Here is a 288,358-nt window from a genome sequence, read left to right on the forward strand (position 1 = left end):
GAAGTATACAGCATATGCCTGGCACATAGCAAGCATCCCATTCATGTTAGCTGTGGATTTCAGATTTGTTTGCATCATTGCTCAATAACCATCTTTCATTCCATCCTTAAATTGTTTCAACCAGTGACTGATCTATGAACTTATTTATAAACATATAACATGTTCAGGGATTGAGTCATAGCACACTAGGATTGCTTTTTAGCATAGATAATTTTAGGAAGCACCTGTTCCAACACCTTTTCTTTGTGTGATTACCATAAGGTGCTCTAAAAGCAAGAGTCTGGGGGCATCTGGGTGGCTCAGCGAGTTAAAGCCTCTGCCTTTGGGTCAAGTCATGATCCTAGGGTTCTGGGATCAACCCCGCAATGGGCTCTCTGCTCAGCGGGAAGCCTGCTTCCTCCTCTTTCTCTGCCTGCTTGTGATCTCTGTCAAATAAATAAATAAATAACATCTTAAAAAAATAATAAAAGCACGAGTCTGGTTTTTTTCTTGATGGTAAGATAAAATTACTATAAGCGGCAATAATTTGAGATTAAAAGATATATGACTGGGAATAAAAATATATATACTATACCTACACAGTTGTTGTTTTTGTTTTTTTCACACAGCCTTTTTCCTTTAAGCCCAAAGTTGATTTCCAGATACAGGCCTCTGTAACTTTTAGCACTGAAGTCATGAAGTCTCCTGTCTCCTAAAGCCTCAGAAATCTCACTTGGAAGCGAGGACGACGCACCACGCACAACACAGAGGGAACCCTGGAGCGCTCGCTCCGGCTCCCACCTGTCGGCCAGGTCATTGTGACGCAAACGCTATGGACACGTGGAACACCTGCGGGAGAGCAGGGGCGGGGTCACCCAGGGCTGCAGATCGAAGCGGGAGATACCCCAGGGGATGGGGGTCGAGGAAAGTCCCCAGGGAGGAGAGAGAGGGAGGCTCACTCCCCCCATCCCGGACCCGCCCCCCAAAAGGTGAGGCCTTCGCTCCCTCGCTCCTCCGGGTGCCCGGGTCCTGCTGGGAGGGGTCGCCCCGCCGGGCGTCTCCTGAGGAGAGAGGAAGGGAGGGGAGGCGGCGGCGCCCCGGCCGCGGGCGTTTGCTGCGGGGAGAGGCCGCCCGCTCCCCCCTGGCCGCTGCGCTGCGCTGCGGCGCGCACGGGCTCTGCCGGCTGCTATTCCGGCTGGCGGCGACCGCCGCAGGAAGGGCCGGTTCCTGAGCTCCCCCCGCCCCCTTCCCTCGCCTTCTGCTGACGCTGACGTCGGATGAGGGAGCTGGAGGGACGCTTCGACCCGCTGCCAGGAGGCTCCTGTGAGGGCCGGGGCTCCGAGGTACCTGCCCTCCGGGGTCGGGGCGGGGGCGCGCCGGGCGGGCTGCAGGCTGCAGCGGGAGACGCCCGGCAGCCGCGGCGGTCGGGGCGCCAGCCTGGGGCCGCCAACTGTGCCCTCCGCGGGCGGAGGGTGACAGGCGGGGCGCTTTCTCCGGTCCCTGGTTCCCGTGAGGGAACCGCCACGGCCCCTTCCCTTCCCCCGCCTCCTCCCTCGGGCCTGGGCAGGTCTGGAGGATGCGCGCGCCATGAGAGCGTGCGTCAGCCCCGGGGGAGCCGGAGGGAAGCGTTCCGGGCGCCCGCCGCATCTCTTGCCCCGGCGCCCGCGGCACCCCCACCCACAACAGCCCATTCCACCCACGCCGCGCCTCGTCTTCTCAGCTGTTCCGGCCCCGGGACCCCGAGGTCCCTTCTGGGCGGAGACTGACTTGTTGACAAGTTCACCTGCCGCGGCGCCTAGTGTGTTTGCCTTTTCTCTTCGCCCCATTGCCCATCTTTGGCGGAGGTGACAGGGAGCAGATGGGTGTCTCTTTATAGCCACTAGTGCCAGGAGGCCTGCGCTTGGTCTCCCGCAGGCGAGGTGCTCACCAGCCTTGGACCCGACTGGAGCAGGAGTCCCTAAGCGGGCCAGGTCCCTGCAAACCTTGACTCGTTTCCTTAGGGTGCTGCTGACTCCGCCTTTCCTGCCCTCGGACTATTGCAGCTCCTGCTTCCTTTAGAAACGAACATATCCTGTTATTATGTCTGCCTTTGCCCAGAGGCCCCCTCCACTTCCACACTTTCCCACTGTGTTTTTTTGTTTTCTGTGTTTTGTTTTTTTTAACTTGGAGTGTCCCCAAGACCCCTCATCTTCTCTTTGGTGTGTTAAAAGTACTGTTCCCTTTTGCTGGGAAAACGTATTAACTGCCTGGTTGGGGAGATTTACAATTTAGAAAAAGAATCAGGTTCTCTTCTGTTAAGATAGCATTAAAAGAAAGCACGAAAAAAGGTGCTGGGTAGCAGCCTTAGAGACTGAGATCTGGTAACTTCATAAAAATTATTAGGGCCTGGAAAATATATCACTAGCTGGCTTGAGAATGATATTGAATGTAGGAAGAAAGGCACATAAGGAGCTGGCCATTAAGGGCCTATAAATTATGACTCATTGCAAACATGTTCATGTACAAACATTTCAGTAAAGTCTCTCCAGAAAAATCTCGAATTGGTTTCTCTGGGCCTTTAGTTTAGATTTTCTGAGATCTGTTCCTGGGGTTAAGGAGTGAAATAGGAAATGCTTATTAGTTTGAGAACAATGCTCCAGACTCTCTTTCTTACTATCTATTTAAATCACATATACAGTCTAAAAATACTTTTAAGTGGGCTTTCAAACCAGTTTCCTTTTAGGTTTCATTCTTTATTCTTGAAATATCCTGTGTAGAGAATACCATAGGGGCAAAATCAGTTTATAATCCTTAATAGTTCAAACATCACTGTTTGGTTTTAACTGCTATGTATGTATTTAGTTACTGGAGATGTGGGTTTCTAATTGTACCATTTTGTGTAATATAGGTAGACAATTCTATTGTTAAAGATGAGTATCTAGAAAATAACAGTTAAGCAACTGGAGGTTAAAAAAACTGACTGGATACTCCATCCATGAATCATTAAATGGTAAAGGCACTAGATGGTAAATGCCTAGACGGCTTATTTCATAGCTCTCTTTCCTCCATTTGGTACACTTGGGTATCTGGTTGATTTCCGTGAGCATCTTTACCATCATGCATTTCTCTCCATGTCAACCTTGTGACAGATACAGAAAATTTTGTTGGGCAAAAGAAAATCTTCAGAACTGCCGCACTTTCAATGTATTTGACTAAACAATACCTTTTTTTTTTCAGGTGCAGGCAATTTTATTAGAGGCAGGGAAGTATGGTAACTGAATTTGAGTGTGTAAAATTTAGAATTACAGAAACCTCATGTAAGAGAAGGTGGGAAAGTTGATAGACCACAAGGATCAGAAAGAACTTTTCCTTTTTAGTGGTTGAGTTCCATGGCTAAAAGCCTGAGGGTAGGTGGCAACATTTAGGATCAGTGCCCTGGTCACAGATGTCCCTTTTATTCCATTTGTATTATCAGATTTACGGGAACCATAGACAAAGATGCTATCTGGATGTTTTTGTTCATGAGGCATTACAGATTACTAATTAACCTTATCCCCATCCTCACCTCCATCTAGAATCTGCCTTAGCAAGTCCTTGAACTCGAAGACTGATTCAGGAGAAAATATTTTTTCCCTAAGCTATCACATTGTGTACCAAAATTGCACCTAGCATTGCAGAGGACGTATAGAGGGCACATATAGGCTTTGGATCCCGAAAGAACAGAATTGGAACCCTAGCTGCAACACCTAGCTAGCCACGTGACTTTGAACAAGTAATTTATGCTCTCTGTGTCCTCCTTTTTTTTTTTTTTTATCTATAGAGCAAGAATATCCACCTTGTCGGGTTGTAGTCGGCATTAGAAAAAAATAGATTTTAATGCTTTGCACAGTAAATGGAACTCAAGTAATGGCAGTAAATTCTTTACATGCTAAACATATGTGCTGTCTGTATCTGAAAAGGATGCTACTGCTGAAAAAAATAGGGAATGTGTTCCAATTTGGTTTTGAGTAGTTCAAGTGTTTTATAGCAATACTAAGATCTTGGGCTTTCTGGAATACTCCGAGGCTGGGAGATTCAATCTGTGGTCCAAGAAAAAAGCAAAGCTAATTTGTTCCAATGGGGTAGATCTTCCAGCCCCCCTGCCACTCAGATGTGATCCATAGACCAGCAACATTGGCTTCCCCTGGGAGCTTGTTAGACATGCAGTACTTCAACCTGCCCTCACCTGCCCCCCCCCCCCCCGAATTCAAATCTGCATTTTAACAAGATCTGCAAGTGAGTCATATGTATATTAAAGCTTGAGAAGCATTGTCCTAACCTGGCATTTATCAAAGTTCTATGTGTAGTAGAATCATTTGGGAACTTGTTAAATGTGGACTTCCAGCCTGGCTTCCCTCATCTGTTCTTAACACCTCAGGTGACTGTGATGCCACCAGTCTGAGAAACACAACACTAAACTCTATCCAGGATAGTGCTCTGAGGTGGGACTCTGCCCACTTCTTTAACAAAGCATTTTGGTAAACACGATTTTTTTTTTTTTTTAATAATCAACCCCCTTTGAAGTAAGTAGGTATTATAATCCCTGCTTTAAAAAAATTAATACAGGCATAATTACTCTAGATAATACATATGGTAGAACTGTCTTGTACTTCTATAAATGCTAGTAAACCAGGATTTCACTACTCCAGCATCTAAATTAATGTACTCTGTGTGTGTGTGTGTGTGTGTGTGTGTGTAAGCAATTTCAAATACTAGTCAATCTTTCCAGGACAGGGATGACTATACATAATAGGGGATTTTATAATGCTTTTAAAACAAAACAATGACTTTCTTCTCTATGACTGCAGGCCAGTTACTTCGGGTAACTGATTTTGAGCTTGATCCATAACATGAGGTTGATGTCAACTTGGCAGTATTCTCGGGATAAGCATAATGTGCACAAAGCATACATCTCAGCATCTGAGAAGTGGTAATTCCTCAACTAATAGCAACTACTTGTCTCAGTATAAACCTGTGAGATAATGAGTTCATGAAAAACTGAGAAAATGGCATTGCTCCTGATGAGAAATCTTTCCTACTAAGTCAGACGACATCACTCACTAGGCTTTGGGTCCAAGCAGAGAAGTGGGGTCATTGCACAGTACTCAGCAAGCATTTGTTTGGTGTTTGCTATGTGTTATGTACTGCGCTAATGCTAGGAATTCCAAGACAAGACCCACACCCTGCCCTGCTGTGGAGGAATCTGAAGCCTAATAAGGGAGGCGAAAGAGGTTGCTGACAATTACATTTCAGTGAAAGCAAGGAGGGGATGAAACCCAGGACCAAGGCACTGCACACAGATGATAGAGTGCAAACAGAAAACCTGAGAAGATTCATGAAGGAGGTGACCTCTGAGATAAGCCTTAAAAGACCCTGAAACAAATAATACATTATTATTTAATATTTAAAAATTAATTAATTTAAAAAAATTAATTAATTTAAAAAACCAATAGGAATTTGGCAGGTGAAAAAGGGTTGAGAGTACAGAGAGAGTGTTCCTAGCACAGTATCCAGGTTATGAAGAAAATACTGGCAAACAGTCCTCATGTCTGGAGCCCAACATACATGTATGTCCTTATTAGCTGAGTAACCTAAGGAAAGTTTGGTCATCTTTGAGTTAAGAGAATTAAATGTACTCATTAAGGCAAGCACAAGATGGGTTGCAGTTATGTGTTGGATAGTTGTGGAGATGGTGGGGGTATTAGAAAACAAAAGACTGATGTAAAAAGTGATTAGAATTAGAGAAAATTAAAGAGGTCAGTTTTAGAATACATTTAACAGAAAATATATAGAATTAGAAGAGGATGCCTGAGAAAGGATAACTGAATGCAGTTCAGTACTGTGGGGTGGGAAGCACGAGGTACATGTGTTCCGGATTGGATCACTGAACGCATAGGTTATGGTATATTGTTAACCCTGAGAGTCTAGATTTGGGAATGGAAAGGTCCTGTCATTCTGATGGTGAGAGTATTTTTACAAGGAGAGATTTACAGAGCGTTGCATCTACTTCCCCAGAGCACACATTAAAATCCATTCCATTACTCGCCACCATCATGATCTCTCACACGCACTTCTCCGTTCCCAGAATAGGGCATGGACACCAATGTCAGAAACCTAATGGTACTTGGGAGAAATCTAGCCTTCTCTGCCTATTTCTGGAGAAGTACATCCTAAGCCAGAGACCAAGGAGATAACTGTAACAAATTGTGCTCCCTCTCCTTATAGCTGGGAACCCTGATAGCTACCAGAATTCCATCATTATCAAAGTTTTGTTGTGCACAAGAACCATGTTGGTAATGGATTTAGGATTAGTACTAAATTGCCACAGCACCTGAGCCTGGGACTAGGAGAGACTGTTTCTTAGAAACAGTTTATAGAAACGGAGTCCATTATCCAATCTCTTTCATTCAGGAGTAGAGTGGAGTGGTTAAAAACAGGAGCTCAGGAGACAAAAGCAGACCTAAAATTACCAGTTGTTGACCTTGGGCAAATCACTTAACCTTTCCAAACTTTTTTTTTTTTCTCGCTTCCAAAATGGGGTGGTATCCCTTTTGTGGTGGCTGTGTCCACACATGAGGTAATGGACACATGCTTCACACCTGTAAAGTACTCAGTGAATGATAGCACATCATTACTGCCTTTTGTCCAGAACATATTTACTAAAGGCCTACTGTGTTTCAGGTACTGTGCTTTGTTGGTATAAGGAGCCAAAGATGAACCAGTTAGGGTCCCTGCCCTCAAGGGACTTGCAGCGTAGTGCAGGAGATACAGATGTAATTAGCTCAATGCAGGAAAGCAATGGGAGTGCAGGGGACCACCTGAATGAGGCAGTTAAGGACTGTAGTTGAGAACAGGAGTGGGAGGTCCCTGGGTGTAGAGGTTAGGTGTTCCATTAGGAAAGTCCTCACTGAGGTGGTGACATTTGAGGAGAGGCTTGAAGTAAGCTGTAAGTTGGCCAATTAGACAAAGGAGGGAGGGCATTTGAGGGAAAGGAAACTTTGCAGAGCCTTGGCATAGCATATTCAGGAAAGCTCTAGCATTCTGAAATGTCCAGAAGGAATAGTTCTGTGTGCAGTATTGTAAAATTTTGAATTTTGCATTTGGGTTTTTTGCCAAGAAGTTTGGAACTTCTCTAGTGGGCAAGAGAATGCAATTAAAACATTTGGAGTGGGAGGGCAGCATGATTAGATCTGCCTATTATGGTAATAGTTCAGGCCATGATATGAAAGATTGGAGTGGGCAGATCTAGGCATAGTGTTGTCTCTGAAGGCCTAGACTAAGTCCTGGCTGTCAGCATAGAAAAGAGAAGATGTATTTAATAGCTCTTTAGGAGGTAGAATGGAGAGAACTTGGAGACTGGCTGTAAAAAGATGAGAGAGAAGTCAAGTTTCCAGTTAGGACCATTCAGTGGATTTTGTGCTGGTGACTAACATAGGAGCCACTGAGGGGGAAAAATGATTTGGGGATGCAGATGGAAAGAGACAGGTTCCATTCTAGAGGTGCTGAATCTGAAATGCCTGTGGGACATCCAGGTGAAGATTACAATAAAGAGATGGGAATTTAAACACTCCTCCAGAGCCCCGGATCTGTATTTCCATCTCCCTACTGTGATCTCTGGAGAGCTGTTTAATTGTGGGCCCCATTGGCACACAGCTGTTGGTTGAAGCAACAGAGGGAATTCAGTCACCTAGAGAGGCAAGTGAAGTGCAAAAGAAGACAACCAAGGTCCGAACCTTGTAGATCACTGATATGTGAGTGTAGGCACAGAGAAAGAGGAGCTAACAACGAAATGAGAAAAGTTTCAAAAGTGCAGAGTGTTTGCTGAGGAGTTAAGGAAGGGGAGCTTAGTCAAAGGTCAAACAAGATGGGGACTTGAGTAGGGTTCATAGGGAAAACCTTTCTCTGGCATGGTGGAGAAGGGAACCGGACTGTATGGGCTTTGAAGAACTCAGTGAAGAGAAGGAAGAGTTGGTAACTGGAGGGAAGAAAGAGGTGGAAGAACATGGGCTGAGGGCAGAGAGGGAGGTTGATTAACTTGAAGAGCAAATGATTGGGCAGGTACAGCAAAGACTGCTGGTTGTTGACTATTGCTGAAATGGCTCTGTATGGCCTCTCTAGCATGGCACATCAGGACACTCAGAGGGAGTATTCCTAGACAAAGTGCTCCAGCAAGCACTATAAAGGCTGTAGAGTGAAGCTGTCATACAAACTCTTTAGTTTCCATATTGTTTTCTGGAACACTCTTGTCAACAGTGCTAACTGATTCTGTCTTCAGCCATCCCAGCAGAATGAGAAGGGGGAAAGGGATGAGACCTGTCCCTTCCAGACAAAAATAAAGGAACAGCAGTAATTATAGTCATGGTGCTGGATCGTTCCAAAGAAGTCAGCAATGGTGCATGAAGAGTGGAAGCTGTTCCACTCAAGGTGCCTAGCACAATGCCAGGAGCCTTGATTCCCTGCAGTGAATGAGGAGGAAGACTGGTCATCGTCCTGGGGAGTTTGCTTCCACCTACTGCTCCCCGAAGGCCAGGATTAGTGTCCTTGTATCTAATGCTCTCTCTTCAGTGTTGCCATAGGCAGCATGGGCATCATTGTGAAGTAGGTACACTTTGCACTGGTGCCAAACCACTCCCTCCTTTCTGCTTCCTGCTTTTCTCTTCCCTGCACTCCTGACTTGGACCTGTACCCCTTTGGATTACTTTCTGGTTATTCTACCTGCCCTGCCAGGTATATGCCCATTGCGCTGTCTTTTCTGATCCCCATCAAAAAAAAAAAAAAGTCTTCTGCCTTATTTACTCTTGGTGTTGCTGCTATTTAATCCTATAAGCTTTTCCCTGAGAGAGTGAAGAGCATCTGGGAAATAGGTCTTTTACTAGTACTCAAATAGTACCAACTAGATGACCCAGTGTAGGCAAGCGTGGCTCTGTTAGTTGGAGTACATGACAATATCGAATTTTCTTTCTGTCTGCTTCCCTTTGCTGCTTGACTTTTATTTTAAGGTCCCCTTCTTGCTTCTACTTTCCCTGCCAAGCTGTCTTCATCCCTTGCTAAGCCAGCCCAAACTCAAACATGAGTTAGTTGCTACAACTTTACCAAGCAAAGCCCTTGACTATATGCCTTTTCCAGAGAAAGGAGTTGTGGTGGTTTGTTTACAGGACCTGTGCAGAATATAGATATTTTATAACTACCTATTGGTATGTGTATATTTCAGTAATTTAATACTGATGAAAAAGGCTGACTCTGTGCCTTGTGACATTTTCTTCAGTCCTGGGTCTCAGTTCTTTCCCTGTGGAAAGAGGAAATTGGACTAAATGATCTATAAATTCTCTCCTGGCTCTGAATGATCCTGTGGAAGCAAAAGAAATTACTTGATCATCTCTATAATGTGCTTCAACTTACAAATTTAATGTTAAAGAAAGAATCTTATAAAGATTAGTGTCTCCCTAATTATTCTGATTGTTGACATTGTGCTTATGTATAATTTTATATGTTCATGCACTTCCATTGTACCCGTAATACTATTAACCATTCATGTATTTGTGTGTGAATCACATATACTTCATACACAAATAGATATAATTATATGTAATTATATATACTGGATTTCATTTGTAAATATGTGTATATACTTTGTGTGTATATATGTGTCTCTGTGTGTGTAAATCTATATATATATATGTAGAAAGAGACACATAGTCTTCATCTTTTTACTTTTGGTGGGGTTTTTTTTTTATAGTCTTATAATAGTTTATTAACTTCTTATTTCCATTAATCATAAGCTACTGGTGCATTTTGCACATAGATTTGGACCTTCTTAAAGCAGCTTATAATGAAAATGTGGATTTAATCATTATGCAGGTAATTTTAAAAAACTATAAACTTGTGTCTGTATATATATCTATACACACATATACAGTCTTTGTATATATACATATATATGTATGTATATGGAATTTTATTTTTGTAATGACATTTCTGACAGAATAATTATCAGAGATTCTGGGGAGAACTATTTAATGGTATTTAATTTGTGCAGAATATTGGTGACCTGAGTTATAAAATTAATTTCTAGCTCTTTGCTGATTTGCTTAATGCCTTAGACCAAGACTGTCAGTGAAAATAAAATGGCAGGCACATATGTAATTTAAAGCATACTAGTAGGCACATTTAAAAACCTAAAAGGGAATAAGTAACATTAGATAATATATTTTATTTAACCCAACACATCCAAAATATTATTTTAATGTAAAATACAAAAGCAAATATATAAATAGAAAATAGAATGTATAAATATGTGTTTATATATAATATAGTGATATATCAAAAATAGGAATATAAACAAATATGTTGATATACATATGCTTTTTATAAATATAAAATATAAATCTAAAATGTAGATATATCAATGAGATGTTTTACTTTTGTGGAGAGTATACAAAGTCTTCAAAATCCAGTATATGCTAAAAGCCTATCTAAATTCAGACTAACCAGATTTCAAGTGCTCAATAGCCAAAAATGGCTAGGGAATATTGTATTTGGACAACATGATGTTAGATGATAAAGTTAACTTATTTCAGATTTTTCGTCCATAAAAAAATTTTAAGATTAGTAAGATCTTTCCAATTATAAAATGCAGTTCTGAAATATAACTTAAGGAAAACCTTTATTCCTATCATTTAATAATGTTCTGTGCTGGCAGTTGAGGGGTGTGTAGTATTTCTTTACAAGTGATTAGGACCGTTGTCTGACTAGGGTGTTCCTTCTTCCTCTTTTGAAGTCAAGGTTTTAGAGAAAAGCCACCATAAGTACTTGAGATTAAAACCCATATACTAAATTTGAATTGACATTTGAAAATTATATAAACCAACCTAAATACAAACAAAGGTGAATATAATTTATAAGCACGGTTTATTTTTTTTTAATCTTTTCTTTAGCAAAGACAACCTATTTATTATCTTTTCTATTCTCAGTATTTTAATCCATTTTATGTTATTTGCTCTTGTGGATTTCTTTGAGGTGTTTTGTTTTCAAATGCCAGTCTCTTTGTTATTGCTGCTATGATTTTTGTTGTAGCACAAAATTCACCGTCAATTGTCCTTTGCAAGCAGGGCTTTAAGAGAAAGAAGAGTAAGGCCTAATCCATGCCCCTTCTGAGCCATTTGAATTTTTTACTCTTTATTTTGTTTTTAGTTTGTTTTTCTGGGGACGTAATATTTTTAACTAGTATTAATGGTGAGGATGATAACCTTTTTAGAGAATATCTTGACATTTTTTCCCCATTGTTGGAATATGAAATGCTGTGTTGAATATTTTCCTTTGAGAAATATTTTCCTCTTGAGATAGGAGAGGCCCAGGGGAGTACCAGGTTGCTAATTGAATATTAGTGTTTCAATCCAGCTTTCCTTGTCGAGAACCTGATCTTTAATCTGCTCTTGGACAAGTAGTTCATTTTTAGAACCCCAGATTCCTCATCTTTAAAAAGGAAGATGGGTTCATTATGTCAAAGCTTTCTCTTAGATATAAATGTCTCTAAAATTAATAAAAATTGGCTTTACAGTTTTTGTGACCGAGGGCATCCTAAATGTCAACTAGCCTGGTCTACCGTTTCACAGGCAAACAAAGTAAGGCCAAACGGAGAAGTGACATGGAGGAGGCACAAGACTGTAACATAATCATGGGTTTGCTGGCTTTTATTTTGTATTGGGAGATAAGTTATATTGATATTAAAAACACTTAGTTTAGGAATGTGATTTTAATAGGTTTAGGGAAGCATTAACCTTAACTAATGCCTATATGTAATACCTGGGTTGTTCTGAAATGTAAATGAAATGATCATATAAAAATTTCTTAAGACTCCAATTCATTAACAGAAAATGCAAATTTTAAACAATGATTTGTGCATCTAGGGTTTAAACAAAAACTCATCTTGTAATTGACTTGAGTAAAGTTAAAATTCTGTTTTCCTCTTATAAGATACGCTGACTCACAAAATTGAGGGATATGATTGTGTTTTACTTGTGAAATTTATGAAATGTCAAAAATCATTTGGTCGCTTGCAGGAGAAACAAAACTCAGCTAGAAATAAAATCCATATAAAGTTACATGGAGGGTGCCTGGATGGCTCAGTGGTTAAGCCTCTGCCTTCGGCTCAGGTCATGATCTCAGGGTCCTGGGATCGAGTCCCACATTGGGCTCTCTGCTCCGCGGGGAGCCTGCTTCCTCCTCTCCCTCTCTCTCTCTCTGCCTGCCTTTCTGCCTACTTGTGATCTCTGTCTGTCAAATAAAATATTAAAAAATAATTTAAAAAAATAAATAAAAAATAAAGTTACATGGAATGCTTGAGTAATCCAAACTTTTTCAAAATCTAAATAGAAAAGCTATTTGATATCTGAGAGATAGGGGAAACACCCATAAACGCTAGTTAAAATCACATTACTTTTTAAATTTTTTTTATTAAATAATCTACACTGAGTGTGGGGCTCAGACTCACAACCCTGAGATCAAGAGTTGCATGATTTGCTGACCGAGCCAGCCAGGTGCCCCAAAATGATATTACTTTAACCAATACTTAGCTTTTGAAAGGATGGAAGACTACTTCAACTTCCCACCATTTGTAGGAATTTTTCAACTATATAATTTGAAGAATTAAAAAATATATATTTTTAAAAATTATATATATAGTTTTAATACACAGACACACACACACATAGTTAATTACATGTGGAGGAACTGTTTTTCACCATTTCTACTAAAACTATTTTAACATTCATACTAAAACACACTTCCTTCTCTTCATGGGAACTCATAAAAATCATTATTGACTTAAGAGAAAGTGACCAAAGATAAACCTATAGGGGAAAAAAGATGAAAAATGATTTGGAGCAAAAGAAATGTACAAACATTAAGTTATTTTTTTAACTCAGTACCTAGAACCTCTGACAGATTTGTATTTTTTCTGTTCACTAGGCAAGCCATCAGGAGCCTGCATTGATGCCCTGGCTCTGAAGCTACTTGGCTTTGTTCTCTCAGACCCGTTAGTCACCTCCCTGGATCACAGGTCCCTGTGTTATTTAACTTATTTTATTTTTTATTTCTTTCATAATCTGTTTCAATTTTTTTGAAGTGTAATTGTTGTAGTGTTATTATTTTCAGATGTGTAACATAGTGATCTGATAATGCTATATGTTTCGTAAGAAAGGGGCTTTATTCGATTGTTTCTCAACTCCCTCTAGGCCCTAAATTTTATGACTTACCCTAGTTCTAAGACTGCACCAGAGAAATAAACCCAAAGACAAAACAGGATATTGGACCCTGGTAATATTTCTAGATGAAGTTAATCTCTGAAAAAATGGTAAGATGGAATTGGCAGGAAATTATGTACTTCAGATTGTGTAACTGGAAGCTAAATTCAGGAGATATGCCACAGGCTTCCAACATTTGCTGTGGACAACCAAAGATAAACTCTCTGACAAAAAGAGGACATAGAAGGTGCTCAGCAAATGTGAAATAAACAGCATTAAGTGTCTACCCTCTAGGGACTACAGAATATATCTAAATGCTGAAAGGGACAGAAGGTGGCTTCAGAGATTGGTCCTTACGTCTCCTCAGTCACATCTCCTCTTTAAGTTTTAGGAATGTATAACTGCTTATGGTTGGTGGCATGCACACTCCATGTAGTTCCACTGTGCAAGAACGTTTCATTCTTTCAATCTGTCTGGAATAATTACCAGCAGCCAGCTCACAGCCCCCCTTCGCTGCCCCCACTCTTACCCTTCAGCTGGCCAGCCTCTACTGATTCTTAGAAACTCACCCGAGAGGCCACAAAAGAGGCAACTCTGTATCTTCCCCTCTCTTTTCCTCCAGCCTGGGCTCCTTCTTGTGTCATGGCACTCATTCCACATCACAGAAAACACCTGCCATTCCCTGACTTCAGAGCCCCAAAAGTTTGTAGCATGTAGTGATGTATTTTCACTGAGGTTTAATTTTAAATAATGATTCTTTATGTCATCAAAAGTAAGAAACCATTGTTCACGAGACCTTTTACCATTTTATGTTCTGTGAAGAAACAAAAGCGACTGCCAGACAGTTAATAAAGTTATCAATTATAGGACACATCTCAGCTTCAGGAATGTTGGGATGTGAACAGATTTGCATTTGTTCAGTGATGGGTGGCGCTATCAAGCCGGTGTTTGGGAATGAGTGATTTTACTCTGGAATGATCCAAATGTACCACTTTGCACCCATATCACTTGAAAAGTGTGTTTCTTATGGGGGGGAAATGACACACTTCGCAAAGAAAGCTAAATGCTGGTATGCAGAGCAGTGCTGAAGAGCTTTAAGATAGTGACAATTTTTAGTTGGAAAATAGGAATTTTGAATAAGTTAGAAAAATGACAAATTTGGCAGTGGCTCAGATCTGCAATTCAAGAGAATCCACCATATGTTCAGTGCAGATACAGGGAAAAGGGATTCTGGACTCAGTTTTAGGTAGTACTCCATCTAATAGAGAAACTGCTCACTGATGGAAGAGAAAAATCTGCTAAAGTTGGAAAGGTAATGAATTTGAGATCTAAAACTGCACAAGATACACAACAGACTTGGAAAATGTGATTCAAGAGAAAGTTTATTGAAATATTTTTGTGGATTGAGAGTACTGATACAGTAAATGTAACTATCTTACCTTTACTCTGAGTAAGGGTTGGCTCAAGAATTTTAAATTCTTTGCATAATTAATACGTAATTGGAGGTAGCATCAGCTAACTCCGTAAGCTCATAGAAAAGGGTTCTGGGCCAAAACAAATGTTCAGTGCAGCTGAAGCCAGCGTATGTGGAATGAAAATACTTCCCCATGTCATATTTCCAAGGAGGAGAATCTAGTATCAAGGTTTAAGGCATCTGAGGACAGACCAACTCTTCTTCTTTGCAGCAAAGTATCAAACTTTGTTTAAATCAGACTTGCTTTAGCATTTTGGGAACCTCAGAGTATTTAGAAAAAGTTTTTGGCTTATATATTGACCATCTAGTGTGTTCTAAATGGTTTTTTCAGTGGCTATAGGAAATGAAAAACAAGCCATAGTCTGTCCACAGGGGTGGATAAAATTGAAGATACAGCATAGCAAGCTGTAAGAAAAGCAAAGAAGAAAAATAAGCGTAATTATTTCACGGAACCCCAGTACAAATGCTGAATGAAGTACCCCTCATCCCTATTCCTCCAGTTCTCCTCCCAAGACAATGGCCTCTCAGCCACATGGGTGTGGCTGAGAACAGATGTGCTCCCTAATACCTAGCCTTGGTGGATAAGGTCAGTGTACTGTGACCCCTTCAAGGTGCAGCCTGGCAAAGTCTAGGAAGAATAGGTAGTCTTTGTGTCACTTCAGAAGGTGCTAGCTTCAGCAGCATTTCCACCTCTGAGCAGACATCTTTCCCCTCTAGTACTTGTTTTAGACACAGAGGCCACTTCTTACTAACCACTTCTTACTAACTTACTTACTTACTAATCCCCTTACCCTCAGTTTTGTTACAGCAAAATTAGGAGTGTGTGTGTGTGTGTGTGTGTGTTTTAAAATAAGTTCTGCACCCAACGTGGGGCTTGGACTCATGACCCCAAGATCAAGAGTCACATGCTCTACCAATTGAGCTAGCCAGGCACTCCAGACTTGCTTTCTATTGATCTGTTAACTCTTGGGACCCTACTTCTTTGAGAAGATCTTAATTCTTATTGGCTCATCTGCTTTGTCTTCCTTGGAGAGACAGAATTGAGTGAAACACAGATATTCATGGGGTCACGTTGTGCTGAATATTTTTTTAAGATTTTATTTATTTATTTGACAGAGATCACAAGTAGGCTGAGAGGCAGGCAGAGAGAGAGAGGGAAGCAGGCTTCATGCTGAGCAGAGAGCCCGATGCGGGACTCGATCCCAGGACCCTGAAATCATGACCTGAGCCAAAGGCAGAGGCTTAGCCCACTGAGCCACCCAGGCGCCCCACATTGTGCTGAATTTAACTGTATTTTTTTTTCTTTCATGGCACTCATGCCATGGCAAGTCCATAAGCAGCTTGAGGCTTGCTCTTCTTTGCTTATCTCCCAAAGTAATGTGGCCACTAACAGAACTTTAGGAAGTCTTCTCTGTGCTATTAAAACGCTCGAGACATGATAGCATTCATGTGGGGCTTATTTCCTAAGTGTGTTGTGGCAGAAGTGGAGACAATAGCCTTCTTTGCTGATCAATGAATTGAAGTATTAGCTAATTATAGATTTTATTGTATTTTATAGGGGAAGTGACTTTTCTAACAACAGATTTGACAAATTTGAGGAGTCACAAAGATCTTTTTTATATGTCCATTGCAAGTATCAACAGTCTCTTAGATCCAAAAATTAGGTTTATATTCCTGCTTAACCTGCATTGTCCAATACTCTAGCCACTAACCACACGTGGCCATTGAGCACTTAATGTGGCTAATCTCAATTGAGATGTTCTGTAAGCATAAAATATACACCAGATTTTAGACTTAGTGCAAAAACATGAATGCAAAATAAAACATTACTAATTTTTTTTATTATATGTTGAAATAACATTTTAGATATTGGGTTAAATAAAATATTTTACAATTTTTTAGTATTTCTTTTCACTGTATAACATTGCCATTTAATAATTTTAAATTACATAGGTAGCTCATAGTGTATTTCTGTTGGACAGAGCTGATTTAGACTATAAGTTACTTGAGGCTAGACAGCACCTGGTATATTAACTAGATGCTCAGTGCATGCCCAGTGCAACCAAACCGATGAACTGAAGTGAGTGAATAAATGAGAATTTTAATGATTTTTTTTAAGGTTTTATTTATTTGACAGAGATCACAAGCAAGCAGAGAGGCAGGCAGAGAGAGGGGGAAGCAGGCTCCCTGCTGAGCAGAGAGCCCAATGTGGGGCTCGATCCCAGGACCCTGAGATCATGACCCAAGCCGAAGGCAGAGGCTTAACCCACTGAGCCTGAGCCACCCAGGCGTCCCATAATGATTTTTTTTTAAGGAGCGATTTTGACACTGTGAGTTAGGATGGATACTTTCAAAAAAAAAAAAAAAAAAAGAACAAGAACAGGAAGAAATAGAAGAAAAATAACAAGTGCTGGGGAGAATGTGGAAAAAATGAAACCCTTGGAACTCTGTTAGTGGGATTTTAAAATGGTGCAGTTACTGTGGAAAAAAATATGGAGGTTCCTCAAAAAATCAAAACTAGAACTACCCTATGATCCAGTGATCTTACTTCTAGGTATATACGTAATAAAAAAACCCTGGATCTCAAGAGATATTTGTACACCCATGTTCATTGCAACATTATTCATAACCATGTTGTGGAAGCAAGCTAAATGTCTATCAGTGGCTGGATAAAGAAAATATGCTTTATATATAAAATAGAATATTATCCTACCTTTAAAAAGAAGGAAAACCTATCATAGGTTATAGAACTTTGACAACATTATGCTAAGTAAAATAAACCAATCATAATAAAGATAAATGCTGCATAATTTCACTTATGAAGTATCCAAAATAGTCAAACTCACAGAAACCAGAAGAATGATGGTTGCCAGAGGTTAGGGGGTAGAGGAAATGAGTTATTCGATGGATACAGAGTTTCATCCGTGCAAGCTGAAAAAGTTCTGGAGATCTGTTATATGACAATGTGCATATAGTTAACAATTCCGTAAGGTACACTTACTCATTATTAAAGGATATATTTATGTGGTTTTTACCACAACTAGAAATTATTCAGAAAGTATCAACTATACTAATAGATCATGGTGAATTTGGACTCAAGGAAAGAATATAATTTGTTTCCTTGAACAATATTTTTCCTACAAAATTTTGTTAGAAGCTTTGAGCTAAGTAAAGTGTGTGCTTGCAGGGAAGCTGTGTGGGTGTTGAGAAAACTAGAAGCTGGCGGTCTCTCTATGATGTACGGAGTAGAGGGCACAGCTTACTCATCAAGAATGTCATTCCCAAGGCAACTTGTCTGCAAACGTGGAAGCTCTCTGGGAGGCAAAGAGATGCTGATGACTGGCTGTCCTCATTTCAGAGGCATGCGGACACCCCGGGAAAATATCTTCCTTCCTCCCTCCTGTCCCCACATCTGAGACCTAGAGTTTTAGCTCTTTCATTTAGTTCCCTTAAAGCATTTTTTAAAAAGCTTTTTAACATTTTTTTAAAGATTTTATTTATTTATTTGACAGATTTCAAGTAGGCAGAGAGGCAGGCAGAGAGAGAGAGGAGGAAGCAGGCTCCCTGCTGAGCAGAGAACCCGATGCGGGGCTCGACCCCAGGACCCTGGGATCATGGGATCATGACCTGAGCCAAAGGCAGAGGCTTTAACCCACTGAGCCACCGAGGCGCCCCAAAAGCTTTCTAACATTTTAAAAATGGCAAAAATAAAACTCTAAGAAATCTTTGGTCATTTGAGGGGTACTGATTGCCAGGACCCTTTCTGGGGTAGAGGAAGAACAACTGGATTGATTTTGTGGAATAGGCAGAAGCATTCACTCTGTGTGCTGAGCTTTCACTCTGGCAACCAGCATTCTGTGTCTGGCCAGAGGCCTTTCCTTTAGGCAGCAAGCTCTCCAGTCTCTACAAAAACTGGTAGGCAAGTATGTTTGGGTTGGTTTGCTCTACCAGTAATGCTGACTAGCTTTCCTGAGTAGGGCAAAGGGAGTGAAAGACAATGGCACAGAGTTACTCCCATGTTTACTGAGGAGGTGAAAATACAATGCTAGGCTGGTAAAAAACAGAAATAATCACATTTTCCTCCTTTTAACCCTTCCTAATATCTTGTTTTAGCCTTTCGTATTGTGTGTATGTTTTGATTTCAGTGTGCTGGCTCACTGGCTCATTTTTTAGAAATATTGTTGTGAAATACTTATTTTGTTTTCTTTTCTGGCTAAGGACTTTATTTCAAAAAAAAAAAAAGTTAAAAATAAAAAATTGAAAGCAATTTTCCTGGGTGTCAGGAAGGGATTAGGACAAGGAATTACCTATTGTTAGGCCAGTACCCTTATATACTGAACGCGTTGTGGTAATTCCCAGTTTCCTTCCTGGTCACTGATAAGGAACCTCAGCAAGTACACTATTCTGTGCCAGAGCCCACTTACCAAGGGCAGCGTGGGCTGAGGGTCAGTCCCTGGGAGGGAACATGCAGTCAGGCAGCAGCATGGCCAAAGGCCAAACACAGGATGCAGTCTTAATCACCAAGAACCCATTTTGTTCCCCTTCCTGGAACCCAAAACAGATAAGAAGCACCAGCAAGTCTGTACCCCCACAGCTGCCCCCCTCCACCCCCGCCAACTCTACAGTTAACACGTGGTCCTTTGTATTTCTTCCATTTCCCTTGGGTGGACAGTTGGATGGGTGGGATTTCCTGGTTTGGACTTTCTTGTGCTAATCTTCTCTGCATTGTTCCAATTTTAGTATATATGTTGCCAGAGTGAGCACATTTATAAAATATTTCGAATCTGTAAAGAGGCAGACAGATGCAGTCTACTCACCACCAAGCTTAACAAAGAGAACATTATGAGTCCAGTTGAAGCCCCTGTGTACCACTCTCGAATCATATCCCCCATCCCTTTCTGCAGTAGTAAATTCCTAGGCAATTTTTATACCTTTACTATGTGATATTTGAATGCTTTAGCAATATATAGTAGTAGTTTGCATTTTGTGATCTCATATTTTATGTAGTCTTCTGCAATCTATTATTCTCATTCATTCTACCTGTTTACTTCTTACACCTCATTTGGATATTTCTTCCAGTGTTAAATTATTCTCGACACCAGGGTACAGTGATACTGTGTAATAGTGTTTGGCTCCTAAAACACAACTAGAAATGGCTCAGATTGAAACATTTTATATGTCAAATTAACATATAATATAGTGTGTTAACTGTTAAACATATTTGTTTTATTTCAGGTCATAATATAACTTACCCTCTCATGCTTTTTCCCTGCCCCTTCTCCCCAAATCATCAACAGTAGAAAAAGAAGAAGAAGAAAACATGTCAGGACACAAATGGTAAGTAATGTGTTGTCTTTTCTAAAGTGGGAGAGGCTAGTGGGAGAGGAAAGCACATAATATTGCTCAATAAATACTTGTTGACTAGAAAAATCAAGAGTCACATCAGAAGTAAATAATCTGTTAACCCCTATCCAATATGGGGTTTAGTCAAGTTCAACATCCCTTCTAAATGAAATATGGAAACCAAATAACCAAATATAAGTTCTTTTATAATATATATTCTCAAATTAATTTATATATAGCTTTTCTCCTGAGAATCCAATGGATTTTCTTACTACCAGTTTTTCAAATCTAATAAGCCGATATTTTTTAGCACTATTTTATTTACAACTTATTAGTGTTATCAGGGAACTAGATGTACAGCAGCTTTAAAATAGTGAGTGAACACAGACTCAGACTCATTAATGTGACTTTAACTGAACACTAGGGAGGCAACCATAGTTGGAAGGTGCTGCTGCTAAGTGAAGTGTGGTGATCATGGCAATGTTCAGCACTGTCACTTACATGCCTGTAGCACATGTCAGTGGCATGTTAAACTTATAGGTTCCGGATCTGCCTCACGTAGTGTTTTTGAACGCTTTTGAACCCATGACCCACCAGGCAATCAGATCTTTGTCATGCTTTATCTCTAATCCATAGCATGAAAAAATGTGATGTATATTTTCATGTTTCAAGTGTACGGTTAATTATAATAAGGAATATACTTTTAATCTGTCCTCTCAGCAAAGAAGTAATCAGACCCAAGACCTCTGTAATATTTAAGAGAATTTTTGCATGTCTTAAAACGTAATGAATTTTAAAAGATAATTAGTAAATGGCTGAGGGATTTAGTTTCCCTGAGTATCCCCATTTGACGGCCCTCTAACTCACAGTTGTCATACTCTTTTCATAATTATTCCATCTTGCCTCATTAAGACAAAGGGGTGCCTCCATCCTGTGACCCTCTAAATGGCTGTCATATCCTGGCAGTAGGCCAGGGAAGTAGGCAGTCACCCACTTAAGAGAAACGGGAGTGCCCCAAGAAATGGTCCCTTCCCCAAAGTCATTCTCTTACTTACTGTGCCACTTCATTGCTTGCTGCTGAAATGCAAGGGCTGTAGAGAACATTGAAATGAACGCTGGACTGGGATTAAGAGGGCTGGATTTTAATCCTGTGAGACTTCCGGCAGAATTCGTAAGCTTTTGAAACCTAAGATACCTCATCTATTAAATGACAAAGGTGAGGGGTGTCCACCAGGTCTCTGAAGTCCCTTTGCTTTTTGTTGCTTTTTTTTGTTTTTTTCAAAATGGAATTTTTTTTCATCCATGACCTCTCACCAAAAATCAGTAAATAAAAGATACAATACAAAGAAGCCCACCCTATTCCCCACTTCTAAAAATTCTGTTTCCTTGAAATAACCAGTTTTGGAGGGTATATCCTTCCAGTCTTTTCATGCACATATTATGTAGAGAGATTCTCTCTTTTACATAAAAGTTACATGTTTTTTCCACTTATTTTCTCTGAGGTGAGCGCATAGTAAAACTTCTGTAGTTAAAGGATAGCAGATACACAATGTTACATTGGTTCCAGATGTATAACACAGTGATTTGACAAGTTAATACACATAAAAGTTTTTTTTTAAAATGCAGAAACTATGAAAGTCCCCTGAATCTTACTTCTGTAATGATAACCTTTATAAAGAAGTTATTTGCAACTCCTTCTGACTTTTTAAGAATTAATGTGTAGGTTGAAAATTGTAAATGTTGTCTGGGAGGAGAGTGTAAATCATCAAGTTTCAAGGTAGAGGCATTTTTACATAGTGGTATAAAGCAGTTTGTGTTTTAGACTCAGATCTGGCACATTTTGAGTGGTGATAGTGTGGAGTGGAAGAAGGTACATGTCTGCAGTGAAGAGAAACCAGGGGTCCTGTGTAGATAAATGAAACAGGAACTTTAGGGACACTTGGGTGGCTTTGTAGGTTAAGCGTCTGCCTTCGGCTCTGGTCATGACCTCAGGGTCCTGGGATCAAGACCCACGTTAGGCTCCCTGCTCAGCCAGGAGTCTGCTTCTTCCTCTGCCCCTCCCCCTGCTCATGTTCTCTCTCTCCCTCTTTATCTCAAATAAATAAATAAAATCTTAAAAAAAAAGAAAGAAAAAGACAGGAACTCTAGACCAGAGGAGGGTGTAAACTATATGAGAGGGGCAGGTAGCACTAATGGCGACATTTCTGTCAATATCCGAGATGTTCTGGTCTTTTACAGAATTCTATTGCATTCTCAATTTTTTTCTAATTTCTTTCTTACATACTTTTTTTAAGCGATTATTTATTTATTTGATAGAGAGCATATGCAGAGGCAGAGGGAGAAAAAAAGGGAGTAGCAGGCTCCCTGCTGAGCAGGGAGCCCAATACGGGGTTCCACCTCAGGACCCCAGGATCATGACCTGAGCTGAAGGCAGATGTTTAATCAACTGAGCCACCCAGGTGCCCCGTCTTCCTTACATACTTTTTAATTTTTAATTAATCAAATTTTTAATTTGATCTGTAGTATGTCTTCCTGAAGAATGGCTTCTTCCTATCTGTATTTTAAACACTTAGGTTTAAGAATTTAAGGTCTTTTTTTTTTAATATTTTATTAATTTGACAGAGAGAAATCACAACTAGGCAGAGAGGCAGGCAGAGAGAGAGGAGGAAGCAGTCTCCCCGCGGAGTAGAGAGCCCGATGCGGGGCTCGATCCCAGGACCCTGGGATCATGACCCGAGCTGAAGGCAGAGGCTTTAACCCACTGAGCCACCCAGGCGCCCCTAAGAATTTAAGGTCTTAATATCAGAAATCAGTACCATTTCTCAAAAAAAATTTTTTTTAATTTCTTTTGACTATGGTAAGACTATTTAACATGAGCTCTGCTCTGTAAGTGTCTACTGCAGTATTAACTGCAGGTGCAGTGTCCTCCAGCAGGTCTCTAGAATTTACTCATTGTGCATCACTGAAACCTTAGACACCCTTCATTAGGAGTTTCCCATTTTCCTCTCACCCCATCCAGCCTCTGGTAACCAATCTTCCACTCTCTGATTCTGAGTTTGACTGTTTTAGGTACCTCTAGGACAGATTTCAAAGTACTTTCTTTTACCCCCTTACCTCTACTTTTCTGTTGTCACTTCACTGTTGGCCATAATGCTGGAGTGGAGGGAATGCTAGTGTCTGGCTTTATCACCTCCTCACAGGCTGCATGAGCCAAACACCCTGCCTGGTTGGGCCTCACTTTCTCTATTTGGAAAGGGAGTATGTCCAAACTGATGAACTCTTCAAGGTTTAGTTTCTTCATTTCCTGCGAAAGCTGCTTGGTTTCCTCACTAACTTTTAAGGTTTCAGAGTACGTTAGCATTGGTTAACTTTTTGGTGTAATAATAACACAGAAGAATATCTTTGTTTATGAATGTTGTGTGATACAATGTTGAGATAGCTTTGTTCACACTAAAATAGCTTTGTCTTTATGAAAGTCATGAATAAAATACCTCTTCAAATGTGTTTTTTAGCAGTTATCCTTGGGACTTACCGGATCGATATACTCAAGATAAGTCAGTAGTAAATAAGATGCAGCAGAAGTATTGGGAAACGAAGCAGGCCTTTATTAAAGCCACAGGGAAGAAGGAAGATGAGCATGTCGTTGCCTCCGATGCGGACCTGGATGCCAAGCTGGAGGTGAGCTGTTCGTGCTGTCAGTCTCAGCGCAGCCCCCTCACTAGGGTCACAGTCCTAGAGTGCGCAAACCTGGACAAGTGTAGGTGTGCTTTATATTTGAAAACATGCAGCAGACAACTGGTTCTTGAGGAGAAAATCTAAGATGAGTTAAATTCAATCCCAGCATGTTTTTTTAAAAAACCTGCAAATTCTTGTGTAACCACCAGCATGCCTGAGTTAATTTGTTTTTTAAGCACTTTAATGCATTGCATGTGGTAAACTCTCAATAAATGTTTGTTGTTTGTTGAAAAAAATTAATGCAACCAAAGATTAATGCAACACTAGGGTCAAGCAAATGCTTACGTTAAAAAAAGAGGAAAGGATGATAGCACAAGATCCTGGAAAGTAGAGTCTAATAACCTTGGTATTGAACCCTGGAAAATTCTAGAAATAATTAGTTAAGCAGATATTTAGTTAGACTGGTTAATAATACAGAAAGCTGAATTCCTGTCTGGTTGATTCCCAAATACTAGCATAACTGGTAAAAGGCCCACTAATCCCTTGTCTTGCAGGACATTCTGCCAACAATTTAGATTAAACTTTAAAAAGCATACTCATCGCTTCCACGAGAAATACTGTGTTACATGACCTGATAAGAATTCAAAGTGATCTCTAAGCTTAACATCAGCTACGATTAATGAACTTAAATATTTTATGTGATTAAAAAGCTCAGGGTTTCAAAAAACTTTTCTGAGAAGGGTGGCCAGGATGGTAGAAACCATGGTTACACTGGAACAGAGAGGTTTAAGGGGAGCTATATTAGCTGTTGACGGCATAGAAAGGTCTGTCATTTGGATGAAGGATAATTCAGTCTCTGCATCCGAGGGGAGAACAAGACCCAGGGCCCCTATTCATAGTATGTATCTCTCATGGAATTATCTCACATGTTTATGTGTTTATCTGCTCCCCTTCCACTGAGAGATCCATATCAGCCTTACTCACCATGGTACCCTCAACCAGATACACAGTACAGTGCCCATTCAGTAAATAGTAACTGAATCAGTGTACAAATTAGTGCAGTTAATATTCATTCCCAACGCTTTCCCCTGTCAATGGAATTGTTCACATTAAAGCTAGGCTTCATAGGGATGTCCTAATGGAGATGGCTACATGGGAGAAGCGTGGCACCAGGAGGCATCTGTTCTGATTTTAGTGTTCTTCATATAGTTGAAATGATTATATGGTGCATATGCTTTTCATGTCTCATACCTTTATTTTTTTCCTTTTTAACAGCGTAGCAAATATAGGCATTATTCAGAAAGGAATTTAACACATAATTATTACTTCATTACACACAATACAGTAATTTTTACTTATACTTGGGCTCTTGCAGCATTTTTACTGAGCCAACTGTACTTTAATCAAAGTAGCCACTGTCCTAGGCACATAACATCTAAAGCACTTAGCTGTAACTCAGTATGTTACATGAATGAGGTTTCTGTCACAGAAATGTTTAAACTCGTGTTGATGTTTATACAGAGGACAAATGTAAGTGACATGCAAACCATTTTGATGTGTTCTTACCCTAAGTCACCCACAAAAGGCTAGCAAAACGAGCTTTTGTTTTGCTAGCACAGGGCAAGTTTCTGTGCCAAGTTATGATGGTCAGATTCTACTATAATCTGTTGGGAAGTTAATATAGAAACATTGCACTGATTTAACTCTATGTCAAAACTTGTTAATAAAATCATTTTCTCAAAAACAGCTCTTAAGGGCAAGAAGAGACAAAGCTAACCAGTGATGACAGGCACGTCTTTTAGGAGGGGTCTTTTGGGAGTCGCTGGTCTGTGGTTTCTTAGTTTGGGTGTAGTTGCTAGAGTGTATGCAGTTACAAACCTGCAGAACAGAACATTCCAGAGGTGTGCATGTTATTGCCTTTCATTTACCCCTCGGTTTTTAAAAAAGAACAGTGACAACAGAACAGCTCTTTAAAAAAAAAAAAAAAAAAAAAGATTTTCTTTATTTATTTGAGAGAGAGAGAGAGAGAGCATGAGGGAGGGAAGGTTAGAAGAAGAAGCAGATTCCCCGCTGAGCAGGGAGCCCAATGGGATACTTGATCCTGGGACTCCAGGATCATGACCTGAGCCAAAGGTGGTTGCTTAACCAACTGAGCCACCCAGGTGCCCAATAGAACAACTCCTGAACATAATTGTTGAACTCCCTCGCTCCTGTCTTCAGGAATTACTATGTGTTGGTGGTTTGTTGAGCCAGAATCCTGATATAAACATTTTGCTAAGGAAGATATTCAAACTGCTGATTTTCTGTTTTGTTTTATGGTAAAGGTTTTTTATTTGTTTGTTTCTGTAGGGGATACAGAGTAAAGAAATGAGATTTAGCAAAATTTATATTTTTACTGACCAAGTTTTATCGTATTAAGCATTTCTGGGGATGGTTTTTAATATTTTAAGTATATATGTGTGCATATATTTTTTAGATAATTGATCATATTTATTATGAAGCAGATCATCTGTTTTAACTCAAATAGAGAAGTGCTTCATAATACCAAGGCACAACTATTACATCACCATGGTTGCCATAAGCTAAAAGAGAGAGAGGGAGAGGAAGGAAAGCCTTACTCTGCCTCATTAGGTGGCTCTTCAGAGGCAGAATGTCTGCCAGGTTTTCTAACTGATACCAGCTGTGGTCTCTAGGCTCGTGGACAGAAGGCGGAGAAAGTGTGAAGTAGGTGTTTGATCTTCTCCTGAGCTTGTCTGGGTTTTGAAGCAAAGACCAGGACCACCGTTAGTTAAAATCTAGTTTAATTCTCCTCAGTCTAGCCCACCTGCTTTTCCCTTACTTTCTTCTGTTATAGTCTTGGCATTATATTAGGTGTCTTCTCTGTGTTTCTTAAGAAATCATTGAGAAAATAAGGAGTGATTAGGGCTGCTAGCTAAACTTCATTTTACCAGATGTCTTCTAAATGGAACACTCAACTGATTGATTTTTGTTTGCTCTTTATAGAGTTGTTTTAAAATTAAAAAAAAAATTAAGATTTTATATTTATTTGACAGATACAGAGAGGGAGGGAACACAAGCATGGGGGTGAGAGAGGGAGAAACAGGCTCCCCGCTGAGCATGGAACACGATGTGGGACTCGATCCCAGGACCCCAGCATCATGACCTGAGCCAAAGGCAGACACTTAATAACTGAGCCACCCAGTTCTATAGGGATAACAATCCCTATAGAATTGTTTAAGCATGCCATAAAATGCATTAGGATCACAAAGTAGCAAATGTCATGTTTTAAACATGATTCTTAATTGAGGGATCCTACATGTTTAAAAAAGACAGCAAAATGGTAAAAGAAATAAATTATGAATGAATATTGGGTTTCTGGTTTACCAAGTCTTCTAATTGGGCCCTTCATTCAGGATTTCTGTTTTTCAGCTATTATTTCAATAATCTGGAAGAAGTAAGTGTTCTGCAGATCTTAATTTACATCAGAGAAATGATCAATTCCAGTATATATGGATTAATAGGAACGTATTTAAAGACTTTGGTCACAGTTCCTGCACCGTACACCATATAATACCAAGCATACTTGGGCTCATGATCTTATTGTTATTGGGCAAATCAAACACTGTGGTTATGTTCAGATAATAATTTTTATTTCACTGCTGTTTTAACTTAGCATTTTGTTTGTATTTTTATTATAGCTATTTCACTCAATTCAGAGAACCTGTTTGGACTTGTCTAAAGCAATCGTACTCTATCAAAAGAGAATATGTTGTAAGTATGCCCTAAGTATGAATATTGATCAAATAAACAGTAAGAAACAGGATATTTTGCCTTAATGTATCATTTTATATGTTTAGGAAGTAAGATAAGGAAATTACTATTTAAGAGTGCCTATCTTTTCTCTTTAATTGGTGGGAAAGAGGATCTCTAATAATTTTATCAGAAATCCTTTACATGGGCTGTTATCATTAAATGCAAGTTACTGTAACAAGAACTTTATATTGGGCTTCCTGTGGGTAAGTACATGCAATTTATTTTCCTAATTATAGAGAAGTCTTCTCAGTTTAATGTGTGGATTTTCTAAAATTTTGGGTTGTTTTTATTTGATTGCCCTGGCTTTCATATCCAGTTTTGTTCCTCTTAAAATGGAGAGAGAAAGCACATACAGGTAATTTATTAACTGTATTTTGTTGGCAGCTCTTCTTCATGAGCTTTTTTTAAGTTGAAGATTGGGTTATTGGGGAACAAGATTTTGCCTAAATTTACTAAATTTACTGAGATACCAAATTGTGTGTTACTATGTTTTAAAATTTCCTTTTATAGATGATTTAATAGTATAATTTCTGTATTTCTGAGACTAGAACATAAGTTTTCCTGTTTCTGACTGCTGTTAGACCTCTTTCCAATAATCACAAAGTAATAATTGGTAATCTTCCTTCATTAGTCTTTGTTAAGACTATTGTGGGGGAAGTACAAAGCCCTAGGGCTTGAGGGCAGAATTTCGTAAGCTTTCTATGTTACTGATTACTGAGTGTTGGAGCTAAGACTTCTCCAGGGCTGTAACACTACAGTCTTGAGTTCTGAGGAAATTAAGACACATGACACATATCCCCCACCATTTCTCTGTCGCACATCTAGTCAGTCTTAAATGCTGGTCCATTTTGTCTCCTAAATAGCTCTCAGAGCCTCCATTCTCTCTCCATGTCTACTGTCACTACCATCACTCTTCTACTTGATTTGCTGTATCAGCTTCCTAAATGATCTCCCTGCCACCCCCAGCCCACTGTCTACACCACAAAGAGCTCCCAATGATCTAAACTAGGACAAGTTAAGCAACAAAATAAATAACAATAGTATCAGATTATAACCCATAAAGTAAAGTAAGCATCCATTAAGTCAGTGTGGAAATAGACAAACAGGAGAGAAGAAACTCTTTCTTATAAAATAATTCTGGTTAATAAATATCGAAAGAATGAGGAAATCATAAAATCTCCATTAGGCAAATACCACAGTGAGATCTGTGGCACGCAAGGTTCACGGGAAGATGACACGGCCAGTGAGCAAAAGTTTAAGGAGAAACTGGGTATTGGCATAGCGTCATGCATTTCTCTCCAAGATTTTTAATAATTACAAAAGGAAGAAATCATAGTTTTACCATGGAGTAACTCAGTAGACAGACCTCAATCAAGTGATCGAGACTGACATCACTAGTGATAATGTGTGTTGGTATCATGTGGTCCTGATATCATGCAATAAGAGGCCACTTCACCTCTGTGGTTCCCTTCCCCAAAATATGTAACCGTAGTCTAATTGTAAGAAATAAGAAAAACCCCAATTGAGGGACATTCTGCACAATACCCAACCAGTACTCTTAAAAGGTATGAAGGTCATGAAAGTCAAGATAGATTGAGAAACTGTCACAGATCGAAGGAGACAAGGAATTTTGACAACTTAACATCAGATCCTGGATTCGATCTTAGAAGAAAAGCGGCATTAGTGAGAAAACTGATAAAATTCAAATAAGGTTATGTTTAAGAGTACTATACCAATGTTAATCTCCTAGTTTTGATAATTGGACCATGGTTATGTAAGATGCTAATGTTAGGGGAAGCTGAAGAAGGGTATACAGGAACTCTGTCTCTGTATTCTATTTACAGTTTTTCTGTAAGCTTAAAATTATTGCAGAATAAGCAGCTTTAAAAATGTACATTGGGGGGGCACCTGCGTGGCTCAGTGGGTTAAGCCTCTGCCTTTGGCTCAGGTCATGATCTCAGGATCCTGGGATCGAGCCCCGCATTAGGCTTTCTGCTCAGCAGAGAGCCTGCTTCCCACTCTCTCTCTTCCTGCCTCTCTGCCTACTTGTGATCTCTGTCTCTCTCTCTGCCAAATAAGTAAAGAAGATCTTTTTAAAAAATGTACATTGGATCATGTTCCTTCTCTGCTGTAAACCTTCCAGTAGAACTCAAGGTGAGATCCAGACTTTCATACCATAGTCTATAAATTCCTACATGATCTGGCCCAGCTCATGTGTCCAGCCACTTTTGCCCTTACCTACCATGTCACCTGAGGCCTTTTGCACACATTGTTTCCTCTGTCTGGAATGTCACTGGCCTAATCATCTCATAAGTGGCCCCTTCTTGCCATTCAGAGACCAGCTTAATGGTCACTTGCTCAGAGCGGCTTTTCCTGACCACTCAGCCCACTCAGCAGCTTCCCTTACTCCCCTTCTCTTATTACTCTATCTGGTATTTTTCTTTTTGTGTTTTGTGTTTTTGATTATGGATTTTTTTTCTGTCTTCTGTTGCACAAACAAAAGCTCCATAAAAGCAGGGACTTTGTGTGTCTTGTCCATCTCTATATTCCCAGTGGCAAGGATAGTGCCTAGGGGCGCCTGGGTGGCTCAGTGGGTTAAAGCCTCTGCTTTCGGCTTGGATCATGATCCCAGGGTTCTGGGATCAAGCCCCGCATTGGGCTCTCTGCTCCACAGGGAGCCTGCTTCCTCCCCTCTCTCTGCCTGCCTCTCCGCCTACCTGTGATCTCTGTCTGTCAAATAAATAAATAAAATCTTAAAAAAAAAAAAAAAGAATAGTGCCTAGTATATATTAGATCATCCATAAATCTGTGCTGAGTGAATTAATGCTGCCAAGCTAATTGGTTTTATAGTTCTTTGGTTCCCTTTCTAGGATATATCTGAAAATCGAATCAGCAGCTAAAAACGAATAGGGTTTTTTTTGGGTGTCTGTCTGAATTCTTAAGTCCCAGTTAAGTTAGACCTTTTAAGTGGAAATGGCAAATCATCTGATATGTGTGCTGCCCCTGAATTTAAACTTCTATAAATTAATTTCAGTATTTGAATTTTCAAGTTAACATTAAGGAATGAACCTCCCTTCTTGGAAAGTGACAGTCATCACTTAATAACCCAAGCTGGATTCCACCTCCCTCTGAGCAACACTGCCAATTAACTAGAGTCCAGCTGTTAAAAGGAAACCTGTTTCCCACCCCAAGTTTAATCCTTAAGTGCATAAAATAACAAAAAATAATTTTTCAAATGCTTCAACCTACTTAGGCTTATTAAGAGAAGAGTACCTTTCACCAACTCTATAATCATGAATTGGTTTCTTCCTAGTCTTAAGCTAAATGTGTTCACTTGTATGTGACTTGAGACTTCAAGTTTAAAAAGGTGATGGTAGCCTCATGCTATTATGAACAAAAATGTGAAATTGTTCTCTGTAGGGACATACTCATTGTGGAATTGAGTGATTCCCATATTAGTTAATAGAAGTTACAGAAGGTATTAAAAAACAACAAAACTTCTTATAGGAGTTTTTTTTTAAATCCACATAGAATCATGGCATACATATCAAATAAGCATTTAAAGTAAAATAAAGTGGGATAGGAGGTGGTGGGGAAAAATAAAGTATATGAGGATAATAAGGCAAAAATTATAGTTAATTTAATTTTACAAGCACTTTACAGTACCCTGAAAAAGATTTTATGGTCAGCTTGGGGAACCCATAGTTGGATGAGGTCCCTGTCCTGAGAAAGTTAGAGTCTCATGGGATAGACAGACACAGGCCCAACCACAAACACTAATATTAGATGCCGAGAGGGCGCTACTGTCCCAGAGAAACAGGGATCAACTACTTCACAGCCTTGGAGCTTTGACTAGTGAACTTGATTCTTGAGGGACAGAGAGAAAGGAGGGCAGTCATTTATTTCTCAGGGTGAATGAATTCCAAAGGCTCATCCTCTGGAAAGTTTAGTGTGAACTACAGTCACAAATTAATAAGGAAGCAGTAGCAATTATAACTTTCACCTTTGGATTTGTGGTTCCTGGCTAATGCTCTCAGTGGAGAGGTTATGTCAGGAATGGGATGCTTTCTGAAGGAATTCTGGATTGTTTATGAAAAGGGACAAGAATCCTAGTAGCATTTAAAAAGCATTTTTAGAGACACATGATACATAAATGCATAAATACAGAAATGTGAAATAAGAATAGTGTTCAGAGTAAGTCCCTAGAAATGCTGTACTTGGAAAAGAAAGCATTTAGGAAGCTCAGTGTCACTCTTTGCTCAGCTGTTGGTAAATGTGGATTGGGGACCAGTGGCCGTGGAACAGCCCACTGTTCCATTGTTTGGAGACACACATTTTTATAAATCAGCCCCAAGTGTAGAGAGAGTGTTTTGCTATTATAAATATTGATGCTATGATTATCTTTCCACATGCAGCTTTGTGTCCATTTTACTAATTTCTTGGAATATACTCCTAACAGTAGAAGTGCACTGTCAGAAGATACATAGACTTCTGTAACGTTTTAAGTTTATGGCCAAAGGACTCTGCAGAAAACATGTACCTACCAGGCATTAGCTCACCAGCAGTGCTGTCTCAGGTTGTCTTTAAAAATAAGGCCAAGATTAGGCATGACCAATTCACTGTTCCAGCTCTGCATTTAAAAAAACCCCATAGTGGAGCATAACAAATAACATGGAGGACATGGGGAGATGGAGAGGAGAGGGAGTTGAGGGAAACTGGAAGGGGAGATGAACCATGAGAGACTATGGACTCTGAAAAACAACCAGAGGGTTTTGAAGGGGCGGGGCGGGGGAGGTTGAGGAACCAGGTGGTGGGTAATAGGGAGGGTACGTACTGCATGGAGCACTGGGTGTGATGCCAAAACAATGAACACTGTTATGCTGTAAATAAATAAACGAATAAAAATAAATAAATAAATAAATAAATAAAAAATAAAAAAAACCCATAAAGCCATGGGGTACCTGGGAGGCTTGGTCAGTTAAGTATCCAACTCTTGATCTCAGCTGAGGTCTTGATCTCAGGGTCAGAGCTCAAGCTCCATGTTGGGCTCCATGCTGGGTGTGATGCCTATGTTAAAAAAAAAAAAAAAAAGACCCACGAAGACATCAAGCTGATTACCCCCCACCCTTAATCCCCACTCCCACTTCCAGCCAAAAACCCACCTCATGAATAAGGTATTGGAATTGCTTTATTGTCATGTAATGTAACTGAGAAAACAGAGATCAAAAAGTGAGAGAGAGAGAATAAGCAGAGGAGACTGCCTCTATGTCATAGGCAGCACAAAAGATTCCCACAGTTATACTACTTTTTTATTTCAGCTTGAAGCAGCACATCATTGACTTGCTTTTCAGTGCAGAGGTCATTTTCTGGTTCTGATTACAGGGCACCAAACGCACTGACAGATGTGCTCAAGTGAATTTGATCTCTCCTTTTGTAAATGGAGGGGCAGCATGAAAGTTAAATGGTGGGAGGGGGGAGCTTACCTTGTAGCTTGCCACGTGGATTTAATTTCATCCCATCTTGGCCTCTGAAAGAGTGAGGACCTTGGGGTGTGTCTCTCTGCTCTGTGATAAAAATGCTTATTGTTCATGGCTCCTTTTGGTCTTTTCTTCATCAGTCTTGTCTCAAGAAGAAAACGAACTGGGAAAATTTCTCCGATCCCAAGGCTTCCAAGATAAAACCAGAGCAGGAAAGATGATGCAAGCAACAGGAAAGGCTCTCTGCTTTTCTTCCCAGCAAAGGTGTGTGGCCTTTAGTGGGGCTTCCATTTGGGAGGTGGGGAGAGGTCAGCAGAGAATCTGGAATTCACGCAGCGATGTAGGGGACTCTCCAGTTGTTTACTACAAGGCTCTGTCCTGAGACTGAGAAGCTGCTCTGTTCTCAGTTCTTAGCCTGTTCTTAACTCTCTGATTAAGATAACATGTATGATTTTTTTTTTCCTCCCAATAATTTGTTTTTTTTTCCCCACATTTCTCCTGGTCTATAGGGAGCATGTTATATGCCAATCACTGTGAGTGCTGCCTAGGCTTATGTTTGACCTTGAGCGTTGCTCATAGCAGTAAGTCTGGTCCCCTTCCAGCAGCTGATTAAAGCAGGAGCCTAATGAACCCAGGTGGAAGGGTTCCTTCTCTGCTCTCTGTGGGCCAATTAGCTTTGGAGAGGTGGTGTTCGTAATGCCCTGAACCGTTCCACTCAGACCCTGGGCCCCCAACATCAGCAGCATCCCCTAGAAGATTGTTAGAAATGCAGAATCTAGGCCCCATCCCACAACTGCTGAATCCAAATCTGCATCTTAATGAGATCCCCGGATGATTTCGATGCACATTTAAGTTTGAGAAGCTCTGGGAGAAAGGAAATTGTGGCAGATGAGTGACATTTTTTTTTTAAACACTCTCATGATTCATTTTTATGGTTGGTGTAGAATAAGCAAGAGCCCCTGCATATAGTTGCATTTTGTGCCTGAGAAAAGTGACACTCCTCTATTCCTCCTCCCCCAATAACTAACAAGCCCAAAAATGTCACTCAGTCATATTGGGCAAGATTATACTTAAATAAGGCATTGTAGGTAGTTTCCAAAAATGTTCAGGCTACGAAAATTTCACTTACTCAAATTGCTCAACATTTTCTTCTCGTAATTTCTCCTTCTTTCCTTCCCTGTGGGCCAAGAGCAGGCCATCAGCCTATTACACACACGTTCCTATGAAATCCTGAGAACTGTGGAGTAGCAGGAAGAGACTGGCTGTGTCAGTTTCCCATGGTCCCATTCCTGGTGTGTGTTGGTTCTCCTAATAACATTAGGACCCCACTTTGTGGGCAGTGCCAACTTTCGTATTTGAATAAAACCATTACCAATAGTTCTGTATCTATTTCCTAAGAAAAGTGTTGTTTATAATTTTTTTTTAATTTATTTATTTGACAGAGAGAGACCACAAGTAGATAGAGAGGCAGGCAGAGAGAGAGAGGGAAGCAGGCTCCCCGCTGAGCAGAGAGCCCGACGCGGGACTCGATCCCAGGACCCTGGGATCACGACCCGAGCCGAAGGCAGTGGCCCAACCTACTGTGCCTTTTTATCTGTAGTCATTTTCCCTTGTAAAAATAATACTCACTGAAGAAAATTAGAATAGACAAATCAAAAGAAAATTAGAAAGCAATTAAAATTTTACTGATAGAAATGACCCACTTTTAACCCCTTGGTAGATATTTTCTATGCATATGTACTTACCCCACCCTTGCCAAGATAACTGGTTCTCAGTCTTTCAAGGAGTCAATTCTCATATGTTAAAACGTATAATTACCACTAATTTTAGTGGGAAAAATTCTTATACATACTCGTATGCCAAAATGTATATCTGTTTGTGGGAAACAGCCAAGTCCCTGGAAATCACAAGAGTCACCATTACTGATCCCATATGTTTTATCCTATGTCTCTCTAGTTACACCCTTTCAGAGTTGTATGCCAAATTATCTCCCAGAGAACACATAGGGTACCTTCAGTTTATAGAACCTAACCTTTAGTTACTAACAAAAACAGTAAAAGAAATTAACAAAACAATGCAAGTGATACTCCAAAGTATCACCACTATAAACTAGCAAAGTGCACCCTATCCATAATTTAATGCAGCTTGGACAACTTTAAAATTTGGAAGGTGACCTCCTGCAAAATGGCTCTGGTTTCACAACACTCAGCTGCTGACCAAGCACATGACATCCCAACCAGTCCTTCTAAACATAAAGAAAGTAGAGGATGACATAAAGCTCTCACGAATTTCAATTTTCAGATCTTGAATGGTTGTAACTTGGGAAATGCCAGAGTATATTTTTAATATATATAGCATATAGCAAATATATATGTATATATACTTAATATATATAATAAAAATATATTTTAATATAAATAGCATCATGTCATGCAGTTTCTGTATAGCAGTGCTTACTGATCATTTAGCAAATTGATTTTTTGATCAAATAACTATAACACTTTTGCTATCTACGTACACTTTTTTTAAAAGATTTTATTTATTTATTTATTTGACAGAGAGAGAGATCATAAGTAGGCAGAGAGGCCAGTGGAGGCCGGGGCAGGCTCCCTGCTGAGCAGAGAACCCCATGCAGGGCTCGATCCTAGGACCCTGAGACCATGACCTGAGCCAAAGGCAGAGGCTCAACTGAGCCACCCAGGCACCCCCCCCATGAATACATTTTTTTTTTTTTTAAGATTTATTTATTTGACAGATAGAGATTACAAGTAGGCAAGTAGACAGAGAGGCAGGCAGAGAGAGAGAGAGGAGGAAGCAGGCTCCTAGCCAAGCAGAGAGCCCGATGTGGGGCTCGATCCCAGGACCCTGGGATCATGACCTGAGCCGAAGGCAGAGGCTTTAACCCGCTGAGCCACCCAGGCGCCCCCCATGAATACATTTTTAAAAACATCTATACCATAGTATTTCAGGGCATGCCACAGTGCATTTAACTTCAGCCCTTCTATTACTTAGGTCGCTTTCGCATTTTCCTACTAAAGGAAAATGTCTTTGGCGTAGACATACCTTATTAATTTTCCCCTCTGGGTAGATCTTCATCCATGAAAATGTGCACCAGTCTTTCACTGAAGCTTGATATTTCTGGTTATTCTGTTTTTCCTTGGTCTAGATGCTCTCCCTGGTAGCAGCAGGGAACAGGTTTTCACCTTTCTAATCTTATATGAAGCAAGGTACAGAAAAAAATGAGGTGATTTTATATGCTTTTTTCTTCGAGATCTTAACATCTATCATCATGTCATTACCTCTTCAAAGGTTTCTAACTTTACAACAGTCAAAGAAATCGAGAATACTCTATTCACAAGACTCTTATTCAACCAGTTTAGGGAAATTGGTAAGATCCAAGGTAAGGGAAAGAGGAGTCCAGAAATGAACAGGATCCTTAGCGGGACAGCTGAGGGCTCTTTCTCTCTTTAAATAGAAGGTCCCCAGTTTTATAAACCTTCACACTGCCATTTGTTTTACTGACTTATTTGATAGGCATTGCTACAACTGTGCATTCAGTTTGATGAAAGGTGAGTATTAAATTTAACCCAATGGTGATAAAGCACAAGCTTACTTTATGGCACCATAATGTGTCCGAAAACCACCTACAGCACTTAGGTAGGATGATATGATCAAACTGTTCTTAGAGAAATGCCGAGTGTTTAAAAGCAGTGCTTTACAGAAAAGAGGAAAATGGGAGAAAATAGCAAAAGGATTTTTTTCCCCTTAAACATGTTATTGCCCCATCTAGAATCTAACAGTGCTGCTGGAACTACCAAGCACTGACTTCAGCTCACTAACGTTACTCATCTATTCAGCTTCCTAAGTTTGCCTCTAAATTAAAATGTAATTACTCATCTTATTTTCATTTTTTGAATCTATGTCCTGCAACCGCATGGAAACAACTGTATTTTAAGAGTGTAAGTCCTATGACATTCCTCATTTTGGGTAGGGAAGAGGCAGTATTTCCCTCCCCTGCAAAATGAGTATTTCACCCAAAGTTTGATATGTCTCAAACTTTATTTTTTGCTAAATAAGTAATGGCATTTTACAGCTAACATTATAATTATTTTATATCTATCTCTTTGTATAATGCACATTCATTTATGGTGTAGGACCCTTAAGTTTTGTTTTTTTTTTTTAATTTATTTTTTCAGCGTAACAGTATTCATTGTTTTTACACAACACCCAGTGCTCCATGCAATACGTGCCCTCCCTATTACCCACCACCTGGTTCCCCCAACCTCCCACCCCCGCCCCTTCAAAACCCTCAGGTTGTTTTTCAGAGTCCATAGTCTCTTATGGTTCACCTCCCCTTCCAATTTCCCTCAACTTCCTTCTCCTCTCCATCTCCCAATGTAGGACCCTTAAGTTTTGTTTCTCTGTAAGGATCAATCATCTAACATCTCTGAATGTGCCTAACATGTAGGTCTACAGTGTTTCTCTTCCTTCCTAGACCATATAAACATGTTTCTGTTTGGGTCACCTGGGTGGCTTCATCAGTTAAAGGTCCAACTGTTGATTTTGGCTTAGGTCATGGTCCTCAGGATCATGAGATTGAGCTCCACATCAGGTTCCACATTCAGCACAGAATCTGTTTAATTGCTTTACCTCTCCCTCTGCCCCTCCCCCTGTTCACGTATTCTCTCCCTCTATCTCTAAAATAGATAGATAGATAGATAAAATATTTTTTAAAAATTGCTTCTGTTTGTGCTCCATTCTCCATGACTGTTGGAGCAAGCAGCAGGTTGCCCTAGCATTTGGAGAGTAATCTAAAATGACCTAGTAGGGGAGATCCTAATCATGCACCAGTCTATCCCTCCTCAAAGGGCCAGGCTTCAGAGGAGCAGAGACAGGGATGCCAAGAACAGAAATGGGAAATTGTTATGCCTTGACCTTTCTCCATTAAAACGGGGTTGGTTCCAACTCCAGACACTCTTTGCTCAGGCACGAGACTACCCCAAACAGTCCTGTTGGAAATACTTCCCAGTGGTCCAGTTAAATAACAGTAATCTAAGGGATCAGTACATGGATAATCCGATTGACTCATCAGTTCATCCATTTCAATCAAATATTTCTGCAGCATTGTTTATATTTCAGGCACTGTTCTAGGCTCATGAATTTAAGATAGGTAAACTGTCAAGGAAGCACACTTCTGGCCTGCTTGGTTTCAAGATTATGGCTTTATCCTCTTGTCTAGATTGGCTTTGAGAAATCCTTTGTGTCGATTTCACCAAGAAGTGGAGACTTTTCGGCACCGAGCCATCTCAGACACTTGGTTGACGGTGAATCGCATGGAGCAGTGTCGGACTGAATACAGAGGGGCATTATTATGGATGAAGGATGTGTCACAGGAGCTTGATCCAGACCTCTACAAGCAAATGGAGAAGTTCAGGAAGGTAGGAGATTTTATGAAGGTTACCAAGAGGGGTACCTGCTGGAAGGTAATGAGGTGTGATTTGAATCACTCTAGTGAAAAAGACATAACTCAAAAGCAACAAGGATGCAATTAATCATTGCCAGTGTCTTTTTATGTGACAGAATACCAATTAATGTGATCTATAATTCTCTAAGGGTAAGATAGAAGAGACAGCTGGAAATTGCTGGGATTTAGTAACTGGTTCTAATTGAAGTCGGATTTTCATATAATGTACACTTTTTTGTAACGTTGTCACTTCAAAATGCTTTTTCATGCATAATTAAAAATCAAGATTAGATCAAATGAAACTAGAAAGTGAGGACATGTTATTGGAGAAATCTTTTTTAATTGCTAATGAATTTTAAAATTAATAGAATAATACTCCTTTGTTTTGCGAAGTGGTTGAGAAGTGGCAGGGTTTGGTTGTGGGATTAACTAATGTTCCATCTGCAATAGACCTCTTCAGAAATTTGTCTGAAGAGAATAGTTAGCTGAGAAGGTGATATGCTCTTAAATTTCCTTGAAATAACTGGTGAGCCCCGGAGGAACTCACCTGGAGGTGTTTTAATTATCTTGTATCTATTCAGCCGTTTGGCTACTTGGTCGTACAAGGATATATCACACCACTAGGTGGCACTCATACACTGAGTATTTATGAAAATGCAGCAACTGTTGTATACAATCTTAGTAGTTCTTTGTTTGGTTGATTGGATGTATTTCAGGGTGTGAAAGAAAAAAAATCAAGCAAATGTCAGGTTTGACATAATATTAGGTCAATTATCTTTCTCATTTCAAATGACCCATTTGTAATTAGTGATGTTGCTTAAAATCCCTAGACTTCTTTGTAGGTACATCATGTGGAATTGTGAATGGGAAACCCTACTAGTGGTAGATGAAGTGTGTGGGATGGGGGGAAGGAGGGATCTTCCGTTGCTTGAGAATTGGGTTACCAATTCCTGATGTACTATTAGATTGATACAAATACTTTTAAAAGCCAAATCTTAACTTCATTTGTAATTTGGAGTCCCTCTGTATGAAATCAGAGTTTATTTTATTTCTAATTATAAATAACCTTAATGTGGTAGCATCATCTAACTTCTTGACAAGGCAGATTTCTGAATTCATGGAAAATTTGAACTGAAAAGTAAAGCTCACTCATTTTATAAAAGAGAAAATTAAGGCCCAGGCTACATTAGAAATTGACTTTCTAATCAGACTGGCCTGACTTTCTAATCAGGCCAATAATTTGGTTTGTCTTTGACACTTTATTTGTGGGTTAGAGGAGGAGAGAGTAGAGAAGTTAAAACAAAACAAAAAACCTTATCTGCAGAGAATAGTGCCCATCATTTTACATCTACTACCTCCTTTAAGCTTTGCAAAATCAAGACACAGATTTAATTTTATAGGTGGAGAAAATGATACCTATGTTAACTAGCCCAAGGTCAGACAAGGAAATGAAGGTTAGAATACTAGAAAATATGCATGATTTTTTCCTTAAGAGAAAAAGACTGACCTAAAATTGACATTTTCCTTGTAATATCTGTCCTTTGATTTATTCATTTAACAAACATTTATTTGAGCACGTTTTATGTACCATATAATAAAAATAAAAATACAGGGCACCTGGGCGGCAGTCATTTAAGCCACCGACTGGGTTTTGGTTCAGGTCAAGATATCATGGGCCATGAGATGGAGCCCCAGGTTGTCACTGGGTTCTGCACTCAGCCGGGAGTCTGCTTGAAGATTCTCTCCCTCTTCCACTCTCCCTACCCTGTTTATGCTCTCTCTCTCTCTCTCTCTCTAAAATAAATAACTCTTTAAAAAATTTGAAAATATGATTATTCTGGGAGGCAGGACAATTTCACGTAGAATTGTGTTTATTTGGTTTTATTTCGGAGCATGGTTACTAGCTGTATAATGATGAATAAAAACCAAGCCCTTCATCATTTGGTTTGAATGTTGAAATATTCCCCACTCTTTAGTGTCATCAATCTGTTGATTTTGGAAAATATGGTTTAAAGGAATCCTTCGCCATGGAGAAGTAGCTGAGAGATGCCTTACTCTACAATCCCTTGTGTGCTGGATTTAATTTAATAGCTGAACATGGTGTACTTTGAATTTAGGGAAAGAATTTGTTTTTAAGAAGTCTATATTCAGGGCTCCATCCTCCTCTATATTAGGCAGGACTGTCGATGAGGACAGGGACGAGATTCATCTCTTCACTTTCATACCCCAGGGTCCGACTTGCACCGGGCCCAGGTTAGCATTCGTAGAGCATGCTCCGATTCCAGCCATTCAGTCTGAGGTCCCAGACCCATTGTTTCTCCAATCAATAGGACCCCACATTCTGACCCCACACAACTCACCTTGTGATGTTTTGGAATTGACCTAGGGTTTTGCAGTTAAATGAAATCTTGCCATTTGCGACGACGTGGATGGAACTAGAGCGTATCATGCTTAGTGAAATAAGTCAATCGGAGAAAGACAACTATCATATGATCTCCCTGATATGAGGACATGGAGAAGCAACATGGGGGGGTAGGGGGATAGGAGAAGAATAAATGAAACAAGATGGGATTGGGAGGGAGACAAACCATAAATGACTCTTAATCTCACAAAACAAACTGGGGGTTGCTGGGGGGAGGTGGGATTGGGGGAGGGGGAGCGGGCTATGGACATTGGGGAGGGGAGGCGAACCATAAGAGACTATGGACTCTGAAAAACAACCTGAGGGTTTTGAAGGGTCAGGGGTGGGAGGTTGGGGGAACAGGTGGTGGGTGATGGGGAGGGCACGTTTTGCATGGAGCACTGGGTGTTGTGCAAAAAGAATGAATACTGTTACGCTGAAAAAATAAATAAAAAGGGAAAAAAAAAAAAGAAATAGCATTATCAATTTGTGACTTGCTGCTTTCTTTGGAATGAATTTAAATTGTGGAGTTTGCTGTTTGCTTGGAGTTTATAACATGAAATTTAACTGTGAGCAAGCTTGAGTGTTTTGTCCCAGCAGGATTCCATTTTGAACAAAGTCTCCATTCATCTCTCAGAAACATGTTACCAGAAGGAATTTCTGTGTCCTCTGGGAGAGGGGTCCGGCTGTGGGTGGCTCCTTAGGAGTCACTGTGAGAGCGAGAATCTCAGTCTCTGCAGAGCCAGCTGCCACCTTCACGGTTCAGCTGATGAATCTGGAACTAAAGTAGTATTTTGCTATAAATTCAGTTCTTTGGGTTCACACTTTCTGAGGAGATAGAATTCTAATTCATCCTCACAGATATGATCCCATGGTTACAGTCTTAAGTATGCGTTCATTCATTTATTCATCCTCCCAACAAACGATATGGAAGCCCCGCTGTGTGCTGGGCCACACGCACAAAGATACAGTAGCAAATGAGCAGGCATGATCCCTGCCCTCCTGTCATGTGTCATCAGTTGGGGATGGAGCGAGTAACCGTGATGCGGTAGGATGGGTCGTTGTCTGAGGTGACACATAGTGTCACAGGAGCACCTGGAGGGGCTTCCTGAGGAAGTCACCGCTAAACCAGACAGGAAAAGACGAGCAGGAAGGACTTGGGTGGAGGGAGAACAGACAGCAAAGCAGAGTTCCAGGCTGAGGGAGAAGCTTGGGCAGTGGCCTTTAGATGCACCTTTAGGGCACCTCGGAGGACCTGAAAGGTTTTTATAACCAGAGTACAAAAGGCAGAGCAGGTGTGGGAATGGGGGTCCTGTACTATGGCAGCTGGACAGGTAAGCAGGGCCAGACTAGAAGAGGCATCTCCACGTGGGGGGTGGGGTGGGATGGAGGGTGTGGAGGCGGGGAGGAGCACCATCACCTTTGTGCTCTCACTAGCTCACCCAGAATGTAAGGTGGAGAAGGTACTGGGAAGACCCAAGCTGCTGGGAGGACGTGGGGGAGACATGGGTGCCCCTGGTCAAAGGGACAAGCAGACCAGGGAAGGGTATGTTCTGCCCTCTCCCACACTCTGTAATCGCACCATTTAGTTACATGGCTCTTCATTCTTCTCAGAAATGAGCAGAATAGTATAAATAAATAGCAAGATCAGTGTACTTTCCCTTCCAACCATTGCTTTTCTCATCATGTTTTCAAAGGGCTAAAAACTTTTTAAATAACACACAGTGAGCATGACCAAAATGATGAATGAAAAACTTAAAATTAAACAAAGCAAATAATCTGTTTTCATTCTGGCACCTTTGAAGCACATGGGCCTGATGACAGATCTCTCAGCAGCAACACTAATAAGCATTTATTAAGTGCCTGTATTTGGTGATGGAAATACAAAGAGGTGGAAAAGCCTGATCCCCGCCTTCAAGAAGGACCCTGCTAGTCATCTGTTCCTTGTCAAAATTACCGTGATAAACAAGACACCTGGAGAGTTGTGGCCATATGTAGCTATTCTCCTAAAGACCAAATAATAGGAAATAGATGAATTTCAATGCACAGAGCTGGATGGCGTAGGAGCGGTTGGAAGCCCCCTCCTGACAGTGTGATTCACCCTAGGAGGGAAGTGGACAGGAGACGACACCATGAATTATTTTACGAGCAGTTACAACGTGTGATATATGTGCCCTTTGAAGGTAGAGTAAAGGCGTATGATTTAAAAATAGAAGTCAGCTTCTTGTAGCAGATTACATCAGCTTAAGTTGTGAGCTCACAGAAGAGCTTTTGCAGCCTCATGCCCTTGAGAGAGTCCTCCTGTGGTCAATTAAATGTCTTGTTTTTCTTGAAAGTCAGAAATGGGATGGAAGGTAATTATTCTAAATGGAATAAAAGCTGTGTTAGGTGTAAGAAAATAGTTCTGAATCCTCTAAAGAGATAATATGGAAATGTATACGTGGGCATTTGTTATGAGTCGGAGTCCTCATAGACAAGGACAAGGGAACCAGCGTTTTAATGAGGGCCATTTATTAAATGGCTTAATCAAATCCTACAGCATTTGTCTAGGGTTTCATCACCAGAATTCAAAAGGGTATCTGAAAGGTATTGTAGGAAATGTGAATGATACACACTGGTATTCTTGGGCTTGTGTCTATTTAAAATAGTGTTAGATTTCGGAGAGCTGTTAATTCACTCTAAGTCCTGTTAGCAAGGAATATGTTAGTGTGAGACGGTTTGTTAATAAATGGTGGTGGCTTAATATGTGGGGCCTTATTTGGGTCATTAGCCAGAGGTGTTCCTGTGTCCCACTGAAGGTTTGGGTATATAGAGCTTGGTCAAGGACTAGTAAACAGCAGTATTGACGTTAGAGGCCTTTTTTTTTCCTGTGGACAAAGACTTGGGTTAATTAATTTGACAGTATCATTAATTACTGCTGAAATCATTGGTCTTTGTCAGAGGTCGGGGTCTTTTAGCAATTGAGGGCAGGTCCCATGGGAGCTGGAGACGCCAAGTAATGCAAGGATATCACTGCTCAGCCATCTCCTCATTCTGTGTTAAAAGCCTTTCCTTTTTGCCTGAGCTATCCATCCAGCTTTCTGGCTTGCATGGGTGTTCTGCTTCAGTTCAGTGCCAAAGGCAGGGCTGCGACCTCCCAGTGAGTTGTGATGAGTGAGCGTGGAGAATTTCAGGTTTGGGTCCACACAATAGACCAACCCTATGAGCCTGTTTAATCAGTGCCTTGACTCCAGGGCTCTGCTTTAATTCATACATAAAAGGGGAGGGCGTTTGACCCATTATCTTTTCTGTCTCTTCTAGGGCTAAAATCCTACACACTGGCTTGACTTCTTTGATGAGTAAAAATTCCTTTTGTAAAGCTAACATACTCTTGAACCTATCTGTTTCATGACCCTCCATCTTCATTTCCTGGTTTTTTTGGTGTGCTTGTTGTTTGTTTTGGTCATTTAACTAGGGAGCCTATCTTTTTTGTGATCGCCAAGAAGATCAAAGCAGGTTGTTAACCCTCCCGCGGGGTGGCTGTTTCTTTACCAAAATGCTATAGGAAAAACATGCCATTCCCATATGGCACAAGTGGGAAGGGAACAAATAATTATATCCTTGCTTTCACTTTTGAATTTCATGAGATGAGGATTTGGGGGGTCTATGTGTCTTTATTGATTTCCCCCTTGGACTCAGTGAATGGCAAAAGTTAGTTTTAGGTTTAAGTCAAGACCATTTGGAAGAGCAGGCATGAAACAGGTAACTTGCAGACCTGGTGACCAGCAGGCTACTGCTCCTGTTTGGAAACCGAAAGGAGCATGACTTCTGGGTTGGGATGGTTCTACCCTTTGTCCCCAGCCCTACCTACACCAGCTGTGACAGCTGGGATAGGTCTAGTGAGCCTATGGCAATTTTCTCATTCACTAAAGGAGAAATAGGTACTAGCTGGTCACCAAGCTCTTTTCCAGTTATAATATCCTTAATATTCTTTCTCTAAATTGTTAAACTCTGGAATTCTTAAGCTTATCTGTAGAGAAGAGTAGACACTGGAACAGCACTAACCTTTCCTTTGTCACCACTGTAGGGTTTTCCTCCTTCTACAGCTAAGTACTGGTCTTGTTGAGTCTGCTTGATCCTGTTGCTATTGATGTAATCTCGGAATCTGGGAAAGAAAAATACTTCACTCATAATTCTTGGGTAGAGGAGAGTGATGTTTTTACAAAATGATTCTAATTATCTTTTTTTTTTTAAAGATTTTATTTATTTGACAGATCACAAGTAGGCAGAAAGGCAGGCAGAAGGGGGAGGGGGAACAGGCTCCCCACCGAGCAGAGAGCCCGATGCAAGTCTCCATCCCAGGACCCTGAGATCATGACCCAAGACGAAAGCAGAGGCTTAACCCACTGAGCCACCCAGGTGCCCCCTAATTATCTTTTATTTAAATAATACTTTTGCAAGGGTTAGAAACCTAATGCCCATGGGCCAGCCACTTGTTTTGGTAAGTGACATTTTTATTGTAACATGACCACATGCATTCACTTATGTATTATCTTTGTCTGTCTCCATGATACCGTGGGGAGTTGTGTAGTTACAACAGAGACTGTGCTCTGCAAAGCCAAAATATTTACTTTCTGCCCCTTTACAGAAAAGAGTTTGCTGGCCTCTGATTTATAGGTACCTCTAGTGTGTGCTAAAGTGAGGAAGTTTTAAGAATTTAAAAATGTTTCATTCTGATAAAACGTATACAATAGAATTTGCCATCTAGCCATTTTAAAGTATCCAGTTTAGTAGTATTAAGTATATGCACATTCTTGTACAACAGATCTCCTACACTTTTTCATCTTGCAAAACTGAAACTGTATACCCATTAAAATCCACTCCCCATTTCCCTCTACTCAGCCTCTGGTAACTATTATTCTACTCTCTGCTTTTATGAATTTGACTACTTTAGCAACCTAATATATGTGGAGTCATGCAGTATTTGTCTTTTTGTGACTATATAATGTCTTCACTTAGCATAATGTCTTCAAGCTTCATCCATGTTGTCTCATATGGCAGGATGTCCTTCCTTTTCAAGGAATAATAATAATAATTGTATGCTTATACCACCACATTTTATTTATTCATTCACCAACAGACACATTTAGGGTACTTCCACCACTTGGCTAGTGTGAATGTGCTACTTATGAACATGGGTGTGCAAATAACTCTGTAAGACCTTCCTTTGAACCCCGAATCCATAATGAACAAACCATAATAGGCATCTTATAAATGTTTGTATTACTGAATGATACTTAATCCTGCCATTGAATAAAAACAACACTTATGCTATGCAAGTAAGGAGTCATTTGATTTTATCATCCTAGAAGATATTGTGTACACATACTAATTCATAATTTATATTATCTAATTTCTGTTAGAATAGTAAATATTGCTATATTTTAAAAATCTGTATAATACCATAAAAGCAAATGTTTTGGTTTAAAATAGATTTTTTCCATGGGGGAGTGGAGAGAACTATTTCTCTCTTGAGAGAGGTATCAAATCTTTGCATATGGCACTTCTCCAGTTGTTTGAGGGAAAAGCTTACTTAACTCTCAAGTTTCAGAGTAGACTCTGGACAAAAGTGTGTTACCGAAGTGTGAACTGATCCCGTCCAAGATAGTTTTCCTTTTGCCAAATTGTCTGGCTTTTCTTCCTAAGACTTATATGTATTGGATGACATATGCAAACCTGGTTTCTAGAATTTCGTGGATGATAATATACAAAACATGAGATTTTACTGAGTGGAACCATCAGGTTCCAGATCAAAAATGCTGCCATATAATGAGCCCATTTTATAACAAGGGCTTCTTGGTGCGTTCGCAGCTAGAATGTCTTAGATGGATTTATTATTTCCATGTTTCACCATATTGTGCTTTTGGCTGCAGGGTCAGAGGAGTGGCTGGTGCCCATGACCCCCTCCCTCCCTTCCCCCCAGCCCAACCGCAGACTGTTCCATCTGCCTCTGTCTCCTTTTGGTAGCTTCTAAAGAAGGTGTCATTTTAGATTATGCTTAAATGGAAAATCACTGTATTCAAGTAGTATGATATACTAGTTACTGTTTCTCTAATTTCCGTCTCCAAGTCTGCCCTATCTGTCTACCCCTCCAGATTACCCTCTTCCTTTTGGTTAACAGCTCAAATACCCTCTTTCAGCTAGTCCTCTTATTCTGTCTTGGCAAACTGGTTGCAATTCTTACCATCTTCAAGAATTTAGTATAAAAGAAGACAGTTGTGCCCTCATGGGTTAGCTAAGCACTTTGGTTTTGAATGTTTATGCTTTAAGGATTCATCCCACTATGCTATTATTCTTATTTTATAAAATGGTGGTTTTACTTAGGTACACAAAATAGAGTGCGATTTTATTTAATTTCAAACAGAGGCAGTATATCTACTATCTCCTGAATGCCAATAACTTTACAGTACTGTAAGTTACTTTTATCAGAGTTAAAAATAATTTCCTTCAGATACACTCTTCTTTATAACCAGATTTTTCAGTGGCGGAGTGGGGGGGTATGATTTGATGATTGTCTGAATTGTCACTTTTACATCAGACTGGATTTTTTTTAAAAGATTTTATTTATTTATTTGACAGACAGAGATCACAGTAGGCAGAGAGGCAGGCAGAGAGAGAGAGAGGAGGAAGCAGGCTCTCCACTGAGCAGAGAGCCCAATGCGGGGCTCGATCCCAGGACTCTGGAATCATGACCTGAGCCGAAGGCAGAGGCTTTAACCACACTAAGCCACCCAGGTGCCCCCAGACTGGAATTTTTAATTGGCTATGGAGAATTAGTATTTCAGAAAGAAAACTGCTAAATCACAATTGCTTTGGGAAAAACATGTGTTCTGTGTTGTTTTGTCACCAGGGGATATTGAAAGGTTTTGAGTGGTACTTTTAAATTATTGGATTATTTTTTGAGAACAGCCCCCCCAACAAAGTGTTTCTAACAAAATTTATCCAAGTAATACTGGCTATGTGATGGAGTCACAGACTGTTAGGGTTTTATAGGTTCTCCTGTCGCTCAGTAAAACTCAGAATCTTCTTGCATCCAAGTCCTAAGCCCATCTGTACTTAGTGTTTGAACTATCACAAGAATGAGTTCATAGAAAACTAGTATTTCCATTCACAGTTCTGAGGTTTAAAAAAAAAAAAAAGACGACGACATTTGATGATTATACTTGATCTTCAGAAAACTGACATAATAGTAATCTCAGAGGGTGATTAGCCACGGAGGCCCACATGTTATCCAGCGTATGCCCTGGTCCATGGTAGCTCTCTTCACTAAAGCGTGCAGTTTCTCCACCAGTTTCAACTCTCATGTCTCACGGTGACTTCACTTTGCCTCCTGTAGTGAGTTTTTAGTGAACAGAAAACCTTGAACAAAAAGCAACTTTAACGTGTATGTGCTTCCTCTTCTAGCGTAACATTTTCAGGACAGTCCCAGGTATAATAGAAATATCCCAAGGGAAAAAATTCTGTTTCTTATTCAACAGTTACCCCACATTTAATCATTACACAGGATGAATGAAATTCATATATGGGAGTCCTAAAATCTTACACTGGCCAATTTCACATGGACTCAGGGAGTCCTAAGAAGAAGCAGGCCCTTGAAAGGCCATTGGTATAACTTTGACATGAGATTCCCACATGCATTAATCAGGCTTCTGTTGTTCCCATCAAATGAAATATGATTTTAGGGCTTGGTAACACTTCACAGTTGATTGGCTCTTTCTATCCAACTACCCATCTATCTGTCCATCCATCTATTTAAATTCACTCCCCAGCTGTGATTCTGAGACAACCATTGTCATTTAGATGCTGATTCCTTACCGTGGTTCTTCTGGTGACTGCTGACATTGGAATAAGGGATACTTCTCAAGATAGATTAATTACATAAACAAATTGAGGGATGGGTTTTTTTTTCCTGCTTTGTTCTTTTAAATAGCGACCCCTTCTCCCCCAGGCCTTCAGAGGTAGGACTCTGCATTCTTATAAGCAAACATAGTTCATGGGTATTAGTTCATGTTCTGAGAGCGGTCCAGGCTGAGAGACTTGGAAAATAACCCACATATAGGGAAGAAGGGCCATATGAAAAGCCCATAGATTAATGCATGGGAAATAAATAAATTTATCAAATAGACGGGGAAGCTGAAAAGAAGCTAATAGAGTAAAATTTATTACATTTAGGGCCTTGTTCCCTTTCACTTCTTTTTGTCTTAGGGGGAAAAAGATACACGAGAACCTGGCAATAGTGATTGCTGCTTTGGCAGGGGACTAGGTTGGGGGATGGGAGGCGGGGGATGAGAATGAGGTTGGAGTTGTACTGTATGCCCTTTTTGTGCTTTTAAAGCTTGTGTCCTATGCATGTATTATCTTTCCAATTACATGTATAAAAATAATGAAAATTAATGATATTTGAGTGAGAAGAGGTAAGATTTGATAGAAGGAAAGAATACAGATAGAAAACTCTTAAGTTAATGAAAACAGATGAGAAACCAGGTTTCGAAAGTGATGTCACATGAGCAGCTGAATGAGGAGTTTGGAGGATGAAGTCATTTTCAAGAACCATCTTCGGGGAAGAGCCATGTGAGGTGGTTATGTCACTGAAGAGAAGAAGGATCAAAGACAAATGCCTGAGGGAAACCCACTGAAATCAGAAAGAGAAGAATGTTTCTTTTGAAGGCCTTTACTGTTCTAAGAGCGGAGTTATGCTTATCCTGAAGGGTTTGGGGGAAAGGTGAGAAAGTAAACAGACAGATTTTCCCATCTCTTCTCAATTGCATCCCAGAAGGAAAAAGTTCTCTGATATGCATCAGTGAGAATGTAGAGAAAAATCCTTTCCCAAAAAAGAAAGGGGGAGCTGGGAGCTGTTTCAAAGGGAACCGTCTCCAGGGTTTGGACTCCACATTAGGTCCTTGGAGTTGGGTTGGAGCCTCGTATAGGCTGGTATTTGGTCTCTCAAGTTGGAGGTTTTCTGCTGGCTTGAATGATGTGTTCTATGTTCACTGTCCACATCTAACTCTCACTCATGCTCATTAATATACTCAGACGACATCTTGCTGGCACTACGGTATTTCTCTCAACCCTTTTCTCTAAATCTAGCAGTTTCATCAGTTCCTTTTTATAGGTCACCTTCCAGGTTTTACAGATAAAACGAAGCATACTTATGTGCCTCTGAGCACCAATTTTGTCATTAAAATTTCTGGAGAAGTAATATCCCTTGTCCTAAATTGATCTCTATCTGCTTTAGCTTCCTAGTTTTTATTTTTTACTAGTTTATTTTTAATGCTCTTACCAGGGCCTCCTAATGCTCAAGTCTCAAAAGAAACTGAAATACACGCAGATTCTAAACCACACGTCTTTCTGTGCACACATTGTGGATTGGGGGCATCCTAACCAAGTGTACATGTCAAAATCATATATGACTGGGAAGGCATAAGGGCTTCGTAGCTACCAGGGCTCCCAGAGACTGGAGACTGTACTCGGATTCCACCAAGATTTTATCATGATCATCATAAATCAGTGTTTTAAAAAGTTGAAAACATCTTTAATTTTAAAGATTTCCATATCTTCCTCATCCAGACAGTGTAGGCAATGCTTTCTTACCCTCCTTCCCCAAGCCCTGCCAGGAAAAGCCAATGATTTGTAAATTGAAGCTATGTCAGCTAAGCTTTTATTAGTACTTATTATCTGGGTCTCCGTCTGCTTTTAATTTTAATTCTTTGCTGAAAGAACTAGCTTGGCCTTTTTTTTTTTTTTTTTTTAATTTTTGCACATCTTTCCACTTTAAAAGCAATAGCTAAAAGTAGTGATGTGAGCCAGACAATGGTTTCCAAAGTTAGCCTCGCTCTTTCCTATCTTTAGTGTATTTTAGGTTTGGGGCAAACCTCTTGTTTTCAGTATTGACCTACTTGCCTCTCTCTTCTCCTGTCCTGTCCCCATTTCTCCCACCATCCTGCAGTTTCAGCAAATAAATCATGTAAGGAAAATAGATACTAAGAAATTGATGTTAGGAAAGAGGGTTTTGAAAACAAAATGAAGATTTGATCAACTTTTTCACCTCTCCTCTGACTGAGAAATGAAGAACATATTTTCATAGAATGTTAAACATGAGTTGTGCAAAAGTCAAAATACTGCTCATTTTAAAGATATCTTTTTCTAGTACAAAAGCACAGCAGATATTTAAGTTCTATGCTGAACAATATGATCGGTTTATTTATATGAGATAATTAACATATTTGAATTTTTTCCCAGCCGAGGGTTTTTCTTAGCATTCTGCCATATAGATAGATGTAGCAGCTACTTAAATATGTACACAATGCAGAATATTTCTGATTAAATATTTGTAAAATGCTCCTCAGTTTAAAAAGCTGTTTCATATTTATCACTTCATTAAAGCTACACAGCAGTCAGCCAGGGCATGAATTCTTCATCCTGTTTCACAGCTAAGACTGAAAAGGCAAAGTCTGACTGACTTGCCCACAGCCACATACATGAATCAGGATTTGAACCTGAGTCCTCTGAATCCAAACTCAATGCTCCTCCTACCATTTCTGCCCCAAGATCTACCTAATCCAATAAATGGATCCCTATGTTTAGTGAAGTTGCTGTGGGAGAAAATGGTTTTTTTTTTTGTGGTGGAAGAGACCCAGCCACAATCTTCCAGAACATTCCACACCTTCTGTTCTCATTTTCTCTGACCTCAAAGGCCCATTTTACTAGTACTCTTCAAGAGTACTGGGACTTTTTCTTTCTTCTCTCTAGGCCAGTTCATCAGTCTGTCTTCTGAACATCTAGTCACATTTCTACATTCAGCATTTTGCACTTTTCTTCTCCCTTGCTCTCCGAGTGCCCTTTTGAGGTGGAATGGCTGGTGTTCAGCATGGGTTCCTTGGGGTCAGGTACCCGAGTCCTGTAGCAGTGTACCTCAAGCTCAGAGCCCCACATCTGAACAAATGGTATAAGGCTCATGAATGGAAAGTAGACATCATAAAGGCCAACACTCTGTCCAAGGGTCCTATGCATATTGGCTTGTAGGTTTAAAGCCAGGACACTATAGAAAGACTTTGACTCCTGAGAAGAAAGGAACAGACAGAAGCCCTACAGGAAATAGGGACAGATAAAGAGCACACCTCCGTGATGTTTCCCCTGAAAGACACACATAGAACCAACCTTGAATTAGGGCCTCTATGGTCTGTGCTGAGTATGAGAATTGTCTAAGAAGCAAGTTGGACATTGAAAATCCTGGATTCCACCTGAGGATCCTGATTTAGGAGTCCTAGGATAGACTGCTGACATCTGATTTTCAGCGAGCTCCTGAGGCAATTCCCTTGCTGGGGAATCCCTTGACCACATCTTAAGACATATTTTCCCAGAGCACCACTGTGGGATAGCTGATGCTTACAATGATGACTAATCCATCAAAAAGCAATTTTTCTCTAATAAGATAGACATTCAAAAGGACAGGTGTTTAATGGACAAAGATATCTCATTCTTCAAGTTTTAAAAAATAGAGTAGACTTGAATTAGATGGAAAAGCCAGTTAAATGAAGCCACTTGATTCTCCTGGGGGTCCTACTATATTAATCATTATTGTGCTTTTTGGTAATCACCATATATGTTTTCTTAAACCCTAGAGCCTATACCACAGACACTCAAATATACTTACTTTGCTCATCTACAATCTGTATTAATCTTGCTAATTAAATCTTTTTTCCTGTTTCCACAAAACGCTCCTTAGTGTTTTCCATGCTGACTCAGAAAACTTGAAAAAGCTAGAATGGAGCCTCAGGTTGGTTAATATCTAGAACTGATTACTCAAGATCATGCTGCTTTGTGGGTGCACAACAAACAATTCTGAGAATTAATCTATACATGTTCAACACGGGAAATTTTCCAGGCAATCTGGCACTAACATGCATATATCCTGATACGCATGTTAAAAATGACTGCAGCATTACAAATAAATCCCACCCCCCGCTCCCCTGCATCCTTTCTGGTTCCTGTGGTTTGTCTACTGCCTATCACTGGTCCATTCACTTAGGACTAGATCAGTCTAAGACTGAGAAGGCTTCACCACCAGTCCTGCAAAACTGCCGTCATTGTACTCTGTGGCTTGTTATGGCTAACATTATTCAAAAGAAATAATGTCCTGGCTTTGAGATACTTTCTGTAGTGAGTACCAAGGTTGAGGAAGAGTCAGGGATAGTATGAAAGCAGTACTGCTCATTTGTTGCAGAATGACATTTCTGTTCTTGCGGGGATAGATGAGAGGCTGTGAAATCATAAATGAAGAATGCCAAGAATATAGTACTTTGGCATTTCTTGACAAATGTCAGCCATTCTTGAGTAAGACAAATAAGACTTTGAAGTTGAATGTAATAGTAGAAATGATAACAGAATTAGTAAACACATTACTAAATATTTCTCTTGTGCCAGGATTTTACATAAATAAGCTCATTAAAATTCTGCAAAGGATAGATATCATTATCCCCTCTTGACAGATGAGGATTTTGAAGCTTGAAGAGGTTAAATAATGTTCTTATCATCACACAGAACGTGGACCAGATGGGAAGGGGTTGTAAATTTACTCAGGTCACCTCTACATACATAAGTCCTTATTTTCTAGACCAGAAGTGTTTTCTTTATGAGAATGCATGGTGGGGACTTAAAGATTTATCAGTTAAAGGAGGGTAAATATTCTCCCTTGTTTCAGTTTAAATACTGAATCTACTCAAAATGTGTCTTCCTACTAGCACTAGTTTTAGTCTCTTTGGAATGCTCTTTCACAATTCCATCCTACTTCTCCGCCCCAGGAGGGCTTTGGGCTGACTACATCCTAGAATTGGGCAGGGAGGATGGTGTTCTTGAAACCACCCTAAATCCCCTGGCTCTTTTCCTTGTCTTTGTTGCAATATAGCCAGTCTGTGCTTGCATGGTATGTCCCTGAAGCCTATGGCTAGGATAAGCCCTGTCTCTTCCTTGGCTCTGGTAGTGTTCTCGGAGCATCAGCCACCTTCCCTTGACAAATCACCCTAACACAACTCAGACTACCTTAGATTCCAAATTGGCCTTCAGCCCGGGGCCCCTCCCTATCAAGTTCACCACCTGCACCCTCAGCCACCTTCCACTTCCTTCTGCAGGTCAGGTGAAATCTTCTGGATTTCTTCCTCTCCATACCCAAGAGCCCAAGGAGATCCTGGGGAGCTAAATTATGCCCTCCATCATCAGCTGCACTGCTCTACTTGGAAGCAGCTGATCCTGTTTGGAGCCAAGACAGGCTTGAGAGGCAATCCCCTTGCAAACTCCCAGTCAGGTAATGAGGCAGATGACATTCTGCCTTTAGTGTTTCCCTCCATGCTGGAAGAGAGGCAGACACCTGCATAACACCAGTGCCATGAGCTATTCCCAAAGTCCTGGGAGTCGGGAGGAAGTGATTTCTCAGCTATTCACTATTCTGCTTCTTCTGGAAAATTTCCTTTCTCCGTCCTTTCATTTCACCAACAGGCTCCTTTTCTTTCTCAAGCTGACTAGAAGGCATCCCTCAAAAATCGTCATCAGATCCTCTGTCTAGCCTCTGTCTTTCACTATCCTCAAACTCTGTAAGTGACCTAGTACATCGTCACAGGTACAACTATGTTCTCGGTATTGATCACTGGATCTCATCTGCTAAGCCTAATTTTTGACTTAAGATAATGGGACCCCATAGGAAACACTAGTCTCTTCACAATCTGCAATCCACTTGACATGATACTGTCCTCTCCCCATGTTCAGTCTCCTCCTCAGATAAGCCTTTTGTTCTTACAATTTACCTGGCTTTGTTGATGGCCCTACCAGTCTTGAGACTCCAGACTCAAACCTGACACATTCCTTATCTTCACCCCATTTATCCAGTCAGCCATCATATAGCCCACTGAGACTTCCTTCAGAATACCCCTTGTCCTGGTCCCTTCCTCTTGAGTCTCATGCAGTGACACCAGTCTTGGATTTTTATCACCTGGGGCTTAAATAAAAGGCCTCTAACAGATATGACCCCCCCTGTCTTTCTTGCCCCTTTCATGGTCTTCTCCCCCCCCGCCCCGCCACCACCATATACAGACTCATATGAAATACTACCTTCTCTAATGGTCTTGATGGTCTTGTCATGCTGCATCTCTGCTCAGAGATCTACTATGCTTATCTGTTAACCATTTCCCTGTGACCTTGCCCATTTTGTCCATCCAGTGCTGGCCCACACTCCAGTTTAATTGGACCATGTTATCAGCAGAACAGGTTGCAGCACTATTTGGCAGTAGAGATACTAAAGGAATAACTATTAATGTGGGGAGAGTCCTAAGGGAGCTAAAAACATCCTCTGTTTTCTATAGATTTTATAGCCGTAGGAGGTAGACTCATTTGGATGTTTTAGATGCAGGAGCCAGTGGATGATCTTGTGTCCGCTTCAGATGTGTGTATCTGTCCACATGACAGTTGCATCTGGTGAAGGGATCTGGGAAGACTTTTGCTTTTAACCAAAGAGGGAAGTATGCTATCAACCTTACCTGACTGTTGTTTCTATCTTACTAATGAACTGTGCAAGCTTCCTCTAGGTAGAGACCTCATATACCTTTTGAGGAACTTTAAGACTATACTTTTTTACTTCCTTTGGTACCTTTTATTATTTTTTCCCCTCTGCTTCAGTCAGAAACCTTGTTTCTTTTATATTTGTTTCTTTTATATTTACATTTTTATATGCCTGTTTGTGCATTAATTGAGAATCCCTTGTCACTTAGAGAACGATTCTTGTTTACAACATTGCTGTTCCTCGTCGTCTTCCTGCAAAGTGAATAAGAAAGATCTGCCTTGTCCTTTTTGCATCTTATATTGTGCCTTCTGTAAAGGCAGAGTTTTTCCTTAAAGCACGGGTCAGGATTCTGGCTTCCCTGAGTCTCCTAGAAAGAGGTTCCCAGGGGCGCCTTGGTGGCTCGCTGGGTTAAAGCCTCTGCCTTTCAGCTGAGTCATGATCCCAGAGTCTTGGGATGGAGCCCCACCTAGGGCTCTCTGCTCAGCGGGGAGCCTGCTTCCTCCTCTCTCTCTGTCTGCCTCTCCGTCTACTTATGATCTCTATCTGTCAAATAAATAAAATCTTAAAAAAAAAAAAGAAAAGAAAAAAGAAAGAGGTTCCCAGAGAGGCAGATTGATCCTTCGGTGAGGGACAGAAGCTTGGAAAGTTAATGGGAATGTTGATCAAGGAGAGAATTGGATTTTTAAAAAGGAGATGTGAATTCCTAAGTGTTCGCCTTCTCAATTTTAGTATATGTGCTGCCGAAGCGAGCACCTAAGTATTCGCCTTCTCTATGGCAATATTTGTGGGTTTTGTTTTGTTTCTTTTTTTGTTTTTTTTTTTTAACCATTTTGCTTTGATTTAGGAGCAAATTTACATTTGCAAAAAGAGCATTCACTTCAAAGATAAATCGACTGTCCACAGAAACTCTAGGCTTCTTTTCCATGCTTTGATCTTCCCTCAGTGATCAGTTATTGAATGTGCCTGCTGTGTTGGATACCATGGAAAATAAAACAGATATATAAAATAGTTCCCTCCTCAATTTTACAGTTTGGTTGGGTGGATAAGACATACACCTTTAAGAGAGACTGCTTGTTTGCTTGGTATTCAAATGAATGCTATGGTCCATGTATGGCATTTCCTTAGATTCCTGTCCCTTTAGAACTTCAGGAGGGGACATGAAGTCCCACCTAAATTGGGTGAACTTGCCACTTTAAACTAAATGTATTTCTACTCAAATTAAAATTCACAATGCAGAGGAGGGAATCTCTAATAATAACTACTCACACTCAGAATGTTCCATTTTTTTCATCTTTCATTTTATAAGTCATAGTTCCTGTGCCATGACAGCGACATCATAAGGAGCAAAGTAGAGGCTCCCAGAATGTGATTTACACATGGTCACGTTGGAGAACCGGATAGAACTGGCACAGACACTTTCCTGGCTGACTGCAGATGGAGTGCCCCTTTCAGCCAGAGCATGACTTGTTTGAGAGCTGGTTATGAGACTGCTTTTACCAGTCAGGCTTTCTGCCTGGGAAATAGCAGGAAAGAAGCTTACAGTTACTTCTGGATTCTAAGGCTCTGCTTATTTGGTGGAAAGAGAACAAGACAAAAAGGAATTATGATGACCACCTTTATATGGGACGCCTAGAGGCAGTACCAGGTTTTGGAGAAGTGTGTGTGTGAGAGAGAGAGAGCGCGTGAGCGCTAGAGAATGAGGGTGCACAAGCGCGGGAGTGTGAGAACACACATGCACCCTGAGAATCCGCAATGCAGCTGCTTCCAGCATTTTGCCTGCCTGTCTTTACATGATTAAACCATAGTTGGAAGCAGGGAGCTATGTTTGTAGTAGATGTTTTAATCCAGCAACTCTCCTCACCAGTCAGCACCTCTGTATCCCATGGCATTTGGCCTGTTTCCTGCATTTTCTTCATTTTTCCAAAACAATCCTGGGGTTTCTCTGTGCTCTGCTTCTGGTGCTTTGGCAGTTTCCATCCTCAGCTTGGTGTAACTCATTCTCCAAACATGTGTCAGTTTCCTCCCATTGAGCACACATGTTGTTAGGCAAACTTGAGGGCACACAGCTTAATGGGAGACAAAATTTAAGGAAAACAAATCCTCTATGAATATAAGTGATAGATATGTGTGTAGATACCAACATGTAGCATTCCCCAAGGCATTTCCTGGCTATCTGACCATCTCATTACTAGGTGCTATTTTATATAAATTGGACAAGCTAGCTACCTTATTCTTTTTTTTTTTAATTTTTATTTATTTATTTGATAGAGATTGCAACTAGTCAGAGAGGCAGGCAGGGAGAGAGAGGAGGAAGCAGGCTCCCTGCTGAGCAGAGAGCCCGATGTGGGGCTTGATCCCAGGACCCTGGGATCATGACCTGAGCTGAAGGCAGAGGCTTTAACCCACTGAGCCACCCAGGCACCCCAGCTACCTTATTCTTAACAAACTGCCATTAATATAGTTTTCAACCCATTGAAATAATGGAAGAAGAAGAGCAGTACTAAGTTCACAGGTGCCATTAAGTGTTAGCATTCACTCATTTAACACATGTTTTGCGCCCCTACCAGGCACAGCACCAGGGATACAGTGCTCAGCAGAACAGGCACGATCTCTGCCCTCATGGAACTAATAGGGAGATAGAGATAGACATACAATAAATATTTCATACTGAGGAAAACATAACTCAAAAGAAAATTATACTGTGCTCTGGAAGTGTGTGACTGGAAGCTCGTTTAGACAGGAAAAGCAGAGTTCTGTGTTTGGTCACCGATTTTAGCTTAGAGCTTAAGGATGCAACGATGTCAGCAAAGTTTCAAGGGTGAGCTCTGTGTGGAAGTTACAGAATATGTGAAAGTCCTGGGGTGGGAAACGGCTGGGAGGAAAGAGACCCAGCTTGTGGGAGCAGAGTCAGCGAAGGGCAAGAGCTGGGTCATGGAGGACTTTGTATAATGGGTAAAGGTCTTAGAATTTAGGTCCAGGTATACTGAAAAGCTATTAAGAAAAGGAGTGAAATGATCAGACTTGTGTTTTTAAATGGTTATTCTGTCATTTTTGGATGTACACTAAGAAATGGGTGAGGAAGGGAGTGGAGGACAGGCATGGATTGTGGGGAAATATTAATGTAGCATCAAGGTGACTAATGATGGTGGCTTGGACAAGAGTAGCAGTAATCAGTGTGAAGGAAGGTTGAGGCACCTGAGATCTGCTTTGGGATTAACATGTACGGAAATTGGTGAAGGCTTGCCAATGGGGAGAGAAAGAAGAGTTGAGGATGGGCCCCAGGTATCTGGCATAGTGGAGAGAGGTAGCATCTACTGAGCCATGGAAGACAGGATGAAAGGCAAATTGGAGCGGAAGAACACTAATTCATTCTTCCAGTACATTATGTAGGAGTTGAGTAGGAGATACTCCCAAGTGGGTTTGTATTTTTCATTTTGGAGCTCCACAAAGAGGACTAGATAAAATATTTACATTTAGGATTTGTTGGTATCTGTAACTGATAATGCATGAGAAAAGATGAGATCCCCTAGGAGAGGGTTTGGAATACAAAGACAGAAAGGACCAGAATTTCAGTATTTAAGGGTTAGGTATGGGAGAAACCAATGAAATGAAGAGAAAGCAAGATTATTTGGTGTCATGGCAACCAAAAAAAAAAAAAAAGTTATTTCAAAGGAACAATCTGTCAACTCTGAATTTCCCCACTGTTATGTAAAGTATGAATACGAATAAAAGGTCTTTCTGGATTTAACATTAGACAAATCCATTTTACAGAATTACTGAATAAATGTGCATATGTGGAAAGAAAAATGGGGAGATATGAGGAAAAGGATATATGGATGTGGGAACATCTCTTTTTGAGAAGCTTGAATGGGAAGTAGAGTACATGGAGGACAGAAGCCTGAGCCTGACTTTTCCTGATAGGAGACACTAAAGCATGTTTGACTGCAGATGGGAAATGGGAGGGAGACAGAGTACAAAGTTAATGAAGAGAAAGGGCTATCATGGTGCTAGTGGGTCCTCGTGTAGAAGACTAGAAGGATTGGAATCCAGAGCCCACACAAAGAGAGTAGTCTTTAATAGAAAGAGGAAAGAACGGGAGGGTGAGGGGAGCGAGCAGGCAATGAAGAAATGGTGGAAAGATTGTGGATCTGGTGGTAGGAAAATTAGGGAATTCTCATACGATGGCTACAGTTTTTTTCCTTGAAGGATCAGAAATAGACATCCCCTGAGAATAAAGGGGGGGGGAAGAGTTGGGTTTAAGAAAATAGGACAAAGCATGACATATTTGACTAAAGGAACATTTAGTGGCTTGAGGCCCTAGTTGAAGGTAGTCATTAGGGCCAATGTGTACAGCTGTGCCGGTTGTGTGTTGCACAAGCTTGACATACCTAAGAGGGGTGCTGTTCACATCATAAGCATAGATTTGTATATGTTTTATGACAGGTTAGTGGCAGAGGGCAATAAAGTATCTTGTTCTTACAGAACCAGAACACTTTCCAACAGAGAAGTGTTTTGAGGAAGGGACAGCTTATTTTAATTCACACACAGGCGCCATATGAGATTCTAATATTGGCACTCATGCAGTTATAGGATAACTGCACTCTGTCCATGGGTGACTTTTCTTCAGCACCATGCAAGTTACTGCAGGCACAGACATGAGAAGGTGGGTGATTCAATCCATCCATCCTAGAGTTTTTTGGGCAGTTATGACATGAGTAGAAACGAGAAATGCTGTGATAGGAGCCAAAGAGATGATGCTCGTATAATATGAGGAGGAAAATGAGGCAGGAGATCAGTAGATCTGAAGGATCAATGAGAATGAAGCTCTGGCTACAACACTGGGGATTCCTGAGAAAGTGAGTCCCAAGGATAAGGAGCTATAATCAGAGAGTATGCTATTTAATGGGTGATTTTGGAGGTAGGAGGTTTCTGGGGAAGTCAAGGTCATTGTAAAGGAGGAGAAATTATGCTGATCTATTTAGTATTTAGTCAGTAGTATAAAAAATACCTTGGGTATTTTCCTTTAACTGACAGTGTACTCAGTCTAAAGTAGAAAATAATGTACCCAAAATTAAAACATATGATTATCTCAATTTTCTGCATGTAAGCTCCAAAATATTAAGATAGAAATTAAGTAAAAACCATGGTCAGTGTTTTAAAATACAGTTTTATGTACATGTGCTTTCTCAGAGTTGCTTAGCCATTTCTTGGAAATTACTAAGATGATTTTAATTATTTTGCTCTTTAATGATCTGAAAAATATTTCAGCTCTGTTATTTTGACATATTAGTAAGGCTTATTTTAAAAATAAGACCTGTATGGGTATGTCTAATTTAATGCCCAAGGATAGGAAAAGGTAGTATAGAGACTCAATAAATTATTTTTGAAAATAGACTAGAACACTGGAAACCTACTTAGATAGAATAAAATACCAATTACCATGAATACAAAAATAGCAAAATAAAAACAGAAACAAAAAACAAAACCTTCAGAGTTCATAAAGTGTTTTAAATAAAGGCTACTTTAGCGATAAAGTTATGGCTTAGAATAGACATTTAGGGTACACTTAAGCTGAAGTTGGGAAGTGTGTAAAAATATTGTCTTGCATTCAAGAGGGATCAGAATAGTAACCTCCAATACGTCTTGTGACTGTATCTGGGATACAGACATATCTTGTTTCTCCCTAATATTCATGTTCACTTGAATGGATATTTGGATGCTGTTTCAGTTACTATGGCTGAGTAAATTACTCCAAAACTTAGTAGCATGAAACAGCCATTTATCATGCTCACAGATTCTGTGGGTCAGGAATTCAGACAGGGCACAGAAATGACCCTTGTGACTTCCAAAGCAAAGGACAATACAGCTTCAGACTGGCTCCTTTTTGGGGGGGATGCTTGCCCTTAGAACCTAGCCAACACCCAGCATCAGCCACCAGACATGTGAGCAGTTTGGCTTCCTCACAGCATGGTAGCATCCTCACATAAAGAACAAGTTGGAAGCTGCATTGCCTTTTGCCTTGGAAGTCACACAGCATCCTTTCTGCATTCTATTCATTAAGGCAGTTAGTTACAAAGTCCCTCCCATGTGGGCTTGGAAATACTGCTGTGGCCATTTTTACAAAATACATTCTGCCATGTATACCTCTCTGTTCCTTTAGGAATTTTTCAAAGATATATTTCCTGACATCCATTGGCATGTCCCTTTAAAAATATATCATTTGCTGAATTTGTGGTTGCAAAAGCTCTGCAAAATGAAAGAACCTCAGGTGCAGACAGGGTCAACCCTCTGAGAACACCTAAAGAACAGTTACCTCTCCTGACTAATCCCAAACCTTCATAACCCCTCTCAACTTAATCCTTTACTCTCACTCTGAGCTGGTAACCTTGCCTCCACCTCAGTGAGTACTACCTGCTTTCTTTCCATGACCTTCTCATCAAAATTTAAAAAAAAAAAAAAAAAAAGTCTCCATTATAGTTCAGCTCAGATGCCCAGATACTCCCTGGAATGTTTATGCCTTCCCAAAGTCCAAATGCTGTCAAGTTGTTCCCCCCACCCCCAAGCTTTATCTTAAGGAACCTCTTCTGTACAATATTTATGATGTTGACCACTCCCTCCTGCTTCAAACTCTGTGACCTTGAACCTGATAATCTATACCCTAGTCTTCTTCCTACCTTTGCTGTCTTTGACTGCCACCTCCTCCTTTGCCTGCCATATTAATATTGTACTTTCCCAGGGCCCCATCCTTAGCTAAAAGCCTTTGTAACTTTCATGCTTTTCCTTTTGATCTATTCATGTTCCTGATTTAACTATGGTTGACTCCGAAATCTCTCTTTTTCGCTAGTGTAGCCTCTTCCTCAAACCTACCCAAATATGCCTGACTTTCATGGACAGAGGGACCAGCACTTTAAATACAGGGCATCAAAAACTGATTTCATCCCCCTGTGTCCCTGTATTGCCACCCATCCTCTCACCCATAACAGCTTGCTTCTTTATTCTCACTGAAAGTAAAAACTTCAGAAATATCTGGATACCTTACTTTCTTGTACCTTCTACATCTAACAGATAATCAGATTTGTAAATTTTGACCTTCTGAATATTTCCCAGATCTCCATCTTCTGTAAGCCTACTATCCCAGCTCTCCTTCAGGCCTTGTGACACTTGTCTGGACTACCAGTGTCTGTGGGCTTCCCTGTTTCAAGTCGGCCTTCCACACAACCAGTGTGATCTAAATGAAACCAAAATCTAACCACATGATGTCTCTGCACAGTGGCTGCTAAGGCCACAGGATTGAGTTCAAGCTCCTCAACATCCCACAAAGCCCTCTGTGGTTTTGCTCTTGTCCAAATCTAGGGCCTTACCTTACACCACTTCCAGCCTCATATTTTATGCTGCAAAAACATCAAGCTGCTTGGCTTAGTTTCCTTTAAACAATGAGCTGTTTTTTACACTCGTATTGTCTCCTCTGCCAAGAGACAGGGCTGAGGTCAATACCACTTCAGCAGGTAGGCGGTTGAAACTGCCTCGGCCTTGAAACAGAGAATAGAAGTATGCAGAGGAAGGGGTGTGGAGTAGCACAGTGCATAGGGCAGGATGGGTGGATGTTTGTGACAATGGGTGACATTTACTCAAACCACATTTTCTGCCCTAGGCCATTAGCTTGTATTCTACTTCCATATTTTGGCTTGCGGTATACCACAATTAGTATTATTTGTCACAGGCACAACTTACAGAAACTTTAAATTTCAAAAAGAAAATTCATAGAGATATGTCATTCCAGAACAGTCCTCTCCTGATAAAGTTACATCTTACAGCAGACATTTTTGGTGACTGCTCCAACTACCCCATTGCTTAGTCTAAGATGGTAGTTCTCCAGGTGTGATACCCAACCAGCTGCATTAGCATCACCTAGGAACTTGTTAGAAATGCAAATTCTTGAGCCCCACCTTACACCTATTGAACCAGAAATTGGGGGAGTGGGATTCAGCAACCTGTGTTTTAGGTACTTTAGTAAGAGCCTCCAGGCAACTCTGGTCTACGTACAAGTTAGAGAACCCATCCGTCTAAGACAATCTTGATTATTCCATCCTCTCTGTCACTAACTAGTTCTAGAATGTATATCGGTAACCACATTCAGGCTTGTGAGAGGTAAAAGGATGTCAGTTAGGTAGCTAGGAGTCTACTGGGAAAAGTGTCCTTGCTCCTGAGAAGGACACTCAGAAAAAGATCACTTCTGTACTTATCTGGATATTATCACGTCTGGATGTGACCCTTGGAATTGCCTCAGCCTTCTTGGGAGCACGAAGGGTGCCAACTAACGTTAAAGCCAGCATGCTAAGAATGGCCAAACAGGAAATTGGAAAGAACGTCCAAGAACCATTGAATTAACTGACTTTCTTATTTATTCTGTTTGAATCAGTTATCTGATGCTTATTTAAAACAATAGTAAAGGGACACCTGAGTGGCTCAGAGGGTTAAGCCACTACCTTTGGCTCGGGTCATGATCCTAGGGTCCTGGGATCGAGAACCCCATCCGTCTCCTTGCTCAGCGGGGAGCCAGCTTCTCTTTCTCTGCCTCAGCCTCTCTCTGACAAATAAATAAAATCTTTAAAAAAAAAAAGTAATAAAATTTAGGCAGATACTTAATCTTTATTTATGTGTCTGATATGTTCACTGTAAGTGTCTTTGCCATAGACATCATCTCTGCTACAGGCATTTTAGCCACAAACATTTTCACCACATAACTAACTGGCCACAAGGCAATTTTGCCATAAAAGATAAAATCATGAAAAATAAAAGAGGGGCATAATGAAAATGTATATATAAAAGGTTCTAGGCATGTTTGCTCTAAGCATCTTGGCAGTAGACATCTTTACCATAAATATTAATCTTTATATATATTACTTAAAAGGATATTCTTTAATAAGACATAATGAAACATGAAAATGAATAATAAAAAGATTTCATCATGAAACAAGATTTTTTTTAAAGATTTTATTTATTTATTTGACCGAGATCACAAGTAGGCAGAGAGGCAGGCGGAAAGAGAGAGGAGGAAGCAGGCTCCCTGCTGAGCAGAGAGCCTGATGTGGGGCTTGATCCCAGGACCCTAGGATCATGACCTGAGCCAAAGGCAGAGGCTTAACCCACTGAGCCACCCAGGCGCCCCGAAACAAGATATTTGAATACATTCAAAATGTATAGTGTAGATTCATGGCAATACTGCACAAATGTCTGATTTTATTTTGTGGATTGTGCCTAAGCACTTACCTTCAGTCTTTTATTCATAGTATTATATATATATTTTGTTTGTTTGTTTGTTTATTGATTTGCCTCCTCACTCAGCATCTCACTTTTTTTTTTTTCTAAAATCTCTTCCTTCATTAAAAGAGGTATCAGTTTCCAAATACTAGGATGTGTGCTTTGTATTGTGTTGTGAAAGCCTTTTACACCACTCTTCTTGGCATCTTGTCATATGCCCATTGATAGACATTCCAAAGTTTGTGGGAAATGTGGGTTCAAAACTCTGCTCCGCTTTACAGACCATCATGAGGACTGAGATTTATATAATACAAAAATGGGAGTACTGCATCAATGGAGAGGTAAATCAAACTGTCAGCCAGTTATTTTTTATCTTTTGTGGCAAATCACCTATAGCCAATTAGCTGTGCAATGAACAAGATTTTAGCAAAAATGTTTACAGCAAAGATGTCTATGGCAAAGATGATTATGGCAAAAGTACCTAGAACCCTTTATATATACATGTATTTATTCACACCTAAAGTTCTTCCTTTGTTTCTGTAGGTGACAAGAGATGGTAATTATAATTACTTACTGTGCTAATGAGGTTCTTTGAAATTAATGAATTCTGGGTGTCCCACTCACTTCCAGAATACAGAGGTTATGCTTCACTGTAACAATCAAATAATCATGTTCCAAGCCCTTTCCTATTTTTTCTAGAGATAGAGGACATTCTCAGGAGACCCTGTTCAGGCACTCAACAATCCCTCAAGAGTGCTGTGTTTCTCATTTCTCTTGTGACTATTACTTGTGTCCTCAGTCAGCTGTCAGCCCCCAGTCTGCCAGGCCGCTTTCCGCGGCACATCCCTTATCATCCTATAATGGAAGAAAATCACAGTGCAGATGCAAGAATCCTCAAATCTTTCAGTATTTCATTAGCTGAGTACTTTCAGAGTCCACTTCTGGAGGGTGACTCTCCTCCATACTCAGCAGGTCCCCATGTCACAGGAGACAGCTTCACTCTGTCACCCAGGAGTGCCAGTGGCTCTGTCTTGTCCTGAAGTAAGGTTCACAGAGAAGATGAAAGTCTTCCTGGTCTACAAGGGACCAGCCTTAGAGAGGCAGTTCAGGCACTAGGAATTCACTGCAGGGGCTTGCCAGCTGGGGAGCCGCGGAACAGATAGCTCTGCTGTTTCTCCAGGAAAGCTGAAGCCAGACATGGTTGATAATGGTGCTCACGTTAGCAGACAGCATCCACAGTGTGAAATTCCTGCAGTTTCTAGGTGAGGCCCTTTCTTGAATTTGTCCATAATTGGGAGAGGTACTTTTGCCTCCAAGAAGACTGAATTTTGCCAATTACTGAAATCCAAATAAATATCCAGCTTTCTAAACAACTGAAAAAAATTGTTACTTTTTTATACTTTATAAGTTGTGTACTTTATAAGGCAAGGTTTTGTGGTTCCACCTTCTCTCTCACTTTTGCCTCCTTTCCAGAATATGTTCTTGCTTTGCTTCTGTATAATCAAAGACCTATTAAAGTTCTTTTCCTGAAAACAAAGAAGAAATGTCTCCTCAAAGATGAAATCAGACCTTACTTTCAAGGTTGTTTCCCTTCTTTTTGCTATCAAGGCTTTCAAAAACATGGAGTTGAGTTCTTGCTGATAGGTACTTTAGGTAAGGACAGAACGCTGTCTGAAGAGTGGTAGTCATGGGGATAGGAATACAGAGGAACTTGGAAATGAGACAGCTATTGGAGCTACCATGCCAGGCTTTCAGGGAGAACAATGCAACTAGACCTCAGAGATTCTAGAGCTAGAGGGTACCTCAGGGTTTGAACACTGGCTAATCTCATCTCTTCCTCAGCAGACAGAACTCAGTTTCCTAGTTGAATGCATGGCCGTTCTCTGAGTTGGTGTCTTACTTAGTTCGCCACTGCTTAATTATTTCTTTCCATGTTCCCCAGTTCACATTTCCAGGAGAGAGAATTTGATTGGGCTAGTTCATCAATGTCTTTTGTGTTTGAGCAGAGCTCTTTTATACCAGATGACCTCACAGGTCATTGACCCAGATGGAATGACTCCCTTGGGTCAGGTGACAACCCAGGGTCTAATCAGCTGTGTTGACGGAATGGAGGTGGGGGTGAGGGACAGGGTCACAGGATAAACTACAAAGCTACTCCTCAGGGAATAGGCGAGGGCTGCTCCTTTAGTAGAGGCTGTGGGTGGGGCACATGGCCTCAGAAGAAGCCTGTGGGCCTGCCAAGGGCAGTGATTGCAGGATAATCAAGTAGTACAATGCAGTCTTTCCTACAGGGAACACAAGGGAAGTCTGACTTTTTTTTTTTAAGATTTTATTTATTTATTTGTCAGAGAGATTGAGAGCATGGCAGAGGGAGACTCCCTGCTAAACAAGGAGCCCTATGTGGGACTTGATCCCACGACCCTGGAATCATGACCTAAACCAAAGGCAGACGCTTACCATCTGAGCCACCCAGGCATCCTGGGAAGTCTGACTTCTAATTCATAATAAACATCCACATTTTGACCTCAGCACGTTTTCCTTTCAGGGTCTCAGTTTCTTCATCTGTAAAATCAGACAGTCCATCTTCATGATTTCTAAGGACCTTCTATTCAGGGCAGATACAAGTTTTACAAGCTTAGGATTACATGTTTGGAACTCTCTTTAGGAAAAAAAACACAAAATTAAGTACAAGGTCTTAGAAGGGGCCATAAAACTCAAGCTTTCTTAGTTTCGTATATAAATCCACCTTTGCTTCTATTCTTAAATTCTGTGGCTTCTTTCTGGTCATTGTTTTGAATTCTGCCTACCTCTTGTGCTTACAGCCTGAGGCCCTACTGATGAACCACACAGGCTGGTTTTTAGCTTAATTCCCAAAGAACATGTGTTCCCCAGAGTCCCTTAAATAGACTATGGGCAATTTGGTAGTTTAAGAGGGCAAAAAACATTGGTCCACAAATATTTTATAAATATGAAGTATAGTGGTATATGATACTGAAATTAATTTGCATGATTTTCATAGAAATCTAGTTACTTTCTAAATATTCATTCTTCAAGGTGCATCCATGCCTTAAAGATAGAGGTGGTCTATCTCAGCTAATGGTGATTAGACTCTGGAATTGTTGCTTCATGTATTATTGAATTTGCATGGATTGTTATCATTGTGTGCTCTATAATTGCCTGTTCACACATAGGGATTAGTAACTCCAAAGAGATTGCAGGGTAATGTAAGATTTGAGATGAAAATATTTTTGTATTAACTCAGAATAACTTTATAAATGTTAACAGTAAACAATCCTCCAGTGGTGGGCGGGGATGGTGGGTGGGGTTTATAAATGTATATTTGCTGAGCTTGGATTTCACACAAGTAACCAAAAAGGAAAAGTTCTAATAAGAAGTATGGCATTATTGAAAAGCTGTGTTTCATTGACTCATTAATGCCTTGTCGCTAATGACAAAGATGAAACCTTGTCAGGTAGGGGCAAGAAAAGTTGGTTTTCTTTCATGACATTTTCCACAAAATGTCCAATGACATCATGAAACACAGTGATGCTTTCTTTCTAGTATACAGTTAATTGATTTTATTAGCAAAAAAACAGAAGAAGAAAGAAATGAGAGAGGTAGCATTGTGAGTTGCTCTCTGAATATTAGTTCCTGAAAGAGTACAGCTTCTCATTTCTGGACCGACAAGGTAGGGACCAGGTTTGCTCAAGAAGCCTGGACAGTGGTGCAAATGCCTTTGTTATTTGGGCTTACTCTTTGCCAACACCTGATGATCCATTATTTGGAACAACTTAAAACCATATGTAAATACTTCATTTGACTATAAAGGAATGTTTTCCAGAGTCCAATGTAGCAAAAGACCGTATTGGAATTTACTTGCCATCATCCCCCAAGTAGGCACAGCTTTCCAGGTTTTCGGTGGAAATGCCAGTCAGTCAGCCAGTCAGCTGATCATGGTCTTCAGTCACAAAAAAAATTTTTTTAAAAGATTTTATTTATTTATTTGACAGACAGAGATCACAAGCAGGCAGAGGAGCAGGCAGAGAGAGAGAGAAGGAAGGAAGCTCCCTGCTGAGCAGAAAACCCGATGCGGGGCTTGATCCCAGGACCCTGGGATCATGACCAGAGCTGAAAGCAGAGGCTTTAACCCACTGAGCCACCCAGGCACCCCTTCAGTCACAAATTTTGATAGTGTTGGTTTATGCTCAGTCTGAATAGGAAGACTCCGTTGTCTTAGCTCCTCCTTCTGTTCCTCCTACTCATTCTTTTTTACTATGGTTGTAAAATAGTAGACATAATTTTTTAAAGAATCTGAAACTAGTTTGTATCATTCTTCCTCCTTCTTTATCATCTCTATTTTTTCCACCCTTCTCATAGGTACCCCTACTATAGGTTCATAGCAAAATTGAGCCCAAAGTACAGAGTGGTCCCACATGCCTCCTCCCTCTACCACACACACACTTCCCCACCATCAGTATACCATATCAGTGTGGTACATTTGCCATATTTGGTGAGCCACCCTAGATGCATTACCAACCAAAGTCTGTAGTTTACATTAGGGTTCACTCTTTGTGTTACTGATTCTGTGGGTTTTAACAAATGTATAATATCATGGATATACCATTACAGTATCATGTAGAGTAGTTTCACTAAGCTAAAAAAAATTAAACTAAAGAACTAATATACAATAGAAAAAATAAAGCATAAAATGTAACATAATTTTCATACTGATTATGAGCCAAAATATGACAGAGTTGAGACCCAAATATGTCAGTCTTATCAATAAATGTAAATGGGCTTAGCCCCTACTTTTATTTTTATTTTATTTATGTATTTATTTATTTTTTAACTTATAATGTATTATTTGTTTCAGGGGTACAGGTCTGTGATCCATCAGTCTTACACAATTCACAGCACTCTCCATAGCACATACCCTCCCTAATGTCCATCACCAGGCCACCCCTTCCCTTCCACCCCCTCCACTCCACCAACCCTCAGTTTGTTTCCTGAGATTAAGAGTCTGTTATAGTTTTTCTCCCTCTCTGGTTTCATCTTGTTTCATTTTTTCCCTCTCTTCCCCTATAATCCTCTGTCTTGTTTCTCAAATTCCTCATATCAGTGAGATCATATGATAATTGTCTTTCTCTGATTGACTTATTTCACTTAGCATAATAGTTCTGTCCACATCACTGCAAATGGCAAGATTTCTTTTTTGATGGCTACATAATATTCCTGTGTGTTTGTGTGTGTGTGTACCACACCTTCTTTATCCATTCATCTGTTGATGGCCTATATAGGCTTTTTCCATAGTTTGGCTATTCTGGACATTGCTGTCATAAGCATTGGGGTGCACATGTCCCTTCGGATCACTACATTTGTATCTTTGAGGTAAATACCAAGTAGTGCAATTGCTGGGTGGTAGGGTAGTTCTATTTTAACTTTTTGAGGAACCTCCATACTGTTTTTCAGAGAGGCTACAACAGCTTGCATTCCCACCAGCAGTGCATAGGAATTAACTCCTTCTTCTAAAAGGAGAAATTTTCAGCGGACTCAACACGCAAGATTCAACTATAGGATGTATCCAAAATAAAATTACGAAAGGCTAAAAATAAAGGAATAAACAAAGATGGACCAAGCAAATGGAAATAATAAAAAACAGATGTAGCAATATTGACACCAGAGAAATAGGAGTTTTAAAAGCATTAAAGATGACAAAAATACTTTTCAGTGCTAAAATCCACAATTTAAAATGAAGATAATAGAACATTTATGGATACTATGCCTACATTATACCATAGCAACTTTCATAAAGCAAAAAGTACAAGAGATGTGAGAGAGACGCAGAAACACCTACTAATAGAAGAATTTAATGCACTACTCTCAATGTAAAATGAGTCACATAGATGAAAAATAACTAAAGATATTGAAGATCTAGACAGCATAATTATTAGGGGTATATATCATCTTTATACCCAGATAATAGGAAATATACCTTCTTTTTAAGTGCACATGAAGGATTCACTAAAAAATGATCCTATATAAATTGAAATTAGAGAATTTCTTAAAAAATAATAATGAAAAATAACACATACTAGAATCAGGAATATATATAAAGCAATGATCAAAGAAATATTCAGAGTCTTAAAGACTTAATAAAAATTAAATATAGCACTAAATGAATTAAAACTTCAACTTTAATTTCTAGAAAAAGAATAATAAATAAGCCAGAATAAAACAAAAAGAAAGAATAAAGATAACATATAAAATGAGGGAGAAAACAAAAAATAGTAAGTATAATGAATGAATTAATTAGCTAACTCAGGGAAAAAGGGGAAAAGTACACAAACAAATGACAAGGGAAACAACTATTGAATCAGAATAATTTGGAAATATAAAAATCTAATTGTAGATCTTTGTAAGTTTGAAAACCTAAATAAAATCTATAATTTCCAAGGAAAATAGTTCATCCAAGTTCATCTCATTAAGAATGGAAAACTGACACAGAAAAATTCCTTGGAAAAAATTGAGAAAGTTATCCAGGAACTACCTCACAAGAAAAGCACCAGACCCATAATGTTATACAGGGAAATCCTGCCACACCTTCAAAGACCAAAGAAGTCCCAGTGCTCCATAAGTTGTTCAACAGTATTATGAGTGAAGGAAATTTCCTGAATTGTTTTTATTAGGCAACTATATATCCATACCTAAACCTGATGGAATTAGTACCAAAAATTATAGACCAGTATCACTTTTGATTATTGGTGTAAATTTTCTAAGTAAAATATTAGAGAATAAAACCTGATACTACATGAAGAAAATAATACTCCATGACCAGATGGGATTTATCTCACCGATGCAAGGATGGCTCAATATGAGAAAATCCAGTAATTTCATATATCTTATTAATCTGAAGAAGAAAATAATGTTATTATCTTCATAGATTCCAAAAGCCTTTTATAATACTCATCACTCATCTCTGATAAAGTTACTCAAAGAAAAGGAATTGATGGATATTTTCTTCTTTTTTTTTTTTTTTAAGATTTTATTTACTTATTTGTCAGAGAGAGAGAGAGAGTATACAAGCAGGGAGAGTGGCAGGCAGAGGGAGAAGTAGGCTCCCTGCCAAGCAAAGAGCTCGATGTGGGAATTGATCCCAGGACCCTGAGACCATGACCTGAGCCAAAGGCAGACACTTAACCAACTGAACCATTGTCCCAGTTGATGAATATTTTCTGAAAATATATAGATACATGGTCAAATATAAAATGTAGCTTAGTCTCAAAGCCAGCTTAATAGAGAAACATTAGTAAATACTACTAAGCAAAACGAGATTACCCATTATCTCCCTAACATTCAATATTGGACTAGAGGTATTAGCCAATGTAAGTAGACAAGATAAACCAATTAGAGGCATAAAATTGGGGAAGAAGTAAAACTATCTCTATTTGTAGGTGATATCCTCATGGACTTAGAGAGCTCTAAAGACTCAATGGTAAAATCAAGGCAAATAATGAGTAAAGTAGCAGGAGGCTATAAAAGACATACAAAGATAAGGAAAACTCTTTTCATAATAACAAAGGAGATGAAATACTTAAGAATAAATGTAACATGAAATATTATAAAATTGTTGTAAGGAGAATTGTAAAACATCCCTGAAAGACATGAAAGTAGACTTGACCAAACAGAGGCTACCCTTTAATTTTGGATAAGAATACTCATATAATAAAGATTTCAATTATCCACAAGTTAATTTATCATTTAAAACAACCCAGTGGAAATACTAAGTTGGTAGTAAATTTCATATGGGAAAAATAAACATGTAAGAATAGCCAAGCAAATACTAAAAACGAAATGCTACAAGGAGGGGGCACAGAACTAGCCTACCAGACGTGTTTACTAAAGTTTCTTTTTAAAAAGTGTGGTACTGGCACATGAATGGGCAGACCGACCAGTGGAATAGAATAGAAAATAAGAATAAAATAAACCCAAGTACATATGGGACTTTAGCATTATGACAAAGATAGTATCTCAAATCACTGGTGCAAAAATGAACTTCTTAACAAATGATACTGGGACAACTGAATAGCCGTTTGGCAAAGATAAAATTAGTTCCATATCTCACACCATGCACAAGAATAAATTTCAAATAAATTAGGGCTCTAAAGTAAAAAATGAAACTATGCAAGTTTCTCTTTAATTTGGGTATACACAAATAATTTCAAATTATGTCTCAAAATCCAGATGTAATTAAAGAAATGATTGAAAAATCCAATTAAGTAAAAATAAAAACTTCTATACAGCAAAACAGCACAAAGTCCAATGGTAACTAAAAAACAGAAAATTGTTTGCAACATATATTGCAGATAAAGGGTTAGTACCACTAATATATGAACTTTTTTAAATCAATTGGAATAAGGTAAAAAAAAATCATAGAATAGTGGAAAAAGACATGTACAGATAATTTATAGGAAGGTATAAAAATGGCCTTTAACATATGAAAAAAGTATTTAATCTCACTCATAACAAAAGAGTTGCAAATTAAAACCACTTTAAGATACCATTATTCACCTGTTTTACTAGAAAATTTTAAAAGCATAACATATGATCTCTAGAAGTCCAATGCGCTATCCATTGCGCTACGGAGCCGGAAATGATAACTCCCAGAGATAGCTGGTGGGGATGCAACTGATACAGCTTTAGTGGAGGGGAATTGGATACAAACAAATGAAAACAAATTATGTTTCAAATAAGTAATATAACCCTAAGAAGATGGTGACCCAGGCAGGGAGGCAGTGAACCCAAAAAGCTTTGGAAGGCAGTAGTACTATGACTATACGCTCTCAGGCTAAAAATGAAAATAACTCTGAAGGAATACTGAACTCTTATTAGTAGACCTTCCTTTCTGTAGAACCATTTTTTTTTTTTTTTTATGTTCTTGGATTGAACAAATAAATTGTGGATAATGCAAGTCAGGTTTTGAACTTTAGGAGAAAGAAGTTGCAATTATGGTAAAAGGAAGAAATAGAATGAACCCTACAGTACTGGATTACATTGGAGATAGAGGTGTAAATTCACGGGTTCTACTACACACATACACACACATGTACTCACGTATGCACTTGTATGCATATATATGTAAATGGTATAAATGTACATAGATGTATGTATTTGTGTTTTGTGTGTGTGAATACATATGCACACATTTGTTTATGTGTATGTATAAGCATTTCCCAGCACTGTCCTCTAAGAGGGTCTTGAAGAAAACTGCCAAGATCTTTGTTTCTGTAGACTCCACCCACTGAAAGGAATTAGGGCCCATGGAGAAGTGCTTGAATTCAAGATTAGGGCAGGGAAAGAATTGAAACAGCTCGTTATGCCAAAAAGTAAGAAAGTGCTTAAAGAATGATAATAACATGTCAAACAACACAGGAGCCAGCTTGAAGGGATTCCATTGATGAAACCTGGGATAATGTAATCATTAAAATAAACTCCTAATGTAAGTAAATAATGATAGTAAATTTAATACTACTGAATAAAGTAAGGAGCCATGGGCTACACTGATATAAACAAAGTAAACAAAAAAATAAGGGAGAAGGGAAAACTTCAGTACAGAGTCCACTAATGAACGTAGGACAGGGGAATTTGAAAATCACCTCTTATAAGCCTTCATAAAAATAAGTGATACAGGCAAGAATTATACATGAATGCTGAAAATAATTAAAAGTTTGAGAAGAAATAGGTTATTTACATTTTCTCAGATATATCCATATATCTTTTTATTTAGCTACTTTTTATTTACAAAGGGTAAAATAGTACCTGTAAGTGAAGAAACCTAGCAAACACCTTCACCAAAAGATTAAAGTTAACATTGCTACTAATGGGACTAAGCAACAGTGTGTGCTTCCTAATATGTTGCACAGAGAAAAAGCCAGAATCACTTTTTCCATATGCTGCCAGAGGCACCCAACATTAACCTAATCATGAGGACAAGATGTGAACATTCTGTAAAATATCCGGCCTGTACAAAAACCCAGGAACTGTCCCAGATTAAAGGAGACTGAAAAAATCACAACAACTAAATGCAATGCATGCTTTTAGAATTTCTTTTGCTATAAAAGGTGTTATTGAGACAATTGATAACATCTCAGTAAGGATTTATAGGTTAGATAATATTTCAATATTAATTTTCTACAGTTGTAAAAAGATTCTTTGTTTTTAGGAAATATACATTGAAATGTTTAAGAATAAAGCAGCATCATATCCACAACTTACTTTTAAAAAGATCAGAAAAGAGGCACCAGAGTGGCTCAGGGGTTAGCATCCAGCACTTGGTTTCAGCTTAGGTCATGATCTCATGGGTCATGAGATTTGAGCCCTACTTTGTGGAGCCCTGCTCCACAAAGAGAATCTACTTGAAGATTCTCCCCATTTGCTCCTCCCCCTGCTCACTCACTTGTGCATTTTCGCTCTCAAATAAATAAATAAATAAATAAAAATCAGGAAGAAAATAAATGTTTGTGCATATTTAGAAAAAGAAAAGACAAAAGTAGTAAATGTTGAAACTTTGGGAATCTGGGTGAAGGGTATCCAGGAATATGAAGAATTCTTACACCTTTTCTCAAAGTCTGAAGTTATGTTTGATAACTTCATGGTTTAAACTTTAATTTATGCTCTTTTGTAATAATAATGGTATCCAAGTTAAGAAATTCAGCATTCAGTATATGATGGATTGGCACTGACAAAAACTTGGCAGCAGTTGAAGTTTATATTAATTCTACATATAATGTTATATATATTGTAACTATTATAAGAATAGTTGCAACAATGTAGCAGTAGTTACAATAGTTAAATAATAAGTTATAATATACAATAGTTACAATAATAACAATAATTACAATAATAATTGTTACAATAATAGTTATAATAGTTACAATAATATACTAATATGAGTCTTTACAAATTTAGTGAAACTTGGTCTGTGTCTTTTAGATGTGGTGATCTAAGACTGGAATGATATCAGTCATGTTATGCACCAAGAAGGTGATTTCAGTCATTCTCATATAAATTGGGGGGGGAGGGGTCATGAGGGGCAGGGCATATGGAAAACTATAATCCTATTACATTATTGAAGTTTATTAGGATTGGAGTTTGCTGGTCAAACAATTGTTCCTCACAGCTGCTAACTGTTCTGTGACTACGGAATAAACAATTCTGATGGCCATTTAGTCATCATCATACTGGAGTCATGTCTCTGAGGAATGTCAGGGCAGTAAAATTTTAGAAGCTAAATGTTTAACTTCCCAGAATGTCTGTGCAAGACAAAGCGAGGTTTACAGAAGCAAACTTCCTTGTTCATTAAACAATCAGCCCAGAAAAACTGAGAGATTGTGCATGTAACTGCGAACTTTGCACTGCTGGGTTTATAAACTTTATAAACCAAAAATAGATTCTGTCAGTGATCCAAAAACTTTCATTCTAACAATAAATTTACGGTGGGTAAAACATTTTAAGTGTTAGATTTAGTTCCTGCTCTTTGCCTCTGCATATGATTGAGTCAGGTTAAGTTGATTTGAGCTTTGAAGAAGAAACACATTGTTTCTGACATCTAAAGAAAGGTACTAAATAAACCTGTTCTATTAGGTTTTTAGAATCCTCCAGGGGGCACCAGAACATTCCAGAGTAGTTGACCATATTTCATTAAGTCCAGAAAGACTAACTGTATTACTTTGTTATAATTGATTCACCTACTATAATTTTTTGGTACACTTGGGCCTTTTTTGTACATTTGGTTTTACAACATTTATGAGTTTATGGAATATTTCTGCCTCTGAGGAGATGGAGGAAGGAAAGAGATCATCTCTTGGATGAGCCCTTAAGAACTGGAGCCATGTCTCCTCAGGGTAAATATGAAAGCTTTCAGCCCACTCTGAAAGTAAGGACTTTCCAAATGTTCCTAATCTGGCTGAGGAAAAAAAAATTTTGATGAAACTGAGAATTCATTCACTTTCTCAGCTTAGGGCTGTGTATAAGCCACTCTGTTATTATCATTATTAATAATAAACACAGTGAATGTCAGACAGGCACTTCATGGTAGATTTTTATATGAATTTTATGCAGAAGTAAGGGGTTGCCAGGCTACTGCATAATATTACTCAGTTCTGGTCCAGGAGTACAAAATTCCAACAGGCCTCCTGAGCCCGTCCCTCCAATTAGTGGCTACTTCATTACGAATAAAGAACCCTCATTACCGTGGGCCTTCAAGTGAAATAGGATCCCCTACCTCTTGAAATCCGCCTTTCTAAGTACAGACAGTTCCCAACTTACAAACAATCCACTTAAGAACCACCAAGGCATTCAGAGGCTGCCTAGCCTCCTGCAGCTGCTGCCCGGGCCCCCTGCCCAGCCCCCCTGCCCAGCCCCCGCCCCACACTCCTGGTCTGCTCAAGGGAGCTCTGCCCTCCCCCCTGCAGAGCCAGCTGCCCACCTGCCCCCCAGACTGCCAGCTCTGAGCTAGGGGTTCAGTGAGGCCTCAGAGCTACCGCTGGTTTTATAGTTGAGCTCAGCTATGGGGTAAATAGGCTTTTGTGGCCTGGCCTGGGAACCGAACCACCATTTAAAAAAAAAAAAAAGGAAGAAAAAACCTGTCTCCATGGGAAAATGTATTCTGCATTCCCAACAACCAGCCAACAAACATTAGAATGATTGTGGGAGCTGTCTTCATGCTCCTAGCAGGGTGAGGATGAGAAAGGATGGCCCGTGTGTTCTGGGTTCCCAGTCCAACTCTAGCACTAACTGCCCCCCGCCACTCCTGTGGGGCCATTAACCTTTATGGGTCTCTCATCATCTGTCAAACAGTAGGACTGGACTAAATGAGTTATAAGCTCCCTCCCGGTATAATAACTCCAGTTAATCAAAGCTCTACCTCATCTCATTCATTCTTCTTTCATTCATTCATTTGTTCATTTATTCATTCGTTCATTCACAGGCATTTTACTCAGGACATCTGCCTTGTGTAATACTCTGGGCTAAGTGTTGGGGATATAGTCAAATAATACAGACCCCAGTTTTCCAGGGGCTCCGTGATTTGTGGTGGAGGAAAATATGTAAGCAAATGCTTATAACTTAAGCAGGTGCTGTGATTGAGGTGAGCACCGGGTATGGTCAAAGTTCAGGAGTGTGGTATCTCAGTCAGATGAAGGCTTCCTCAGAGAGAGGATACCTCCCTCATTTGCTCCTGTCTTGGTTTCTTTTCATTCTCCCCTATTCTCCAGTACCAAGATTGGTTCACTAGGAAGCATGGCTCTGCGTCTGCTATTCTAACAATTCAACTTAGTCCCTTGGACTCTCTGGGGGGAATCTTGCCCTCTTCTTGTGTCACTGAGGGATGGAATGCAGTGGATGTTCCTGCCAAAACTATAGCTTCTTTCCCGTGAGTGCTGCCCTGAATGCTGCCTTCTTTCCTGCACTGTGATCCACAGTGTAAAAGACTCTCCTTTCCTCTTCCTGGGCCTCCCCTGCTCTTACCTCTCTTGGATTGCCAACAACTGGTATTTCCAGATTAAAAAAAAAAAAAAAAAAATTCCTCACTGCCCCCCAAATTTTTTTAAAGGTCTAGCCACCAATTTCTCACCTTTATTTGTAATCCCTAAACTTTCACCAAAACTGCCTGCCAGGCTACCACACTTACCATTAAAAATAGTAGCAATAAAGGTGTTTCTGAAAGGTCATCTTTTATTTGGAAGGTGATATAACATAGTGGTTCACGTCTGAAGCTTGACTGTGACTTGGTATCTGACAGTATGAAATTTTGCCATTATGAAGGTTCCCAAGTGACTATGGAAAAGAGTGGTGTTGGGGAAGTTCAGTTGCTGCTACAAGAGTGGAAAGAAGGGAATAGATGAGAGATTTCTGGAGTAGAAATGATGAGACTTAAAGCAAATAAATATGTCATTGTATGTCAAGAAATTGTGACAGTGTTTTTAAAATAATTTTTTATATGTGTATTCCTCAAAAGTACTATAAAAATTAAGTATTCTATTTCACATGTGTGAAAGTAGTTTGATAATTATAACTAGAAATATTACCTCAAAAGCACACCAGGAAAGTTTTAGATAATAGTTTCCAATCCCAATTCCATCAGGTTCCTTTAGGCTGTCTGTAGTACAAGGAACCTCCTGGTGTCACGGTAAGGAATCCAGTCTCTACAACCAGATGTTCCTTGGTTCAGTTTAGAGATCCACCACTTTATAGTATTATAATCCTGGGCAGGACTCTCAACTTCTCTGTGCCTCGCTGTCTTCATCTGAACAATGGAAATGATAATATTTATCATATAGTGGCACCTGGGTGGCTCAGTCGGTTAAGCATCTACCTATAGCTCGGGTCATGATCCCAGGGTCCTAGGATCAAGCCAGCATCGAGCTCCCTGCTCAGGAGGAGACTGCTTCTCTGTCCTCCTCTGCCTTTTCCCCCACTTGTGCATGCCTATTCTCTCTCTCTCAAATAAGATCTTTACAAAATATTAATCATATTATCTCATGAGGTTCTTATGAAGAGTAAATCGGTATATTTGTAAAATACTTAGAACAGAGGGTGATCCATGCTAAGCACAGTGGAAACATTCACTGTTGCCCAATTTTAAGTGTTCATTAAATAAGAAATAAAGAGCCTAGAATAGCTATATCAAGATATTGAATGGCTTGTCTTGAGAGATGGAGAGAACATTAGTGAAGTAAGAACTCAATTCTAACTAGTTGTCGTATTCCCCCTCAGTGGCACTTTAGAAGCCAGTCACGTGTTGACGGAACAGAGCCCGTCAAACTGAACACATCTGTATCTGAAAGTGAATTCATGATACTTCCTCCCTCCCTTTTCTCCTGACTTCCTTGTTTTTGTTGACATGGGCTTAAAATACTAACTCCAGATTCGACTTTTCCCTCTCCTTGTCTGACAACATTTACTTGGTTTCAAAATCTCATCATTTCTGGAAATCTCCCTCGTACCTATTCCCTCCTCCCTATTTTTGTAACAATCTATATAGTGCTGCCAAACTAATATTCTCTAGTACCTACCACCCCAAGTGAGGTCACTTCTCTGCTCAGGACCTGTAGTAACTCCCATGACTTAAAAAACAGAGCCCTCAGCCTGTCATTAGGGTTGCTGTGCACAATCCATCCTACTCTCTGCCCCCTTTTTAGTACTCATTCCCAACAGCCTGTCCTCCAGGGTGACCACATGCACAGTCCCCTTTAAATCTGTTGTCCTGACTTAACTGTTAATGATGCTCCTTTCACTTGCAAAGTGCCCCTGTGTGGACAATAAATTATATGGTCACCCTTCTGTTACCCCTTTGGCCAAATTGTGTATCCCACGATTCCCTGCCCTTTTCCTTTCATCTGGAATGTCCTTCTCTTCATCTGTGCTTATCCAAAAACTTCCTCTTTAAAAACAAAAACAAACAAAAAAAAACCACTCATATGTTGCTTCTTCCACTCTTCCGATTTCTCAGGGCACTTTATACACCACTCTCATGCCATCTAACACTTTTTACTTTGTATAGTGATTATTTATATGCTAGCGTAGCTCCTCTTCCAGACTGAGGTCCCTAAAGAAAGAAACCAAGTCTGATGAACACAGTGTTTCTTGCAGCACAGAACAGAGGATCTTCCATGCCTGGAAAAATAACAGACATCAATTACTGAGTGCTTATTAGGCACTAAGCACTGGGGTACAGTGTATAGACATTATAGACCATGTCAAAATATATTTCTTTATTTAATCCTAACAGTTGCCCTGAAAAGTGCAGTGTCTCTGTTTACTAATTTGGAAACTAAGGCTTGGGTTAAATGACTTGTTCCAGGTCATAGAGATAGTACATCTGGGTGCAAATATTTGAACCCAAATTTCTCTGACTTCAAAGAGCATTCTCTTAACCTTTTCACTCCAGGACACTGGTTCTCAGACCTTAGCATGCACTGAAATCACCTAGGGGGCTTGTTAAAACTTGTGCTGAGTCCCATCCTCTTTCTGACTTAGTAGGCTGGGGTGGGGCCTGAGAATTACACTTCTAACAAGCTCCCAGGTGATGTTGATGTTGCTGGTCCAGGAAGTACCTTTTGAGAACCACTATATAAGCACAGTCTTTGTCAGTGAGTAAATGGACAGATGATAGATCATTGGATTTAAAGTTCTGTAAGTCTGCTCCGTACTTGATACACTAGGCACATTCATCTATTCCGTTATTCTTAAAAGGCCAGGGTTAAATTTGAGTTTTATTTTAAATAACACCTTAATCTGTCTCATAGTATTGTTTAAAAATTTTTTAACCAAAAGATAGAACTCTTTTCATTTATCTTTTTCATTTTCTTCTGTATCTTAAAAATGATTAGTTCTAAGTAATGTTAAAGATGGTTTATAGATCTTTCCCCTCCCTCTCTGAGGTCACTTTATCTTCTCTGTACTCCAGGGTATATGTTTAACACACAACAGGTTTTTAACCCACAGTAGATTTTTAGGTATGTATGAATTATTTTTCCAAACGAACATGTATTCTGAAGGAATTATTTGTAAGCAGCCTGTGAAGAAAGCTATCTTGTGATTTTGTGATATATTCTCCAAGGATCATGATTAAAGCAAATTTCTGCTCTGTACCACCTCATAACAAAGCAAACCATGATATGAATTCAGCTAGTATTTCAGAGTAAAGAGCAGAGCCTTTTCACTGTTGAGCATGCTGCATCTTATTGATAAAAGGTACAACTGGAGTGGAGGCAGTGTACTTACCCTGCTTGCTCATATTGTATTTTCCCAGCCATTTGAAATTTCCTTGCATGGGGCTCATGCCTTATGCATCATTTAAAACTCTTTATATCTCGTTTTACCCTCACAAACACCCTTTCATGGAGGCATAATTGTGCTAACCACAGGACCTTGCATGTAACTCCTAATAATAGCCTTAAGCCTTACAATTTTTTCAAAGATTTTATTTTATTTTATATTTTTTGACAGAGAGAGACACGGCAAGAGAGGGAACACAAGCAAGGAGAGTGGGAGAGGGAGAGCAAGCTTCCCGTGGAGCAGGGAGCTTGACTTGGAGCTCAATCCCAGGAACCTGGGATCATGACCTGAGTCAAAGGCAAATGCTTAACGACTGAGCCATCCAGTCACCCCAAGCATCACAAATTTTTAAAAAGCTTCTGATATACATTCTCTCTCCTGTTTCTCTCATGCTTATTTTCTTTTCATGCTTATTTTATAACTTCTCAGAGAAGTTAAATAACTTGCTCAGTATAACAAAGCTAAGAAGTTGCTGATCCATGCCTAGAACTCAGGCCTTCTAGCCCTGGACTGGATGCCCTCTCCACTCCGCCACACTGCTAGAAGTTTTAGTAACTGCTTGTTGACTGATGACATGAAATTGTACCCAAACTGCCACCCTCTACACACCCCACCCCCCAACACTGACACCATCAGTGTGTGCCTATGTCTTATTGGATGAGATTGGCTTCTGCTACGGCTGCACTGTTCAAGCTGTAGGCCCAGGACCACAGATGACATAGGAGTAAAAATAACCTTTACAGGAACAAAGATTTGGGGAAGATACAGCCTTCACTTTCACAGATAAAGATTTTTAGAAATGTAGGGAAATTCTGGTCAGTCTCTGCTTGATGGTTGCTAAGCTGATCTCCTCCTTCCCCCATAGGAGACAAAGAGCTGAAAAATGCAAACTCAGTCTTGTAAGTCAGTTTCTTCTCTTATCTCTGTTTCACCTTTATTATTCTCAAGTCTTTAAGAAAGTTGTGGTTAGAGGGTCTAGTCTGATCTCCAATTATGCAGAGAAAAATTAGGGAAATGTCATTGCAAGACCCTGCACATCCAGTGTGATTAGTGGGGAGCTGTTTTCTGACAGCGCTGGTGATGGAGGCAGCAAGTTCAGGAATATCCCACCTATAAGCATCTAATTTCCTCATGTGGTGATTCTCATATACATTGGGGTGACAGTGGGTTTCCTTTCCAAAAGAACTATGTAACACAAAAGTGAAATAGAAAGCTGTAATATATCATACAAAAATAAAATTTTTAAAAATGAAACATTTTCAAAAATAGGGTAAATCCTGAAGGTTAGATCTGATGGCCATTCTAGAAGAATGGTCTTCATTCAAAAATAATCTTTTAATTCATTTTTCTTTATTTTTTATCAACAATAAAAATTAGTAAGAAATATAGCACAGCACCCTTAAGACAACCACCAGGATTCCAGAGATAATGGACATCCTTTTAATTGATTCCACTTTGGGACAGCCCAGTGGTTGATCTCTATCGACTCTGATTTTCATGGGGGAAAAGAAAAGAATCCCTTCTTCTGCTCTGCTCAAATTTCATAGTAAATCCATCAAGTATTTATTGAGTAATTAAAATGTGCTGGATGCTGTGCAAGGCTCTGGAGATAAAATTGTGAATAAGGCCATCACTGCCCCTGCTTTCTTAGAACTCATAGTGTAGTAGGGGAGACACACATTAATCAAGCCATCAAAAGTCTAGTGCTAGGATAAAGGGTCTAAAGCATTTTGTTGAGGCACATAGTACAAATGGTTAATTCTGTCCTGTGGATCAGTATAGGCTTTTCAGAGATAATAAGTTTTAAGCTGAAGAGTGTGAGTGCTTAGTTAGTAGCCTAGCAAAAGGGAAAGGGAAGGGCAGGAGTTTTTCCAGCCCACAAAGGGGTGACGGAGAGAAGGATACAAAGAAATGAAATTAACTGGAACATTGTTTTTCTACCATAAGCTATGAAAATAACTAGTTATAACTTTAATTACATAATAGAGAAATAGGTTCAAAGAACATTGTTTCAGTAATCATACATGCTCAGGTATGTTCAACTCTTAGTAAGAAGACTTTACGATTCAGATAATCTTCTAGATAGTTTTCATTGTATCTATAGTATATATTTATTTTGTTTGTGGGTTGTGTTGCTTTTATCTTTTAAGGAAGATGATGCAAATACTAGTCATGTCTCACGTTTTTAAATTAAGCATTGGCTTATTTTCTTAGCCACACTTAAAAACTGAAAATGACAGGTACTTAAGAATACATCTAACCAAAGACATCCAAGACATCTATACCAAAACTACAAAAAATTTCTTAGAAAAATTAAAGCAGACCTAAGGAGTGATATACCATGTTTATGGATTAGAAGATTCCATTTTGTTAAGATGTCAGTACTCTCCAAATTGATCTGTAAGTTAATTGCAATATCAATCCCAGTCCCAATGGGAAATTCACAGGATAATTATGATCTTATATTTCCAAAGGACATGGAATACCCAAGGTTATCATTAAAAAACAAGAACAAAGTGGAAGACTTACATTCCTGGATATTAAGACTTACTAGGAAACTATAGTAATTAAGGTAGTGTGGAACTGACTAATGAATAATCTGGTAGACCAATGGAACAGACTAGTAGTCCATAAACAAACACAAAAACACAGAGTTACCTTGTTTGTGTGAAAAGCATTACTGTGATTCATTGGAAGAAATAATAGTGTTTTTAATAAATGATGCTGAGTCAATTGGATATCCATATAGAAAAAAATAAACTTGACCTTTATTTCATACTATACACAAAAATTAATGAGAGATAGATCATAAACTTGAAGTCCAAAGGTAAAACAATAAATCTTTCAGAACAAAACATAGGTGAGTATCTGAATGACCTTGGGACAAAGAATTCTTAAACAGGACACAAAAAACACTAACCATAAAAGAAAATAATCAATTGTACCTTATCAAAATCAAGAAAGTCTGTTCATTAAAAGAATACCAAGGAAAGATAAAGAAAAATTATAGTGGAAGACGTTTGCTGTATATATATTCAATAAGGAACTTGAATTCAGAACATCTAAAAAAGTCCTACAAAAGAAAAATACTGACCACCTAGTTAAAAAATGGGGAAAATATATGAAAAGACACTTGACAAAAGATCTCAAAATTGTCAATATGAATATGCAAAGGTTTTTATTAGCTGTAAGGGAATGATAATTAAAACCAAACCAAAATGGTTAAAATTAAGTAAGACTGACAATCATAAATGTTTGTGAGGTATGGAACATCTAAAACTATTATATGTTGCTGGTGGGAGTAAAAACTGAAAGAACTACTGTGGAAAACTGTTTGGCATTATCTACTAAAAATACTTCTAGGGATATATCCAAGGAAATGAGTGTTCATGTAAAACGCATGTACAAAAATATTCATAATGGCATTACTTTTAATAGCCCCAAAGTCAGAACTAACCAGATATCCATCAACAATAGCATGGATAAATTAATCCAATAGGATGCTATACAACAATGAAAAATAATTAACTGTTAATATAGGGCAGTAATATGGATGAACCTTGTGAATATGGTGTTGAGTGAAAGAAACCAGACATCACAGAATATGTAGCATATAATTTCATTGATATGAAGTTCAAAATCAAGCAAAATGAATCAAGGGTGATCGAGGTCAGAATATATAGAATAGTGGTTCTATTTTTGAGGAGATATTGATGGAGTGGAACACAAAGGAGTCTACTGGAATGCTGAAAATATTCTATATATTGATCCAGGTAGTGGCTAGGTATACAGTATAAACATATTTTAAGGCATATTGAGCTGTACTTTAATGTACTTTAATATAAGCTGTACCTTAACAGAACAGTAAAAAAATACAAAACAGCTAGTGAGGAGAGAAAGGGAGGAATAGAGGTACAGAGCATATATGAAAAAAGACACAGACTAAAATGAGTTTTAGTGGTATAATTATTTAGAAGCACTTTAAGAAGAATAGGACTGTTGTACTAATGGTGTCTTGTTTGTTTACATCTTCAACTTTCTGATTATGTCAACATTTCAAGCATATATCTTCTAGCCCCAAATATCAAGAGATCTCTTCTATGCAAAAATATAAAAAATGACTTTCTCCTTTTCCAAGAAAAGTATAAATAGTATTTGGAAGTGTAGGGAACTTGGGCTAAGAACAGAAGTTCACCAGAGAGTTATCTAGGACTTCTCTGTTCTAATGGTTTAAAAACAAACAACAACCACAACAAAAAAATCCAAAGAGTTTTTCACCCACTTCACTCTTTTCAGATTCACCCACCACACTTATCTTCTCCACTCTTGCTGTACAGCATTTCTTTTAAAATTCAATAGCATTAAAGTGAATTTTTGAACACCATATTAATCACCTGATATTATTAATAACTTTCTTGTTGGAGATCAAAATCATAATGGGGTGGGAGGGTGGTGGGGGTATGGACATTGGGGAGGGTATGTGCTATGGTGAGTGCTGTGAAGTGTGTAAACCTGGCGATTCACAGACCTGTACCCCTGGGGTTAATAATACATTATATGTTAAAAAAAAACTAAAAAATTTTAAAAAATCATAATGGAAATATCAAATCTTTGGATAGCTGACAATTATCTGTGGAAGTGTTAGACTTGAACCTACTTTCAACATTATGTCTAGCATCTTGTCATTTAACTCTTCTTAATCCCTATATTAGGTAGAATAGTCTTAGGTTAGGTTGTGTTACAGGGAGGCACCCAAAATTCCATAATCCCATGGCTTAAACCTACAGAAGTGTTGTTTTGTTTTGTTGTTTTTGCTCACCAAATAGTCCTGGGCAGGTGTCCAGGTTGATGAAATGGCTCTCTTCCAAGAAATTATTCAGAGACCTAGACTGACAACAGCTTTGTAATCTTTAAAACATGCTTCCCAGTGTTCCCTCGATGTGGACATCCCAGTTATCCTGAAAGGAAACAGAGCATGCAGGAACATGTGTAGAAAGGCTTTATAGGCCAAGCCTGGAAATGGTGTATGTTACTCCTGCTCACATTCCATTGGAAAGAACTTTGTCTCATGGCCACACCTATTTTCAAGGGAGTCTGGAAAATACAGAAGGGCAAATGGATTTTGGTAGATAGCACAGCCTCAGTCACAACAGCACTTGGTCATCATACTGAAAATTTGAAATGTTCTCAGGCCTATAATGACAAAAGGAATTATCACTGACACAAAACGTTAATGGATTGGGTGTGTACAAAGAACACAGAACCCACATTTTCCAGAACAGCAGTTACAGAGAAAATTGGAATGAATTGATTTCCAGCAGGAAGGAGCACAGAAATGTTACAGAAATATGTTGAATCTGTACACAGAAAAATGTTTTAAAGATTTAGACTAATGGGAAACCGAGGAGTTGGAACAGCTTCCTTATTGGCATACAATTACTGTGTGTCTTCTAAAAAAAAAAGATACCAAGTGACAGAATGTCCATCTATAAAAGTAAACTATAAAAATAGAAGCTATGGATCCGAAGTGATGGTGTGTATTCCTAGGCACCAGGTAAAAAACTAGCATTTTTAGCTCTCACTGTCAATATTGGGATGATGAATAAGCTATGGCCCGTGCCACAAGCGCCCTGGAGAATTTAATAGAAGACAGTCAATTAAAGTAACAGTGACTAGGAGCTCCTGGGTAGCTCAGTTGGTTAAGCATCTGACTCTTGATTTCAGCTCAGATCATGATTTCAGAGTCGTGAGATTGAGCCCTGTGTTGAGACCTGCAGTGGGCTCTGCATTTGCATGGAGCCTGTGATATTCTCTCTCTCCCTCTCCCTCTGCCCGCTTTGTGCTCACTCTCTCTCAAAAGAAATAATAATAATAAAGTAACAATGACTGTGCAACGTGATAAGTATGAGATAATAGAGGTGTGTAACAAAGTGATGTAGGGATCCAGAGGAGGAGCATCTAAAGTCAGACTTGGGGATTGAAGTGTGCTTCCTGGAAGCGGTAATACAAGCTGAGTTTTTTGTTGTTGTTTTTTTTTATTTGACAGAGATCACAAGTAGGCAGAGAGGCAGGCAGAGAGAGAGAGTAGGAAGCAGGCTCCTTGCAGAGCAGAGAGTCTGACACAGGGCTCGATCCCAAGACCCTGAGATCATGACCTGAGACGAAGGCAGACGCTTTAATTTACTGAGCCACCCAGGCACCCCACAAGCTGAGTTTTGAAGGGACAACAAAGGAGGAGAAATACGATATCAATGGAAATAACATGTGCAAAGGAAGAAGATGGAACCCCTTTATGATTTGGGAGATTGCACTGGGAGAAAAGAATGAAAGAGAGGCAGAGGGATGCCAAAAATGAATGTGAAGTGGTCCAGGGCCAGATCATGGGGGGAGTGTGTGCAGGTTACAGAGTCTGGATTCGACCTCAGTGTTCTGGGGAGCCAGGGAAGACATTGTTCATGCTTCAGTCTTTTTAGATATTCTTGAATATCCAGATCCCACCACACTTTGGAAGTCAAGGATAGCAAAATGTATCCATAAAGAGAGAGGCCTGAACTTTTCTCTTTTGCTCTATTCAGGACCCACTGCTGAGTAAATAAATACAACACTTCAAACAAGATCATTTTTAGCCAATCAGTTCACGTGTTAATTTATCAGTTGATTTGTGTTTGTGAGTTATGATTATTTACAGTGAATGACCATCAATCAGTAAGCATAATAAAAATATATTGTAATATAAAGGATAAACAGGTGTATCTTGGGCAGCCAAGAGACAAGCAAATTACCCAGCCTTTCACATGGTGCATAAACATGAATAAGTGTTCAAAAAAGAACAAAAAGAAAAGGAATAATGGCGTATTTTTTAAGCCACAATAAAGTACAAGAAAATACCAGTGAATAAAAAGGACAGTATTGTAGCCTTTTGCTATCCTGAAATTTGTGCTTCTCAGATAAGAAATTGATAAAGTGGGTACCCTGGGCTCAGTCTTATGACCTGAGTTAATACTTCCACTAATGACCTGAAAGAGGAAGCGAAACCAGTCAGTTACATTTTCTGATGACAGCATTGCTTTCTTAAGTTAAAAACAGAAAGCAGGGAAAAAAAAAAAAAAAAAAACCACCAGCTGAGCAAACATTAAGGATGTTGGGACAGTGTGATAGCTAGCTAAATTAATCTGGAATGTATCTACATATTATAAACTACATGGTTATGAATAATTTTAACTGTGTTTCAACAAAGGGCTTGAAAACAGATGACCTTTTACTCTTTGATGCTACATCAGTAGATATATTGTTATTATGAGTAATGGTTTGACTTTTAAAATAAGAAGCCAGGATCATAAACTTTTAACATATTGGAACGTTTTAATGTAATGAGTGACAGGTCACGAAGAGAAAGCCCAATAGAGGAAGTGCCAACACCTCCATTTTGGGTAAAGTACGGCTGCTGGGTGGGTTTGAGATTTGTTACAATTGGGAAAGCAAAGTAATTGAGTGAAATGAACATGGACTTTCACATCCTGCCCTCCCCTGCTGGTCAGGTTGGCTTGGGTAAGTTACCTAATGGCTCTGAAACCCAGTTTCCTTCTCTGTGAAATAGAAACAGAATTATGGTTTAGGAGTATTTCAGAAATCAATTGCGAGTACGTGCATGTATGTAGTTCACCTATTCAGGAAGTGGTGCGGTACTGGTGAGGACGAAGGATAGTGTCTGTGTAAGTCTAACAGTAATTCAGCAAACAGCATGCTGTGCTTTCTTGAAGAGCACTGTTAGGTAGTAGGAAAGTAGGGTCTGATTTGTTCACTCCTGGTATCCTCTCTACATTCAGTGTTTTGAATACTGGCTACCTGGAGGCATATAGCCATAGCCACATGAAATTAAATAGTGAGTAGCTTTCACCCTTCTGAAGCTGAACAGTCCAGAGGGTAACTGGGCGTACTTGGGAACAGGTAGCACACACCACAGTTCTCTGACATAAGGGTGTTTGCAAAGAGACTGACTGCAAAGAGGAAAAACTGCTAACTTAGCTGAGGAGCCTTACAGGAAAAGTTTCTCAGAGGAGAAAACATTTGGGCAGAAGTTGAAAAGGTTGAGTAAGAGTTAGCATGTGGACCGTGAGGGGAGGGCTTTCCAGGCAAAGGAATTGTGCAGAAGTGTGGAAGGAGGTTTGGCATGGTACGACTGGAGAAGGAAAACTCAGTAGGCCTAGAACATATGGTGCCTGGGAGGTGATGTGGGATGGGTCAAAGGCAGGCTGCAGGGTATGGGTGCAGAGTATGGGTGCAGAGTTTGTATGTCACCCACGAGGAGAGAGCATCCAACTCAGGCCAGGTGCTGGCCTTTCTACTTACCTGCTGGTTGGTTTTAGGCAAATTGTGTTGTACCTCCGTTTTCTCTTCTCTTCCAAGGTGGGTAATTTACCTACCTTGAAGAACTGTGGTATGAAACAGTTGTTTAAAAAACACTGCCCTCTAAGAGCGTGCACTTTTCCCCTCTCCTCACCCCAGTGTGGAACACACAATTTAAGTGTAATAAAGGAGAGTTAAAACTCTCTTACCTGGAAACTCAAAAGAGAGTGGACTGTGGGATGGACCCCCACTTCCTCTGAATCATCATTGAACTCATTATCTTAAGGTATTCATCTGCTGCAATATTTTATACATTCCTAAAACATTACCCTGACACTTTCTTTGGTATGTTCCACTCTCCTAGTTGACTTTTCCACTCATGATCAGAACATGTTATAAACCTGAACTTCTAAAGTACAGAGTAGGGAAGAAATTTGGAGTGATTTCTATTAGTATCTGAAAATGAGCATCTGAATGAAGGTTGCCTACCGTGCTTGTGTAAATGAATTGAGATTATGTCAGCTGTATGTGTGCCTTGTCCTGATTACACAGATGGATCCAAAACTCTTGTCTTAAATAAACAGTTTTCATTCATCTAAAGGGAATGCTAGCTGAAAGATTCAATTCAGTCTATAAATTCAGCAGTGACATAGCTGGAAAACCCTCAGAATTCACATTGTGTATTTTTTATTGCTAAATTGTTAAAGTTCAAAATGCTTGTTTAGGAGGAAGTGAAGTAAAATGACACATGTTTTCCTTGTTTTTGGCAAAATCCTGGCAAGTCGCCATCATAGCCACAGCATTAAGCCTGTATAAATTCTTCTTTCTTTTCCTCTCCTTTTTCTTGTTTCTTTGACTGCAACTTGCCTTTCTCTCAAATCGACCTACTCCCCCACCCTCCTTGAAATAGGTCGAAAAGTTTGAACAACCCATTCCATTCCCTTCCCCAGTTTGCCACCACACCCCACACATTTTCTCTAGCCTCTTCTGCCCCACCTGGTTCATTAGCTGTGGTGCTGAGTCTGGCAAGACCAGGAGTTGATCTCTTCCTTCTTTTGTCTTCCAGACTGTGGAAGTGCTTTCTCCAACACCATGTTTAACTACCTTGTCCCTCTATTTCCTCATATCAGTGGAACATGCCTCTTTCTCTGGACTTATTCGAAAATCACTCTCTCTCTCTCTCTTCACTATCTTTCTCCTGGTATTTAGAGGTAATTCTCTGAAGTGTAGTGTTAGAATGATGCTGTTAAGTGTGAAAGTGTTTGTTTCCTGCACTATAGAGTGTAAGTTTTTCTGGTTTGGTTTTTTGTTTTTTGTTGTTTTTTTTTTTTTTGCTGTCTTGAGGGAAAATCGCAAACTACTATGTGTGTGCATCCATGTGTATATGTTTGTGTATGTAGTGGAGTAGTAGGAATGTATGAACTTTATATTTACATCTAAATATCATTCAATTCCAGTGGACTAGATTCATTACGAAAGCATAAAGGAAAAAATGCACATAAAATGAGTTTTCTCCAGAAAGTATAAAAACATAATTATTAAAACTATTCATACTATCATATGTTGATTTTTAAAATACAGAACTTTCAAAATCACCCGCCAGTTGATCAAGAACATCATTTTATCTATTTGTTAATAAACTTACATTTTAATAGGGCATGAACCAGATGTGAAAAGTGCGTAACTGAAGACAATGATTATAGTTCCTTGAATAAGCCAAGCATGGTCCAGCCTCAGGGCTTTTCCACTCTTCATTCTTTCTGCTCGGAGGGCTTTTCTCCCTGCTATCTGCATGATTTGCTTCCCGTAGGTCTCTGTTCTAAGATCACCTTTTCAGAAAGCTTTTACGAGACCATTCCACATTAAACAGAATCCTCCACCATTCCTCCCAAACCCTGCAAATCTGTCTTTCCTATGCTGCTTTATTTTCGTCATCTAAAAAAAATAGATTTACTTTAGCTGTTTATTGTTCCTCTTCACCCACTAGAATGTAACCATTATGAAAACAGAGATGTTGCTTTATTCCTGTTTCTCTGCAGTACCTAGAACTATAGGTGCTCAATAACATTTCTTGAGAGAAGAGAAGGAATTCAAGAAGCAAGAATGGCACCAAGTAGAGCTAAAATCTGGAATGCTTTGAGGTTTATGAAACATTTTAGTAACAACAGTACTGCTGTGAGTTTGGCAATAGGCCTAGTATTAGGAACAGATGGCTTAATAAATTACATATTCCTTCTCTGTTAATAAATTTGAATGGCTCAATAATGAGTAACTTTTCCCTCATCAACTCTCAGGTCATCCTGCTACAGCACATATGGACAGGGAAGTCAGTATAAATGTTTGGTCCTTTGTCAAAATACTGAGTTGGTTCACTTGGCATTTTCAACAGGTGCCCAATGAGGTCTTTTGGTTTTCAGTTAGTTTGTTCATTTCCTTCTTTTTAAGTATCATTATGAATTCATAGACTTGAATATGTTTGATGGGTCTTTACTGTTGCCTATAACACTTTATTGATATTCAAATTGTCTTAACTTTGGCTAGTGAGAGCCTCTTCAGGTTGACTCTTGGGTCCTTTTGGCATAATCCTGGTAGTGGTCTAACTTGCTTTCTTATACAACAAAATATTTCAGGATCATCTTATATATCCTGCACTATCCCTAGAATCAGCCATTTTGACAAGGATCCCTTTTAAGAGAGACATGGTAGGGGCACCTGGGTGGCTTAATTGGTGAAGTGTCTTCCTTTGGCTCAGGTCATGATCCCAGGGTCCTGGGATTGAGTGCCTCATCAAGCTCCCTGCTTTGCAGGGAACCTGCTTCTTCTTTCCCTCTGCCTGCTGCTCCCCCTGCTTGTGCTCTCTCTCTCTCTCTCTTTTTCTGTCTCTGTCAAATAAATAAAATCTTAAAAAAGAGAGAGAGAGACATAGTAGTTAGAGACCATAGTCTGGGTGCTAAGGATCCTCATTACTTCTAATTTAGCCATCACTTTTGACCTTTACTGTGGACAGAACTAGAAAATATATTTTTGGATAGTCTAATGTTAATGATGAAGGCAAAGAAAGTAGAACTACTAAACTTCTATTGTATTTTTCATTGCCATTAGGGAAGTGGTATTAAAACTGGAAAGGATAGAAAGTCACTCTTAAGGAAAACCTGAAGCTCGGTCTATAAAAGTGGCTAATACGTATTAAATGTATTTAAGTACACTTAGATGGATTATGTCACAGAAAGAAATTATGTATCCAAGTCTAGAAATACTGCTAGTAAGCTTTGGGAAATCAGAGATGGCAGAAATTACACAATAAGAAAGAAATCCTATTTGTAAAAGAGAATACTAAAAACTCAAAAATACACTATAGTAAATTTCACTCTGATTCTTCATCAGATTTAGATCTGATTACACTATAAATGGATTTAAGGACTTAGAAAAAATTGGAATTGTTCTGAAGCTGAATGGATTCACTTGAACACCAGACTAACACCATTTTGTCTTATTTATAATAATTTGTAAGTCTCATATCATGCTCTATTAGATAAAATGGATAAAAATGAGTTACATATTAGATTTAAAAAAAACAAAACTACGCTAGGTCTAGTCTCAGGACTCTTTTTTTTTTTAAGATTTTATTTATTTGACAGATCACAAGTAGGCAGAGAGGCAGGCAGAGAGAGAGAGAAGGAAACAGGCTCCCTGCTGAGCAGAGAGCCCGATGCAGGACTCAGTCCCAGGACCCTGAGATCATGACCTGAGCCGAAGGCAGAGGCTTTAACCCACTGAGCCATCCAGGCACCCAAAGGACTCACTTTGAATATAAAGATACAGACACATTAAGAGTAAAAAAGATTTTTTTTTAAGTAAAAAGATTAATATATCACCTGCAAATCCTAATCAAAAGAATTCTGAAATGGCTATATTAATTTTGACAAAATTGGCTTCAGAACAAGGACGTTTACCAGAAAGTAGTATAATCTTGACGAAATATGGTAATCCAAGGAATGGAGATCAATTTAAAATCAGTAAACATAATCTGCTATGTGAAAAGACCAAAACCACACTATGTGATGATTACAGTGGGACTAGAAAAAGCGTTTGATAAAATCCAATATCTATTTCTTATAAAAATTTTCAACAAACTAAAATTAGAAGAGAACATCTTCAATCTGTCATTGGGCATGTATGAAAAATGTACAGCTAATATCATACTTAAATATGAAAGACTAAACCCTCCCCCCAACCCCAACCCAAGATTAGGAGCAAGGCGAGTATGTTTGCTCACACCAGCTTCTTTTCAACATTATCAAAACTGTACAATAAGGCAAGAAAATTAAATAAAGACATATAAATTGGAAAGGAAGAAGGAAAACTGCCTATAATCTTAAATAACGTGATATATTACACAGATCCATAATTCCATCAATCAATCCATCTATCTATCTAGAGACGATATCCTAAGAAACCTCCAAAAAAAAAAAAAGCTTTTAAAACTAATAATTGAATTTAAAAAGATCATAGAATATAAGATTAGGTTATAAAAATTAATTATATATATATTTTTAAAAGATTTTATTTATTTATTTGACAGACAGAGATCACAAGCATGCAGAGAGGCAGGCAGAGAGAGAGGAGGAAGCAGGCTCCACACGGAGCAGAGAGCCCCATGTGGGGCTTGATCCCAGGACCCTGGGATCATGACCCGAGCCAAAGGCAGAGGCTTTAACCCACTGAGCCACCCAGGTGCCCAAAAATTAATTATATTTTTAGTGAGCAGTTGGAACTCTAAATTTATGTTTTTATAGCATCAAAAATATGAAATATTTTACAATAAATTTAATAAAATGTCAAGGCCTGTGCACTAACATCAACCAAACAAAATGCTAGGAGAATTTTAAAAGACTCAGTAAACAGAAAGATAAACCATTTCCTCAGTCTAAAGATATTGTTAATATGTCAATTCCAAGTAAATCTGTAGCTTCAGTGTAATCCTATCAATAGCGTGATGGCTTTTTTGAAGAAATGGAGAAGCTGTTGCAAAGATGTGTATAGAAATATGAAGAACTCGGAACAACCGAAACAAAAAGAAAAAACGAAAATGTCATTGGGTTTATACTACTTGACTTAAAGACTCATTATAAAACTACAGTAATCAAGACCGTGTGGTGTTGGTATAAGGATAGACATATAGATCAAATAATACAAGAAGAAGCCCGGAAATGGATCCACACTTTAATAAAGGCTTGTTGATTTTTGCCAAAAATGTAGAGACAATGTAATGGACAATTGGATAATTTTTCAATAAATGGTCCTGAAACAACTGGATATCCACTTCTGGGGAAAACAAAATGAACCAATATCCCTGCCTCACACCGTCTACAGAGGTTAACTTGAACTGGATCATAGAACCAAATGTAATAGCTAAAAATATTAAATTTCCAGGAGAAAAAGCACAGGAAAAATATCTTTATGATGTTAGGGAATGGTTTGATAAGACACAAAAACCGGAAAATATAGAACCAATTAGATATAATCAAAATTTAAAACTTTTCTCTTCAAAAGGCACCATTAAGCTAATGAAAGGGTTATTGTAGGAATCAGTTTGTAATGTCCAAAAATATTGAATCACTCTGATGTACACCTCAAACTAATAGGTTATTGTGTATCTATTACACTTCAATAAAAACAAATTTAAAAAAATTTTGAGAAGACAAAAAAGAAAGAAAAAGTGAAAAGCAAGTTAAAGATTTAAAGAAAATATTTTTGAGTTTATGCCCGATAATGGATTTATATTTAGAACATGAGGAACTCATAACTCAGTAATAAAAAGGCAAACCTAATTTTTAAAGAAGTGGAAAGATTTGAATAAGTACATTACTAAAGATATGCAAGTGGCAAATAAGACATAAAAAAAAGAATTTCAGCATCTTTAGTCATTAGAGAAATGCAAATTAAAATCATAATGACTATGACTACATTCATTAGAATGGCTAGAACTTAAAAGACTGAAAATACCAAGTGTTAATGAGGATGTGGAACAAATGGAACTTGGATTCATTATTGGCGGGAATGCAAAATGATAGTTACTTTGGAAAACAGTTTGGCAATTTTTTATAAAATTAAATACACAGTTACTAAAAGACCTAACATTCCTACTCCTAGATATTTGCCCAAGAGAAATGAAAAACATGTCCATACAAAGACTTATGCTCAAATGTTTACAGCAACTTTATTCAAAATAGCCAAACCCAAATGAATATACAAATTACACTGTATCCATGCAATTAAATACTAAGTCAGAAATAAGAAAGAACACAATGCTAACATATGCAACAACACTGATCTCAAAGGGATTATGCTGAGTGAAATAATCCAGCCACAAAAAGACTAGACTAAATTGTATTATTCCATTGATATGAAACTCTTGTTCCAAGTTCAAAAATCCTTTAAAAAGGGCTCTGATTCATCCAGCTAGAATCAGACGCCCTTTCCCTGAATCAGGCAACCATGATGCGTTATGATTGACTCAACTTGGGTTAAGATGGCCTTCCCTGGGCCAGTCAGTGGGAGTGGAGAAATGCCCTATAAAAGAATATACCAGCTCCCATTTAAACCACATGATTAGAATAAAGGGAAGGAATATTTTTTCAAAACGGAGGGAGGATTTTGTTGAGGGAAGACCAAAAAACAGATTGCTCCTAAGTCAACAGTTGGCTGCCTACACACATGCATGATGCACACAGTCTCTTACACATACTTCCATGCATAATACAGTGTCAAAATTGCTCCTCTCACCAATGGTTAAGTGTATGATGCAATCAAGTGATACAGTAAAGTGATTCAGGAAGGTGTTTGGTTCTCTTACCCTCAAGAGGTCTTGGTTCATTGGCCAGAAAAAAAGATCTTTTAATGAAGCCAAATATCTGACATTTTCTTCTCCAAGCGACTTCAGATGGGCTAGACTTTCTCTTGTGGCATCTTATAACTAAAAGCCAAAAGAAATAATTGGTATATTCTCTGATCTTAAAAATTTTCTCTGGATGTAGGATCACTGCCTCAGAGGAAAATATGGTGAACAAATCCGTTTTAATGAGGGAGGAGTATTAAGAGCTGGTTGGGCAAGAAACCAAGAATTTTGATGTGGTGTGAGGTGTCTGTGAGAAGTTGATATGAGTAGAAACATCTGGTGGAAAAGCAAGTTAGATGATGATACTGGATTTGGAGTGGTTAGATCCACAGGAGTCATCCTCCACACCCTCCACATCTCATCCCTCACTAGGTCCTGCCTTTTTTACCCCCTAATTATCTCTGGAATCAGAGCACTTTTTTTTCTGTATATCAGTACCACTACCCAAGTCTAAAGTCACCGTCATCTCTCCCCTTCTCCTCATCCTTCTTCCCCATCCTCATCTTCACTCATCTCCTTCCTCCAATCCATCTTCATACTATAATGAGTGGACTTTTTAAACTGAAAATAAAATTCTGTCTCTCCCATGCTTAAAGGCCTCCATTGCCTTTCTGCCACTTTTAGGATAAAAATAAAATTCTAAGGAATCTGCTCTAGGACGTGCCCCAGCCCACCTCTCTTGTCTCATTTCTTACCATCCTTCTGCTACACTGCTTTCAGGGACCTGCCTAATTGCCCTCACCCCAGGGCCTTTGCATATACTCCTTTCTCTGCTGGCATATTCTTGCATAGTTAATCATGTTCAGTCCTGAATAGAATTTGAGCACTGCTTTCTTGGAGAATGTTCTCTTCGTCAGATACCTTAGTAAATCATTCTTGTGGGGCAGTATGGCTTTCCTTCATTCAGTTTGATATTATGCCCTCACTGATGTGAGAACCCCCACTGGACTGTCAGCTTCATGAGGGCAGAGAGCACCTCTGTTTTACTCACTACTACCAGCATTAAGAAGGTACTTGGTGAATATTTGCTAAATGATTGAATGGATGGATGGTGGGAGGCAGAACCATTTCCTGGAAGAAAATGTAAAAGTAGGATTATAGTTTTGCTTTGTTATTTTTTTTTAATGAAAGAAAACACACACACACACAAATTTAAAAACCACTCTCAGATTTTTTGGTTGTGGAGTATTATGAAGACCTTTCCCAACGGATGGGGCAGTCAGATTGAAATAAGAGGATAAATAGCTTTGAGTTCACCATACGTAGTTCAAGTTGGGGCTAAGAGGTAGAATTTCAGGTTAGGAGAAATAAGTACAGAGAAATACCTTGTAGTTTTGGCACTGAAGACATTGCTCCCTTCTCTGGTAAATTTAATTTCTGCAGCCTGGGGAAGGCAGGACTCACACTAAAGGGAGTTTAATATGCGTAATCATTTCCTAGAGCTTAGAGAATAAGAGGAGAAAGGTGGGGCAACAAATAAAACTAAGAAATAGACAAAGAGTACATTTATTTGAAGATATTTTTAAAGAACCTTGAAAACCACAGGAGTTCCCCAAGATGTTTATGTAATTGAATATAATTTATCTGGGATTGAAAGAATAATAATCAAAACATTTTTACTTAAGTGTATCTGGAGGCATATGAAATTAGACTGTTGATGGTGGCCTATGATTGACTGTGTCCTCAGTGCTTTGTCCTCAGGCTGCAGACTGGAAATGTGTTTTAGAAAGTAGACATGGAGCACAAAATATTAAATGAACTTTACCATATTCAAAATGCCCAACAGTGTAACATCCTCCTAGTTTGGCAGGGAAAGGACTCAACATTTGGAAACTCAGCAGTGCATTAAGTATTTTAATAATCATTGTTGACACACAAAACATATGGCCTTTCAGAACTTATTGGGTCAAGTGTTGAAGTCTTCTTCTAGCTTTCTAAAATTACTTTACAAAATTTAAACAAAATAAGGCACATTTCAAAGTATATTAATTCATGAGCTTTATGTTATAGGCAACTGAAGTAAGTTTTCTTATAGGATGAAAGAATATCTACGTAAAGGAAAAAACAAAATCCACAGCCCCCCAAATTAATTCACATTTAAATAGAAGATCTCGAGCCTCCCCATTAGCAGGCCAGTCTTTTGGGTATCTTGTATTTATTGTTTTTACTCCTATTCATCCTCATATATTCACCCCCATCTCAGAAGCCTTTATTGTTCACCCATTTATCATTTATATCAGTTATCTGTGGCCACAATAATGCTGTGAAATAACTCTTAATATTCAGTATCTTTTTTTTATTAACATATAATGTATTATTTGCTCCAGGGGTACAGGTCTATGAATCATCAGGCTTACACATTTCACAGCACTCACCATAGCACATACCCTCCCCAATGTCCATAACCCAACCACCCTATCCCTACCCCCCCAACTCAGCAACCCTCAGTTTGTTTCGTGAGATTAAGAGTCTCTTATGGTTTGTCTCCCTCCTGATCCCATCTTAACATTCAGTATCTTAAGACAATAAGCATTTCTTATCACTCACAAGTCTGTGGGTTAACAGGGCAATTCTGGTTTCTGCTAGGCTCACTCCTGAGTATGTGGTCAGCTATGGGGTAGGAAGGGCTTCTGCTCATTATGGGTGGCCTCCCTCACATGTCTGTGGGTCAGCTGGCCAAAGGCTAATCTGTTGGGACAACTGGGCTCCCCTCCTTGTGTCTCTTGCATGCACAAGACTCTCATAGCCCTCCAGCTGGCCAGCCCAGGCATATTCTCAGGATGGCCTGGGCATATTCTCATGACCATCTCATAGGAGCAAGAAAGTGGAAACATGCTAACTTTTTTCCCAAGCTTCCAGTTTCATCACATTTGTTAACATCTCACTGGCCAAAGCAAGTCACTTGCCAAACCCCGAGTCAGCACAGTGGGAGGACCTACAAAGTTAAAGGGCAAAGTGTGGGGATACTGGGAGGCCAGTATTAGGGGCTTTAATGACATCAACCTACCCTCATGCCCTACACCACTCCCAGCTTTAATCAATCCCTTCTCTGTACTACCTCTGTTCTGCAGTCTTAGTTTTATTATATTTTTCCCATTGTTGCTAATCTGTCTGTCTAGAAGACTAGGGGGTCTTTATTCCTAAGTGCATTCATGCATAAGTATGTACTGACCTTTTGCTTTATTCATTCATTCATTCATTCATTCATTATTAGTTAATTTATTTACTGACCCAAGACTTATTCCTTTATAGAGTCCCCAGTGCCTAACAGTACTCGTGATACTATAATAGGTGTTCACCAAAAATGTGCTGAATGAATGCATATGTGAAAGTTCATACCCATATTCATCTTTCCCTTCAGAAGAAAAGGGTGGAGGCAGATGCCTCTCAGGATCCCAGCTGAGGAAGTCTTCCTGGCTTGAGCAACTGGTGAACCAGTGGGGGCTTGCAGTGAGGATCTCAAATGCTTTGAGACATTTTTTCTTCACATTCTCCCACGTCTTCCCTCTCGAACTTGGGTTTTCAATTAGCAATAACCATGCCTCGGATAAACCTCATTGGCTACAGTACTGCCACTGCACAAAGCTGGACCTTGGGTCTTCTTTTTTGCGTCTCCTTAGTCCTCTCAAAGGAAGATAGAAAATCACTACTTTTAACTAATTCTAAATTCATTTTATAGTCTGTGCTCCCAAGCATCTTTGCCTCTAGTTTCTCCACTTTGCAGTGGGAAATGGTTGAGCTCTGGGATTTATTTAAGTTTATGGTATAGTCAGTTTAGGAGCACCTAGATGGCTTCTATGCTCTGGTTTTCCTGGCCGCGTAGACCAGAAATTCAGAGGAATTCTAAGGAAATGTTTTATATAGCTACAGATATAAGACCTTATTCATATAGGATATTAATCCTATCAAAATGGTGTTAAATGCATTGGCTCATTGTTTTCCAATTCTATAGAATTGGGTTTCTGTGTAGAATCATAGTTTTGAGCTTCTTGATTTTCCAGTGACCAGTGTAAGTTGTTTGAGAGCCAGAATAGTATGGCTTTGGAGTTAGGCAGGCTACTCTGGAATGGCAGCCTTGCTCATTAGTTACTTCCACACATAAATCCTCTTACCCTCAGCAGTCAGCGATGGTAATAACAGAGGCTAAAAGAGAATGGCTGGCATGTGGTGAGTGAATTATATTAATTATTCAGTTGTATCAATTATATTAATTGTGAATTGTATCTATTGTTAAATTGCTTCAATTGTTAAATTGTTACAAATGGTAATAATTGTATCATTTGTCACTATGATTATATAATGCCCCATAATCTTGTAAACTGTGAATATTAGTAGTAGTATCAGTTTTATATCAAATATAAAAACTTTTATATCAAATAATCTTCATGTTTATTTTTATTACAAAAATAAAATCATTTCTAAAACAACTTTAAAGGTTATACTTAAAATGGTACTTAGGCATTTTACCTTTTGAAATGGCCTGGAAAATTTCTTCATTCCATCACCAAATATGTATTCGGCACCTGCTCTGTACCAGGTCACCAGGTGCCGATCATGCAATGGTGATCGAGGTAGACATCATCCTTGCCTCCTGGTAAAGAACTCTCACTAATGAATCGACACTACTCCCAGGTTGCAACTGAATGAATTATCTGAGGTAAATGGTATTTGACTGGCTTTCCTGGCTAAAATACAGTGTGGTGATGCTTCAGATTGGAGGACGGAGAAATTGTGACTTTACCCTTTTTAATGTAACTATATTATTTTTAAAACCTATTTTTAAAAGATGTATTTATTTTAGAGAGAGCATGCACAAGCATGATGGGGGGAGGGGAGGAGGGAAGGGAGAGGGACAAGCAGTCTGTACTGAACATGGAGCTCAATGAGGGGCTCGATCCCACAACCCTGAGACCATGACCTGAAATGGAATCAAGAGTCCAAGGCTTAACCGACTGGGCCACCCAGGCGCCCCTGAAAATCTTCCATTTAATTATCAAATAATGTATAGAATTAACATTTTTGAATCTTTTACTGACCTCACTCCATTTTGAACTATTGCATGGCTGAGAGATGGGGGGAGAATTGCTTATGTACATACTCAGTAATAAAAAGTTGAAAGTTTACCAGCTTTTTAGGCTGTGTTACTGTTCTCTTATGTGGTATCCTCGGTTGGATCTTGGAACAGAAAAGACATCAGTGGAAAAGCTTGTCAAATCTGAATAAAAGTCTGTTGTTTAGATAATAGGATTGTGTCAGTGTTGCTTTCTTATTTTTAACAAATGTACCGTGTTATGTAACATGCTAGCATTAGTGAAGCTATTTGAAGAATATACGGGAAGTCAGCTTCAAAGAAATATAGGGAAACAACAACAGGGTGAAGGTTATTCCCTTGCCACCGTGCATGTTTCCAGACTTCTGCCCACTGCGGTCACTTAGTGAATGCTCTGAGAAGAAAGGAATTTTAACTTTCAACTGACAAAAATAGGATGGCAAATCTGCCGTAATATCATCATTTGCAGAGCTGTTGTTGAAGTCCTTTGGTGGTAAAGAACGGATGTTGTAGGATCCTCTCATTTGCCTGGAATTTTCAAAGGTGTTTTCTTGTATGAGAGAGAGAAGCCCACTATGGGTCTTCCCTCTGGCAAATTTTAATCACTTACGAGTCTAAGTGGCTCAAAAGTCCCCTTTTACTTTCATAGGTACAAACACAAGTACGCCTTGCCAAAAAAAGCTTTGACAAATTGAAGATGGATGTATGTCAGAAAGTGGATCTTCTTGGAGCAAGCCGATGCAATCTGTTGTCTCATATGCTAGCAACGTACCAGGTAAAAAAAAAAAAAAAAAGTAATGTTGGTTACAACAAACGAAGAATATTACAAGGTTTAAGGGGACAGAAAGATGGTGTTGGAGCTAAAAGTATGGTTTGGGCATTATGAAGTTCTGCATGTCTTGCTCCCTATTTACTTCCACACTTCTCCCTTCTAGTAGACCTACAGTGTGCTCAAACTGACTATTAGCTCTCTCCTGTGCGCACACTGCACTTTCTCACTTTCCTGCACTTACTTAGGTGGTTCCGTCTGCCTGAGTGCCTTTCCCTTCCATTGTACCTTTCCATAGTCCCCTTTGTTTGATGTATCAGTCTGAGTATCACATCCTTCAGAAAGCCTCCTCTGAATTAACTCCATGTGTGGCCTCTATTTCCCGTGGCACCATCACTTACTCATGAGGTTGTCATAATTCAAGGAACTATTAATTTTTGTCTCCTTCTAGCTTGACTTCCTTTAGGATAGTTCTCATATCCAACAACAGGGCTATTGGGTACCAACTGAGTATGGGAGGCTAGATCCTGGGTGTTGTAGGGAATGTAAAAATTAATGAGACCAAATTCCCTGTCCTCAAGGAATTTAAAGTTTCAAAAGAAAATCAGAGGTAGGGATATACAGTCTGACTATATTGTTTCTCTATTTTAAGGAAAAAGCAGGTATGTGTGCTAAGTGAAGTAATTTCTACACAATCCAGTGAGGGTTTGAAGAGGGACAAATTGAATCAGTGGAGGGATCACAAAAGTAGATTGATCATGATCCCTAGGTTTTGGGGGATGAATCACATGGGACAAGTACAAAAAAAAAACAGAACAATGTCCCAAAATGGTGGAGCATTATTAGCCATGGGAGGCAGTACTGGGGGAACTGGGAAGCATTTAGTTTGGCTGAAATACAAGGTATAAAGAGAGACGTAATGGAAAACAAGGTTGCAGAGATGAGCTGGAATCCTATTTGGGAGGGCCTCAAAAGGCACAGATGGGCACCCTTCTCCAGGGCCTGTGGCTTAGAACTGGGTGTTCAAAACATTAATAACTGTACTGTCTTTCCTTACAGACCACTCTGCTTCATTTTTGGGAGAAAACTTCTCATACTATGGCAGCCATCCACGAGAGCTTCAAAGGTTACCAACCATATGAATTCACTACGCTAAAGGTATGAAAGCTAAAGAGGCCATTAGAAAATCTTATGAAAAGTAATGTTTTGTTTACATCACAAAGAGTGTCCATGGCAGCAATCATCATTATTGCAACAGATTCCCAATGTCAAAGGAGCCCTGCCCCCAGTATAGTCTTTTACTGCATCAGTATTCATCACAGCAATACAAAAACACAGCTGGAACCTTGGGGTACATATTACTGGAAGGTGAATTGTGGGAACTGGTCCTGCTTCTTTAAATGACTTGTATTGGGCTCTCTGCTCAGCAGGAAGCCTGCTTCAGCCCCCATCCCCCACCCCCCACCCCTGCCTGCCTCTCTGACTACTTGTGATCTCTCTCTCTCTCTCAAATAAATAAATTTTTTTAAAAATCTTTAAATGACTTATATGATGCTGTTAAAAGGAAGATTGTACAAGTCTAATATACTCTATTACTTTTTAATTATTAAATTCACATATGTTCACTTGGAAAAGGTATTTTCCTTTCCTCTGTTACTTCTGACAACTGTCATTTTATTCTGTGAGTATCATCTAATGCAGAATTAGATTTTTTCCATAAGACTACAGGAATATTTTCCAGTTGAAAAGTAAACTCAGTGATTTCTCAGCTCAAAGGGGATCTATGCAAAATATCTAATTCTCAGGATTGCAACTGAATGTGGAATCATTTTCATTGCTGAGGGAGAATGCATGTCACGAAGACTGTGACTTGGTTTCCAAAAGGATTTTGAGAATGAGAGAAAGCTAAGTACTTTGTTGCTAGGTCATATCTTTGGGGGGAAAAGACCAGGAAAGAACTTGTTAAAGATCACTTTGAAATTACCTTCCTTCTAATTTTTCAGACAATTTGTAAATAAATCATCACCTTGCTTGAGAAAGCATTAAAAAGGTTTTGTTTGGTTTTGGGTTTTGGGGTTTGCTTTTTTTTGTATGTTTGTTTGCTTGCTTTAAAACATCTCTCTGATTTTGAGATGTTTATAATGTCACTGCATCTATAAACTACTAAGACAGAAGTTTTAAGACCCTGGCCCTTTAAATGAAAGTCCCAAGAGGAACCCAAAATAGTTCACTCACCTTGAGACGCACCTGCCCTAACTCCAGACAGGACATCTGGCCAGTGAGGTTTGTTCTTCATAATCCTCCCGTCAGCTGGTCATTTGCTCATTTATTGGCACTCGCTGACATGCTGCATGGTAACCAGATTCAGAATGTGCCCCGTTTTTGCTGTCAGCTGGACTGTAAGCACTTGAAGGGAGGGACTTTTTCTTTCTTACATATCCTCCTTTGTCAAGCCAAATGTTCTGTATCCAGTGAACACAAAGCCTTTTCCCATCAGCAATATTACCTTTGTTGGTGGGACTGTGTTCCTTCCCCATAATTTAGTACCACTTTCAGCACCTTAGGAAGCAGCTATCCTGACCAAGCCAGGTTGATTAAAATGATGTAAAAAGACTTACACTCTTCACATCTTATACAGACCTGAACAGAGTCCCGTCACTCTTTGATAAGGCAAAGAGTTTTAAGTTTTAGGGTGGGTATGTGCATCAGATTTTATTTTATAATAAATACAATTTCAAAGTTTGTCTTTTGAAAGACAACTGTACGTAACTCAAATCAGCTAGGGGGAAGATGGAATGACACCTTCTGCAAATACAATTTAAAAGAAGTTCAGGTTTGAGTTAATTACATGTAAAGTACAGTATGAAATTGAAGTTGTGCCACAAGCATGGAAGAATCCTTATGTGTCTCCCTGGCCTCCTGTGCCGAGGAAAATATGGCTCTTTAATTGTTGCCATGATATTTATCGTGCAGAGAGGATCAAGCTGATTATGTTAGAGGATTTCTGGGCAGAGCAGTTAGTGAAAGTTTGATGGCAGTGTTTCAGGACATAATTACAAATATTTTGGGCACATGACTATCCATTGCCTTTTACATCCCCAGAGTCTTCCTTAAATTATGCTTTGAATAACAGTTTATGGTTTAATTGTAATATAAACTCAGTAAAAATAATATATCTGTTAAAGTGTAATATAATTACAGTAATATTAAGAATGTTAAATGTCCAGTAATCAACCAACTAAACTAGGCTGTTATTACTTTTCTAGAATGCTAGTTATCTAGGCTTTTCAATGATGTTATATTAGAATCACAAGCTAGTCACTAATTATTTTCTTTATATGGACCTAAACCTATATAATAGAATCCTGTGATCACACAGCTCATTATTGCATACACACAGACATATTACATATTGTGTAATATTACATATTGTGTGTCATGAAACATGAAAATGAAAACCACTAATATTTTATCTATCATCATCAAGCATGAAGATATTAAATGACTTAGCAACATTTTGCACTACTATGTTTTTAAACATGCCTTGTTTTTAAAAGATTTTGATTTGATTGAGTCATTTTCAATATATGTCATTTTCTTCTGAATGGCACTATATATATATTGACAATGGATATTTTGAAATTTATATATTTTCACAGTTTATTTGTTCTCTGGATTTACCTAAGCAAATAGTCCCCAAAATGCTTCTGGGACTCTGGCTGGAAAGAAAACATTGTCTTTGGGGAAGCTGGCCAAGCTCTGTTAATGAAAAGCAACCCATTTGTTTTCTTTGCTACAGGGTGTATTCTGAGTGTTGGTAATTGTGCCACTGCAGCTGGATTTCCTGACTGTTAGTTTTATGCTTGATGAAGGATGATAATTAATGTGTTAAACACTAGATGCATCCTGTTTGGAGGGAAGAGTCTTTTGCTGCAGAATTACAGGGGTATAACTCATGCCCCAGAAGTTTGAAGTTTTATTTCTAATGAAGCTTTCTCTAGAAAATGTGTCATTCTTTCCCAAAATAATTTTATTGTAAAAATGGATTGAGTCTCCACCTCTTACAACTTGAAAAATACCCAAGTGACTATGTTGGCATTTTGCGAATATTTTGTGATAATGTTTTTGTGACTGCTATTGCTTTTTTACTCAGGCTTGATGTAGTTCTGTAAATTGTACCTTTATTGACATAATCCTTCATCATTTAAGTTTTATGATTAATAGATTTTTGTAGCATCTTACCTTTATGGGAAATTTAGCATTGAAATTTAATAATACAAATTTTTTTAATATTACAATTTTTTTATCTGGATGCAGCAAAGCTCAAATTTAAAGTGGAGAGGACCATCTTTTTAAGTGTTTCCTAATAAAAGAAGCAATGTTCTAATCTCATATTTTCAAACAGTAAATATTTAGTTTCATTAAAATGCTACTAAACATAGGTATTTTGCATGTGTTATTATTAATATGTTAATTTTAGACTGATTCCAGATCATCCGAGAATGACTTTCACATGATAGAAATAGTCATGGAGATTGGAATGGAATATTTCTAGCCATATCTCAAAAGTACTGTCACTTTTTTAGTGAAAGTAATTTAGACTATGAGTTTAAAGCATTTTTTTAGAAAGCTAAATGAAATGCTGTCTGGAGGAAAACAGTGCCCTGTCTTAAATTACCAGCCCTCAGATGTGGTCATGTTTACCTCATCCTTCTGTGATGCCGTTTATTTACACACTTCCCCAGAGATCCAAAACAGGCTTCAGAGAAAGCAAAATAAAAACAAAAAAGCAAAAGCAAAAGGAAAAAACCCCCTCCGGAGTGGAGTTAGCTTTTCCCTGAAAAATCTAAAGCTCTGTTTGTATCAGTGGTCTTTTCTCCCCATTATGTGGGTTGAGTTACTTGTCTATATTGAGAAGTGAGCCCTGGGGGCCCTTTGAAGAAATGGACACACCCATTGGGAGCTGCTTGAGGGGAAGGCACGTCCTCCTGTATTTTTTTTTTTTTTAAGATTTTTATTTATTTATTTGACAGAGAGAGATCACAAGTAGACAGAGAGGCAGGCAGAGAGAGAGAGAGAGGGAAGCAGGCTCGCTGCTGAGCAGAGAGCCCGATGTGGGACTCGATCCCAGGACCCTGAGATCATGACCCGAGCCAAAGGCAGCGGCTTAACCCACTGAGCCACCCAGGTGCCCCCTCCTGTGTTTTTTTAAAAGAGATCAGAGCGCCTGTATATAATGAAAACAGCCAGTAGTAAAATGGATTTCTGTGATGTGCCCCCATTCCAGTATTTTTAGCAGGAAAAATAGGTAGGTGTTTGACTCTAGATACAACATAAAGCAAAGTACCTATGGTCACAAGCCCTGCAGACAGCCAGACGTGGCTTAAACTTTGACTCATCACTTGCCAGCTCTGTGGCGGTGCTGGTGGCACCAGTAGTCCCACAGTGGCCCCACAGAGGGACGGATTTATCAAGGATTCTGTAGTGGATCCAGAAGACAGCCATTGGCAGTGTCGATACAAACAGAGGGTTTTGTTGAGGTTGCCAGGTTCTGTAGCCTAGTATAAGTTACTTTCTTACTTACTGTTTTCACCCTGGATGATTGGTTTTGCAGTGAATTTCATAGGCAAGGCTGTGAATGGCAGTGGGATAGCTGTCACAGACCTTGCTCAGGATAACCTATTCTCTTCCTGACGGCCACAGATGCTCTGGCAGCCCTATTTTCGAAACTGTGCTTTGGCCTTGCAGGCCCAGGTCTGGGCGGAGAGAATTCTCCCAAGGATAGAAGAGGTCAGGGCAGGCCTGCAAGCAAGAAAGGCAGGGAGGCTTCCCACCCTGCAACAGGGCTAATTCTTAAAAAATGCACTTTGGCTTTGCAACTGGCTTTTGCCCTGTGCCAGGATTTTAACTAAGGAAACCAGAATTTGAAAACCTAACTCTGGGCATGTTCAAAAATAACCATTGAAACAGATGTGCCAATGTTCCCTCTCCTCTCTCTTGGGGTCTAGGACTTAGCCCTGTTATAAGGAACATCATTCTGGAGACCAAAATGCTTTTAGTTTTCACAATTCAAAAACATCCTTCTCTAAATTTTGTTTTTCTCCGATTTGTATGCTTAACAGCCTTCTTCCACCCACCTCCACATTTCTCAGTTAATCACTTGAACATTTACCGACAAGCCACACGGCTCTGTAGTTACTTGCTTTGAAAATAAAGCCATAATAGTTTTTATGAAAATTGGGTAAATATCTCTGCAATGCTATTTTAGTTGCCAGTCCCAACATGGCAATTATTCATGGCGAGCATCCAGAATATCCTTGTAGACTTTCAAGTTTTCTCTCAGTGTCATTACTTTACACAGCGTTTAGCAGAATGTTTTTTTCCCTTAAGCTGCTCCAGGCCAGATCATTGCAAAATTGAGATGCATCCAAGTCTATGGGAGAGGAGGGGGTAGGGGGAGCTGACCATGACCATGGCCACCACTGAAGTCTGAGGGGGACGAGCCAGAATGTGGCTGATCATCAATTCGTCCATCCCTGGTGATGACTGGCCTTGGTTCTTCCAGGCAGCTGGGAGCTCAGGCTCTCCTTGTAACGGTAAGGTTCCTCTCCATCCTCCACTTCTTCTCATTCCATTACTTTTACTCAAGGGGAAAGGAAAAATATTATCATTATGTGGGTAGTGACTTAATGCCAGAGACTCTGCTAAACGTGAGGTGAAGTAACGTCTCAGAGAATTTGTCATGGTATGCATGACTCTAATGTGCCAAGGTTGGATATTATAATTAATAATACTGTTAGGTTCAGCACTAACATATAGAAAGTACATGTATTTTACCCTCAAATAACCTTGAGAAGTCGGGTCTACTTGGGTAACCCCCCCACACCATATTTCAAATGAAGAAACCGAAGCTCAGAAAGGTCTAGTCATCTGCCCAAGACCCCATGCCCAGCATGTGATAATCTGGGAACAGGGGTGCTCATGCCTTTCCCACTCTGCCACATGTCATTTCTTCTAGGGGTTGCTTCCAGATGTGAGGCAAGGAGGGCGGGAGAAGGCACAAGTGCCACCTTTAAAAAAGTCCAGTTGTAAACTTTCATTTCAATGGTTTGCACATACGTGAAAACCATTGTCTGTATGTCAGTCCCTCAGATACCTAGGAACCTAGGACCCTTCTTTTAGAGTTTGGAATAGAGTCTCCTTCATCTCCTTGGGCACCTCATATGAAGGAGTTCAGTTCTTGGCTCAGCTATTCGATACTATTTCTTAACTAATTGTAGAATTTTGAAGACCTGGAATCAAATATTGCTTCTGCCTCTTCATGGTTGAATGACCTTAAGCAAGTTACTTCGCCTGAGTCTCCATTTCGTATCAGGAAACCAGGAACTGTGAGATGTGTAAACATGGAGTGCAGCACTTAACACAAGAGGAGACCTTAAAGACATCTAATTCCTTTTAGGCCTTTAAAAATTGTTGATAAGAAAGCACAGTTTGATTGCTCACTATGAACTTGATACTGTGCAGAAACATTATCTCCGTTAATCCTCAGCGTTCCAAGGAAGGTATACTTGTCACTAACTCCATTGTTCTGAAGGGTGAACAAAAGCCCCCAAGGGGTGAAGAACCTCTTCCATGTCACAGCACTACTTGATCTATTTTCCTAGTGCATCTCTTTCCAAGACACCATGACGCCTTCCCAGTAATAATTTTCCATCGTATTTTAAAGAACAAGATAATATATCTTATTTATGATTGTGTTTATTTTTCTCTGTTCTTACCTTTTGTTCTACAGTATAATTCAAGAGTACCTTCTGGTCCTAGATTAGCAATGCTCCTTGTATAGTATCTTTACAGATTCATAACTGTGTGGGTGGGGAGGCTGGGGACATGCTAAAGGGCCATGAATAGTGTGTGTCAAACACATCATCACGGCCTCTGCTTTTATTCCTCATGTGCTACCAATTATATAAACACAAACATACACACACCCAACTGACTTCACCATCTTTTAACCATGCCTCACTATTTTCAGCACTTCTGTTTTCTTTTATAGACAATCATTTGGCACCTTCATATGCATACAGCATAATTAATGGAAAGTAGCCTAAGAAAATTAAGTGTCGTAACTAAAGATTAGAAAAAATGTTACTCGATTGTCAAGGCTAAACTTAAACTTAGGTCATTGTATTAGGGTTGGCCGCCAGCCTTTTGTCTGTGAAATTTGTTTTGCTGAGTAGTTTTGCTTTCATTCAGATGAATGTTGCTGTTGCTTTTATTTTCCTAATACAGGAAGTAGTAACTCCCATTATTATATTAAGCTGTTTCCTTTCTAAGACACTTTTGCAAGCTCCGTCTGCGCATTTCCTCTGTCACGCTGATCTTATATATTGTGTGTGTGCTTCCTGAAACCATTTAAGCATTGATGGAAACTATTAGCATGTCAGTGCAGCCTTAAACAGAGAAAGGTTACTTAGTCTAAAGACATTCTTTCCTCTGTTCAAAACCTTTCAGTCTTGTATGATGCTGTATTGCTGCTAATATGTAGTGATTTTCACAAGCAGTTTTAATGAAGAACCTGGTGGGTCTGGGATTTAGAAACAGAGTATTTTGACATTTCGTTTCTGGACGTGGATTTGAATCAGTGGCTGCCATCAGCCACTGATTCAAAATCGTTGCATCTGATGCCTGTCCAGTCTGTGCAATCAGCCGGGCCTCTTAGGTTCGTTTTGCCTGAGCAGGTGTTCATGTCACACAGAAAATGCTGTCACCCCTGCCTTTGACGGATGCTGTAGGGTTAAGTGTTCTCAGCTGAGTTGTGGACTTTAAAATACTGTGAAGAATTCACCTCCACCATGGCCCCCACTTGAACGTTTCCACCAAACTTTGGAGAAAGCACTGGTTCACCATGTAGAATATCCTGTATCAGACAGTCACACCCAGGAACTCTTGTTGAAAGAGGAAAGCAGACATGATTTGTCCTCTGTGGTGATTCTAAGTGCCTCTAAGTTTATTATCTGTATCATTTACCATCTTTGTAAGAAACAAATTGAATATATATTGTTGAGGGTTTTTTTCCCCCTTACTGAATAGAGGAGTATTCAGTTTGATCTAAAACTCTTTCTTGCTTCAAAAGATGCCCCTTGAAAATGTCCTAAAATTGACTGTGGTGATGGTTCTACAACTCTGTGTCTATACCAAAAACCACTGAATCATATACTTTAGATGGGTGAATTCTATGGTACACAAATTGTATCTCAATAAAGCTAATGATAGATTCCCCACATAAGATTCCCCTTAGCTCAGAATTCTACCTTTCATAAATAAGCACTGGTGCTCAGGATTCATTTTGCTTGTGGTTCTTTAAGCCTTTTCCTATTTTTCCCCTGAGACTTTGACTTCCTGGCTAAAGAGCTATAATTTTTAACCTTAAAGTTTAACCCTAGGTACATTAATTTATCAATCAACAAGAACATATTTAGCACCTCTCTTGAGTAGCAATAGCCAGATTGTTATAGGGACAATGGTAATAGCAGGCAGAGAGGAGAAAATGTAACAGGAATTATTAATAATAAAGTAGCAATTGGAACTGTAGCCATTCTGTTGGTGAAGCACAATAGTGACTTAACTGTGATTGTGGTGACAGGCAGCCAACAATTGAGTCCCTGCTAATGGCCCAACAGGGAAGGGGTTGAAAAGGAGGAAGGAGTGGTTTACATTACAAAGGGATTGTCTGAGAGCTGCTGGAGTGTGGTTATGAGGGGAGGTCAGGCTGGAGACAGAAGGGATGATAACCATGGAGCTGTCAAGGGCATCTCAGGAGCTTAAGCAAGCCCTGTGGCAGCTAGACACAGCCAGCCGAAGCAGACATGTCCAGGCCCTGCCTAGTGCTGACTGAGAAAAAGGAAATGCAATGAGAAGATAATTGAGCAAACCAGGAGGCCTGGACAAAGCGTCACAGAATTGAAAAGTGCATCTTGGGGCCATCAGAACCTCGGCCGAAAATATTCTCGGCTTCACTTTGACCAGGGTTGGACCACTCTTTGGGGAAAAAAAAGCTGCTGGAAGGTGTGTGTGTGTGTGTGTGTGTGTGTGTGTGTGTGAGAGAGAGAGAGAATAAAATGCTGTGATTGGCAGATCTATTGAAAAGAGTAAGTCTTTGACATCTGTTGAACTTCTCCTTTGTGTATTTCCAAAATACACATACACACATGCCCAGCTTTTACCAGAAGCTTTGGGGCATATGATTTTAAAAAAGAAGAACATCTAGACTACAGTCCATATTCCAGCTGCCTTGTTTGTTCCAGTACTGTCCTTTACCACATTCCCCCCTCCAGCTGAAAATTATGGGTCCCATTTAGTGGTCATGTGTTGGAGAGATGTAAAGGGCAAAATAATATGATGAAGGCAGTGGGGCATAATGTTAAATATTGATGAATGTGAGTAAAGAAATGTTGTCCCTGTGTGACCCCTGCTGACCTCTGTATCTTGATCTACTAAGACTTGTACTCTTACCCACTACATTATAATCCCAGTGGATTCATTTTGTTCCTCGACCAAGTCAAGCTATTCCTTCCTTTAGGCCTTTGTCCTCAGGCCTCCATTTCTCCCTGAGCTGCACACGGATGGCTCCAGCATGTCACCTGACTTCAGCTGAAATGTCACTTCCAAGAGAGGATGTTCTTGCTAACTGAAGTAGTGACCCAGTCACTTTGCATCCCCCATGTTAATTCCCTGCCTAGACTCATCGGTAACTAGTAGTTCTGTCTATCTTGTTCACTATGGTATCTCCAGCACCCAAAACAGCACCTGGCTCCTGGTAAATGCTCTCAAACTATTTGTCAACTGAGTATACTAATCTAAATGTCCAGAAATAGTCATTACCAATGATGGCAATGCTTTTGAGATGTCCTTTATGCAAGAAAAAGCTTCAGAACTCCAATCATAGCACATATATTCAGTGAAAAAACCTTGGCCCTATATTAGAAAAATGGTAAATGAATGTATATTTAATTCAATATTGAATGTTTATGATATATAAAATCTTTTTTATATTCTCTACTCTGATGAGGAATGTTTTTTATTATTGATATGCCCCCCAATAATGGGTCTGTGATTAAAGGAGCAAGACTGATATAAAATGAAGGTCAAGCAAAGCTTTATTTCACTCCAAGCATCAAGAATCAAACCAAACGTTCGGGGCCGCACCTCTTACAAGAGAGGGCGACCATTTTCTGTTTCACAGACTAACTTTTAAGGGCAAAGGCCATGTGGTCATGCCTGGCCACGCACAGGTGGCCAATGAGATGGTAACACACACAGGAAACTCCACAGTCATGTTAGGTCACACATAAGTGACCAATTGAATTACAATTCACCCTATAGTAGATATTTGAACTAGCCTATCACCTTGGTTAGAATTGGCGCCCAAAAGGCTCCCAAAGGGTGGGGCCCATACTCCTTGGTAACCAGGGAGACAGTATGCAACCCCCCACTGATTGGATGTCTCCACCTGGCCTGACCCACCCTTGTATCTCGGCTTTGTTACCTGGGGCTGGTTTCTGGGACTTGTTTTTAAGTAAGTCCCCTGGGGGAAGGGGAGCAGGGACAGTTTAAGGGTGAAACAAAGTTTTTGTTTAATGGATGGATGGAAGCGTTCTGGCTAAATAGGTCCTTATAATTATGAAATACCAACACATCTTATATTGCTTAAGAAGACATCTATATGCAATGATTCCAATTATATGTAAGTAGTATGAGTATGAAAAACCAGAAAGGAAATATATGTAAATAATAACTAATTTGGGGGGAGAAATCAAATTATGAATAGTTTTTTCCTTTTTAATTTTCCAAGCATTCTACATGTGGTTCTCTTATTTTTCTAATGTGAAAAATATCTTTTAAGAAGCAAAACATAATTCAGAATAGATATAATCAAATGTGAATAAGACTGTAAATGCACTTTGAAGACGGAAGGACTTTCTTGAATTTGGTGTGCTTAGTGAATAAGGAAGATATCAGTAATGGATCTGAGCTTTGCAAAGACTGATCACAATTTTGAGGGTGGACACATAGGTAGAACTTTTTTGAGTAAAGAAGCAGAATGAACAGGTTTAGACTAGAAGTAGAAAAAAATAAGGAACTACTATGGGTTCTCGAGAAAAACGGTAACATGATTACTTGTGTGTTACAGGGAAATTATTCTGTATAGGAAGTGAGACAAAGCATAACAGCAGAGTCCACCTGGCATCCATAACAGGCACTGCCATCCATCCTAGCCCTGTTCTGCAAAGACTCTGTCTCCAAATTATCTCCATCCAGCCTGCATCTAGACATCACAAATCTGTCAGAGTTGGTGTAGGAAATGTGCTTGTCACCTTCTGTGTGTGGGTCACACTAAAGAGAAAGATGGGGAAGGGGAAAGAGAATGAGACAGGAAGGCCCAAAGGAAAGATTTTAAAGGTTCTACGATTATAAGCAGTTTGAGTGTCTTGAGATGTTTCTTGTGTAATTTGTAGGTTTGTGACTTAATTAGGACCACAAGTAGAGGTCTCTTTTTATAACTCATTATTCAGTTATAATGGAAATGTTTTGCTTTTTCAGGCTTTGCCACTGGTGTGCGGTTTTTAGGCACTGGATTTTTAAAGTCTTTCCTTAAATATTTAATAAAACTTGAGAACAGTAACTCCAAGAAATTGTGTTCCAGAAACAGATTCCCACCCATTTTTAATCTACAAGATCTGGATGCACCTGCTGTGTCCACTCGTGGGAGTTAACTTGTCACAATATGTTAAGCCACTCTTTTGGGTTTTTTTTTTTTTCCTTAAAAAAGGGTGTTGTTTTCTCTTATTTTTTCAAAAGCTGTTTTTAGATTATAAAATCGCAAACAAAATTAAAAATAAAATGAAATTGTCTCATCTTTGGGGGAGAAAAGCTTCTACTCTGTCAGTGTGTGGGCTGTAAGCAGAACAGAATGTTTATCTTGCTACATGTTGAAGATGGAAAATAAAGTTAGCAATAGCCAAAAGGCCTTCTTCTGAATAACTTACCACGAAGCGGAAAGCATAAATCTAGTGGCAAAACAATTCTCCTTTATAGGCTAGTACTTCTTGGACAGGTCTGAGAACATTTAAAATTTCTTTTCTCTCTACTTGATAGGCTCAAGATAACCTCCCCTAACCTTGACTTCAAGGTTTGGTTTCTGGACCAGAGGCAATTGAGTTTTTTTAATTGATCTTTCTTTTTCTTTTTTTCCTTTTCATTATTATGATCAAGAGCTTACAAGACCCTATGAAAAAACTGATTGAGAAAGAAGAAAGGAAGAAGATCACCCAGCCGGAAAGTGCAGAGGCCACCGTGGAGGAACCCAGGCAGTAAGTCCCGGCTGCTTCTCTAGGCAAAATCTTAATTTCCACAGTCAAGAGCAGCACAGTCCTCACTGACCAAATCTGCTGGGGTCTCAAACACAAGCAAATTGCTTTATTTCTCACTTCTCTGGGTTGATATATTAAGATGAAGCCCAGACTTGTCCAGCACATATTCCTGCTTGGCCAGGACTCATCCCAATAGGAGACCGTTTCTGAGATTTTAGGAGCACACTTGTGAAGAGTTGACTGGGACAAGAAAGGGCACACATCTCCAATGCTCTCTGGCTCTCCATCTAGTGGCCTCAGCCCCAGCTTTCTGCTCTCTTAAGCTTCTGGACCCAATCTGGTCCTTTTGTTACCATCATTTACAAAATCCTGTCCCAGATAAGAAATCCCCTGACTTTTCTCTCAGAGAAGGGAATAACCTATGAGATTGCCTCTTGAGATACTGAGTACTAAGGTGTCATCATACAAAAGTGTTGGGTTCTGACATTTTGTTTCCTTACTGTTCAGACCTTCTGTTTTTTCCTCTGTGAAGCAGAGAGCAGTTTTGAGTGCAGGAAGTGACTGCTCCATCTCCATTTCTTGCCACTTTTACATACTGAGACAAATTTCTCAACATCTGTGGTGCATGATGTGTCCTGACCTCGTTCAGCAAGGAGGTTTCAGCATGAATCTTTTCTGTTGAGATATCAGGGCTTGCAGGAATAGGGTTAGTCTTGAACTGGCTGACCTAGGAAAGTGGATTGCCTTCCCCCCATCTGGGATTCTTTCTCCAAACAAAAAAATTTAGATGATAATTGTGCGGTCAGACTGGTTTGTATTGGGGCATCTAGGTGGTTCAGTAGGTTAAAGCCTCTGCCTTCAGCTCGGGTTATGATCCCAGTGTCCTGGGATTGAGCCCCGCATTGGGCTCTCTGCTCGGTGGGGAGCCTGCTTCCTCCTCTTCCTTGCCTGCTTCTCTGCCTACCTGTGATCTCCGTCAAATAAATAAATAAAATCTTTAAAAAAAAAAAAAACACCTGGCTTTTATTTTAACTGTGTTTCTAAAGTTTCAAATATGTATTTTGGTCCCATAGAAGTGTTTGCACCCAGTATTAGCCTTTTTAATTTTATTTGTTTATTTATTTATTTAACTTTTTAGTGAAGGGAGGGGCAGAGAGAGAGTGAGAGAGAGAAAATCTCAAGCAGACTCCCCACTGAGCATGGAGCTCGATGCATGAAATCCTGAGATCATGACCCACATTGAAATCAAGAGACAGATTGAGTCTTAACCAACTGAGCCACCCAGGCACCTCAAGCCTTTTTAATTTTAAAGCAAATACTAGAAAATTCCTTTAATATAAAACAAAGACAAGTTTTCACTGTGAGAACAGCTATAGAATGATCTGAAACTAATACAGTTGACTATTTTGGGGGGAAGCAATTTAATGTATTCCTGGTATAATAGTAATGCTTATTAGTACCCTTTAGTGAGCACCTACTGTGTATTAAGTGCAGTGTCAGGTGCTTTATTATATGTTATCTCTACTCATTCTCACAACAGCCCTTTGTGTAATTAATGCCAGCATTTCCTCATTGTTTAAATGATGGCAGTGAGGCTCAGAAGAAGTTAAGGGGCTGCCCAAGCCCCTGATGCAGTAAGAGGCAGGACCTAGAATGAGTGCTGGTACCCTCCTTTCACCATATATGTCACTGTAATCAAAATAAAGTATTAACTTTTACTTAGAAAGGAGACACCCAAGACTGTCTTGATTAGTTTTCCTTAGTTTCAGGTTTCTCCATTATTTTAGTACTTTATTTTTAAAAGCTCAAAAAGTGGGGCACCTGGGTGGCTCAGTGGGTTAAGCCTCTGCCTTCAGCTCAGGTCATAATCCCAGGGTCCTGGGATTGAGCCCCACATGGGGCTGTCTGCTCAGCAGGGAGCCTGCTTCCCCCTTTCCCTCTGCCTGCCTCTCTGCCTACTTGTGATCTCTGTCAGGTAAATAAAATCTTTTAAATAAATAATTAATTAAAAAAATAAAAGCTCAAAAAGTGTAATCTAATAACTAATTTAAATACAAAATAGAGGGGCGCCTGGGTGGCTCAGTGGGTTAAAGCCTCTGCTTTCGGCTCAGGTCATGATCCCAGGGTTCTGGGATCGAGCCCCGCATCGGGCTCTCTGCTCCGCGGAGAGCCTGCTTCCTCCTCTCTCTCTGACTGTCTCCCTGCCTACTTGGGATTTCTGTCTGTCAAATAAATAAAAAAAAAAAATCTTAAAAAAATATATATAAAATAGAAATTTGACAAGTAGGGGTTTTTTTTTGTTTTGTTTTGTTTTGTTTTCCAAAAACAGTAGGTAAAGGTGCTTTAGAGGGAGGTTCGAAGGTACCAGCTGAGTCTCAGGGTGGTGATGTATCTCTGTGTGGTATTAATCACTATGGTGAGAGTTCAGTAGGCGACAGTTTTCTGGATTCGAGACTGATCCTGCTTTTCAGCCTTAGGTAATTTCACTAACCTCCTGAGGTTTCCTCTCTTATACAGCCAGAATCAGAATAAACACCCATTTGCCCATCAATTTTTTAATTACGTTTTTAAAAGCGACAACTGTACAGTATCTTAGTTACACTATCTGCTCATTTAGATATTTACAGACTATGTGACTGATGATGAAACCAAACTCAGTTATTAAGGTGCTTCTAATCAGCCTTAGGAGAGGAAAAAGCCAGCAAATGTATTTCTTCTTAAAAATATGAATAGCATGGGGGCACCTGGGTGGCTCAGTGGGTTAAGCCTCTGCCTTCGGCTCAGGTCATGATCTCAGGTCCTGGGATGGAGCCCCACATCGGGCTCTCTGCTCAGCAGGAAGCCTGCTTCCTCCTCTCTCTCTGCCTGCCTCTCTGCCTACTTGTGATGTGTCTGTCAAATAAATAAATAAATAATCTAAAAAAAAATGAATAGCATGTAAATGACTCTGTGTTTATGTGTGTGTGCATGTATTAAAGTGCAGTTATATTGTTGTATTATACAGAATATCTGGCTGTATCACAAATACAAAATTTTCAAAACTAGATTACTAAACTCTTTTTTTTTCTTTCTAATTTTAAGGTTAATTTCATTAGAGGATGAAAACCAGCACAAGGAGTCTTCTAGTTTTAAGAGTAAGTATTGATTTTTATTTAGAATTGCTTCTGAAATGCTACTGCTCAGCAACCAATTCGTTTTCTTTTTTGGCAGATTCCTCCTCGGCCTTTCTTCTTTTCCAATTGAAAAAATTCTATATTAATTTGCTTTTTTTCTTTTTCTTTTTCTTTTTTTTTTTTACCATTTCGGTTTTGAATTTTCAAATATCAATGATGCTGACGATATCGTGTTATTCGGAGAAGGTTTTATATTGTGAGCCAGAAAATAGCACCATTAGTCACTTCAGCAGCAGCCTGTCAGAGGAGCATCCAAAATGGAGAATGAACAGAGAGCGATTTCTTTTACAACAGATGATAACACTTCTGCTATTGCCATTACTAGTTCTAACTGCCATTTGGGCTGTAATGATAGTTTTAATAAGATTACATGATCAGATTGGGTGAGTCGGTCTCCAGTGTGTTGTGGGGTGGGGGTTGGTCTTTGTTGAGAACAGATGGGGAGAGCTCAGACACGGCTCTTGCTGGCGATTCCTGGGTCTGCTCCGTCATGAGTAACATCAGCTCCCTTGGGTGTGCTGACCCCCCGACGGTTGGGAAGGCGATCAGAGCGTTAGGAGATGATGGGACGTGCCGTGAAAGGTTTGTCGGCTATTCCTGGCTCCGGCCATGACAGCCAGTTCTTTCACTGGTTGTTCTCGTAATGGAATAGAGGGTCCAGTAAAACGTGGTGGGACTAAGGTGATATAATGCTGAGCTTTTCACTGGGACTTGAATCCTCAGGGGTGCAAGGGAAAGCTTTATAGGTAGTACGGAGAGAACTGAAATTACCCCAGCCCTCTGCTCAGCCTGGCCCTCCGGGGGGCATATCCGCCTCTGCCTCACTCCATCCTTCGCTGTGGCAGCCCTTCCAGGAGATAATAGGAGGCAAAGCAGACCCTGGGACTTCCTTTCTCTTCTATTCTTTTCCTCCACCCTCTACCTTCCTTCTGTCTTTCCTCCTACTTTCCCAACAATTTGCTTCACCTACTTTATTCTTCCACTTTACCGCTTCATTTGCTTCTCTCTCATCTACTTTTCAAAAGAAAGCAAAAACCTCTCCCCTATCTGCCTCTTTGACTTGCCTTCATGTCATCATTTCATGCATGTACACCCTCACTTACTCACATATTTGCTCATTTGTTCAATAGATACTGATTTCAAAATTTTATTTGAGAGAGAGCGAGCACACATGAGCAGGGGGAGGGGCAGAGGGAGAGGGAAAGAGAGAATCTCAGGCAGACCTTCACTGAGCACAAAGCCAATGCAGGGCTTGGTCTCACAAGAGACTATGACCTGAGCCAAAACTGAAAGCTGGACACTTAACCAGCTGAGCCACCCAGGGGCCCCTGTTCCATAGATACGTGTTGAGTGCTGCCTGTGTGGCAGGCACAGCAGTAGGCTCTGGGCACCCAGTAGTATGCCAGATGTATTCAGACCCTTCCCATGATGGTGTTCACAGAACAGGAAGCAGGTGGAAATCTAATAATTTGCACAAGTAATTGGGCAACTCTGACTTTGATTAGAGCTGCGAGGGTCCTGGGCATGTGCAATAGGGAGACCCCACCTGTTTAAGGGGCTCACAGGTCTAGCTAAGTCAAGTGCTGTTGCGGGAGCTATCAAAGTAAAATTAACAGCCTGGGCAAAGACTATGAGCCAAGGAGGACCAGGAGAAAGTCAGAAGGACACTGTTCTAGAGCATGAGACAGGGAGCAAGTGGCAGAAGAAGACAGAAAATGAAGCCAACCTGATGTTGGCCATATAAGAGCTCTCTGAGTGTATTGATCCCCACCTCCAGCCTCACTATCTTTTGGGTGTCGACAGCATGAATTATGTTGTGGGAATCTAGAAGTATTATAGTTTTGAGGGAAAATGTAAACTCCAGTTTATTATATTTGTTTGCTCAAGTTACATGTCAATATAAAATATGTCTTTATACAAAAGAATCAAGTTTTTTCTTTCTTTGTGTAGTGTGTTTCCTTGTTTGTGGTATTTGCATAATATTTTGAGATTGCAAATGTTGATCACCTTGCTTTAGGTATACATAGAATGGAATCCACCATAATGAAGTGTCATCTGTCTTTTATTTTGTGACCTGCAGAAAGTCTAATGTACGTGTGTGCAAACCTGAGGTTGTTTTTTTTTTTTTTATTGTTTTATTCATCTAGAAGAAAGAAAGAGAACATGAGTAAGGGGGAAGGGTGAAAGGGAGAGGGAGAAGCAGACACCCCAATGAGCAGGGAGCCCGACGCAGGGCTAGATCTTAGAACCCCAGGATCATGATCTGCGCCAAAGGCAGATACTTAACTGACTGAGCCGCCCCAAGCAAACCAAGTTCTAGGACTGTTGTATTGTGTTGTATACACACACACACACACACACATACACAGACACATACTTGATTACTTAGAGGTGGTTTTTAGTTTACAGAAAATTGGGCAGAAGGTACAGAGATCTCCTTATATCCCCTATCTCTACATATGCATTATCAACATCCCCCACCAGGGTAATACATTTCTTATAATCGATGAACCAACACTGACCTATCATTGCCACTCACAGTTTACATTAGGGTGCACTCTTGGTGCTACACGTTTTATGGGTTTTGACAAATGTATAATGACATGTATTCATCACTAGAGTATAATACAGAATAATTTCACTGTCATAAAAGTCCTCTGTGTCTCCTTATTGATCTCTCCCTTCCTCCAAACACTGAGCAACCACCGATCTTTTTACTGTTAACATAGTTTTGCCTTTTCCAGAATTCTGTATAGTGGGAATTATGCTGTATGTAGCATTTACAGACTGATTACTTTCACTCAGTGATCTGCCCTTTTTATTTTGGCCAGGCCCCAAATGGCTGAGGTTTGTAGCACCATCAGTAGTCAGTTACTTAAATCACACGATTGTCCATGAAAGGAGAATTGTAAGGTCGGTGCCATATAGTTTTCTACCAAACAAATCAAAGATCTGAGGTTGTTAACTCAGAACTCCTTGAGAGCCAACAGCTTGAGCAGAATGTAATCTCAGGACCCCTGCTTCTGTGTGAGGAGCTGTGTGTTTACCTTACACTGCGAGAGCATATGAACACACACCCCATTCTGAATTGGTGATAACCAAATGCATGTGTTCTATTTACAGCTGAAGATGGAAAAAGCGTTTTATCTGCCTTAGACAAAAGCTCTACACATAATGCATGCTCAGGTAATCTAGATTAAGGAAAATGACTCAATTTTAATAAATTTGACAAACTCCTTACAAAATGAAACTGACTCATAATTTTGTTTTCTTTCCCCTCTTCTATTGGACCTGTAGATGAACTATTAGACATGAAACCCGAGGAAGATGGTAAGATTTATACATTCCTTTAGTGTTATAATTTAATTTTTAATACCATTTTTATTAGGAAAATGTAATGTTTATATTTTGAATAGCTTTGCATTCCCAAGCAAATTGTTTTTAGGTGACTGTCATTTGTCTTTATAAATGACTTTAAATATGCTCAAGCACAAGTTAGTAGGTATTTGTTAGTATATATAAGTTAGTACATGATTTGTCATCCTTAGTTTAATTACATAATGTTCAAACTCCTAAAGCTAAAAGTTATGACATCAAAAGTCATATGCTGTAGTAGAAAAAACATGGTTCGTGGAATCAGACCTGGACTTGACTGTAAGTTCTACTATAAAACTATCTGTATGGCTTTAAGTAATTTGCTTCATGCTTGAACTCCTTCAGCCTCCATTGCTCTCAGTATAACATGGGAACCAACAGCAACCGTCTTGCTGGATTGTTGTCAGAATTGGAGATCATGTATATGGAGGGTCTCTTGTGGCCTCTGACACAAGGACACTTTTGAGATGGGAATCAGTTGAGATAGTAGCAGTAGAAACATTGTGCTGCATCTACACTGAGACTTAGTTAAACAGAGGAAGAGTTTGCCTGGCTAGGGCACCCACCCAAGTTCAACAGACCTAAAATCACTTAGTAAATAACTACCCCACCCCAAAAAAAAGAGAATCCAGACGCATGGATCTCGATGAGTCACTCATTGTCTTAAGTGACCCCAGGAATTTGAGTGCATTCAGCCTGGTAGAAGTGTTGCTTTCTGTCCTACCAAGTGTTAGCTTCTGATGATTTAGCATGAGTCCAAAATACCCCTGAGATTCTGAGACAAACTCTAGTGCACCCTCTGTCCTAGGTGGCTGGTTCACAGCCTGCCCTGGTTTTACAGGTTTCTCATAGGACTGGAAATGGGGCAAGATCATCCTGTAGGCCCCAGTTAACTAGGGCAGACAATTTTCTCTACTCAGTTTGAGCTTGATTGGGGTTTAATCCCCAAAGTGTGAGAGGATTAAAGTCTGGCAAACAGAAGGCATTGGTTAAAGTTTTTTCAAAATTGGAAAGGCAGTAGAGCTCTTGCATTAGGTTTCCAGGGTTTAGGATTATCGACTTGAGGGAAGAAACCTGCTTTCCTTACTTATTTCTCACTGCAGGCAATACACTGTACAATATCTTATGAATGTCCCTGTGTATTTTTGTCACAATGACTACTTATTTATAAATATTGCATTCACATCAGATTATGAAAGTAAAATCGAATAGTTAAAAGCAGACCTTCACTACCTGGCCCCCATTTTCTTTTTTTTTTTTTTTTTAAGATTTTATTTATTATTTTTTTTTGGCAGACAGAGATCACAAGTAGGCAGAGAGGCAGGCAGAGAGAGAGGAAGGGAAGTAGGCTCCCCGCTGAGCCGAGTGCCTGATGCGTGGCTCAATCCCAGGACTCTGGGATCATAACCCGAGCCGATGGCAGAGGCTTTAACCCACTGAGCCACCCAGGTGCCCTGGCCCCCATTTTCATAAAAATGTTTCCCCCTTGGCTATAAGGATCAATTATTTTGATGAATTAAAGGAAAATTTCTTACACATTGTTGTTCTTTTTTTTGGGGGGGGGGGGGAATATTTCAGTCTTGCACAGGTGGGCTACAGTCAGTAATATAACACTCAGTAGGGGCCCACCATCTAGTTTTAGCAAATCTCCACATTTAGCTGGTTCTTTGTAATTATATGTCTATTTCAGCTTGTTTTGGTAGGAAGATAGTTATTTCTCCTTTTGCCAACCTCTTGTTTAAGTAATTTGTTCTTTGCTTTTATTAACTCCTATTTAATTTCATTATTTTAATAAATAATTTTTGAATTAGGTATATTCACATTGGTACATGATAACGATAATAAAACAGTAGGCAACAGAAAATTCTGTCTCCCATTTCTGCTCTCCGCTCTTCTCTAGTCCAGTATTCTCATCCCCATTCTATCCTCCTGGCATTTCTTTATGTACGGCACAAGGAAATATGAGTCTGTATTCTCATGTTTCCCCCTTCTTGCTTTTGGGTTCTTGCTTTTGGATTTTGACTTTTTCAACTTGGGTAGTAAAGGTACAACAAAAACTCCCGCAGTAGCTGTGCATCTCTTCGCAGAATTAAATCAGAAATGCTACTTCCTGTGATACATGCTTACTTTCATAAACTTCCTCTAGAGCATGAGCCATGGGTACACTGGAATAAGACTGATACCTTTCCACCTATTTAGAACTTTTATATCTCATTGGTTTATAGTTAACAGTCTCTGTTTCACAGAATAGAGGCTCATACCCTTTTTTTGAGCACTCACGGAATTCTAACAATAGAGAGGTGAATGTATTCTCCAGAATGTTTACTTGTTTTCAGGCAGAAAAGTTGATTTACAGACTGTCTCAGTTAAATGCAGTGTGATGTAATCTCTCGTTTCCCTTTATCACTGCCAACCCATAAAGCCCTTCTTGAGGCATGAGCGGTGCTTTGTCACTATCTGACTCTTCTGCATTGGCAACCCCTCGGGCAGCATCAGCTTAAAGATTAACGTGACCACAAGTACAGAAATACTCTGTCAGAGCACAGAACTTGCAGCGACTGAAGAAAAGAGCACACAATAATTAGTTGACTTCAAAATGTGCCCTTCAGAAAACTGCCAGAAGGCCCAAATCCTGAATTAAAGCACTGATTATAATATGCAAGACATTAAACAATCAAGAAATAAAAAGAGCTTAATCCAGGGATGGCTGCCTTTATAGGACTTGGGGGCTATAAGCTCTAGCACCCTGCTGCTTGGGGGCCAGTTCATTCCCACTGGTAATTCTGTTAGACAAGTAATGGCCAAGCTGTGGCACAATGTTATCAAAAAGCAAACTGCTTATAACAACAAGGAGACAATTCTCCAGGAGCTGTTGTGCAGAAAATCACTCTGATTCAGTGTCATAATGAAATGTGTTTTCTCCTACTAAATAGATAACATAAATATAAAACCAATATTTGGCCAGTTGATAAAAAATTTTTAAGTAAAAAAACAAAACAAAACAAAAAAAACACACCTGAGTGACATTTTCCAATAACTTGAAAGTGGCCCTAAAATTGCCTTGTGACCACATATGACAATCCCAACCTCAACTCATGAACTAGTTGTAACATGTAGAAGTTTTTGTGTTCCTCAAAACTGGACTAGCAGAAAGGTAACTGAACCGAAAGTGGTGGTATGAAGTAGAGAGAGTTAGATGAACTCTAAATCTCATTACTTGGATTTATCCAAAAGATCCTTTTCTAGGACAAGGTTAACTGAAATTTTTAAGAATTGTAAGTGTACACATTATAATTAAAATGTATCGTCTTCTGCCATTTCTTTGGTTACTACTTTCAAACTTGTGATTCTAAATTCTGGTCAATAATCAGAACAACAAAGAAAGTCATTCAATAGCTCACTTAGGTCTGGGTGCAGATCTTTAGCCCTTAATAGTAATATAAGCTTAAGTCCCCATGCCTCGTTTCCCAAGATGTTTGGGACTATCTCTTGCTGTTCTCTGTATAGAGCTGACTAGGGATCTCATTGCTTCCTCACATGTAGTGAGGCAAAGACTAAGCTTGTTATCTTTTCTCATCAACTTTCCCTTCTCCCTGTCTCTCTCAGCATTGGAGGATGAAATCTTGTTTTGGTCCTTTCATAAAATAATGGTGCACTTTTAAAACCAAAGACTCTTTACTTTGGTTACTTTACTTGATCACCACGGAGTATTGTATATCGATTTACTCCTGCCTCAGGTGTTAAGTTTCTCAGTAAATTGCTTGCTTGTTAAGCTCCTATGCTGAAATGGAGGACCAGGGCTGGGGATCATTAAGAAATATTTTTTGAATGTCTCCTCAGGATCTAGCACTGTTGGGATTTTCGTTTTCATTTTTTTGGACGGTGTGTGTTTGTGTATATCCCAGAGAGTGGGTAGAGATGGATTTCCCCCCCCATCTGTTATTATTATTAGCTGTGTCTTTTTTCACCAAAAGGGAGTTTTTAGAAGTAGTATTCTTGGATTCCACACCAGTACAATTTGTTACCAGAGCCTTTTAAAAGGATGAATACTTTTCTCGTTAGACATTTTTGTACGGTGGTTTCCCACCTCATCTTTCTCTCCCATACTCTCTGTTGGGAGGTGTGAGGGCTGTGTTGGTTGTTGGGGTTTTTCATGTGTATTGCAAGTGTGCAGCCTTTACATTAGTCATAATGCTGAGAGTGGGGACCAGAGAGAAAACCAGAGAAACAGTCTTCCTGTTTCACACACAGATGAAGGCACCTTCTGTGACATTTATCTCATTGTTTTCCTGTGCTCTCATTTTTGGTCTATGTAGCTATGTTTCCATCTTCTGTGTTCCTAATTCATGCTGAGGTCATGAAACTCAGTATGATTTCAAGAATATAACCTGAGTGGGCTGTCCCCAGTTCCCTGCATTTACTTTCTGTCGCCCACCCTCTGTCTGAACTTAAGAGAGCTTCCTCTGTATGTCAGTTTTCACTCTGAAAGCTCACTGGGTCAGAATCAGAGTGCATTGCCTCAGAATCCATTTTCCTGGGGAATATTTTCCCAGGGGCATGGGATTTTTATTTTTGAACCCTTGTGCAGTGTGAGGCACACATGCCGAGTGGGTCTACCATCTCAGCCATTCTGCCATGCTGCGTGCAGCCAAGAGCTTTGCCTGGCTGGCAGTGGAACCATCTGACCTTAGAAATCCTCAAAACTTTACAAAAGCTTGAATATTCACTTATACATGACATCTTTAACAGGCTCTGTATATCTTTAACTGCACTGAGAAAACATCTTGACCTATGAGCCAGGGGTCCCCAGCCAAATAATATGTAACTCATAAATTATATGACCTTGGGCAGGCCATCTAGCTTGGGTGTCTTTTTCCCCATTGGCAAAGTGACTTACAGGTGGTAATTTCCAAGATCCCTTTCAGTGAAGTGTGATTCTTCTCTCTAGGCATCTCACTGGGAGAAAACAGCAGGTTCCCAGACAGGAAGGCAGGAAAGTGAGATTGAGAAATGACAGATGTGGTGGGGTTTTGCTGAATCGTAGGCTTTCCTGAAGGAGTTGCTAGCAGGGCTGCATTAGAGCTGGACTGTAGACGTTCTGAACACCACTGTAAGGAGTGTTACAGAGGGAGCCTTTGAAGGTTTTTGAGTAAGAAGTAATAATCTCACAGCTAAACTGAGCAAAGGTATACAGCGAGAGGGAGCCTTTTATGGAGTGCCAGTAGGCTTGCCAGTGGGCAAGCCCCAAAGGACCTTCAAGTCAGGAGTTTGTCATCAGAGTTCAAAGAAACATGGAGTTGGAGACGGAGATTTGAGAATGTTCCCTGGTGAGACTGGAAACGTGAGAATAGGTAAGATGTTCTGTAGACAATATAGGAAAGGGAGATGTGGTTTAGGAGGAAACTTCAGGGTAACTAGAGTAGGAAGAGGCAGCAGGGACAGTATTGTCAAGGAGATGGAAGGACATCCAAAAGAGCCATTTCATGGAGCCCCCAGGAGATGACAGCATTTCCAGAGTGGGCAACAGGGCAGATTGCCACAGGGGTTGAGGGCAGAGAAGAGTTGGAATCGGCCACGAGGATCTCACTGGTATCCTTCAGGAGGGCCACTTAAGTGTGAAGCAGGGGCAGGAGTTTGACGACAGGCTGCTGAAACAAGAACGATTGACAAAGCGAAGTGTGTGGCTATAGAAGGAGAAGCAACCAGAGGGGCAATGTTGGGGGTGGGATAGGGTGCCAGAGGAGACAGGAATCACAAGATGGGAAGATGGGATGTGCACACATCTTCTGAGGTCCAGAGAGGAAGCCTTGGAGAGAGAGAGGCTACAGACGCTGGAGCTGGATGCCGGTGGGAGCAGAGCAGGCTCCCAGCAGGAGGGGAGAGCATAGAATGGACTATGTTAAAAAGAAGGAAGGAATGCATGAAGGGTCAGTGTCATAGAGCTGAAGGCTGGGAGGTGAGAGCTAGAGTTTGTTGTTGGCCTCTGTTTCTGTAATAACGTCAGGAGTTGTGTTACCTGATATGAGTGTGAACATGGAGACTCAGGATCCTGCAAGAGCATGAAGGGGACTTGGAATGGTATCTGTGGGTTTGGCACCTGAGAGCTCCAGGAACCCTGGTTCACCCTTGAAAGATGGGGCACCGTAACCCAGGAGCAATACTTGCTCAGCTCCCTGGGGAGAAGCCCTGACTCCACCTGTGCTGCCCTTCCTGGAGCTTCACTCAAAGAACTTATTCTCTCTGTGTGTGTCCTGTTTTCTCACAGTTGAGTTGAATTATTCCCAAAGAAAATGATAGCTTGATTCTTAAGAGCCAACTGACTAGTGTTATTTTTCAAGTCTTGACATGTCTGGTTACAGACCTAAACCTGTCGTTTTCTACTTGTAATTAAGTTTTTCTTACAAGTTATGTATAGTAATTTCAAGCATCTTAATTATCAGGGCAATAATTGGGCTTTCCCTATTTTCTGGTTCAAGTCAGTGCCAGTTTCAGTGCTTTTAGGGAAGTGATAAGTTCTCTTAGAAAAAATGTCCACTGTGTAGCCCACTTGAACAGTTAAATAACCAGGACATTGATAGGCCAAATTCAGTGGTCAACCTCTGACTAAATATTCGGAACTAGCTCTGGACAGTATCATCCTCACCAAGGGTCCTTTTATAATTTTTGTCAGTAAAGTTGAGTTTGACAGGATACAATATTACTCAGGAATCTTTTGGTTGAAAATAACAGAAACCCTTCTCTAAGTAGTTGACCTTTCAAATTAAAAAGAAAAGATCATATTGGGAATTGGTCCCTGAAACTCCAGACATACAGTGAGGAATTGACTTCAAGCGAGGCTGGGTCTGGGGCTTACGCAGTGTTGTCAAGATTCTCTTTCCAACTCTTGGTGCTGGTTTGCCCTATGTTTGGCTCCCCAGGAGCCTCAAAACTGCATCTTTAGAACTTGGAATCTGAATGAGAGACCCTCCTCATTCCACCTTCCATGTACCAAACTCTGGGAAGCCTCTGGCATGTGCCCATCACTGAGCCATTCACCAGGGCCTGAGAAATGGGGGATGCTGGCCAGCCTAGGTGGGGTGTTGGGGCACTGTACATGGTGTCTCACCAGGATCCTGTGGAGAAGGTGTTTCCCAAAAGGGAAAACTGAAGAGGAGGAGGGAAGGGATGCTAAGTTAATGAAACCCATGGAAGTCCACTCTATACCCTCCCACGTGACCTAAACAGTAAAAACAAAGAGCTTTTGCAGTTTCTGGTTGTTTTTGGAAAGCTCAAAGTTTATTACTTATTGTTGCTGATGTTAGTCATGATCTTCCCTGGACTGACATCTTGATGAAAGCAGGGAAGCCTCTCTCAGGGTTTGACTGAGCACAGGGCTGTGAAGTAACTTCGGGAAGTGCTCATCTAAAGTCATCTCTTCCTCTAGAATCTACTCTTTGATTGGAATTGGCGCCAATAAAACAGGTTTGATTCGGCAATCATCTGGATTCAGTCAGGCCAGAAAGTAAACCATGAGAAAAGGTTTGGGTATTCCAGTCCCAACTGAAAGCAGAAAGTACAGAGATTTGTGAAGTTAATATGTGTAAAGGGAGTGATACTGAGAGAGGTTCAGAGAGAGAAGGAGGGGGTTGCATAGCCAGCTGCGTGTTGAGGGACACAGCCAAGCTTCCTGCCTGCATTCACATACATGGGCTGTCCTTCTGCCCACCTGCCCTTCCACCGCTCACAAGCCAAGGTGGGTCCTGGCTGCCCACCCTCCTACTGCAGAACTGTCTCACAGCCTGTTTACTAAAATGCCATTTCCCTCATCTACTTACCACCCCACCTTACAGGCTACATTTCAGTGCAAATTTCTGTGATAACACAAACAATAAGAATACTTAAGTTAGACAGTTGTCCAATTGAGGTGATATTTTGCTGCTATTTTTAAACCATAGTGATAGGAGAGTGTCTGGACTCCTCCCTTCCTGGATATAGAGCTAGTCTGCCTAGCACATCAAAAATCCTCTCTATCAGAACACCATTGTATTAAGTGTGGTTGAAAATAGATTCGGTAAAGCTGACAGATAAGCTGTATTCCTTTAAAAAAAAAAAAAAGATGTCACTTACTAATTACCTCATATATTTGAGGAAAACTTGTTAATTTCACTTAATATGACAGTATCAGAATTGCAATGTAGCACAGAGAAAATATAAATCATGATTATTCCTTCTCTTTGTGACTTCCGGCAATGTTTGCAGTTTCCCTGTGGCAATTAGATACTATAGCAAAACCACAGTTAATAAGACCATCCATCCTTAGTGTTCAAAATAGGTGGAAAACCCAATGAAAGTCTTGTAGTTTTTCTGGTTAGCAATGCTCCCATTCTACTTGCGTTCCCTGTTCAGTATTTTGTCAGTGTTCATATTGTAAGAATGGATCTCTTCTTTAAAGTCTCTCCTGTGGATAAGCAATGAGATTTTAAAGTGTATTTCTTTTGGTCTTCCTGACAATGCTTTAAGGTGGGCGTTATTCATATTATAATTTACAGGTGAAAAAACAGAGGCCGGGAAGAGCTAAGGGTCTTGCTATAGTCCCACAGCAAGAATGGTCTCAGGCCCTCCCCTCTGGTCTTGAACTCATTCCAGAGCTGTGTCTCTGGCAGATCCTATGTTTGCCCTGTTTTCCTGTCATTCTTTCACTGCTGCCCTCAAGCACACCAGACCCACCTTTCCTTTGCTTTGGCAAGGACTTGTGGTTGGGTTGCAGTCAGTTGCAGCAAAGGAGAAGGGAAGCCAGCGGCCTTCTTTGGTCATCGATGGATGTCCTGACATCCTCCACTCCTGCCCAGCGTGTGGCAAGGGTCGTCACCCCATCCTGGATGATAGGGCAGACGCCCACATGGTGTTTTGGCTGTGGATTTAGGGCTTATTGTGTGAGAAGATTCAGGAAGCTATGCAAACAAGGAACTAAAATCTCTCACATGCCTTCAATCCTGGCTTTTCTTCCTGTTTGAAAAATGTTTTGGTAATAAATTTGCTTTTACATTAAGAAAAAAACAAAACCCTCGAGTTTTGGTGGAAACTGTTTCAGTAGAATTCTAATGGTGCTCAGAAACAGAACTTGCTTTGGAGGAACACAAGTGAGGGACCATGGGACTAGAAATTGAATTCCGAAATTTCTTAAGAGAAGCTATAATGAGAATAATTTATAGCTTGATAAACTTGTTCTTCAATCTAGCCATCACTCAGTCTGTCCCATCCCAGCCCTCACTGCATTTACTCCCAAGGGCTTTGGCCCTGGGTGGTGAGGTGTTTTGTGCTCTGTTACTTTGATCAGCTTGCCTGGGCCCAATGGCAGGGACCCCAGAACCTGACGGTGCTGACAAAGATGACCTGTTGCTGTTGAGTGAGATCTTCAATGCTTCCTCCCTGGACGAGGGTGAGTTCAGCAAGGAGTGGGCTGCTGTGTTTGAAGACGACCGGCTGAAGGAGCCAGCGCCCAGTGTGGCCCCAGGAGAGCCAGACCCCCGGCCCCAGATGGGCTCAGGATTCCTTCCTTCGCAGCTTTTAGACCAAAACATGAAAGACTTACAGGCCTCACTACAAGGTATGTACCATGGGGATTGAAATAGGGGCTTTTGGGGGGTTTTTTTTTGGTTTGTTCGTTCTTTATTTTTAATTCAAAGACCTCTTTCTTCCTTCTTTGTCTTTTTTTAATGTTTTCTGATTTTTATTTCATATCTAGTGTCTTTTTGTTGCTGTTTTTTCATCTTTGTATTTTTCTTTTATATCCAGTGACTTTTTAGTTGAAATCTCAGAATCATATTCCACCTTTAAAATATGTTATAGGGTTTAAGATCTCTTCCTTCTCATCATTTTCTCCTCATGTTCACATTTTTTTAAAATAAAAGTTTAGAGAGGTGGCCCTCATTCTTACTGTCTTGCTCTGAATGTCAACTTTTGCCCGGCATACTTCAGAGAATCAGATTGTCTTCACAGTCATGACCTTATTGGCTTGGCCATTCCTGTCTGAACAGTTCTCCACATTGCTATAGTCATGCCATTTTTCTGGGTGCCAAGTAACATCCCATTGGGCTTCTTAACTCTTCTCACATTGAATTTTATCTTGCTTCTTGCTGTCTGTCCTTCCTGGCCCACCCCTGCCCTGAGGATGCTCTCAGCTGAGCTGTTCCTGTTGTGTCTGAAACACGTGGCCCAACAGCCCCCTTGCTGGTGGGCCACCACAGAAATAACAGTTGCCACACCGATCATCTGTGGCCAGCAACACTGGTCAGGGTGAAAGGCATCCTGGCTGAGAACTATCAGCCCGGGGAACACATTGATTTAGAGTGCAGAACTCAAACTCAGATTGAAATAGAAATTTTGAGTTTCTAAACAGATCTTGGGGAGAAAAATATTTTCTAGTATTTCAACACTTTTTGTTCCTTCTTTCATGTCACCTTAATTGTAAGACAGGCATCACTATTAGGAAATTCTCAAATTGTTCTGGTTTTTCCGTGAATTTAGGCTATCTCCTTAATAAGTGTTTATCTGGCACTTAAAGCTGAGAACAAACAGCAGAGTTGGAATGATTAAGTAATTATGAGCTATTAAAAAAAAACCTCAGGTCTTTGGAGATGAGATCATGGACACAGCAAGAGTTGGTGGGCAAGACCAAGACCAAAAAAAAAAAAAAAAAAAGTTTTCCCTCTTTTTTTTAATATAGTACCCCATTCCTTTTATTGTCGTCTGTGAGTCCCATTTTGTAGCCATATCATTTATTTAGAGTTAGAGATAGGAGGGATAAATGGAGTCCAAAAATACTTCACCCTGAGTCTCACCCCTGGGTTTCGCCATCTCTCCCACGGAGCTCCAGAGGAGCAATGCTGCCAGTGACTGGAGTTTCAGCCCCACCCACCTGTGGTGGAGGTGCTGACAAGCTGTGGGAGAGTTGGAAGCCCAGAGCCAGGATCCACTACTCAGATCTTGGGGCTGCTGGAGACTCTCCAGCTGTGCAACAGGATGAACCCCACTCATGCCCCCAGCTATGAAGACCCACAGAAATGGCGATGGCAGTGCTCTCCCTTAGCTGGGGTGGCCGAGTGTCACTCACTTGTGGGTGGCCCCCACTGACTGCTGAGAAGTCAGAGTTCCACACCCTCTTCCTGAGGAGGCAGTGATATCTCAGCTCAGGGCCCATGTTATGAGAGGCCCCTGAAAGTTACGACAGGAGCCGTGGTGGTGGACTTCGCCATTTAACCTTGTCCCAGATCCAAGGAAATAGCCCTGGAGTATGCTTAGGGCTAAGGAGGGAGGTGTTCTGACTGTGAGAAATAGAAGCTGGCTGTAGAAAGAGGCATTCTTGTACTGGTAGACCAAGGGTTGCCTTTTGTTTCTCCTCGATTCAACAGAGGTTTATCAGGTCCTTCTGGGTCCCAGGCACTGGAGAGTCATCTGAGAATATAACAGAAAAGGCTTCTGCCTTCCTGGAACTCATGTTCTAATGAAGAGGAGGTGATGAGCAATACACATTGTAAAGAAAAATCACAGACTAGGTTAGAAATTGATCGGTATTATGGAGAAAAGGAAAAATAGTACCAGGAGATAATGTTGGGCGGATGGCAAGGCTGGTCAGGCTGTAGAACTAAATAGGATTCTTATTGAGAAGATGAGATCTGAGCTGACTCGCAGGAGGTGAGAGAATTGGCCATGCGGAGATGGGGACAGAGGGAACAAAATACTCATCAGTGCCTGGTGTGGTCAAGTGCCTGCAGGAAGAGCTCTGTGCCTGGAGTGAGGCAGGGAGGCAGAGGCTTGGCCATACAGGGCCTCCTGGCCTTTGGAAGAACCTGGGCCTTTTGGGGGGCCCAAGCAAAATTGGGAACCATCACAGTGGACTGCCGATGGACATGATCTGATTTACCACTTAAAAGGATTATTCTGGCTGCTAAAAGTTTCCTTTTTTCTGCTGGTATTCTATGAAGACCAGTGTAAAAGGAGTTGTTTTATATCCTCTGATTATTGTGTTTCCTTTGCATACCAACAGCCACAAATTGAATGTCTATGGAACTCAAAATGACAGGGGGAAAAAAAAGTGTTTGAAAGAGGAAGCCCATTTAGCTTCTGCCACACCTATGGATTCCCAACAGATGATCCCACAATTCCAGCCCTGATGCTGCTCTGATGGCAGGGAACCTTCGAAACAGATGTGGTACAAATAAAAACAGGCACCCTGCTTCGATGACCGATCATGTTACCCAGTTACAACCGCGTTCTGTGCTTTTGCCAGGACTTTCCCCACCCACCTAAAAAAAAAAAGAAAAGATGAGTATTGGCTCTAGACTTTTTTTTATTACTTCCATGGTCTAGATAAAGTCCATCTAACATGAATTGCAAAAGCATCTAACTGTTAACCTTCTGACACCTCGTACTGAAACTGCTTCCCCTGATTATCCAGATCATCTCAAAACCCAAATCAAATAAACAGTGGAAACAAATAAGTATTCAAACACAGCATGGAGTAGAAAGGCTCGCTGGCATGTTAGTTTAGTGGAACAAACAGTGGCAGAGAGTTAACTTACTTAATCCTCACCACACCCTTCCCAGGCAGGAACTATCATCATTTCCTTCTTAGGGCCCGGGAAACTGAGGAACAGAGGAGCTAGGTAATTTGCCTGAGATCATACATCTGGTAGGAGGCAGACTGTGAACCCGAGACATGTGACTCTGAAGTCTGTGCCTTTTCACCATTCTATGCAGTTGCCTCTCTGTACCAAGTCTCTGACGGTAAACGTGTTTCCTCAGTGGGTCCTTCAGGCCTCTCCTTGGATGCTCCCAGAGGAGCAGGACTCATGCTTACATTAGCCTGGCCCTGGGTGTCCTGGACACACACAGAGACCAAGGACAAGTGGTTGCCATGGAGGAGAAATGTGAATGTGGGGAGGCAGGGTCCCTGTCGACCACAAAAACTGGATGATGTTCCAGAATAGAATATTTGAAATCAAGATGATCTATAGACTCTTTGCCTGTGCTAGCAGCCGCCCACACCTTCCCTGTAGTGCATTCCTGCTCAGTCTCATCTACCATTGTCCTAGTTCTCTGTGAGGTCCAGGTGGGGCTGCATCTTCAAGGTCAGAGTGTCAAGAGAACTGAGGGGAACCTCCTAGGCTCCAGCTACAGCAACCTCTGCTCTTCCACAGGCTACATTTCTCTCCCCTTCTCCCCTCCTCACTTCTCCTTCACCTCTTCTATCTCCTCTCATCTTTATCTCCCCATTTTTCTTCTGCTGCCCTCCCTCCTTTCTTTGTCCATTCTCCTCCCTCTACTCCCCTGTGCTCTGCGAGAATAGAATGGAAGGGGAGATTTAGTAACATAACAATTATATTCCCCCCCCCACCCCAACTTCAGGTTCTAGGAGAACAAAACAAAGCAACTTACATTTAGGATCAAGGTGGGCTGGACATTTAAAAGAGGAATTGATTTTATGTAGGATCTCTAAGAGTTTCTGAAATTACCAGCATGATAAGGGCAGGGGTTTCCTGTGTCATACAGTGATGAGAAAATTGTACCTTCTGGAGGCCTCTCAATATGACTAGAAAGAGAGCTGACCAGAGGGGTTGCCCAAGGTGGAGACAAGGTAAGGCTGATAAGCCTTATTTGAGATTCTTCTCCATTCTCCACCAATACCCCAAATTTAATTTAGAAATAGACGCTGATACTGAAAAGACTACCATCTGCTCAAAATAAATGCACCAGGACATCTTTTAATTTAGGATTCTGCAAACCGAAGTTAGGAGTCTTGTTCCACATTCTCACAAACATACAGCCCTGCGTTCCTTCTGGCTATTCTTTTGTTTTACACCATGCCTAGGTGCTATTTTTTTTTTTTAAAGATTTTATTTATTTATTTGACAGAGAGAGATCACAAGTAGAGAGGCAGGCAGAGAGAGAGAGAGGGAAGCAGGCTCGCTGCTGAGCAGAGAGCCCGATGCGGGACTTGATCCCAGGACCCTGAGATCATGACCCGAGCCGAAGGCAGCGGCTCAACCCACTGAGCCACCCAGGCGCCCCATGCCTAGGTGCTATTACCATCTGGGTGGGTTTCTATTCAAGGCTAATGTAATGTCAAGCTTTGCATTATCTCAAATTCACCTTTCCTCAAACTAAGCTCACCTCTTGCCATTCCTGGCTTAACCTGGTTCCAGAGAACTGATATTCCTGGAACTCAGACGATGAGAAGAAGACTGCAGGGGGTAAAGTTTCAACACAGGGTAGGCACTCTCGGCATGAGCCAACAGAAGTTTTGTTCCATTAGAGAAGCGGCTTATGGAGGAGCATCTGCAGGTCTTGGGTATGTGCAGAATTTAAGTGCCTCCATTAATCCATGGAAGGAGACTTGATGACCATCTATCTGCTCCACCCTCATTTTATAGGTGAGGAAGTCAGGAAATCCCACAGAGGTCTTGCAACTTGCCAGGTTGTTGCAGTTTTATATCCACCATTTGCATAAGTTCTAAACTCCTCAGCTTGGCTTACAAGGTCCTTTAGAACATGACCCCAGTCCCATTGCTGCCTACACTACCCACACCTTTACTTAGCATGACTTAATAACCTTGTTTTGCCGGAGACCCATGTATTCTGTCAGTGAGCTGGACTCTAGCCATATCGAACTTGAATGTGTCTGGCACATGCTCTCTCTCCCCCTTAGAGCATGTCTCCCACCTCACACCCATGATGCTTGCTTTCCCGGTTAAGTTCTCATCCCTCAGGTTCTCAGCTTCAATGTCATTTCATCCAGAGAGCCTTCCTTGACTCCCTCTCCCCACTACCCCCACCAGCAGTCCAGGTTAGGTGTTTCTGCCTCCATTCCCTTTACGGCCAGTACTTACTCATTGCTCTTCTCTCACATCATTGTAAGATCGGTGTAATTTTCTGTCTCTTGCTTTTGGTTGTCATGGGCCAGGCCCATGTTTGTGTTGCTCACTATCGTATTTCCAGAACATGGCTGAGGGCCTGGAATAGATGTTTAAAAAAAAAAAAAAAAGACTGGATGGGTGGATGCATGGATGGATGGATGGATGGATGGAAGAGAGAGAAAGAACAATAGACACTGAATCACTAGATGAAAAGAAAGCAATCTTAAACTAATCTCAGGGGGTTTCTCCTCATGTCTGCTGAGCTGTACTAAACTTCCAATTCAGCTTGGATTTATTGGTGGCCTGCTCTCTAGCCTCTGTACTCCCTGGTTTCACCTAGTAGATCCCACTTTATTCATACAACAACTAATGAGGCAGAAACTTTTATCCACCCTTTGCAGATATGGAAACTGGGGGCCAGAAGGGGGAAATGTGGATGGCAGGGTGGCGCTTGGCTACCATGACTGTGGTGTTCCCACTTTCCCCTTCACTGCCAACCCTACCTCAGTGCCTCCCAGTCTGTGATCATCAACCCAGTCCAGGCTTTTGCTCTCCCAGCTAGTGAAATTACCTTAATGGTAAAGTGCTCCTCTGGATGGTGTTTTCTTGGCTTCTCTTGCTGCTCTAGCAGGCCAGTGTTATTTCTGGCCGATTTACGTTTTCCCTTATGTAAGTAAGGGGGGCAGGATTGCTCCAATAAAATTTTATATGTGTTTCCTGCAATGGGAAATACAGTTGACATATCAGAGCATCTGTGAGCTAGGATCATCATTTTGTTCACAGAGCTCTCCGTGCTGGCTCTGCAGCCCTCACCCTTCACCACCCTCTCCTGACACAATGACTCTAAGATGGCGAGACATCTTCCTAGCCACACCTTCATGTCAAAAAACGCCTCAGCCAACTAACACCAACTAGAGAACAGTTGATGGCAATTACAGGAATATTAGCTACACTAAGTTTTCTTTAAATAGCATTTTTTCCTGACAGAAGCCAAGACATTTGAAATCTGGCTTGGCATTCCATCCATAATTACTCTCATTGCACGCCTCCCCTAAATAATTCCCAAAGTGATATGAGTGAGCATGACACGGTAGCTGAGCTTAGTGTTTTCTTTTCTTTCTTTTTCTCTTAGCTGGTGTCCCAGCCATACCCCGTTCTCCCCTCATGCGCATACGTTGTTGGACTTACCCTTAATAGCTGTTCTGAGGAAACAATGTGACTTGGCAAACTCACTGTGGTTTCTGCCTCTTACTATGGGGCAAAGGAATAATAATCCCCTGTGTCTTTGTGAAAATTCTGAGGGATGCTGTCCCCGTCATCTTAGTCCCCAACGAGGGCATGTCTTCAGACTCTTTCTTCATGTCCTTTGCTGTAGAGAAGCCCTCAAATCTGTAGATTCGAGATGTTGCTTGTACGGTTCATGAGTGTTTAGGCAAGCAATTAAAGTAAATCATCTGTAGTTAACAAATGAATCCAATTAGAAGCCATTTATTGTTTTTATAAAGAAATATGCCATTATAATCCTTGAAGTGATGGGCTTGAAATGTGATTTATATTTCTGGTACTTTTAAAATATGGCTTGATTACAGACAGCTTATTTATTTATAAGCTTTCGGGAACATGCCCATTACGTAAAGTGAGGGAAGCTCCATTTTGACATGTGGATTTATTTCTGCCTACTTTAGGAATGTGTTCCATTTTATACTATGAAAAATACAATGCTTTGAACCTACCTTGCTTTTCAAACGTTCTCTGCAACCATTTAAAAAAATGAATGTTGTGCATATTTTTGAAGTGGGAAGAATTATCTCGTTGAGTTCCCACCATATCAAATAGCATCCAGAGATCAGGGAGGGGTTGACTTCTGTACCTGTCATTTGGCTTTGCTCTGAGTCAGTTGAGATTCTCTCTGGAAGTGTGGGCCTCCTTGAACTCAGAGAGCTTCATGGGACTGAAGAGCTTAAAACCGCAGGACCTGAGGAGGTGGGTTTTTGAGACCGACCCCTCTGTTTCCTAAGAGGGCCTCTGCTTTGTCTGGCTCTGGCCTCAGCCAAGATGACCTGATCCTGATGGGCATGGTGACCCTTGCAGCCTCCTTGGAGGCCTCCTATGACAGTGCTTCCCAAACTTGCACATGCATAGCAGTCACTGGGGGGTTGTTGAAACAGTTTTCTGGGCTCGCCCCCTAGGAATTCTGATGCACTGGGTCAGAGTTGGCCCTGGGAACTTGCATTTCTAGCCAGCTCACAGGTGGTGCCCATGCTGCTGGTGTGGGAACCACACTTTAGGAGCCAGTGCTGTAAGAGGTTGAGGCCAGGTTTGCAGGGCTTGGTAGAAAGGTTCTGTGGGTCTTGAGTGCATTTGGTGTTGGGGACAGGTTTGTAGGGAAAAGGGGTAAAATTTGCTCAGTTACATTCTACCTCTTCCAGCTTTATTTGGCATACAGTGGATCCCCGGCTCTAACTTCCCACATTTACCACTGTTTTGTGTGATTTGTGCTGAGAAGTAATGCTCCTGGGCCAGTTATCTAGGAACTAGAGAAGTTATGTTACTCCTGGATTCTATTGAATACTGGTCAGTTTTACAAATAAACTGCTTCTTTGAACTGTAATTTACATACCATAAAAACCAGCCATTGTAAAAGAGTGATGCAAGGATTTCTGGTAAATTTATATTGTGCAATAATCACTGTAGTCCAGTGTTAGAACATTTCCATTATCCCAGAAAGCTCCTTCAGAATCTGGTGCTTTTGAATGTTTATGAATTACGTTAACGACATATTCAAGTACCTTTCCAATGAATAGTAATACTCTTAAAACTCCTCTCTATGTTCACATTGTTTTAGATTCAGTAGATAGAGCTCAGGCCTCCTGTTTCCTTTGTCCCTTGTTAGTCTTCATAGAGAAGTTTGCATGCCACTTGCCCAAAATTAAATAACTCAACCAGTGAGTATTGTAGCATCTACGGTGCCAAGCATCGTTTTGCCATCTCTTACAATAATGCTTCAGAAGTGTACTTCTCGTGGCTTAAGAATATTCTCCAAGAGTCTATCCTAATCCAACAGCCATCATGTGCCAGATGGTGCCGTAAAGGATGTACAGATGAAAAATATGTGGTTCCTGCCTTCAGGAGGCTCACAACTCTAGGAGGGGACACAAAAATGCAAACTAGTAAATATAGTAAGATTCGTTAGGTAAGTCCACTATGAGGCATCTTAGAATAATGGCAGGGGAAATAAGTAGCATGAAATTCTGTCTTTTTTTTTTTTTTTTTTTTGGCATATACCCCGTGACTTTCTTGCTTCAGAAATTGCTTTCACCGCCCCAGCTGAACTGTGAGATCCAAACATGTTGTCTCATGAGGGCCTTAGCAGAGACAAAACCTTTTCTGAAGAAGATGCTATAACCAGAGCATCCCAGTAAAAGGATACAGTTTTCACAATGCTGGACCCAACAATGGTGCATCGTCTGATGGTCTGTGTTTCACAGTGAGAATCAAGAAAGGACTTAGTCCGTAACAGCTTTCCTATACTGCATCAGGTATTTTGGAGGACATTGAAGAAATAATTCCTAGTCTCACTGAGAAGAGAGAACTTCCACACCAAGAATTAAAGCAGACCTGCAAAGTATTTGGTAAAGTTCTAAATTAAATGTAAGCCAGGCCCAAACATCTAGCGCACATAGTGAAGGCCTTGGGAAATGAGGCTTGCCTCCCCCAAAGCAGGACTGCTGAATGCAAAATGCCACGTGCACAAGAGGGGCGGGCAGAGGGCGCCTGGGTGGCTCAGTGGATTAAGCCGCTGCCTTCGGCTCAGGTCATGATCTCAGGGTCCTGGGATCGAGCCCCGCATCGGGCTCTCTGCTCCGCAGGGAGCCTGCTTATTCCTCTCTCTCTGCCTGCCTCTCTGCCTACTTGTGATCTCTCTCTCTGTCAAATAAATAAATAAAATCTTTAAAAAAAAAAAAAAAAAGAGGGGTGGGCAGAGCACAGGGATGTTAGGGAATGTTGGGTTTCCCAGGCTAAATGCCACTGTAAGGTACAGCATCATGTTAAAGGGGGCTTTCTTTCCCCTCACATATTTGGACTAGACTACCACTTATTTCGGTGTATTAACTAAACTTCTCAATTTGAATTAGCTGTATAGAAAATAAATGATCATAATGGATCATAATGAAGTAGAGAAGACCCACAGTTTATTAGTTATATTGCTACATTTACTGGTGGTCACTTTTTAAAGCTTTCTCCATTTATGACAGAAAGGCAAAGCACTTAATTTCCTTGGAATGTTATGTATAATCTTTGGTGTGACCATGACATAATGTTATTTGAGAAGAAAAATGGGCATACAAAAAAATGTCTTAACCTTAGCAATTTCACACACACACAAAAATTTCTTTTTCAAAATCCAGTATTTTCCCTAATTTTCCATACTTATGAATTGGGCATGAGTACACATACCTACTGTCCCCTAAAACCTACCCAGGTACGAGGATCGTGGCAGAAGGGCCTTGTCACACCACCCTTTTCCCTTTCTTTGGAGGCCGCTGTGAGTGAGACCATGTGTGCACCCAGCAACTGGTGGGGCAGTGTGCCTGCTCTTCCCTAGACCTAACCACCTCTGGTTTTGAACATTAGGCTGGTCAGAGAGCAGTGTCAGTCCTCCTCCTACTCCATGGCCAGCACCACAGGCAAGCAGTCCAAATGACAACAGCCCTGCAATGAAAGGTAATACAGTGTTTTATCCCCTGGAGATGACAGCTGCCTCAACTGGCCTAACACTATTTTCTGTCTTTCTATACTAATTTCTGTTTGAGCTCCTGAGGGTGCAAATCAGGGGCTACAAGGGTGGAGAGTTTTGCATAATCCTGGGAATTACATTCTGACTTCTTCTGGCTACAGTGTCTTAATTCAAAATTCCCTTTATCAAACCAAATGAGGAGGCATCAAATACCCATCTCCACATGACTGGGTGCTGCCCGAAATGAGGTGATGCAGCAAGGTAGGAAAGGCCACTGAGGTTTGCTATCTTTAACTGAAAATACCATTGCCACCACCAAAAGAGGCATTTAATTAGTGTTCCTCAAAAAGAGCAGCTGTCCTTAGTTGTCAAAGGAGGGCCTTTCTTTTCTTTCTTTTTTTTTTTTAAGATTTTACTTATTTATTTGACAGAGATCACAAGTAGGCAGAACGGCAAGCAGAGAGAGAGGAGGAAGCAGGCTCCCTGCTGAGCAGAGACCTGGATGCGGGGCTTGATCCCAGGACCCCAGGATCACGACCTGAGCCCAAGGCAGAGGCTTTAACCCACTGAGCCACCCAGGCGCCCAAGGAGGGCCTTTCAAGCTCATGGGGCTGTTCTTTCTTGAGATAGGCCCCCAAAAAGAACATGGGCTCAACTGAAGATCTCTGTATTTGCAGCTGCCTCTCTCTTCCTTTGGTCATCATCCGCTTTCCCTGTGTTGATCACAGGAAGTAACAGGAGGTGTCTTTGTTATCCGGAAGCATTCCCGTGATGTTCTTATAGGTACTGTGCAGTTGTACCTGGTTTCCCAAACTCCAGCAATGAAGGTCTAGGTGAGGGCTGCCCCCAAAGTACAGTCACCTAACTCTCCTAGCAAGGCCATAGCGATCTCTGCCCTAGAACTTTGAGAAATTAGGGGGAAGGGGAAGGTATAGCATATCTTTGCTGGAGACATCTTTAAGATATCCTAAATTCCCTATCAAGACTAGAAATAGGCTCATCTTCTTTAAATCAGTTTTGCCCCATAGTTTCCTGTATGGCCTCCTACATGACTAAGATGAGTTATTCCCTTTTTTAAAAAAAATTGTTGCCACTCTACAACCCAACCAAACTGTATTGAGATCTCTTAAGTCCCTATCATATCAAATAAAGCCAAGTGTTCTGCAGGCTAATTGCACATGGAATTTAGTTAATGTTAAACAATAATAACTTGCATGTTACCAACTAGCCTTGTTTGCAGTAATTATATGTCTATAATAGATGTATCGATTATATTATGATAAAGTAATCTATGAGATTATATTTTTAAAAAAAGATGAGAATCGGAAGTATACCATGATTGGCACATTATCTTACCATTTCAGTGCCGATTGCACGAAAAGACCAAAGGCCTGTTGATGTGGAATAATCCCACCACCACTCTCCCATTACTCTGGCATAACCTCTTAGCAGGGTGTCCCACCAACATTTTCCAAGACTCTTTAAGCCAGATGGAAGCACATTCCTAACTGCTCTCAGCGAGGATAACCTGTCAGACATTTTCTTCATGCTTTTGATACTCCCACCTGTTGGGGAAGGGAAAACAGCCTGGGTCATCCAAGCCAATGAACTCCGATCCTCATGTGGAATGATTTATGTAGAGAAGAGCCCCCAGCGTATGTAGAAGTCACTTGCATCAGGCACTCATTTGGAAATATTCTCATCTGGAAAAGAATTTGATTCTCTAATTGTGGCATTGGGGAATTTAGGTCAGGGGGTTCAGAGAAAGAGCAGCTGAGGGGAGTATCCATGAGGGAGAAATGGAGGGGATGTGGGGGCAATTTAGGGCCCAGCGGGAGAAGGGGGCATGTCAGAGGCCTCCCTCCTCTAACAGGAGAGGGTGGAAGAAGGCAATGACCCTGGAAAAAAGGAGCAGCCAGGCCTAGATGCCAACCCTCCTCTTGGCCTGCTTTGAAGCCTGAGAAGAGTGGCCACAGTGTTTCCCTTGACCCAGCAGATCTGAAAAGACTCCTCTGGTGGACACTGGAAGGCACCTTGCTTCCTCAGCCATTCAGTCTGATTTCTGAAATCACAGTAGTATTTCCTGCTTATGTTGAAGCAGTGTGGTCTGAGGTTCGGGGTGGCTTGGTGGGCGGTGCCATCCGCTGGCACAGGGTACAGGTGTGGGTTAGCACTGGGCACGTTCTTCACTGAGCTCTAGGCCGTGGTTCAGAAACATTTCTCAGCCAACCCACAGGGAGATCTGGAATTCCCTAACTAGTTTTAGAGGCAGAGCATAGCGGGATTTGTCTGACTGAGCCACATAGCACCCTCCCTTCCCAACAGGAGCCTGGACCCACCTGCAGGCCACAAGACAGAGGTGGGCCTTTGGAAGCGACCTGCATTCATGTTTTCTCTTCTCTCTCCAGAGCCTGCGAAAGCTGCCTCAGACCTGACTGCCTGGTTCAGCCTCTTTGCTGACCTCGACCCATTATCAAATCCTGACGCTGTGGGGAAAACTGATAAAGAACACGAATTGCTCAATGCATGAGTCTGCAGCCTCATGGAGGGAGCCCACGTGCCACTCCTCAGCCACACACCTGGGGGCACGCAGACATATGAAGTGATCAGTATGCTGTTTTAATATTTACGTGCCATTTTAATAAAATGAGAGGGTCAGAGGCCCTGTTTATATTGGTATAATTATTTACTCTTATTTGGTATAAAGGGGTGAGTGTATTCTCTATGTGGATCTAACAATACAGGATTGCCCAGGAACAGTTCCCAGGCTGCCTGCTCTCCTGCCAACACCTGCATCATGGCTGCTGATGTGTCACTGGGATACTGGGAGATCCAAGTTCAAATCATGAACCTGCTCTGTCTTAGGTTTAAACAATGAGTCCTGTAGCCTCAGAGGCAGCGGGAGGCTAACAGACCTTAAATGCCTCCTTGTGTATCCCCTGCCTCTGCCCCCTTAGAGGGGGCTGCAGGAAGACTCTCTCTTCCTGCCGAGCCACCTTCCAGTGAGCTCCGGGTGAAGACCCGGCCAACCAAAGACACTCTTCCCCAGCCCTTGCCGGGTGGGCTGTGTGTTCTCACGTGGGCAGGGGACCTGCGCTGGTCTCCACTGCACGAACCTGTCTGTGGAAAGCAGAACAGCTGCAGACGCCAGTGTCTCCATTTGTCTCTCCGTGGCTGGAATTCAAAAGCATGTATTTCTGGAGTCCCTTGTGATAGTAATTGTTTTGTTTTGTTTTTTTAATTAAATGGCAGAGATATTTGACATGCGAAGGCAAGTTAATAGTCTGTTGTGGGGATTCAGTGGGGGAGGTGCCATGAGCGTGGGGACTGGAGAGGGAGGAAGAGGACAAGGACTAGTCCCATCTGCGTGAAGCTATTGACATGATCCCGTGCATCGCCCACATACAGTAAGGAGAGGAAGGCATGGACTCTTGTCGGCTCAGGCAGAGATGGGAGCAAGTTCTGCGTGGGGGCATGTAAGCAGTTCAGACACTCCACCCATGGGGCCCTGAGTGGGGGCGGGGTTGATGATTAGCAAGAATTGGTCCTACATGCCCCGCTGGGCCAGGAAGCTCTCTGCTGCACTCTTGCAAGCTTCAGTCTCCAGCTCTGAAAGGGTCTCCTGTGGCTACTTCCCCCAACACAGGGATGCGGCTTCTCTGCTCTCTGTGGTGTGCCTTCATGGAAGGACCTGGCCCCTGCAGGTGCCACCGTCCTCTGCAAGACAGCCTTGGGGGACTGAAAAGCATTCTCCTCCTCCTCCTCCTCCATGCAGGAAGAGACCTGAAGGCGAGCTGGGGCTGGGACTCAGTGTGTTATGTGGCTGGTGTAGGTCGGCTCCCTTCCTGGCCAGCCCAAATTCTACAGAGTCTGTTTGTAAAAATCTCACTTAATGACTCCTTAGCCTGCCACTTGTCGTCTTTGAGCATATCAGGATACAGCCCTGGGGCCCTCACCCACCCACCCCACCCCCCACACACACAGGTCTCCCTTCCTGGCGTATGCGTTTACTGCACACTCCACCCAAGATGGCCCCTTCTTTCCAGCCTCAGCTGCCATCACACCCTGACTTGCCCCTCAGGAGCTCCTCACGTCCCACCTCCTTCAAGTGTAACCTGCAGTTTTCCTTCAAGGACCCGCCCCTCATCTCTCCTTCCTGCCCTTGTCTGTCTCATGGTTGGCACATGTTTGGTGCTCTGCCCGGCCTGGGAGGCATATGCGTATGGATCTGCCTTTACCACAAGGTGTTGCAGCCCCAGAGCACAGGGTTGTTGTTTCCCCAAATCTTCTGTGTCTCCCTAGTGATAACCGCCCTGGAGTCACCTGACAAGCACTGGACTCATGAGCTGAATGGAGCTGCCCTGTGTGGAATGAGGAGTAAGGATTCATCATATCCTCCTGGGTCACATTTGCTTACGGGCGTGGAAGCCCACAGCAGCGGCAGGAAAGAGACGAAGCAGCGAAGCAGGAGGGGTGGACTGGCTCCATCCGGGCTGGAGGCACAGGGAGGGGCTTGGTGGGGTGGGGGGTTGGAGGGGCAAAGGGCTGTGGAATCCTTCTCTGTTGAATGGATCACTTGAAATACTAACAGGTGGCATTTTAAAGTTGGTCTGTGGGTGAAGGGGAGTGGAGGATCATGGTAGTTGAACAGGCTTTGCTACAAGTAAAAGGAGAATACTGCACATGGAGGCACTTTCTCTCTGAATTTTCTTTACATTTTTGTTAAAAAAAAAATTCAATTCCCATTCCCATCTGCAATCCACTTGGCCAGGCTCTTGATCCCTCTTGATAGGCGTGTTTTGATCCTGGCTCGCACAAAGGCCTCTCGGCCACCTCTCTAGTTTATTAAGGAGAAGCAGCTGCTGGCTTATTCTCTTTTAAGCAGCCTGTGTGCTGCACAGCCACGGGGCTTCCTTGGGGGCCCACCTCGGGTTCCCTCCCCAGCCTCCTGTAGAAGGACCTCTGTGGCAGGAAGAAGACAAAGGTGCCCCACCCCCTTCACACCCAGTCTCACTACTCCCTCATTTTCATCCCTTGTCTCCAGGTAGGTCTGCACCACAATTGCATGGAACGCTCAGGGAAATTCAGAGAGCACCTGCTCCTTGAAAACTTCCCTGCCCTTTTAGGTGGTCTGCAAGTCTCCATTCCCTTCTCCCGCTGCCCCAGCCAATATATAAAGAATATTCAAATTTAAGGGAGAGAGCCAGAAACATTTCTCTTTCCTCCTTTCTTTTTCTCCCAGCTGGCATGGGCTCTGGTGCACTTTATAGATTCATTGCCTTCAAAACATAATTTTAGAAATGTCAGGTTAATTTTGAGTTGTGCGAGAGTGAGAAAAGCATCCGTCAGCTTCAGAATTAGAAAGGCACCAACTTAGAACTTTTTGTTGGAGGCTTATGCCCAAGAAAACATGGTCTGCTCAGAGTTGGCAGCTCCGAGAGCCCTGGGTTGCCAGTGGGCATGTAGAGGGGGCTCACCATCATGTCATAGCCAGTGTGACATGGAATGTGGGGCAGGGCAGAGGACCCTGAGCTTCCATGGGAGGCTGCCTCACCATTAGGGTCAAGATGTCTTCTGCCCATGCCTCAGCTCCGGGAGCCAGCTAACTGAGCTTCATGCTTGCCTCTCTCAGACTCCACTGCTGAGTGATCCCTCCTGAGGGGCTGACCCTGGCAATGGCTTGGGGTCTAACTATTGGCACTATTGATTTTGCCAATATTCCAAAGCGTGTCTTTGTGATTAACTAGTGTCCTCCAGACAGGCCACGGCAGTTAGTCCTTTGATTCAAACCATCTCCGGTCCTCTGGTTGGCACCACACACAGTGCAGTGTGCAGGTCTCTTCAGCTTTGTTGAAAAATAGACTTCAACTTGGAGCCAACTTCAGTGATTGGCAGAGGCTGCCAAGAATTCTGCACGGAGAAGGATGCTGATAAATGAGTGATGTTTGTGCTGGGGATAGGGCAGGGAGTGGCGGCAATCATCCCGTGTGTTTCCCAACAGCACATTAGACCTTGTCTTTCATGGGGCTTTTAGAGTTTACTATTACAACTACAACTACAACTTCTACTACTCTCTTCTTCCTCTTCCTCCTCCTTTTTAAATAAATAACTAGGATTCTGGAACCCTAAGAGAGGTTTCTCAAAAAAATATAAAAAATAATTAACCCCAATTTAACTTAAAGACATTTAAACAACAACAAATGAGGATGGATTTATTTGCTCTGTTAACTGAAGGGTCTAGGTGTATGCTTCAGGCACAGCTGGATCTAGGGGCACAGGTAGTGGTCTCTTAGGCTTCCCCTTTGATTCCCTCTGTGTTACAGACTTCTCATAAGGAGGCAACATGGGTACCGGAATCTCCAGCCAAAGTCTTGAAGCTGAGCCTGCCTTAAATCCTGTGTCCAGTCTTAAGTCAGCCCCTGGAATCAAGGTGGGTCGGGGTGGGAAATAGGCTGTTTTCCCAGCTTTTCATAGGCCTGTCCCTGGAACCTGACCCTCAAGGACTGGGGATGGAGAAAGGATGATTCCTCTAGGGGAAGGTGGGCTGCTATCTCTATCAGAGGGATAGATGGATCCTTGGGCAGGAAAATGCCAGGTGATCCACTCGAGTTTCCACTGGAATGACCTTGAGGACACACTTGTATATTGTTTCTAGAGGGGTTGTGGGGCCAGGAGGCTGAAAGAACCGGAATGTTTCCAGAAGCCCCCTTGGAGGCCACCCGCAGCCCTGGGACTTGAAGGCTTTGTGTGTAGTTCTTCTATAGCTGATAACCAGGAAGTCAGAAGGGACCACAGAGCTGTTTGCATCCAACCTGCTGATATCCAGATAAGAAAACTGAGAGAGGTATTTTAAAAAACTATAAATTTGTGGGAAACCGGATTAGAACCCTCATTGCCTAACAGCTGAGCCACGGTTTCTTTTACTTCAAGGGGTTTGCTAGAAACGGAGAGCTGAAGAAAGGAATTCCAAGACACACCAAACTCTTCTTTTTTTCCTTTTTAAAATATTTTTATTGTGTTATGTTAGTCACCATAAAAATACATCCCTAGTTTTTGATGCAGTGTTCCATGATTCACTGTTTAAGTACAGTTCCCAGAGCAATTACCAGTGCTGCATGCGGTAGGTGCCCTCCTTAATACCCACCACCAGGCTCACCCGTCCCCCCACCCCCTTCCCTCTAAAATCCTCCTTTTGTTTCTCTGAGTCCACAGTCTCTCATGGTTCACAAAACTCTTTTTTAAGAGCCCACATCTTTTCTCTCCTCCCAGCTCTGTCTGTCTGTCTCTCTCTCTTTGTTTGCCAGTTATTAAACACACTCTTGGGGGATGCACTCCAGGGCAGTAGTGTAGGGTACTTGCGAAGAGTTAGGCTTCTGAAGCTGGAGAAATCTGTGGCCAAGTCTCCCAAGTTGAGGCTCCACTAGCTTAAGTCACAAACCCTCTCTGCGCTTCTGTTCTTCTTCGTCTCTAGTAGCAGTGCCTCTAATGGAGTCATCACAGGGACTGAGTTGATACCCCCAGAGATGTGGGGTGTGCAGCACAGAAGGATGGGCATCCTGTCACAGAAGGTCACTTGTCTGGTAAATGATACTGAAGTAGGGAGTGGGAAGCTGCTCTCTCCAAGCCCCATCTTCTGTCCCCATCCCTTATGAACTCATTCCTAAGCATCACGGAAATGGAGGAACTCCAGTAGGAAGGGGCTAGAACGTCTAATGAATGAGTTGCCCCTGATTTTTCCATAAAGTTGGACAGAATTCTGTGTGGAGAACCAGGAGAAATGAAGTAGGTTCTCTGTCCACTGAACCACTTACCAGAGCACTGAACGAAAGAAACTGGGATGCAGAGCAAATTGGAACTCTTTACACCCTGTTGATGGGAAAGCAGAACAGAACAGCTGCTTTGGAAAAGTTCCACAGTTTCACATAAGTTTAAACACACTTAACCATACAATCCGGCCATTCCATGCCTAAGAATTCACCCTAGATGCAAAAAACAAACAAACAAAATATATATATTTCTAAAAAATAAACCTAGATGCGAATGCTAGTAGCAGCTTTACTCATAATCTCCAAAAACCAGAAACTCACATATGCTTCCCCTGGTAAATGAGAAGCTGTGGCACATGCGTCTAGTGAGGTAGTGTTTAGTGGTGACCACAAAGCGACTACTGATTGATACAACCACCTGAGTATTCCTGCCACTCTCATGTACCCCTGAGATGATACAATGAGTAGGGATCTTCAACTCTGCTAGTATTCTTTCCCAAAACTCCTAACTCAGTCTAGTCATAAGAGAAATATCAAACAAACTCAAATTGAGCAACATTCTACAAAATACCTGGCCAATGTACCTCAAAAGTGTCAAGGTTGTGAAAAACAAGAAAAGACTGAGAAACCACCACAGATGGGAGGAAATTAAGGAGGCAAGACAACCAAATGCTGTGGTGGATCCTGGAACAGAAAAAGAACATCAGTGGAAAAATGGGTGAAATCCCAATAAAGTCTATAGTTTCATTAATAGTATTGTCCTAATGTTTATTTCCTAATTTTGCCTACTATGTCAAAATACTATAGCTGTTTAAGATGTTAACATTAGCAGAAGCTGGGTAAGGAACTTTGTACTATCTTTGCAACTTTTCTGTCAATCTGAAAGTATTCCAAAATAAAATGTTTTTGTTTGTTTGTTTGTTTGTTTGTTTGTTTTAAAAGCTATATCCTGTGTGGTTCCATTTGTATGTCGTTTTGGAAAAGGTAAACCTCTAAGGATGGGCCTCAGATCAGTGGTGGCCAAGAAGTTGAGGCTGGGGGAGGGCTGGACCCCCTCCAAAGAGGCAGAAGGAAAAGAGCTCTTCTGTAAATTATACTGGTGGCTACACGACTGTGTGCATTTATCAAAATCTCTGGAACCCGGGTGCCTGGGTGGCTCAGTGGGTTAAGCCGCTGCCTTCGGCTCAGGTCATGATCTCAGGGTCCTGGGATCGAGCCCCACATCAGGCTCTCTGCTCAGTGGGGAGCCTGTTTCTCCCTCTCTCTCTGCCTGCCTCTCTGCCTACTTGTGACCTCTCTCTCTGTCAAATAAATAAATAAAATATTAAAAAAAAAAAATCTCTGGAACCCTACACCAAACACCATGAATTTTACGTAGGTAAATCAATCCCCAATAAGTATGGTTTTAAAGAGACAAAGGAAGGAAAGAAATTGGATTCTGGATCTTTCCCAAAGTGGTGCTACTCTGCATGGCCTTTGAGCCTCTGAGATAAAAAGGGAAGCAGAGAGACTCAGTGGGTTTGCAGAGTTGGGAGTTTGCTCAGCCGGAAGGTCCACAGAAGATCACTCCATTCGCAGTGTCCTCTTGGGAGGTCTCCATGATCCGTATGCGGGTAAGTCAGGATAGGCCAGTCTATGCTTCAGTAGCCATCACTGGAAAGTCTCAGTGGCTTATGACCAGGAAATGTCCTTCCTTCCCCACTTATGCTCTATTTCCAGTGTGGGTCAATGGGGCTCTGCCCGACGAGGCCCCCCGGGACGCATGTGATGAAGCCTCACCAGCCTCACCTGAGCTGCTCTGCTCGGTCACTACAGCAAGGAAAGGTAGAGTGGTGGCGTCGTCGTATGTTGGCTGTGCTCTGCTTCATCCAGAGGAAGCATACTTCTCTTCCTTCCACGGCCCACTGGCCAGAAGTAGCCACATGCCCCACTGCCATGCCTCACGGCCTGGGAGATGGGAGAGCACAGACGGAATATTTCACGAGTACTGAGATTTCTGCCTTAAAAAGGCCCTTTCTTGGTCTTTACAGCTGACTTTGAAAACCTTAAACAAAGTGTAGTTTGTTCAAAAGAAAGGAGCGATATATGTGTGTTAAAGGAGGGGGTTTTTTGGTGGGCTGTTTTTGTTTTCTTTTTGGTAGACAAAGGTCTGGTAATACTAGCAGTTCTGCCTTACGGGAGATGAGGGCAGTTCTGTGTGCGTGTACTAACAAAGCATGGCGTTCAAGCGTCAGTGACACGCACATCCCCCTTCCAAACAGTCTGGCTCCCATTCCGCTACGAGGGACGCGGTCTTAGCTGGTAAGTCACGATCTCAGCCCCAGGCACTCCTGGTTTCAGCTGACTAGCACAGGAAGTCCAGTGCGGGAGGCCTGGCACAAGATCTTTTCACCTAGAGACAAGCCAGAGTGTATCAGCTTCTCCTGCCTTTGAGTGTGAACTGGTGATGATAAGAAACAATTTGTCAGTTACAGAAGCATCGATACCAAAATGAGCAGAAGCCATGCATAGTCACGGCAAGGTGATAGGAGCCTTCTGAGTCATCAGAAACCGAGCCAGCAACAGCAGAGGTGGAGTGTAGACAAACACACGGAGGAGGAGGGGAGATGGCCAGTAGAGGCCAGACCACAGAAACAGCCCAGGTTGCTTCATCAGCCCGACATCTCTGCTTGGCAGCTGCTCACCTAACCTTCTTGAGTCAATTTTAACTCTTTGTGTTTTCCTCTGAAAATAGAACTTCTGGTCTTAATACAATACCTGTGTCCTGCCTTCTGATCATTAATTTGTAGAAAACTGACCTCAGGGCCCTACTGTTCTCAACATGCCCAGATGCTTACTGTAGGGTGCTTAAGCCCTTGGCCATATTCCTCGAACCAGGGCTACCCTGGAGAACAGGATTAACTTCACTTGAACTCTAGGCTCCACAGGCTCTTGGCCAATGTCTTCCTTTCCTCTCTATTCCTACCGCCTGACATTCTTAGAGCACTTCAGCGGTCCATCCAACACAATGCAACGCCCCTTCTCCCACTTCTGGAATACACCCCCAGGGAAAGATCTCAGTGGATAACTGCTGGCCTTTGCCATTGTCTGAGTGACTTTTCTCTAATGTGCCCTAGCACAGAGCTGAAGAAAAGTGCTCAGGAAATCTCTGAAACCTGACAGGGGCCTGCATCCAGACCCTTCTGGCATCCAAGAAGGAGGCAATTGATTTTAGAAATGCCTCATCAGTAGAGGCCAGATTATGCATCCGCTCTGGGGCTTCCTTTTTCAGTCACTTCCCAGGGAGCTCTCATTGATTTTGGTCTGAGGTGTCTCCTTGCTGGTATTTCTGGACCTGACCTAGGGTTCCCCAAGGATCCTTACTACATTTAGAGCATCGTCTGCTGTCTTCCTGTCCCCGGCAGAAGCAGAAAGCATTCTCAGGACACAGCACTGGACGGATCTACACCCTTGCTTCCGTTCATTGCTGTTCCGATGGCTGATTTATAAACTCTTCCATCCTTGTCGTAGATTCTATTCCGGTCTAGGGATTTATGGACATCTCGGTGTCAAGAGTTCTGTACATCCTCTGAGATATGTTATTTTTTGTGTGTGAAAATGCACCTCTGTGGATTTCCCCCCCCCGCCCCCCGAGGAAATGGTGTGGAGCTTCCATACATTCTCAGAGTGGGTTGATGAACACGAGGAGTCAGAATCATGCTGATTCCAGGTTTCACGCTGACGCCGAGGGCACCGATGTGACTGGAACCTCCCCTGAGCTCTAAAAGCCTGCCTTGTGCACGTGCCTGTGAGCAGGAGCCTCCTCTGGCCACCCTTCCCCACAGGAAAGTCACAACCATCCTGGACTGTTTCCTCTCTCCTTGCCCTAAATGGCGGAATTGGCCCGGTGTGGGCCTCCGCAGTCAAACTGAGGGTATTTTTTTTTTCCTTAATATTTTATTTATTTGACAGAGAGAAATCACAACTAGGCAGAGAGGCAGGCAGAGAGAGAGGAGGAAGCAGGCTCCCTGCAGAGCGGAGAGCCCGATGCGGGGCTCTATCCCAGGACCCTGAGATCATGACCTGAGCTGAAGGCAGAGGCTTTAACCCACTGAGCCACCCAGGCACCCCCAAACTGAGGGTATTTTTATCCTGCCAATAGGAGCTGCCATCCTAGGTGAGCTGTGACTTGGACTCCAGCTGGAAAGGAAGAAGCTAGCAGGGAGAGAACAAATCCTGACTGCACCCAACTCCGAGGTCTTGCTACCTGCCTTCTGTAGCCCATCTGTTACCTGCCCTCAGGACCAGCCCCAGGGGAACCCTTGCTGCTTTATCTTGGGCTTCCATGGTGAGTCTGGGGTGAGAGACACCCAGAACCAAACAGGCTGGTTTTTCTGCCCTATAAACCAGGTCTGTGGTTACAGACAAAGCATCTGGAAAAGACAGGAGTGGGCCCAGGCTGAAGCCTCAAGTGTCCTGTTCTTTGGACCTTGCCTTCTGGGTGTGGGCAGGTAAAGAGAGCTGGGAGCAAAGGCCCAGTGAGCAGGGGAGACGTGGAGGTCTGGGGGAGAACAAGGTGGGAGGTGCACACTCGGGCTTTTTACGTGGCAGCGGGGGTGGTGGGTACCTGACTGACCCGCCTGCGGAAGGCAAGGAGAGAGGCAAATGACAGTGAACAGGAGAGGAAGAAGTAGGCGTGTGCAGTGAATGTCCTTGAGGACATCAGAGAGAGATTTTTAGGCTTGTGGAACCACGTGTATGGCTTTACACCTTCACACTTTCTGACCCTATGTGGACTATGGAAAATAAAAACAGCTATTACGCATGGGATGCTTTATGTCGGGCACTGTTCTCTGTGCACCTAAGTACCGTTCATCCTCTTAATTACCCTGCAAGAGTAGGATTTTTTGGCATGCTGGGTTCTATTTTTGGAATTAAAATTCACATACCATCAACTTTATCCTTTTAAGGTAGACAACTCCATGATTTTTGGTATATTCTCAAGGTTCTGCAACCATCACCATTATCCAATTCCAGAACACTTTTCGCTACCCCCAAAAGACACGCTGTGCTAGCACTAGCCATGACTCCCCGTTCCAGCCTACCCCAGACCCTGGTGACCACTAATTCACTTTCTGCCTTTATGGATTTGCCTATAGCAGACATTCCATATGACTGGAATCACAAGTATGGTCTTGGGTAACTGGCTTCTTGCCCTCGGTACGTTTTTTCAGGCTCATCCGTGCTGTAGCATGTGTCAGTATTTCATTCCTCTTTATCGCTGACTAATATTCAATTGCATGGCTCTAACACATTTATCCAGTCATTAAATTTTTGGACATTAGAATTCTTTCCATTTTTTTTTTTTTTGGCTATTAAATATGATGCTGCTGTGACCATGTGTTTATGTGTCTTTGTGTAACATATGTTCTTACTGTCTGGGTCTCTACCTAGAAGTGGAATGGCTGGGTCATATGCTTAACCTTTCGAGGAACAGTGAGGCTGTTTCCCACAGCGGCTGCACTATTTTGCAGGACCATCAGCAGTTCGTGAGAGCTGCGATTTCTCCATATGCCCAACAACACTTGTAACTACCTGTCTTTTTGATTATAACCATCCTGGTGGGTACAAAGGGATATCATCTCATTGTGGTTTTAATTTGCATTTCCTTAATGGGAGGTAGGTATTTGCCCTGTACTGAATTGTGTCTCCCCAAAGATTCAGATGTTGAAGCTGTTGGTTCAAATGTTGTGAACCCCAAAGATTCAATGTATTTGGAGCTAGGGCCTTAGGAGGTAATGAAGGTAAAATGAGGTCCTAAGGGTGGGGCCTTATCCAATACGATGGTAGTGTCAGAAGAAGGGATGGGGAAAGGCCATGTAAGGTACTGTCTGCAAGCCAGAAAGGCTTTCCTAGAAATTGGACTAGGACCTTGATCTGGGACTTCCTGTCTCCAGAACTGTGAGAAATTTCTGCTGTTTAGGAACCCCAGTCTGGGTTCTTTGATTACGGCAAAGGCCAACTGAGAATTATCGCTATTTTACAAATAAGGACTCCCTGGCTCATTCTTGTCTGATGCCCAGACCTGGACCATATTCCCTTATGCCACACTATCTCTGGCTTCCAACATGCAGGAACAGGTGTGGCCTGCCAGATGACTGAAATCACAAATGGCAACGTGCTGAGACTCAGTTTGGTGAGTAAGGGGGAGAAATGCACCAAGAAGGAGGAAAAAAGTTAATATCTGAATCCCGAAGTTGCTTCCTGCCCCCACTGTCTTATGTCGGCTACAGATTCAAAGATGAATGGGAGGAACCAGATTCTACACTGCAGCTTCTCTAGGGCCTTGATCCCCAATCTTCTCTAATACAAATCCTGGTGGACGCCCATGTCACGTGCATACATTTCAGGTAATCTTTGTAAAATAAGACTAAACAACTCTCCATAAAGAGTGTATTGAGAAATATGGATCATGTTCAAGAAAAAATCTCCTGGCCATTTTCAGGTTTCTATAGTTTTCTTTTCTTTTCTTTCTTTCCTTTTTTTTTTTTTTTTTTTTAAGATTTTGTTTATTTATTTGACAGACAGAGGTCACAAGTAGGCAGAGAGGCAGGCAGAGAGAGAGGAGGAAGCAGGCTCCCTGCTGAGCAGAGAGCCTCATGCAGGGCTTGATCCCAGGACCCTGGGATCATGACCTGAGCCAAAGGCAGAGGCTTTAACACACTGAGCCCAGGTTTCTGTAGTTTTCTAGATGAGGCAATTCAAGAAGGATAAATGACAGGACAGTTTTCTGTACTCTCTGGTGCCCACTTCATAAATCCATCTCAACTGAGTGGAGTGCTGGTAGTATGGGCCACACTCCAGAGAACGTTCTGTCCTCTGAACTACTCCACATTTTCCCCAAATGCCATTCTAGGCTTAAATAATTTAATCCTGTATACGGGAGTATGAGGGCGTTGAGACATGGAAAGGCACGAAATTATATGTACCTTTGGATCCTTCCACTGAACCCAAGTTTATTCTTCCAGGCCTTCTCTCCAGCCACCTTGACTTTAAGAGATCTTCTGTTCATTTCCATTAAAGCTCTATCTTTTGCTGCCATATCCTTCATTTTCTCTCTACTTTTTCCCCCCTCCCTTGATAAATGGATTTTAACATGCATTTTATCAAATTATAAGGTTTCTGAGAAAACTTAGGAAAACAGAAATGCAAATGTTAAGGCAAAGTATCCACAACCCAAGCATAACCACTATTAATTTTTGTACATTCTTCATGTTTGGGTTTTTTTTTTTCCCTCACACATATATGTATTTTTACAAAGCCAAGAGATTACACAGGGTTTGTGACCTGCTTTTTGTTCCTTGGTATAAGTGCTACCACATTCTTGTTCAGAAAGGATGTACCGATTTATTCTTCTACGAGGGGATGTGAGAGTAACCCTATCCCTTTCACCCCCCTAGCACTGACTATCATCCTTCTTTTTACTCTGCCAGTTTAAAGTCAACATATCCTTGTTTTAATTTGCATCATTTTACTAGTGAGGTTAAACATTTATTTTCATGTGGATCACTTCCCTGGAATTTCACCTTGTCTTTATACTAGGGGTGATGAAAAGCAGTCAGCTCAGTCCCATCCACTTGCTGTTGCAGACTGGATGACTGACGGATGGTTGATGAGAAGGTGGTGTGGGCACAGGGAAGAGGATTGCTAGCAATCCTGCAGCAAGGAGGTCAGATTGCTTCCTTTTCTTCTTTTATGAAATGTGACAACAGAAATACAGACTCGTTGGCAGAAAAAAAACTAGGTATTTCAAAAGGACATGAATATTTAGTGAAAGCTCACCTCACAGTCTCTTCCCCCGTCCCACAGGCCCTATTTCCCAAGTGTAACTATCTTCAGTCCTTCTTCCCCGGTTGTCCCCTTCCCCTCTGATTATCCTCCTGCAGGACCAGCTGCAGAGGTCATGGGCTGAGGGGAGTGATAGGGAGGAAGGGTCAGGGATCGGAAAAGGAATCGCTTCTCCATACAGTAGCTCCCAAGGTGGTCACAGGGAAGGGAGGCAGGGGAGATCACACCAGGCTTTTGTCTGTAATCAAATGGGCAGATTAAGAGTGAGTTAAGATTAGCCCGTTTGCCTTGATTTCAGTCCATATGGAAAATGGCAGGCTGTTTATTGCTGCACATGAGCCTTGTCCTTTCTTAACTTTTGTCCCTTGAGTGTAACCCTTTTCCTTTACAAAGTGGAAGAGAAAACCTGAGATATGGTTTGCCTTTCCTGCAAGAAGCCTCCTCCCCATTTGGCAGGTCCTGTGGAGCCCTACATCTACCTTTTATCCCGCCTGCTTCCAGACAGTGGTTTGAAATAACATCCATTGCCTACAGAACCTTACCCAATTCTGGCCAAAGGAATGTCATCAAAGTCTTGCTTAAAACTGGTGCCAAGACTTGAGTAGAATTTATAGTGTGAAATGGAACCCATTCCTTATCAGAAAATCGTTTGTAGGAAAAGTGATCTAATTATTCAAATTCTTAGTGCTAAGAAAATGGCTGTTTTAAATGGGAGGGTCCATCACCAAACTGATCTGGAACCTTTGAAACAACTGTATATCTCTTTGAGAGATACAAAGGCCAGTGAAATGGAATAGGCAGTTTTAGAACCAATGTGTCACCAGCGTCCCATTAAGGAAAAAAGCTAAGATGGTCAAGGTGGAAATACTTCTCATTTTCTTGAGATTATGCTTTTTCTTTTTTTCCAGCTTTGAAAACTGATCACCTCCCACCTCTTCTTGGATCATTCTCCACAGGGAATGGTTTTCTACGAGGATTTAATTTCTCTCCCCATTGTCTTTGATAAGACAGTTTAATATTAGACAAGGTAACTCTTAGGCGTATACAGTATATGTACCATTGTGAGTTGTTCAAATAACAAAATCCTGTATGAGGAAGCTTTATCTTCAACCTTGTCCATCACAGTTTTTTGTTTGTTGTTGTTGGTTTTTTTTTTTTTTTTTAAGAATTTGTCAGAGTGGGGTGGGGTGTCTCCTGGGTGGCTCAATGGGTTGAGCCTCTGCCTTCGGCTCAGGTCATGATCTCGGGGTCCTGGGATCGAGCCCCGCATCGGGCTCTCTGCTCATCGAGGAGCCTGCTTCCCCCTCTCTGCCTGTCTCTGTGATCTCTCTCTCTCTGTCAAATAAATAAATAAAATCTAAAAAAAAAAAAAAAAAAGAATTTGTCAGAGAGAGAGCGAGAGCATGCGTGTGCACAAGCAAGGGGAGAGGCAGGCAGAGGGAGAAACAGGATCCCTGCCCAGCAAGGAGCCTGACCTGGTACTGAATCCCAGGCCCCTTGGATCATGACCTGAGCCAAAGTCAGACGCTTAACTGACTGAGCCACCCAGGCGTTTCCCCACAGGGCTTTTTTCAAGAAGTATTTATTTTAAAAGGGCAAGCCTCACTTTCTGGACCAAGGGGACAGTATGGCATAAGAAGGCCCCAGGTGAGATCTTGGTGGCAGTAATGGGTCTACGTCGTTGGGGAAGAGGCGCACAGAGCACCGCTGTGTTGTATTATTTATCTAACCTTATGTAACAAATTACCCCCAAATTCAGTACCTTCAAACAACAAACGGCTGATCTCACAGGGTTTCGGAGTTTCAGGAACCCAGGCGTGGTTTAGCAGGTCTGGCGCAAGGTCTCTCACGAGGCTGCAGCCAAGCTGCTGGCTGGGGTTGCAGACATCTCAAGGCTCAGCTGGGGCTGAAGGGTCTGCTTCCAAGCTCACCCACATGGCTGCTGGCAGGGGCCCTCAGTTCCTCGTTAGTTGGCAGCCAAAGCTCCTTGCCATGTGGGCCCCTCCCCACAGACTTCCTCAGTGTCCTCACAGCAGCGCTTCTCCCACAGCAAGTGATCCACGAGAGTACACGCCTTTTTACAACCTGATCTTGGAAGTGACAGCCATCACTGCCACACTCCATTCCTAAGTCCAGCCCACACTTCAAGGGGAGGAAAATGAAGCTCTGTCTCTCTGAGGGGAGTATCAAAGAATTTGTGGGCATATTTAAAAAACCACCATGTTATGATACAAGTTGTCTATACCTAGTTTACTCTTTGGTCTCCGGCAAAGGTCAACACATTTTTTTCTGTAAAGGACCAGATAGTAAAACATTATTTTAGGCATTGTGGGCCAGACTGTCTCTATTGCAAAATAGCCATAGTTTATACATGACTGAGTGTGGCTTTGTTCAAGTAAGATTTTATTTACAAAAAAAGGCATGGGGCAGATTTGACCACAAGCAGGAGTTGGTTGACCCCTGGTCTACAGCTATAGAGGTTATTGGAAGTCTAGCATACTAAATGATTTTGTTTCCTTGCCATTGGAATACCATTTCAAAAGAAATTCGTCCACAAGACATAGCTGTCTGATCTGCAGCTTGAAATTTAACAGTGCAATAATAGGAAGACAGAAGGGCAAATATGAGAGGTTCAGGTGGAAAAAAACTTCAGGACATGGGATTCCAACTGTCCTCTGGGAAAAAGGAAGAATTGGAATATAAAGGAAAAGAGCTGATTTAGTACAACATGGGACAAGACAGTGTCTTCATTCCATTTAATCAATGAAGCGGAGATGAGACAAGAAGTCTGAGAGGAGATGTCCTCTAGAAAACCAGAACTGGGGGGCTAGATCAGAACTGGGGTGCTAGATGATAGCGTTCCAGGTGTGACTCAAGGTGTGAATTAAAGGACCCTTCTTCACACACACAAAGACTTGTGGGTCCCACAGATGGGGTAGAAGGGAGGAGCTGCTGGGAACATGTGGCCTTCAGAGTTGGAAGGGGTGGGGGCAAACAGTTAATTTTGCACTATTCACAAACTTCAAGTGATTAGTTTTAGCTAACACAAGGCTAAGCATCTATATTCTTAGGACCTATTTCCCCCCTCCATGTTCTTTAGGTTTTTGTTTTGTTTTGGTTTTAGTTCCTTAGGTTTAATTTTGCAACTATTAACTTGTTCCTCAGGGCTGTTTAAGCTTGTATGACCGAGTCAAGCCTAGACAGAGCTGAGAATTCCACTTTTCTTTCACAGTCACCTGCAATGGAACTTCTAACCTAAGACAGTTTCCTGCCTAAATTATGTATCATCCTCAAGAAGATGGTTGATAAAACTGAGGATTGCTGGGGGTTGGGAGGTAGGGCGAGGGTGGTTGGGTTATGGACATTGGGGAGGGTATGTGCTATGGTGAGTGCTGCGAAGTGTGTAAACCTGGCGATTCAGACCTGTACCACTGGGGTTAACAATACATTATATATTAATTAAAAAAAAAAAAAAAGAAGGTGGTTGATAAATCTCACCATTAAAAAAAATTACGTTTTACTTTTTTTTCAGCCCAAAGCACAGTCATGTTATTTTTAAGTTAATCTTAAAGGTAAAATCTTAACAACCTCTTTGATGAGATGTGCTTCAGAAAGGAACACTCTGCTAGTAAATTATTTCTCAGAGAGGTTTGTTTTTGCTCTGAGGCGGTGGCCTGAGACCAAAATGGGGCCTATTATGACCCTATTTGGATAGCTGGGCATAACATCAACACTCCTTTGTTCTGTTAAGGTTTTCTCCCTCTTATCCCAATCTAAAGCTAAATGAAGAGTAAAAAATTAAAAATTTTGCCAGTTTCCTTTGCAGGGAATACCCCACACTTCCTTTGAGGTGATGTCACTGAATTTAAACAAATTATTTCCATAAATAATTCCTGGGTATAAAATAAAGATGTGGGGACAGTGTTTTCTCTCTTTAAGGTGCTCACAGCTGGGAGACCAGTACAAAGACTCAGAGCTTTAGTCATCCAGCTTTTTACTTTGTGATGGAAAGTATGCAAATGACCTGTCCAGAAGACATCCGGTTGTGGAAATCCGCTCCAGTCAGAGTCCCTCCAGTGGACTCTGCAGAGATGCAGGTCAGGAATTCAGTGAGCACTGGATACCGTCGCCATCAACCTGATCTGAGTCCCTCTCTGTCAAGGTAAGATGCTAACAACCCAGTCTTTCCAAAGATATATGTGAACTATTCCAGTTTTACTAATAACTTTATTTAAATAAGACACAGGAACTTCTATACCGAAAAAATACAAAACAAAAGCCACACATTTCCTTGTGTAAAGCCATATTGTATGGTAACTCCAATACTGTTCAGCGCAGTGGCTAGAATTAAACAGTACAACTATATACAAAATTTAAACAATTTCTGACAAATTTCTACAGCTGGATGTAGGATACATTTGAGCTCAACAACTTCTGGGAAGTTTACGTGGCAAAGCATACGCTTTAACACATTTGGTTCAAAACTTTAATATATGCTAAGAACAAATGTACAACACAATTAATATTTAGTTTCTCATGAGAAAATAAAAGCACATGTCACTATAAATATTGTACATCAGATTTCATCACCAAAAAACCATTCAGTCCATCTTTCAGAAATTGATATTGATACACTATTGCATCATATTTGGACAAAAGCAGAGCGTAAGATCAACACATTATGTAATGCGAAACCAGATATCAGAAGTTAATGGAGCTCATATTTATCTTACAGAACTAATAATTTTCTCCCTTTAACCATAATCTACAAAATATAGTATTTTCATCAAGGCCTGAGATTATTAGGGTTAAAGGTGTCTGCTGCTGAAGAGATTGTTTTAAAAGGTTCCCCTGTGAAAATGGCAAAAGTAAACTGAGTCCTTTTCCATGACAGTCTCCTACAATATAACACTGACTAATTTAAAGGAGCCAGAATGCACCTTCAGGAGAGAATATTACTGCAAACTTTGGTGGAAAGAAGATAATTGGGATCATGACAAAATAATACACAGAATACATACACACGCAAACATATACATATATATATATATATAATTTCTTAAAAAAAAATCAATGGTGTTGCTTTCTTCTCTATCACCTCCTCCTTCTTCAACCTCCTTAGAAAATAAAACAAAGAAACCCCGAGGAATGACTGAAGGGAACTGAAACGTTCCTGTGACTGTAAGCACCTTATTCCCCTAATTCTTAAGAAAACGGTGCCATATACTGTAGGTACAGATGAAACAACTCTATGCTTTACTGAACTAAAAGCAATGGAATAAAAATACAAAAACTTCCCTTTGCTTTTGGAGACTCTCTTTGTGCTGCAGAAAACAAAGTCTGAGAGTTGGGCTCTTCCACTGACCAACTGGGATTATCTAGGACTCTCATCACACAACTTCGTTGAGAATTCAGGTTGAGTCTGCAAGTTCAAGGTGATTTACTTGGGTTTTTGCTTTCCTTTGCACATTTGAAATACTAACAGAACCTTCCACGATACTGTGAGGAGAGGCTTGAAGAGACAGCTGCAAACTACTGCTTTTCTAAGTCACCAAACAACCTGCTTTCTGTGCTGCACTGCTTCTGAGACCCACACATTCTCTCTCCACATGAATGCAACTCATGCACCTCAACTGCTGGAGAACAATAACCCAAAGTGTGACATTTGTAAACCCTCAAGTTAAAGAACTTCCGAGAGAGAAACTGAACCTTAATACGCCTTTAGCTAAAACAACAGCACTTTGTGACTTTGATGGCCAATATAAACAAAAAACCTCACCCATCCCCTGTGAGAGTTCACTTGTTTTGCAGTTAAACCTAGACTTTCTTGTTAAATTCCATCACACACAATTGGAATGTTTATGTACAGCCTGGTACCGGAGACACTTCATTTGCAACATTGTAACAGTCAGGAACTGAGCAACACCTGAATTTGTTAAAAAAAAAAAAAAGCCACATGTACACATGTCGAAACAGTGAATTCAACAGTTGTGTTTTACTTGTAACCGCATGACAAAAGTGATGTCAGACACCACAGATTTGCTGGTTCTCCTCATGTTCACCCATGTCCAGGATTATTGTTCTCCTAGGGTTGAATGCACTTCTTATTCTAAGAATGTGGAATGTAATGAGGAAAGAGAAATGCATAAAATAAGGAAAGGCAAAAGAGTGATGTTCCCTCTTTAGCTTTTTAGCTGTGAAATATTTAATATCCCAATATGATATACATTCCAAGTTACCTGAGTTTAGACTTCAGCAACTGAAGTACCTGAAGCTAGGCCATAGGGTGGGCACTGTGCAACTGTTGTGGCCATTTATTTATTTTTTTTGCATTGTATGTATTATAGAAGTTAGAAACAAACACCTGGATCAATTGTAAACATAATCCTGAAGTACAGTATTTTCCATAGGACAAAACACAGCAAGACATTTTCTATTTAGACAGGCAACTTTTTGATATAGAGCTTATTTATACTGAAGAATTTGGAACAAAACACAGGACACAGTACTAATCTGTCAAACATACTATGAAATGCATAGTCTCCACTTAAAACGCTGAATGACACACACATTTTGCAAGCAGTCCTGCTTTCCACAAAAACTGCTGAATAGGAGTTCCGTCCCTGCCAAGATCAGTATTAAGAGATACTTTATGATGCTGAGAAGTATTCTGTTGGTGGTGGTGCTGTTCTGAAAGTTTGTCACTCCATGCAGATAAGCTGTCTTGAGGTCTAGTTCCTAATCCATGAAGGTAGGGTAGAGGCCAGCTCCCCCTTGGTTTTAGATGATCACATAGTTCTGAGCAGAGATGTGCTCCTCGCCCTGCAGGTCCTGCAGGAGCTGCTGCTGCTGCTGGGATGGCTGTTGGACGGAGGCCTCCATGGTGCCCACCGAGCTGGTGTCGTCGGAAAGAGACGTAAAGGAAACCCGGGAGGAGAGCTGCTCGACTGTCAGAGTGGCCAGGGCTGAGCTCTGGCCTGAGTTAGGAGAGTTCTTGAGCATCAGGTCGGAGGCAGGTAAGAGAGGGCCTAGAAGTTTTACAGGACAGAAAGCTGATCCGGTTGGGATGAAATTAACCTTGTTTTTGTCAGGACATGAAAAGAGAGGGGCTGAGATAGGCTGACGAGACCTAAAACCGTAAAAGAAAATGACATTTACAATCACTAAAAGCTTCCAAGCTTTCTCAATTAGCTGGAGTTCTCTACGACAGCTACAATGTGAATGGCGGGGAATGAGTTAAGTGTACACAGAAGGGTAAACATCTTCCATAGCACAAGTCAGCTGGCAGACTACGGATGTACACAGCACCAAGTGATATCTGAGACAAAATGATTTCAAAAGGACTGGGCAATTTTTTTCCGAGATCATTAGTTGGCTTTCAATCATTTAGGAAGATGGAAAAACCTCCTACATTATAGTTGAGGATTATGCCAGGTTAGAATGACCATTTCTGCTAAGGAAAAGTATAATGGGAGAGGGATTACCTAATCATATATTTGGTTTTAAGCATTTTCTCCTTTTTCTGCATCACTATACATACTTCTACTAACAAATCAGGGAAAAAAAAGTTTCAGGAATTTCTCAAAGAGTCAGTCAGCCCAACAGAGCAGAGTCCTCAAGCCTTTCCTCCCTTCCCATTCCCAGGAACTAAGCCATCAACTCCTGCAAGACCGGTCTCTGTCCCCTTCCAGGTTGCAAGAGTACAGCGGCCTCCCCCAGGCACCTGTACTGCGACAAAGGGATGAGTGAGTCCAACAGCCACACAGTCTCACACAGTCTTTTTTTTTTTTTTCTGAGCGATTCTGCCAAGTATTTACAGCATGAACCTCTTTTCCTTTAATTTCTAATTATGAAATTTCAAAAAGAAAAAAAATCTGTGGATGAGAAGTCTACATTAAACAAATACACATGCTAGATGTGTCTACAGGGAGACAAGTTAGTTTCCTTCTGGCTTGTGGGATCCTGTCATAAGGCCAGCCATCTTAGATACTAACTTTGCCGCTAAACACCTTCTTGTTAGCCATCCAAATTAATAGAGCTTGGGAAAGGATAAATTCGTAGAATTTAATAATTCTATTAAAAAATAGATCTTTTAGGTTGTAGGGATGAGTTTCCAAGCTTCTTTGTATTAGCTTATGTATTTCCAACACATAGACTCCAATTCTCCACTAAGATTCCTTCTGTCTATTCAATTCTCTTTTCATAATTTGGTTTTAAAACGCATTATCAGCTGGATGGAGTAGTTGATTCATCTGTAATCAACTGGTCTCAGTAAAAAGCTTTACAGCTTTGCAGATCCCAGCTGATAGAAAAGACATTACTTACGCCATTTCCTCAAAGACCTTCACTCGCTCACATCCCTCTGGGGGCTCCCGTTTGAACATGTAGCTGTTGTTTGGTTTGGGAGATGAAGCGTACTTGGGTAACGGTGAGCTACTCCCACTGTCTGTAAATTTAAAGCAGTTATATTAACTAGTGATTGAAAGCTCTTTTAAATTAAGTTTGATTTCCAAACAAGCAGCCTTTTGCCCAGTTTATCTGTTATGGCCCCTCTGCTTCCACCACAGAACTTCCTTTATTGCAAAGCTATTACTAACAACCTCATGTAGTACATTTCTTAGAAATACCAGCTTCGATGCAACAGTAATCTGCCATACCACGGAATGTAAAAGGGTGTTATTTTGGTCCAGAAATTGCATTTTGAATAAAGTAGAGCTATAATCTGGAAAACAAATGCAGCGGTATGTATTTCAAAATGTAAATGAATGGGGTAATATGTATAAATCATGCAAGAGAATTATAAGAGATTATAATACAGAGTCCTCTGTTTTCTCACTGTCCAACCGATTTAATTAAAAATTTTAGTATGTGGAATAATCTTCATTACAAAAGTTCCTAACAGAAGCATTACTTTTATTAAAAACCACGAATAAATAAATGTATGCAGGGAAAAAACAGGTTTACAGCACATAATGTCTTTTTCCCTTAACCCACTATGAAAACAGAATTTGCTCAGAATTTCTCCTTTAAAAGGTCTTATATAAAAGACTTTTTCCAGCAGTTTGTATTTTTGCAACTAGAAGCATGAGAAATCTAAAAGCATCTCTACCTAATATGTTTTCTTCACATTTTTGACCAAAAAAAGAAAATGGTCTATTCATGAAAAGCCATAAAACCTATATGTAATTTCTCCCTTTCCTACCTGGCAAAGGATTTTGGAAATTCAAATCCACCAAAATGTGTCATTATCTTTGTAAGATGCCAAGTTGTAAAGTCAGTAACATACCTGTATAAATATAATAGTCCCATTTAAACAAATTCTGACTTAATGCAAACCAATCCCCACTGCTAAAATACTAAGCACACAATCTATTGAGATGTATTATTTTTATGTATATTTCTGAAAGATGGCATTGGCACCATAATTATGTTTGTCACAATTTTGATGAGTGGCTTTAGTTTAGGCTAAAGAACACAGCACAATATTCAGAATCTGAATAATAGGGATGTTTTTTATCATCATTAATGAACCATAATACATGCTTAGAAAGTAGACTCTAGAGGCACACTTAGTGTATTTGGTGAATGATTCAAAGAGCATCTATGTTAGTCTTGGGAATGGAGATGCGTGCTTAGGTTTAAATACGGCAATAACTCTGGGAAATCATTATCTACAAAATAACAAGGCCACACCACTGGGAAACCTAAAAAACTGCAGTTTCTCTGTTACAGATGTTCCTACAGACCTTTGGAAGGAACTGGGTCTTAGAATTAAGTTTGGTTTCTTCACGTGCCATTCAGATTTAAGGATTTTCTTAAAATTTTTTAACATTCATCTTACATTACTTAAACAAATGCGAGGCAGCAGGGAAAATATAATTTTCTCTCGTAGGTGGATGCACAATATCACTAACCTGGCTAGAGTCTGAGTTTGCTGCTCTCTACTTGAGTGAGGCCAGATGGAAAAGACTGGTCCACAGTCAGAAAGTGGTGAGAACAAGGCCTTGCGCTCGGTGTAATAAAGCCTGACCCCACTTTCCCGTCCAAGCAGCAACAAGGCCCATAGAGGCAATGCAAGGCAAAGGAGAGAAGACGTGTGACGCTCTGTGGAGCTTCCTGTTGGTGACGGCAGTCCCCGGGAAGGGCACAACTGGCCTGTAGTCGTGGGCTTGACAGCTGTGACAAGCCTTTTTGGGCTTTCGGCGGGAGGGTGACTGTGTCAGTGGTCAAGGACTCTCCCCATCAGCATGTCAGAAAAGTCATCTTGGCCGCAGCTGCAGTTTCCTGGGCTCTACTTCTGTACTACATCACCGAGCTGACTGCAGGATTTCTCTCCTGACTTCAGTAATGGCTTTAAGGGACTCTCCCAGAACTGAAAGCTAGATGTGAGTTGGACAGTCTACAAAACTGACTGTCTTCTTATTAACATCTACAATAAATCAAAGTGTTTCTTCCTAAATTTTTTCTAATTTCAGAGGCAAAATTTTACGCACTTAAACATTCTTGTTCTTTTTTGGGGGGTGGGGTGCTGTTTAATGTTAAAAAATAAATATACTGCTATCTTAGAAAGATAGTATTCAGTACTATTATATCTCTTTGCCTCTTCAATGAAAAAAGTTGGGTTTTCAAAAGAGACTCTTAATGTCACAAAACAAACTGAGGGAGGCCAGGGGGAGGGGTGTAGAGAGAGGGGTTATGGACATTGGGGAAGGTATGTGCTATGATGAGTGCTGTGAATTGTGTAAACCTGGTGATTCACAGACCTGTACCCCTGAGGCTAATAATACATTATATGTTAATAAAAAAATATTTTTTTAAGTTGGGTTTTGTTGTTGAGAATATATATATGTAACATTTATTTGAATGTTTGGTGGTCTGGAAAGACAAAGCTTGGGAAAAAAATTGAAACCAACAGATTTGTTCAATCTCGAGCTTTTTCCTCAGGTAAGTATGCAGTCTGGTAGAGGGCAAAGAGGCAGACACAATGGAGACACCTTGTCTGTGGTTTCAGCTCTGTCACTAGTTGTATAATTTTGAACACAAACGCCTTTCTGAACTTCTAGAAAACTAAAGGAATTACCACTACTAACTAAAATCCTGTGGCATTTTTAAGGGTCCTAACAAGGTATTTTTTGGTTTACAAAGTGGCATGATTTAAAAACAACCTCACTCATGGGGGTACCTGGGTGGTACAACTCTTGGTTTCAGCTCAGGTTGTGATATCGAGCCCTGCACTGGGCTCCATGCTCAGTACAGAGTCTGCTTAAGACTCTCCCTGTCCCTCCCCCACACTCCTTCTCTCTAAAGTGAATAATAAATAAATAAATAAATAAATAAATAGAAACAACTCACATGAACAACTATTCTATCCATTTCAGACTTGGAGTCTTTAACAGACTCATTCAAAACTCTGTGTTGAATTTAATGAAGAGCTCAGTAACAGAACATAAATATGAGGTAAGCATATCTGCTCAGGAACTTCAAGATGAAAAGTCTCACAGTAATCTTAATTCAATCCCTCTTGTTCACAAGCATGATAAATTCTCACATTCTGTTATCTCTTAGTAGGGAATAACTAGACATTTAGTCCACATTAAATGTTACTTTATATTCTTACAACATCATAGCCAATGTCAATTAATAAAATGAAATGTAACAAATATGATTCTGTCTGTATTTATAACAGTCTTAGCTATCTTTTTAAAGAATCACCCAACTCTGAAAATCAGGAGTATGGAAATATTTTATTGGCTGTTATAATAGATAATACTTATACATGTGTACCATATTTACCATTAAAATACAAGTAGCTTATCAAATATTTTTAAACTCAGGATAAGGAGTTAAAACTTGAAAAAATTAGAGATGTTTTAGACAATGGAATTCCACACAGAAACAGTATTTTTTAAACTACATGTACTTTTATAGTTTTCTGAATTTCTCCTTATAGATGGCCTTCATTATTTCTGGTATATTAAATACGGTCCACAATTTCAGCATAAAAAATCATATTATTCAGTTAAGTCATTCTGCAGGTAGGTATGTAAAATCTTTGCAATGGTTCTATTCTAGCCCGAAGTCTTTAGATGTCTCTTACTATCAGATCACTTTATCAAATTAAGCGAAATTAGTACTAGAACAAGCTATGCAATTATAGAGCAGCAGTTCTCAACTCTGGTTTCACATTAGACTCATTAGGAGAGGTTTCAAAAATACCAATAAATATCACTGTCCAGACCTCATCCCTAAGATATTCTGATTTAATTAGTCTGGGGTTCCTCCCCAGCATGTGCTCCCCACCTCCACTTTTTTTAGTAAAACCCCCAGATGCTTTTAACACAGAGCCAAAGTTGAAAGCCAATCATGAAAAGGTCAAAACACTGGTTTGGAATCTGGCTGCCTTGCCTGACTTCTACCAGGCCTGATACCATGACGTAGGAAAAGTCTGATCCCTTTTTTGATTTACAAAATGGAACTACTGATACGACAGCTGTGAAAAACATGTATAAAAGAAACAAGATGATGCCTGAAACTTAGTGAACGCTCTATAAATATGACTTTAACAGTAGAAAGCACATGTTGTTTCTAGTTTGCAAATTTAAAATGGCGAACCATTCAGAAATTAAGCACCTATTTTACTTTTTCTCAGCAGAAGAGAGGAACAAAGTTATTTTTAAAAGATCCACGCATTCTACTTCTATTCAGGTGTATAAAGGTAAGATTTGGTGTCTGACAGGGAGGCAGGGTAACATGTGGAGTACCAGTTTCCCCAGTTGAGACTGCCTAGCATAGATTCTGCCAGTTCATAATGTCATCCTCTAGCATATATAAATCTATTATCCTGAAATTCGAATCAATGTCTAAAGCAGACTCTAGATTCTTCTACAAAGATCTAACCAGGAAAATGTCCTTCTTATTCACAGTGGAGTTAAGAGCCTGGTAAGTGAGAGTAGAGTTCCACCAGAACTACACTCAATGACAGATGAGAAGCATCATGAAAAGGTAGCCAATAGAGTTAGATTAGAAGTATGACTGACTAAAAATAGGACCTAAATAATTACCACTCTAGTATTAAAATTTCTTCTTTTGCTTCAGGAAATGAAATTATCAGCTGTAGTGTGGTTTGGCAGCCTAATGTAATCAGGAGAGAACACAAAACTGTATAGCATTCCTTGGCAACAAATTTTGGAACCTGTTGTTATTGCCAATTGTATTGAAAATGCGTTCGGTTAACTCCAAGACCAAACTGGAAACAAGTAAGGAGAAAATTTGGCTTTTACAAGTAGTCTCTAAGGTGTCTCTAAAATTTCAAAGTCAACCTTTAAGAGAAGGTTACAAAATTTTAATAAAACAAGACATCAGCTGTAGCTAGTATCTCCCTTAGACCAGCATTCAATAGAGGAGGTGAGGTCCTTACATTTTTGAACTCTGCTTCAAGTAAGATTGTGTTTTGAATACTGGGCTTCACTTACATTCCAAATGTTTGGTTCCATTAATCAAATATTTGTCATATGGGGGGAGGTGTTTTAATCACTTACTGTCCCTAAGTATTTACTGAATTAACAATTTGTAAATTAAGCACAGAGATCACTGCTGCTCCTTTATTTTTGTGTACTCACAAGTGAGTGCAAACTTTCTTCCACAAACAATCTTGATATGCAGAACAGGCCTTATTATTACCTCAAAATGGGACCTAGAGTTGTGGATATGCTAACTGGTCATGCTGAATTTGCCTATCTGACATGGCAGTTAAAAATGAAAGCAAAATACTTTATTGAACACAGTCCTCAAACCAATTTATAGACTAAAATCCTGCCTCTTTTAAATATAAATCACAATAGTTACACTGAAAATAAATTTCAGATTATACAGAATATTTTATAGCTTTAGATGTAATTAAGATTGTCTAAAATATCTTTAAAAAAAGAAGAAAAAAGGGTGACCTGGGTGGCTCATTTGGTTAAACAACTGCCTTCAGCTCAGGTCATGATCCCGGACTCCTGGGATGGAGTCCCCATCGGGCTCCCAGCTCTGACCTCTCCCCTCTCAAATAAATAAAAAATCTTTAAAAAATAAAAGTAATTGAGATTCTGGGCACATGGGTGGCTCAGTTGGTTAAGCGACTGCCTTCCGCTCAGGTCACGGTCCCGGAGTCCCGGGATCAAGTCCCGCATCGGGCTCCCAGCTCCATGGGCAGTCTCCTTCTCCCCCTGACCTTCTTCTTTTTTTTTTTTTTTTTTAAGATTTTATTTATTTATTTGACAGAGAGAGAGATCACAAGTAGGCAGAGAGGCAGGCAGCGAGAGAGGAGGAAGCAGGCTCCCTGCGGAGCAGAGAGCCCGATGCGGGGCTCGATCTCAGGGTCCTGGGATCGTGACCTGAGCCGAAGGCAGCGGCCTAATCCACTGAGCCACCCAGGTGCCCCTCCCCCTGACCTTCTTGCCTCTCATGCTCTCTCTCACTGTTTTTCTCTCAAATAAATAAATAAATTCTTTAAAAAAAAAAAAAAGTAATTGAGATTCTTAGGAAAATCATTCTGATACAATCTTAGTTTTTATACTTTTGAACTTTTTAAATGCAAATATTTCCAGGATGTCAGTTTTCAAAAAGCTAAAATACACTGTTCATATTAAACTGCTCCTAAAGTATGCTAACGGGGGAAAAATAAACACTTATAATAAAAATTTCACTGTAATTTGTAAATGCTCACTTAAATATTTACTGAGCACTTAACTATGTGCAAAATAGAAGGCAAAGCAAAATGCTTTAAATGTTGTCTTACTGTATTAGGTAAAACTCAGTATTTACTCTGCCCCACCCCCCATTCTTGCTAAAGAAAAATGGTATTATAATGTCTTTGGGCAGAAACCAACAAAGAATCTTAGACTTATGACTATTTTCTCCTTAAAGCCTATTCCTTCTTTGATACTCAGTGCCTAATTAATGGTGGTAATCACCTTCTACATCTCCCAAACTAGAACTCTGTTAGAACCTGGACTTTCCCCTCCTGTATCTCATCCATCGATCAGCCAGCCACCAGGCGCTGCTGACTCCTCTTCAGTCCCTGTCCTCAAGTCCTCTGCAGCCCCCAGTCTCGTTCTGCCCTGCACCTGTGGTTTCCCAACGCAGGGCACAAAACAATCTGCTGACTTGCAGGAATATTAGAACACTTACATATGCTTACTTTCTGTCTTTAGGAATAAGAAAGTTTGCTTCGCTAGTACATATTTAGTTTGTGGACTGAATTAAATACATACATAACTTAGAAATATATGAACAGATTAAACATTGCTGAAAGGACACGTGATAAATAAGTCTGGAGACTACAGGACTAGACTAAATAGCACCTTATCTTGTCCTTCTGCTGTTTCCACTTCCGTAGTTCCACCTGTGTGTGGCCTTTAAAGATAAAGCTGGTCATGTCTTTTAGCTAACAAAGATCTGGCTTGGTCATTTCTGTTCACAAGGCCTACAAGGTCCCTTATGAAACAGTGACCTTTCAACCTCTCTCCTCTCACTGCTTTCTGCTCCCCACCCTTCACCCCTGTGTTCTAACCACACAGTTTCTGACTGTCCTTCACACACCAGGACCTCTCACAGCTGAATGCCTGCATAAGGCTATTCCTCCTGCAAGGGTAGCCAGTAGTCGCAGGAGGTTCCTACAGAAGATCACTGTTGGACTTCAAAGAATTTAGGAAAGTTACTTCATTTTCTATACCCTCAGATTCCCCTTTCTTAAAATAACAACACTGTCCCCTACTCAGAGGATTGTGGTAATATTATAGGAGATGACAAAAGTAAAATCACCTGAGCACATGTGATCACTGCAACAATCCTATGAGGCAGGTACCATCATTATCCCTAATTTATAGGTAAGAAACTGAGATACAGAGAGGTTGAGTAACTCACCCAAGGACACATGATTTGGTAAGTGGCAGAGCAGGGATTCAACCCGGCTACACCCGAGTTGGAGTTCATTACCATTAGGCTCTCTGTCTTACTACGTTTCGATCTAGCTCAACTTAGTGCCCTCACTGGAGATATGAGGAGGGGAACAGATGATTGATCACATTCCTTCCGTCTAATGGTCCATGCTTTTAATTAAAATCTTATAGCTCAGGTAACAGCTTCATTGGATCTGCTTGGTCTCCGCAAGGAGACAAGGTGTAAGGAATGGCCTCTATGTGTTGATATTCTTAAAGAAACACAAAAGATAACAGGGAGAAAAAAATGAAATAGATCCCCTTTTTCTGTAGCCTAGCTGATACCCAAAATAGGGTATCTCCTGTCCTGTCCTATCCTCCTACCCAAAATAGGGTATTCTCCCCTGTCCTGATCAGAGTGGAAGATGAGATAGATTTTAGTAAAGTTCACAGCAGTTCAATAGGGAATTTCTCTTCCCTCTCTGTCTGCCTCTCTGCCTACTTGTGATCTCTCTGTGTGTCAAATAAATAAATAAAATCTTAGAAAAAAAAATGGACACACCATAAAGAAATGTCCTAAAGGAATACCCAAAAGAATTTCCACTAGGCAGTACTCCGTGCTAGGGACTACTCTATTCAACTGAGGAGAAAGCAAGGAGCAAAATCAAGTTACCTGTTCCAGCTAGAGCTTATATTCTGGTGAATAGATAATAGGAGATTAAGTGAAATATATATGCAGGCATGTTAATCAATGTGTTTGCTTCTATTCTGGACTTTGGGTTGTACCTACTAGAACTGAGATGCATACTTATTAGTTTTGAATTATAAATAATAGCTCATCATCCACAGAGTGCCAGCACAGCATCTGCCCTCAGTGCAACTGTGAACATTTTCCTAAAGAGGGGAAATAAGCATTTCCTGGACGCTTCTTATGCGCTGTCAGACATGGGAATATAAGTGATTTTACATGTTATCTTGAAAGAGAGAAAAAGGGAGATGATGTTAGGGACAGGATTCTAGAAGAGGTCTTCATTAACCCACAGAATACTGCAGTGTTTTATCTCTATACTCTGACTTTACCACCAAGAGGTTCTTCTAGGATAATAAGGCATCCTAGAACTACATGAGGCTTTTTTGATAGAGAAAACAGACTCAGGCTCAAAAGCAGTGATTTTAAGATGTAGTGGCTAAAAGCAGTATGTACGGCGTATTCATTTTCACAATATAAAACACAAAAAAATGTACTACAAAGTCTCAACTGATTATGAGGGTTAAAGTCTGTTAAGGGCAAAGGTCAAAGAAGAGCCCTAGAGATATATGAGCCCTAGAGATAAATGCAAATAGAGTTAAAATGTAAGTAGAAAGGAATAAGATGATGTCAAAAAGAGTCTCTTTCCAAAGTCTGAGTAGGTGCAGCCCTGGACCCAGAAAAGACAAGGTAATACTTTATTTCTTTCTCCCCTACAACCAAGGGATACTCAGTCCTAACAACTGAAGTTTAGGAATATTAATATTTATGAGTTAATCACAGTATGAGGTAAATAGGCTTATATGCATTGGCCTTGGGAAACTCCATCCACATAATATACGTTGTTCTTGTGGGAAAATGCAGTTTAAGTTCCAAGTACTCAATTTATGGACTCTTGGAATATGACTGTTAGTAGCTGGCCTGAGGAGAATGGTTCAGTTGACTTCATGATTAGAATGATCAGTGTTTCCACAATATCTTGCAAAACTGCAGAACTGTAGAACAACTGCCTAAGTGAACTGCGCCAAAAATCAACTCTAAGTGGCAGGTTCACGTCTCAAGCTTGTGGCTCGTCCAGCTCCACTCTGGCCACCATCAGGAGAACTGGCAGAGCTGCTAAAAGAAAATTCTGACGCTGCCATTTGTATTACATAAGTGACTATTTTTCTGCCTTGCATTTTGGCCATGATAATGTAAAAAAATTTAGGCTAACTCTTAGGGTATATTCTGAGGATGTCAAGAAGAGAACTCTTATTCTGGATCCTGAATTCTCCATACAGACCACACTGTAGAACTGTCGTGGGTACTACATTTGTTAGCCTGACAACTTATACATGTAACCAGCCTGTCTTCAGTCTTTAGGTCACTGGAAAAACCTAGCAAAAAAAGGAAAAAGAAATCCCAAACCTGAAAACAGTCTCTTAATGGCTGGACCTTTCTCAATAGTCAGAGTGTTTTTGTCCTGGCACTGCAACTGAAATAGCCAAAGGAAAAAAACAATATACTAATCAATTGAAATTACTTTATAGGTCTCAAATTATACATGGCTCATGGAAAAGATTGCATGTTAGGAGTAGGAAGAAATAGTGTTAGCAAAATCACAAAAAGGTTAAGTCTATCACAGATGAGTATTAGAAAACAAATCAGCTCACTAGCACATCCCTCACGAGAACACATATTCACAACGGCCACTCCCTCCCCTCTTGAGCACGCGTATCCAGGGCCTAACAATGTCTGAACCAGCTATTCTATCACGGACGAAGTTTCTTCACAGGAACTGCAGAATATGTAGGTACTCCAAGTATATTCAAGTTGACTACAAAATCACAGTATCAATTCTATCTTCATAGTTAATAATACAAACCTATTCAAAATGTATAGCTTCCATTTTTTCCTCTACTGGAAAATGCAAATTATAAGAATGAGTATCTTTAAAAAAACACAAAATTCGGTCTGTACATAGAGAAATAACGAGTCAGAGACTATCTCTATAGTTTAAATCACATAACATATGTAGGTTTCAGAAACTATATATGTTTAAGTTGACCATATTGTGGGTTTTTTTTTAATGTAAAATGAGAACATTGGTCCAGATCATCTCTATGACCCAACAATTTTTTCCTAACCAAAAAAATAATTCTTGGTAAAGTGGGTAAAGTCACTCCTTAGTACCTCTGGTATTCTGAACATACTTGTATAATGATGTATTATTTGTTTATGTTACTATTATTCCATATTAGACCATAAATTCCTTAAAAACAGATTTCACATCTTATTCATTTCTATTTCTCCTCCATTCTCTAGTGGAGTTCCTGACATATAGTCCATGTTCAACAAATGTTTCTTAAACTGGGAGGATAAACTCAGTTGAATACATAAACCTCCATTCCTGATCCTAAAGGCCATAAGTGTGTGTATGTATAGACATACATGCATATATAAGAGAGATAGATGTTATTTTAATTTTTTCTTCACAAAGAGGGGACTTGGTTTATTTAAGAACTAGAAAGTGCACATTGTAATATATGGTCACCTATTTTTCCAGGGAACAGTAACATCATCTTAATCTCAATCACAAAGTAATGCTCAAAGCTAAATATGGTCAATATGTTAAAAATTTAGTGTCTTAATTCCCAAGCTGAAATAGTCCTGTAGTATAGAGAAAAATGTCTAAAATGATTGAAAGCTCCATAACTTTTACGCAGATTTTTAAAAAGTTACAATTAGCCACACCCAACACAATTTATTGTTTACTATGGACCAATGGTGTGCTAATAAGCACTTTGCTACAATATCTCATTAACTCCAATAATGATATTGAGGTAGATATTATCACCCTCCCACTTTACCAAGAATTATTTTTTTGATTAGGAAAAAATTGTTGGCGGGGCACCTGGGTGGCTCAGTGGGCTAAGCCGCTGCCTTCGGCTCAGGTCATGATCTCAGGGTCCTGGGATCGAGTCCCGCATCGGGTTCTCTGCTCAGCAGGGAGCCTGCTTCCTCCTCTCTCTCTGCCTGCCTCTCTGCCTGCCTCTCTGTCTACTTGTGATCTCTCTCTGTCAAATAAATAAAAAAAAAAAAAAAAAAAAAAGTTGGGTCATAGAGATGATCTGGAACAATGTTCTCATTTTACATTAAAAAAAAACAACAAACAAACAAGAGGAACAGGCCCGTCAGGGCATTATGGTAAGTGAAATAAGTCAGAGAAAAACACTGTATGATCTTACTTATATGTGGAATCTTAAAAACATAAAACTTACAGACATAGAGAGTAGAACAGTGGTTGCCAGGAACCAAGAATCTAGGAAGACGACAGTCAAAGAGTACAAACTTTCAGTTATAAGATGAATAAGCTCTGGGGATCTAAGGTACAGCATGGTGACTACAGTTAATAACACTGTATTGCATACTTCAAAGCTGCTACGAGAGTAAAACTTTAATGTTCTCACCATAGCAACAACAACAAAATGGTAATTATGTGAGGTGAAGGATATGGTAACTAACTTTATTGTGGTAAACATTTTGCAAATATATATACATGTATCAAATCATTACTGTACTCCTTAAACTTGCATATGTTCTATGTAAAAACATAGACTGTTCTAAACTTGGATCTAAGTGAGTACCTTTTCTGAAATGCAGAAACCATGTATTTATCTGCCTCACTGAGTATCAGCACATAGATGTCCTGAACGCAATCTCTCAAACAGTTAACCAGAGTAGAACTCACTCATCATCTTCCTAATACACTTCATTTTTGGTTCAGTGTCTCTCAATTATGCACAATATTAAACTTAGAAAGAAAACAAAACTCCAGAAATTAATTGCCTAGCCTTATTATTACTGCTATTTTTATTTTCCCCAAATACATGGACTAAAAAATCACCAAGAGTGGTCAACCTGGACTGCACTTATCCTTTCTACAGATATAACAAACACAGAATACAGGTTTTGGAATCAAGACAGACCTCTCTTGCCACTTACCACTCATGTAGCCTAAAACAAATTACTATTCTCTAAATATTTCCAATTACCTTCATAATCCTATTAGAAGCAAAGTGTTTTCTTGTTTAACTGTGAAACATCCAGAGTTTATGTTATGAGGAAATGACTAAAGGTGTTTGTGCCAGTAGGATGATGCCTCAGTGAAATCAAAGTTCCCTCGCCTGACATTCTATGAAATATCAAGACTTCCCACTTGAAGCAAAGAGATGCCTACGGTATGCCGTCAGAAGGGCACAAGGCTTGTCAATCATGAAAGGGTGAAAAGCAAGTAGAGAGCTACGGAGATCCAACCACAGAAAGAAAAGCAGAAGCCAAAGTCCAAAGTAACTGCTATTTAACATCTCAGCAGAGAGTTAGGCATAATGATGAGTGAAAGAAGCCAGACACAAGAATACACATGCACCATTCCATTTCTGTAAAATACAGTACATGGAAAAATTAAATTATGGCGATGGAAATCAGAACAGTGGTTACTTCCAGATGGAGAGGGGAAGGGGGCCCGAGGGAACCTTCTGGGATGCTAAAAATGTTCTGTATCTTCATCTAGGTAGTAGTTTCATGAGTGCATACATATGTAAAAATTCACTGGGCTAAGCACTCAAAATCTGGCAGTTTAAATGTAATAATACCTCCAAATAAAAAAAAAAATGAAGGGGAATGACGGTCAAATCAGGACAAGGGCCACAAAAATCCTGTAAAATTCTATAACTTTTACCTTTTTAAGTTTTAAAATTCTGGCCTATGGTGGATTTCTCTGTGGTGAGAAGCAGTAAATGTGTGCTAAGTTCAGTGTTTCTTTGGAAGTAACTAGGGAGGGGGAAGCTGGGCAATCTTTGCTGCCATCTGGGTCTGGGTCCAAGGGGGCCAGAAACAGAAAGCGAGTAAGTGGTGGCCAGGTGCCTGACACAGGGACAGGAGAGTCAAGGGAGACAGCTGAGGCCGAAAAGTAACAAAAGTCCCAGAGGTGCCACCCTCTTATCGGTTTTAGTTAATAATTCTTTTACATACCATAACAACCTCTGACATCTGGTAGGTACTTATCAAACTTTACCTACTTTGTTAAAAATATATCATCCTTCCAACCGATTATCTAGAAATTACTTCCTCCTCAGTCAATCTGATTATAAAATTGACCTTTAGGCATGTGCAGTATAAACTCCACCATAATCATCATTAGCTCGGACAATACCAAGGAAAACCCTGTGTGTTCTAGGATGTAAAGCTGTATGCACTCTATTTGAGAGCTTTCATCAGCTGTTAGAACCATGCGCTGTGCTTCTCTGACACATTTATGGAAGATGTTTGTGAGAGTCACAAAGAAGGGGGTACGGGAAACCAATGAACGAACCTAGATTGACCAATCCTTCACAAACCCACCATTCCACAAAAGAAAATAAAGGGATGTAATGGTCTAAGACAAAGAAAGTATAATGAGCAAGGCCCTACAACGAACCCTCTATCTAAGTGGATGATTTCCTTCTCACCTTTATCACGATCATAGAGTAAATCTTCTGTTGAGCAAGGGCTCCCATCCTGGGACTCGGGGGGACAAAAAGGGGAGACACAGGGCGAATGGCTGCTACAGCTACTGCTGCGCTCCTGCACAGAGGGGGTTTGAGTGTCGATGCTGCGAGTGCTGCTGCTCCGGTAGTGAGCAGGGAGTGGGGCTCTTCGACCGTCCGGGATCTCCAAGGGCTGGAAGAGAAACAACCATCACATGTGTGATGTCTACAGAGGCACACAGCAGGGCCTTGGTTTTCACTTTCCACAACCATCTCACCACAGATGATTTTTCAGAGATTAAAGACACCAGTCTTGTGTCCTGATTTCTACACATTGTCTCCACCAAAACAAAAATTTACTTCCAACTCCTAAGGATAAGCTGTTTTACCAATTCCATAACTTTCAGTATGCATCTATAGATTAGCCCTTCTGTAATACACCTCCGGGGAGGGGCTTTTTCCAACACTGTCCCCAACACCTACCATAGTGTCTGGCACATGGCAGACATCCAACAAACATGCGCTGAACGAAGTGATCAAACTGCAAGAAGTTACTCTGACTCGCTAGTAAGAAAAGTAAAACTGCATTCTCGCAGGTATAGATTTTTCTGGTCATTCTTTATTTTAATTTTTTAGACATCAGAACAGAACCATGTTTTCCATTTCCTCTACGGATTACCCAAAGTTTCCAAAAAGGAGATTGATTCTATTACTATTCCATAAAGGATGTTAATATAACTTAAAACAATTCTACTATTTTGGTATCCACCTATGTAGGACTACTCCTAATTTGACTTCGTTCTTCTAAAGCACTATTCTGAGTGGTAAAAATAAGAAACGGAAATGAAACTATAAGCACAGAAACCCATATTTTGGACCCAAAAAGACCTTAGAGCTCATTATTCCAGTGTCCTTACAAATAAAGGACCGACAGTTTACTGCTTCTGATGTCATGCTGATTACATGGCATCAGAGTTTCTGTCACAGCGGACTCTCCGTACTGCTGCAGCCATAAAGATATGAACAACTTTTGGGGAGGATAATTTTAGCAATATTCATCAAAATTTAAAACGTACAAATGCTCTGACCCAGCAATTTCACTGCCAGAAAATTGTCTTTAAGATTAAGTGTTTTCTACATGTAGCACTGCTTGTGATGACAAAAACTGAAAACAATGCGAATGCCCATCAACAGGGGACTTCTAAGTTATGGTACATTCATACAATGATTCACTAGATATTAGAATACACACACATATGGGGAAAGATATACAAGATACTCCTCACAATGCTCATATCTGCTAGGCAATACAGAGAGTTGAAAGGAAATCTTACTTTTTAATTTTATAAATATAAAATTGAAAAAATATATAAAATTGAACTGTTTAGATTTTGAAATTAAATCAGTTTTAAAACCTGCACATTACTTAAAGGAAAGATACACATTTGACATAAATAATTATTTTGGTTAAAAAAAAAAAAAATCAGAGGGGTGGTTAAGTCAAAGGCTATTTGATGTTTTCTTTTGTTGAGTACACATTTAAGATGTGGTCAAATACAGGTTCACACACAGTAGTGTCCAGATTTCTTTTCTGGGACAGAGGTAATTTATAAAGCATTTTTGTAAAATCCAAAATGGCTCAATGACCTAACCATAAAGGGAGGTTAAACTAAAAAACTCTTAGAAGAAAACACAAGTATCATTGTGACCCTAGATTAGGCAATGGTTTCTTAAATATGACATCAAATATACAAACAACAAAAGAAAAACAATAGGGGTCCTGGCTGGCTCAGCCGGTTAAGCCTCTGCCTTTGGCTCAGATCATGATCTCCAGGTCCTTGGATGCAGCCCACATAGGGCTCCCTGCTCAGCGGGGAGTCCGCTTCTCCCTCTCCCTTAGCCCCTCCCCTGCCTGTGCACACTTGCTCTTTCAAATAAATAAATAAAATCTTTTAAAAAAACGAAGAAAAACAATATATCAAACTTTGTCAAAACTGACAAAGTATTTGTTTCAAAGGACACCATCAAGAGTAAAGAATGAAAGACAACCCACAGAATGGGAGAGATTTTCAAATCATACACCTAATAAAAACTTTTATCTAGAGAATAAACTTCATAAAGAATTTCTATAATTCAACAATAGAAAGACAGATAATCCAGTTTTAAAATAGGGCAAATGATCTAATTTCCAAAGAAGAGATACAAATGGCCAATAGCACATAAAAGATGCTTAATATTATTAGATTTCAGGAAACTCAGAGCCACAACCTGAGAAGACGCCCACATCCACACCCACTAGGATGGCTACAATTAAAATGGCAGAAATACAAGTATGGGTGAAGATGGAGAAACTGGAATCTTCATTCAAGTAAATGGTGTAGTGCAGACACTCTGGAAAAGAGTCTGGCAGTTTCTCAAAAGGTTAAACAAACAGCTACCAAACCACCCATTCCACAACTAGGTATATACTCAAGAGAAATGAAAACATGTTCACATGAAATCTTGTATATGAATTTCATAGCAGCATTATTCATGATAGCCAAAAAGTGGGAACAAGATCATGTTCCCCAATTGATGACTAGCTAAACAAAATCCACACAACTGAGTATTTGACGGTAAAAAGGAATGAAGTACTGATAAGTCTTACAACATGGCTGAACCTTAAAAACATTATGCTAAATGAAAACAGTCAGTTACAAAAGGCCATGTATTGCATGATTCCATTTATGTGAAAAGTCTAGAAATGGCAAAGCTGTAGATCAAGAAAGGAGATTAGTAGCTGCCTACAGCTGGGGGCACTGGAAGGAAATGAGGGATGATTGCTAAAAGATACAGAGTTTCTTTCTGGGGTGATGAAAATGCTGTAAAATTGATTGTGGTGATGGTTGCACAACTGGGAATATACTAAAAAAAAAACAGACCACTGAGTTGTACATTTTACATGGGTAAATTGCATGGTACATGAATTATAGCTAACAAAGCTGTTACCAAAAAAAGGACTTTAAAGACAGTTCTGAATATTCAAGGAAAAAAGAAGGATTCCAACATCCTACGGAACCTTACCTTGGACACTTCCTCCTTCCCATTATTTTCTTTAATGAATACCTTTTCTAATTCAGGACTTATCCCTTCTACATTGCAGGGCACACGTGAAACAGAAGATTTTGGCACTGCTATATTTGACAGCGGCATAGGGACTGATCTTGATCCAGCAGCCTACAAAACATAAGATAAGGTAGTGTCAAATTACTTGTGGTCAAAAAACCCCAAGAAATCAAGAACTGAAAAGCATGGTAAATCTGGAAATGGCAACTCAAGTAAGGAGAGTTATTTCAACATTTCAAATACAATTTATAAATTCAGATTCACATACAGAAATTCAGATCCTAAAGGAAGGTAAAAAGGCTACAATCAAATAATCCTTTACGTTGAAGTATAGAGATATAATGGTATAAGTATACACTATTTCGGTAGGAGAGCAGACGGACTCTTCTGCGCTGTTTTATTTTTCCCTTTGCTATTTTTACTGAAAAAGCATAGATGAAATCACATCAGTTATGTGTATCATGTGGCTTTACTGGACAGCTCTGTGTGTGTGTTTAGAAGATTCGTTTCCTTCACTATTACAATTACCTTCTAGTATTTTTCATTTCCACTTTGTCAACCATTTAAGAAAACCTTATGGATTATTAAATAGTGTGGCAACAACATATCATGTTCAGTTCAGTAACATTCACTTAGCAACTGTAAGGTTGTTTTTTCAAAAGTCTTTTGGAGGAGTTCTCAAGAATTAACCACCTCTCGCAGCTGTCACAGGGGGTACCAAAATGCTCATCATGGTAAGTGTACTCCTCATCCCCATCACCTGTTGCAGCCAACCCCCCACACACCTCCCCTCTGGTAACCATCTGTTTGTTCTCCGGAGTTAAGAGCAAGGCAAGCCTTTCGATGCTCCAGGAACTTCTATCACAGAAAGGAAGTATGAAAAACAAAGATGAACAAGGTAAAAATAAAAATAATACATGGTCTCTTACTCTGAATGATTAAAGTTGATATGTATAATTCACAATGAGGTGGACCGCTAATCACTGATTAACACATGAATGATATTTCCTATATTCAGCGCTGTGCTTCTGCCATCTGTGAACCACTGCTTGCTAATGTCCTTTGTTACTGATGCACGAGAGGTTTTCATATTGAAGTTGTAACTCTTTGTCACACATGTGCTACTTTAGTACCAGATATCTTTCAGTACTTTTATGGCTTTTCATATTTAATATTTAACCTATCATGATTTATTTTTGTGTATGGTGTGAGGTGGTATGTTTTTTGCCACCCAGTATTCAAACTGCCAACATTTATGATTCTATATTTGATTTCCTTATGGATTTCTATATTTGATTTGGTTCTGATTTCACTTCCTTCTTAACAGATAATCCCTATACAGAGCTTCACTTTAATTGCTATTCTATAATACATGTTGGTATCTTATAGGAAAAGCCTTTCCAAATTTTCTATTAATTGGTATCAGTTTTCCATATGACCTTTTTTTTTTTTTAAGATTTTACTTATTTATTTGACAGAGAGAGATCACAAGTAGGCAGAGAGGCAGGCAGAGAGAGAGAGAGGGAAGCAGGCTCCCTGTTGAGCAGAGAGCCCGATGCGGGACTCGATCCCAAGACCCTGAGATCATGACCTGAGCCGAAGGCAGCGGCTTAACCCACTGAGCCACCCAGGCGCCCTCCATATGACCTTTGAGAACAACTTTTCAAGTAACAAAACAAATCCTTTTGAATTTCCTTTGGAACTCAACCTGCACATTAGTTTCAGGTAAACTGCTATTTGAAAAACATTGAGTCTTCTCTTCCCATGCATAAATGTGTTGAGATTTCTCATTTAGGTCTTGGTTTTCTATTTCATATACTCGATAAAGTCTTTTTTTTTTTTTTTAAGATTTTATTTGTTTATTTATTTGACAGAGAGAAACACAGCAAGAGAGGGAATACAAGCAGGGGGAGTGGGGGAGGGAGAAGCAGGCTTCCCGCCAAGCAGGGAGCCGGATGCTGGGCTCAATCCAGGACCCTCGGGTCATAACCTGAGCCAAAGGCAGAGGCTTAATGACTGAGTCACCTAGGCACCCCATATACTCAATAAAGTCTTATGATTTGCATATTTCTTTCATGTCAAATTCTAGGCATTGTATATTTTTCTTATATATACTAACATGTTATTGAGAATTGTAACCAAACAAGTAACATACATTTGGTGTCTGTCCTGGTTCTTGACACACATTTCCTAAAATTCTTGTAATTTCCTGAGTGATAAGTATGCTAGGGGCATCTTTGATTCCAATATTTGGTTTCTGACCCTGGGACAGGACACAGAACTCCTAAATGCCTTGGAATTTCCTGGGTGATAGAAATAAGAGTCTTCTTTTCTAATGAAGTGACTCTTGACAGGCTCCTGGGTAGCTTCAGGATAGGAGCTAGTCAACAGAAAGCTCAAGCTTGATTTTAAGCTTGGAACTTCCTGGCCCACACATCATCCTCTAGCGAGGACAGAGGGACTGGAGATGGAGTTAATAATGGATCATGTGACGTGATCAAACCTTCACAAAAGTCTCTAAACTATGGGTTCAGAGAACTTCCAGGTGGGTGAACACATATCCACATGCCAAAAGGGTGGCACACCCCAGCTCCATGGAGGTAGAAGCCCCTGAACTTGGGACCTCTTCAGACCTTGCCCTATGTACCCTCTTTAACGAACTGTTTTGTCTGCATCCTTTATTATATCCCTTACAGTAAAGCAGTACACATAAGTGATTTCCTGAGTTCTGTGAGCCATTCTAGCAAATTATTGAACCTAAAGTGGTTGTTGGGAATTCCTTCCTTATAGCCAGATGGTCAGAAGTATAGATGACAATCTGGGACTTGTCACTGGCATCTTAAGGGGGGGTGAGCAGTCTTGTGGGACTGAGCCCTTAAACTGTGGGGTCTGTGCCAACTCCAAGTATTTAGTGATATAATTGAATTATAAGACACTCAGTTAGTATCTGGAGACTTGGCAAATGGTATGGGAAAACCTCCCACACATTTGGTGTCAGAAGTATTCTATGTAGGGAGTACAGTGGTTTACCTTCATTCACATAAGAGAAAACTACCGATTTTTAAGTTTATATTTTATCTAATCATCTCACTATGTTCTCAGTTTTTTCTTTCTGTTATGAAAAATTATAATCATAAGCATAATTAAATGCCATACCATAATGACCCCTCAGATGCACATCATCCAGCTTCAAAAATTACCAACATCTGCCAATCTTGCTTCATCTAAATATCCATTTTTCTTCATTCTTGATTATTTTACTTTTTATTAAAGATTTTATTTATTTATTTGACAGACAGAGATCACAAGTAGGCAGAGAGAGAGGAGGAAGCAGGCTCCCTGCAGAGCAGAGAGCCCGATGCAGGGCTCAATCCCAGGACCCTGGGATCATAACCTGAGCCGAAGGCACAGGCTTTAACACACTGAGCCACCCAGGTGCCCTTGTTCTTGATTATTTTAAGGCACATTCTAGACTTCATCCTTCACCTACTTTGAATATTTCAGTATGTCTGGCAGATAATTATTTTTACACATAACCACAATGTCAAAAATTCAATGTAAATGAAGAACATTTGCCTAAGTCTTTTTTGTTAAGTCACAAAGTCAATAGATCATCTATAATGCATTGGGCTTTTATAGAAAAGGCACTTGAAATAAACAGAGTAAAAATAATATATTATTTCTACCAGATTAAGAAAAGAAATCTTACTTTGTCTCTATAATATTGTCTTTTCCAGATTTTAACATAACAAATCATACAGTATGTAGTCTTCTGCTTCTGACTTCTTTCACTTAGCATGATGTTTGAGATTCAACCATGTTCTTGTATCGGCAGTTCCTTCCTTTCTACTATTGAGCGGTACTGCATGGATGTTATGAAATGTTTTACCCATTCACCAGTTAATACTTATTGCCATTTTCTGACTCTTATAAATAATGCCTTCATGAACACTGATGTCAAAGTCTTAGTATGGACGTATGTTTTTATTTCTTGCAGCTAGATAACAAAGAGTGGAATTTGGGGGCTCTATGATCAGTATATGAGTATTTAACTTTTTAAGAAAAATGCCAAACTGTTTTCCAAAGTGGTGGTACCATTTTGTGTTCCCATTAGCAATATATGTCTGTTCTAGTCGGTCCACATCCTCACCAACACTTGGTATTAGCTCTCCTGTTGGTTTCAATGGTTTAGTTCATTCACTTTGATTTTCTAAATATAATCATATCATATACAGATAACGAAAACTATTTCTTTTTCTTACTGCTCTGCCCAGAGCTTCTAAACCACCAGCAAATAATATCAATAATTTCGGGCATCTATGACTTGATTTTTTTTTTTTTTAAAGATTTTATTTCTTTATTTGACAGAGAGAGATCACAAGTAGGCACAGAGGCAGGCAGAGAGAGTGAGAGGGAAGCAGGCTCCCTGCCGAGCAGAGAGCCCGATGCGGGACTCGATCCCAGGACCCTGAGATCATGACCTGAGCTGAAGGCAGCGGCTTAAACCACTGAGCCACCCAGGCGCCCCTATGACTTGATTTTTATTTTAACAGAAATGCTTCCAATATTTTATTGTTAGGATCTCACTACACTTGCAATAGAAGTGTCTATTTTTAGTTACTAAGATTTTGTCACATAGGAATACTGAGTTTTTAATCAAGTGTTGTTCAGCATCTACTTTGACCTTCTGATGCAATTAATAAAACTAACACCTTTCTTAATGCTGAATCATCCTTGTGTTTCTGAAACACCCTGATTAGATCTGCTTTGATTCACTACTTGGGTTTCTTTTTCTATACTACTGTATTTGATTTACTAAAATTGATAACAATATTTTGAGTGAATCTGGTCTAGAACAGCATTTCCCAAACTTATTCTATTGGAAGTACACGTTCCTGGGAGGATGGGGTGGGGGGAGACCCTCAGCAGACCTCTAATCCTCAGTATCTTCCTACATAAACTAGGGGTAAATATATATAAAGAGATATAGATGGCTTAACGTACTATTGGGAAGATTAAATGAGATAACGCCCATAGTTCATAATAAGTGAACAAGCTAGGATTTTAGTTTCAGTCATCCTTGAGTCGACTACACTCTGTTATGTCTATTATTAAAAGAAAACTGTATATATGGAGGGGCAAAAAAACTTCATGCAACAGTTTAGTAGGGCTAGGGATTTATATTATTAATTTTTTAATCCTAAAATAATGGATTTCCCCTTTAAAATGAACCCTTTAAAAGGAATTTTTCAAATGTGGACAAGAAATTAGCCTACCTGAGTGTGATTGATTGTTATATGGTTGCCATGAAGAGGTGACTGACGATCTTTCTCCTTACTGTGCCGACTACTCTGTTTACTACGTTGTAGTTGCTGCCTCAGTTTGGCAATCTGTTTTGGGGAGAGGGGAGGAGAAATAAGATGAGAACAAAAGTGAATACCAGTTTTTAAATACTTCTTATTTTAATTTTTGGATACTAATAAATCATTTCTTCCTCATAGGTTTCAAGAAGAGATAATATTTCACTGCGAAGATTTACTCTTCCAAGTTCCTAGGATTAAAACTATTGAAAATAAGAGTTACAGACTTCCAGTTATACAATAAGTAAGTCACAGGGATGTAAAGTACAGCATAGGGAATACAGTTAATAATATCGTAATAACTATGCTTGGTGACAGACTTGTGGTGGTAATCATTTCATAATGCATATAAATGTTGAATCACTATGTTGTCCAACTGAAACTAATATGTCAACTAAATTTATTGCCAGAATAGGCTATAAATGCTTCACTTGTACAATTTAAATAGTGTTCTGGTAAAGATATAGACTAAATTTCTCCACATTATTTCAGATTGTACCTTTGTACACCAAGAATATCTTCTTCTTTAAACACTTTTTATAAAGCAAAAAACCAGTATTTCACATGCCAATTGAAAGTCGAAGCCAATATTAATACAGAGACCACACTAGTTTCCAAGTTCCCTTCTTATATAAACAAAATGCACCTACCTTATTATTAAACACTTCAAAATTGTAAATCTTTTGGTAGTGAGGAAAATCAAAGTATTTAGCATTAGCAACTTACTAGCATTGAATATCTTACTATATATTCCTCATAGTCACTCAACGTTTATTTTACTTTCTAGCTCTACTGAGATATAATTTTGACATACAGTTTTGTGGAAGTTTAAAGGTATCGAACATGTTGATCTGATACCTGTCTATTTGCAAAACGATGCCACCATAGCATTAGTTAATACCTCTACCCCACCTCATAATTACTGTTTCTTTTATTGTGAGAACAGTCGAGATTTACTCTTTTAGCAGCTTTTAAATATACAATACCATATTATTAAGTATAATCAAAATGCTATACATTAGATCCCTAGACCTTATAGATCTTATAACTTCCATGGAAGTGTGTATCTTTTGAACAACCCCAATTTCCTCTACCCTCTAGCTTCTGGTAGCTATCACCACTCTACTGTTTCTTTCTTTCTTTCTTTTTAAGATTTTCTTTATTTGACAGACAGAGATCACAAGTAGGCAGAGAGGTGGGGGGTGAGGGGGAGAAGCAGGCTCCCTGCTGAGCAGAGAGCCCTATGCGGGGCTCCATCCCAGGGCCCTGGGATTATGACGTGAGTGGAAGGCGGAGGCTTGAACCCACTGGGCCATCCAGGTGCCCTACCACTCTACTGTTTCTATGAGTTCAACATTTCTTGAACCCACATATAAGTGATATGACACAATATTTGTCTTTCTTTTTTGTTTTAAACTTTTTTTCTTCCCCAAAGATTTTTATTTATTTATTTGACAGAGAGAGATCAGAAGTGGGCAGAGAGGCAGGCAGAGAGAGAGAGGGGGAAGCAGGCTCCCCGCCAAGCAGAGAGCCCGACGCGGGGCTCGATCCCAGGACCCTGAGATCATGACCCGAGCCGAAGGCAGAGGCTTAACCCACTGAGCCACCCAGGCGCCCCAATATTTGTCTTTCTCTGCCTCACTTATTTCACTTAGCCTAATGCCTTCAAGGTTGATTCTTGTTGTTATAAATGGCAGGATATCCTTCTTTCTCACGGCTGAATAACATTACAGTGGAGATATGTATACAGATATATATACACAGATATACACTACATCTACTTTATCCATTCATCTGTTAATGGACACTGGCTATAATTACAACTTCTAAAAATAAATATGACTTAGAGTGTATTCTCCTCAACTGAACGTTAATACTCCCAGGTTTAAAAGAAAAGTCATTATTGCAATATGGCTTGGAATTCATTAAACTACTGCATATTTACCAAAAAAATATACAACAACAATTCAAAGGGATATATGCACCCTATGTTTATAGTAGCAGTAGCTACAATAGCGAAACTATGGAGCAGCCCAAGGGTCTGCTGAGAGATGAATGGATAAAGAAGATGTGGTATACAAGCACACTGGAACATTATTCAGCCATAGAAAAGAATGAAATCTTGCCATCTGCAACAAAATGGATGGAGCTACAGAATATACTGCTGAGCGAAATAAGTCAGTCAGAGAACGACAAATACCATATGATCTCACTCATATGTGGAATTTAAGAAACAAAAGAAACAAAGGAAAAAAAGAAAGACAAACCAAGAAACAGACTCTTAAAGGAGTCTGGGAGGAGGGCAGGGGATGGGGAAAAGAGGGGATGGGAATTAGAGTATAGTTATCATGATGAAAAAATAATAATAATAATAAAAAAACCAAGATCACAAATGCAATCAAATGGTGCAGTGCCTGGCATGTGATTAAGGGTCTGCTGAATTGAAAACTGTGCCCACTTTTGTTTTGGAGCAATGGTCCCCACACAAAGTCTCTTGGAATCACCCAGGAAACTAAAACTAAAAACTAAAAACAGAACAACAACCCCCCCCCCAAACTCTAAGTCCTGACCAATACAGAACCCTGTGCCTGTCCCAGACCGATTTTTGTGGTTCTGTATATGCATCTCCCTATGCATCAGCACTTGGGGGTCCTTGGTCCAGAGTGTTTGAGGTTACAGAAATGCAACCACCAGACCCATCTCCAACTGTGTATAGCCTACGATGGCAACATTTAGCAGACAAAGGATTCATTCTATCATGCCTCCACAGCACTGTAGGACATCTTCCTTAGAATTTATTGTGGCAGAATAAATTTTTTTCAAAATTAAATATAAGCTCAAAACTGGAACATAAGTATTGCCAGAAGGTACATTTCAAACAGAAACAATTTATACTAAACACCAACCTGGCTGGAACTCAAAAAAATTCATATATTTTAGATGATGTATAACCCGCTTTAAATAGCCAGACCAGGAGTAAAATATTCCTGGGCATTTTATAAGGGAATAATTAGGAATTTGGGGAGGTTATTTAATATTGGCATTATTTTCTTTTTAGGAAAGATGACACTAATCAACTAACAGTTATTCCTTGAATACCTATAGTGAGCCCAGTTTTATATTTACCTACTTAGGCCAAGTGTAAACAAAAAGTAAAGTCTGCAAAATAAACTGATTTCCTCAAGGACCTAAAGCAAAAGTACACTGTATTTTAATATTAGCTAAATACTTACCTTGGATAACCATGGCAGTAAGAAGCAAAATAGACAGTTGCTACTAAAACCTACAAATGCTCAAGAGTTAAAGTATACAGGTTGCTAGAAAAAAATCATTTTTCACATATGGCCAATAGAAGACAAATAGCATGGAAGAAAATAAAGCACCTAAACAATGGAATGGTTTATGCCCTTTCTTTTTTTTTTTTTTCCTAGATTTTATTTATTTATTTGTGAGAGAGAGAGAGAACGAACAAGCAGGCAGAATGCTAGGCAGAGGCAGAAAGCCAGATTAGGACCTGAGCCGACCGCAGTGGCTTATCAAGACCTGAGCCAACGGTGGCCCTATGTCCTTTCTTTTATATCAAGATCCTTAGATTCCTTCACTTGTTTTCCTGTTTTTTAGGTGTTTTTTTTTTTTAAGATTCCTTCAGTTTTTTAAAGCTCTTTTGTAGCTAATGGACCTCTCATACAATGTTGCTGCAAATATATACAAATAAGATTATCTATGTTAATCTTTGTGTTCCCTGCTCTGTTGACATGACATAATTTTCTTCTGGAGAGCACTAATTTTCATGAGAACAGGAATCAAAATTAGTAGGTAATCACTGTAAATCAAGATAGATTATTTTCTGTGATAAAAAATAAATCAGGTTTCAAGTTGTACAAGTCATTTAATTAGGATAGAGGTATAAAATAGTGTTTTCTGAATACTAATGATGTTTCAGTGTTGTTTCAAAACTGGCAAGAGCTTGTACAGAAGAGCCCATAATCCCTAGAGATTAATCAAGGCAATTTATAATTTTTCATTTTTAAAAATAATCTTCAAAAATAAACTAAAATAAGTTGAAAACTGATCAATCCTAATCACTCTATTTTTTTAAGGCCTAGAAACATCAAAGTAAGCCAGAAAAGTTTGTGTTCTTAACAGCCTTTAACAAAACGCTGAAAACAAAAAGCACCTTACTTTGCCTGGAATACCCAGTTCAACTATGCAACCTTACAGTTTTCACATAATACTGTTCATTTCTGAAATATTATATAGCTACACTGTTTTCGATTCAGCAGAGATTAGGATAAAAGGGAGGCCATCTTTCTAATCATATATACTCAGATTATAAATTTTGTCAAGAACTATGTAACATGAAAGCAAGACACCCTAAGTCCTCTTTTGCTTCAGAACAAAGTGCTGGTTACAACACTGGTTACAAGCACATTCGGAAGAGGAGCAGGCCTACATAACAATGGCCAACGCTCTCATCTTCCATAGTTTTGCCTAGAATTTCCCTTCTCTTTTTCCTTTGATGCTCAAGAGCCCACAGCCATCTGAATCCAGTGCAGAGTTGACTTTAGAACCAGTGGAAAGTAGACAACAAAGTTGTCTCTGGGAGGAAGGGACATACACATACACAACCCATCCTACCTCATCCACAGCTCTGAAGCTCTGCCTGAGACAGCCTCGTAGGCCCACATTCCATCACGTTGCACAGAAGTCCTCACTTCAGGGCATCTACCCACCCCAGTCACTATGCTGAAATGCCCACACAACCTCATTTACAAAGGGAACATTAAGTTTTACTGACTCGATTTTTTAAGTTAAACTATAGATATATCTATCTTTGTGTTTCTAAATATTCCATTAGCTACTCTGTGACCTTAGGGAAAAAAAAATTAAGTATGGACCTTGAGGGTATTCTGCTAAGTAAAATAAATCAGCCAATGGAAAATATAGTTTGATCTCACTTATATGTGAACCTCAAAAAAAAAATTCATAGAAACAAAGAGCAGGTCGCCAAAGATGGGATGGGGGATAGGAAATGGCCAACAGTGGTCAAAGGGTACAAACTGCCAGTTACTAGCATATGTTCTAGAATAGAACATACAGCATGGTGACTATAGTTAACAACACTGTACAGCAATTTGAAAGTTGCTAGGGGAATAGATCTTAACAGTTCTCACTACACACAAAACAACTGTAATTATGTGAGGTGACAGATGCGTTAACTAAGCTTATGGTGGTAAGTATATCCATCTATCAAATCAGTACGCTCCATACCTTAAACCTACACAAAGTTATAGGTCAATTATAGCTCAGTGAAGCTGAACGAAAAAAATATTGAGAGGGAAGGAGAGAGGAACCTCTTTAAACATGAAAGGGATTTCAAGCACATGAGCTCCAAAGTTTAAAAAAGCCAGGGAATAAGTGACCCTGGGTCACAAAGAAGAAATAATAAGTGTAGAGAGAAGAATTAGCATAAACACAAAGAACTGACTAAAGCATTTGTGAAACTAGATGAAGAAAAATCCGAGACTGGCCCCACTTAAAATATGAGAACTAGGAATACATTTTATTGTAAATTTTTGTAAACCTAATTAACATCATCCCTATTCATTTGCTCTTTCTGTCCTGTTAGTTTTCCCCACTATTGTTGAAGTTTAAAAACAAAATAAAACAAAACTCAGACTCAAAAGACTGGTTGAGTACCTTCGCCTCAGACACTGAAAGGGAGAGAAAGATTTCTCACAATGACTTCTACTCCAGAGTAGGTCAGGGAAATGAGAAATCTTAAGTCAAAACGACTAAAAGCTAGCAGTAGGAAAGGAAGCAGGGTCCTGGGACTTTGAGAGGAGAAGAAAAAAATGAGAAGAGAGCTAGTTTTAAAATAAAGAAGGAGGCACTATGCCACTTTTCTGCAAATTTTTATGTAAATTATCTTGTTCATTTTTAAATAAAAGCATATGAAATAGGTACTGTTATCATCCCCATTTTATAGGCAAGGAAAACTGAGGCAGAAGGTTAAAAGGCTTACTGAAAGTCACAGAGTTAAGTGGTGAAACAAATATTTGAACTTAGGAAGTAGAATTCCAGAGTTGTTCTCCTAACCATTATTCTGTACCGCCTAAAGAAACAAGTTAATAACTTACAGGAGACAACAAAACTCTAGAAAAATGTGACAACAGCTAAACTAACAAAAAAGAAAACCCCGAAACAACTATAAAAGATAATAACCCAGAATTTTTTCTGTACATACATTTTTAAAAGTCATGAACTTCAAGCTGTCATTCCCCTTTATATGAACAAAAGGAATATTTGACAAACTTTAGTGTTTATAAAGATCAGTGTCTCAAAACAAAGGTTCTGCAGTCTAAAAACAAATTTATCCCTGTCAGTGTTCAAAGAAATTTAACATGCAATAGTGCCTAATCTAACATCAAAAATAACAATCTAAAACTTCTTATGATCTTTCTATAAATATGAATAATTTGAGTTATTTTCCTGTTTTTTTTTAAAGCGCCAATAGGCAAATCCTAAGAAACTAATTGTTATTCATTCAGCCCCATGAAATGAACACAGGCAATACATGCACAAACATCCATAAAGAGCAAACACAGGTCACCTGTGTGCACATCTACCCTTGCATGCCCACAGACGTGCCTTAGTCTGCATGTGCAGACGCGCACACACCTGCTAACCCAGGAACAGAGATACTCCCACACACAAACTCATCCTCACAGAGACAGCTAGCTTTGGGACTTTTATACATGTTAAGTCTTAATACAAAATTATATTTACAGCCACCAATAAAGCATATTTGTCAACAGAGGCATGTAAATAACACCAGACAAACATTTAAAAAACATTTAGTTCATAAATCTGCTTGATCTCATATTATTATATTTACTTTATAGATGAGGACACATTCTCAAAAATAAAGTAACTGACGTAAGGTAACACAGCTAGTAAGCGGCAGACCCAGTCCTCTAGCCTTTAATTTATAACTTCTTTCTATTACCTACCAATGCGGCTGGAAGTAATTCTATGTTAATGTTCAACTGCAAGTAATTACCAGTCACTGTGTATTAGCTCATAATCTCAACCACTTGCAAAGTAACTTCCTTTCTTAATGCTGAAGATATTGCAAGACGTGAAACTGAAATAAAGATGGACAAAAATTTGATGAAGCCATTAACATACTAACCTACTGATCGGTGTCTGTTTTTTTGACAAGCAGTTTGTATGACCTTAAAAATTCTTATTGGAGCAAATTTTAAATATTGAAAAGATTTTAAAACATCTTTCTAATTCAATTTAGTATGGGTATAGACAGAGACTTTACTGGATAAATATTTGTATTTTTTAAGAGTTTATCACATAATTCCCTTGAGTTCACAGGGATACTCAAAATTCTGCAGACTGTTGTCATTTAGGTCCAGAGAAAATATTGTTGCAGTTATTTCCCCCTGGTATATTATGATAAAAAATTTTAATACCAAAAATTAACAAAAAGGGCAGAAGGTATATATACAGACACTTCTATTTTGCTTATTTAAAAAAGGAAGACCACATCAGTAATATGTTTTTATCATGGTTTGATCAGATGTGAGAAATATCCCTAGTCATTTCAGTTACTGCTCCAGATGGTTCCATCTAAGAAAAACTATCCTACTAATGAAAGAAAAGCTTACTGGTGAGATAATGAAGCAACCATGCTTTTTCTTTATTTCCCCTGAAGGACTTAAGAATGGCAAACCCACCTTTTTCAATTTCTATCAAAATGAGAGACTGTTTAAAAAAAAAAAAATCAAAACAACAATATAACAGTATTATTTATGTTTTCTTGGACTATTACCCCCGGGGAAAAAGAGCAGGTTTGCTAACTGCTTAATATAAAAATAGTAGATTCCCCCATGCTCTGTATTTTTCTCCTGTAACGTGACCTACTATATGTGTTTGAATCCATTTGGGCTCTCCCCATCACCCTATGGGACTTGATTCAGGGGAAACAAGGCAAACTTGATAGTCTTGATACTTGCTGTGCTGGAAATAACAAAGTCCATTGTCTCTAATCAAGGCATTTCATGCCTTCTGCCAGCATCCATGAAAGAGTAAAAGGCTAATTTATTACACTTTAAGTAGGAAAAAGTAAAATCTAAGACCTAAGAGGAAATACTTCTTAAATGATTAGAAAGAAGTTTCAATGAAACAACTTTGGAAAGTTCGATTTATGTTCCCTACAGATAAGAGGACACGATGGACGGGTATCTGACTTCTACTCTAGATACTGAAAATGTTGAACAAGGATGATAGAGATATACTCTTGCATTAGAATCAGCCTAAACTCCTAGACATTAACCAGACCAAAAAAAAAAAAAAAAAAAAAAAAAAAAAAAAAAAAAAAAGAAGAAGAAGAGAAAAGAAGAAAAAATGTACGAGAGTTTACCAGGATCCATTTAGGAAATCTGAGTGAAGAGCTGTGCAGAGTTGTCTTTGGTTCTACATGAGAGGGCTGCCTTGAACAGTGAACTGACTCGGCAGCTGAGAAACTGAATGTTATTTCTATGAATCTAGAGGCTAAGGATAGAGTAAGGGAATTACAAACCCAGAAAGACAGAACAGTAGGGAACAGATGTATAGCAACAAGGGATCTCCAGATACTCCATGAAATCACTCTACCGAAGAAAGTCAGTTTTAAAAATCTGTCAAGCCCAGGGGATGTTAAGGCATCTTATACATAAACCAGTCAAGAAGTCACATTTCTATTCCTCCTACTTCCCCCTTTCTCCCCTAAGCTCTAACTCCAGAGGAGTCAGAAATAGCGGCTATAGAGTGAGGAAAGAAGCAAGCAAGAAACAGAAGGGGAGGGCACCTGGGTGGCTCAGTCGGTTAGGCCACTGCCTTCGGCTCGGGTTGTGATCCCAGGGTCCTGGATCGAGTTCCACATCAGGCTCTCTGCTTGGCAGGGAGCCTGCTTCTCCCCTGCACTCTCACCCCACCTGCCTCTCTGCCTACTTGTGATCTCTGTCAAATAAATAAATAAAATCTTAAAAAAAAAGAAGAGGAAGAGGAGGAGGAAGAAGAAGAAGAGGAGGAAGAAGAGGAGGAAGAGGAGGAGGAAGAAGAAGAGGAGGAAGAGGAGGAGGAGGAGGAGCAGGAGGAGGAGGAGGAGGAGGAGGAGGAGGAGAAGGAGAGGAAGAGGAAGAGGAAGAAGAAGAAGAAGAAGAAGAAGAAGAAGAAGAAGAAGAAGAAGAAGAAGAAGAAACAGAAGGGGAGGTTCCCTGATCACTTCAGAGAGGAAGTCCCCCAATCATAGTAAGGCCCTAGCTAGGACAGGGGGAGTAGCTAGAACCATAAAAGCAGCTGGAATCTACTATTTTAAGAAACTAGAAAGCATGCTCGCTCAAAGGGACCATAGGGTTGTAACAGTGATCAGATTCTAGTTTTGCACCATGGGCAAGAGACAAACTTCTCTTACTCAATAAGGACACTGGGATTTAACATAAAGTCCTTTGTGATTATTCCTTAAGGTCTTGGTTGTTTTTCCTAATGTGTAATTAAGTTCTTTTTTTTTTTTAAATTTTTTTTTTAAAGATTTATTTATTTATTTATTTGACAGAGAGAGAGAGGTCACAAGTAGGCAGAGAGGCAGGCAGAGAGAGAGGAGGAAGCAGGCTCCCTGCAGAGCAGAGAGCCCGATGCAGGGCTCGATCTCAGGACCCTGAGATCATGACCTGAGCCGAAGGCAGCGGCTTAATCCACTGAGCCACCCAGGCGCCCCTGTAATTAAGTTCTTTACAAAGTAGATTGTACCTATTGTTTCTTTTGAAATTCTAGATCCTTCACACACTATTGGGTATACAGACTTACTTATCTGATGTTCTTCCATGAACAAATGCGGTGCCACCAAATGCTGATGATATATGCTAAGACATTATTTTCAAGATTTCCCTTTCTTCTCTTTTACTCTATTAAACATATACAAATGAAGTACCATAAAAAGTCATGTTAATTAAACCCTTACCCTTTAGTTACAGACTCCTTAAACTCTACTTATGCTTTATAAATGAACTTTAAATTGTATTTTATAAGCACGAGCCACATTTCCAACAAGTGGAAAAGTGCATTTGCATATTTGCTTAGTTGGGTTGACAACCCTCCAGGGAACATAACTCAGAGGAGGAAAATTAGTATTTTTATAAAGGAAAATGCTTCCCTTGGTTTAGTTTCCTTAACATGAACACAACCCACAACTTCATGTATACCGGTATCAATCATAATTTCTGATAAATGTATTGATAATCTGCCATTTCTGCTGTAGGTAACCTGCTTTTTTTTCCTTACTGCAAGAAATGTGTGCGTGTGTGTCCTTCATCTACAATCCATGACACTACACTTAAGGCAGGGAGTTTTCCTTTGTCCTATTTATCCTCTGAAACTAGTGGGCTTTTCCAATTGCTCTTCAAATATAGCAAACTTTCAACCTTAAAAAAATTTCTCGGGGCGCCTGGGTGGCTCAGTGGATTAAGCCGCTGCCTTCGGCTCAGGTCATGATCTCAGGGTCCTGGGATCGAGCCCCACATCGGGCTCTCTGCTCCGCAGGGAGCCTGCTTCCTCCTCTCTCTGCCTGCCTCTCTGCCTACTTGTGATCTCTCTCTGTCAAATAAATAAATAAAATCTTAAAAAAAAAAAAAAATTCTCTTCCAAGATGCTTACAGAATATTCTTACCTCCTGGAACCCCTAACTTGGTCTGTTTTCCATGTTTAACATCTCTTTCATGTTTTCAACCTCCTTATCTTTTTGTTCTATATTCTAGAAGATTTGCTCTTCCAGACTGACAAGTCTCAGTTGAGAGTTCTGACTCACTAATTCAGTCTTCTGTTATGTGAATTTAATCTACCAAAGAGTTTGTTATTTTCAATTTCATCAATTTTTGTTACTTACAAGATTTGTCATCAGTCTTTTATCATTCTGCCTCTTCTTATTCCTTTGCTTATTGCCAATTACTTTTTCCTTTGAAATTCTTAAGCATTTTTACATTTAAATGCTTTTTTTGAGATTGTGTTCTTATTCCTATTTCTTTGCATGTAAATGATCCCATTTGATGTATCTGCTGTCTCTTGTGGTAACAGATTTCCACACATGTCCTAAAATACTTGCCTGCAAACACACCTTATGTGGAAGTTTTATCCTTTGTGAGCTCTTTCCTGCCATGTTGTTTCATGGTGGCTCAGACTATCCCTCTGGAGTTGCACAACTCCGGAGCAGGTCTTAAATTAGAAAGAATGGGGCTTTGGTTCCACATGGGTAGAGCTCTATTCCAGATGCCACATGCACATACAACATATGGTTACCATTTCCATTTTTGCATAGCTGCCTCTTTGGCTCACAGGAAAACAACAACAGTGTCAGGTGGAGTTATTTCAGGTCTAGTTTTATGGCCTAGAAACATGGTCCCATTTCCCTGCTTTATGCAGACAGCCCAGTTCCAATCTCCTACCATTTGCAAGACGCATTTGGCATTCTTAAAATGTCTAGCAACCTATACTCTCTTAAGTTTGCCTTAAAAACCCTGGCCCACATGACCCAGGTTTCTGTGAGCCAGACAGCATCAATAGCCACTCATTACTAAGGGTTTCCTGTCTACTCATGGTCTGCAGGGGTTTTGTCTTAAATGTAACTAGAACGTAGTTACTTATTTCTTTGAAAAATTTTCACATCACATTCTCATAAACTTGGAGCAAAGTGGAGAAGATTATACAGGTGCTTTCACTGACATTTTAATCTGAAACCCTGATTCAAATTATTGTGGGGGGGGGAGAGTATGTATGTGACTCAGGAAGAGAGGACACGCGGTACTTTTGACTTTGATCCTATTTCAAGGAAGTAGGTCAAAAGTTATTTTTTTAAATAACACAATTTTAGTAGGCAATTTTTAAAAATAAGGCTTTCAATAATAGTTTTATCTTCTCATAATTTTCTCAAATTCCAATTCTGTTATCTATTGTAACTATTCTTCTTTTCACTTTTTGTCTTTACCAATGTGTTCTTATTGTTTGCTAGCCTCAGTTATATATCACATGGCACTTAGTATCTTCAAGGTATACCACAAAAAACCCACCAGTCTTTTAAATCTATTCCTTTCTTTTTCATCTTCACTGAGATATAATTGATATTCCCTTGACTATAAGGGTAAAAATTCAGTAAGTTTTAATCATTATGTAGAGTTGTATGACAATAATCACATTGTACTTTTATAACTTTTTATAACTTTTCATCACCCCCAAATTTGCCTTGAGTCTGTTTGCAGCATTCCTTCAGCCCCACTCCTAGCCACATGCAACCACAAGTGGGCTTTCTCCCCCTCCTATAAATTTGCCTTTTCTGGCATTTCAAAATTAAATGGACCAATATAATATGTAGTCTTAGTCATCTCACTTCTTAAACTTAGCGGGGATTGGAAAGTCATAATCTAAAGGACAAATCCAGCCTGCCATGTGTTATTGTAAAAAAAATTTATGGAACATCCCATATGGTCTATGGCTGCTTTCATACTATACCAGCAGAGTCGAACAGTTGCAAGAGAGTATATGGTCCACAAACCCTAAAATGTTTACTATCTGGTCTTTTACAGAAAAAATTTGCTGACTCTTGACTTAGTATGACATATTTGAGATTCATTCATACTGTAGCATTGCTGATATTCAGTGTATTTTTACTTTTTCGTTGCTGAATAGTATGTTATTGCATGAATACACCACATTTTGTCTCTCCATTTACCAATCCATGCATATGTGGACTCAGCTATAAACATTTTGTGTATCTGTCTCAATCTAGACAGGTGTTCTCACATTTCTTATATAGATTTCTAGGGAATTGAATTGCTGGGTTATATGCTAAGTTTCTGATTAACTGTAAAAGAAACTGACAACTGTTTTCCAAAGTGGCTGTACCATTTTATGTTCCCAAGAACACGTGAGGACTCCAGATTCTCTTTATCCTTGCCAATATTTGGCACTGTTGATCTTTTATAGTCATTGTATTGAGTGTGTAGGTGTATTTTATGGTTTAAATTTGCATTTGCCAATTGACCAATGATGTTGAACACTTTTTCATGTGGTCATCAGCCATCCATGCATAGATCTTTGATGAAATATTTCTATCCAATTGTCTCATCCATTTTTAAGTTGGCTTGTCTTCCTATTATTGATCTTAATGAGTTCTTTATATATTCTGGATATAAGCCCTTTCAGATATAGGATTTGTTAGTATTTCCTCCAGTCTGAACCTGGTCTTTTTTTTTTAATTTTTTTTTCAGTGTTCCAACATTCATTGTCTATGCACCACACCCAGTGATCCATGCAATACGTGTCTTCCATAATACCCACCACCAGGCTCATCCAACCCCTCACCCCCTCTCCTCCAAAACCCTCAGTTTGTTTCTCAGAGTCCACAGTCTCTCGTGGTTTCATTCCCTTAGTGGTGTCTTTTGAAGTATAATGTTCAATTTAATGAATTTGTTATTATTTATTATTGTTTGTTTTATGGCTTTATTCTTGGTGTTGCAATCTAAAAATGCCTTGCTGATTAATACAAGGTCTTCTATAAGTTTTATAGTTTTAAAGCCTATATTTAGAACGATGATTCCTTTTGAGTTAGTTTTTTTCAATGTGACAGTCAAGGACTTGTTTTTTGTTTGTTTTTTCCTTACACACAGAATATAATTATCCCAGCACCAATTGTTGGAAACACTGTGCTTTCCTACTGAACTGTGTCAGTACCTTTGTGAAAAATCAACTTAGCACAAATATACAGGTTTATTTCTGGATTCACAATTCTGATCCACTTATTCATGTATCTTTCTTCTGCTGAATTTATGAATGTAGATCTATAATAAATACTGATATTGTGTGATTTAAATACTCTAAATTTGTTTTCAAAAATATTTTGGGGGTGCCTGGGTAGCTCAGTCAGTTGAGCATCTGTCCCTTGATTTTGGCTCTGGTTGTGATCTCAGGTTCATGAGACTGAGCCCTGCATCTGGGCTTTGCACTCTGCAGGGAGCCTGCTTCTCTCCCTCTCTCCCTCCCAATGCTTTCCTTAAAATAAATAAATCAATCTTCAAAAATAAATTCTTTTGACCACTCTAAGTCCTTTGCATTTCCACATAAATTTTAAGATTAGCTTGTCAATTTCTACCAAAACCAAAAAATGTGGCATTTTAAAAGGGATTTCAATGAATCAATTTGAGGAGAATTACCATCTTAATATTGAGTGTTTCAATTCATGAACAAAGTCTTTCATTTATTTAAATTTTTAGTTTTTTCCAGCAATGTTTTGTTGTCTTTAGTGTACAAAACTTACATTGCTTTTGTTAAATTTATTCCCAAGTATTTTCATCTTTTTGACACAACTATAAACATTGTTTTCTTATTTTTTTGGACTATTCCTAACTAGGATCTAGAAATATAACTGATTTCTGTATGCTGATCTTGTATCCTGCAATCTTGCAGAACACGTTTATTAGTTTTAGTATTGTCTGTGTATCTGCATATTTCCTAGCAGTCTAAATATAGTTTCTACATGTTTTCTGTAAATAAGAGTAGTTTTATCTTTTGTTTTTTTTTAATTTATTTTTTCAGTGTTCCAAGATTCATTGTTTATACACCACACCCAGTGCTCTGGTGGTGGGTATTAAGAAGTTTTACCATTTCTTTCACAATATGGATGTCTTTATTTTTCTTGCCTGACTGTACTATGTAATACCTCCTATGTAATACCAGTAGAAGTAGTAACAAGGTGACAGTGGATGACATTGCCTTGTTCCTGATCTTAGGAAGAAAACATTCTGGCTTTCACCATTGAACTGAATGAATATGATTATGATGGGGCACTTGGCTGGCTCAGTCAGTAGAGCATGCAACTCTTGATCTCAGAGTAATGAGTTGAAACCCCAGGTTGGGTGCGGAGACTGCTTAAAAAAAAAAAAAAAAAGAATAGGGGTGCGGGGGTGGCTCAGTGGGTAAGCCTCTGCCTTCAGCTCGGGTCGTGATCTTGGGGTCCTGAGATTGAGCCCTGCGTTGGGCTCTCTGCTCAGTGGGGAGCCTGCTTCCCCCTCTCTCTGTCTGCTTGTGATCTGTCAAATAAATAAATAAAATCTTTAAAAAAAAAAAAAAGAATAGGATGTGATCTGTAGGTTTTTGTTTTTTTCATAAATGCCCTTTATCAGGCAGAGAAAGTTCTTTTTTCTTTCCTGGTTTGTTGAGAGATTTTTATCATGAATGGATGTTAGGAGTTTGGCAAATGTTTTCTCTGCCTCTACTGAGATGATTATATAGTACTGTTCTTTATTTTATTAAGATAGTGTATTACATTAATTGAATTTTGGATCTTAAACCACCCTTGCATTTCTGGAACAAATCCAACTTGCTCAAGGTATATAATCCTTTTCATATGTGGCTAGCTTTGGTTTGCTAATATTCTGGTAAGGTTTTTTGCTTCTTCATTCAAGAGAGATACTAATCTGCCATTTTATTTTCTTGAGATGTCTTTGTCCTGGCTTTGAAGTTAAATTGGCCTGACAAAGTAAAGTGGGAAGTTTTCCTTCTTTCCTATTTTCTGAAAGCATTTGTGAAGAATTAATAATACTTCTTTGAATATTTGATAGAATTTACCAAATTTGATCCTGGGATTTTCATTGTGGGAAGATTTTTAATCCTTAATCCATTTCTTTACTTATTAGAAGTCTATTTCTATTTGTTCTTAAATTAGTTTTTAAAATTTGTCTCTAATAACTTGCCTTTCTAAGAAGTCATCTATTTTACTTTAGTTTCTATAGTGATAACATAAAATTGATCATAATATTCCTTTATACTACTTTCAAATTCTGTGAGGTTGGTAGTAATTTCACCCCTTTCATGGCTGATTTTGGTAATACATGTCTTTTTTTTTGGTCAATCTAGCTAAAGTTTTGTCAACTTTGTTGATCTTTTCAAAGAACCAACTTCTAGTTTCACTGATTCTTCTCTAACATTTTTCTGTTCTGTTGGTTTCTGCTGTATGCTTTATTAATTCCTTCCTCTGCTTTCTTTTGGTCTTGTTTCATCTTATTTTTCCAGTTTCTTAAGCTGGAAGCTTAGGACTGATTTAACAGTTTTCTCTCTTTTCTTATATATGCTTTTAAAGGTATAAATTTTCCATGAAGCACTGCCTTATCTGCACACACAAATTCTAAGTTTTTTGTTTTCATTCATTAAATATTTAAAAATTTCCCTTGTATTTTTAATTGACAACTATTTGGAGCTTTGTCAGATTTCTGTTACATGATTTCATCTTTTGCACTCTACTGAGACTTGTTTTATGGCCAAACATATGATCTATATGACCTAGAGAAGGTTTCCCATATGTTTGAAAAGAATGAAGTCACTAGGTGGAATTTTCTATATATGTCAATTAAGTCAAGTTGATTGATAATGTTGAAATCTTCTATCTTCTTATTTTGTGTCTTGTTAGTTGCTCTATCAAGTATTGAGAATGGGGTATTGAAATCTCCAATTATTACTGTAGAAACCTTATTTTTCCTTTCATAGTTTCACTTCATGAATTTGGGGGCCATTGTTAGATGTATACACAATTTATGATTATTATATCTTCCTGGTGTATTGACCTTTTTATCATTATGAAATGTCTGTCTTCAGTAACACTTCTTGTCTTAAAGTCTATTGTGTCAGTTAAGCTTTCTTATCATTAGGTGTGCTTCTTACAGACAATATATAGCTGAGTGTTGTGTTTTTCTCCAGTTTTGACAGTCTCTGCCTCTTAAGTAGAATGTTCAGTCCATTCATATTTAATGTAATTCATATATGGTTGGATTTACTTTTGCTACTTTGTTAATTATTTTCTATTTATGTCACACCTTTTTCTATCCTCTGTTCCTCCTTTATTGCTTTCTTTTGTGATAAATACTTATAGTGTACCATTTAATTCCTCTATATTTTTTACTTTCTATTTTTTCAGAGTTAGTTTCTTAACAACTGTTCTAGGGATTATAATTTGCATCTTAATTTATCACATTACTTCAAAATAATAATTCCAATAGAACAGAAACTATACTCTAGTACTTGTCCATTTCTTTGTCCCCCTTTTGTACTTTGCCATATATACATTTCATGTATATATGTCATAAATCCAATATAACAGTATTATAATTATTGCTTTATATGATTATACATGTATTTTAAATGTGGAAAGTGAGAAAAATATATCTACAGACTCTTTCATATTTACCCAAACATTTATCATACTCAATACTCTTTAAGTTCTTCTTACAGATTTGAATTAACATTTGGAGTCATTTTCTTTCAGCCTGAAAAATTTCCTTTGGTATTTATTATAAGACCATCTAGCAGCAGGAAATTCTCACAATCTTTGTTTATCTGAAAATAATTCACCTTTAATTTGAAGACCAGTTCTTCTGGATATTGAATACTTGGTTGACTTTTTTTTTTTCTTTCTACATTTTGAATACGTCAAGCTGTAAGGTCTCTACTGTTTCTGATGGGAAGTCAGCCATTAAAGGTAATTATTAGTTCAGTTCCCTATATGTTAATAAGTCATTTTTTGTTCTTCCAGCTTTTAAGATTTTCTCTTTTACTCTGGCTTTCAATAGTTTAACTATGATGTGTCTATGTAGGTCCTCTTTGTGTTTTCCAACTTGGGGTTTGTGGAGCTTGAATTTACAGATAGTTTTACATTAAATCTGGAAAGATTTCTGTCATCACTTCATATATTTTTTAACTCCTCTCGCGGATCTCCCATTATGTATATGTGTATCTACTTAAGGTTTTCTCACAGGCCTTTGAGGCTCTGTGGACTTTTCTTCAATCTTTTTCTCTCTATTCTTCAAGGAGTATAAATTATATTGACCTATATTCAAATTCACTCATTATTTTTTGCCATGTCAAATCTGCTATTGAGTCCATTGAGTAAACTTAGTTACTATATTTTTTAACTCTGGAGTTTTTGTTTCTTTTTATAATAATTATCTCTTTGTGGAAATTCCTTATTCGTTGAGTCACTATCACCCTTTACTTTATTGCTTTAACTACGGTTTTCTGTGTTTTTTTTTTTTTTTTAAACATACTTCCAATTGCTGCTTTAATGTTTTTGTCTGCTAAATCCAACATATGGGGACACTTAGATACAATTTCTAGTGATTTTTTTTAAAGTATAGGTCGTACTTTCTTGTTTCTTTGCATATCTCTAAATTTATTTTTATTAGATATTGGACATTTTAAATAATACGTTATAGCAACTCTTGATTTTAATTTTCCTTGAGGGTGGTGGTTGTCAGTTTGTGTTTTAGCATCTTGATGAACTAGAAGTCTGTTTCCCTTGCACTGATGTCTCTACTCCATTCCCCCTGACCCCATTTTTCTTTTTATGATCTTTCAAGCTGGTCTCCAGTGTTCGCCTTAGTTTTTGACTAAAGACTGATCACAAATTTTATTCAATTATCTCAATCCAGTAAGGCTTCCACTCCTAGGAAGGGATTTGTATGCAGAATGGAGAGTGCATTCAAAGTCTGAACCTTTCACAAGATGGCCCCAGATTTTATCACTAGGCCTGCTTGAATCTCCTCTCAACATATCTCCTAGTTTCCACTAACCAGTGATGCATGGGTGGCTTATTCATTTTCTGCTGTGCATATCTCTAGCCTCCAGTCAACCTGGGATATGTCATGAGCTTTTCAATCCCCCAAGACTATCTTATCTTCTAGAGCTCTCCATAAAATCCTGCTACTTCATGAGTCTGTTACTTGCCACAAACTGGAACAAACCTTAGACTAGAGAAGTCACTAGTCCTCCTGGTTACTATTTTAATCTACTTCACTTCCTATCAAGTGCTCTCTCTCCAGCAAGGGCTACAAAGATTCCAGTTTTCAAGGCTTGCCCCATCTTGGTTGAAATGCCACACCAACAAAGCTGGGGATAAGGTAGAAGGAATGAGGAGTCGCACCAGATAACACCACAAATTTGTGTTGTCTTATACCTTGAGTTCAGGGCTTTTCATGAATAAAGTCTCCATTTGTTTGGTTGATTTCCAGAGCACTGAATTAGCTGTTTTGACAGTTTTGTCTAGCTTTATGTTTCCTTTGTGGAGAAAGTAAGCAAATATCTCACTCAGTCACCTCAGACATTCCTTTTTTAATAGTGTATATCATGTGTTGCTGCAGTCCAAAATTTAACTATGCCAAATCTTGGCTATAACTTTGAGATTGTATTTACCTCTGAGATAAAACTGTAAGTTCACTTTTTTGTTATTCATATTCTATGCACAGATGTGCAACTATTTTAGACCAGACGTATTAGATTCACCCTCCCTTCTTTTTTATTGCTTCTGGAAAAAACTCATTTTGTGCATATGTGCTTGTGTACAGGGTATATAGAAAAGCTGAGGATTTCCCTACATCAATAAAATAAAGAAGTTGCTAAAAATGTAGTGTAGTCACAGGCGAAATCATGCTAACCGATTATATCTATTCAGTCCAGACACCACAGTATATGAGAAATACTGATAACCTACAGTATATGAAAGTAATGCTAAAAGGTATGGAAACTATGACATATGAAAAATATTTGAGAGAAAAGTCAATCTTTAGCCTGAAAAAAAAAAAAAAAAATATTGCTAGCCTTTCAAATATTTAAAACAGACTTACTTGATATTGATACAAAAGGCAGAATCAAACTTAGAGGTATAATTTTGAGTTCAATATACAAAATAAATTAATGACTTAAGCTAAAACAATAGAACTCATTTGGTTCTTTTGCAAAGTGATGAACCTCTCTCCCTGAGAATGATAATCGACTAGACGACCACATTTTTAAGGAGCGTTTATTCAGGAGATGAAATAGATGACCTTTCAACTCTATTCTCTGTAATTTAATAAAAATAATTATATAAGAATTTAGATGGATAAAAAATAACACTATCATGGAAAATAGTTCAAAGTATACATAAAGATTATCATAATTTAGGTTTTGATAATAAAGGAAAGAGTCAAAAACTATTCCTAAAAAACATGGATTCTACTGCATTACTGAGTCTCAAAGGGCAACACCATGTTGGATATTACAAAAAAGCGATTAGAAGCAGAAAAAAACTTTTCAAAAACAAGAGAGCTTAAGTAAGAAGAGAAGATGGCTAAAAGAAACAAGATATAGAGGCTGCTACATACAACCAGACTTCACTTTGAAAAGGGTCAAGTTGAATGGCTGCATAATAAATATTTTATAAACAATATGAAGGGCACAAATACAGTAAACTCAGACTTGAAAACAACCTGAAAAGCAACCCTTAAACTCTGAAAGAGGTAAGGTTAGCACACAAAAAAGAAAATACCATTATATTCGGAAACAGTAAGATAATTTGCTAGGATTAAAACAGGGTATAGGCTGAAAACAGAAAAACTTACCTCTTTTAGTTGATCAGCACTCCCCCATGATGCAGAACGCTGATGTGACCTTTTTTCTGCTCCCTCTTCTGCCCAACAGCTAGGTGTCTTTAATTTAAAAGAATAATAATAAAAATAATAAAATAAGGAACTCTGTCTCTACTCTTTAATCTCACAGCAACTCAAACATATTTCAAAATCTTAGCACATACCAGTTAAGAGGTTATACTAAACACTAAAATCCCTTAAATGCTAAGATTTTCATGACCCGTGAAATATTTAAAGCATTCTGTCATATTCTGATTAGATATGATCAATCTCTGACATCTCTGAGTAATGTTACTCAAAACATTTGTTTTTTGACCTTAACATTAATAACTTAAAGTTATCAAGTCAAAGAGAACTGTGAAGATACACATATTGGTGCTTTTAAAGAGAACGGCCAAACTAAATATAAAATGGCATTTCTACTAAGTAAAATAGATGGAAATGAGATTAACAGAACTAGCTCAGAAGCAGTGGGATTACAGATGACCTACATGTCAAATATCTAGCTAGCGAAAGGGCTGATTGTACTGTTCTTCCTATATTCAGGAAAGAGTGTTAGCAATCGTATTCTTTTTTGAAAAACATCCAGCATCTTTAAATGAAAATATAAAATTATAAAAATGACAAAGAAAAATGGTCAGCTAAATGAACTTACTATAATCAGAAGCAATACATCTTTTTAAAAAAAGAACTTGAGCTACATGTCAGAAAAGAGGATTGTTTTTACTTAAAACTTCATGTTCAATAATTCAACCAGTAACAGACACTGCATATACCCAAATGTAACATAAAACACTAAAATAGCAAGACTATTTAGGAGTTGTTTAAAATATCATCCTTAAGATATGAGAAAAGTGTAATGTAAATTAAAGAAAGTAAAATCACTAAAGACAGCCAAAGGATAATGATTAGCACAATAAATATATATAGCTTTAAAAAACAACTATTACATACTGAAAAAAATCAATCCTTTTTTTTTTTTTTTTTTAAGATTTTATTTATTTATTTGACAGAGAGAGATCACAAGTAGATAGAGAGGCAGGCAGGGCAGAGAGAGAGAGAGAGAGGGAAGCAGGCTCCCTGCTGAGCAGAGAGCCCGATGCGGGACTCGATCCCAGGACCCTGAGATCATGACCTGAGCCGAAGGCAGCGGCTCAACCCGCTGAGCCACCCAGGCGCCCTGAAAAAAATCAATCCTTATGTTGAGGTTGATGCTATATGGTTTCTTCTGAAGAACCATCAGTTCCACTTGATATAATTCAAAATGCTTGTGAATAACTTTTTAAATAATTACCACCCCTTAAAAGTAATACTATTACAAAATAAAACCAACAATTAAATGCTAGTTGAATAAAAACACAAACTGGTTAACCAGTTCAAATACCAAAGCGAAGCTATTTGGTGAAGCAAAAGAGTTTATTCAGCTGACAAGTTCAAGGGTAAGAGGTATTACTATATCAAATAAGTTGTCTGCAAAGAACTAAGTTCTTAAAATTTCCCAAGTTCAGGCCTAAATAAGTCAAACTTCACTGAAAAAATTTAGCACCCCCTCTACCAAGTAGTCACATCTTTAATAATCAACTATTCTAAAATTATTCAGCTATCACAGCTTATCTTTGTCAAACTTTTGAGAATTTATATACCTTATTACTTATATTTTTCTGTCAAGTGTAACCATTACTCTTGTCAAAGAGCAAATGATTAAGGATCACAATGTTTAAAACTCAAAAGTACGTTCACAGAAAATGAGTGAAATTTCTGGTATGTTCCATAATTACTTAATAATTACATTTATAACAGGAATTGTTTTCATTCTGTATAACTCTTAACTTTTTCAAATTTCAAAAGACATTTACATAAGCTATATCTCCAACTTAGAGATAAATCAACAGCCACAAAACTTTCACAATTATCTTAATATGCCAATGGCAAATGCAACTACATCTGAGGTCTCTTCTCTCACAGAAGACCTTTTTTCTTCATATTATCATTCTTTTCTTAAAACTGAATGTGAGGGGTGCCTGGGTGGCTCAGTTGGTTAAGTGGCTGCCTTTGGCTCGGGTCATGATTCCAGGGCTCTGGGATCGAGCCCTGCATTGGGCTCCCTGCTCAGCAGAAAAAGCCTGCTTCTCTCTCCCTCTGCCTGCGCTCACTTACTTGTGCTCTCCCCCTCTGTCTCTCTGTCAAATAAATAAGTAAAATCTTAAAATAAAAACCTGATGTGAAAACCTATTTGATTACTTCAGAGTGCAGTGTTAGCTACACAAAAGAAATAAAAAACTCACTACAAAGGAACAGTTATGCTCCTAAAATCTAGCTAGGAAAACAGGCAGCTTTTTAAGAGTGTAAAACTATTAGAAGATTTCTCAGTCATGTGGATGCAGAATTACATGCATATAAATTGTTTAACTATAGTCATCACACTATCAACTTAAAAAAATACTCCCCCAAAAGTAATTTCATCTTAATCATATCAATTTAAAATAAGTAGTATGAAAAATGCTCTAGTTTGCAAAATACATTCTACAGACTACATTGTCTAACATAACAGCTACTAGCCACATCCAATAGTTTAAATTAGTGAAAATGAAATAAAACTAAAAATTCAGCTCCTCAGTCACACTAGCACATTTCAAATGCTCAGTAACTACATGTGGCTCATGGCTACTGGCTGCTATACAAGACAGCACAAATGTGAAACATTCTATAGCTGCAGAAACTTCTATGAAGAGCAGTGTTTTATATGTTTAATCACAGATTTTTAACTAGTTATTTCAGCCAAAGCAAAACCAAAAGATAGCTCCTTGGTTTATTAAATCTATGTAAAATTCATGCTTGTGAAGTCACAGAAGACGAACTAATTTGTATATAATTTATTAAATCTGAAGACTTGAGAAATGTTTTAATATTTAAATCACATAAACAACACAAAGCAGCAAAAGATCTTTCCTTTCATATCGGTAAGCATTCCTTCCAACTAGACTGTCCACTGATCTAGAGTAGAACTTTATGAACTGTGCTACTTATAACCTGCTCCTGGATGTTGGTAAGAATATAAGAGTTTGATGGTCGAATTAATTTGGGAAATACCGTATTTCATACCTTTCTATACTCCACGTACAATGCAATTAGCATTTCAAAAATTCAAATACACACTTTCTTAAAACCTGCTTTACTTTTTTTCTCTTACTTACATAACCCTGCAACACTTATTTTACAAGTAGACTTTCAACATCTTCCAGAGGGACCTTAGAAAGAAATCTAATCCTCAGTGATTCGTACTATATATAATTGCTTGCTTTTCATTCACCACACTTAGGGGATTCTTCCTTTCTAGTTGCCTCCACCTAAATTGTCAAAGAGAAAGTAAACCTTTGGTACACTTAAATAATGCAGAACCAAAGCCATTTCTAAGACTGGTGACAAAAAGGTAGTTGGCTAAAAATAATTCCCTCTACATGATAAAGATACCTATAGGTGAAAAAGGCTATTTTCTGTTTTTGCCTCTCAGAATTGTCCAAAGTCCAGCCCATGAAGCTTTCTCTTCAACCCTCAGGGTCCATCTACTACCTCTTCATTTCCTATATGGGGGTCTCTTTTTCTACAAGTGAAATACACAGAAAACAGTTCTATTGGCATGGGACCGCCCATTCATTACGCTAATTTTTTAAGAGATGTTTTAGGTTCACAGAAAAACTGAGAAAAAGTTACAGAGATTTCCCATATATCCCATTTCCACTCCACAGGCACAGCTATCTCTCACTAGAGTGGTACATTTGGTACAACTGATGAACCTCTACTGACCCAACACTGTCACCATGAGTCCACAGTTTACACTAGGGTTCACTCTTGGTGATGTGTACATTCTATAGATGTGGACAAATGTGTATGTGCCATATATCCCACTAGTATAGTATCAGATTGGCTATTTTCACTGCTCTAAAAATCCTCTGTATTCTATTTACTCATTCCTCCCCATATCCCTGATGCCTAGCAACCACTGATCTTTTTATTTTCTCCTTTACTTTTGCTCCTCCATGTAGTTGGAATCATACAGTAGGTAGGGTCACATTTTCAGAGTGGCTTCTTTCACTCAGTAACATAGATTTAAGATCTTCCATGTCTTTTCACAGCTTGATAGTGCATTTCTTTTTAGTGCTCAGCAATATACTGTTGTCTGGGTGACCAACATTACCTATCCGTTCACCTACCGAAGGACATCTTGGCTGCTTCCACGTTTGGCAATTATGAATGAAACTGTTAACAACATCTGTGTATGGGTTTTTGTGCGGACAGAAGTTTTCAGCTCCTCTGGGTAAATACCGAGGAGCATGAATGCTGGATGGTGTGAAAAGGTTATATTCAGTTTTATAAGAAACCACGAAACTCTCTTCCAAAGTGGCTGTCAGTTATTGCATTCCCACCACCAATGAATGGAAGTTCCTACTTCTCTGAGTTGTCATTGTCCTGACTTCTGGCCATTCTAATAGGTGTGTTTTCATTTGTATTTCTCTCATGACAAATGATGAAGAGCATCTTTTCACATGCGTGCTTGCCATCTTTCTTTGTGAGGTATCCGTTAGGGACATTGGTCCATTTTTTTAATCAGGTTGGTTGTTTTCTTAACTGCTAAGCTTTAAGAGTTCTTAGTATATTTTGGATAATGGTCCTTTAACAGATGTAAATACTAGATAATTCTGTTATATCTTTTTTCAAAAACTAGCAAGAGTAAATGTGCTTTCCTGGTTTATCAATTTCAAAACAGATTAAACTAACTCTTAGCAAGAAAGTACAATTTTTCAATATGCATGAGAACCCAAAGCCACTTCTAAAATCCCCCCAAAAACCAAAAAAACTAATCACTTAAAAAAATTCTTAGAATCTTATTTAAAACTCATTTTTTGATAAAATTTTTTTTATTTTAAAGTAAACTTTATGCCCAACGTGGGGCTTGAATTCACAATCCGAGGTCAAGAGTTGCATGCTCCACCAACTGAGCCAGCCAGGCAACCCTGATATAAAACTGAAAAAATCCATTTTTTGTACAATGAATCTTTGGTCTTGGAATTTAATATAGTTTATAATCTATAATAGAAATATGATTACTAATTATTTTACAGTACTTAAAGAGATGATCTTTTTTTTTTTTTTTAAGATTTTATTTATTCATTTGACAGAGATTGCAAGTAGGCAGAGAGGCAGGCAGGCAGAGAAAGTTCCGAGGAAGCAGGCTCCCTGCTGAGCAGAGAGCCTGACAAGGGGCTCCATCAAAGGATCCCAGGATCATGACCCGAGCTGAAGGCAGAGGCTTTAACCCACTGAACCGCCAAGGCACCCCTAAAGAGATGATCCTTAAAGTACTGATCAACCTGGCAAGAAATGAAATGAAATTACATGATGATCAGTGATATTTAAATTAATAATTATGATGGTAGACTGCTTTTAAGTTATAAAAAACTTTAAAATAGACAATTATAAATCCTTCATTATTTATAAATATATCATTTAGAGATTTGCTTTTTTTCCCCACTAATAAAAAAATGCTTAAACTTTTAACTTAAAAGATTTTGAGAAGTCCATCCTGATGAAACATTAAAAGAAGCGCAAAAAGATGATGATTCTACTATTATTATCCTTTGTTCTTCTGATAACAGTATACAAAAATAGCTTTATAACTAAGTATAAATATAAATTGCTGTTTCACTTGTTAACAAATAATGTACAAAAGAAAAGAGTTCAGCTGAAAAGCTTTAGAAATTCAGTGACAGCAGCACTTACATGCTCAAATATTTTTATCACACTTCAACTACACAGCAAGTTATGTGCTCATTAGGTTAGACCAGTTTCAGTAGTGTGGTGTGTGGACGAGCAGCATCAGCCTCATCAGAGATCATGTTAGAGATGCAAATTCTCAGGGTCAATCCCAGAATTACTAAATAAGGCTCAGCAACTCACGTTCTAACAAGCTCTCTGGATGATGGTGATGCAAGCTAAAGTCTGAAAACCACTATTAGAGTAAAGAAATAAAAATGAATAAGAAATAGAGGCGCCTGGGTGGCTCAGTGGGTTAAAGCTTCTGCCTTTGGCTCCGATCAGCATGATCCCAGGGTCCTGGGATCAAGCCCCTGCATTGGGCTCTCTGCTCGGCAGGGAGCCTGCCTCCCCCACTCTCTCTGCCTGCCTCTCTGCCTACTTGTGACTTCTGTCTGTCAAATAAATAAATAAAATCTTTTTAAAAGATTGAGTAAGAAATAGATTCTGCACTCAAGGTCCCAGACTAACCATATATCTACTCATTTTTCTTAGAGGCTAATATCCATTTAAGAGTATAATATCAATTTGCATATAATTATATGTTTGGAAATTAACATACATTAGTAGAAATATCATTTAGAGCAATGTGGAAAGTCACATTGATAGGGAGAAATTTTTCATCACTGAGGAACCTTAAACAGTAGTCCCTAGCAAGGGTTAACATGCCTGAGTATTTAAGCAAAATGCATAAAATTTGTTATCTAATTTAATTGGGCCTCAATATGCTCAAAACACAACTGAATGATAATCTGTGAAGTAATGGTTTGTGACTTTCCAGATTAGTACCAAGGAACTTATTCAGAAGCCTTAAGAAGGTGTATTTCTTAAATTTAAGGTGAGGGGGGAGGGAGGGTGTTGGTGAGTTGCAATTTCTGAAAACAGGAAATACCACAGAAATCTAGCATTGCATCTGTGTTCCATATGATAAAATGAAATAATCTGCCTTACTCTGTAAGAAATGCTAATTTGAGAAAAAGCAATCATATAATATGTGCCGAAAACCTTCACGATATTCATAGTAATTCTATTTCCAAGAATTAACCTGAGATGTACACCCAGAGATGCACTGGAAATAAATTAAATGTCTATCAGTAGAGAAATGAAAAACTGTGGCACATTCTTACAATATAAAATATTATATGGACTACAATCCCACTTTAGTAAGCAAATGCACACAAAGAGAAAAAGACTAGAGAGAGACATTTCAAACTATAACTAGTAGTAAGAATTCTAGATAATGCTATAGTAAATCCATAAATTTTTTCTTTGGCTGAATGAGAAAAAAAATCAGGGAAAAAAAAGACTTAAAACCACGCTTAGGAATATTCAGTGTCATGGGAAAATGCTATGACTTATTAAAAAGATTACAAAACACTACCTGTCATATCATCTGAATTCTACTTTTAAAATGATTTTTAAGGGTAAATAATCAAAATATAAAATTATATACTATATATCACATTGTTAAAAAATAGCTATGTCTGGATATTAGCAATACAGGCAACTTATTCTGTGATTTTTTTGTATTTTCTAAATTTTCTACAGTGACTACTGTTTTCAAAATTAGAAACAGCATTTAAAAAAATTAATAGTGCTCTGCTACAGGATTGTTAAGTATGGCTATATATCTACAATGAGAAAGCCCTCCTAACTTTTGATATAAATGTCAAATCTATTTTGGAAGACAGGTTACCCATAAATTATATCTAAGTTAGAATGGCACTATACATTGCATTAAATATTGTTTAGCAGACTGGTCTCTTCTGACTAGGGGATTAGGGTTTTCTCCAAATTCCAAGGGTCTAAACATAGATCACCAACCATCAGCAATGGGAACAGAATTAGAGATTTCAGATAAGCAGGAATACTGTTTGTTTAGAGTAACTGAAAAGTGAAGGTCATTGAAATGTCAAATACTCAGAAATATTAGTGGAAAGTTATTGATGAAAATACTGACAGGAAGTTACAATTCAGTTCAGATATGACTTTCACGGTACACTTTAATTATGTAAGAGAAAAAATATCTATAAAAACGTTCTCCTGAAAAAGTTAAACAACAGAGCTAACACATGATATCCAGTAATTCCCAGAGAAACAAAAACACATGTCCACACAAAAAGGTGTACACAAATGTTCACAGCAGAACATGAACTCATTACTGTGGAAATAAATTTTATTAAATACCCTGGAATATTAGTTAGCAATAAAAAGGGATAAAATACTGATACATAGTATAGTATGGATGAACCTTAGAAATACTATACTCAGTAAAAGAAAGCAGATACCAAAGGCCCCATATTGTGTGAGTCCATTTATATTATCTGTTCAGAATGTACAAATCTACAGAGGCAGAAAGTAGATTTGTGTGTGTCTATGGCTGAGAGAAAGAGGATTCAGGGAGAACAGTGAGTGACTGCTAATGAGTACAGTGGTTTCTTTTTAGAATGATGAAAATATTCTAAAATTGATTATGGCAATGGTTGCACAACCCTAATTTTAATATATTAAGAACCACTGAACTGTATACTTTTAATAGGTGAACTGTTTGGTATATAAATTATATCTCAATAAAACGGTTCCAAAAATAGTTAAGTCAAAGGGGCAATTATAAATCAGCCTCATTTTTCAATTAAAAGAAAAGCTATGTATTGCTGAATCCAAAAGTCTCAAGCATTATTTGCATTTTCTCAAAAATAACTGATATTTTCTGTCACGCTTTTCTTGTCAAGTTTCAAATCGCATAGAGGCACTAGTCAAGTAATAGAATAGAAGAGGCCAGGAGGGACTGTACATTAATAATCTATCCAGTTAGGTTTCTCAAGTCATGTTGAGAACATTTAACAAAAAAATTAAAGACATAACATAAAGTGTACAATGAAAATACTATTCTCTGGCTTCCTATAGAAACAGAGTTACTAATAGACTCTCCACAAGTAACAAGTTTCCACTTTAACTAAAAGGGGATGGTTATGTGAGGAATTAAAAGTATAAACAATATTTCAATTTATTACTTGGTATTTGTATCTAACAATAATACCCTTTCTGACATGTTCTATCACTACTCTTGGGAAGGGATTTAAAATCAAATGAGAAGATCTAACTTTCAGTTTTTAGAGAGCATTAGAATGTATTAATTCTTTGGTGTTACAATCTTTTAAATTACAATTTACCTTGGTTGCTGGGTTTCAAAAGTTTTTAAAAAATAATATAACACTAACACTTTAAATAATATATTTAACAATCACATTGGAGTATTTGAATTATCCAAGAGATAAACTATCTTTGTTGTTTCTTGATAGCTTTTAATATTTAAACAAAAATCTTTCACGCCTGACAGAAAATCAGCAACATTAGTGACTACGAGATATCATCCAAAAATATTTCCACACTATTCCAAAGTCATAAAAACTAACAGTGCTCAACTGATTGCATGACTATCATCAATAGGATACCTAAGTCACGAGGAAAGAAGATGTTTCCGTAACAATCTATCTCCACATTCCCATAACTGGACACACCAATCTGAACTGCCATTTCTTATTAGTAAGACTGAACAGTAGACAACAATAGCTACTTAGGACTGAGTGAATCCCGACCTACCAGAAACTATTTATTGTTTCAGACCCCTATCATGCAGTGGAGCTATCTGTATAATTCCTATGCCATCTCCTATCAATTCAGACTTAATGCTCATAATTGCGTATCAATTGTTGACATTAGTAATAATGACTTTCTCTGTCACTTAATTCACTATCATTATATTTAAGCCTCCTGACAGTAAAATATTATAGATTCTAATACAAAGCAAACTAACATTTACCAATATCTACCATGTCCCAGATATGTGCTAGAAGCTTAACATGGATTATTTTATGTAATCCTCACTGCAATAGGTACCAGTGTTATTCCCTAAAAGCTATGAGAATTCCAACAGCAATGAAAACTCACTCAGTTTATACTAATTCACTCAGTTCATACTAATGTTTCCTGGGAATGTGCCAGATCCTATCCCAATTATTCATTTATACAAAGTAGTTATTATATAAGTTGAGAGGCATGTTGCTTTCTCATACTATGCCCTTAGCTATTGACTTAATTCTTAAGTTCTTAAAGCTTAATGTCACTAACATTCTCTAAGTAAATATTAATGATTTATTACTATTACAGGATTTTTGACAGAAAAGTGACGGGTTAGAAGCTATAAAAGGACAAGAACCAAGGTACCAGACTACAAAGGTCAGTATGATAGAGTAACAGGGTTGTTCCAAATAAATACAACCTACTTCATAATTTTACCTACAGCTAAATTAGGGATAAAGGTATGGTGGAAGAGACTAAGGAAACAAGGTTAATTCTGTTACCTGGTAAATGTTTCTGGTAATGGGAAGAAACCCAAGTAGATGGATAATATGAGTACGGGGGAGGCTCTTCACTAAAAACCTTTTACTTTTAAATGAAATGAATTTACTACCTATTAAAAATTATTAAGTAGAGGGGCGCCTGAGTGGCTCAGTCATTGAGCGTCTGCCTTTGACTCGGGTCATGATCCAGAGTCCTGGGATGGAGCCCTGCATACTTAGGTTCCTTGTTCAGCGGGGAGCCTGCTTCTCCCTCTTCCCTTGCCCCTCCCCGGGCTTGTGTTCCCTCGCTCGCTGTCTCTCTGTCAAATAAATAAATAAAATATTTTTAAAATATTAATAAGTAGTATTTTGAGTTTCTGATAATTTTAGAATTAGTGTTTGAAATGATGAATATTAAATATTTTAGCCATGGGTTTTAGTTTTTCATCAATACAGCTGAGTATACTCCTTTGGCAACCAAAAATATTACTCCCTAAGTTAGGAACATGACTACTTTCATGTGGACTGTCAAAACTCTTAGGATTATACAATCCTCTGTCTCTGAATTAGCTAATAGCTGAAAGAGAAAGTAAAGGTGATCTTCAACAGGAAGGGCTCTTTATACATTCACTCAACAGCCAGTTAGGGACCAGCCCAGTAAAAATAACTTAGGTCCCTGGAACACAATCTCAGAGGCCAAAACAGCCAAATCTTTAGACTTGTTTCCATTTCCAGAGAAGCCTCCCACTCCCCAAGAGTTCCATCAACTGCTGCTTCTTAAACAAACTTGTTTAACGAGGACACAGGAAACCCAAACAACTGTATTAAGCATGGCTTCTGGTCAGGAAATGAGTTTTTGATCAGAGTGGTAAAACTGAAAGTTCTCTTTCATATCTATTACTATTTGAGGTATATCATCCACTCCTTTGATTCAATTCCTCCCCAGCCAAGCTCCTTTCACAGAGGGAGGAAAAGGACAGATTATTTTAAATGTAATTTCAATAGCAAAAAATTTATATATTTTAGTTCAGAGTTGCTAACTTTATTGATTGTGGCTAAAGCCAAATGCAAAGTACTTACTCAAGATCTGATTCTTAAAAATAAATAAAAATGAGTGCCTGGGTGGCTTGGTCATTTAAGCATCTGACTCTGATTTCAGTTCAAGGTTGTGAGATGGAGCCCCCCTCCCCATCGGGCTCTGCAATGGGCATGGAGCCTGCATAAGATTCTCTCTCTCCCTCTCCCTCTGACCACCCCAGCTCTATAAATCAGTCAATCAATCAATAAATTTCTGGTGGCACCTAGGTGGCTCATTCGGTTAAGTGACTGCCTTTAGCTCAGGTCATGATCCTGAAGTCCCAGGATCAAGTCCCACATCAGGCTCCCTGCTCAGCCAGGAGTTTGCTTCTCACTCTGACTCTCTCCGAGGCCTCTCATGCTCTCTCTCTCTCTTTCATTCTCGCTCTCTCAAATAAATAAAATAAAATAAATCTTAAAAAATAAATAAACAGATAACTAAATTTCTAGAGAAAGATGCTGGCATGGAGTTAGGATCATAATACTCCATACATTCAAACCTAATGAAATTAAGAAAAATAAATTAAAATGCTATTTTTTGTGTTTTGGGCATGTTTAAATGTTTCTTACTTCCAATTTTGAAAACTGATTTTTAAAAAATAAAATACCAAAGAAAAACATCATCTGGAAAATAAAAGCAAAATATGTAGAATTTCACTTAGGATCTAACCATCCCATCTCTTATTCTTCAAAGAATACGAAAGATTGTAAATGAGAAAAATTGTGAAGTCTTCTCTGATACCAAATTTGGAGGGAAAATAAATGAGGGGAGTAGATTAGATATCAAAGTGGAAAGATTTACGTACAGTAAAAGCTATTCTCAGATCACTTGCTCATCAGAAATTTTTTAAAAACTGCCATGTTCACCATACCATTTTTCCCTAATAGGGAAATATGGCAGAGGATTCCAAAACAAATAAATAAACAGATACATAGATAAATAAATAAATAAATGGTGCAAAGCTAATTATTTCCAGCAATAAGCAAGACTAACTAGAACAGAAAGACAAAAGACAAAAACAAACTAAGAAATAAAAAACATGAGAAAGAGGTGGTAGAAAGGAGGAACAAATTTCCTCTTGAAGTTCCCCTTTCTAACTGAATTTACAGTGCCAAGGCCACTAGCCAAACATTCACCTATCTTCCACTCTCTCTGCTGGCAAATATAAATAATAATACCAATTACTTATTGACATTTAATGTGTTGGTCCCTATTCCTAGCATTTCAAATACAATTAACTTAATTTAACCCTTATGATAACCCTATGAGGTATAATAATATCCCAATAACAAATGAGAAAAGTGAGACACTGAGGTAAAGGGATTTGCCCAGAATTACAAAGCTGGAAAATGCTAGAGCCAAGATTCAACACCAGTTTGCTTCCAGAACCAGAGCTTTTGACCAATGGAAGAAAAAATTAATAAATGAAACAGTTTTCAATACTAATTTATATTACAAAAAGGTTAAATTCAGGGGAAAAATATGAATCAAGATACAGAGTATCTATAATAATAAATAATACCAACCAAAAGGAAGATATAATGGACATAAATCTTTATACATCTGTATTATTAAGATATATAAAGCAATGATCACTGGAAACATACATCAGCAGAAATTTTAGTTCAATAACTGCCAGCTTATGATGGAACAAACAGATATAAAGGGGCTATATAGAAACTGAATAACATAACTAATAAGGCTGAATTAATATGTAATAAATTCTGTATCTAGAAGTAAAGACTATGCCTTGTTTTCAAATACCCAAAGAGCATTAAAAAAAAAAAGAGATCTTATATTAGGCCACAAAGAAAATTTCACTGACGTTTCCACAGATATATAATTCTATTTTCTAAATACAATAAAGCTAGAAATTAAATTCTTACTCAGAAATTTTAACCATTTAGAAATTAAAAACAAAACAAAAATGTCTCATATAGTAAACAGCATATCAAAACTGAAACTACACAGTATCTTGCAAATACAAATAATGGAAACATTACATACTAGCCAAAGCTGAGCTCAGAGAGTAAGTCTTGGTATAAAACACATATATTACTGAACAAGAAATACCACACATACAAAAATTAAGCATTTATCTCTAGAATTGAGAAAAAATATATACACTCCAGGAAGGCAGAAGAAAGGCAACGATAGAGCCAAGTCAGACAGCAATGAACTAGGAAAATGAAAAATAGGAAAACAAATTTCAACACCTTAATTAAAAAAAAACCCATATAACCTAATAAATTTAATCACTCAAAATACATATGCAATATTATAAGTGAAAAAAAACTAAGAAATACAAGAAATTAAAATAATTATTTAAGAATATTTTGTGAAACTATGCAAAATACTTGAAAAGCTAGATGAAATGGATTATATTCAAATGAAAATACTGAACAAAAGAAACAGAAACTAAAAGAAACCAAAAGCCAAAGGGGTGCCTGGGTGGTGGAACTGGTTAAATGTCCAAGTCTTGGTTTCCACTCTGGGCATGTTATCAGGGTCCTAAGATCGAGCCCCGTGTTGGGCTCTCTCGGGATCTGCGCTCACTGTGGAGTCTGCTTACAACTCGTTCTCCCTCTCCCTCTACCCCTCCTCCCTATGTGTAAGCACTCTCTTTCAAATAAAAATAAAATCTTAAAAAAAAAAAATAGAAAGAAACCAAGAGCCATGGGAAAAATTGAGGCTTTACTAAAGAGTTACAATCGGAAAACACACTAGTCTAGTTAGCTTCATGGGTAAAATCTTTTCAGACTCAAATAACAGATAATTGGGATGATATTTTCACCATTTGTGCCAAAGCACAAAGAAAGGAAACTTGCAAAATCTTTTTATGAAGCAAGTATGACACTAATCTAAGGATTACATTATGGAAAAGAAAAAAGTTCAGACCTCATTTCTGAATTCTGAAACAAATATAAATATTAACAAACACTTCATTTGCCACTATATATTTTTAAAAAGACTCCATAAATAGCATTTATTCCAAAATGTAGTCATGACCAATTATTAAGTAATCTATTAAAGAAATTCACCATCTTACAGATAATGAGTCAGAACAACATATTCACTTCAATGATGCAATGGCATTTCACACATAACGAATCACTTCCAATTTAAGAAGAAAAACAATTAGTAAAATGAACATACTTAATGCTATTCCTGTCAGAGTGAATGCACCAGTTCTTTAAGTTTATTGAGATATAACTGACATATAGCATTATATTAGCTTCAGGTGTAAAACTTGGTTCAATATTTGTCTATGTTGTGAAGGGATCAGCACAATAATCCTAGCTAACACCATCTCCACTCACAGTTATGGGAATTTTTTCTTGTAATGACAACGTTTAAGATTTTCTTTCTTACCGACTTTCAAATATGCAATACAGGATTAGTAACTATAGTTGCCATGGGGTACATGACACCCCCTAGACAAATTATTTATTTTATAAATAATTTTATTTTCACCCAGTCCCCCAACTCGCAGCAACCATCAATCTGTTCTTTGTATCTGTGAGCTTTTTTTTAAGATTCCACATATATGTGAGATCATATTTGATCACATTTGTCTTTGTCTTTGATTTATTTCACTGAAGTATAATGCTCTCAAGGTCCATTTATGTTGCTGCAAATGACAAGCTTTCATTCTTTTTTTATGGCTGAATATTCCATTGTATCCACCAGCACAACTTCTTTGTCTATCTATCTGTTGATAATCATTTAGATTGCTTCCACATCTTGGCTACTGTAAATAACCGTCCAAAGAACATGGGGGTGTATGTACGTTTTTGGCTTAGTGTTTTGTCTTCTTTGGATAAATATTCAGAAGTAGAATTGCTGGATGATATGGTAGTTCTATTTTTAATTTTTTGAAGAAACTCCATACTGTTTTCCATAGTGGCTGCACCAATTTATATTCCCACCAACAATGAACAAGGATTTCCCTTTTTCCACATCCTGGCCAGTATTTGTTATCTCTTATTTTTTTCCTAACAGTCTGACAGGTGTGAGGTGGTATCTCATTGTAGCTTTGATTGTATTTTCCTTATCATTAGTGATGCTGAGTGTCCTTTCATATTCCTTCTAGTTGTCTAAATGCCTTCTTTGGAAAAATGTGTATACAGATCTTCTATCCATTTTTTAACTGGATTGTTTGTTACTTTGCCATTGAATTATAGGAGTTCTTTGCTATTTTAGATATAATTTGTAAATATTTTCTCCTGTTCAGTAGGATGTCTTTTCATTTTGTTTATGGTTTCCTTTGCTATGCAGAAACTTTTTAGTCTGATGTAGTCCCACTTGTTTATTTTTGCCTTTATTGCCTTTACTTTTAAAGTCAAATTCAAAAAACTGTCACTAAGACCTATGTCAAAAAGCTGTGTTTTCTTCTAGAATTTTTTTTATGGTTTCAGGTCTTACATTTAAGTCATTAGTCTGAGTTAAATTTTTGTGTGTAATATATGATAGTGGTCCTGTTTTTCCAACATCATTTACTGAGAGGCCTTGTCCTTTCCGCATTGTATATTCTTTCCTCCTTAGTGGTAAATTGATTATATATGCACGGGTTTATTTCTGGGCTCTGTTCTCTTCCACAGATCTAGGTGTCTGTTTTTACACCAATACCACACTGTTTTGATTATAATAGCATTGTAATATAGTTTGAAGTAAGGAATTGTGATGTCTCCAGCTTGTTCTTTCTCAGGATGCTTTAGCTATTCAGGGTCTTGCATGGTTCAATATAAATTTTAGGATTGTTTGTTCTATTTCTGTGAAAAATGTCACCGGAATTTCAACAGGGATTGCACTCAATCTGTAGACTGCTTTAGGTAATATGAACATTTTAACAATATTAATTCTTCCAATCTATAAGCATGGAATAGCTATTTATCTGTGTCTTCTTCAATTTCTTTACTCAATGTCTTATATAGTTCACTGTACAGGTCTTTCACCTCCTTGGTTAGATTATTTCCTTTTTTAAAAAAAAATTTATTATGTTAGGTTATTTTCTACCTGTTTTATTCCCTTGATGCAATTGTAAATGGGATTTTCTTAAAATGTCTGATACATTACTAGCATAAAGGAACAACAAATTTCTGTATATTGATACTGTATTCTGCAACTTCATATTGAATTCATTTATTAGTTCTACCAGTCTTTTGGAGTTTTCAGAGTCTCCTATATATAACATCATGTTATCTGCAATAGTGACAGTGTTACTACTTCTTTTCCTATTGGAAGCATTTTATTTCCTTTTCTTGCCTAGCTGCTCTGGCTAAGATGTCCAATACTATGTGGAGTATGTGGAGCAGGCATCCTTATTTTGTTCCTGATGTTAAAGAAGAAGTTTTCAGTTTTTCACCATTGAGTATGATGTTAGCTATGGGCTTGGCATAGACGGCCTTTATTGTATTGAAGTACATTGTCTCTATAATCATTATTTTGAAATTCTTTTTTTTTTTTTTTTTAAGATTTCATTTATTTGACAGAGATCACAAGTAGTCAGAGAGGCAGCCAAAGAGAGAGAGGAAGGGAAGCAGGCTCCCCCTGAGCAGACTGCCCAATGTGGGGCTCGATCCCAAGGTCCAGGCAGAGGCTTTAACCCACTGAGCCACCCAGGGGCCCCTTGAAATTCTCTTTTAATCACAAATGAATGTTGAATTCTGTCCACTGCTTTTTCTGCATCTACTGAGAAAATTGTATACTTTTAATCCTTCTGTTAATGTGGTATATCACACTGAATAATTTTCAGGTGTTACACCATCCTTGTATCCCTGGAATAAATCTCACTGATTATGGTGTATGAGCCTTTTAATGTAGTGTTGAATTAGGTTCAGGTTCGCTAATATTTTTAGAGGTTTTTTACATCTAAATTCATCAGAGATTTTCATACTATTTTCATATAATTTGTCTTATTTTGGTGCACCAGCTCTTTAAAGCTTCTTCCCACAGTAAGTTTCATGGCCAAACTTAAGTGGGCAGAGAAATAAAATCCAACCAAGTGACATGAAGAGAGAATGTATATGTTTGTGAAAAGCCCTCATTGCTACTATACCTAGGAATTCAGAAGAAACACCTTTTATTATTGCTCTAAGCTATTTTCACTGTTTGATCCCTTTATAAAAACTATATGCATTACTTTCTCATTTAAAAACATGCTCATGTTCAGAATTTCAAATCCATCCAGAGATGAAGCTTTAGACTATATGGTGAAAACTGAGAAAATATTACTGTCTGATTACTGTAACCTTAACTATAAAGTTCAATTTTAAGAGTTGGCAATAATTTTTTCTTTAAAAAAAAAAAGGTTGTATCTGCAAGGCTAATGTATTAGAGAAATATTAAATTACACAAATGGGTTTTTAGTTTTTATTTCTATTAAGCTATACAGATTATTCTAATAAGCTGGCAATGATCCATGTCTTCACTGGCCTTAAACGTGTGAAGCTGTTTCTCTTTTAGTCCTCTAGAATAAATGCATGATTCTGCAAACTGGGTATTGCTAACTTCAATTTATAGAAAAGGTGTGAGGTTTGGACCACATGAAAGTTAATTTAGTGGGCCATGATTATTTCCCCAATATATTATTTAAAAAACGGCCAACACACCACTTTACTGAAAAAAACCCCTTAGTGAGCACTCATAATGTCAACAGATTCTATACATAATACTTTACTTTACTTGCCTCAACATATACCTACCTGTCCATCAATTGATCTTATTTTTGATTCATTTCAAGGCAAGCTGCAGACAGCAGTACACTTCACCCCTAAACATCTGTTTAGAGTTCAATATTTGTTTACTGCTCTATATTTTAAAAATTAAGTTATATAGTAAAATACAAAAGTGTATACTTGCATACATTCTGACAAATACATTCACCCACATAACAAACACCTCTATCAAGATATTAAAAACTTCCGTTCTCTCAGAAGGTAGGTTCTCTCATACTGGGCCTTGATTTGAACACATAATCCATCTCCAAGGTCCATGGTATTTTTCACAACACTATGCTACTTCTTTCTAAAAGGCCCAATGTGTAAGCATATTAAACATTAAGAATTTTATTCCTAACCCTCAATAATTACGGTAGTTGAAATATGGAAATATAAAAGGAAGAAAATACTAGAGACACCCTCCATCAAAACCAGACAGCCTTGATATTTAATATCTGTAGTAAACAGACTATACACGTTCCCTCCACTGACTTCCCCTAAATAAACAAAAACTTCTACTTGCCTCCTTAAGAGCTCAAGAGTTAGCCCAAGAAGAATGGATGTGGCAATAAAAAAAAATTTTTTTTTTCATATGTTCATCTCTTGTATCTTTAATTAAACCAACAGAGGCTTGGGGCAAGAACATTTCTTACACTTAAGTGTCATATGCTTTAGTAGTTACTCTGAGAGGCAGTGGGGATTTGGAGAAAAAGCAAAAGCTTTAGAATTAGCCAAATCTGGGTTCGAATGTCTTGATTTAGTAGCGATATAAACAACAAATTACTTAACTTCTCCATGCCTCGGTATCTCATCTGTAAAATGAGGCTTATGTTTTACCTCCCTTTCAAATAAGTATCTAAAGTATTATATATATATATATATATATATATATATATATACACACACACACTTATATATTTATATATATATATATATATATATAAAAAATAATAAGTATTTCTTTTCTCAAATAAGTATCTAAATGGAGATCCATGCAGACTTCTGCCCTGGACTTCAAGTTTTAGGGGCAACTGTTCTGGCCACACCCCTTCCATAGGTAAAGAGATCATAGGTCCAGAAGAACATACACACCATGAGCCCACACCTCTGTCTCAGTCTATGCCCTGGGTAATCTAGACCCAGGAATTCCTTGCCTAAACAGAGTAGCCTTGCAGCCAAGGTCTGAAAGAACTTACTCCCTGGGTCTCATTTGCTGAAGGAATATGAATGAAGCATAGATCATATCATCATCATATCATCAATATTACACTCTCCAAGATAATGTGCCCCGAATTCCTAACTTGAGCCCTTCTTCTCCATGATCTCTCTTTAGCACCTGACAGTGTGACCAATTCTTCCTCAGAACATCTTTCCCTTGCTTCTAAGGCTAGACTATCGGTTCTCTTAGGTTTTGCTCTATTTCTGGCTCCTCTCTTTCTGAATGGTGTCTGCATAAAGTACATGTTCAATAAAAGTAGGATTTTTTCCAAATCTAAAAAGAGATTTGGGGTGCCTGGGTGGCTCAGTGGGTTAAAGCCTCTGCCTTCGGCTCAGGTCATGATCCCAGGGTCCTGGGATCGAGTCCCACACCGGTTCTCTGCTCGGCAGGGAGCCTGCTTCCTCCTCCCTCTCTCTACCTGCTTCTCTGCCTACTTGTGATCGCTATCGAATGAATAAATAAAATCTTTAAAAAATAATAAAAAATAAAAAAAATAAAAAGAGATTTTATTTTGAAGTACAGTGCCAGTCACTCTACTAAGTGATACATGCACGCAAAGCATTCCATTTATCCTAAAAACACCATAAAACTGAAGCTCAGAATGACTGACAAACTAACTTGTGTCAGAAACCTGGCTCCAACACTTTATAGCTTTATGATCCTGAGTAAGTCACTTATCCTCCCTGAGTTTCAGTTTCCCCATCTGTGTCATCTTGTAACGTTCTTATGAGAATTAAATGAAACTCAGGATATAAAACACACAGCACATGATCCATGGTCAGTAAATGTTAACCCCCTCCCTCCTCTTCCTGTTGCTTCCAGATGAATATATTAATTAGTTTTCTCTTTCCCTCTATGCATTTCCAAACACTAAGTCCTTGGTCTCTTGACCTTTCTTCATGTTCCATGTCTACACTTACCACACGTGTGAACCCAACTACTCCAGAAAGGTGGTCCTAAATTATCTGCATCCATTTCTAAGTGTCCAGGCCTATGTCTAAGTTTTGCTAGTTATTTCTATCGGAGAATCCCACTGCATACCATATCAACTGATCCTTTTCCTCACAAAATGAAGAACGAAAAGCAAAAGACCAGGGGCGTAGGGGAGAAGTATAAAATATTACAAAGACAAAATTGATATGAGGAATGATAAAGAAGCTAATTTCATGGTTTCAACTTGCTGAGAAAATTACAAAAATTGCAAAGATTCTCATAAGTCATGTCCGAAATTTTCTCCCTTTTTTCTTCAGACAGGAAGCTCTAATCCTTCCATTTCCCTAATCCACAAAGCCCCAAATCTTCTCATTCCTTTTGATTCTCTCACATTGAAGTGTTTTATTCATCAAACATCTAATTATATACTATCTTCTATTACTGATTTTCAGAAATTTGCATCTATGTTCCTAACTATGCTCCAAGTTCTTTAACACCAATAACCATCTCTTACATTTTTCGTATTCTTCACAATGCTGATTGACTACTATTATGAAGATATGGTCAAGAACTCAGAAATCATAAATTAAGATGTTTTCAGATTTTTCCTGACTTGGAAGGAAACACTTCTAAAATCAAAAAGGTTGGGGAACCTTCGACATGTAGAAAAAGTGTGACAAGCCATGTGTTAATATTTTACACATTATATCCAAGAACAGTGCAAACTTTTCTCCAAAACTTATTTATAATTTTCTCATATAGATACTAGTTATTATATTAATTTCTGTTAAGCAATTCTTAAAACTAGGTCTCCAAAACCATGTAAGATAGACTTCTGTGCTATGTATTAAATTTTAAATAATTTTAAAACCCAAATGACAAAAAACAAAGTTTAAAAAAGAAATGGCTTCCTTTTTTGGTTGAATATATTTCAAATTTGGAAAAATTTAATGAAATTACATTTTCTTTAATGTGATCAAAACAGAAGAACTGCAGGGTAATAAAACTGGTTTTGATTTGCTTATTTTACCTGAGTAGCTTTATCTTTCATGCATGAAGGATAATGAACATGAGGATCCCGTGGCCACTGTCCTGTGAGATAAGGTCCTGTTATCGTATCCAAAGAAGAGGTTCGCCTTATTGTACTAGAGGTTCGAACTTGCTGAGATTTTGGCCTGTCCACTATAAAAAGTGAAAAAAAATTACATTAGTCACTGACAAATTACATAAAATTTAAAATGATTTAAACTTCATAGCTTATAGCTAATGTCACCCTGTCAATCCCCAGAATATGTATTTACCCTAAAAGCCCCTTCTATGACCTGATGAAATGTGTAGACCCTCTCTGAAGGAAAATACGTTTACATGTTAAATCTTGCATATCCTTCCTGGGCTGTCACAGATGCTGTGAAGCCCACCCATTGTAGAGACCTATTCTAAAACCTACCCATCTTTGTCACTGCCATTACTTAATTAAGGCTCTCTCATGTCTCACCTGGACTGTCAGTTTCCTAACTGCTATCCCTGCATCCATCTCAGTTAAATCTTACAGGGTTACCTCCCAACACCACTTAAAAAAACATTTCTGTGGTTAATCATTGCCTTTAATGTAAAGCCTGCATTTTTTACAATTTGGCTCCCACAGACCTCCGTGTTTAATGTCTTGCTACTCCTCTATAAATCCACGCTAACTACAAAGTGCCAAATGAACTAACTGCAGTTTCCCAAATGTGTAAAACACTCCCTTCTCTGCCTCTACACATTCTATTATTTACTGAGCCTAGAACACTCTCCTTTTTTTGTTCACTTGACAAAGTGAACAGTTTCGGTGTCACACCACCTCTGTGAAACTTTTCCCAGTGTTTTCTTTTTCCATCTCTACCTCTGCTTGCATGCAACCATAAGTTTGTCTTTCTCCCCAACAAGAACATACGTTTAGCCTCTGCATACGGAAAAGGAGTCAATGCTCAATACTTATGTGATCAATCTATTCGCAGCTACACAAAAATAACATGTATAAAGAACTCTATATTTGAATTCAATTTCATCATTTACGTATGAAGAATCTGAAGCCCAGAGGGATAAAACCGAATTGTCTAATGAAAGAGAACTGCTAACAGAAGACAGAGGTAAAAAGGAAGCAAGGTCTCCAGACATTCTATACCATTCAATCCATCTACCACAACCGCCTACTTCTCTCCATTTGGGTAACTCTAAGTACTTCTGCTGAAAATTAAAATGATCATAACAAACTCTACAGTTTCTTTACAAAGAAATTATAGAGGTTTTCATATATACATCCCCAGTAATTTACCACCGATGTGCTTTCTATAATAAAACCCCTTGAATTACAAGCTTCAAGGCTCAAAATCTTATTCAGGACTATATCTCACATTGAACTAAAATGCCTTGCACATTACAGTCAAGAGACATTTGTTACTGAACACTGTTCTTTAACTATCTTCCTGAAACCAGAATACATAAGTAGTTTTTTTTTTTTTTATCAGACAACAAAAGGCAGCACCCTAATTTCATTTCACCGTGGGCAGAGAACCTAGGATGACCTATTTCTACCTACTCGTTGCAATTACCTGAACTTTCTTTCGATTTTTATAAACACTCTGAGTCATGAAGAAGATATATTTTCTGTTTTCAGAATATATAGCTCTTTGTCTTGTACATCAACTGAAATAAAAATATAGAATATAGGGATAATACAATTACCAGTGGATCTGTCACAGATTTAGAAGAGAACTCTCAAATTTCTAAACTACTATTGAGAACTAATAATTCTCTTTCTTTCCTGCAATTTATTTATTTATTGGAGAGAGAGAGCACACGAGCATGGGGGCAGGAGCAGACGGAGAGAGACAAGCAGATTCCGTGCTGAGCATGGAGCCTGACAGAGGACTTGATCCCAGGACCCTGAGATCATGATCTGAGGCAAAATTAAGAGCCAGATGCTCAAACAACTAAGCCACCCACATGTCCCTCTTTCTTGCAATTTTTTATCATTTATATTTGAGTTCTGTGTAATTTAATACATACTGATCCATGATGTCATCATCATGGTTTGCATACTTCACCATTATAATCTGTTCCAGTTATCACTTTTTAAAGCTCTTTTAAATGAAACATTATGACCCCCTTTTGCTCTCTATAATAATTTGCCTGGACCCCTATTCTTTAATTTTCCATTTCCTTCAATCATTCTTTTATGCGTGTCTCTTGTATACAGTATATAAACTAGGTTTTTTGAAAAACAAAACAAAACAAAACAAAAAACTCTATAGTATGCCTTCTTGTAAAAGTAAATTTACCCCACTTAGGTTATTGCTATAAAAAGTTTAACTTGTCATGTAACATTTTTCTTACTATTTGTGATGCTTCCTTGCTGTGTGTCCTGTATTTCACTGTTTTTTTCCTTCTCTCTTCTTGTCAAAACTAATATTATGTAAACTGTTTTTAATAGTAGAAGTTATTTCTATTAATTCATTCAAGAATTTTTTTCCTAGCTATAAAAGCAATACCCACAAATATTAGTAACTCCGGAAAACATGTCTCTCATAATCTAATTTACAATAATTTGTTTAAAAGTTTTAGAAGTTACTTTATATTCCCTCTACCAGCAGGACACAAAAGACAAAAACATATTATCCCTTAAAAAAGAGCCAACATTTATAGCAGTACACTACAAAATAAAAAAAAGTCCTACATAAAGGTCAGCTATAACCAGGAAAAGAACCATTACATGTGAAAAACCTGTGCCTCAACTTAAATTGCTCCAAACTATTAAAGTGTTGTATGTACTCAACTTACAGCTATTAAAACTCCTCCTAACTTGGAAAACAAACTATAGGGGCCATTTTTATGTTTTATAACAAAGACTCTATATAAATAGGCCCCTTGATCTATATATTTTAATTTGTATTTAGTAACTCCTACTATTTATTTTATCACTGGACCTTTGCCCATCACTCTCAAATGATCACATATTCTCCTCTTAGTATCCTGTGATTACCTGCTTTGTCAGAACTGTGGTCTTCAAACCATTTTGACTAAGTACTCCTATTGGTAAATAGGCTATTTATTTATAAATGTGGTATGTACTATATTACTAATATGCTAAATATTATAAAACAGACAAAACAAACACATATTATATGGAATGCAAAATTAAAATATACATGTATAAAAAAATAGAAATTATGAATTTTTCTCCCTGTATCTCAACAGATGCCCCCACTCACTTTAATGGACCTGAAACTGAGTGTTAGACTCAATGCACAGATTGGCCACTTAGCTCTGCCTAGTTTCACGATATTACCCTACTGCTTAATTGTATTAAGAATGTGTAAATAAGCACCAGGTATTACCAACACCAAAACAAACAAATAAAAAGGCCTCCCTTGAAAAGAAAAAATAAGTTAGGGCAACACAATATCCTTATCTTGTTAGAAAATTCACTCTACCCGTCATCATTTTTATCAAGAAATTGAAGTATATGAAGCAAATATTCTTGAAAGTTCCTATTTCAAACATATTCTTTAAAATAAAGATTTTCAGGGCACCTGGGTGGCTCAGTGGGTTAAAGCCTCTGCCTTTGGCTCAGGTCAGGATCCTGGGGTCCCGGGATCGAGCCCCACATTGGGCTCTCTGCTCTGCAGAGAGCCTGCTTCCTCCTCTCTCTCTGCCTGCCTCTCTGCCTACTTGTGATCTCTGTCAAGTAAATAAATAAAATATTTTTAAAAATAAAAATAAAATAAAGATTCTCACCACTGCTCACAACCAGGAAAATGTCAAAGACAGGGTATTATTAATTTCTAAATTATCTGAAGTGTAAAAATTCAGAACAGGCTTGAAAATTGGCGAGGATGGTTTCTTCTAAGATATGATTAGTCATAATAACCCCATCTATCAAATATCACTAAGTCTTAGATTTAACAAAAGGTTTATCATAAACAGTGCAATTCTATTTTGACAAGATGATCTGTTATTATCCAAACTTCCATTGCAATGAGTTAGTCTTTAACTCCCTTATTTCTAAGCCCTGACTCTCACAAATTTTTACTTATTCATTTATAGTATCTCCTACCAATTCAGGTTTTACAATGTACTGCACTAAGGAAAATCAACCCTGGTTTTACATTACTTATATATTCAACACAATAAATTGTTTATTTCATCATTACAGTTGTTATTAGAATATGTATTTATTTTTGAATTGGGTAATCACAATATTTTTCTAATTATTACAAAATTAACTCAATTCAAGTTAGATCAAACAAGAGGACATCTTATGAGCTAGAAACAAGCATTACTAGAAACAATTTTTGAATCAGTTTATTTTTTTTTTCCATTTTATTTATTTTTTCAGCGTAACAGTATTCATTCTTTTTGCACAACACCCAGTGCTCCATGCAAAACATGCCCTCCCCATTACCCACCACCTGTTCCCCCAACCTCCCACCCTTGACCCTTCAAAACCCTCAGGTTGCCCCAACCTCCCACCCCTGACCCTTCAAAACCCTCAGGTTGTTTTTCAGAGTCCATAGTCTCTTATGGTTCGCCTCCCCTCCCCAATGTCCATAGCCCGCTCCCCCTCTCCCAATCCCACCTCCCCCCAGGAACCCCCAGTTTGTTTTGTGAGATTAAGAGTCATTTATGGTTTGTCTCCCTCCCAATCCCATCTTGAATCAGTTTATAAGAGCTTGAATAACCTAATAAAATTGCTAAAATAAAGATTCAATTATACTTACATAAAGTATGAAAGAAAATCAAATAAATACTTATTATTATTACTTAAAGAGGCATCAGGAAAACAGTACCTTCATGAGTGGTGAAAACAGGTATCATTATTACTAAAGAAAACTTGCTAAACATCTACCATATAGAAAGTACAGTTACATGTACCAAGGGAAATTAGAAAATAAGTTTCAGACTCTCTTCAAGGAGTTTATATACTGGTTGGGGAGATATGATACATATAATTGAATTATAATATAAAGCAATGTATGTATGGCAAACATACACCAATGAAGGATAAGAAGGCAAACAAGGCAAAAAAATAAATTATTCAGCAGACAGCAAGAATGATGCTCTCCAACTACACCAAAGGAGTAGTAAGAGTCTTTGCCATGCTACCTACCAGTTCTGTTGCTAATACCCTTACTTAAATATTTGAGGATAAAATACAGAATAACTTCAGCATTAAAAAAAAAAAAGATAGGAAAAAAAATCACATCCATTTCCAGTATTATCATCCTTTTAATAGAACCAAAAAACGACTGTTGATAGCCACAATATGTAAAAAGTCTTCCTCATTACATCCATCTAAAGGATGCCCTTTCCTGTCCCTCTTCGCCACCCTGAATAGAAAGCCACAGGGCAGCAGCAGTTTGTAGGCCTGGGCCTCCTCGAGGTACCTATGGAGGACTGTACAAAATAATTCTTGCTCTCTAACAACCAAATGGAAATTCAACTTTAATGTAATAATTTAAAAAAAAAAAAAAAAAGGTTTAAAGGCAAGAAACTCTGTATTAGGTAACCCTGAATTTGAATAGCAAATTAAGCATTGTTCAAAACAGGTAAAACCTGCCGAAGCAGTGTAACACGATATTAAATTAATTTATCTTTTCCCAACAATTTTTACTTCAGTGGTAATGCCTGAAGATTTTCTGGTTAGTGAGTTTGGAAATCTTATGCCTTAGGAAACTAATCTACAGTGGAAAACAAACTAAAACTTCCACAAGTTAAAAAAAAAGTTATTGAATATTGGAAACTTAAAGAACTTTAGCTATGAAACAAGCCACCACATCCTTGGAACTAACGTAAGTGGCAAAGATGATATAATATTTTTGAGTGCCATAATGTAGCCACACAGAATGTAAACCACCACGCAGAATAAAAAAAGTGCTCATATTCTTTCTTGGGCTATTAACACACCTCAACTTTTTCATACTACATTCAATCTACGTAAGCATTACCAATCCTCTGTGTTTAACTCTCAATGAATGATTATTAGCCAAAGCTTTCCATTTATACTTATTACATAAAGCACATCTAAACTTAGAGAAAGCATTTAAATAACTGTTTAAAACTTTTCGAAAAAGCTATTACTTCTTCAACCATTGTGTAACAACTATAATTCCATGAAACTTAGCCATTACAATACCATGAATTAACTGCTTCTTTCTTTATTCCATATCCATCATTGATTACAATTGTAAAGAATCTTAAACCATTCGGGGCGCCTGGGTGGCTCAGTGGATTAAGCCGCTGCCTTCGGCTCAGGTCATGATCTCAGGGTCCCGGGATCGAGCCCCGCATCGGGCACTCTGCTCCACGGGGAGCCTGCTTCCTCCTCTCTCTCTGCCTACTTGTGATCTCTCTCTCTGTCAAATAAATAAATAAAATCTTTAAAAAAAAAAAAAAGAATCTTAAACCATTCAATGGAGCAGAATGCTTAAGACAACTAAGTACTAATTCAAATCTTCCAGCTGTTTGTATCTCAGAACTCATAAAACTAGTTTTTAAAATGCCACATTAACAGTGTTAGCCAACAGTATCAAAACATACATCTATGATATTGTCTTAAATTTAAGCTTCCGAAGTGTGTAAAATCTTTTTATCATTTAAGTTATCTTAGTAAAAATAATCGTTTATCACTTAACTTTGTTAACATTCAAAACAAAAACAGTCATTAAGTCCCATTATGCATGTGTGTGTGTATGCATATGACTTAAATTACCTAGTATTGATTAGAACAATGTTAAAAAATCCTTTAAAAAATTGGCAATGCTTTTTAGCCACTACAACATTAACACTTGAGCCTGTCTGAAAAGTAAAAGAAGCAGCTTTTTAGTGTTTCATCTAGAAATGAGATATTGGAAGTTCCTAGAATAAAAAGACACAAGACCCTCAGACGATTCAACGGTGGACTAAGCGATGGAACTCAAGGATGGGATCCTATGTGGCTTTCTATGTAAGGAGAACCAGGCAGCTTGTTCAAAATCCAAGTTACCAGCCCACACTCCCAGAGATTCTTCCTAATCAAGAAGTTATAGGATGGAACCAGGTATCAACATATTTTTTTTAAACCAAACCTGACTGATTCAGATGCATCATAAGGGTTGGGAAACACAGAAGTCCTAAAGCAGTGCTTCTCAAAGTGAAAGACTTTTGTTAAATATGCTCGTATCTGTACCTGATTTCTTATCAATCATGTGACACTCTCTGGTAGTGGGATCAAGAGATCTGAATTTTTAGGAAGCATCTCAGGTCACTCTTAGTGCTACCTAAAGCTTAAGAACCTATGTCTGAAGGATTGGTACTAGATCCTTTGGAATTTTAGGTGCTAGAAAATAAAATCCTTTGGAGGGCCTCAGTGGCTCAGTTAAAGCCAGGGGTTAAAGCCTCTGCCTTCGGCTCAGGTCATGATCCCGGGGTCCTGGGATTGAGCCCAGCATCAGGCTCTCTGCACAGCAGGAAGCCTGCTTCCCCCTCCCCTCGCCTGCCTCTCTGCCTACTTGTGATCTCTGTCTGTCAAATAAATAAATAAAATTTTAAAAAAAGAAAAGAAAATCCTTTTATGCAAATAACTTACTCCTATTTAAAACACTGAAAGTTTGAGTACACATACCTAAGGAAATATCCTGCTGCAAATATATCACCCAATTCTTTGAAATCTTCTCCTAGCAGCTAAACTTCTAGAATCTAATGCTTTTTATTTTTGTTTTTGTTTAGAGAGAGATAGAGGGGGTGTGAGTGTTGGGTTGAGGGAGAGGCAGAGAGGTGAGATAACCTCAAGCAGGCCCCATCCCCAGCATGGAGCCCAGGGCTCCATCTCATGACTCTGAGATCATGACCTGAGCTGAAATCAAGATGCTTAACCAACTGAGCCACCCAGGCGCCCCTAGAATCTAATAAATTTAAACACTCATCATCTCCTTCAAAATGTCATTTTCTAAACTTAGTGCCAGCCATGACATAGAAACCTTCAAATTTTAATACAGAGCACTCTAGGCAGAATGCTTAGAGGCACCAGACTGATGCAATAACAAAGTTCAATAAAGCTTCTTTTGGACAGAGACTTTCCCACCCAAACAGGGTATTTTGCATGCAAATAAAAGTAAAGTACAATAAAATCTACTTCCTGAAAAATATGAGGAAGTCTGAAAAAATATATTAAGTAGGTTCCCTTATAAAATGAAAGTGCCAGAACAAAATTAAATTGAATATATAAGCAAAGTAAAGTTAAATGTTAATAATTAATTTGATTAAAACATTTACGCCCGAGTTAAACAACCTTTACCAGAAAATCAATGAGCTTTTCATGATGTCAAACTTAACTCATTCATATTATAACTTCAGTCTTTACCACTGAAATCAAAATAACAAATTAATTGAGCCAAGACTGAAGGCATTAAATTGCCTTTTTCAACTTGAAATGATATAGTTCCTGATCTAGTGGAGGTCACAATCAACCATAAATAAATACAGCCTGGAAATATTCCTCCTATTGGCTCACTGAGGTTAACCATAATTTTGGTAAATATCTGTTATCAGAGGTTTGCATCAGTATTTCTGTAATAAGACCTCTTCCTTGAGAGTTATAGTTTTAAATTATTACACTGTCAGAGTTTCTCCTTGACCAAACTTTAGTCATTCTCCTTTGAACTCTTCTCAACTAGGCCCTAAGTTTTGGGCTTCCATGTTTATCTCTGCACTATCCAATTTTAGAAAGAATTCCCCATCCTCAATTTCTGATCACCCTTGATATCTGATCAGGTTCCTCAACCTCTACCCTTCCCCATATGATAGCTGATCACCTTGGTCTACCTTTAACGATAATCCTGTGAGATCTGTTTAGCCAGAATCCCTCCTTACTCCAATGTTTCCTTCCTCTATAGTAATTTTTCATCCACTAATACTCACCACGCTTCTTGCCTAGAAATCCCCACCAATCCTTGTTGTATTCAGAGTTTGAGCCCAATCTCTCTCCCTGACTCCAAAACTCCATTGCAGGGTCCCTACTCCAATCATCATAGTCTCCCTGAATGAAGTTTGCTTTACCCTTCTGTAACAAGTCTCATATTTTTTTCTTTAACATCAGTAATTTTCTCCTTACCTGACAGTTACAGAGAATGATTTTTAAAATAAATTAGCTAAAAATTTTTTAACTGTATAAGAAATAATTTAAAACTGTTAAAGGAGACTAGTATACTTCTCTAACCAATCTAACATTAATATTGCTTATCTAATAAAATTATTACTAGATTCAGTTTTCCAAAATCAGTATAGTCCAGGCACTTTATTAATGGCCTTTATGATTCTTTCTTCCTTGACATATAAGAATATGAAAATACACTGGCCACCTAAAATAAAATCATCAAAATTAAATGAACTTCAGATAAGAGAAAGGAAGGACACGAGATCTGAACATGTTATCTGAAATCAAACTAAAGAGCAAAAATTGAAACCCTCTTAGAGTGGGTAGATTCTGAAACTCAAATCAACCAGACCTGGAATTCTGCCACAGAGGCAATCTAGAGAACATGCAGAAATGACCATATGGCTGCCCTCCAGAAATCTGGAAAGGAACCAATCAAGAAGTTGACAAGAGAAACAAACATGCTTCTGACCAAATGAAGCCTGACACAGCCTGTAACCTGAGATCTGTCAAGAAAAACAATTTTTTAAAAAATGTAGTCATGCAGCCATTTAGGAACAACTCTCTGGGATATAGCTCACTCAATCAAATTTGTGTCAAATGGCACATAAGTTGAAATAAGACATTCGGAGAAAAGCCTTCAGCTTGTTTTCAAAGGAAACGTAAGAGAGTATCTTTTGGAATCAAGGCTTATTAAAAAAACTTCCCTAAGATCATCACAAAGCCTGGTGACAAGAAGTGGAAGAATATGTAACAAAGGGAGATAGAGCTCTGACCTTTGGAAAACATCTCCAAAGAAGTTACATGTATAGCAGATAAGATGTTAATGATGTTTTATTTCATTTTTTTCTGGTGGCAAAATAATATTCCTTTAAAGAACGTTGGTGAAGTCATAGTGAAGACTGGTGAAGCACTCTCTCTATATGTCCAGGAACTTTTAATTTTATAATATGAACCTCTTATTTTTATTTTAGCATTATGGTAGGTTGCTAACATATGTAGCATTTTCTGTCCATTACATAGAGCAGTAAGTCAGTATCCAAGGCAGTTCTTCACATAAAAGTTAATGTCGAAACATTCCAAAAGGAGGGAAAAGCTGATAGCAGAAAAGATTTTAAAGCTCCCTGTGACAACAGAACAATGAAACTAGCCAAACAAAAGACTCAGGGATAGCATCTGCAACACAATACTGTCACAAAATAGCCCCACAAAAACTCCAAATATAAGTTAGTAGGGACAAAGATTCAGAAATTAACCATCATGTTTTTCAGCATCTGTCTGAGAGGCAGCAGAAGGAAAATATGTGGGCTTCCCAAGATCCTGAGAACAAAAGAACACCAGTCACTAGAAGGTAAATGCAATCTGAGAACAGTAGCCAAAATCGGGAGGGGGTTCTACAGGAGTGCAGGAGGACACCAACTGAAGAAAGTCTGAAGTACTAGAACTAAATGACGAGTCTCAAATGTAACAAAAGCTGCCTCCAATACAGAGGCCAACACGAAAGAGAAATTACTGTGAGTCCAATCTAAACTGAACATTACAGGGACAATACAAGCAAAGCAAAGAGAAACTTGAGATAAAGTTGGGGAAGGTAGTTAAGGAAGGTGATAACAGAAGCAAGAGATTTTAAGTCATTTTATTAAAAAAAAAAGATAATTGAGAAAAATAGAGTTCTAAGGCTAGAAAAGCTATCCTGAATGACATCTCCCTCTTAAAAGTACAGGAAAAATCATTTCACTTAAATTGGGGGGGGGGGGGGGAAGCAAACTAATCCCACATAATCATACCACAAGGGAAAATAGCACAAGGAATCAATGATGGTCTATATATAATGAAAGCATGCAAGAGAGACATACCCATATAGGCTGAAAATTATACTAATTAACTAGCTAAAAATCTTTTTTTTTTAAATGATAGAAAATGACAAGCAACAAAAAATCTCATAATTAGAAAAATCAGAAGTGATGTGTTTGAGGGCAAGGAAGGTATAAAAAGAGAGGTGAGCAAAGTCAGGAAAGACTTAGAAACATAAGAAAAATTTATTTCAGGAATGAAGGCTAAATCACAAAAAGTACAATGGGCAATACCTTAACAGAAATAGAAATAGAACATGGAACACAAGACAAATTTTATAATTAAAAAAATGAGATCAAAAGATTTCAAGAGAAAATGATTAATATGTAATCTAAGCAAGATGGTCCAACATGTTTAATAGAGGAGTCCCTGAAGGAAACCAAAGCAACTAAAAAAAGTATAGAGGTGTCTGGGTGGCTCAATCAGTTGAGTGTCTGACTTGATTTTGGCTCAGGTAATGATCTCAGGGTCGTGAGATTGAGCCCAATGTCAGGCTCTGCGCTCTGCATGAAGTCTGATCAAGATTCTCTCTCTTCCTCTCCCTCTTGTCCCGCGCTTACTCGCTCTCTCAAAAACAAACAAAAAACCCTAAAATAAAAGTATGTGTGTGTATGAATGTATGTGTGTACGTATACGTTTATTTATTTATCTGGACAAAATTATCCAGAATGGCCTACACTGAACACATTTTAATAAAGCTAAAGTGACCTTCAAGTATTAAAGGCACAGATTCTTGCTACAAAAATATGGAGAACATGAGGAATATTGTTCCCATGAGTTTTTCTTGAAGTTCCACATAACCAACAGCTTAGGAGGAATTAACATAAAAACTGCTAGAAGGTATGAGCCATTCAGGTAGTAACTTTGAAAGGACAAGGGAGCAGCAGACTGCATAACAATGCTAAGGCAAGTCTTTCACTACATGAAATAACGACCAGAGGAGGATCTGAAATTCACCTAGTTATCCTCTTAGCATATTTGAATCTAAGACTATAAATTTACAGAACAGCTGCAAACCAAATGTGAGTTATTAAATTCCTTCTAGAACCAGACACATGTATATTTAAAATTTCAATATTCTTCTAGTATTTTGATTGTGTTGACTCTGAGAAAAATTGAGGCTAGCCTTAGAGAGGTACACTTTCTTCCTAGGTAGCCTGGTAAAGAAATGAGCTCTTGGCGAACCTAGACGGGAAACTACCTGAAATAGAGCACCCACAGTCCCTCCGCTGATAGGATTTTTGCCCATCCCTACGCTCTAGAGAGGGCAATCAGAGAGTCAAGTTTCCAAGGAAGGCTGCAGCCAAGAACCAGGAAGGGATCAATAGTCAGGAGTTCCTTTTATGGGAAAAAGTAGTTTACCTCGAGAAATGGAATGGTAAGGCAATGGACTGAGGGGTTTAGAAACAGTCATATGGATAAGACAGGATGGAAACAGGCCTTGAAGAAGACCTTCTCCTTGCAAGGGACTAATAAATCTGGAAGGGACAAAAAAAAAAAAAAAAAAAAAAAAGAAGCAAAACAAAAACACCAGGCTCTTTTCACACTACACAGCAATCTACTGGGTATGTCGAAAAAGAACAGTCTTAAAATAATTTTCAAGGTTAAAAAAGAATTGATTACGACTACTAACATTATGGGATCAAGGTCTTATCACTACTACAAAAATGACAAACTCTACCATATAAAATGAAATCTTTAGAAATCTGTATAACAACGGTAGTTCCTCTGATTCTGAAAAAAAAATTATCAGCATTATGACTTCTTAAGAGAATTAAGAATGAATATGACACAAAAAGCACTACAGTCTCCTAGACCATTAAATATTTCTTCTCATGATATCTACACTGAAAATTTGTAAGATTTCTAAATCCAAATGTATTTTAACCTACAACTTACAAACAAAGGTAAGATTTAAGCACTTAAGTCTAAGCTATAAACAATTTGCTTCGGTAATAATAACTACAGGTTAGCTTATAATGGCATAATAATTGATTAACTTCATGGTTAACTATACAAGAGTAAAGATCTAGAAAGAGAGTTAACTGCTTAATTTCAGTGAGATAGGACTGCCAGGAAAGCAAAGTTATTGATGGCAGGCAAATGATAAATGGAAATCTGTACTGGGATATGTGGGGATATCACGGATCTGCTTAATGAAAAAGAATCTAATAAATTAAACTTAGTCTATGAGCTGTATTTTCCTCACATTGTGTCCCCCAGTCCAGCAATGGTGAACATGTCATTGACTGGCAAATACACAACTAACTACACTTCTCTATAAACCCAGAACCAATAGGCTGAACAGAATGAAGGCTTCAGAAATATGGAAACACAGATGTTTATTCTAGAATTTACTTTCCTAAATATTGACACCAAAGAATCAAATATGTAGCTGTGAAGCAGTAGTTTATCCAAAATTGGATGCTTCATTACAGTTGGAAATGGCCAAAAGCTGCAGGAAACATCCTGAAGGAAAATGTCTGAGACAAAATGACACCTTTGTAGAGGCCATGGAGTAAAACAGAATGTGGTAAAAACCAGTTCTGTGTTTGCATACACAGAACACCTTCCACCTCAACAATTCTACAAATATTGTGCATAAAAGATTGCCAGGAAATGCTGCCAAGGACTGAGAGCAACTTAAGAAAATATAAAACTACTAGTGGCATGACTAAGTGCAGGGTAAAAGTGTCATAAAATATTTTAGAATAGCAGTATATTTTATTCCTCTAAAATAGCCACAGAGCTGACCATAATCTTAGTCAAAAATAGTCTACTGATATTGATTGAACTGTACTTCAGTCAAAGTGGCACTGTCTAGGATCTACCACTGGAATAAAGTCACAAAATTTCAGAGTTTATTATATTAGATCTGAATTATTTTTGTCTTGAAATGATAAAATAAAAATTCAACCCAAGTGCCCAAGAACTGAGTGAACAAATACCAGGCTGTAGTTTTGGATACAGGTTGAATCATTAATAATACCTGAATAGAACAGCTGGGCCATTTGGAATCAAAACCCTAAATATCTCCAGATACACTGGGAAGATTCATCATCTCAACGTGGGAGGAAAACCAACCCATCCAAAGCCAATTATACAAAAAAGGTGGGCCGACTGGATTTATCTTTCCCCTTTCTCCTTTCTCCCTTCCCTCTTTACTTCTGGTTAGAATTTTTAAAATCCTCAGGGACCTAGGTGGCTCAGTCAGTTAAGTCTCTGACTCTTGATTACAGCTCAGGTCATGATCTCATTGTCTTGAGACTGAGTTCTGTGCTAACTCAACATGGGGTGTGGAGCCTGTTTAAGCTCCTCTCTCTCTACCTCTGCCTCTCCTCTCCCTTGGTCCTGCACTATCTCTCTCAAAGAAAAAAAAAAAAAAAAAAAAAAAGAGAAGACTCTTTAGAATCTTTCCTATGTAGTGTTGAGATACAACAAGTACTGAACAATATATGTCTAAACATTATGAATAATGCAGTTAACTTATTTTTGATGGAGATGTCCAATGACCCACTTACCTTTCTCTCTTTCCACCTATATTTTAGCTATTGTACTTTCACTTAATGAGAGAAAGAAAAATCCAATACCATTTGCTAAACTGTTTAGTTTGTACTGAGTTCATATTTAAATGGTTAATATAAGACTCTTACCGCACCAAAATTAAGGTTTTTGTCTCTTTTTTTTTTTGGTTTCTCTAACACCTCACACAATTACTCAAACATTTGTTGAACTTGTGGGTATCATTTATCCACCTTCCCTTGGCCTTTATGAAATAAATATTAAAAAACTAGAAATCGGGTGCCTGCATGGCTCAGTGGTTTAAGCCTCTGCTGTCAGCTCAGGTCATGATCTCAGGGTCCTGGGATCGAGCCCCACATCGGGCTCTCTTCTCAGCGGGGAGCCTGCTTCCCCCTCTCTCTCTGCCTGCTTCTCTGCCTACTTGTGATCTCTCTCTCTCTGTGTCAAATAAATAAATAAAAATCTTAAAAAAAAATAAAAATAAAAAACTAGAAATCACCTGGCATATATTCTGGACCTCCTTACTGAAGACTTATTAGAAGAGCCTCAAATAGAGTAGCTCCACATTTCTTTTTAATATTCTGAATGTGAGGCTCATCTAAAATCATTGTGAATAAAGTACAAGACAGTGACTAACTCGAATTCAGGTCCTATTGTCATCCTATTTTCCATATCTATATAAAAGACTAAAATTTCTATGCTCAGATATTTTAAAAACAGGTAATTAAAATAGGTTCATTCAATAAAAAAACTTTTTTAAAAATTTTTAATTTATTTATTTGACAGAGAGAGATCACAAGTAGGCGGAGAGGCAGGCAGAGAGAGAGGAGGAAGCAGGCTCCCCGCTGAGCAGAGAGCCCAATGCAGAGCTCGATCCCAGGACCCTGAGACCATGACCGGAGCCAAAGGTAGAGGCCTCAACCCACTGAGCCACCCAGGTGCCCCTCAATAAAAAATTTTGATATGGTGTATATTCAAGAACTATGTTTATATGAAGTAAGACCACTTAATAAATACACTAAACTTCTTGTTCTATCAAGCACTCTGGGAGACCATGGACTTATTTTTAGAAGGCTACCCTGGCTGAAAACATTTCTGAACTTTTTTGAAGATGGTCTTTTAAAACTGTAATCAAAGAGTAGCTACAGAATCTTTAGTTAGTGAGGATACATAGCAAATCATATAAAAATACATTCCACCAAGGTCACACTATCAAACTTGACACAGTATCTTTTGCATATTGACAGAAGTACTGATAAGAATGAACTCCACTTGCCAAAGTGTTGAATCAGATGAGAAAAGAATAGATCTTCCAAGATGAATTTTCAAAGTAGTTCTAGTAGTAACAGCTGGTGGACTACCTTTCTTTAAACTCTGAGATGCAGTAAAATTGGTACTACTAGCATCTACAATTACCCTTGCGGGTAGTTTGGGCCAGATTTTATAATTTCATATTTTAAATATAATTATTATCATAAATTGTCACCATAAGTAGAGTAATCTAACTTAATCTAATTTAATGTAATCTGTTTTACCCTAACCTGTCAAGGAACACGTATTCAAAGCATGGTGTGATAAAAGGATAACACCATTATCAATAAAAAGTGAGGTCAGTTCACAAAGAACATGAGGTACACAACACAGGGTGCCGAGCTAAGTCTTTTATGCCAAGCTAAGGATTTTAAACTTTAGATTTTTCTTTTTTAGGAAAGACTGTGCTTATAGCAGTATGATGACTCAATTAGAGATGGGAGGTTTTAGCAGGGGAAACCACAACAGTACAACAATAATTAAGACATAGAAAGAATGGAAAGAAGCCACCAGATTCAGGACATAATTCAGAGGAGATTGGACAAGACACTGTGATGAGCAGGATGGGAGAAATGAGGGAGGAGTAAAAAGTCAATGATTATGCTGACAGGAAGTAAGAACTTATTAACCCAATGATGCCCTGGGTCTGAGAGTTTTCATCAAGGTTGTGTTCCATAGTGCCAATAAGCAAATAAAATAAACCACTCAGCTCCATTTCTGTACCAAATCTCTTTTAAACTTAACTCATTTGATATTCTTTACCTTGATAACTGTACTCCTAATCATATCTTATTACATATAGCTAGAGCACATGACCCAAATTTGGAATTACATAGAGTAAAAGTTATTAATAAGTTAATAAGTTAATAATAAAATAATTATTTTCTCTCAGTAGCAAAGAAAAATATGCCAATTTTTAAAAAAGCATGCTAACTAAGAGAGTATGATACATTTTACCCTGTGAAAACATAGGTTGAAGACACTTTTTTTTTTACGATTTTATTTATTTATTTGACAGATCACAAGTAGGCAGAGAAGCAGGCAGAGAGAGAGGGGAAAGCAGGCTCCCACTGAGCAGAGAGCCTAATGCAGGGCTCGATCCCAGGACTCTGGGATCATGACCTGAGCCGAAGGCAGAGGCTTTTACCCACTGAGCCACCCAGACGCCCCACACTTTATCTTCTTTTAAAGGTTTTATTTATTTATTTGACAGAGAGAGAGAGCACAAACAGGGGGAGTGGAAGAGGGAGAAGCAGGCTCCCCACTGAGCAGGGAGCATGATTTCTGGCTGGATCCTAGGACCCTGGGATCATGACCTGAGCCAAAGGCAAATGCTTAACCAACTGAGCTACCCAGGCACACTGGTTGAATACACTTTAAATTAAAACCTTTTATACAGATGGTAACAAGACTAACAAGAAGATAAAGAGCATGAACAGAACATCCAAAGACTGTTATAAGGATTTTTAAAATACCTGGATATGACAACTTGCAGAATGTAAGGATAATGTCTGTTTTAATTTGCTATACACAGGTCCCACTTAGGATACCCTCTTTGGTCCGTAGAAATGCAATTACACCTTTCAGTGCTTGCTTAAACTTTAAGTTTAAACACCAACATAATCGTCTGTTCAAAAATCCCAAAGCCAACTTCAGCAGAGAAAATTATCAAACATTTGTTAATAAAACTAAACTGCATATAACTGGGCTGGCATTCTAAACTATTAGATGATTTAGAAAAGGGAATTTCTATTTGGACTGCTAACTCATTTCTCCAAACCAAAAAACGTATTTTTTACCAAATAACCCTGAAGTAAACAGTTTAGCCAAAGAAGTCAGCGTTCAAGACATGCTCAAGGAAGGAAATATAACTGTAACATGATAAACAGCAAGTTTCCCCATACACAAGGAAGATGTTTAGAATTATAGGTTATAGGTCTACTGCTTGCATTTTTCATGAGATAAACCAAATCTCTAAATCACTACCATGAGTATATTGAAAGTACTAAAAGTATTCTGAAATGATGACCATGAATCTCTACTCTGTATGGAGAAAGCGTAGGAATGGAGAAGTGTAGGAATGTGAACTTTAGGGACTTCTTTAACACACACACACACACACACACACACACACACACACACTCCCATACCCATACAGTAAAGACCTTCAAAATGAACATATTAGTTGGCTAATTAATTTCCTGGTCCTTAAGTATACAAAGAAACTAAGTTAAAATCAGCCTATAGTAATATGCAATTATATGTGAAATCATAATCCATAGTACTAATATTTTTAGTATCATTATGCTTAGTTATGCTTTGTCTTCCTGACATTAGCAACGGTAGAAGATTTTGTGAAAGTCCTTCATGAAGGAAGAAATACATCCTCCATGAAGCTGATTAGAAACAGTATGCTAGGAAATTATAACTGAATAACTTGTTTTATTAGGACAAAATATTTCAGAAAAAGCCTTAGAATATCTACCTAATTTAAAAGCAGATCTTTCTACAAAGAAATTTGAGACATAAAATCATCAGTGCATATGAGTTCTTCCCCTTTTAGGGGTTAGTTGAATACCAAATTTCTTAAGACTTTTTAAAATTCAGACTAGAAAGGGGATGGAAAATATTCATGCTCATTTGTAACGACTTCTTAGGGTATAGTTAATTCTGCTAAATGTCTGTAGAACATTTTATGCAGCAATGAGAAATTACACTATTCAGTAATATGTTTTTACAACCTCAGATGAACCTCAACCTTGTGTAACTGACTTCCTAAAAAGTTTGTGTCAATAACACTTTGGTAAATTGAATAATTTTACTTGCACATAAGTTAGACATTCTCTAAAGCAAATAACTACCACCAAATCCACTCTACAGTTAAAATTTTTTTACATTATAACGAGCAAAAATTAATATGTAATTTGCATTCTCCTTTTTGGAGCTTAGTATAATCATGATCATTATGAAAGACTATAAAAACATTTAGAATTTTTAATTGAAAAAGCCCACTGAATTTGGGGCATGATAACTTTAGTTTCTCTAAATTTAACAGCTTTAGAAGCTGATTCCATGGAGCTTCAATAGGCCAAAATTCACTTAACAGAACTCCAACTGTAACTTAGAAACTCACTCTGTAGAAATATATTCTCCATGTTTCAAAATGTGGACTGTCCTGACATCATCCATCCTTGTCCCACCCAGCTCCCATTTCATGTGAAGGTTTAAATCAGTGCTTTTCCAACCTTACAGACTACCACTGAATGACACAAATGAAGATAAAACCCATCAGTTCCTTAAACATTTAGGTATTTTAAAAAACATGGCAACACAAATGCAGTCTATTAATTTTCATCTTTGCCAGATATCAATAAGACTGCATGTCACAATAATCACTCTTCAGTGATTTGAACCCTTATATATCCAAAATAAATCTCTCATAATTCCTATGTAAAGATTTATCAGATGTTTGCTGCAGGGTCTTCTAAGCACCAGCCACCATGCTACACACTGGTACACAAAAATGACAAGGTGCTATTTGGTGAAGCACGCACACCCACCCAAATTACTCTGAATACAGAACTACAGAAACATTAAGACAATGTTTGGATGAAAAATCGTAAGTAAACTGTTAAAGCCTCTAAAATTGCTATATTAACTATGGAAATGATACAGTGAGTCTAATTGAAGATTCAGCTATTATACTCTATATGTACTTTTACATTTTGAGGCACTTAATTCAAGAATGGAATAATATTTTTAAATAACACAGCAAATACTAACAATAATTTCATTATTTTTCCTATGCCTTCCTACTCTGTAAAAGTCCTACATACAATTTTACATGGTTTATCATATGGTTATATTCAGGGATTATAAGAATTTCTTCAATGATCCATAAAAAACATAAAAAAAGAAATCGACACAGAACATACATTTCACCTAACATCTGTTTTTTTACCATGAGATTAACTGTAATACTTATTTCATTAAATGGAATATCTGTATAAAGATGTTATTTTTTGACCACTTGGCTTAGTACAAAGTAGAACAGGACAACTATCTTAAAGATTAATATAACCAAATACTAATACTAAAGGCTTTAAGGCTAATAATTCTTTAAGATAAAAACTTTTAAGAATAGTTTAAAAAGAAAACTAAATTCTGAGTACAGTAAAGACAAATAAGTTATTGTGCATTCAACCATGATATCAATTAATGGTAATGTAACATATGAAAAGCTTCTTTTCCATTCTCTTCTAGCTCAATAATAGCAGATACTAAGCCAAAACCAAGCTGTACTCATTTCAGTAGTCTCACAAGACACCAATGTACAGGTATCACCACATATCATTACTGCATATGACTACATTTCTACACAAGAAGGCACATCCCAAAAGTTCAGAATACCGAGAGGGTATTTGCTTACATATGTGAACAGAAAGTGTCAATGATGTAATCCTAGGCCAACTATAGCAGAACATTATACATCCATGTAGGGATACAACTTAGACCTAAATATAACAGAATGAAGGTCTCCTAGGCTTCATCCAGCCAAAGAAAAACACATATAAACAGAGTATTTAGTATTCAACAAATACCAAAAAGCTCAACTTAAACTTTTCTAAGTTTAAGGAACATAATAATTCACATGTGAAGCCCAAGGCTTAGAGAAAATAGTGGGTTAAAATCTTGGCAGATTTTAAATGAATTGACTTTGCTGAGAAATATGACTGTGAGCACATCAACTGTACCTAGAATACATATTCCGTAAGGGTCACAGGTCCTCAGATATAATAGGGATTCAAGCAATATTTACTGCGTAAAAAAGGGAGGAATTCCATTAGTTTTACTCACCAACATATTGCCAACAACCAGTACAGTAACTGAAACATTTCTTGAATGAATGAACAGTTATCGTGGAAATTACATTAAAGCTACATTAACCTTTGGCCATATGTTAACCAAAAAGCCAAAGAGTAAGCAAATGTGACTGAGTAGAGTTTTTTGTTTTGTTTTTTTAATAATGGGTCACTCTGGCATGTAAAGGATTTTAAAATGTTTTTTAAGCTATCTGACCAAAATATTGCAGAATATTGTAGGTTTTTCAAAAAAAATCTTATTTCTGAGCACAGTCTAACTCCCACATCTAGAAACTAATGAAACTGCATTTAGCAATGTTTGCCAACCTCTATTTAGGAAATGTTAGACATTTAGTTTAACTTACAGCTGATTCTTTTCACAGCAATTTATCAGATTGTTGCCAAAAATAGTTTAGAAGAAAATGACACTGTCACAGAACCCTCAAAGATATTGTAAATATATTTTATTTACAGACTACAAGCTCAAATATAAACAAATCTTTATTTCACTTTGATCTTTTTGTACCTTCATGGAAAGATCACTTCACAGATATACATGAGAATAGCAAAGTTTTTTATGGCTAGACCTGACGTAACCCTGAGCAACTAAGCCCTGCCAGTTTTTATTATCATCTAAGATAGAAATATTACTTCACTGACTCAACTTACAAATTGATGTATTTAACTGGGAAAGTTAATTACAGAAGAAATATCATGAAAAACTCCATCCATCACACAGGCTCTATACAACACTTTCAATATCACAATAATAAAAATATCATTTCTAATGTTACTTATGAAAGGACTCATGTTCCACATTTGCTATTAAAGAGAGCTTACAATAAGTACAAATGACACACAAAAAAATCACCATTTACTATTTAAATTGAGCTCAGAATATCTTTTCTGGATTACATCAGCAAATCCAGAAAAAGCGAAAGAGCCCAGGCAGTTATAAATTGAGAAGATAGTGCACCTTGTTGTTTTGCCATGAAAGTGATATATAAAAAGGTACTATTTTGAATGTTGCTAAAATACCAAAGGAGGGCAAGGGTAAAGAATCATGTTAGGGATGAATGGAGCCTTATGATGCTTTATTAGACATGTAAAGTTTAAACTGTCAAATAAGAAAATACAAAAGACCTTACTCTATCCAGATTTTGAGAATTCAAACAAAAGGCAGTTTTTAAAAAAATGGAAATCTAAATTCTGCTTTAACAAAGTGATAGATCCTTTAAGGACCAAGAGAAAGGCTTACTAATGGCATGTTAAGGTTTTGAAATGCTAGGACATTCTTATATACATACCTGAGGCCTGAATCATTGGGAATATTTGGAACTATTTTAAGTTCTGTGGACCCTAGAGTCTAGTCCCATTTAGCTTTCTCTTCACCCAACCCTCTAATGCTATTTTTGGCTTCTCTATGACTTAACTGTATAAGCAATGGGATAACCCATTATGCATTCTTTCCTGTCCCATAATGAACTGGGTTCCGAAAGCAACTTTCAGTTAACTTGAAGTTGGGACTTAAAGAGTTATATGGGCTTTCTGGGCCCCAGATGCATGCTGCCTGACCTTGGGCAATTACTTAACTTGTCAGGATGTCATTTCCTCATCTGTGAAGAGAAGTTATAAAAGTATTCTACACTAGGTTTCAGTGAAGACTAGTGGTTGACATAAAAGCACAATAAATGATCATTTTACTAAGGATTATCTAGTCTACACAACAACCATCAAACCAATATCATACTGTCATAAAAACAGACACATAGACCAATGGAACAGAATAGAGAGCCCAGAAACAAACTCAAAGATGTATTATGGTCAACTAATTTTTGACAAGGGTGCCAAGAACACACAACAGGAAGACACAGGACAATCTCTTCAATAAATGGTGTTGGAAAAATTGGATATCCACATGCCAAAAATGAAACTGGACGATCTTCTTACACCATATGAAAAATTAACTCAAAATGGATTAAAGCTTTAAAAATAAGACCCAAAGCTGTAAGCCTCATAGGAGAAAATATAGGGGAAAATCTCCTTAATATCAGTTTTAGCAATGACATTTTGGATATACACCAAAAGCAAAGCAACAAAAGCAAAAATAAATAAGTTGGACTACATCAAACTAAAAAGCTACTGCACAGCAAAGGGGAAAAAAATCAATAAATTAAAAAGGCAAGCTATGGAATAGGAGAAAATATCTGTAAACCATACATTTGATAAGGAGTTAATATCTTAAATATATAAGGAACGTTTACAAATCAACAGCAAAAAAAAAATTTTTTTTAATGGGCAAAAGAGTTGAATAGACATTTTTCCAAAGAAGACATATAATAGCCAACAGATACATGAAAAGATGCTCAACACCACTAATCATCAGGGAAATGCAAATTAAAACCACAATGAGATACCACCTCACACCTGCTAGAATGGCTATTATCAAAAGATAAGACATAAAAAATTGGCAAGGATGTGGAGAAAAGGTAACAAGAGTATGCCATCGTTGGGAATTTAAATTGGTAGGAACAGAAAACAATATATCTATGTAGAAAACCTGAAAGACTCCACCAAGAAAATGTTAGAACTGATATATGAATTTAGCAAAGTGGCAGGATGTAAAATCAATGTACAGAAATCTGTTGCATTTCCATATACCAATAATGAAGCAGCAGAAAGAAAAAGGATTGATCCCATTTACAATTGCACCAAAAATAAACCTAACTAAACAGGTGAAAGATCTGTATGCTGAAAACAATAGAAGACTTATTAAAGAATTCAAAGAAGACACAAAGAAATGGAAAAACATTCCATGCTCATGGATTGGAAAAACAAATATTGTTAAGAGGTCTATACTACCCAAAGCAATCTACAAGTTCAATGCAATCCCTATCAAAATAACATCAACATTTTTTATGGAACTAGAACAAACAATTCTAAAATTTGTATGGAACTAGAAAAGACCCTGAATAGCCAAAGTAACGTTGACAAAGAAAACCAAAAATGGAGACGTCACAATTCCAGACTTCAAGCTGCATCACAAAGTTGTAATCGCCAAGACAGTATGATATTGGCACAAAAACAGACACATAGATCTATAGAACAGAATAGAGAGCCTAGAAATGGACCCATGACTATTCTTTGACAAAGCAGGAAAGAATATCCAATGGAAAAGACAGTCTCTTCAACAAATGGTGTTGGGAAAATTGGACAGCCACATGCAGAATAATGGAACTGGACTACTTTCTAACACCACACACAGAAACAAATCCAAAATGGATGAAAGACCTAAATGTGAGATAGGAAACCATCAAAATCTTTGAGAACACAGACAGCAACCTCTGTGACTCATCTACAGCAACTTCTTACTAGACATGTCACCAGAGAAAAGGGAAACAAAAGCAAAATGAACTATTGGGACTTCATCAAGATAAAAAGCTTCTGCAACAAAACCAAAAGGTAACTGATGGAATGGGAGTATGCAATGATATACCTGATAAAGGGCTAGTATCCAAAATCTAAAAAAGTCATCAAAACTCAACACCCAAAATATAATCCAGTTAAGAAATGGGCAGAAGGCATAAACAGACATCTACCAAAGATGACATACAGATGTCTAACAGACACATGAAAAAATGCTCAACATCACTCATCATCAGGAAAATACAAATCAAAACCACAATGAGATACAACCTCAGATACACCTGTCAGAATGGCTAAAATTAACAAGTCAGGAAACAACAGATGTTGGCAAGGATGTGGAGGAAGGAGAACCCTCTTACACTGTTGGTGAGAATGCAAATTGGTGCAGCCCCTCTGGAAAAGTGTGGAGGTTCCTCAAAAAATTTCAAGTAGAACTACCCTATGACCCAGCAATTGCACACTAGCTATTTATCCAAAGGATGAAAAAATACTCATTGAACGGGGCACAGGCACCTCACTGTTTATAGCAGCATTATCAACAACAGCCATAGTATGGAAAGCTCAAACGTCCATCTGCTGATGAATGGATAAAGAAGATGTGGTATGTGTGTGTCTGTGTGGAATGGAATGGAGTATTAAAAAGAATCAAAAGAATGAGCCTTCGAAAAGAATGAAATCTTGCCATCTGGAATGATGTAGATGGAATCAAGAGTGTATTACGCTATGAGAAGTCAGTCAGTCGGATAAAGACAAATACTGTATGATTTCACTCATCTGTGGAATTTAGGAAACCAAACAGATTAACATAAGGGAAGGGAAGGAAAAATAAAATAAAAACAGAGAGGGAGGCAAACCATAAGAGAAAAAGACAGAAAACTGAGGTTTGCTGGAGGGGAGAGGAATCGGGGGGGGGGTGTGTTGAAAGGTGATGGGCATTAAAGAGGGCACTTGTGATGAGCACTAGGTGTTACAAGTAAGTGATGAGTCACTAGATTCTACTCCTAAAAACTATTACTACACTATGTGTTAACTAATCTGAATTTAAATAAAATCTTGGAGGAAAAAAATAGTATAGAGGTTCCTCAGAACACTGAATATAGAACTATCATATGATCCAGCAATCCTCCTTCTGGGTATATACATCCAAAGGAAATGAAATCAGTATCTTAAAGAGATATCTGCGCTCCCACATTCATTACATTATTCACAATAGTCAAGATACAAAATAACATAAATGTTCATTGATGGAGGAATGGATAAAGAAAATGTCACACACACACACACACACACACACAAATATTAGACAGCATTAAAAAAAAAAAAAAAAAAGGAAATCCTGCCATTGGCAACACAGATGAACCTGCAAATAAACAAGATAAACCAGACATGGAAAAACACTGTATGATCTCACTTTCATGTGAGAATCTAAAAAAGTCAAATTTATAGAAGCAGAGAGTACAGAGGTAGTTTCCAGGGTCTTGCAGGTGACAAAAATGGGAATATACAGGTCAAGGGTACAAACTTTCAATCATAAGATGACCAAAATCTGGGTGAATAATAATGAATCCTACATAGCACGGTGACTCTAGTTAATTAATACTGTATTGTATACTTGAAATCTGCCAAGAGTAGATCTTAAATGTTCTCATCATACACCAAAACAAAATGTGATGGATGTATTAATAGTTTGACTGTGGTAATCATTTCACAGTGAATATATAGAAACATCATCATACTATACCCTTTAAATATATACAATTTTTATTTCTCAGTCATACCTCAGTAAAGCTAGCGGAGAATACTTAAAAAAACTATCTAGTTAATAACCTTACTTTTCCTTTCTGAATTTTTTCTCTACCTAACCAAAATCTTAAAAACCCCACCTCTCATTTTATTTTTTAAAGATTTTATTTATTTATTCATGACACAGAGAGAGAAAGAGAGAGAGAGAAGGCAGCTCCCTGCTGAGCAGAAAGCCCAATGTGGGGCTCGATCCTAGGACCCTGTGATCATGACCTGAGCCAAAGGCAGATGCTTAAACGACTGAGGCACCCAGACACCCATCGCCCAAACTCTCACTTTAAAGACAGAGAAAATACGATGCCAAAAATCTGTGACTTGCTATAAGTCAAACGTTAAAACTGGAAATAGAACCCAAGTCTCTTAACTCCAAATTTATTATCTTCCAGTATACCTTTGTTTCTGAGACTCTTACAGTACCATTTAGAAAATAATTTGGCCTTTAATGTGACAATTCTGGAGAAAAGAGCTAAGTTATGCTATTAAGGAATAACATAGCCACACATTGCTTCATTCCACCTTCATCAGAAAAAAGACAATTCTGGGGCGCCTGGGTGGTTCAGTCAGTTAAACAACTAACTCTTGATTTAATCTCAGGTTCATGGAACTTAGCCCTACATTGGACTGCAGGCTAGGCATGGAACCTGTTTAAGATTCTCTCTCTCAGGGCACCTGGGTAGCTCAGTGGGTTAAGCCGCTGCCTTCGGCTCAGGTCATGATCTCAGGGTCCTGGGATCGAGCCCCGCGTCGGGCTCTCTGCTGAGCAGGGAGCCTGCTTCCTCCTCTCTCTCTGCCTGCCTCTCTGCCTACTTGTGATCTCTCTCTTTCAAATAAATAAATAAAATCTTTAAAAAAAAGATTCTCTTTCTCCCTCTTTTAAAGAAAAGAAGAAAAAAAAAAAAGACAATCCCAAAAGCGAATTTATAGAATTAGTTACAGGGCAACTCTAGTTGTCAGTCAGTACTCAATCTTATATTCAATGCTATCTATAATAATTATTTTGTTACGTATGTAAGTATTATAAAGCTAAATAAGCCACAAAGAGTTCACTTACATCTTGTTTGTTCTGCTTAAGAAAGTAAGTGCATGATACCTTTAGAAAATGTTTCATTCAGTAACTTAATTTTTAGTGATGTCAAAGTTAAAATTAGCTTTATGAACTATTCACAAAAGTTCTTCCTGTGGTTATACTAGCTAAATAAGTAGGTGGTATGTATTTGATCTTTACTAATACTAGGCAGCGAGTTCTAGTAGTTTATGAAACATTCAGATGTTTAGTAGATTTCTTAATTCTAACGACCTGTAAGACACTTTTGGACACTGACTTTGCCACACAATAATGGGTTTCACTAGATTCTTTCACTCATCCCTATTTTTGGTGAGCCATCATTAAGGTGCACCATGGTGGCACTTCATTAAGCTACAAACATTCACAGTTCAAACCCACAAATTGCAGTGTTAACTTGTTAGCTCTTGGGAGGGCTGAATTAACCTAGTACCAGTTGCTGAGACAATCACTTAAGATCAGTCTCTGCTTAGTGATTCCTGAAGCATTCATTAGTTTAGCACCATGTGTAACTAATTTTAACATTCGTGGAGAAAAGTACTTCTCACTATGTTCAAGGACAGAACAAGTTCTAGATGGGAGGAGGGCAGAAACAGTCAAGTTCATATCCCTGATCCCTCAAGGAGGAGGATTTCTCACTTTCTTGCCCTCTCACACACACTTAAACTTTTCTTTAAGAACAAATGGAGAAATGTGACCAATCCATATATATTCTATTCCAGTTACATTCACCATCCTGTGTCTTACATGTTTAGACGTTCTGAAAATGTTAAAGCATATCTCAGCAGTGTAATAGTGCTGTGAAAACAGAAAACCTACTCTTTAGTAATTCTTTTAGCGCAGAAATCACAGCTGGTCACCAAGATCAGAGTCTTTCTGAGTTAGGAGCAATGGGAGAGTCTTGTGGAATAAACACTAGATGTAGAATCAGAAGATTTGCACTTCAAATGCACTTTCTTGATAATTGAACATATACATTGCCTAGTTACAAAAAGCACTAAAATTCTTTCTTCCTTTCTACCTACAACCAGAGACACAACGTAATATAGGGGAAGTTACTCAGGTATTCATGAACTTACCTCCTCCTGTTATTTGTCTCAATAGCATTCATTTGAAGTAAACAACTCTGCTTAAAGGTATCTGCCATGTATGGCCTTATTAAACAGAAATATCTAGAGAAGTATTTTTCTCTATAATTGTTCATAATGCAAGTAAAATCCTTACTTTCTTCAGAATTACTACTAATCTGTTTTGCAGAATAAGCAGAGATCTTATTGTTTTGGAATCAGCTGGATGATAGGTGGAATCATGGTCAGTTTAAGGGCCCAGGGAAGGGCAGAGGTAACCTCTGGCTCTGCCATCAGTCCCTTCAGCTCTCCATATTAACAGTTGAGTAGTATTCTCTCTTACCTCCACTTTTGGCAAACCCAGTTAAAAGACTCAGTCTCAAGTTCAACCTCTTGTTAAAATACAAGTATAAAGGACAGAAACAGCATCTGTGGTTTGGTTTCCTATCATTTAGTAACAAAATTAGACATTGAAGACCAAAGGCAACAGCCCCAGACGCAGGTGCTGGGGAAAAGCCTGTCTTGGTGGTAGTGTCCAGCAATTTTAAGCACTGGAGAAAAGACTGAACTAAAACTAAGGATATCATGGCCATCAGGATATAATCTTTGGCAGACTATTAGCGACATGTGAAAGCTTTGATAAAACAGGTTTCTAGAAATTTGTTTAAATTTCAGCCTTAAGAGAAACCTTCTACTAGCCATTTATTGGACATTACCATTTATCTCCATTGTTATTCATTGCCATGGACCCCATTTATTTGTTTTCTTATTCACATTTAGTTTGCATTTTCACAAATAAAATAAAGACCACAAGGATGTCATTACCCTTCAGCATTTCCCAATGCATAATTCCTAATTTGCACTAAATCCTTGAAGAAATGTACACTGCAGTGAATGACATGTCCTTCTGTAAAAAGTACTGTAAATAATGAAATAATTTTTAGCTCAATATATACACACAAAATTATACATAGAGTTAAACTGAGCAAGGTGCTTTTATATATCTTAGGTGTATGATATTCAATATGCTTAATGCTCCTTATTTGAGGGGAATATAATCTTTGAACGTAAGACAGCAGTTTAAGAACAGATAACTTCTATAATTTCACTTATTAAGTGAACCTTAAATTTTATGCACCATAATTGATGGAAAAAGCTAAAATAATCAAAGCTGCTGATAATACTTAGTGTATCTCAAAGGCCTAAAACCTTTCCCCATAACCAGTATTTGAAACCTGTCGTTTTAGGGGGGGGAAAAAAAAACAAACCACAACTTTTAACTATTTTTACTCAAGTATAGGAAAGCTTTGAAACAAGTTCCTCTAAGCACTCTAAGAAAATTTTAATTTTAAAAGAGGGGGCCATGAGAAGGGCTTAATTTCTACAAATACCAGCCTGAGAGGTAACTTTGTATGAAGAGAATGTCTGAGTATTTCTAAAAAGTAAGGAGGAAAAAAAGTAATTAAAAACGCTGCATTCCACAAACTGAGCATAGCATAAAAATAATTCAAAAAGGAAAATTTAATGAAAAGATTAAAAAACTGAAAGCAAGTCAATTGATTAAAATACAAAGACACACATTTCATGAAGTCATTCAACATTACATGCTGGCTGGCTTTGTATTTTCTTTTAAAATATAATCATAACTTCTTAATGCATTAAACAATAAAGCTCTCAATAATAATCATGAAAAAACTCTAATCAAATTTCACTCTAGAGTTAGTAATCTGCTAGCATATAGGCCTGAATAAATGTTACGTTAAACCAGGAATGAACACATGTTATTTTCCATAACAGGAGCCATATAAATTACAAGCTCTCCCATGTTTTTTTAGCTAGATTTGGCACACTTAAGAATAAGCAGTATTCTCCATCCAGAGTACTCGAATGCAACTGATTGTATACCTTTTAGAATTTATAATTCATCCTAATGCTCAATCTTTACAAAAACCACAACAGGATCTGCAATTGCTACTTACTGTCTTATCCTGCACAGTAAAATGTGAGCATTTGTTATGTTTCTAAATCCATTGGTTTTGCTGTGAGGTTTCAGAAAGAAGCAACTTTATTTTCTTTTGGTTATTACTCATGATTTTAGCTTACAGATTATTATTTTTAACACTAACATCCTGCTATATTCTCATTTGAGTTCTATTTATCTCAAAGGTAGACTTTATGTATTACCATTACAAAAAAATAACTATTTGCATAATACTTTATGATTTTACATCTATTACAAACACATCACAGGGAGCCTGAGGATGCATTCAGCAGCTTGTCATTCACCACTTCAAGACCCTTCAGAACCAAACAAGGGGGAGGGTGACATTTTGCTAATGGCAGAAGTAAAGAAATGAATATAAATAACAAACCTTGAAGTTTCAAAAATACAAAAGAAATTTTTAAAATACAAACAAAAATATGATCCACATGCATAAACAAGATAGTTTTAATTTGTAAAAGTCCAGGTAAAGATGCATCTTCTGTTATGATACCCTTTTAAATGATCTAAAGCTGGTACTATAAAAATTAATTGCCATCTTGTTCAATTTTATAAATTACTATATTAAAATTTGATTGCATCTCTTTACACAACCCAGCTTTTCCTCAGCTTTGTGAAATAATCTGAGTATCGTTTCTTTATTACAGACTTAACCTTATAAATACGCATATTAAGAATGTTTAAGAGAGAAATAATAATGATCCAACATGTTTAGAAATCATGTTGTTTCATAATTCCTTCTCCGTAAAACAATCATGAAGAAAGAGTTTAAGCCTTCTGTATTTCCTTCCATAACCACCAGTCCAGATAAAAATATATATATATTGAATGCTCAGTTATGTCCCTTCCAGTCTAAATGCTCATAGCACTTGAAGCTTTTTGTAAACAATATGCCTCTATACTACATACCTATCCCTTGAACCACCATCTACTTAAATTAACATTTTTAAATGTAGTTTCAAAAGCAGCATAACACCATCTTAAACACACACACACACACACACACACACACAGAGGACTGTGCAGAAAAAGGAGGAGGTGGAGAGCAAGAAATGGAGCACGTTGTTGTTTTTCATTCATGCAGTATAGTGATGTCAGTGTCTGCAGCAGCGGCGGCGGCAGGAGCCTTGACCTGTGGAGGCTAAAATCCACTGAAGTCAGAACCTTGCAGAATTCAAAAGAAACTGAGTAGATAATGTTCCAAAAATTGTTCAACTGTTCACAGTATGGATTTTAAATGGCTAACTAATCAGAATAGATTAGTTGCACAGTTTTAATTTGGGTAGTAGAGAGGAGCAAGGCGGGATGTGGAGAAGTAACATAAAGGTAATATAATCGGGGAACTGGGGGGCTAAAGAGCCTTCATTCAAAATCCCTTAGATATAAGAAACTGACAAAACACCTGGTGTTAAAAACAGCAGAAAAGCCCCTTCTGTTCCCAATACAAGCTCTCTGGTGATGCAAATCTGTCTGCTACGCGACCAGACTCAGAGAATGTTTTCGTCATGATTACATTAAAATTGCATTAAACTCAGATATGCCACACTACAACAAAGGGGACAGTTTAAGCCTGATCACGAATTTCATTAAAACTACTTTATGATGGACCATGTAATTCTTAAGCAATTAAGGCTTTTGAAGGGATGCAGAAAAACAAGTTGTACTATGATGTGTTGTAAGATGTTAATGTTTATCAACAAAAGGGGAGGAGGCACTAGATGGCCATTATATTGTTGCAGCAACTACTCTTACTCTGCCCCCAAAACCTTCTGTACACAATCAGTCTGAAATGGTTATTTTATGGCTGTTAAATTAGTCCCTAAAAGAAAATCCCAAAACTCAATCTAAGCACTGTTGAAGTTAAATCACTCAAAAATTTCGCTAACTGCAGCCTTCTATTCGTTCTTTTACCTCTCTTTTCATATAGCTCCAGAAAATGTGCAAGGGAGCTGCATATGGCATTAATCTGCTAGAAAATGGTGGCCTTTTCTATAAAATAACAGCCAAAGATGTGTGTTCAGTTGTGGTCATTATTAGGGCGATCACGTTGTTTTCATTCATTCATTCAGGATTTGCTGGAGGATGTCAGTTTCTGCAGCAGCTGGCTTGACCTGGGGGAGGAGTGGGGGAGCAAATTCCTCCTGGTGCATACAGATTACAGGAGGTGTTTCTTGGTGCTCATGTACACATACCACTGCACTACATCCTACTCTGCCACACCATCAAGTGGTCTGAAAACAAGTGCCTTAGCAACATGCTAATTACCAGCCAGAAATATTAAGAAGAAGAAGAAAAAAAAAAAAAACCCAAACTGCAATCCATCATAACATAATCACTTTCTCCAAGTCTAAGTCTTTCATTAAAAAGCTCCATTAAAGAAAAAAAAAATTCCACATACCACATCAACGTACAGAGCTCCACAGTATTTCCCTTCCAAGCAGAGAGTTTTCCACTCGGTATGATCAGTTGTCTCCACAATGCTGCTGCAGCAGCAGCAGCAGCAGCAGCAGCAGCATCTGTAGCTCTAGCCTGGTATCTAATTATATTAGCTACTCCACTCTCCCTTATGAGCTTTAAGCCCCTGTTTTGGCTAATCTTCCTTTTCTCCCCCAGGACCCAACTAGATCATGCACTGTGTCCCCAGACATAAACAAAACCAAACCAAAACACAAAACATTAAGGGAAGCCGACAGCATCCACTAGCTTACCATTACCTTTGACACCTAACAAAAAAGAAACTTGAGATCCTTTAACAGCTCAGCTGAACTGTTAAGTGTACTTAAAAATGGAAGGAAAGAGTGAGCACACTCCACAAATAGGTCTTTAGAAATTTACCATGAAAATCTTGAGTTGGGTATAAATGATTTCCAATGAAGTACTGCTCTGATACGTATGACTATATAAAGTAGAAAAAACAGGGAGACCCCAAAAACAAAAAAACCCAAACAACAAAAAAACCCAAAACACCACCAAAACACTACACTTCAATTGCATATCCAAAACTGTCTCCTCTACACAGCCAACATATCCTTATGATATCCTTATATCAAAACTAATGCCATCACCCTTCCAAAAATGAAAATATATATATATTCCAGGGGTCACAGACACGTTAGGAACTTTGTAGGAAAGCACAAAGAGGCTGTAGCTTACAACCACCACCTTATCTGCTGCCAGAGTTTGTGTGCGTGTATTTTTAAGTGTTTCGCCCAGCTCCTCCTTCCCCCGCTACCAACAGCAAACACATGAGTGAGCTAATCAGCTCAAACTGAAAAACCTTTCGATGCAGGCGTGTGATGGAAGATAAAATCTGAGGGGCGGCATGTGGGTCAAATAAAAGTTGCTTTGCAGTTCGCTCCTCCAAGCCCCGCAGCGACCGCAGGGAGGTGAGATTCCCAAAGCCACTTTCACACCTTCGGTAATGCACTAGCAAAGAGAAGCCCGGAGAGGCTGAAGTTTCCACGGAGGGAACCGTCGGGGAAGACGCAGCCCGGGAGGACGGAAGGGTTGGACTCGCTACCTCTGCACACAGGCGAGCCGGGGCTCCGTCTCTCAGGTGAGTTGCTCCTCCGGTGGTTCTCGGGGGACCGTCTCGGGCGGCCCTTGGCCCGCGGCGCCTGCTCGGTCGGGGCCGCGGCCGGCGGCAGCGTCGGGCTGGGTGGGCTGGGGCCGCGGGCCGCGCCGGGCCCCGGGAGGTTGCCCAGCGAGGCGGCGGCGGCGGCGGGTGGGCGCGTGGGACTGTGCTGGCTGCCCCGCAGAAGCTGGTAGGGCACGGTGGCGCGGATGGGCTGCAGCAGCCGGCCGGCTCCCGCAGCCGGGGCGCAACCCACGCCGCCGGCGCCCGCACCGTTCCCGCTGCCGGCGGAGGGGGCGGCGGGCGGGGAGCCCGCGGCGCTGCGCCGCATCCTCTGCGGCGGGGGATGAGGGGTCTGAGAGGAACTGGAGGAGGAGGCAGTGGACATGGTGGCTCCGAGGGCCCGGGACGACGCCGGCCGACACGGAGGCTCAGAGCCGGAGGCGCGCGAGCGTGTGGGAGCCGGCGCGATAGTGCGTGCGAGTGTGTAAGGGGGAGGGGCGGGGGTATCGGGGAGGAGGAGGAGTCTCTCGGCTCCCCCTTCCCAACGCGCACCCCCGCCGCCTCGGCGAAGGGGGGAGGGGAAGGCTGAGAAAACAAACGCCCAACGGCCCCAACCGCCGGGCCGGGCTCGGTGTGGCGGTCACGGCCGGGGCCGCAAGGAGCCCGGAGACGCCGCCGCCCCGGGCATCGCGCTGACAGGGGAGAGGGGCAACAGTCCGGATCACGCAGCCTCGGGGGCCGCTCGCTGCCTCGCGGGGCTGAACGCGCGGGATCGCCCGGCAACTGCTGGGAGGGCCCGGACCCCTGCTTCTGCGGATCGAGACCGGAGGAAAGGGCCTCGATGTGTTTGGCTCTCCGCGGATCCCGCGCCACCGCAAACACCGCCGCCGCCGCCTCCACCAGTTCCTCACTCCAAATGGCAACTGATTCCCCACCCGCACCCCGCCCCCGGCACCGCCTCCCGGCGCTCGGACCCGGCAGCTGTCGCAACGAGCATTCCCATTGGCTCCTCCGCTCTCCATCAGAACTCGAGTGATTGGTTGTGGAGTAGGAGTGAGAGGAGCACTTACCAATGACAGTGGTGCATGCTACTTTGGAGGCTGGGCGTGAGGGAGTGGAAGAGTGAAGCGGGGACTGGCTCTGCGCGCTTGGGAGAGGCGTGAGAGTTGACAGCCTTTGAGGTGAGAGCGAGAGTTTGATTGGGCTGCCCTCGGAAAGTGGGTTCGTGAGTGTCCTGCGCGTGCCCCAACACCCAAAGACACACGCACACCCGGGTAAGCCAGTTGCGAGGGCTCCCCCGTCCTGCACCGGTTGTACAACTTGAGATAAACGACGCTTAAGGCTAACTTTACTTTGCAAGTACACCTGTTCCATTGGGACGTTCTAGAGTTAGAACCAGAAGAATCCACCCCTTCCCCTCTAACTTTGGTAATGTGAGCTTTTGTGGCAAAAGACTAATTGATCAAAAGAATTTCAGGGCATCAAAAGCAAAGTCTAGAAGCTGGATTGAACAACAGGTCAATATTTTAATAAAAGTTTGTCCTTAGGTTTGTAGTTATGCAGTGAAAAGAGAATAAAATCTTTAGTTTCAAGACAGTAAGCGAATTGCAAGGGTTAATAAGGAATTGTACATCATTACACCATCAGTTAGATGTATTAATGGAGGACACCCTGTTGCCTTTCCCCAGAAACAGATGGTCTCTTGGGAGAAATAAATACCAGACTTAAAGTAACAATCCACTGTGGTAAATTTAGCTTTTATTCTGCAGTGAAACTGAAGAAATATGAAGATTTGGGGTAACTATCAAAAACCTAAGTTTACCCCATAGTAAACCAAGGTTTTAAACCTTATGCAGGAACAGTTAATTTAAGGGTCTACCTCAGATACTTTCCATTGATTTCCATGAGATAATAAGAGAGAGAAAGTGAGTTATCAGATTGGTCTGCTCTTGGTGTCTGCCCACACTGGAAAAACTCCTGTGATTTTGGGCCCTATATGCGGGTTTAGTTTCACTTAGATGAGTCATCCCTCTCTGCTTCCTTGTGCCCTGAGTCCAGAGAGCATACTAGCTTCTGTAAAAAGTAGGTGAACCCCAAGGGCACCTGGGTGGCTCAGTCATTAAGCATCTGCCTTTGGCTCAGGTCATGGTCCCAGGGTCCTGGGATGGAGCCCTGCATTGAGCTCTCTGCTTGGAGGGGGTCTACTTCTCCCTCTCCTCCCTGCTCATGCTCTCTCTCGCTACTTCTGTCTCTCTCAAATAAATAAATCTTTAAAAAAAAATTAGAATGTTATAGTAGAGCTAACTCATTTAGCTCTACTATAATCTTCAAGGTAGATACTATTATTATCATCCCCATTATGTTCTCAGCTAAAGCACAAAAAGTTAAATGTCTTGCCTGAGATAACTTAGCTAGTAAGAAGGAAGCTAAGAATCCAACTTAGGTGAACTAACTTGAATCTGTGAGCAGCACATCGCAGCTTAAAGCTGTGACTACATGACTGATAGAGTATTTACAACATTCCAAGAATCTCCTGCGTAAGATAAGGTCCCATTGGTTCTAAAGAAATTTTATAAGTGAAGATAACCTGCTACCTATACGTTTTTCTTTATACAATAACGTGTATTTTAGCTATACGTAAAATAAATACTCTTTCAAATTTGGTATAATTGTTAGTTTTTCCATCTAAAATTAAAGACTCTTCATTAATTAGGAAATGCATTCTTTCATGAGGAAAAAAATAGCTTCTTTGCAACGACCTTAGAATATCAAAAACAAAAACCTTGACAGATTAAAATGTGAAATTTTTTAAAAAGCCAGTAAATTACTAAGTTGTTGATTTGATTACAGCATAGTTTCACTATAGAAATGTCCTCTCTGGCCACTCCTAAATATAAGTATGGAACAACCTCAACACATTAAATTACAATGCTAAATGTATACCAAGCCACAGTGATAATGATCAATATTTGATTTGGATCTAAAACCACATGCCTAGCCTTATTTTAAAGGCTTCCTATGTCTTTCAATTTAGCATAGCCAACTAAATCAGGCACCTAAAGCAAATCTGAGTGACCCACACCGAGAACTACTATGATCTTAAAATCCTATTTTTAGTTATTTATAAGTCATCATGACCTATGTGGATATTCAATCAGCTTCTCTTTGCTAAAGAAATCTTGGTCATTTCGTAAACCTTTTTTCTTGTGAAATAAGTACTGATCCTCATTTGCAAGGAATTCAGTCTCCAAACAAATCAAAGGTGGGCTAAAATAAACTAAACCCTGATTTCAGATGTCCATTTGTTGAGTTCTTAATAGTGTTTATTAATGTTTTATTCTTATCAATGGTGGGAGTGGTCTCTCAGGGTACAAACTTTAAGAAAATGTTCTCCTAAAAAAAAAAAAAAGAAAAGAAAGAAAGAAAATGTTCTCCTCAGCAAATTGGAAAACCCATAGAAGGAGGTATGGATTGCTCAGCTAGTGGGGCACTGTTAAACTACTGTGTTAGCTCTGGGATGGAAAAGTCCAGGGTATTGGTTGAATCTAAGTGGGACACTCTATATGAGACTTAATGTTAGTAATGACCTCTTTCCTATGTTGCTCTGACTAGAAGAAAACAACATTGAGAAAACAATTTGGTGGCATGGGAACCATGTTTGTCCTCAGTAGCCTCATGTCTTGGCTGTCATTGGGACAGAAATCCACCATTGGCTCATTTGATGTAGACTTCTATTATATTTATTTCTTATTCATATGCAGTAGTGGACATATTTTAGATTAAATTAAAACTTGGAATCAGTGGCTACATATAATTAATATGCAGCCCCAAGTGAAGAGAAAATGAGGTAAAGAAGCCTTGGGCCTACAAGGCTATCAAGTCTCTCTTTTCTGACTTCATCCAGGTTTCCCAGGCTGCACGTCCAAGGTTCATCCAAATCTAAGAGTCAGGCCAGGCTGTCAGTATTAGCAATGAGGTCATGGCTGAGAGAGAACACTAAACAGATCTGCACTGATGTTCATCTTAAGCTGATTAAACTCTCTTGTCGGTGGATTCTTTATAGCAACAACAAAAAAAGCCTTGCCTGAATTTTGTCCCTGGCAGATGCTTACAGTAATACTCCTTACTGCTTGTGACAGCCTACGTGCGCCTTTGCACTAGGTCTTGCCTCTGCCTGAAAAGTTCTTGCCTCAGATACCCACATGGCTTGCTCCCTCATTTCCACCAGTTCTTTGCTCAGATGTCACCACCTTCACGACGAGAGCTTTTCTGAAAACCCTTGTTAAAATTGCAAGTACCTGCCTGGGTGGCTCAGTGGATTAAGCCGCTGCCTTCGGCTCAGGTCATGATCTCAGGGTCCTGGGATCGAGCCCCGCATCGGGCTCTCTGCTCTGCAGGGAGCCTGCTTCCTCCTCTCTTTCTGCCTGCCTCTCTGCCTACTTGTGATCTCTCTCTCTGTCAAATAAATAAAATCTAAAAAAAAAAAAAAAATTGCAAGTACCCCTAGGCATTTCTTATTCTCTAACCCTACTTTTTTTTTTTCCAGAAAACCTATCACAATCCAGCCTATTATGTATTGTAATTATTTTTTGTTCTGTCTGTCTAGAATATAAGAGCTATGAAAGCAAGACTTTTAAATTTATAACTGCTGAATCTTCACAACAGTACTTGGTACATGGTAGACAAGCGATACTTGCTCAATATCGTTGAAAGAGTTGCAAATTTTAACCAGTGCTTGTTGAACCAAAACTGTGCTTTTTTTCAGAAAAATAAATATAACCATAGGTAGAGCTGCTGAAAAGACATAGCCATAGAGTTGAAAAGTGTTCCATATGGCTCCTATAAACCGTATAGATATTTGTTTTGGAGTTGGTGTTCAAAAAGAAAGCACATCTTGTATTCTGGTCCTTAGGCAAAGGGAAAGTATTAGTCCTAGTGGATATTGGAGGCTCATCAGAGGTTGGAAGTGGACGGTGAAAAGGGCAGTTGAAATTTGCAGAAAAAAAAAAAAAAACTAAGTGAAATTGACAGAAGGACATTTGAGGACAGTTAGGGAATGACATCTGCTGATTTCTAGTCCGTTCTCTCACACTGTTAGGAACAGTTATTCCCAAGAGGCCTGTATAAAGGAACTGAAAAAAATTATATTTAAGTAGAAAGAAACATTTCATGTAAATAACAAAAATGTTGCTTTCTTTTTCCGTAGATAAAGAATGACATATTTCCCTGAGATATAATGGCATAAGATTGTGTAAGTTTAAGGTATACAATGTAATGATTGCACTATATAGATGTATAGTGCAAAGTGATTAACACAATAAAGTTATTTAACATCCATTACCTCACAGAGTTACATTTGTGTGTGTGGTGAGAACTTTTAAAATCTGTTTTCTTAGCAACTCTCAAATATACAGTATAGTATTATTACAATCTCCTCACTGTACATTATAGCTCCAGAATTTATTCATTTTATGATTGGAAATCTGTATCTTTTGACCACCTTCACCAATTTCCCTCTCTCCCCACCCTTGCTCCTGGTGAACACTGATCTGTTCTGTTTGGTAAGTTTTTTTTTTTTTAATTCCACATATAAGTGAGAATATATAGTATTTGTTTTTCTGCATCTGACTTATTTCACTTAGCAAAATGCCCTCATGTTTCATCCATGTAATCACAAATGGCAGGATTTTTTTTATGACTAAGTAATATTACATTGTATTATGTCTACTTTATATTTAAAGATTTTATTTATTTATTTGACAGAGAGAGATCACAAGTAGGCAGAGAGGCAGGCAGAGAGAGTGAGAGGGAAGCAGGCTCCCTGCCGAGCAGAGAGCCCGATGCGGGACTCAATCCCAGGACCCTGAGATCATGACCTGAGCCGAAGGCAGCGGCTTAAACCACTGAGCCACCCAGGCGCCCCTCTACTTTATATTTATATATGTTTCCATGTCCGGACTATTGTAAATAATGCTGCAATGAACATGGGATTGCAAATAACCTCTTTGAGATACTCATTTCATTTTCTTTGGAAAAATATCCAAAAGTGGGATTTACATGGCAGTTCTACTTTTAACTTAACTTTTTGAGGAATTTCCATACTCTTTGGCATAGTGGCTATACCACTCTACATTTTCACCAACAGTGCTCATGGGTTCCCTTCTCTCACATCCTCACCCTCACTTGTTATCTCGTCTCTTCTGAAAAAGAAATTCTAACGAGTTAGGTGGTATCTCATTGTGGTTTTGATTTGCATTTCCCTGATGATTAATGATGTTGAGCATCTCTTCATATCCCTGCTGACCATGTGAATATCTTTTTTGGAAGAAGTCTCTGTTTAGGTCCTTTGCCCATCCTTTGTCATGCAGAAGTCTTTCCCGTTTAATGTAGTTCCACTTGTTTGTTTTGGTTTTACTTTGCTCTTGTACTTTGGGTGTCATATCCATAAAATCCTTGAATGTCGGGGAGCTTTTTCCCTATGCTTGGTTTCTAAAGGAAGTTCAAAAGAGGGCGCCTGGGTGGCTCAGTGGATTAAGCCGCTGCCTTCGGCTCAGGTCATAATCTCAGGGTCCTGGGATTGAGCCCCGCATCGGGCTCTCTGCTCTGCAGGGAGCCTGCTTCCTCCTCTCTCTCTGCCTGCCTTTCTGCCTACTTGTGATCTCTCTCTCTGTCAAATAAATAAATAAAATCTTAAAAAAAAAAAAGAAGTTCAAAAGAAGCCATAGAAATAGGGAATATTTTATTTTTAAAGAGTAAATATCAAAAGAGTAAATATATAATTATTCCTACAGGGATACAAAATAGTGATGAGGATGAGCTTTCATTTCCACAGCAATTTCTATAGCCAACTGTGATGCCAAGGGCACATTCCCTAAACTGATATATAAGTTGACTTTTATCTTTTAACTAAAAGACTATATTGTACAAAGGCAAGACTTTCAGAGGCTAAAGATGTGGGGACCGATGAAACTGCAAATATTCTCTTTCCAAGCCGTGGCATTCCATTTGTTTTAGTTCCAAACATGGTGTCAACAATGCATGAGAACAGTTGTTGTCCCATGAAGAGAGTATGTTTGATTATCATAGTGTTATTTTGTATTTTTATGAGTCTTTAGAATGATCAAAATGTGTCCTGGATTAATTTCGTCTTATGTGTCTGAATTTTACTTTTTACTGCATGAGTGAGTTGAGGCACTGTTAGGGCGCAATCAATTCATCAGCAGTGCTTGATGAGAGAAGTTTCTTATTATTTTAAGGTCTTTGTAGCGCACAATTTTCAATGTGCTACTCAGCATCCTATTGAAAAGGGCTATGCTAATACATCTAGTTGGCCTATATGAAGGCTTACTAGCATATTGCTAGCAGCATGCCTCCTCAAGTTCCTTATTAAGTGTCTTCAGAGTGTCAGACACTGTTGTATAGTCTGTAGGGCAACACTGTTCTCACTCTTTGGTAAATTGTGGTCTACCAGAGGCAAAAAGCTAAGCCTAAAAACAAGGCAAAAATGATGGGGAAACATGTATTCAAGAAGAGCGATGTCAATGAAATAATGTGGAAGTGATGGGAAGGAAAGACCACTTTTGAGGAAAGGCATCAGGAAGAAGAATATGAGGAAGTCTTGTCATTAGGAAGGCACAAGATATGTTAGCAGACAATTGGGCAGTCTACCTTGATTGCTTGTTAATGAATGATATGTTCATGATAATAAGATATGAAAGATATATTAAAGATCTGTTGATGATCGGCCATGGAGCTTGGTAGGCAAGGCTTGTACTTTATGTAGTGTGTGCAGTGAGGAGTTGTCAGATTCTTGAGTGGGTGGGGGGAACATGAGTGGAGCTGTGCTTCGTGAAGACTGATGTAAGGACAGTTTTTAACCTGCAGACTGGAAGATGATTTAGCAGACAATAATCCACGTGAGTTTATGGAATGAGAGGGGAATGATGTAGGATGTGGAGAGGAGGAAACGATGAAAGTGATGGACCTTCTCAACTGATAGACCTTGATAGTAGGTCAGACAAAACCCCGAAGCTTTAGGATTATACTGCTGGCAGGATAGTAGTGGGTTAAACAGGGCAGCCAGGAAAACGGGTAGGTTTGGTGAGCAGATAATTATGAATTCAGCTATAAATAAAAGAACCAGAGGCTATTCAAGTGGAGGCAGTGTTTTCTTTGTCTTATTAAGATGTAACTGACACACAGCTTGGGATAAGTTTAAGGTATGCAGCATAAAGACTGGATTTACATATATGTATTTCAACATGATTACCATAATAAGTTTGGTTAACATGGACCATCTCATATAGATACAAGAAGAAAAAAGAGGGAAAAAATTTTTGAAGGTAGTTTTTAAATGATAGCGAAGTTGAGAACAGCAGAGAAGTGGATTTTGGGGTATTGACGTATACATGGTATTTGAAGCCAGGGGCACAAATTAAGTTGACAAGGGAGAAAAGTGTAGAAATAAAGGACAAAATTAACTAGAAAAGAAGGCAGAAAGGAAGTCCTCTTTAATAAAATGGAGAGTGTTTGGTGTTTCTGAAGATAAGTTTGGTGAGAGGGGGAAGAGAGAGGGAGAAACAGGAGTCGAAAGTATGTTCGGTTCCACAAGATGATTATTTTATGTCTTATTCCCCCCTTCTTTTTTTCAGTCATCTTAAAGCATCCCCACACCTGTCTGTCCTGACAGAACTCCAGTATAACCCTACCATCAAGTCTATAAATCTTTTGACATTTGGCCCAATTTCCCTTTCCCTTCTATTATAAGTGATGCATTATCTCCCCTCCTACCAAGAGTCCTTTTCTCTACTTGTGATTTAAATTGCTTCCCTTCTTCCCCTCCCTTTTGTTTATCATCCAATGCTTGATTATTCCCAAATATGTATGAACAAGTTCCACTGGAACATTTTTAAATAAAGGAAAATAAAGATTCTTGTTTTATCCCTTTCCATCTGTAGCCCTAATTCCCTGATCCCTTCATAGCAGTGCTTCTTGAGAACATTTTCTGTAAGTTAACTCTGATTTCCTGTTCAATGTGCTTCAATCTGGCTTCTGTCCGCACATGCCACTGAAAACGGCTAATCAATGTTGTCAACAGCCTCCATGTTGCCAAACCCAATCAATATTCCTTGGACCTCATCCTAATCCAACTTTTAGCAGCTTTCAACATGGCTGGTCAGGCTCAACTTTTGACAAATGGTCTCTTCTATTGGAGTCTAACTGCAACTGCCTGGTCTGCCTTCTACTTTTCTTTCCTTCTACTTTTCTTTCCTTCTACTTTTCTTTCCTTCTACTTTTCTTTCCTTCTCTTTCTCTCTCTTCTCTTCTCTTTTTTCTCCTTAGTTTTTTAAAACTTTAATTCCAGTGTAGTTAACATACAGTGGTATATTAGTTTCAGGTGCACAATGATCCAACAATTCTATACATTAATCAGCCCTCATTATGATAAGTGTGCTCTTTGATCCTCATCACCTATTTCACTGATTCCCCCCCACCAACACCACCGACCTCCCCTCTGGTAACCATCCGTTTGTTCTCTGTAGTAAAGAGTCTGTTTTTTGGGTTGTCTCTTTTTTTGTCCTGTGTTCAACTGTTTTGTTGAACATATGAGTGAGATCATATGGTATTTGTCTTTCTCTGACGGACTTATTTCACTCAGCATCATACTCTCTAACTCTATCCATGTTGCAAATGGCAAGATTTTTTTCTTTTTTTAATGGCTGAATAATATCACATAACACACACACACACACACACACACACACAGAAAATACCTTCTTTATCCATTCTTCTGTCAATGAACATTTGGGCAGCTTTGATAGTTTAACTATTGTAAATAATGCTGCAATAAACATAGGAGTGCATGTATCCCTTCAAATTAGTGTTTTCATATTCTTTGGGTAAATACCCAGTAATGTGATTACTGGATCATATGGTAGTTCTTTTATGAATTTTTTTGAGAAACGTGAATACTGTCTTCCACAGTGGCTGCATCTTTTCATTCCTACCAGCAATGCATGAAAGTTCCTTTTCCTCCACATCATCATCATCACTTGTTTCTTGATTTTTTGATTTTAGCCATTCTGACGGGTGTGAGGTGATAGCTCATTGTGGTTTTGATTTGCATTTCCCTGATGATGGATGATGTTGAGCATTTTTTCTTGTTTCTGTTGGCCATCTCTATGTCTTCTTTGGAGAAATGTCTGTTCATGTCTTCTGCCCACTTTTTATTTGGATTATCTGGTTTTGGGGTATTGAGTTTTATAAGTTCTTTATAGATTTTGGATACAACCCTTGATGGGATATGTTATTTGCAAATATCTTCTCCCATTTGGTAGATTGTCTTTTAGTGTTGTTGTTTCCTTTGCTGTGCAGAAGCTTTTTATTTTGATGTAGTCCCAAAAGTTTATTTTTGCTTTTGTTTCCTTTGCCTCAGGAGACATGCCTAAGAAGATGTTGCTAAGGCCAATGTCAGAGAAATGCCTGCCTGTCCTTTCCTCTAGGATTTTTCTAGTTTCAGGTCTCACATTTAGGTCCTTATTCCACTTTGAGTTTACTTTTGTGTATGATGTAGGAAAGTAGTCCAGTTTCATCTTTTTGCATGTAGTTGTCCAGTTTTCCCAACACCATTTGTTGAAGAATTTGCATTTTCCCATTGCATATTCTTGCCTCTTTCACTGAAGCTTTATTGACCATATAATTGTGGATTTGTTTCTGGGCTTTCTGTTCTGTTCTATTGACCCATGTGTCTATTTTTGTGCCAGTACCATACTGTTTTGATTATTATAGCTTTGTAATATAACTTAAAGCCCGGAATTGTGATTCTTCCAGCTTTGCTTTTCTTTTTTAAGATTGCTTTGGCCATTTGGGTCTTTCCTGATTCTTTTCTGATTTTAGGATTATTTGTTCAAGTTCTGTGAAATATGTTCTTGGTATTTTGATAGGGGATTGCATTATATCTGTGGATTGCTTTCGGTAGCATAGACTTTTTAACCATACTCTTCCAATCCATGAGCATGCAATGTCTTTCCATTTCTTTGTGTCATTTCCAGTTTCTTTCCTCAGTGTTTTATAGTTTTGGTCTAGTTAAGTTTATTCCTAGGTATTTTATTTTTTTTTTGGTGCAATTGTAAATGGGATAGATTCCTTAATATCTCTTTGCTGCTTCGTTATTAGAGTATAGGAATGTTATGGATCTTTTTACATTGATTTTGTATCCTGTGACTTTATTGAATGCATTTATCAGTTCTAGTAGTTTTTTTGGTGGAGTCTTAGAGTTTTCTATACATTGTATCATGTCCTCTGCAAGTAGTGAAAATTTTACTTCCTTACCAACTGGGAAGGCTTTTATTCCTTTTTCTTGTCTGATTGCTGTGGCTAGACTTCCAGTATTATGTTGAAATAAAAGTGGTGAGAGTGGACATTCTTGTCTTGTTCCTGACCTTACGGAAAAGCTCGCAGTTTTTCCCCATTGAGTCTGATGTGAGCTGTGGGTTTTTCATATAAGACTTTATTATGTTGAGGTATGTTCTATCTAAACCTACTTTGTTGAGGGTTTTTGTTATGAATGGAGGTTGTACTTTCAGATGCTTTTTCTACATTTATTGAAATGATCCTATGGTTTTTTCCTTTTTGTTCAGATGTGATGTATCACATTGATTGACTTGTGAATATTGAACTACACTTGCATTCTGGTAATAAATCTCACTTGATCATGGTGAATGATGTTTTTAAATGTTAATTAAAAAATTATAGGATTTAGTTTGCCAGTATTTTGTTGAGGGTGTTTGCATTCTTTAGAGATATGGGCCTGTAGTTCTCTTTTCTTGTGGTGTCTTTATCCAGTTTCGGTATCAGAGTATTGCTGGCTTCATAGAAGGAATTTGGAAGTTTTCCTTCCTCGTCGATTTTTGGAACAGTTTGAGAAGAATAGATATAAACGCTTCTTAAAATGTTCAGTAGAATTCACCTGTGAAGCTAACTGATCCTGGACTTTTGTTTGTTGGAAGTTTTTTGATTACTGATACAATTTCATTGCTGGTAGTATGTCTGTTCATGTTTTCTATTTCTTCCTGCTTTTTGTAGGTCATTTGGTTCTAAGAATTTATCCATTTTTTTTTCTAGGTTGTCCAATTTTTTGGCATATAACTTTTCATAATATTTCTTTGTATTTCTGTGGTATCTGTTGTTATTTCTCCTTTTGTATTTATGATTTTGAGTCCTCCCTCGTTTGGTTGGTTGGTTTGGTTTGTTGGTGAGTCTGGCTAGGGGTTTCTCAATTTGGTTGATCTTTTCAAAGAACCAGGTCCTAGTGTCATTGATCTGTTCTACTGTTTTTTGTTTGTTTTTTTTTTAAGTTTCTATAATAGCAAATGAATCATTTATTTATTAAATCACTTATTTCTGCCCTAATCTTTATTATTTACTTCCTTCTGCTGATTTGGGATTTTGTTTGTTCTTTTTCTAGCTCCTTTAAGTGTAAGATCAGATTGTTCTTTTGAGATTTTTCTTGTTTCCTGAGGTAGGCTGGTATTGCTATAAACATCCCTCTTAGAACTGCTGTTGGTGTATCCCAAGGATTTTATACCACTGTGGTTTAATTTTCATTTTTCTCCATGTACTTTTTGATTTCCTCTGACTTCTTGGTTGACCCATTCACTGTTTAGTAGCATGGTATTTAACCTCCTTGTATTTGTGGTCTTTCCAGATTTTTTCTTGTGGTTGACCTGTAGTTTCATAGTGTTGTGGTCAGGAAAGATGCATGATATGACTTAGCTCTTTTTGATATGACTTAGCTCTTTTTGATATGACTTAGCTCTTTTTGATATGACTTAGCTCTTTTTGATATGACTTAGCTCTTTTTGATATGACTTAGCTCTTTTTGAATTTGTTGAGACTTGTTTTGTGGCTTAATATGTGATCTATTCTGAAGAACATTCTCTGTGCACTTGAAGAGAATGTGTATTCTGCTGTTTTAGGAAGGAATGTTCTGAAGATATCTGTTAAATCCATCTGGTCTAGTGTGTCATTCAAAGTCACTGTTTCCTTGTTGATTTTCTGTTTGGATGCTCAGTCCATTGATGTAAATGGGGTGTTAAAATCCCTTACTATTACTGTATTATTATCAGTTCCTTTATGTTTGTTTATTAACTGTTTTATGTATTTGGGTCTCTTGTGTTGGGTGCATAAATATATACAATTGATATCTTTTCTTGTTGGATTTTTTCCATTTATTATTATATAGTGTCCTTATTTGTCTCTTGTTACAATCTTTAAGGACTATTTTGTCTGATAGAAGTATTGCTATCCCAGCTTTCTTCTGACAGTCATTTGCACAATAAATGTTTCTCCATCCTTTCACTTTCAATCTGAATGTGTCTTTATTTTTTATTTTTTAAAGATTTTATTTATTTGACAGACAGAGATCACAAGTAGGCAGAGAGGCAGGCAGAGAGAGAGGAGGGGAAACAGACTCCCTGCTGAGCAGAGAGCCCGATGTGGGGTTCGATCCCAGGACCCTGGGATCATGACCCGAGCCGAAAGGCAGAGGCTTTAACCCACTGAGCCACCCAGGCACCCTGAATGTGTCTTTAAAGATTTTATTTACGTATTTATTTATTCAGAGAGTAAGAGAGCAATGGGGAAGGAGCAGAGAGAGGAGAGAGAGAGAATTTCAAGCAGACTTCCCAAGGAATGTTGGTTTGTTGCAGGGCTCGATTCCAGGAGAATTTCAGAACTCTTGACCTGAGCCAAAATCAACGTTCAGCCATTCAACCAACTGAGCCATGCAGGCACCCCTGGCATGTGTCTTTAGGTCTGAAATGAGTCTCCTATAGGCAGCATATAGATGGGTTTGCTTTTTTACCCATTCATCACCCTATGTCTTTTGACTGGAGTGTTAAGTCCATTTACATTCAAAGTAATTATTGCTAAGTATGTATTTCTGCCTCCTACTTTTCTAACCAGTCTTGTTCAGTGTCCTTCAAGAGTTTTTCTCCCTCCAATCTCCTCTAAAACTCGGGCTCTATCTTCTGCTTTCTTCTTGGTGATCTCAAGCATTCCAATGATATTAAATACTCTAAAATGCTGGCAACTCCCAAATTAATCTCTCCAGCCCAGCATTTCCTCCAAATTCAGCATTCTATTGCCTATCTGATATTTCAAGTTTCCATGAATATCTGAAAGAACTGAAATTTTCATTTCTTTATTCCTGCTTTCCCCTCCATCAAAAAGAAGTCCTACCTGTATTTTTCCCCCACTTCAGTAAATGGTACCACCCAGTTATTGTCCACCCAGTTATTTTAAATAACATGACCTGAGCAATATTCTTGATTCCTCACTCTCCTTTCCTCCTCAACTCCAACCCATCAGCTTGTCCTCTCATTTGTCCCTCATAAATCGATGTCTAATTCATCCCCTTTTCTCCATATTCTTTGCTGCTACATTAGTCCACAAACTATCATCATTATTTACCGGAGCTACTGCTACAGTTGCCAACTGGTCTTTCTACTCCTACTCATGCCTTGTGTAATGGATTCTCTGCTTACTTAAAAGTCCTGGCCTGTTCTAGCTTCAGTCTCCTTGCCCAGGCTAATCTTTCTCTGTTCTCTGCCTCACCTTTTCAGTTCCAGCCACAGTAGACTCCTTTTACTTATTCCAAAATGCTACCACAGGGTCTTCACACGGGTTATCTTCAACCTGAAACACTCCTTCCACATCTTTCACATTCCTCAGTTTCCCTGAGTGGCTTCCTCACATTCTTCATGGTTCAGTTTAAATGTCATGTCTTCAGAGTATCTTTTGAGTCCTCCCCTATCAGTAATAACCTGCAATAATCTATCATAAAGCAAGTCTGTTTCATTGGTAATGTTCATCACAAGTTGTAAATACTTGCTTGTTTGCTTGCTTATAGTAAGCCTCCCCAACTAGATTGTAAAGTCTCTAAGGTCAGGGGCCTTGTCTCTTCTGTTTAGTACTTAACACCTAGCCAGTGCCTAGGATATGAGAAGTGATCAATAATTATTTAAGACTTCATTGGTTACTGATACCTTCCCAGTTCTTGATTCCAATCCTTGTACCAACCTATTACACATTCTGTGGGAAAGCTTTCTGCAGTCTTATATTAAAGTCCCCCTTGTTTCAGTTACTTGAATAGATTTCTGTTCTTATAATTAAATTACCACTAATTGACTAAGTTTTGAAAAAGATAGGGTTATCAGCAATACCAAATGCTACTGAATGGATAAGAAGGTTAAGGGCTACACAGAAAGTCATTGGATCTCAACACTGGTAATCTCCAAACTGACAGTATCTATAAAATGTGGCTCTGTGAAAGCAAGGTTACTGTTGGGTTCATGAGAAGATTAAGAAGTAGATACGACCAATGTAGACTGTTCTTTTTGAGAAATTTGACAGTAAAAATAAGGCATAAATGAAAATGGGATTGTGGGGTTCAGCAGAGACCAAGAAAACATATGTTGGTTTAGTTTAAAAAGAATGTCTATTGATATGCTGATAAGCCAAAGAACCCAAAGGAGAAAAAAAAAAATGAAAAAGCAAGATTTGGATGAGGAGGAGTATTCATAGATTTAGCTTCCATGAGGCAGTAGAGAATTTGATCAGGAGCACAAATTTGACAAAAAGGGACAATGTTTTTCCCCATTGGGAGATAGGAGAGTGGAGGTTAAGAAAAATTTTATGTAGCACAAAGGGAGGTTGAGTGTGGCCACTGCAGGAGGCAGCAAAGTCGTCTACAACTTGTCACCAAGGGGAAGGTCAGGGTCTCTAGAAATGCTTCTCCAAACCATACCTCCATCTCTATTCCATCACCTCCCTGCCCAAGACTGTAGATGCTGTCCACGGCTGCTGCCACAGAGATTCACTGCTACTGAAAGCCTCAGTGGTTGATAGGTATGCACCTTATTTCTTAGGTGGGATGGAATGGGGACAAGCCCACAGTCACTGAGGAAAAGTGAGATGAGGGTTTGAAGAGCTCTGACATCTTGAGGAATAGGACAAGGACACAGAACTGTGTTTCCAAACATGTAAATCATGAGGCATCAATGGGGTCCTTGCTGTAAAAATGGAGACTTCAGCCTTCCTTCCTGAAAAGTCTGATTTTGCATGTCTGGGAGCAGGAAGGGTAGGAATATATATATATATATATATATATTTTAAGATTTTATTTATTTAACAGGGAGAGAGTGCTCGCTTCGGCAGCACATATATTTAACAGGGAGAGACAAAGCAAGGGGAGTGGGAGAGGGAGAAGCAGGCTTCCTGCGGAGCAGAGAGCCTGACGTGGGGCTCGATCCCAGGACTCTGGGATCATGACCTAAGCCGAAGGCAGACGCTCAACCAACTGAGCCACCCAGGTGCCCCTAGGACTATATATTTTTTAATGATCATTATGATCAGGCAAATCTGGGAAACAATAGATTAGAAATAAATAAAAGTCCACCAAATTTAATTGCAGGCCCCAAATATTTTCTCACTTTTTAGCTAAATACAAAGAAATGTTGATAACTGACATCAGTTCATGGAAATGACCCAAAGAAAACAGTTTTGCAAGAAACAGTCTCTAACTCTGTGGTTTAAAAAAAAAATCGGGCACCTAGGTAGCTCAGTCGGTTAAGTGACTAATCCTGGCTCAGTTCATGATCTCACGGTCCTGGGATTGAGACCCACATCAGGCTCCCTGCTCAGCAGAGCGTCTGCTTCTTCCTCTCCCTCTGCCTGCTTGTACTCTCTCTCCCTCTCTCTCTCTGGGTCAAATAAATAAATAAATAAAAATCTTTAAAAAATAAAAACTACACTGGTATTTATAATGTAAGACTAGTTTTGAGATTTTAATTACAGGGATTTCATCAAGGAATTAGTAAATGGAACTGACTGACTAATATTATTTGTAATATAATAATGAGTCAGATTTTAAAGCCTGTTCTGCTTCTAGTTTGCTGGATTCCTGGATTAATGAACTAAACTTAATACAATCTAAAAACATAACTTGATTTTATCCATTCCCAAAATTCTTAAAGGGAATCTTTAGCACACCAGATTCAGGTCATTTAAAATATTTTTTCCATTCCCTCCCAGAAAAGGTGATTTGTATTGATATACAACAGTCAGGCCCCAGGCCTCTTTCTAGGACCCCAGGGCCCCACTAATTTGTACCAGTTCTCTTCTATTCTAGTTTGCCCCGACCATCAGGTATAAATTAGTGCTGAATCAATATTAGCTGATACTTCCCCAGGTGTGGGAAGTGCAGAAACCTGATCACATGAGCAAACATAGCCCTTCCTGGCTACATTTAAAATAAGGTGGTTATTATTATATACTAAACGGGGAAAAGACTTTTTTTTTTTTTAAAGCAAATCTCATGCCACCTTAATTTGCATCAACTTGATATACTGCTGTCTATAGTCAGAATCAATTTTCAGTTATTAGTTTCTCTGCCACTCTTTACACTTTTCTTCATTTTTCCAGGGAGACTTCTCCTGCCTTTCCTATTCTCCCCTCCAGCCATGTCATATGCCCCACACAATTGTTCATTTCTAGTCCTACTTATGGAGTTCTGTAGATGAGCCAAAGGGGACTTAGTTTACATTCATAGCTTTAATCACTCACCTTGGGCGGAGCAGTGTCCTAAATAAATTTCAGTTTTGCACCATTACTCAACAAGGTATTTATTTAAGTATCACTTAATAAAACAAAAGTAAACAAGGCACTCAAACATGTTCTTGAGGAAAGAAGCTTTAGTTCCCCACATTTTTTTACCAAAGGGCCAGTCTCACTTGAGTTGTTCTTACAGAACTGTTAAGTTTTCTTTAAAGAAAATCTAAGAAAATTGGGTGGAACACAAGTACTGTGAGTCAGGTCTAAGCTATCTTTACTTTTGAAAGGATTCATTGCTTTGTTAATTTTCAATGACAAGAAATCTTGTCATTTCTCACACTTCCAAGTCCTAGCTACTCACATTGTAGCTATGCATTCAACATGCTCAGAAATACTGAATATATACATATATATATATATTCAGTATTTAGCCATAGATGAAAGCAGAAACCGATGACCAAATTTCCAATGAAATGGTCTGATTTTTTTCCTCTCCTATATCCTGAGTTTTATAGAAATCTCATAGTATTTTGATTCATATCTATGACCTCTTTGTATGCAACAATTCTGTGATCCTTTCCATTTTACAGATGGGAAAATCGAGGCATGTTTAGAAACTGAGGAAAGCTGCTGGGCTCACAGTTAGCATATGAGTACATCATAACTAGCAAATGAGGTCTCCTGACTCCAGGCCCAGTGTTTTTTCCCTTCACAATAAAAATCACCTTTATAATCATTGTCAGGGATATGATCACTCAGTAATAAAGAAGCATGATTCTTTTCCATCCTTGGTCTTTGAAGGACCTTTGAGCTAATAGTGTATGTGAAAGAGGTCATTTACTGCCCGAGAGATTGCTTACGTACATTCAGGGCAACCTGAATAGGTTAGGAGAGGATAGGACAGGGGCCTGTCTAAATGTCCTAATGTACTTTTAACCATCCAAAGTTCCTGACAGGAAGATGGGGTGTGGTAATTATACATCTTGGTTTTGGTTTATCATCTTCATATCCTCACCCTCAGAGATGTCTTTCAAACATTGGTAATTACAGCTTTCAGAGCCAAAGCCTACAGACTCATCATCCACACAGATGAGATACTAAAATCTACTCGAACATGTAAGACTGCAGAAAATTTCAGTGCTACTAGATTCAGGTTAAAAGAAACCTGCTTACAAAAGAGGTAGCCATTATTTCTGTGCATGGCTAATCCATGCCACACTGACATGTAATGGTTTCTTGTTGATCTATGGGGTATGTATGAACTCATTTGCCTCTAAATTTCACCTGTAACTTAAAAAAAATGAACCTAAAGTACACATGTGGATGACCAGACCATTTGATTAAAACCAAACAGTCTGACCTTGTAAAGCAGATCCAAGACAATGAAACCAACTTGAAACAATGAAGGAACTGCTTCTAAGCAAGATGAAGAATCCACGTCAAGAAGCAAGGACAGCACAGGGAAGCAGTGGTTGTAGTAGCCAGTAAGTGGAACCTGGGCTAATAACATCATAACTTCTTAAGAATTCAGCAAGTAACAATATATAAAGTATAGTGGAGTTTCTTTTTTTTTTAAATGGCAATTTTTTTTAAAATATTTTATTTATTTGACAGAAATCACAAGCAGGCAGAGAGGCAGGCAGAGAGAGAGGAGGAAGCAGGCTCCCTGCAGAACAGAGAGCCCGATGCGAGGCTCGATGCGAGGCTCGATGCGAGGCTCGATCCCAGGAGCCTGGGATCAGGGCCTGAGCCGAAGGCAGAGGCTTTAACCCACTGAGCCACCCAGGCGCCCCTATAATGGAGTTTCTTACTATCTGCATTACTGGCCAGACTAATGGTGATATATCCTAATTTGGGGTCTCAAAATTTAGGAGTCTGAACGTGTAAAGAATTATTAAAGTAGACTTTAGAAAAAGTCAAGTGAATTAGTTTGGTTTGGAGAAGCAGTTCAGAGGATTTAGTAATGGTTGTCAGGGATATTTAGTGCCATAAATATTGTTATGTGGGTATTTTTTCATTGTAGAAAGAATGCAAGGAAATGTTATAGATTTGAGAAAGACCAGGTAAATAAAAAGAACTGGCATGTGTTCAACACCTACACTTTGCTGGGTACTCTCTGTATTACCTTGTGGAATCCTTGCAGAAACCCTGCAATGGAATTCTTAAACTGAAAATGAGAGGAAGTAACAATCAACATCAGAGATCAAAGTCCTTTATCTGATATTTGGTCCTAGGATCTGTTTACCTCCAAAGCTTGTGCTCTTGACACCAACTCTCTGTAATAATACACTGGGAGGGGTTTTGGAATTTGCTTCCCTCATTAAATTCAGAATAGTTTCTAGAAAACTGTGTCTAGGATAGTGATATATTCCTACCCAAAAGTAGGAAAATGTACTAAGTTCCTCTGATGCTGCCTTCAACTCTGTAATTTTAGATTAAAATTCAGATCAATAGAGATTTAGCTCAAGGCTTTTACTGAGCACATTGGTGTTATTATTTTTTAATCATTAAAGATCTGATACCTAACCGATGATACCTAAACCATGAATAAGACTTGATGTGTTTAAAGTTTTCTCCACCTATTTACATGTCCAACAATATGGAATTGGTTCAATAATTAGAGTATAACCATACAACAGAATTCTGTGATGTGGTTAGAATTATTTGGAAGAAATTTTAATGGTATAAGAAAATATTTTGATATATTATCAAATAAATTTTAAAAAATTAGAAAAACCAAACCAAGCTATAAGGTATGTTTCCAATTGAATTTAAATATATATATATATATATGCATAGATAAAAACAAATGGGAGAATATATGTAAAACATTAGCAGTGGTTTCCTGTGGGAAAAACAACTGACTTTTATTTTCAACTCTGAGTCTCACATTTTTCCAGAATATATGGGCCTTACATATATTACTAGGAAGAATGGTTTACATACCACACACCACAATTTTCTGAAAAAGTTTAAAAAGTTAGAAGTAGAATAATGTATTATGAATGCAATCATGTGTAGGATAAGGGCAATTTATTAAATATAATTGAGCCCATTGGTGAGAGCAAATTGTCAGTGTGCCCATCACAGGAGATAAAATTGGCCCTTCATTCAATTTCTTACTATGCTGAAATTATCATTTATAACCACCAGGTTCTTTTAGCCCCTACCTAAAACCCTCTGCCCAGAAGGCACACAGAAAATACACATCTAAGCGCACTGTACTCTGTGTGTAAAATGGAGATTATAATCACACAAGGTTCGCAAAAGATTTCAGTAAAATACTTGTAAAGCTCCTAGCAGTGTACCCAAGACGTAGTAAGTACTGAATAAATGTTAGCCATCTCGGTAGTTATGTCTTTACTGATAAGCTAAAGAACAGAATAATTTTGGAGAGGAAGATGGTGGCTGATCTTAGAAGTTCATTATCAGCCCCCGGCACACATACATTTCATTTTAAAAATAGCCTTACAATTAATGTAGGTGGTGTCCAAAGGAATCTGTGGCACACTGTAATTAGGTAGTACATTTCATTTACCACACTTACCAAGGTTTAATGAGCAATGAAAACAGGAAATGAAGCCATGATAGAATTCAATTTTTCTTTAATCATTTTGCTTATATTTATATTACTAAAAATGATTGAAATATTAAGAAAATATTACCACTTTAGAACTACATTTTTATTTGCATTTAAGATTATTTATGATTAAAAATACCTTTGAACTGGGGCGCCTGGGTGGCTCAGTGGGTTAAAGCCTCTGCCTTCCGCTCAGGCCCTGATCCCAGGCTCCTGGGATCGAGCCCCGCATCGGGCTCTCTGCTCTGCAGGGAGCCTGCTTCCTCCTCTCTCTGTGCCTGCCTCTCTGCCTACTTGTGATCTCTGTCTGTCAAATAAATAAAATATTTTAAAAATAAAATTAAAAAATAGCTTTGAACTTAGATGTACCCTATACAGTATAATACAAACAAAAAGTACATATAAAATTCTTTGCAAATATCATAATTTACTTGGAGACTGTCTTCATTCAGACTGCCATAACAAAACACTAGCGACTCCATTTATTATTGTCTCCTCACACTTCTGAAGGCTGGGAAATCTAAGATGTGGGGATCTGCTTCCTGGTTCATACACAGCTAACTTCTCACTGTGTCTTCACGTAGGGGAAGGGGCGAAAGGGCTTTTGCGGTCCCTATCAGAAGGGCACTAATCATACTTAGGAGAGCTCCACCCTCATGACCTAATCACCTTCAAAGGCCTTGCTTCTTTTTTGATACAGATCTTATTTTGTTTAAATTCAATTAACATAGTGTATCATTAGTTTCAGATGTAAAGTTCAATTATTTATCAGTCACATACAACAATGCTCATCACATCACGTGCTCTCCTTAATGCCCATCACCCAGTTACCCCGTCCCCACAGCCCCCTCTCCTCCAGTAACCCTGTTTGTTTCCTATAGTTAAGAATCTCTTACAGTTTTCTCCCTCTCTGATTTCATCTTATTTTATTTTTCCCTCTCTTCCCCTCTTATCCTGTTTTGTTTCTTACATTCCACATAGACATGAAACTGTATGATAATTGTCTTTCTCTGACTGACTTATTTTGCTTAGCATAATACCCTCTAGTTCCACTAACATCATTGCAAATGCTAAGATTTCATCCTTTTTGATGATGGAGTAATATTCCATTGTGTATATATACTACCTCTTCTTTATCTGTTGATGGACATCTGGGCTCTTCTCATAGTTTGGCTATCGTGGACATTGCTGCTATAAACATTCAGGTGCATTTGCCCCTTTGAATCACAACATTTGTAACCTCGGGGTAAATACCTAGCAGTGCAATTGCTGGGTCATGGGGTAGCTCCATTTTTAACTTTTTGAGGACCCTCCATACTGTTTTCTAGAGTGGCTGTACTAGCTTATGTTCCTGCCAACAGTGTTAGAGGGTTGCCCTTTCTCCACATCCTTGCCAAAATTTGCTGTTTCCTGACTTGTTAATTTTAGCCATTCTGACAGGTTTGAGGTGGTGTCTCTTTGTGGTTTTGATTTGTATTTCTCTGATACCAAGTGATGTTGAGCATTTTTTTCATGTGTCTGTTGTAAGGGCCCTTTTATTTTTTCTTAAAGATTTTTTTTTTTTATTTGACAGAGTGAGAAATCACAAGTAGGCAGTGGGAAAGCAGTTCCCCACTGAGCGGAGAGCCCAATGCCGGGCTTGATCCCAGGACCCTGGATCATGAACTGAGCCAAAGGCAGAGGCTTAATCCACTAAGCCACCCAGAGGCCCTAAGGCTCTGTTTCTCAATAACATGACATTGGAGGTTAGGATTTCAATATGTGAATTTTGAAGGAACACACTCATTCTGTAGTAAAGGCATAAACTTATTTAAATGTATTTCAGGGATGCCAGAGTTGCTTAGTTGGTTAAGCATCTGCCTTCAGCTCAAGTCATGATCCCAGGGGACTGGGATAGAGCCCAGCATCGGGCTCCCTGCTCCATAGGGGGTCTGCTTCTCCCTCTCTCTGCCATTCCCCCCTCAAGTGCTCTCTCTCTCTCTCTCTCTCTCTTAAATAAAATCTGAAAAAAAAATTAAATGTATTTAAATCATCTACCTTAGACAAAACTGGAATGGTTAATTGTCCCACATTTCTAAGGGAAATCATTTTAGTATAAGTCAGATTTCTAGAGAGACCTTAACCAGTAATAGCAAAATGATATGACTTGGTCTGATGTCCCAATTCAAGATCAAGAATAAAAACCTCAGTTACTCCTTAAGTGAAAGATGCTACACTTACAACTGCTATGAAGTGGCGGAAAAATAGAAGTGGGATTTTAAACAATTATCTCCCACACTGATTGAAGACTTATTTGTAAATATCACCGGAAGTATTTATTTAGGGGGGGCAAAAATACCCAGATGACTTGGATGCAAATGTTTTTGTTATTTGGAGAATATGGATATCTTTGGTCAAATGCAATTATTTCTAAAATACAATTACACACTACTTCAGCCCTCATTCTCTGACCATCTTCTCAGAAGTCTCTTCTATGATTCCCTCCATGACCGTGGTTAATGCTTTCTGGGGTCTACTTTCCCTACAGATATTGAGGCTTTTTCTTCTTTCAGAGGAAAAAGTTTGTCCTAGGTGATAACATGTCATCCCTTGCCCAGCTTCATCTAGCTTGTTTTCCAGTTAACAGGTTTAGTTTTGGCCTCAGGAGGCAGGAAAATGAGAGAGAGGGAGAGGAACCTGAAGGAGCTCAAAATACCATTACTGTTCAGTACAAAGCAAGGTAAACTAGTTCTGCCAAAGACCACAAATTTCTGTATTTCCTTGTGTATGTTCATCAAAGTTTCACATTTAAAAAATTTTTACATTTCTTTTGGTTTCTATCATGTGCTTTACAGATCATCTATTTTATTTATTTACTTTTAAGATTTTATTTATTTGAGAGAGAGAGAGTGAGAGAGAACATGAGAAGGGAGAAGATCAGAGAGAGAAGCAGACTCCCCGTAGAGCTGGGAGCCCGATGCGGGACTCAGTCCCAGGACTCCGGGATCATGACCCAAGCTGAAGGCAGTTGCTTAACCAACTGAGCCACCCAGGTGCCCTAAAGATCATCTATTTTAAAGCAAGAAAATGAGAATAAGGTAAAATTCTAAGGAAAAAGGATGAGTGCCTATGAGAAGTTAGTTGTTCCCTTACTTAGAGCTAATTCATATTTAACTAAGCAGGGGCTCTACAGTTATATTCTGAATAGCGGATTACTCTTATGGACAAATAGGGCGTGTGTCTTTCTCTCCCCAATTGGAAACTATATTACTGGATTTGAATACTAGGATGCATCTGCCAACAATAGTTAAAAAGGTGATGGAAATAAGAATTTTCCTTTCAGAAGACGAAAATAGATATCTCAGGCGACTGAAAGAACATGTTCGGATCAATAAAACTAAAGTGTAAAGAATATAGTACTTTTGTATGGAACAGACTTCTCTAAACAGGAAAGAACCCATCTAAATGCTGAGGGACAAACCAGTTAAGAGGCCTGAGTCTTCCTTTTTTGCAAC

At 39.0% G+C, this 288,358-nt stretch overlaps 2 protein-coding genes and 1 pseudogene across 15 annotated transcripts; 1 reads left to right on the forward strand and 2 right to left on the reverse strand.

Annotated features, from left to right (window-relative positions):
- The first annotated feature begins 833 nt into the window (after positions 1–833).
- ICA1 (islet cell autoantigen 1) lies at positions 834–144,861 on the forward strand. 14 transcript variants are annotated; one of them, XM_046020679.1, is made up of 16 exons: positions 843–968; positions 12,964–13,054; positions 19,948–20,049; positions 23,568–23,733; positions 27,429–27,501; positions 33,161–33,284; positions 38,260–38,458; positions 102,513–102,638; positions 103,692–103,790; positions 115,905–116,002; positions 119,084–119,136; positions 122,299–122,361; positions 122,473–122,505; positions 131,867–132,136; positions 142,080–142,169; positions 144,591–144,861. In XM_046020679.1, exons 3-16 carry the CDS (start codon positions 20,033–20,035, stop codon positions 144,710–144,712), a joined length of 1,533 nt encoding a protein of 510 aa, XP_045876635.1. In that variant the 5' UTR covers positions 843–968; positions 12,964–13,054; positions 19,948–20,032; the 3' UTR covers positions 144,713–144,861. The 14 variants fall into 14 exon arrangements, with proteins under 14 accessions (XP_045876634.1, XP_045876635.1, XP_045876638.1 ...); XM_046020682.1 differs by having other exon boundaries at positions 20,010–20,049; XM_046020676.1 differs by lacking the exon at positions 843–968 and adding an exon at positions 1,046–1,322.
- On the reverse strand, positions 100,318–100,400 carry LOC123952347 (annotated as a pseudogene).
- Positions 144,862–161,988: 17,127 nt separating the features above from the next.
- On the reverse strand, positions 161,989–265,045 carry GLCCI1 (glucocorticoid induced 1). The gene is made up of 9 exons (XM_046020256.1): positions 264,385–265,045; positions 263,615–264,298; positions 230,044–230,195; positions 208,884–208,970; positions 188,335–188,448; positions 183,017–183,169; positions 179,936–180,146; positions 166,101–166,221; positions 161,989–164,904 (listed from the first exon to the last, which is right to left on the reverse strand). Exons 1-9 carry the CDS (start codon positions 265,043–265,045, stop codon positions 164,556–164,558), a joined length of 2,532 nt encoding a protein of 843 aa, XP_045876212.1. The 3' UTR covers positions 161,989–164,555.
- Between the last annotated feature and the right edge of the window lie 23,313 nt (positions 265,046–288,358).

Source organism: Meles meles, chromosome 10 (assembly GCF_922984935.1).
Source record: "Meles meles chromosome 10, mMelMel3.1 paternal haplotype, whole genome shotgun sequence".
Lineage (NCBI taxonomy): Eukaryota > Metazoa > Chordata > Mammalia > Carnivora > Mustelidae > Meles > Meles meles.

Excerpts from the sequence above, each read along its gene's own strand:
- ICA1 (XM_046020678.1), top strand. Across the intron at positions 23,734-27,428 it reads ACCTGGATGCCAAGCTGGAG|CTATTTCACTCAATTCAGAG; the intron begins GTGAGCTGTTCG and ends TTTTTATTATAG. Across the intron at positions 116,003-119,083 it reads ACCGTGGAGGAACCCAGGCA|GTTAATTTCATTAGAGGATG; the intron begins GTAAGTCCCGGC and ends TCTAATTTTAAG.
- GLCCI1 (XM_046020256.1), bottom strand. The coding sequence starts at position 265,045 with ATGGAACAGGTGTACTTGCAAAGTAAAGTTAGCCTTAAGCGTCGTTTA. Across the intron at positions 208,971-230,043 it reads TGAAAGATAAAGCTACTCAG|ACACCTAGCTGTTGGGCAGA; the intron begins GTAAAATAAGCA and ends TTTAAATTAAAG. Across the intron at positions 166,222-179,935 it reads ACTCTATGATCGTGATAAAG|ACAGTGGGAGTAGCTCACCG; the intron begins GTGAGAAGGAAA and ends TTAAATTTACAG.